A 227,056-nucleotide genomic window follows, 5' to 3' on the forward strand; every position below is an offset into this window, starting at 1 on the left:
ATTATTGCCTTATACACTAAGCCGCCCTGAGTCTTCGGAGAAGGGCGGGATATAAATGTAAATAATAAAAAAAAAGGGAATCCCATGTCCTTGGGCCACTGCAACCGTCACAAATGTGAACCAGTTGCTGAGCATCCAAATTTTGATCATGTGGCCATGGGGATGCTAGAACGATCGTAACTGTGAAAAACGGTCATAAGTCACTTTTTTCAGTGCCGTTGTAACTTTGAACAGTCACTAAGTGAACTGTTGTAAGACAAAGACTACCTGTATGCTAGATCAGGGATTCCTCAGGTATTATATACTGTGTTTCCCCCAAAATAAGACCCTGTCTTATATTTTTTTGAACCCTGGCCTTATTTTCGGGGAGGTCTTATTATTCTGGGGCGCATGAAGCAAGACGGGGATCCTCTTGCCATCATATCTGATTTCCAGCTTTGTCTCCCTAACCAGAGGAAATGGTGGGGACTGGCTGTGCATGCAGTTAAATATTTTCAGGGAGGGCTTATTTTCGGGGAAACACGGTATATATTCACTGCCTTGAGCTACTTATAAAAATAATAAAAGAAGAATAAAAATCTAATACAGGTAGTCATTAATTTACAACCATTCATTTTGTAACCATTCAAAGTTACAATGGCACTGAAAAACGTGACTTATGACTGTTTTTCACATTTACGACCATTGCAGCATCCCCATGGTTACGTGAACAAAATTCAGACGCTTAGGAACTGGCTCATATTTATGTCAGTTGCAGAGCCCCAGGGACATGTGATCATCGTTTGCAACTTCCTGACCCGCAAGTCAATGGGGAAGCCAGGGTCACTCGATAATCATATTACTATAATTTAACATCTGCACTGATTCACTGAACAACTATGGCAAGAGGGGGTCATAAAATGGGGCAAAATTCACCTATCTTGCTTAGCAGTGGAAATTTGGGGCTCAATTGTGGTCGTAAATCAAGGATTACCTGTATTATTTAGTTAAGCTAGTCCTTGACTGAGAGTGACACAGTGGCTCAGTTGGCTAAGACTCTGAGCTTGTCGAATGAAAGGTCGGCAGTTCAGCGGCTTGAATCCCTAGTGCTGCATAATGGGGTGAGCTCTCGTAACCTGTCCCAGCTTCTGCCAACCTAGCAGTTTGAAAGCACAAAAAATGCAAGTAGAAAAATAGGGACCACCTTTGGTGGGAAGGTAACGGCATTCTGTGCGCCTTTGGCGTTTAGTCGTGCTGGCCACATGACCACAGAGATATCTTCGGACAGCGCTGGCTCTTCGGCTTTGAAACGGAGATGAACACCGCCCCCTAGAGTCGGGAACGACTAGCACACGTGCGAGGGGAACCCTTACCTTTACCTTTTAGTCCTTGACTTACCACCACAATTGAGACCCAAATTTCTGTAGTTAAAAGCGAGATGTTTGTTTACTGAGTTTTACCCCATTTTACCCTGTTTCCCCCAAAATAAGACATCCCCTGATAATAAGCCCAATCGGGCTTTTTGAGTGCATGGCAATAAGGCCAAGTGCTTATTTCAGGGTTCAAAAAAAATATAAGACAAGGTCTTATTTTTGGGGAAACACGGTACAACCTTTCCTGCCACAGTTGTAAAGTGAATCACTGCAGCTGATAAGTTAGTAATCCGGTTATTAAATGAATCTGGCTTCCCCATTGACTTTGCTTGTCAGAACGTCACATAATCGTAGGGATGCTGCAAAGGTCGTAACTGAAAAACGGTCATAAATCACATTTTTCAGTGCCGTTGTAACATCGAACGGTCACTAAATGAACTGTTATAAGTCAAGGACCACCTGTACTTGCATTGAGTTAGGTTGTAATTGTACTGAGGTTATTAATCCTTCCGTGTGATATCAATGCCTTTTCTGTCTCCTTGACTGGTGTTTCCTCAAACTTGGCAACTTGAAGATGTGTGGACTTCAACTCCCAGAATCCCCCAGGCCAGTCATGGCTGGCTGAAGAATTCTGGGGGTTGAAGTCCACACAACACTCCCTTAGACTGCCTGAACTGATTTGAGCATTTGCAAAAACCAAGTATTGTTCATTGCCAGGATAATGTTTAAACCAGGGATCTCCAATCTTGGCAACTTTAAGACTTGTGGACTTCAACTCCCAGAGTTCCTCAGCCAACTGGCTGAAGAACTCTGGGAGTTGAAGTCCAAGTCTTAAAGTTGCCAAGGTTGGAGATCTCTGGTTTAAATTAAGAAGGAGACCACAAAATATCTTGCTTTTTTCCCCCTTCAAAACCAGCGAGTTGGTCAGCATCCCACATTTTGTCTTATTCACTATTAGGATCCATGCAAACTTAGCTGAAAGGGAATGCTTTAATAATACAAAAGGCACAAATGATGGACGGGCAAGCCACGGCTCCTCCATCTTCAATCATCCCATATGAAGAAGATTGACGTGTACATTAAGGCAATACATCAGATTCCCTCATCCCAGGCTGCTCCTTGTCAGCGGGCGCACAAAAATGCACAAGGGGAGAGAAATCCCAAAGGGAAGTTATACAGATTTTAAAAAAGTAATGAAGTATGCTTAATACTCTTTTCACATTTTTTCATTAAAAAGGCAGAATTAAATCACCCTCTGACTACCACATTGCAAATTATAAAAAAGGGAGTTATAAAATTCTAGGGAACCAGAACAATAGTGCCCCTAGTAAGGTGTATGCCGACTTTTGACTATAGTGACCAGACGTCCCGCTTTTGGCGGGACAGTCCCACTTTTGAATAATTTGTCCCGCATCCCGCAGCAATTCCAAAAAGTCCCGATTTTTTTTTGTTTCACTCCCATTCTGAAAATGGGAGGCGGCAACGCAAGAGGAGGAGGCGGAGAAGGGGAGTGGCGGAGAGGGAGGAGAGACGCTGCTTGACTTCACCTGAGAGGAAGAAAAGAGCGGAGAGGAGAGCCGAGCCTGCCTGGAAGAGCGGAGAGGAGAGAGCCAAGCCTGCCTGGAAGAGCGGAGAAGCAGCAGCCGCTCCTCCTCCTTCAGGCAGGTGGCAAGACTCAGTGCGCATGCGCAGCCCCCCCCCCCCCGCTTTGCCATTGTTGAAATCTGGTCACTTTACTTTTGACCTTAATGGGCCGGCTCCATTACGGTCATAACTCGAGGACTATCTGTACCATAAATGTGTAGCCTCCCAATTGAACTTTAAAAAAAAAAAGCTGAATCATGAACGATTTCAGGCGAGATTGAATGAGATTTTGGAGTTGTATAGTAGTCAAAATTGGCAATCTCGTGAAATGTCGGCCTTAATTTTCGGTCTTGTGAGATTACACAGCGACACTCTAGGCCTGAAGTGAAAGGGTGTGGAAGGGGCTCTTGACTGGCGTGTAGGGAATTATATTATTGTAGCTGGTGATATACGCAGGGAGAAAGATTTAAAAAGATAAAACACGGAGTGTGGTTTGTAAGCAAAAATAGTCCTCTTTGGTAAGGAAAGACAATACGTGAGGTGTAGATTTAAAATTCTTAAGACAGTTCTCAACTTTGTGAATGGACGTAGGTTAGTTTCTTAAAAGCATTGTGTATCAAGTTAAAACATGAGATGGAAGTTCTTCGCCTCACTTGAAGTATAGAAGTGGCCTTAATGATGCTGTGTACAGTATTCCTCCATCTTGGCAACTGGAAGATGTCTGGACTTCAACACCCAGAATTCTGAGAATTGAAGTCCAGACATCTTCAAGCTGTTAGGGTTGAGAAACATTGATGTATAGACTACTTGAAGCTCCTTATTATGGATCCAGAATGACATTAAAATGGTTGTAAAGTCCTTCCAAAGCCATATTATGAGCTTGTTGAGATGGCCGGTGGAAACCCTTGATCTTCTAGATCAGCGGTTCTCAACCTGTGGGTCGAGACCCTGTTGGGGGTCGAATGACGATTTGCCAGGGGTCGCCTAAGACCATCGGAAATATGGGAAGTATATTTGCGAGTCGAAGAATCACTCTCCAAAGGTTGACTCCGCAATCCAGCTGCAGGCTCTTCAAATTGCTAGCTGAATTCGGCTTCAGGCGCAATGAATTAAAAAAGAGAGAAATCTTTGCTCTGATGTCTCCCTCTCAAGCTAGCCGCAATCACTCCCAATCGCTAGCCTAATCTGGCTTCAGGTGTGATAAACTTAATAGGGGAGGAGTCTCTGCTTTAATGCCTCCGTCCTCAAGGCAATCGCAAGCAGTTCAGATCGCTAGCCAATACGGCTTCAGGCACGATAAATTCAAATAAAGGTGGCTTGCTCCTCCTGCCTGCTCTGGGATGTTCACAACTTAAGGCAAGACGGTGAAAGACAAAAGCAACATTTCTGGAACAAGCACAAAGCTGGTCATGAGAACTTGCAGTGGCTGAAAATTTTGCCACATCTCCTAGGTTTTTAGAGCTCTATAAGGAGATCAAAGGCCTTGGAAGGGTTCCACCAAAAATTGGAATGACGACGACAGCTTTGCACGGCCATCCAAGAAAGTTGCAGGAGGCCACGTGGCTGTTGGTGTGGTCACAGGTCTGTGGCAGGTCCCCAGTCGTAACCATAGTCCTGGTCTGACTCAGAGTCGTAAGTCTGCGCATGGGTGAACTTCTTCCGCAATGCTTCATGTTCGTATTCCCTGACAAAGAGATGGCAAAGTTGTAAATTAATGTACTCATAGATTTGCATATGCACATTAAATAGGCTGCATCAATAGAGGGATAGAATCAAGATCTCGTGAAGTATTACTACTACCACTGTACAAAGCCTTTGTATGATCACACTTGGAATACTGCATTCATTTTTGGTCACCACAACATAAAAAAGAATTTGAGACTCTGGAAGGAGTGCAGAGAAGAGCAACTAAGATTATTAGGGGGCTGGAGGCTAAAACATATGAAGAATGGTTGCAGGAATTGGATATGACTGGTCTAGTGAAAAGAAGAACCAGGGGAGACATGATAGCAGTCTTCCAATATTTGTGGGGCTGCCACAAAGAAGGGGGCAGTCAAATTATTTTCCAAAGCACCAGAACGCAAGACGAGAAACGATGGATGGAAACTAATTTGGAACTAAGGAGAAATTTCTTGACAGAGCAATTAATCAATGGAATGACTTGCCTCCAGAATGCCTATGGAGATTCTCAGTGATCCAGGTCATGGTTGAAAGGTGCTTTTTCAAAAGGCAGCTGGACTTTTGACAACTGGTCCTTGAGGAAAAAGAAAGTCCAGTTGCCGTATGAAATTGCTCCAAAATTTTTGAGTACTCCATCACTGGAGGTTTTTTAGAAGAAATTGGACAACCATTTGTCTGAAATGGTATAGGGTTTCCTGCTTGAGCAGGGGATTGGACTAGAACAGGGGTCTCCAACCTTGGCAACTTTAAGACGTGTGGACTTCAACTCCCAGAATACCTCAGCCAGCAAAGCTAGAAGACCTCTAAAGTCCCTTCTAACTCTGTTATTCGGTTTTCTCTCCTCCTAACAGGCCTTGAGATATTTGACCAGAATTTGTCTCCTAGACAACGCATACTACTTTTTCGAACCCCAGATGCAAACTTAGAATGCACTGGATGGGTTCACACAACATGTCTAACCCACTTCAGCATCAATCCAGATCAGCAATCTTAGTAACTCATTCTCACTTGCTGGGTCAAAAATCACTAAACGTGCCTCATGAAGTGATAGGGACATCTAGATTTTTCCAGGCAATATGTCTCCTGCAGGAGTTGACTTGGTTATGTTCTTTCTGGATATAATTTAAATTCTACCACATAGATGGACAGGCTGACTGCATTTTTTTTTTATTCAAGAAGTTTTACAAAAAAATTTTTTCCCCCTTTCCCCCCAACCCCCCTCCCTCCACTAATACCCTCCCCCCTCCCCCCTGGCTTCCCGGAACAAGCACAAGGCATAGTTAAAAATAAAACAAACATATGCTAAGAAAATTTCCCCCCAAAACTATTATACCAATTTTCCCTCTCTAGCTCTGACTTCCTCCTAACATAACCAAAATCCTTCAAAAAAAATAAAAAATAAAAATAAAAATTAACAATTAACAGTAGTAAAATATATAAATCAATAGAACAAATTAATCCTAAAGTATTTAAAACCAGCTAAAGCATAAAATCCAATCCAATTCAAAAATATGTCCCTTATAACTTCTATAACCATATAATTTCCCCCCCCATGTCTTTCTTACATAAGATCTTTTGAGAATATTCTATTTAAAATTCAGTGCAACACCTTATAAAATTTCAATACAGAAAATTACAATATCTATTCAACTTTAGTCCTTCCTCATCAAAATCCAATATAGATCCAAATATCTCGTCTTTTATGATAGATATAAAACATATAATCAACCCATTTCTTCCAGATCTTCCTCACAAATTGTCTTTCCGGAACACTAATATTTTTGTCTGTTAATATTTCAAAAAAACCTTGTTTCAAGGATAATACTTTTGTCTCTTGCCATTTTTTTTGATGCATTAATCTCTGTCTTTCCTTTACTCCTTTTGAAAAGTCAGTCACAATATTTCCTAGTAGTTCCTTATGTCCAAGAATCCAGAAGTTACTGCCGTATATTCCAAGCTTAATGTTTTCCAAGAGTTCTCTTTTTGGACTGATGGAATATACGGCAGGCTGACTGCATTTTGATTTCAATTGCAGGCTTAAGAAAATTCTTCCCCACCCATCATGAAGCTTCAAATGAGAAGTTTATACCTGATGTCATAATTGCTGTGCCACTGTCCTTGGGGTTGGTGATCACTATCATGCTATAAGAAAGAGAGAAATATAGATATAAGTGATATCCAGAATGTTGGCTCAAGTATTACAAATCACTTTATGGCAGGGATTTTCAAAATGTGGCTTGTGATGCAGTCCTAGAAAGGAGAAGGAGGAGGGGGGGAGGAGGAGGAGGAAGGGGGGAGGAGGAGGAGGAGGAGGAGGAGGAGAAGAAGGAGAAGGAGAAGAAGAAGAAGAAGAAGAAGAAGAAGAAGAAGAAGAAGAAGAAGAAGAAGAAGAAGAAGAAGAAGAAGAAGAAGAAGAAGAAGAAGAAGAAGAAGAAGAAGAAGAAGAAGAAGAAGAAGAAGAAGAAGGGATCCTAAAGGTGATGTCCTAGTCTGGCATGCTAGTTCGCCCTCTTTATTTATTTTTCTGCCTTCAAGGCCCTGATCTGGCAACCACCCAGGGAAATCCCTGCTGTTTCATTGGCAATATTTTCAGAAATGGTTGGTCACTTTAATCGTTTTGAATTCATTCTAATTTCTTTGCTTGATTGTTGTGAGTCACTCAAAATTGGATGGCACACAAGTGTAATTCTTCTTCTCTTTACCACTCCTTACCACGTCAATGGGGTAAGCCAAAGCAGCTGCCACACGTTCATTCAGCTCCCGATCGAGGTTTTGTTCTGCTGGCTCCGAAGAACGGCTCAGAGCTGCCTCTTGATAGGGCTCGTCTAGTTCCTGGTCCGTGTAAGGTTCTCCTTCTGCATCCGTTTCCTCATAATCACTGTTGGCCCGACTGTCACAAGTCAGGTCACCCATACTGATAGCCGAGGTCTGGTTTAATATGTCCAGACTCTCCTCAGCCGAAGCATCCACCTGAAGAAAAAAGGAGTGGAAAATTACAGAGTAGAAAGCAGATGGATATTTGGGGAAGGAAGGAGTTTGTACTAAACCAGATCTTGTAGAACAGGGATCCCCAACCCCTGGGCCACGGACTGGCACCGGTGCACGGCCGGCTAGGAACCAGGCTGCGGAAGCGAGCAAAGCCCCATCTGTGCATGTACGGAATCCAGAGAGTGCGCAAAACCACCGCCACCTGGTCCGCAGAAAAAGCACCCTCCATGGTACCGATCTCTGGGACCCAAAAGTTGGGGGTTGCTGTTGGAGAACTGTCAACTCTGAAGCGAACCTAGCTGAAGCCATTTTGTGCGGCCTCATAGTTGCCATGAAGCCTGAGAGGGGGAAAGGAGGGCGGAAATAGATAGCCAGGCTCCAGTCAAAACAAAATGTTTTCTTGGGGGAACCAAGGTCATTGAAACAGGTGGCCGTTGAAAGAGGAGAGGAGCCTGCCTTTCATCTTCATTGGACAATGTGGTCAGTGACACCTGGGAGGGGGGAGTTTTGAGTCGTTTAATTAGGTGAAAACCGTGGAAACTGTCAGAGTTGGTTTTCACCAGCTGTGCCGATATGATGTATCCAATAAACATACCCTTTGAGGAATCTGTCTGTCTCGAAGTTATGCTTTTAATGGGTGCGTTACTCGGAAGGCTAACATTAAACCAACTCTGACAGTTCCTGCTGTTTTCACCGAATTAAATGAACCTTGGAAGGTTCATTCTTATGAATCCAGAGAGCACCAGGATGGGGAAATTGCCTTACTGCATACAAGCTAGGTTAAAATTTCACTCCACTATGATGTGCCCACCCACCTGTTCTTCCGTCATCCAGACAGGGCGGGCCTGCTGAATTTGGATGATCTCCTTCAGGGTCTGATACCAGTTGTTGGACCCTCCGGCGAGACTGATGGTGGCCGTGAAGAGGTGGCTGCAATACTTCTGCATCTTGGCGGCCTGCGCATAGAGGCGCCGTGAACTCTTCTTGGAATCAGGTGCCAGCCATTGCCTCATGGCCTTGATTCCTTGCCTGCTATCAGGCTCACAGAAGACCACAATGGGGAAATACTGCACATAATTGAGACGTTCGACAGCAGCTGGTGTGATATCTAACAATGCATGTTTATCCTGTTAAAAGGAGAAGTGAAGCGTTAGTATCGTTTTATAAGGCCTTGGTAAGAGCACGCTTGGAATACCAAATCTAGTTTTGGTCACCACAATGTGAAAAAGATGATGTGAGATTCTAGAAAGAGTGCAGAGAAGAGCAACAGAGACGATTAGGGGACTGGAGGCTAAAGCATATAAAGAACAGTTGCAGGAATTGGGTCTGTCTAGTTTAATGAAGACTAAGGGTGACATGATAGTGGTGTTCCAATATCTCAGGGGCTGCCATAAAGAAGAGGGAGTCAAACTATTCTCCAAAGCACCTGAAGGCAGGACAAGAAACAACGGATGAAAACTAACCAAGGAGAGAAGCAACCAAGAAATAAGAAGTAGTTTTGTGTCAGTGAGAATAATTAATTCTGGACTTGCCTCCAGAAGTTCTAGGTTCTCCAACACTAGAAGCTTTTAAGAAGAGGACCGTAATTTTAAACACCAACATTCCAAGTTTCATTGTATTATTTCCATCACCCCTTCATTTCCTCACCTGCTTTGCAACTTGCCACACGGTGTCCAGTTTGATCACTTTGGACGTTCCTCCTTCTCTGATAACACTCTCTAGAAAAACGGAGAGAGAGGGAGAAAGAGAAAGGATTTGAGAATACAGCTAGTCCTTGACTTACCACTATTGGTTTAGCAACTGATCAAAGTTACAACAGTGCTCAAATAGCGAGTTACAACCAGTCCTTGCACTTATAACCTGTTGTGCCTCGCTCGCCCCCCTCTCCACAGCCGGGCCCCTCTCATCTCCTGTTATCTCAGCCAGAGACAGATAATGAAGACGAACGGCCTGGCATGCCTCCAGCCCCCAGTCCTGGCACCATGCCCGGACAGATCGAGCAAGACGAATGGCCTGGCATGCCTTCAGCCCCCAGTCCTGGCACCATGCCTGGACAAACTGAGCAAATAAACCCCTCCCCCACAGCATGTGAACATGAGGAGTATGAAGCCAGTCACGAGCTGGAATTGCCGGCAGCTGGAGGGTGGAGGGATCCCCGCTTCCGGAGAATGGAGAGGCGACGTCAGCAAAAGGAAGGGAGGGGCAGGCCTGGATAAGTGCTGAGTCATGGAGCCACCCCATGGCCTATATAAAGGATCTGCTTTCTGGCATTCTTTGAGTCAGGCAAAGTCTAATTTGGATTGCTGAAGTCACACCTTGGATTCCTGCCTGCCCTGAGAACTATGACAGAACTTTGGCAAAGTTGTAGAGGCTTTGTGGCCACGCTTGATACAGACTTCCCCGACCCGGCCGTCAGAGGAGGAGTGGGACACAACATAACCATTATCAGTGGTGGGATTCAAATAATTTAACAACCAGTTCTTTACCCTAATGACCGGCTAGGTGGGCGTGGCCATGGTGGTGACAGGCAGCATTCGGCCTCCTGCAGTTACCTGGGAGCCAAAATAGGGCAGGTGCGGACTCCTGGAAGGGGAGGGGAGGGGTGGGGTCAGCCAGCAATTTAATTACCGGTTTGCCTGAACCAGCTGAATCCCACCACTGTTCGGGCTGAGGAATTCTGGGAGTTGAAATCTTAAAGTGGGAGAAGTCTTAAAGCCATCTTAAAGCATCCGGAGTTGAAAAAACACTGAACTCCAGGGGATTTCAAGGCACCACTGGAGCAGCAGAGAGTCCCAACGGGGCTGAGATCCATTAGGTAGTAAATGCTGCTCCTCGTCCCCGAAACCCAAGCACACTCACCTGCAATCTGAAATTGATCTGGCATCTCCGTGCTCAGTTTCTGCATGGCGATGTCAGCAATTGGGCCCAGGATCACCACAGGACGCTTAAAAGTGGCTGATAAGAAAAGACATGTTGTAAATCAAGTTTCTAGTCCGTAAGAGATTAGGAGAAAGACATCAGAGAAAGTATTGCCTTTTTTTTTTTAGGGTCAAAAAATGATTTAGCAGCGCTTAAAGCAACCCAATATTTTCAGGGTTATGTGTGAAGCTGAAAAAGATAGCCAGGTGGTCCTTGACTTGCTAGGATTTGTTTAGTGACCGTTTGAAGTTACAACAGCACTGGAAAAAAATTGCTTATGACCATTTTTCACATTTATGAATCTTTACAGCATCCCCATGGTTACGTGATAAAAATATGGCTGCTTGGCAACCCAGATATTTTCATGATGGGATGATTTTCATCATCCCAGGGTCATGTGATCACCTTCCAAGCTGGCTTCCAACAAGCAAAGTCAATGGGAGAAGCTGGATTCGCTTAACGAACAAGTAACTCACTTAACAACTGTAGAGATTTCCTTAACTCTGGGAAAAAAAAATTCACAAAGCAGGGTGTAACTCACTTCACAATTGCCTTGCTTAGTCTTGTCTGGTCCCAATTGGCTAGACACGACAAGGACAAGACAAGACCAGTGACAAGCTTGATTGTCACTTTTTCTGTGAACACACTGGAAACATTAAACAATACAATTCTGATGCCTGCTCTCAAAGTATATATATATATATAGATCTATCTATTTGTTTTCTGAGGTTTTCGCGGGTGTTTGTATGTAGGTCTTTGGTTATTCGGGTTTTCTCCCGCGTAAAATTGGAAGTGTCTTGGCGACGTTTCGATGAAGTCTCATTCGTCATCTTCAGGCTTCAGCTTCGTGCTTCTGGGAGCAATGTGTGATTGCAGCTGTTTCTTCCTTTTTAACTGCTAGTGGGGGTTTGAACTGATTGGGTGGGAGCTTGGCTGTGCTCTGATTGGATGGGGTTTTTTTGGTGTGCTCTGATTGGATGGGGGTGTGTCCTGTTTGGGTGGGGGCTTGGTTGTGCTCAGATTAGTCTGAGTTACAGAGGGATTTGAGCTGGTGAGCTGCATTGCTGTTGTTTGGCTTCGTGTTTGTGGTCGTGTTACATCTTCATAGTGGGTGTCTGTCTGCTGTATGTATGGATTGGAGGGGTTTGAAATGGCTAATGTTGCAGCTGCGGTCTGGCTTCTGGTCCTTGGTCGTGCTTCCTGATCAGTGTGGGTTTGGGTCTGCTTTCTGGGTGGATGTGTGGTGGTGACATCCTGTGTGGACCTCGTGAGTGTGGGTCTGGTGTCATTCCTCGTGTTAGGGACTCGTTTGTCAATAAGGGCGGGTTTCCAAATGGCTGGTAGGCGGGAGGTATCATCTCATTTGTTCATGCTGTGTGTGCATTTTTCTATCTCGATGGCTTCTAGATCTATCTATCTATCTATCTATCTATCTATCTATCTATCTATCTATCTGTCTATCTTCTATCTATCTATCTATCTATCTATCTATCTATCTATCTATCTATCTATCTTACTTTCTATTTATAGTCAGTCTATCTATCTATCTATCTATCTATCTACCTACCTATCTATCTATCTATCAATGTTTCTATCTATATGTCTCTCTGTCTGTCTATCTATCTATCTTACTTTCTATTTATAGTCTGTCTCTATCTATCTATCTATCTATCCATCCATCCATCCATCCATCCATCCATCCATCCATCCATCCATCCATCCATCCATCCATCCATCCATCCATCCATCTATCTATCTATCTATCTATCTATCTATCTATCTATTTATCTTTCTATCTATCTATCTATCTATCTATCTATCTATCTATCTATCTATCTATCTATCTATCTATCTATCTATCTATCTATCTATCTAATCTATCTGTCTATCTATCTATCTTACTTTCTATCTATAGTCAGTCTATCTATCTATCTATCTATCTATCTATCTATCTATCTATCTATCTATCTATCTATCTATCTGTTTCTATCTATATGTCTGTCTGTCTATCTATCTATCTTACTTTCTATTTATAGTCAGTCTATCTATTTATCTATCTATCTATCTATCTATCTATCTATCTATCTATCTATCTATCTATCTATCTATCTATCTATCTATCTATCAATGTTTCTATCTATATGTTTGTCTGTCTGTCTGTCTATCTATCTACCTATCTATGTAATCTATCTGTCTATCTATCTATCTTACTTTCTATCTACAGTCAGTCTATCTATCTATCTATCTATCTATCTATCTATCTATTTATGTTTCTATCTATAGTCTGTCTGTCTATCATCTATGTAATATATCTATGTATCCATATATACAGATATATAGATATACAGATATTTTGTGTTAAATTTATATTTACTGACAAAGAAATAAAGGGAGACTCCTTTTATTTCTTTGTCAGTAAATATAAATTTAACACAAAATAGTTTGTCATGAAAGCGACTGCCTGTGAGGGCTCCTGGATTGGGGCTGAAAGGCGAAAGGGAAGCAGTATGCTCCCTCCCATATTTGGGTAGACCAGGTTGCTTCAATTGGAAAAAAACCCACTTAATATACAGATATATAGATATATACACACACAGATACACACACACACACATTAATCACAGACCATTTACAATTTTTACAACAAAAGTCGAGGACTACTTATCTGTAATGAAAAGCCTTCCTCCTTCGCTACTACAAATACCCACCTTCCTTGAGTACAACCTTCTCGTAAGGCGGGTAGTGGCCCTGCTTGGTGAGGGTTGAAAGATCTTCCCGGCTTTTGCGCAGCATCCGTTTGGCTCCCCGCAAACCTCGGAGTTTCCAGAACTCTGCTCGAGCGCCTAAAGAACTGGAAGTCTTCGATGTCGCTTTGAGAACCGTTTCCAGACTGGCGAACTGTTCTGCCCTGGAGTCAAAAAAGGCCGCGATCAGGAGGACGAGAGAGGTAGAAGAAGCCACCTTGTTCTTCCAGTGAAAGCAGCTGGTTAAGCCAACCATGGTGGTACAGGGTAAAGCCATGGCTGGAGAAGTGATTTCAACAGACTTGGGATAAGTTACAACAGCACTGAAAAAGTGACTTAAGACTTACAGATGTTGGGCTTCATTGTGGTCATAAATTAGAGTGGTGCGGTGGCCTAGAGGTGGAGCTCTTGCCTCCCAATCAGGCAGCTATGAGTTCGATCCTAGGTAGAGGCAGATCTTTTCCTCTCTGGGCACACTGAGCCCAAGAATCAAGGGACAGTATCCAGCTGTTTCTTGGCTGTTTTGTTTTTTTTAAACTAACAATTACCGTATTTTTCCAGTATAAGACGCACTTTCCCCCCCCTAAAAGAGGCTGAAAATTCGGGTGCGTCTTATACATTGAATATAGCCCTGCCTACTCGCCGGCCCCCACCCTTTGGCCTCTACCTCCTAGCAATTTACTTCCTTGCAGCAAACAGCCTGTTTCAGCTTCAGCACAGTCTGATTAGTAGAAGCAGCTGATTGTTGGTTGGATCGACCTCCTGACCATCAGCTGTTTCAGGCTGCCATAGCTTATTGCCGCCTCCACATGCCCCATTTTCCACCCCACCGCCCAGAATGGGCAGAAAATGGGGCACACGGAGGCTGAAAACTGGGCATGCGGAGGCTGAAAATGGGATATGGAGGCTGAAAATGGAGCGGGTGGTGGCAGCAATAGGCTATGGCAATCCCTGCAGCCTGAAACAGCTGATGGTCGGGAGGCCAATCCAATCAGCTGCTTGTGCTAATCAGGGTGTGCTGAAGCTGAAATGGGCTGTTTGCTGCAAGGAGGCAAATTGCTGGGAGGCAGAAGCAGAGGCAGGGTTTTTTTTTCTTGTTTTCCTCCCCAAAAACAGTAGGTGCATCTTATAGTCCGGAGCGTCTTATACTCCGAAAAATATGGTAATAATGAAAGTGATATTTTTATTTTTACTTATGTCACCCCTGCTTGGAATTAATTTTTTTCACTGATTATGGAGCAGATACTCCAATAGGGACAATTAAAATATTAATTGTTAGGGTTCCAAGGAACACCCCCAACAAAATAAAACCCTGAGGCTTAACGTTCCTCGAAGTTTCTTTTTGCTTCTTAACTGCCATTAATAACAGAATAAGAGAGTTGGAACGGACATCGGAGGTCATCCAGTCCAACCCCTTGCTCAAGCAGGAGACCCTATGCCATTTCAGACAAATGACTGTCCGGTCTCTTTTTTAAAAATCTTTTTAAAAAATCAGCAATCTTCCCCCACAGAAAAGATGTGCTTCTACCTGCTCCGGTTTGGGATAATGCCCTTGTCCAGCTCTTGAAGTTCCTTTCCCATCCGCAGAGCCAGCCAGCTTCCTAATTTGCCCCGATACATCGTGTCCACCACATGGAAAACTTCTCCCCGCGTAAAGCTCAGGGCGGAAGGCGTATCCTTCTCAAAATCAAAGTGGGTGCGGATGTAGAACGAATCTCCTAGGTTGGATTTGACCATCTTCTTGTAAACTAGGGAGAAGAGACCAAATGGGAAGCCATCATTCCCCCTCAGCCCAGCCTACCTTACAGGGATAGTGTTACACAGATTTTTTTTTTTTTAAAAAAGGGAAGAATTCTCCACACGTGACTGTTTGGAGTTGATGGAATTTTGGAATACCGATAAAGCACAGGTGGGCAATATTTTTTTTTAAAGGCATGTACCCATATATCCATCTTTCCATCCATCCTTCTTTCTATCCATTCATCTGGTTTTCAGGAATCTTAGGTGGCTTGTCTGGCTAGGGAAGATTCGTGGGGCTGTTTCTCTTTGATAGAATGTTTAATAGAATAACAGAATACAGAGTTGGAAGGGACCTTAGAGGTCTTCTAGTCCAGCCCCCTGCTTAGGCAGGAAACCCTATACCAGAGGTGGCAAACATTTTCCTCACCAAGTGCCGAACAGGGCCTCCCCCATGCGTTGCGCACACAACTGCACCATCTGCACTTTCGTGTGCACCCCCCTGTGTGTGCATGCTCAACCACACCATCTGCACATGTGCGTGGCTTTTGCACAGCTCCCTCCATGCACTGCGCACTCAATTGCACCATCTGCGCATGCGTGGGGTTTTTGCGCACGCAATGCATGCGCCCAAATGCCATCTATGCATGTGCATGCTGCACGCAAGTACACTGCAAGCTCCGAAGACCAGCTGCATCCCCTGAATTGCGTGCATGCACACTGGAGACCCGAACACCAGCCAGGGTGCGTGGCTGCAGGTGAGTTAGGCGACAGCTCGTGTGCCCAGAAAGATGGCTTTGTGTGCCACCTCCGGCATGCGTGCCATAGATTTGCCATCACAGCCCTATACCATTTCAGACAAATGGTTGTTCAATCTCTTCTTTAAAACTTCCAGTGTTGGAGCATTCACAACTTCTGGAGGCAAGGAGTTCCACTGATTCATTGTCCTCACTGTGAGGAAATTTCTCCTTAGTTCTAAGTTGCTTCTCTCCTTGATTAGTTTCCACCTATTGCTTCTTGTCCTGCCTTCAGGTGCTTTGGAGAATAGTTTGACTCCCTCTTCTTTGTGGCAGACCCTGAGATATTGGAACACTGCTATCATGTCTCCCCTAGTCCTTCTTTTCATTAAACTAGGCATACCGAGTTCCTGCAACCATTCTTCATATGTTTTAGCCTCCAGTCCCCTAATCATCTTTGTTGCTCTTCTCTGCACTCTTTCTAGAGTCTCCACATTTTTTTTACATCCTGGCGACCAAACCTGGATGCAGTCTTCTAAAAGTTTGAGGGTGTTAACTTGCCCATAACCACATCCCCTGGTAGGAAATAATACACACATATGATAGGAGGGACATAAAATCTATCAGTGAGGAATAAATCACTTACTGTCCTGTTTGTTCTGAACGTGGAACGTCACTTCTTCCCCTGGGAGCAACTCCATCAAGTACTGCACAGCATCCTCGCGAGTCAAGTTCTGGAAGGGCTTCTCATTCACCTGGCAAGAGAAAGAGGCAAAAGTGGGGGGTTTTACCTAGCACTGCTCATTTCGTTTGCCCATCTTTATTGTTTTTAAAATTATTATTATTTGAGGTACGTTGCCTTGCTTCAGGAACTCAAAGTGACGTCCAGAGTTGAGGTCCACAAATCTTAAATGGGTAGCCAAGGTTGAGAAACACTTTGTAATGACATTTTATTGATCGATTTATTTGTATCCCACCTTTATTATGGCAACGTTGTGGCTCAGCAGTTAAGACGCTGGGTTTGTCAGCTGGAAAGGCCAGCAGCCCAGGTTCGAGACCCGAGCGCCACACAACAGGGTGAGCTCCCGTCCTCACCTCAGCTCCTGCCAACCTAGCAGTTTGAAAGCATGCAAGTGCGAGTAGATAAATAGGTACCACTTTGGTGGGAAGGTAACAGCACTCCTTAATGTCATGCTGGCCCCATGGCACAGAAATGTCTTTGGACAGCACTGGCTCAATGGCCTTGCAACTGGGATGAACACTGCCCCCTACAGTTGGCAACGCTATTGGAGTAAAATGTGCAGGGACTCCTTTATCTTTTGTTATTCTTACAACTAACTAACATATCCAACACACCTTCCTCCTTCTATTTTCCCCACCATGACAATCCTATGAAGTGGCTTAGGCTGAGAAAGACTGACTAGCCCAAAGTCACCCAGCTGACTTTCATGCCTAAGGTGGGACTAGAACTCTCAGGCTCCTGGTGATTGGCCCAAAGTCACCCAGCTGGCTTTTATCGTTGGCGGGACTAGAACTCTCAGTCTCTTGGTGATTGACTCAAAGTCACCCAGCTGTCTTTCATGCCTAAGGCAGGACTAGAACTCACCATCACCTGGTGATTGACTCAAAGTCACCCAGCTAGCTTTTATGGCTAAGGTGGGACTAGAACTCACCGTCTCCTGGTGATTGACTCAAAGTCACCCAGCTGTCTTTCATGCCTAAGGCAGGTCTAGAACTCACAATTTCCCGCTTTCTAGCCTGATATGTCAACCGTAAGACCAAACTGGTTCTCTAAATTTTCCTCCCATTACCTCTTGTTTTCTCCTTTGGAGCCAGTAATCATCCTACTACACCTAGGCAAGATTCCAGATCCACCAAGATCAGAGATGGTTCATTAGTCGTTCCCACCCATAAGATACCTGAAGGATCTGGTCGCCTTCTTGGATGCCTTGCATTTCAGCCGGGCTGCCCTCCTGCACGCCAGACACAAATATACCAACATCGTTCCCACCGGTAAGACGGAGCCCGATGCTCTTGGCTTTGATAAAACGAACCACTTTCAAATCGGGGCTGTACCTGCAAAAATAGAATGCGGTTCAAATCCAGTCTCTGTGTCCAGATGTTGCCATGCCAAAAACAGTCTGTCAGTCTGCTTACCCTGAAATCGCATCATTTTGCGTAATGGAATTATTCCTTCGGAAATTGTATTCATTGATGGGGGATGCCTCGGGATCTAGAAGGCGAAAGAAAAAACCCATTGAATTATTTATTTTATCATATGGCACATTCACCTCACATTTCCATAAAAACACAAGAGATAAAAATATGAAATAAGAATTTTAAAATGCAGGTAGTCCTCGACTTCTAGCACTTCATTCAGTGACCCTTCGAAGTTACCACGGCACTGAAAAAAGTGACTTATGACCATTTTTCACACTTACGACCGTTGCAGCATCCCCACGGTCACATGAAATTCAGACAGTTTGCAACTGACTCGTATTTACGACAGCTGCAGTGTCCCGGGGTCATGCGATCCCTTTTTACGACCTTCTGACAAGCGAAGTCAACGGGGAAGCTGGATTCACGTAACAACCGTGTTACTACGTTAACGACGGCAGTGAGTCACTTAATAACTGTGACAAGAAAGGTCGTAAAATGGGGCAAAGCTCCCCTTTTTTTCAGTGCTACTGAACGGTTACTAAATGAACTGTTGTTAGTCAAGGACTGCCTGTATAATACAGCATCATAAGACAGCAGAATAGAAGAGGAAGAACGGGAGAAAGTCACAAGATACAAAGACCTGCAATTAGAAGTAGAACAGCAGTGGCAAAAGAAAGCAAAGATAGGTACGAATAGCAAATGGGGTCTTGGGTGCAATCCCAAAACATCCGGAAAACTATCGGCATTGACCAAATCCCCATTGGTCAATTGCAAAAGGCAGCTTGACTTGCAACAGCTTACATCCTGCGACGATACCTTCAACACCATCAAACTTCTACATCTGCCTATCTCAGGTCCTTGGGAAGGACTCGATGGGTGGCCAAAAAAGCCAAATCTATTCTAAACATCTGGCTGACTGTGCAATCAACCATAATAGTAATAATAATAATGACGATGATGATGTCAGTATTTGCAAGTGATCCCAGAAGCGATTTTTCTCTTTCAAGAGACACTGCTCATAATCACTGACCCTACAAGAAAAGCTAAGTTCAAGGCACTTACTAAGAACTGGTGGTGAAGTCAACTCTTCCATTGTTTCTTGTCTGCTGTAATCCCTGTTTGATTTGGCCAAGTGGGTGGGATGAGAGAAGAAGACAAAACTCATAATGAAAATTTGAGGGAAACAAAAATAACCCAAAGTTCTCCAGGGTATCTTTTGCAATCATTATTCAAATCGGAGGTCTCCAAACTTGGCAACTTTTAAGACTTGTGAACTTCAAATCCCAGAATTCCCCGGGCACCCATGCTGACTGGGCAATTCTGGGAATTGAAATCCACAAATCTTAAAGTTGTTAAGGTTGGAGACCCCTGATTTCTAAGATCAATTATGACTGGCTTATTTGTTTCCTGTTTTTCAGCCTCAGCATTATGTAACAACACAAAGAACGGTAGAATTAGAGCAGCATTAAATCCAAAATCAAACCCATTAAATTAAATCCAAAATCGGCCCAAACAATCTAGGACAGCAAAATCACTACATAAGAGGGGAACAGATAAAAGAATACATTTGACATATCTAGAGTCACTCACAATGAGATCCAGAAACTTGAAGAGACAACAAGCAAAAAAAAAAAGGGAAAAAGTTAAGTAGCATCCAATTATGATAATTAAATAGTAATCTTACTATATCTGACTTACTGGGTGAAAAAGCCACACAGATAGTTTAAAAGACTACTGTTCACACAATAAATTATTTTACAAAATATAGCATGCTGCATGTCCAATCTGTGCTATATAAATTGAATGAATGAATGAATGAATGAATGAATGAATACATTCAGGAAATTATCTCAGCAGAAACAAGGCCACTATTTCCCCCTTTTAAACTGACCCACTAAATGTCCTGATTTGTGGTAACTCAAACATATTATTCTTTTTGTACATGAGGCTTGTCCAAAATATAATGGATTTAACAGATCTAGAGGTATTCCTCAATTTACAACCGTAATTGAGCCTGGAATTACAGTTGTAACTCATTGCAGCTGTAACTCAAAGCATCGTGTGACTGGATCTAATTTGTCAATATTTTTTGTGGCACTTCATTAAGAAAGTGCCACAGTCATTAAACAAATACATTTTAGCCAGTGGGTGCTTTTTGGAAAACTGGAAATTGGAAGTAAATGCTGGAAATGGGCAAAAAACATCAAAAATTGTGTTTTTGCAAAGAAGCCATAATGGTAAGCTGGTTGCCTAGCACCGAAAATGTGTTACTTCACTGTAGTGTCTACGTGTATGTATGTATGTTTGTGTGTTTGTCTGCTCTCTCTCTCTCTCTCTCTCTCTCTCTCTCTCTCTCTCTCGTCATCATAACTTTCAAATTGGGCTGTAAGTAGCTGTTGGGTGGTCCATTGTAACTTCAAACATTCATTAAGTGATCAGTCATACACTGAGGATTATCTGTAAAACATGCTTAGGTCTTGCCCTTCACTTTTCTATCACCCTGGTTATCAATTTGCTTCTAATTCTGTGGTGGGAGAACACGAGCAACGTGGTGGCCTAGTGGTGAAGATTCTTGCCTCCCATTCCAAAGGTTAAGAGTTCAATCATAGGTAGCGGCAGATGTTTCTCCGTCAGGGCGCAAAGAAAAAATATCTACTGTGAACCCAGCGTGGCGTCTGGAAGGGCATCTGGCTAGTAAATACTCAGATCCATCCAGCTGCCCCAACTCAACCTCAAATTAAGGGATTACGGGGTCATAACTGTAGTGGGAGAACTGTGAAGTTGCAGCTTAAAAAAAAAAAAAGAGAGTTTGATTCCACCCAACCTGAAGGTGGCTCTATTCCACTTTTTACTGCATTTGAGAAGCAAAATGACTCTTTCCAGTACTATGATTTTATGCTAATCTATAATTAAGCAATGCTTCCGTCAAGTTTAAAGCTCTTACTGAGATCACTGTCATAATTTTTTTTTTTGGAAAAAAGCATGATTTTTCAACATCCCAGCCGTGGAATTTTCTAGTAGACTTCATCCAACAAAACCCAATCCAGGTTAGCTATTTTTAGTTCAAACAGTTTACTGCCATCTAGTTGGAAACGCTAGGTTTAAAATCGGACAATGGAAAAATGCCCTTACCTGGGCTGTTAGAATTCAGCAGACCACTAGATGGCAGCAAAGAAACCCTGAAATCTCTAATTCTGTTACCATTTAACCTGGATTATCTGGATTATTTTTGCAACCCAACTATAGCGTCTAATGAGAACAGCAACCAACTAAGGTTTATGGAGAGATTCTTACCGGAGGGAATCCCTTGTCGGAGACTGAGGAGAACGTGGAGGGCTTCCCACAGGAGGGGGAGGCGAGATGTCTGAACCAAGATCAGATATATCTAAAAAACCAGAAAAGTAACTAGAATTATACAATAGAATAGAATAGAATAGAATAGAATAGAATAGAATAGAATAGAATAGAATAGAATAGAATAGAATTTTTATTGGCCAAGTGTGATTGGACACACAAGGAATTTGTCTTGGTGCATATGCTCTCAGTGTACATAAAAGATACATACATAAAATGATTCTGTGTTTAACACACAGAATCATCTATTGCAATGTCCTTCCTGTTAAAGACTTCTTCAGTTTCAATCGCAATAATACAAGAGCAAACAATAGATTCAAACTTAATGTCAACTGTTTCAATCTTGATTGCAGAAAATATGACTTCAGAAACAGAGTTGTTAATGCTTGGAATACACTACCTGACTCTGTGGTCTCCTCTCCAACTCCTAAAAGCTTCAACCAAAAACTGTCTACTATTGACCTCACCCCATTCCTAAAAGGATTATACGGGGGGTGCATAAGTGCACAAAAATGCCTACCGTTCCTGTCCTATTGTTTCCTTTCAATATATGTTCCTGTATATAATGTTGTGACAAAAAAAAAAAAAAGATACCTTCATCAAGACACAAGACAGACACTTTGTTCTGAGTAATATTCCTCTGCTTATAAGCAAATGAACCTGATCAATTTGTAAAAAGGACAAAGTCATCATGTGATTTGTCTGGTTGTTTTTACAAACCATGATTTATGCTTAATATTGTTTGTAAACCACCCTGGCCATTCCACAATGGCCACCACAAGCTATGTGGTACAAGTCTGACATTTGAATTTAGCAAAAATCTGTTTTGTTTCATTTCCAAATTAAACTGCAAAGTGTGGGAAAGCCCCCTTTTAAAAAGTCAATTTAAATCCAGGTCAAGACAGGGAGGGAGGGAGGGAAAGAGAGAGAGAGAGAGAGAGAGAGAGAGAGATACAGAGACAGAGACAGACATAGAGAGAAGTTTAAAATGCATAGAATGCCACAATTAAGGAAAACGGGCAATAAAAATAGAGCATAAAAACTCAAGGCAATTAAAAGTTGTCTCTTAATAAAGATAACCAGCATCTTAGAGAAAATATTCCACTCACATAGCAAGAGTCCCCCAAAAATTGGGGGAAAACATTATCTTAATAAAAAGTTTAGCCTGTTGCTTGGAAATTCTGTGTTTGCAAAACACTGTTTTGCTTAACTATTAATTATTGCAGAATAAATCATAATTAGAGGATTCTGTTAACATGTTTAAATAAAGCCTGGGGTAAAGATCACATTAGCTCGGTTCAGAATACAGTAATTTACATCACAAACAAACTCGGCTCAGTGTGTTGTGTGAACTTTGCCAATGAACTCTGGATGGCTTGCTAATTGCCACTTTGGCCTGAAATGTGTCCAATGAGACACATCATATCTTTAAGATTTCTGGTTTATTTTTAGTTTCTTTGGAGGCTCTGTGTACAGGTGGTCCTTGATTTATGACCACAACCGAGCCCAAAATTTCTGATGCTAAATGAGACAATTGTTAAAAACATTAAGTACAATTGCAGCTTCACTTAGCAATAGCAATAATTCTTAGACTTATATACTGCTTCATAGTGCTTTACGGCCCTCTCTAAGCGGTTTACAGAGTCAGCATATTGGCACCCCCAAAATCTGGGTCCTCATGTTACCAACTTTGGCAGGATGGAAGGATGGAGCCAGTGAGAATCGAACTTGTGGCAGTCGGCAGAATTGGACTGCAATACTGCATTCTAACCACTGCACCATGCAGTATTGCAGGCTAATTCTGCCAACTGCCAGCAGTTCGATTCTGACCAGCTCAAGGTTGACTCAGCCTTCCATCTTTTCAATCTCAGTGAAATTCTGGCGAGTTTAAGGGCACCTCCAAAATAGGTCATTTGGGAAGCTGATGGGTTGATGTAAGGCGCCAACTCAGAAAAGTGAATTAATTTAGTCACCAGTTTAAATGAATTCAGACGTTCAATTCCACAAATATACCCACAAGTGTGGTGTGGAAGCATCTGAGCCATGGTGGCACAGTGGTTAGAATGCAGTATTGCAGACTAATTCTGCCGACTGCCAGCAGTTCAATCCCAATTGGCTTCAGGTTGAGTCAGCCTGAGGTCAGTAAAATAAGGTCCCAGATTGTTGGGGGCAATAGGCTGACTGTCAACTCTGAAGCGCACCTGGCTGAAGTCATTTGGTGCTGCCTCACTAGTTATCACAAACTCTGAGAAGGGGAAGGGAGGGGGAAATATATAGGCTGGCTAATAGTCAAAACAAAAAGTTTTCTTGTGGGAACCAAGGTCGTCCCAATAGATGGCAGTTGAAGGAGGAGAGGAGTGACCAAGCAGTCTGCCAGCTACTTTTCATTAGACAATGTGACTGGTGACATCTGGGGAGTTGGTTTTCACTAGCTGTGCCGATCTGATGTATCCAATGTTCTTTGAGGAATCTGCTTGCCTCGGAGTTCTGCTTTTGGCAGATGCGTTACTCAGAACGCTGATATTGACTTTGTTAACCGCTTAGAGAGCGCTGTAAAACATTATGGAGCAGTATATAAGTCTAAGTGCTAATGCTATTGCTATCTCGGCAACCTCAGCAATCCTGTTGTGTCTGCGCCCCCCGAGCCGGGCCCCCTGCCAGAAAGTGACTCGGAAAGTGAAGGGGAAGGGCCATCAGGACTTACCTCTGGAGCACCGGCTTCCCTGGCTCAGCTCCAGGAGCCAGAAGCAGGCCAGGTGGAGGAGATAACGAGGCCTCCGTCCCCTGACTCTTTCCCTCCCCAGGCCACGCCTTCAGACCCAGCTGATGGCAATCAGGCCTGGCTGGACCCTAGGTTTCGTAGGCAGGAGAGGCGGGAACAACAGAAGCAGGGGTGGGGCAGGCCTAGGAAGTGCTGAGTCATGGAGCCACACCCACAGGATATAAAAGCAGCAAGGGCTGCTATACCTCTTCGTAGCAAACAAATCAACTGCTTAACTAGAGCTGAAGTACTGTTTGTTCCTGGTTGACTCATCAAGAGAGATAACAGAGTCACTTGGCATATGCTCGCTAGTTTGCTGCCAGAGCTGATAGTGCTGGCTAATTAAGTCATCGCTCGGACTGAGGCGAGGGGGACAGAACAAATCCACTTCCTTTTCCCCCACATCTTCTTTCCCACCCCAGTTTTTCTCCAGAGTCCCCCCTCACCATCCAGGTGGGAACTTTCCGTATCGCTGTCTCTCACTTGAGGGATGTTGACCAAGAACTGGCTGTTATCACGCAAAACAAGCAAAGTAAGTTTTCCCTCGGACTGTTCGATCAGCTGCCGCGTCTCTTCCAAGGACATGTTCTCGCTGACAACGCCGTTGATCTAGAAGAGATGAAGTAATGAGTCGGGTCAAGTAATGTTTTCTTTGCTCAAAAGCTTATCCCCTACCTTATGTCAGGAGCCAGATGCGGATGAGCCATAGTGGCACAGTGGTTAGAATGCAGTATTGCAGGCTAACTGCTGCCCGTTGCCAGCAGTTCGATCCTGACCGGCTCAAAGTTGACTCAGCCTTCCCTCGTTCCGAGGTCGGTAACATGAGGACCCAGATTGCTGGGAGCAAGAGGCTGACTCTATAAAAGTGCTTGGATAGTGCTGTGAAACACTGTGAAGCGGTATATAAAAATATATATATATTGGGGAGGCTTCACGCCACTACATGTTTACTGGACCCGTGTCCTTCCTGGCTGGTACTGGCCACTCAGGAGGTGACACGAGGCTGGCTCCAGGGGATTATCAACGCTTCTTTGTTGGAAGGGGTTTTCCCTGCCGCCTTGAAAGAGGCGGTGGTGAGACCCCTCCTCAAGAAGCCCTCCCTGGACCCAGCTATTTTGGGTAATTATCGTCCAGTCTCCAACCTTCGCTTTGTTGCGAAGGTTGTAGAGAGTGCTGTGGCGCGACAGCTACCCCAATACCTGGATGAAGCCGTCTATCTAGACCCGTTCCAGTCCGGCTTCCAACCCGGATACAGCACGGAGACAGCTTTGGTCGCATTGGTGGATGATCTCTGGAGGGCCAGGGACAGGGGTTATTCCTCTGCCCTGGTCCTATTAGACCTCTCAGCGGCTTTTGATACCATCGACCATGGTATCTTGCTGCGCCGGTTGGGGGGATTGGGAGTGGGAGGCACCGTGTATCGGTGGTTCTCCTCCTATCTCTCTGACCGGTCGCAGACGGTGTTGACAGGGGGGCAGAGGTCGACCGCGAGGTGCCTCACTTGTGGGGTGCCGCAGGGGTCGATCCTCTCGCCCCTTCTGTTCAACATCTATATGAAGCCGTTGGGTGAGATCATCAGTGGCTTTGGGGTGAGATACCAGCTGTACGCTGATGACACCCAGCTGTACTTTTCCACCCCGGGCCACCCCAATGAAGCTGTTGAAGTGCTGTCCCGGTGTTTGGAAGCCGTACGGGTCTGGATGGGGAGAAACAGGCTCAAGCTTAATCCCTCCAAGACGGAGTGGCTGTGGATGCCGGCACCCCGATTCAGTCAGCTGCAGCCGCGGCTGACTGTTGGAGGCGAGTTATTGGCCCCAAAGGATAGGGTGCGCAACTTAGGTGTCCTCCTGGATGAACGGCTGTCGTTTGAAGATCATTTGACGGCTGTCTCCAGGAGGGCCTTCCACCAGGTTCGCCTGGTTCGGCAGTTGCGCCCCTTCCTTGATCGGGATGCCTTGTGCACAGTCACTCATGCGCCTGCTACCTCTCGCTTGGATTATTGTAATGCTCTCTACATGGGGCTCCTTGAGGTGCACTCGGAGGCTTCAGTTAGTCCAGAATGCAGCTGCGCTGGTGATAGAGGGAGCTCGCGTAGCTCCCATATAACACCGCTCCCTGCGCAGACTGCACTGGCTACCTGTGGCCTTCGGGTGCACTTTAAGGTTTTGGTCACTACCTTTAAAGCGCTCCATGGCTTAGGGCCTGGGTACTTACGGGACCGCCTGCTGTTACCGCATGCCTCCCACCGACCCGTACGCTCTCACAGAGAGGGACTTCTCAGGGTGCCGTCCGCCAAGCAATGTCGGCTGGCGGCCCCCAGGGGAAGGTCCTTCTCTGTGGGGGCTCCCACACTCTGGAACGAGCTTCCCCCGGGTTTACGCCAAATACCTGACCTTCGGACCTTCCGCCGCGAACTGAAGACACATCTTTTCATTCGCGCGGGGCTGGCTTAAATTTTATTGATTTTAAATTATCTATTATTAATTTTAATGGGGTTTTAGTTTTATATATTTTAAAGTTTTTTAGGCCAATTATAAAATAAGTTTTTTAATTTGTATTTTAAATTGTATATTGTATTGTTTGTTTTTATTTTTGGCTGTACACCACCCTGAGTCCTTCGGGAGAAGGGCGGTATAAAAATAGAATAAATAAATAAATAAATAAATATAAATGTAAGTGCTATTGCTAAGCAATGATTCGGCTGGGAGGCTCATTTTATTTTATTTTTTGTGTAGCAGCGTGGAAGAGGATCTATGAAAATAAGGAGTCGGTGGGGGGGGGAATCCAGTGAAGGCTACAGGTGGCCAGTCTTTACTCAACATCTTCTGCAACTCATTGTTTTCTAAAACGTATTTGATTTTTACCATATGCTCACTTGCAAAGAAAGAGGAAGAGGATAGCACTACTCTTCTATCAGGTGCTTTGGAGAATAGTTTCTCTTCTTCGTGGCAGCCCCTGAGATATTGGAAGACTGCTATCATGTCTCCCCTAGTCCTTCTCTTCATTAAACTAGACATACCCAGTTCCTGCAAGCGTTCTTTAGATGTCTTAGCCTCCAGTCCCCTAATCGTCTTTGTTGCTTTTCTCTGCACTGTCTCAGTTTTTTTTTTTATCATGACAACCATATAACATGTAAGGCAGGAGTCTCCAACATGGGCAACTTTAAGACTCGTGGACTTCAACTCCCAGAATTCAACTCTGGGAGTTGAAGTCCACAAGTCTTAAAGTTGCCAAGGTTGGAGACCCCTGGTCTAAGGAACATATTTGCTTTTTCAGTGACGTGACGAGAATCTTTCATCAAAAACAGGGATATCCACCCCACGAACTATTGTGATAATAGCCACCTTTCCCAACTCACCTTGAGGATAAGGTCCCCTTCCTGCAGGGAGTTATCCTTGGCTGCCAATCCTGTCTCAGTGATGTGTTTGATGAAAATCTGGCTCCCCAGCTTCAGTCCGTATTCTTGTGTTTTCAGGAAGGAAAATTTTTTAGAAGGGTCAGTTAGCAAAATGAACATTGTCCTCATTCATAAAGTCCTTTTCTAGCAGGGGAGGAGGGTATGGTTATTACAGGTTGTCCTCGACCTATGACCACAATTGGGAGCAGAATTTATGTCCTTAAGCAAGGGGGTTGTTAAGTAAGTTATACCCAGTTTTATGACCTCTTTTGACACGGCTGTTAAGTGAATCACGCAGCTGTTAAGCGAATTCAAACTTCCTCTATTGATTTTGCTTGTCGGAAGCCAGCCGGGAAGTTTGCAAATGGTAATTACAAGATCTTGGGATGCAGCAACCATTGCAAATATATGCCACTTGCCAAGCGCCCAAAGTTTGATCACGTGACCATGGGAATGCTGCAACAGTTGTTAAGTGTGAGGACCAATCATGAAACACCGTTGTGACCAGTGGTGAAATTCCATTTTTTTTAACTACTGGTTCTGTGGGCGTGGCTTGGTGGACATGGTGTGGCTTGGTGGGTGTGGCAGGGGAAGGATTCTGCAAAATCCCCATTCCCTCCCCACTCCTGGGGGAAGGATACTGCAAAATCCCCATTCCCACCCTACTCTGGAACCAACTAGAGGTGGTATTTGCCGGTTCTCCAAACTACTCAAAATTTCCACTACCAGTTCTCCAGAACCTGTCAGAACCTGCTGGATTTCACCCCTGGTTGTAACTTTGAATGGTTGCTGAATGAATGGTTGTAAGTCAAGAACTGCATGTACAAAGGACAGGCTTTTATTCCAGACAGTTTCCCCTTACAATTATTTATTTTTTAAATACTCACTTTTGGCCTTTACCTTGATCATTTGACTTTTACTGTACAAAGGGTTCCACTGAATGCACATGTCTGTCACATTCCGGTGAAAAATTAGAATTTTGGCAGATCAGACAGATTGGTGTTTTTTAAAACGAGGCAAATTTAAAATGGGTGTCTAGGGAGAGTCTCAGTCATCCAGGTCAGGGGTCTCCAACCTTAGTAACTTTAAGATTTGTGGACTTCAACTCCCAGAATTCCTCAGCCAGCTTTGCTGGCTGAGGGATTCTGGGAGTTGAAGTCCACAAGTCTTAAAATTTCCAAGGTTGGAGACCCCTGATCCAGGTCATGGTTGTCCCAAAGCTGCCTTTTTCAAGAGGCAACTGGACTTTCTGGTTTTTCTTTGTAGACGTTTCACGTCTCATCCAAGAAGCTTCTTCAGCTCTGACTATATTATTGCCCCAATCTCTTTCCACTTATGACTGTATGACTATAACTTGTTGCTGGCAATCCTTATGATTTATATTGATATATTGATCATCAATTGTGTTGTAAATGTTGTACCTTGATGAAGGTATCTTTTCTTTTATGTACACTGAGAGCATATGCACCAAGACAAATTCCTTGTGTGTCCAATCACACTTGGCCAATAAAATTCTATTCTATTCTATTCTATTCTATTATGACCTTTCCTGCCACAGCTGTAAAGTGAATCACTGCAGTTGTTAAGTTAGTAACATGGTTGTTAATTGGTTTCCCCACTGAGTGTATGTCAAAAGGTCACCCAAAAATTGATCGCATGACCCTGCAACAGTCATAAGTACATGCCAGTTGCCAAGCATTTCACTTTTGATCACCTGATCACAGGGATGCTGCCACGGTCTTAAGGGTGAAAAGTGGTCATCGGTCACTTTTTTCAGCGCCGTTGCAAACTTTGAACGGTCACTAAACGAATTGTTGTTAGTGGAGGGCTACCTGTACCTTAATTAGGCAGCGCAGAACAGGATAAATGGATGAAAAAAAAAGAAAGTTAACTGTTCACCTTCACTCTCCTTCCGTTTCACCAAAACTGAGCGGACGGGTTTCATCGGCACGTCCTGCCTTGGCAGTCTCTTAAACCCAGACATCAGGACAAGCCCGCTGGTGCTTCCTTTGTGATGGTGCCCATTGGCCAGAGGGGGCCTATCAGACCCGCTGTCTTGGCTCCGCCTCTGGTAGGCCCCCTCTTGGCTCCGCCTCCGGCTCCTGAGGGGTTGCCTGCGGGTGCCGTCATTGTCATCCTCACGATAATGTCCCGAACTTCTCTCGCTGGACGAATCCCCATCGTAACCGCGGTTATGTTCTGCTTCTGTCCGCTGCCGGCTCTGCCCGGGATGTCTGTCCGAAGGGGCTGACTCACCACCCTGGTACCCATCATCCTCATCCGAGTCATCGTTTCTCCCATCCGTTACATGTTTAGAAGGAGTCAAGGAAGGCTGGCTTCTCGGCTGGCTGGATTTGGCAACTGGCAGATGGATTTTTCTGGGTCTTTTTACCGTCTGCGATAAGCAAAAGAGAATTTGCACCTGAGATTTGCATCTGGGCTAATGTTTCTCAACCTTGGTAGCTTAAAGATACGTGGACTTCAACTCCCAGAATTCCCCAGCCAGGAGAATTCTGGGAATTGAAGTCCAAACATGTTAACACTTACTAAAGTTGACAAACACAGCTCAGGGCTGTCCGCTTTATTAAATAAACACAAAAAACAACAACCCCAAAATCTGTGCAACAAAAGATTCAAACCATCAGGTGAATTAAAACGGAAGTATGAAAAGTTGCAATTTTTTTAGGCAACTTGTCCACTTTTCCTGTCATGGGGAGGAGAATATTCAACTCCCACTCAGCAAAAACTTTGACACAATTTTTTTCCTCAACCATTTTTTTCCCCAAGCTTGACAGAGATTTTGCCTCAACATTAAAAAATAAGGAGGGCTATAAAGTTACTGCAACTGGATTTTGATGCAGTTTCCTAGCACTCCAGCCACAGTCAACTTTAATAACAGAGCCGGTTTAATCGAATGGCTAAGACACCAGGCTTGAAATTGGGAGACCGTGAGTTCAAATCCTGCCTTAGGCACGATAGCTGTCTGGGTGACTTTGAGCCAGTCATTCTCTCTCAGTCCAAACTACCTCACAGGGTTGTTGTTCTAAGGAAAATAGGAAGAGAAAGGACTAATAGGTATGTTCACTCCCTTAAGTTATTTGTAAAAGTAATAAAGGTGGGATACCAATAAATAAATATAAATATACAGTATGATCAGTGGTGGGTTTCTACCACTTCGCCCCGGATCAGGCGAACCGGTAGTGATGGCGGCGGGAGGCTGTGCCCACCCACCTGGACGTCAACACAGATGCTCTGCGCATGCGCAGAAGCACTGCGGGTGCCCTCTTGGTTCCGAACCAGTAGCGAACCTAAGTGGAAACCACCGCTGAGTATTATACGTGTAGATCTGTCACTCCTATTTTTACAGGATGAGTAAGGAAACCAGAATAACAGAATAAGAAAGGACTTCTAATCCAGCTCAAGCAGGAACTCCTACCTATACCATTCCAGACAAATGGTTGTTCAATCTCTTCCATTGGTTAATTGTTTTAACTGTCACAAAATTCCACCTTAATTCTAGATTGGTTCTCTCCTTCATTAGTTTCCACCCATTATTTTTTGTTCTGCCTTCAGGCGCAGAAACCAAGACATCTTAACGTAACCTCAACTTCCATTTTTCTGAACTGAAAAGCTATCATTATCTGAACAAGGCAGGATACTAAACCATTATCAAGCTTGACTTCAGCTAATCTTGGCTCATTCTGAGAGTAGGTTAACCTTAACTAATCTTGCAAAAAGAGAAAGAAAAAGAAAGAAAGAAAGAAAGAAAGAAAGGAGGAAGGAAGGAAGGAAGGAAGGAAGGAAGGAAGGAAGGAAGGAAGAAGGAAGGAAGAAAAGAAGGAAGGAAGGAAAGGAAGCAAGGAAGGAAGCAAGGAAGGAAAGAAAGAAAGAAAGGAAGGAAGGAAGGAAGGAGAAAGAAAAAAAAGGAAGAAGGAAGGAAGGAGAAAGAAAAAAGGAAAGGAAGGAAGGAAGGAAAGAAAGAAAGAGGAAAAATGAAGGAAGGAAGGAAGGAAAGAAGGAAGAAAGAAAGGAAGATTAAATGTAAGAGGAAGAAGGAAGGAAGGAAAGAAAGAAAGAAAGAAAGAAAGAAAGAAAGGAAAAATGAAGGAAGGAAGGAAGGAAGGAAGGAAGGAAGGAAGGAAGGAAGGAAGGAAGGAAGGAAGGAAGGAAGGAAGGAGAAATAAATAAATAAAGAAAAGAAAGAAAGAAAGAAAGAAAGAAAGAAAGAAAGAAAGGAGGAGGGAGGGAGGGAGGGAGGGAGGAAGGAGGAAAGAAGGAAGGAGAAAAAGAAAGGAAGGAAAGAAAGAAAGAAGGAAGAAAGAAAGAAAGAAAGAAAGAAAGAAAGAAAGAAAGAAAGAAAGAAAGAAAAAGAAAAGGCCGAAAAGATTTGGAAATCCTGCCCCTTCTCCAACCGAGCTGCTTCAGCTGCACTCACAATATTAGCCAACTTGCCACAGGTTTTCAAAGTGGAGATGGCGAAAGATGAAGACACGTTCTCCATGGAGAGGCCGTTGACCATGGCAATCTTGTCCCGGGTCCTGCCAAATGTAAACAGGAAGTTAAGGCAAGGCCTAACAAGCGAGAAAGAGGCCACGACGTTTCCCCTCTCCTCTTTCTTTTCCAAAAACATTTAAAGAGTATTAGAAATCTCTTCAACCTGCTTTTACCACATCCTACGCACCCTGCCACAGTCTGCGAATGGAAGTACTTTTACCTGTGCGCTCTCACAGGGAGGGACTCCTTAGGGTGCCGTCCGCCAGGCAGTGCCGACTGGCGACACCCAGGGGAAGGGCCTTCTCTGTGGGGCTCCCACCCTCTGGAATGAACTTCCCCCAGGACTCCGCCAACTTCCTGACCTTCGAACCTTCCGCCGCGAGCTTAAAACACATCTATTTATCTGTGCAGGACTGGACTAGAATTTTAGTTTTAAATTTAATTTTAATGGGGTTTTTATCATTTTAATTGTAATTTTAAATTTTGGCCTATTTAAATAAGTTTTTTAATTTAGTGTTTTATCTTGTATTATATTTGTATTTTTATCGGGCTGTAAACCGCCCTGAGTCCTTCGGGAGAGAGGGCGGTATAAAAATTTGATTAAATAAAATAAATAAATAAAATAAATACTGCACTCCTTTAGGAAACCATAAGGTTCTAGTCCTCACTGTTCTAAATGAACAGACCGGAATACAGTAGTAACATATGAAGCTGGCCTAGACAGCTCATTTTTTTAATCTATTTTTTTTTTACGATCATTCCTGTTCCTGGCTTCTCCAGAAATCACAAACAGGGTTTAATGCACCCATATTTAGAGATGTCAGAATTGGATCTATCTATGGCATAAAAAACAAGGACACAGCCTATTTCCCATCTTGACACCTCCTCCATGCAAAAGACCAATAAAATATTTTTTTTAAAGCAGCATGCACACAAATACAGTTGTTTGAGATAGCAAAGAAATGTTGTGGCCTAATGTGGCACGATGGATTTAAATTGCCAAGAAGCGGATGCCAAGATCACCCACCCGAAGCAGAGAGTTTGACCATTTGACCATTTAACAATGACAAGTGTTCCTCAATTTGTAACCACAATGGAGCCTGGAATGTCCATCATAAAGGAAAATATAGAAATAATCAGTAGTGAGGTACAACCACCGGTTCGGTGAGCGTGTGCTTCACCTAACGCGCTTGCGCGCAGCGTTCAAAATATAGCAATTTGAAACTCAGCTGCTTACCTTCTAAGGCAGCCCCAATAAGTAGAACAGCGGAGGCGCAGAAATCAGCTGGGCTGCATGAATTAGCTGAGCCAGAAAGAAGGAAATATAGCACAGGATAGGGCGGGGGGCAGGTGGGTGGGGCCAGCTGATCGTCGGAACTACCGATTTGCCTGAACCAGTCCGAACCGACAGCAGCCCACCACTGGAAATAATGCTGAGGCATTCATATGACTGACCCAATTTTACGACCTTTTTTTTTTTGCAGGGGTCATTAAATGAACACTGCAGTCATTAAGCAAATTATTCATTCTTACGGGTGGAAACTGACCCGAAGGGTAGTTTGGGTCAGTTTTCCAGCCCCCAAAATCAGAAATTGCATCACGTGACTGCAGAATGCTACAACCGGTCATAAAGATGAACCAGTTGCCATGTGAACAAAATGCAGTCACGTGTCTGCTCTGGGCGTGTTTGTGTGTGTGTGTGTGTTTATGTGCACCACCTTTAGCACTCCGGAATTGGATGGTAGGTCCATTTTGGGGCGAGTGGTTGTTGTAACTGAATGCTTGCTAAGTGACCAGTCGTAAGTTGAGGGCTACCTCTAAGTGCTATAATTAAGAAATATTATCCTGTTTTTTCACCAGACACATCTCAGCTAAGGTGGGCACAGCGTAGGCACTGAGCGAACAAGCAAGTTGGTGCCCAAAGAGAGAATTTACACAATTGCCATCCCCACACAGCATGGCCCATTGGCTCAGCCATTGGTTAAACTCAGTGGTGAAATCCAATTTTTTTTTACTACCAGTTCTGCGGGTGTGGCTTGGTGGGCGTGGCAGGGGAAGGATACTGCAAAATCCCCATTCCATCCCCACTCTGGGGCCAGCCAGAGGTGGTATTTGCCAGTTCTCCAAACTACTCAAAATTTCTGCTACCGGTTCTCCAGAACCTGTCAGAACTTGCTAGATTTCACCCCTGGTTAAACTGCTATGACATCACAGAAGGCAAAGAGCAAATCTTGGCAGTCCCAGAGAAAAACTTTCATTTTTCCCTGATTGGTGAGTTTGCTTATTTAAAGTACTCACTGGAGTCGTCCAACAGCTGGGCCTCCAGGCACCACATCTGATATGACAATAGAGGTGTCGCCATCTGAACTGTTTGGACGATCGCGGCCACCCGAAATGGCAATGCCAAAACCCTTCCGGGGATCCTGCACAAAAGGAGAAAAGGTTAATATCAGAGGTGAAATCCAATTTTTTTTACTACCAGTTCTGTGGGCGTGGCTTGGTGGGCGTTGTGTGGCTTGGTGGGAGTGGCTTGGTGGGCGTGGCAGGGGAAGGATAGTGCAAAATTCTCCATTCCCATCCCATTCGTGGGGGAAGGATATTGCAAAATCTCCATTCCCTCCCCATTCTGGGGCCAGCCAGAGGTGGTATTTGCCGGTTCTCCAAACTGCTCAAAATTTCCGCTACTGGTTCTCCAGAACCTGTCAGAACCTGCTGGATTTCACTTCTGGTTAAGATCTTTTTCTGAACTTCTTATTGCAAGAAAATAGTAAACAATCCAACAGGCCAAAGGAAGAAGGTGTAAGGATATAGCAACTGATATAAGAAGTAAATGCAAAATTTCTTTCGGGTGGGTTCTTGGTGCTCTCTGAGCTTGGTGGTTTTCTTGCAGATGTTTCATTACCAAACTAGGTAACATGATCAGCGTTAACATGAAATTGGGGTTTTGCTCTGAGCACTTTCTATTAGCACGGATGATGCTACCTAATTTGGTAATGAAACGTCTACAAGAAAACCACCAAGCTCAGAGAGCACCAAGGACTCCACATTATCACCCTGAGCTACAAATATTCTCTTCTATTTCTTTTGTTCTATTATTTCTTATTTATTTATAATATTATTATTTAATAATAAATAATATTAATATTAATTATTAATTAATTAATATTAATAATAAAAAGGTACCTTGATGAAGGTATCTTTTCTTTTTTTTGGGGGGGGCAAAATTTTTTATTTTCCATAATAATTCCCACAATTTGACCAGTGTACAATACAATCACTTATCCAACAATCAATCCTATACTCAAATTATACTCAATCAGGGCTGCTCGACCGCCACTCCCTCCCTTAATTCTTCCCTTCTCATCCTTCTTCAACTTTCCCCACCATCCTTCTCCTTGCTTTCCTACTTCCCCACCTCTTTCCCACTTCTCACTGCCATCCTTTCTAACCCTCTAACTTCTCCTTCTTCTTCTCCTCCTATCCTTTTTTCTCCCTCCCTTCTTTCCTACCTACCCACCTGCCTACCTACTTTCTTCCTTCTTTACTCCTCTTTCCTTACCCTTTCCCTTCGGGAGTGGTTACCGAGCAGTCCCGACTTTACACCATTCCAACTTGTTTAATTCTACGATTATTACTGTACAATGGCAACCAATCAATTTATAGTCTTCCCCATTTCCTCCTCCCCGAGACTTCCCAGAACAGAATACAGAGTATTGTAACTAACAAACATAATCTAAAATATAACATAAAACATATTCCATTTCACACCATCACACTATCAATTCCCTTCTTTCTTAAACTAATACATATAATAATAATAATAATAATAATAATATTTTAATTTGTATACCGCCCTTCTCCCGAAGGACTCAGGGCGGTGAACAGGCAGGTAAAATACAAATATACACAATAGTTAAAACAACCCTTAAAAAACTGATTAAATTAGCCCAAGTATTAAAATAACTTACACCCCTATAAAATTACAAAAATTTAAAATACCCATCGAATTCAATTAAAATCTAAAGATAAAAATCAAGCTAGTCCAGCCATGCGAAATAAATAGGTTTTAAGTTCGCGGCGAAAGGTCCTAAGGTCAGGTAGCAATTCCTAACTTCACTCAAAAACTAATTGATATTTTTTAATCTGATACTTATTTTGAATATAATCAATCCACTTCCTCCATTCCAAAATATATTTTTCTTGTGTACAGTCTTTCAAGTAGGCAGAAATTTTTGCCATTTCTGCTAAATTTGATACTTTACTAATCCATTCTCCAATTGTAGGTAAGTCTTCTTTCTTCCAATATTGTGCAATCAATAGTCTTGCAGCAGTTATTAAGAAGGTATCGTTTCTTTTATGTACACTGAGAGCTTATGCACCAAGACAAATTCTTTGTGTGTCCAATCACAATTGGCCAATAAAAAATTCTATTCTATTCTATCTACTGAGATTCAAGGACTGAGTAAAACCACAGCCACGTCCACAAATTCTAACAATCACTTTGTCCTAAAGGCGCTTTTCCAAAAGGCAACTGATTTTGTGTTTCCTTGAAGAAGTTTCGCTTCTCATCCAAGAAGCTTCAACAGTTCTGACAGTCAGAACTGAAGAAGCTTCTTGGATGAGAAGCAAAATTGAAGACATTTTGCTTTTCATCCAAGAAGCTTCTTCAGACAAAGAAAGTCCAGTTGCCTCTTGAAAAAGCACCTTTGGGACAACCATGACCTGGATGACTGAGAATCTCCATTGACAATGAGTGCTTTCTAAATGAAATCAATGTATAACAAAATAATATTAATTTAATAACAAGTCCATTTATTCCACATTAAAAAAAAATCTATGAATATCGCAGATAGAAAAACAAAAGAAAAAATATCAATATGAACACTAACATTTCAAACAAGGAAAGATGGAAGTATAAAACACCTGTGGCGTGAAATTATTAATATTTATTCAATTCTTATGGTGGCTGCTATAATGCCTCTACTTACCCGATTCAACGTAATGGTATATTGCTCCCAGATGGTCATTTCCTCCATCTCTGCAACCTGAAAGAACAAGGGGGGAAATTATTGAAAAATCCCTGAATTCTGGAAGTGAAAGGCATGCCAGGGTCTTCTATCTACCGGTTTTCCAAACATTTTGGGTTTTTTGCCCCTTTTACATGCTTAAGAATGATTGAAAATTGTTTTATGTGAGTGATATCTCTATTGATATTGACTGAAAAAATTAAAACTGAGAAATGTAAGAATATTAAAAGTAAGGTTCTACATTTAGGCAAGAAAAACCAAATGCACAGGTACAGTATATGTCAGGGGTCTCCAACCTTGGCAACTTTAAGCCTGGCGGACTTCAAAGCTGGCTGGGGAATTCTGGGAGTTGAAGTCCTCCAGGCTTAAAGTTGCCAAGGTTGGAGACCCCTGGTATATGTGGTATCTGGCTCCAACTGTGAGAGTGAACTTGGAGCCCCACTGGACAATCACTTAGGGGCGTGCATAAGAGCTCCAGCATGCCTACTGTCCCTGTCCTAATGTTCCCTTTAATTGTATTCATTTTATGTATTCAATTCATGCTTGTACTTATATATATTATCTAATATGTACTCAACTAAATAAATAAATAAATAAATAAATAAATAAATAAATAATGAGCCAGCTGTGCACTCCAGCTGACAAAAAAAAAACCCAATGCAGTCCTAGGCTGCATTAACAGAGGGACAGGATCAAGATCACATAAAGTGTTAATACCGCTTTATAATGCCTTGGTAAGGCCACACTTGGAATACTGCATCCAATTTTGGTCGCCACGATGTAAAAAAGATGTGGAGACTCTAGAAAGAGTCCAGGGAAGAGCAACAAACATAATTAGGGGACTGGAGGCTAAAACATATGAAGAACGGTTGCTGGAATTGGGTATGTCTGCTTTAATGAAAAGAAGGACTAGGGGAGACATGAAAGCAGTGTTCCAATATCTCAGGGGTTGCGCCAAAGAAGAGGGAGTCAAGCTGTTCCCCAAAGCACCTGAAAGCAGGACAAGAAGTAATGGGTGGAAACTAATCAAGGAGAGAAGCAACCGAGAACTAAGGAGAAATTTCCTTGAGTTGGAACAATTAATCAGTGGAACAATTTGCCTCTAGAAGTTGTGGGTACTCCATCGTTGGAAGTTTTTAAGAAGAGATTGGACAACTATTTGTCTGAAATGATGAAGGGTTTCCTACCTGAGCAGGGGGTTGGACTAGATAACCTCCAAGGTCCTTTCCAACTCTATTATTCTGCTATTAAATTTCATAAGCACCACCACTTAAAGAACCACTGGTTTAATCCAGCCATCTGCCATGCACAGTAACTGCTTAATGCTGTGTTTCCCAACCTTGGTAGGTTCTTAAGACTTGTGGACTTCAATTCCCAGAATTCCCCACCCAGCATGTTATCAAGGTTGGGAAACCCTGACTTAATCCATCCTTGAGAGATGGCCATCCAGGATCTTCTTCTCCAGCGACGGAGAACCACGAGCAGCCCGTTTCCACTGTTTTTATGCATTTAATTTCTATAGTTGCCTATCCCAAATGACCCTGGGCTGCGACGAATTTACAAAATGTAGAGATTCTACTTAAGGATGGAAGGTTGGCTGGGGAATTCTGGGAGTTGGAGTCCACACATCTTAAAGTGGCCAAAATTAAAAAGCATTGCCCTAGACCAGGGGTGTCAAACTCTATTTCATTGAGGGCCACATCAGGGTTGTGTTTGACCTCGGGGGAGGGGGAGCTGGGGTCAGGGCCAGGGGGCGTGGCCAACTCGATGTCACTCATATTGGGGCAGTGGTGAAAGGTACAATTTGTTACTACCTGTTCTGTGGCTGTGGCTTGGGGGTGGGGGTGGGGGTAATGTGACTGGGTGGGTGTGGCCAATTTTTTTATATATACTTTTAAAAGCATTTTTTCTACAATCTCTTCGGCCGAAGAGGTTGTAGAAAAAATGCTTTTAAAAGGCTCTGACGATCCCAGCTGAGTTGCCTGATCGTCAGAGGCTTTTCTTTTCTTTTAAAAGCATTTTTTTTATGCCTTTAAAAGAAAAAAAAAACCTTGGACGATAGGGCAACTTAGCTGGGATCGTCAGAGCCTTTTAAAAGCATTTTTTTACAACCTCTTCATCCAAAGAGGTTGTAGAAAAAATGCTTTTAAAAGGCTCTGACGATCCCAGCTGAGCCGCACGATCATCAGAGGCTTTTTTTTTTGCTTTTAAAGGCATTTTTTTGGCTGAAGAAAAAATGCTTTTAAAAGTAAAAAAAAACCCCAAACCTCTGATGATCGTGTGGCTCAGTTGGTGGGGGGGGGCAGGGATTTTTGCTACCGGTTCTCCAAACCACCCACCACCATCGCTACTGGATCGGACACACCGGTCCAAACCGGGAGCATTTCAAGCCTGTATTGGGGGCACCTGTGGTGGCCTGAGTGCTCTGCCAGAGAAATGGGGCTCCCGAGCTCCATTTCCAGCTGTGATGGCCTCCTGCAATCCTCTGCCAGCGAAGACGGAGCTCAGGAGGGCTGCACGCGACCCTCGCAAACTCCGTTTCTGGCTGCGACAGCCTCCGGCAACCTTCTGCCAGCGAAAACAGAGCTCACGACGGCTGCACGCTTCCCTCCCGAGTTTTGTTTTTGCTGGCAGAGGCACCACGGGCCGGTCCCGCACTGTTTACAGGGCGGCCCCGTTGGGCCAGATCTAAGCCTTGAGTTTGACACCCCTGTCCTAGACACATGAAGTTGACCCCCCAGGATTGACAGTTTCGACTGACGTTTCATTCTCCAAACCTTTCCAACCATCACAGATGTGTTTTATAACTACACAACACTTTGTACAACTACCGTGTAGTTGTATAACTACACAACTGTTGCAGCTTTGGGGGGAAAAAAAAAGCTAAAAGGCAATTTAGAGCTGACTTTGAATACGATTTTCCTGTCCTCCTTTTAAATGGAAGGAGTGGATGGTATTTTGCAGCGGAGACGTAACACCGAAATGTTTTAAGGAAAGGAAAAAGTAGGTCACCTTTCCCTCTGAAGCAAAATCTTACCACCAGCTTCTTGCCAAGAAGGCAGAAGATACTTCCCTGCAAACCCCTTGAGGGATTCTGCACAGCCTTTTGTGGTATATTTATGGAAACAATTCTCAAGGCATTTGCAAGTAAAATGCCCCAGACAAATCTGCCAATGTAATTAAATGCAAAGGGAGACGTGCCCGTCGGTTGTGCTTTTAAAATTCAAAAGCGGGATCTCAAAATCAGGAGCTCAGTCTCCCTGATAGTGTTTTATTTTCACCAAAATGAGCTGCAAAAATGCCAAGAAAACACTAATTTCAGATATTCCCCTGGTCCTGCCGTGCAAACCAATTAGCACCAGGAGATTCTAAGTATAGACAATTTCCTCGAGTCGTGTGCAACTTCTGGTCATTTTTTTCTTGGCGCTGATTTTTATTCATTTGCACATTTATTTTTAACCCCACCTTTATTGTTGTTTATAAATCATTCAGTAAAATGACATGAACATGATTTGGCTGCTGCTTTCTTCTAGGTAGGATATTAACATAACATAATAACAGAGTTGGAAGGGACCTTGGAGGTCTTCTAGTCCAACCCCCTGCCCAGGCAGGAAACACTACACCATTTCAGACAATGGTTGTCTAGTCACTTCTTAAAAAAGTCCAGTGTTGGAGCATTCACAACTTCTGCAGGCAAGTTGTTCCACTTATTGATTGTTCTAACTGTCAGGAAATTTCTCCTTAGTTCTAAGTTGCTTCTCTCCTTGATTAGTTTCCACCCATTGCTTCTTGTCCTGCTTTCAGGTGCTTTGTAGAATTGCTTGACTCCTTCTTCTTTGTGGCAGCCCCTGAGATATTGGAACACTGCTATCATGTCTCCTCTAGTTCTTCTTTTCATTAAACTAGACCTACCCAGTTCCTGCAACCGTTCTTCATATGTTTTAGTCTCCAGTCCCCTAATCATCTTCGTTGCTCTTCTCTGCACTCTTTCTATTAGTGTCAGGTGCGAAAGGCCAAGCCCATATGTGAAGGTCAGTGGTGGGTTTCAATTTTTTTTACTACCAGTGGGTGTGGTTTGGTGGGCGTGGCAGGGGAAGAATACTGTAAAATCTCCATTCCCTCCCCAATCCACAGGAAGGTTACTGCAAGATCCACATTTCCTCCCCATCAGTTGGGACTCAGGAGGCAGAGAATAGATGGGGTGGGGCCAGTCAGAACTTTTACTACCGGTTCTCCGAACTACTCAAAATTTCTGCTACCGGTTCTCCAGAACTGATCGGAACCCACCTCCGCTGAAGGTTCAATTAAATTTATTGCTAAAAGCTATGCACAGGAATCTTCTCAACCAGAGGTCAGCACCGGGTTATAGTTAGGTAAGATTCAATGGCACTCAAGGGGGATTTTGGACTCATTTATGGCTACATAGGGGATTCTAGGCTGATCCCTCTTATGACTCCACCCCCAGGTTCTGCTGCTCTTTCTACAATTTTGTTCATTACCAATCTAGATTTACTGGTGGTCTCCCATCCCTATTCTAATTATAGGTTTCTTCTCTCTGATTAGTTTCCACCCATTGCTTGGCAGGAAATCCTATAACATTTCAGACAAATGGTTGTCCAATCTCTTTATAAAAACATCCAGTGCTGGAGCATTCACAATTTCTGGAGACAGGTTGTTCCACTGACTGATTGTTTTCGAAGGAAATTTCTCCTTAGTTCTAGGTTGGTTCTCTCCTTGATTGGTTTCCATCCATTGCTTCTTGTCCTGCCTTCAGGTGCTTTAGAGAATAGCTTGACTCCCTCTTCTTTGTGGCAGCCCCTGAGACATTGGAACACGGCTATTTTGTCTCCCCTAGTCCTTCTTTTCATTAAACCAGACATACCTAGTTCCTGCAGCCATTCTTCATATGTTTTAGCCTCCAGTCCCCTAATCATCTTTGTTGCTCTTTGCCCTCTTTCTAGAGTCTCCACATCTTTTTTACATCGTGGCGACCAAAACTGGATGCAAGATACTCCAAGTGTGGCTTTACCAAGGCATTATAAAGTGGTATTAACACTTCACGTGACCTTGATTCTATCCCTCTGTTTATGCAGCCCAGAACTGTGTTGGCTTTTTTGGCAGCTGCAGCTCATATTTGTGTAATTGTCCAACTCACTGTCTCTTAATGATTGGCACAATCACCCAACAGCTTTCATACCTAAGGCGGAACTAGAATTCACAGTCTCCTGGTTTCTAGCTGCTGCCTTCATCACTAGACCAAACTGGCTTTCTGGGATAATACTTTAATTGCATTCTTGGTGATTGGTGAAGCATCTTTTTTGATTGCTTCCCTCCCACAAGTACCTTGCCTGAGCCTATTTCAGCTAGGGAGGGAAACGTAATAATACTCTTTGAGATCTAGCAGCTTGTAAGATTTATCATGTCGTTATTAATGGAAAGTCCTCTCCCAAAACAAAAGAGGTAAAGTACAAAGTAAACTGCAAAGCATTTTGTGCTGAAATGCTCCACTGTAACATTTCATAAGTGTATCATTTAATAGAGTACAAAACTGCATTTCATAAGGATTTCAGAATACCGTGTTTTGAGTACTGAACCCTGAAAATATGCCAAGCTCAGAATGTACAGTTTTGGGGTCAAAATGATCCTCAACTATTCAAAATGTTTGTACTCCAAATAGGGCATCTACCGACATTTTATGCACAGCCTTGGAGGGTGGGGGAATCAACCTGTTTTGGTGCACATGATGTTATGAACTTCATATAAGAAAGTCTCCGTGTTTGCAAACTGTAGAAATATGCAATTAAAGGACAAAGACTTGAATTCATCTAGTAAAATCATTTAATATGTTTGAATATAGTCTTATATAACTGTATTGACCTTTTGTACACTGTACAGAACATAACATAGCCTGGTTATTTTTTCCTTCTTGGCCTGTAACACTAGACTAGACTAGGGGAGTGGAGTGGAGTGGAATAGAATAGAATAGAATAGAATAGAATAGAAACAAATAATTCCCTCAACACTGTCAAACTATTTACTAAATCTGCACTACTATTAATCTTCTCATCGTTCCCATCACCAATCTCTTTCCACTTATGACTGTATGACTGTAACTTTGTTGCTGGTAATCCTTAAGATTTATATTGATATATTGGCCATCATTTGTGTTGTAAATGTTGTACCTTGATGAAGGTATCTTTTCTTTTATGTACACTGAGAGCATATGCACCAAGACAAATTCCTTGTGTGTCCAATCACACTTGGCCAATAAAAAATTCTATTCTATTCTATTCTATATAGAATAGAATAGAATAGAATAGAATAGAATAGAATAGAATAGAATAGAATAGAATAGAATAGAATTCTTTACTGGCCAAGTGTAATTGGACACACAAGGAATTTGTCTTGGTGCATACACTCTCAGTGTACATAAAAAGGAAAGATACATTTGTCAAGAATCATAAGGTACAACACTTAATGATAGTTATAGGGAATAAATAAGCAATCAAATCATATTAGGAAACAGTCAATATAAATCGTAATGATACCAGCAACAAGGTTACAGTGCTACAGTCATAAGTGGGAGGAGATTGGTGATAGGAATGATGAGAAGATTAATAGTAGTGCAGATTTAGTAACTAATTTGACAGTGCTGAAGGAATTATTTGTTTAGCAGAGTGATGGCGTTTGGGAAAAAACTGTCCTTGTGTCTAGTTGTTCTAGTGTGCAGTGCTCTATAGCGTCGTTTTGAGGGTAGGAGTTGAAATAGTTTATGTCCAGGATGCAAGGGGTTTTAGAATTCTAGTAACCCAGTGATTTTTCAAAGGTATGGAGCTTAGGCAGACTTGCAAAATTGCAGCCACAATACAGATTACTCCCACAATTGGGAGCAACATTTCCACTGCTAAGTAAGCTGGTTGTTAAGTGAATCGCACTCAATGCAAATTGCTGCAGTTGTTAAGTGAATCACCTGGCCATTAAGCTAATCAGGCTTTTCTTGTTGACTTTGCTAGTGGGAAGCCAGCTGGGGAAGTTGCAAATAGCAATATTTGGTAAATATGTGCCAGTTGCCAAAAATCAAATTTCTGATTATGTGACCATGGGGGAATGCTCCAATGGTCCTAAATGCGAGGAGTTGTCATAAGTCACACTTTTGGTGCTGTTGTTAACTTCAAGTGATTGCTAAAAATGGTTGTAAGGCGAGGACTATCGGTATTGTGAATACCAAAAAGAATTTCTAGGTTCAGAGGCAGTCTATCTCAAGAGAAAACCAACAAGAAGGCACTGGTCCTCATAAACCCAAAAGAGATGAGGATAAATATGGGGAAATAGAACCTCCAGCTGCAAAAGCAGTCCACTTGAGATTTAAAATTTAGAATAGAATAGAGCTGGAAGGAACCTTTGAGGTCTTCTAGTCCAGCCCCCTGCTCAAGGAGGAGACCTATATCATTTCAGACAAGTGGCTGTCCAGTCTCTTCTTAAAAATTAGATTGTTTCTTAATTTTAAAAATTAGGTTATCTTCTTAAAAAGGATTATTTAGAACTGAAGGAAGATATAAAATGAATGCTCCTTCAGGCTCAACTCACAGGAAACAAGATGCTAGGTTAGCATGGCCTTCAATTTTACCCTAGAATGCACATACTTTAATATTCCTAAACAATGAATGCCTAAAAACCGAACTGGTGCTAAAAATGCCACTCGCTTAGCTAGATAAAATAAATACAGTATGTTGAAACAAACAAACAAACAAACAATTCACTACGGATAACATCAGCAATGACTCCAAAGCAATTTATTAGGTGAGTATTTCAAAATTATACCAAAGGCTGAGTAACTTAGAATTTGGCAACAGGCTAAATGAGTATCGAAGTAATGAGAATGTCGTGAGCTTGTCTCTTTATGTACCAAGTCAATATTGCCTCATGATGACCACACAGATAGGTTTTCTCCAGGTTGATCGGTCCCTAGTCTGTCTTTTAGGGGATCACGTGACACATACATACACCACCGGGACACTGCAACCATCATAAGGTACATGCCAGTTGCCAAGCATCCAAATTTTGATCACGTGACCAGGGGGGTGCTGCAATTATTGTAAACGTGAATATACAATTTTTCAGGGCTGTTGTAACTTTGAACGGTCATTAAACAGTCATTAAGCTCTGCAACCCAACAAGACAAACACATTAACACAGACTTCAACGGATAAATAGAACTGCGGAAAAAACAGTGGCTACCAACCTGCCTTCCATTGAGGACCTGTATACTGCATGAGTCAAAAATAGGGCTGTGAAAATATTTAGAGACTCCTCGCATCCTGGACATAAACTGTTTCAACTCCTACCCTCAAAACGACACTGCACACCAGAACAACTAGACGCAAGAACAGTTTCTTCCCTGAATGCCATCGCTCTGCTTAACAACTAATTCCCACAACACTATCAAATACTTTCCTAAGACTGTATTACTATTCTTCTTCTCTTCCTTCCTAGTATCTATCTCTTCCCACTTATTACTAGAACCATGTTGCTTGTATCTTCCAATTTATATTGTTTTTATTTGTTTCCTAGTACGATTTGTTAGCTTATTAGTAACCTTGACTATCACTAAATGTTGTATCTTTTTATTCTCGATGAATGTATTTTATTATCCTCATGTACACTGACAACACTGGCCGGGATAGCTCAGGCAATAGAGAAGCCTGTTATTAGAACACAGAGCCTGCAATTACTGCAGGTTCAAGTCCCACCAGGCCCAAGGTTGACTCAGCCTTCCACCCTTTATAAGGTAGGTAAAATGAGGACCCAGATTGTTGGGGGGGCAATAAGTTGACTTTGTAAAAAATATACAAATAGAATGAGACTATTGCCTTACACACTGTAAGCCGCCCTGAGTCTTCGGAGAAGGGCGGGGTATAAATGTAAAAACAACAACAACAACAACAACAACAACATATACACCAAAGACAAATTCCTTATGTGTCCAATCACACTTGGCCAATAAAGAATTCTATTCTATTCTATTCTATTCTATTCTATTCTATTCTATTCTATTCTATTCTATTCTATCCCCTCTCCTCTCCTCTCCTCTCCTCTCCTCTATTCTAATCTATTCTATTCTATTCTATTCTTTTCTATTCTATTCTTTCCCCTATCCTCTCCTCTCCTCTCCTCTCCTCTCCTCTCCTCTATTCTATTTTATTCTATCTTATCCTATCCTATCCTATCCTATCCTATCCTATCCTATCCTATCCTATCCTATCCTATCCTCTATCCTATCCTATCCTATCCTATCCTATCCTATCCTATCCTATCCTATCCTATCCTATCCTATCCTATCCTATCCTATTCGAACTGTTGTAAGTCAAGGACTTCTTGCACTAGAGTTTCCAGATCCTGGGCAATTTCAATGGTTAGAGTAGTACAGTATCATCAAAGTAGCACAGGTTTCTTCCTCCAATTTTTCAAACTGTGCTCATCTTCTAACCCTACCCAGCCTCTCTCACACAGAGCCAGCATGTATCTTTAATTGTTAATGATGCTTAATGGATCCAAGGTTAAAACAAGAAGCAAAATGGCAATAAAGGAGAAAGGTTCCCTTCCCGCATAGTGTTATCCAAGACCAAGGATGCGTCTTCCTTGAAAAAAAAATGGTAATACAGGTAATCCTTGACTTACGACCATAATTGAGCCCAAAATGTATGTTGCCAAGTAAGACATTTCTTAAGTGATTTTTGCCCCATTTTATGACTTTTTTTTGTTGTTGCCATAGTTGTTAAGCGAATCATTGCAGCTGTTAAGTTAGTAACCCGGTTGTTAAGAGCATCTGGCTTCCCCAGTGACTTAGCTTGTCAGAAAGTTGCAAAAGTTGATCACTATGACCCTGGGACACTGCAACCGTCATAAACAGGAACCAGTTGCTAAGCACCTGAATTTTGATCATGTGACCATGGAGATGCTGCAACGGGCGTGTGAAAACAGTCATAAGTCACTTTTTTCACTGCCGTTGTTAACTTTGAGTGGTCAGTAAACAGACCGTTATAAGTTGAGGACTACCTGTATTTTAAAATAATTCATTCAAGGAATAGAATACAGAAATTAATTAGGGCTTGGATGGCCAATATTTAGGTCTTACGTTTCCAATGGGAAAGCTGGAAATATAGGCAATCAAGGAAGGAAATTCAGGCTGAATCTTGGCACAAATTTCTGGATTATTTATTGATCCATGTCCTATTTTTATAAATAAGGTGTCAAACATAATACTCCTTCTTCCTGCTATTCCCCCCCCCCACACAATAACAACCCTGTGAAGTGGGTTGGGGTAAGAGAAGGATTTGCACAGTGGTGGGTTACAAACTTTTTTTACTATCGGTTCTGTGGGCGTGGCTTGGAGGATACTGTAAAATCTCCATTCCCTCCCCACTCCAGGGGATGGATACTGCAAAATCCCCATTTCCTCCCGATCAGCTGGGACTTGGGAGGCAGAGAATAGATGGGAACGGAGCCAGTCAGAAATTTTACTACCGGTTCTCTGAACTACTTAAAATTTCCGCTACCGGTTCTCCAGAACTGGTCAGAACCTGCTGAAATCCACCTCTGGGTTTGGGCCCAAAGTCACCTAACTAGCTTTTATGCTTAAGGCAGGACTAGAACTCCCAGTCGCCTGGTGATTGGGCCAAAGTCACCCAGCCGGCTTTCATGCTGAATAGAATAGAATAGAATAGAATAGAATAGAATAGAATAGAATAGAATAGAATTCTTTATTGGCCAAATGTGATTGGACACACAAGGAATTTGTCGTGGTGCATACGTTCTCAGTGTACATAAAAGAAAAGATACCTTACTCAAGAATTCTAAGAGAGAATAGAATAGAATAGAATAGAATAGAATAGAATAGAATAGAATAGAATAGAATAGAATAGAATAGAATAGAATTCTTTATTGGCCAAATGTGATTGGACACACAAGGAATTTGTCGTGGTGCATACGCTCTCGGTGTACATAAAAGAAAAGATACCTTCAAGAATTATAAGGTACAACACTTAATGATAGTCATAGCGAAAGAGTCAAGGCAGGACTAGAACTCCCTATCTCCTGGTGATTGGCCCAAAGTCATCCATCCAGCTTTCAGACCGAAGGCAGGACTACACATTCAGCAGAGACAATTCTGCCTAAAACAGAGGACTCCTCCTCCATGGAGAATTTCAAATAGAAACTCCTCTGTCTGAAACATTAAGAAGATTCCTTACATAAAGCAGGGGGGTGGGACTAGATGACCTCTGAGAACTCATCCATTTTATAATGGCTTGCAAGATCCAGCAAAGGCACTCCAAAAAAATGTCCAGCAGATTAACGTTTCTTCTCCATTCCTGGTTCTGGTCTCCTTTTTCATCTGGGGGAGAGGGAGGGATTTGAACCCGCAACCTTGAGTGTCACGGACCCACAATCCAGGACCCCACAAAATCCCATGAGCTGAGTGAGGAGGCTCCTTGCTCATGGAAGGCCACATGGAAAACGGCAGGCTTTGGGCTTTGTGGCCCATAACTCATAAACTCTCCGGAAAGGCAAACAGTTCCTTCTGATATCATGGGAGCCGTCACTTCCCTGGGCTGGTGACTTTGGAAAGTCTTTAATTTATCTCAAATAACCCTAATCTGCATATGACTGCCACCATCCCCTTTCCAAAGCCTACAATTCAACAGTTTTAAAAGAAGAAAAGTCCTCCCCACCCCCCAGGGCATTCTCTCCATTCAACATGTGTTAAATGACTGCCTGATCTTGTCCATTCACTATCTGGGACACTGAGATCTGGAGAAGGAAGGAAGGAAGGAAGGAAGGAAGGAAGGAAGGAAGGAAGGAAGGAAGGAAGGAAGGAAGGAAAAAGAAAGAAAGAAAAAAAAGAAAGAAAGAAAGTAAGAAAGAAAGAAAGAAAGAAGAAAGAAGAAGGAAGAAAGAGAAGGAAAGAAGAAGGAGGGGAGGAAGAAAGAGAATGAAGGAAGGAAGAAAGAAAGGAAGAAAGAAAGGAAGGAAGGAAGGAAAAAAGAGAAGGAAGGAAGGAAAAGAAAAAGAAAGAAAGAAAAAGAAAGGAAGGAAAGAAGGAAAGAAAGAAAGAAAGAAAGAAAGAAAGAAAGAAAGAAAGAAAGAAAGAAAGAAAGAAAGAAAGCAGCAGGTTTCCCTTTCAAAAAAGGTTCAGCACGGATGGAAGAACAGAATTAGAGTCCTCGGTTAGTGCCTATTTCTTTCTTGGGAACGTGATACTTGGTCATGTTGGCCACAGTCCAAGTAGAAACCACATTCCACCCCCAAAACACAAAACAATCACACCCCCCACGCATGCCAAGACGTTGACTGAGAGCAATTCAATGATCTGCATTCTTCTGGCGTGCCAAACACAACTTGCCCCTTCGCACCCAGCCGGGGTGTTTACCAAGAAAAACTGCGGAAACATTTTTCAGCTTCATTCAACTAAGGTTGCAATCTTGGAAACGCCAAACGTGCTTCGGAAACTGCCCGGACTCGGAACAGCCTATATATAAAATCACCTTTGTGCCCAGACCAGCTCCAATTGCACACCCAGTTTTGTGAGAAAAGTGCTGGGCCCAAACCAGCCCACCTGGCTGGCGGGATCAAATCCACCAACCTTTTTCTCACCGGGAATTTATCCTCTAATTTTTATTTTTCCAGCACAGAAAGCTAGTTAGTGGACAAACATACACAAACAAACACACATTTATTTCCTTTTTTTTTTTTTTTGCCTTTGCACTTGCCTCAAACCGCACAGCCATGTTGCTCAGTTGTCCCCTGACCTGGTCACCATCTTTCTCAAAACAGACTGGTTCCAATCCAAGGAGTTTTAAGCGGGGCTGACGGAGTTCCGGAACCCATCCAAAACCTGGGAAAAGACTTTGTTCTCTACCTGCTTCGGAGGAGCCTTTCCCCAGAAAACAAAAAACAAAAAAACAGGCTGGCAGAGAAGCAGGGCTGCCCCCCTTGCATTCCCCTCCGCCCCTTTCCTTGAGTTCCCAAGCTCCGCCCAGGCACCTGGGTCAGGTGAAGCCTCACCGCTCACGCACACGGATTCCAGGTGGGGCCAAGCCAGAGCACGCCAGTTCTCTGCCAAGCTATGTAAAGTCCAGAGGGTTTCTGTGGACGGTTAAGGAAACCTTGGACAGTTGTTTTGAGCTACAGATTTGGTTGCAGCTGGCCCAGAAGCCAGAGTGATCTGCAAAAGAGGAAAATTTTTCTGATTCCCACTTCTTGTTTGTTTTCCTTCCTGATGGTTTTTTTTTTCCCTTCAAGAGAAGATTCTGGGGTTTTCTTTTCCCCCCCAGATCAATTGATCTATTGATTGCAACAGGAATTGACCGACGGGCTTGTTGTCGGGAGTTTGACATTGTTATCTAGGGCCGAAAGAGAACGCCTGGCCCAAAGTCACCCAGCCGGCTTTCTTGTGCCTGAGGCGGAATTTAGAATTAGCCTGAATTACTAGACCATCTCTTTAACCACACCAAACTTTTAAAAGTTTCCAGCCTTGGTCTGCCTGCTTAATAATGGTGGTGGCTTCCTACGGGGTGAACTTGTGTAGTTGCAAGGAGCATGGATAGGGGCCTGGGTATGTTCTGGAGATTTAGCCTAAAATATCCCAATAATATTATATATCCCTAATGCCAGTTTTAGCAATGCTGTCACACTTCATTACTTATGCTGGTGTGTTTCCAGCAATGAATTAACTTAAAGCACCAATATTCCCACGGTTCATTTTTGGATGCTGTACTGATTTATTTACTTAGCAGAGTACAAGGTTTTTGTTGTTTTTTTTCTTCAGATCTACTCAGCGTTGATCCATTGGTTGTGACAGGAATTGACTCATCAGCCTGTCAGCTGAGCCTGAGGTCATAGGCTGAAGGGGAGAGCGACTGGCTCAAAGTCACCCAGCCGGCTTTCATGCCTGAGGTGGGAGTAGAATTCACACTCTAGATTGCAGCTCTTTCTCCTGTTCAACAGAATAACCGAGTTGGAAGGGACCTTAGAGGTCTTCTAGTCCAACCCCCTGCTCAAGCATGAGACCCTATACCATTTCAGACAAACGGCTGTCCAATATCTTCTTAAAAACCTCCAGTGATGGAGCGCCTACAACTTCTACGAGCCACAGTGGTTAGAGTGCAAGTACTGCAGGCTCCTTCTGCTGACTGCCACCTGCCTTCAATTCGGCAGTTCAAATCTCACTGGCTCAAGATTGACTCAGCCTTCCATCCTTCTGAGGTGGGTAAAATGAGGACCCAAAGTGTTGGGGGTAATAGGCTGACTTTGTAAACCACTTAGAGAGGTCCGTAAAGCACTGTAAAGCGCTTTACATAAGTATAAGTGCTACTGCTATTGCTATTCTGGAGGAAAGCCGTTCCACTGGTTAAATTTTCTGTCAAGAAATGTCTACTTTGTTCTTTTCTTGATTAATTTCCATTCATTACTTCTTGTCCTGTTCTCAGGGGCTTTGGAGAATAGGCTGACCCCTTTTTCTTTGTGGCAGCCCCTATATATAATAATAATTATAATAACAACAACAACAACAACAACAACAGAGTTGGAAGGGACCTTGGAGGCCTTCTAGTCCAACCCCCTGCCCAGGCAGGAAACCCTACACCATTTCAGTCAGATGGTTATCCAACATTTTCTTAAAAATTTCCAGTGTTGGAGCATTCACAACTTCTGGAGGCAATTTGTTCCACTGATTAATTGTTTTAACTGTCAGGAAATTTCTCCTTAGTTCTAAGTTGCTTCTCTCCTTGATCAGTTTCCACCCATTGCTTCTTGTTCTACCCTCAGGTGCTTTGGAGAATAGCTTGACTCCCTCTTCTTTGTGGCAACCCCTGAGATATTGGAAGACTGCTATCATGTCTCCCCTAGTCCTTCTTTTCATTAAACTAGACATACCCAGTTCCTGCAACCGTTCTTCATATGTTTTAGCCTTCAGTCCCCTAATCATCTTTGTTGCTCTTCTCTGCACTCTTTCTAGATTTTGGAACACTGCTATCATGTCACCCCCTAGATCAGGGGTGTCTAACTCAAGGTCCAAGGGCCGGATCCGCCCCACGGGGTGCTTCAATCTGGCCCATGGGACCACCTTAGAAACAGCAAAGGACCGGCCCGCGGTGCCTCTGCCAGTAAAAATGGAGCTCGGGAGGGCCACATGTGGCCCTCATGAGCTCCGCTTTCACTGGCAAAGGGTTGCAGGAGGCCGTTGCATCCACCACAGGCGCCCTGACACCACAGGTGCCCTCGGGCACCACAGGCACCACAGGAGCTGGCCACACCCACCCTGGCCACGCCCTCCACAGGTCAAACAGAACCCTGATGCAGCCCTCAATCAAATTGAGTTTGACACTCCTGCCCTAGATCAACCAAATCTCCTGCTTTCTAGCTGTTGCCTTCACCCCTAAACCAAGCTGGCTCTAAAACCTAGATGAAAAGTCAGTATAGAAAAGGACAGTATAGAGAAGAGAGAGAGAAAGTTTTGCTGCCTTCTTTGTGAGCCTTTGTTCACAATTCCTTTAGATCTTTTTATCAGACCTGTTGATCAGTGGCTGATGCCTTATGAACTCCTGGATTCAAAAGTTTCCTTCCTTTATTTGGCCAATTTCTACCTCTACATCAAGGGTGAAATCCAGCAGGTTCTGACAGGTTCTGGAGAACCGGTAGCGGAAATTTTGAGTAGTTCGGAGAATCGGCAAATACTACCCCTGCCAGGCCCCAGGGTGGAGGGGGGAAAATGGGGATTTTGCAGTATCCTTCCCCCTGGAGTGGGGAGGGAATGGGGATTTTGTAGTATCCTTCCCCCTGGAGTGGGGAGGGAATGGGGATTTTGCAGTATCCTTCCCCTGGAGTGGGGAGGGAATGGGGATTTTGCAGTATCCTTCCCCTGGAGTGGGGAGGGAATGGGGATTTTGCAGTATCCTTCCCCTGGAGTAGGGAGGGAATGGGGATTTTGCAGTATCCTTCCCCCAGGAGTGGGGAGGGAATGGGGATTTTGCAGTATCGTTCCCCTGGAGTGGGGAGGGAATGGGGATTTTGCAATATCCTTCCCCTGGAGTGGGGAGGGAATGGGGATTTTGCAGTATCCTTCCCCTGCCACACCCACCAAGCCACACCACGCCCACTAAGCCACGCCCACAGAAGCGGTAGTAAAAAAAATTGGATTTCATCACTGCTCTACGTTAGGCTCTCGGGCAGTGAATTCAAAACACTTGGGAGGTGGATTTCAAAAACCAACATTCTGCCTGAATAATTGCTGACCTTGCCTCTGAATCTCTCTCCGAATGTAGTAAACGGCTGATAATTCTAGTTTCCCCTCCTGCTCCCAGCGTCAATATTTGTTGTGGAAGGTTTGGGCTGGGCTAAGCAGACAAAACGGGGGGGGTGTGTGTGATTGCTCAGCGGAGGTCAAAGGTAAATCCCAGATTTTAACAAAATCTCAAACACTGCAAAAATGCTAAAATAGCTAAGCAGAGCCAGCCTTAGCCAGCCTGAAGCCCTTCGGCTCTATGGGTATTTGTAGTTGCAGGATTGAGCATGGCCGATCTGTTTCATGCAGAGGTCAAACCTAGAGAATTTCTTAAAATCCGATTTTTCTTTGGAAATGGGGTTGTGATCGGCATCTCAAAAGTTTGGGGGAAAAAATCATTTTCTGCCTCAAATGTAACCAGGCATCCCCAGTCAGTACAGGAAGCTTTTACATAAAAGCACTCCCTTTCCTTAAAAAAAACAAAAACTTCTACTTTTCAAACTTCTGTGCACATGAGAAAGCAACAGAGAAAATAACTTTTAATTGAGCTCTAGAGAAGGAATGAAATCTTTAATCCGATGCCCTGTTTCTTGACCTCAGGAACTTGAAGAGGGATGGACTTCAATTCCTAGCATTCCCCAGCCAGCCTTGGTTGAGAAACACTGAGCTAATCAGTCAACTAAAACAGTCCATGCTAGATTGTCGCCTTCCTTAGATGCACAAATAGAACAGACAATTGACAAAGACAACTGAGGAAGCTCTGCTCAGAAACAAAGCCCTTGAGTCATGGGGATGCTCCCAAGGTGGCAACCAACAGGAGGAAAAAAGTGTCCTGGATATGTTCGCCTTGAGTTATTTGTAAAAATAACAAAGGTAGGATACAAATAAATAAATGACAAAAAGTAAGTAAGTAAATAAATAAGTAATTAAATAATATTGGTGTTTTACTCTTTTATTTGATTGTTTTATTATTAAATTTATATACTGTCCATCTCAATGCTGGGCGGAATATAAATTTATATATACAGGTAGGCCTCCATTTACGACCACAAATGCAGCCCAAAATTTCTGCTGCTCAGCGAGACATTTGCTAAGTGAGTTTTGCCCCATTTTATTTATTTATTTATTATTTATTTTTCATATTTATATACCGCCCTATCTCCCTAGGGACTCAGGGCGGTTCACAGGCAATTAAAAATACATATAAATACAAACTAAAATGACAATTAAAAAACTTATTCTATAGCCGAATTATTAAAAAACAGTATAAATAATAAAAACCCATTTAAAACCAGTAAATTTAAAATCTAATCCAGTCCCGCGCAGATGAATAAGTGTGTTTTAAGCTCGCGACGAAAGGTTCGGAGGTCCGGAAGTTGACGAAGTCCTGGAGGGAGTTCGTTCCAGAGGGTGGGAGCCCCCACAGAGAAGGCCCTTCCCCTGGGTGTCGCCAGACGGCACTGCCTAGCTGACGGCACCCTGAAGAGTCCCTCTCTGTGAGAGCGCACGGGTCGGTGAGAGGTATTCGGTAGCAGTAGGCGGTCCCGTAAATAGCCCGGCCCTATGCCATGGAGCGCTTTAAAGATTGTCACCAACACCTTGAAGCGCACCCGGAAGGCCACAGGTAGCCAGTGCAGTCTGCGCAGGATAGGTGTCACGCGGGAGCCACGAGGGGCTCCCTCTATCACCCGCGCAGCCGCATTCTGGACTAACTGAAGCCTCCGGATGCCCCTCAAGGGGAGCCCCATGTAGAGAGCATTGCAGTAATCCAGACGGGACGTCACGAGGGTGTGAGTGACCGTGCATAAGGCATCCCGGTCTAGAAAGGGGCGCAGCTGGCGCACCAGGCGAACCTGGTGGAAAGCTCTCCTGGAGACGCTTTTTTTTATGACTTTTCTTGCCACAGTTGTTAAGGGAATCGCTGCGGTTGATTGTGGAATGAAGCTGGCTTCCCCCTTGACTTTGCTTGTAAGAAGGTCACAAAAGGGGATGGTCATATGACCTTGGGATACAGCAACGGGTCATAAATATGAACCAGTTGCCAAGCATCTGAATTTTGAAGACATGATTATGGGGATGATGCAAAGGTCATAACTGTGAGAAACTGTCGTAAGTCACTTTTTTCAGTGCCATTCTAATTTTGAACAGTCCCTAAATGAACTGTTGTAAGTTGAAGACTACCTGTATACAGTTTTAGCCTTATCAAACAAGAGTTATACAACTTTTCTGGTTTTTCCAGTTCTGAGATGCCATATATGGGAGTTAACAGCAGAGGGCGTCTTCCTCATCAGCATCCAACATCTTATAGGCCAGTGATGGGTAACCTTTTCCCGTCCGAGTGCTCAAAGAACATGCCTGAACCCCCAAAATGAAATGCCTGTCCCTCCCGAGCATGTGTGCCCTACCCCTGCCCCCCGCGATGCGTGCGTGGCCCCTGCCCATGCTCCCTGTGCATGCGCGCGCACCCCACCCGTGACAGTGTTATGTGATCGCCTTTTGCAATCCTCTGACAAGCAAAGTTGGAGTCTTCATGTCAAATGATCTAAGTGCCAAAGCCCACTGCAACTACATAGCAAAAAAAGCTCTAAGAGTTGTAAACCTAATTTTGCGTAGCTTCTTTTCCAAAAACACCACACTACTAACCAGAGCATATAAAACATTTGCTAGACCAATTCTAGAATACAGCTCACCTGTTTGGAACCCTCACCACATCTCTGACATCAATACAATTGAACGTGTCCAGAAATATTTTACAAGAAGAGTTCTCCATTCCTCTGAAAACAACAAAATACCTTATCCCACTAGACTTGAAATCCTAGGCTTAGAAAACTTGGAACTCACGCTCGACAAGACCTAAGTTTAACTCACAGAATCATCTATTGTAATGTCCTTCCTGTCAAAGACTACTTCAACTTTAATTGCAATAATACAAGGGCAACCAATAGATTTAAACTTAATGTAAACCGCTTTAATCTAGATTGCAGAAAATATGACTTCTGCAACAGAATCATCAGTGCTTGGAATACTTTACCTGACTCTGTGGTCTCTTCCCATAATCCTAAAAGCTTTAACCAAAAACTTTCTACTATTGACCTCACCCCATTCCTAAGAGGACCATAAGGGGCGTGCATAAGCGCACAAACGTGCCTACCGTTCCTGTCCTATTGTTTTTCTTTTCTTCTTCCTATATATGTTTATATGTGTATATACTATATAATCTTTTTGTATGATGTTGTGACAAATAAATAAAATAAAATAAAAAATAAAAAGTGATTCACTTAACAACTGTGACAAGAAAGCTTGTAAAAATGGGGCAAAATTCACTTAACAACTATCTCACTTAGCAACTGAAATGTTAGGCTTAATTGTGGCTGTAAATCAAGGACTCCCTCTAATGCAGGGGTCACCAACCTTTTAGTCCTCAGGAACCATTAAATTCATAATTTTAAATCCCATGGACCACTAATATGAATTTTTTTAAAAATTAGTGGACCAGAATAATGCTGTCGATATAATTTACTTGGACTTCAGTAAAGCATTTGATAAAGTAGACCATAACCTACTACTAGATAAAGTAGAAAAATGTGGGTTAGACAGCATCACCACCAGATGGATTCGTAACTGGCTGACCAACCGCACTCAATGTGTAGTCCTCAATGGAACTACATCCACATGGAGGGGAGTATGCAGTGGAGTACCCCAAGGCTCTGTTTTAGGCCCAGTACTCTTCAACATCTTCGTCAATGACTTCGACAAGGGGATAGATGGGGAACTCATCAAATTTGCAGATGACACCAAGCTGGCAGGAATAGCCAACACTCCAGAAGATAGGCTCAGGATACAGAAGGATCTTGACAGACTTGAACACTGGGCGCTATCTAACAAAATGAAATTCAACAGTGAAAAAAGTAAAGTTCTACATTTAGGCAAAAAAAACCAAAATGCACCGGTACCGTATATGTGGTACCTTGCTCAATAGTAGTAACTGGGAGAGGGATCTTGGAGTCCTAGTGAACAACCATTTAGATATGAGCCAGCAGTGTGCAGCTGCTGCTAAAAAAGCCAACACAGTTCTGGGCTGCATAAACAGAGGGATAGAATCAAGATCAGATGAAGTGTTAATACCACTTTATAATGCCTTGGTAAGGCCACACTTGGAATATTGCATTCAGTTTTGGTCGCCACGATGTAAAAAAGATGTTGAGACTCTAGAAAGAGTGCAGAGAAGAGCAACAAAGATGATTAGGGAACTGGAGACTAAAACATATGAAGAACAGTTGCAAGAACTCGGTATGCCTAGTTTAATAAAAAGAAGGACTAGGGGAGACATGATAGCTGTGTTCCAATATCTCAGGGGCTGCCACAAAGAAGAGGGAGTCGGGCTGTTCTCCAAAGTACCTGAGGGTAGGACAAGAAGCAATGGGTGGAAATTGATCAAAGAAAGAAGCAACTTAGAACTAAGGAGAAATTTCCTGGCAGTTAGAACAATCAATAAGTGGAACAACTTGCCTGCTGTAGTTGTGAATGCTCCAACACTGGACATTTTTAAGAAAATGTTGGATAGCCATTTGTCTGAAATGGTGTAGGATTTCCTGCCTGGGCAGGGGGTTGGACTAGAATACCTCCAAGGTCCCTTCCAACTCTGTTATTATGTTAAAAAGATAAATAGTATTTAATGCAATATAAAAAATGCAAAGGGATCCGCGGCGGCTCAGGGCTAGGACATTGAGCTTGTCGATCGAAAGGACGGCAGCTCAGTGGTTCAAATCCCTAGTGCTGCCGTGTAACGGGGTGAGCTCCCGTGACTTGTCCCAGCTTCTGCCAACCTAGTAGTTTCAAAAGCATGTAAAAATGCAAGTAGAAAAAATAGGGACCAACTTTGGTGGGAAGCTAACAGCGTTCCGTGCGCCTTTGGCATTGAGTCATGCCGGCCACATGACCACGGAGACGTCTTCGGATAGCGCTGGCTCTTTGGCTTTGAAACGGAGATTAGCACCGCCCCCTAGAGTCGGGAATGACTAGCACATATGTGCGAGGGAACCTTTACCTTTATAAAAAATGCAAATAATAATAATAATAATTATTATTATTTATTAAATTTTTATACCGCCCTTCTCTCGAAGGATTCAGGGCGGTGTACAGTACAATTTTTCTGTGGACCACCAGAATTTTCTCGTGGACCACCAGTGGTGACCACTGCTCTAATGATCAGGATTTTCCTTTTATTTTCAACCTACCTATTTTGCATTCAGCTGGATTGGTTTCAGTGTCACACACCGCTTAAAGGTCCCAAAGGTGCTTTCTTCAGGAGGCAACTGGACTTTCTTGGTTTTCCTTTTGAAGACCTTTCGCTTCTCCTCCAAGAAGCTTCTTCAGATCTGCCTGGATGATGGGGAATGGAAGGATTTATATTCCTTGCAGACAGCTGGTCCATCTGCATGCTTTTAGAAGGTCATGGAAGCACTTGGAGGTTTATCTGTGACTTCAGGGTCACCTGAATCCAGTTGCCTCCTGAAAAGGGACAACCATGACCTGGATGGCTGAGAATCTCTACAAACTTTAGCTATACAATTTGGGATGAACACCCTTTGAATGGTGTGGGAGTAGGAATGGATTTCCAGAGGGAAAAAATGCAGAGTGCAGGAACCAGTTGCTGAGGACACAGATAAACTGTCTCACTTAGCAACAGAATAGAATAGAATAGAATTTTTTTTATTGGCCAAGTGTGATTGGACACACAAGGAATTTGTCTTAGTGCATATGCTCTCAGTGTACATAAAAGAAAAGATACGTTCATCAAGGTACAACATTTACAACACAATTGATGATCAATATATCTGTCGTGTCCCACTCCTCCGCTGAAGGCTGGGTCAGGGAAATCCGAATCAGGCTTGCCTCTGCAGCTCTGCCCAAAGTCCTAGCAAAGTCCTCAGAGCAGGCAGGAGACCAGTAAGTGACTTCAGCAAGATAAGTTCGACTTTTGCCTGACTCAGAGACTGCCAGAAAGCAGATCCTTTATATAGGCCATGGGGTGTGGCTCCATGACTCAGCACTCATTAAGGCCTGCCCCTCCCTTCCTTCTGTTGCCTCCGCCTATCCAATCTTCTGATGCGAGGGTCACTCCAATCAGCTGTTGGTAATAAACACTCCTCAGGCTCACATGCTGTGGAGGAGGGGGAGGGGTCTAGCTGCTCCGTTTGCCTGGGCATGGAGTCAGGGCTGGGGCAGGGAGGTGCTCCTTCTTCTGCAGTTTGTCTGGGCATGGAGCCAGGACTGGGGCCGGGAGGCATACATTCCTCCGTGTTCGGGAGCAGATAAGAAGGCCCCGGCTGCTCTGAGGGCGGGCAAGACACAACATATCAATGTAAATCATAAGGATTGCCAGCAACAAGTTATAGTCATACAGTCATAAGTGGAAAGAGATTGGTGATGGGAACTATGAAACGATTAATAGTAGTGCAGATTCGGTAAATAGTCTGACAGTGTTGAGTGAATTATTTGTTTAGCAGAGTGATGGCCTTCGGGAAAAAACTGTTCTTGTGTCTAGTTGTTCTGGTGTGCAGTGCTCTATAGCGTCGTTTTGAGGGTAGGAGTTGAAACAGTTTATGTCCAGGATGCGAGGGATCTGCAAATATTTTCACGGCCCTCTTCTTGATTCGTGCAGTATACAGGTCCTCAATGGAAGGCAGGTTGGTAGCAATTATTTTTTCTGCAGTTCTAATTATCCTCTGAAGTCTGTGTTTTTCTTGTTGGGTTGCAGAACCGAACCAGACAGTTATAGAGGTGCAAATGACAGACTCAATAATTCCTCTGTAGAAATGTGTGTGTGTGTGTGTGTGTGTGTGTGTACCTGCCATTGTCCCCCACCCCAAATCTGCAGACAGAACAATTTTGAATATGTTACCATTGAATCCCAATCTGCATATTCCTGCTCAGTGTTTCTCCATCTGAGGAACCCAGTCTGGGGAATTCTGAGGCTTGAAGTCCACACAATTTAAAGTCCCTCCGGTTGAGAAATATTGCTCCTATTCCACTTCCTCCTAGCCAGTCAGTATCCTATGGAGGTTGACAACAGCATAATTCAGGCTGGGTTTTCTTCAAAGGTTGGGATTATTATTCAGCAACCGTCAATAAGAAAGACAAAGATATCTGGACAGCGGCTGTTGAAATACGGAGCGACAGCAGAATTAGAAGAGGGTAGAACTGGAGAAAATCCCCCAAATACAACAAAAATCTGTAAATAGAAGTGCAACAACTGTGGCAAAAGGAAAAGTATTCCAAATAGCGATAGGCCCCTGAGGTGTAATTCCAAAACATCTGGAGCACCACTTGAACACCATTGTTTTGATATGACGCCTGACTTGGTAGATCAAAAGTCAATCAGGTTTCCAATATTCTTAACGCCGGTTCATTGCGCACGCCTTCCACACATGATCCCGGCCTTCTGCGCATGTACTTTGCTTTCTTGCGCGCCTTCCACGCATGTGCCTGGCCTCAAAAATGTACCTAAACAGGACGGCATAAAGCCGGGGCAGGTGGCCGGGCCCACCCACGATTTACACTACCGGTTTGCTCGAACCGGTACGAAGCGCCTGAATACCACCTCTGCATAGAATAGAATAGAATAGAATAGAATAGAATAGAATAGAATAGAATAGAATAGAATTTATTGGCCAAGTGTGATTGGACACACAAGGAATTTGTCTTGGTGCAGATGCTCTCAGTGTACATAAAAGAAAAGATACCTTCATCAAGGTACGACATTTACAACACAATTGATGGTCAATATATCAATATAAATCATAAGGATTGCCAGCAACAAGTTATAGTCATAGTCATAAATGGAAAGAGATTGGTGATGGGAACTATGAAACGATTAATAGTAGTGCAGATTCAGTAAATAGTCTGACAGTGTTGAGGGAATTATTTGTTTAGCAGAGTGATGGCCTTCGGGGAAAAACCGTTCTTGTGTCTAGTTGTTCTGGTGTGCAGTGCTCTATAGCGTCATTTTGAGGGTAGGGGTTGAAACAGTTTATGTCCAGGATGTGAGGGATCTGTAAATATTTTCATCAGAGTATTGCAGCCGCCATCTTGACTTGATTGGCCCCCTCTTGTGGACATCACTGGTGTTGCCTTTTATGTCACAAACCCTGTGCAGAATGAAGCAACCATCATCAGCTGCACAAAGATTGCAGCTGATAAGTCCAGTCAAAGATGGACATTGAGAAATTGTCCAAAATTAGCCAATTCTTTTCTCCAAAAGTCACATCCTGCAAATAAGCTATTTTTTTAAGACAAAAATTTGATATGGCCGGCTGGCTGGCTGTCCTAGATAAATTCAACAGAGGTCAAACATAGCAAACAATATGAGTTCCCCTTCTCTAATCAGCTTAAGACCTTGAGTCCTTCCTCTCTCCCGTAGCTCCTCCCTGAGGAACAACATCCAACGGGTCACCTGGGTAAATATTTTGCAGCAAAAAACAAAGAGAGCCATTGTGGAGCCTTGGTGAAGGCGTCGGAGTAGCGAAGAACACACAGTATGGACTTCGTAGTCACGAAAACATGGACTTTGTGGAGAGTTGGGTTCTGTTCAAAGCTTTTTCACTGGACGTTTTCAAGAAGAGACAGGACTGCCATCTGTCAGAAATGGTGTAGGTAGGGTCTCTGTTTGGGCAGGGGTGGTAGCATTGGACTAGATCAGGGGTCTCCAACCCTGGCAACTTTAAGACTTGTGGACTTCAACTCACAGAGTTCCTCAGCCAGCCCAGTGGGAGTTGAAGTCCACAAGTCTTAAAGTTGCCAAGGTTGGAGATCCCTGGTTTAAACAATATCCTGTGAATGAACAATACTTGGTTTTTGCAAATCCTCAAATCAATTCAGGCAGTCTAGGGGAGTGTTTTTCAATATTGGCAGCTTGAAGTTGTGTGGACTTCAACCCCCAGAATTCCTCAGCCAGAGCCGTGGCTGGCCTGGGGGATTCTGGGAATTAAAGTCCACACATCTTCAAGTTGTCAAGTCTGAGGAAACACCGCTCTGTTCATCTGTTTCCCCCATAGTCACGGACGCCCACTGGAGGGCTTTGAGACAAAACACTCCCCACCCCCCCGTCTCAGCTTCAGAACCAAGGTGGCTTAGAATCAGAGGTGAGCTGCTATGGGTTCGCCCGGGTTCGGGAGAACCTGTAGCTAAAGTTATGGCTAGTTTGGAGAACCTCCAAATCCCACCCCTGGCTGGCCTCTCCCACCCCTCCCCTCCCAGTAGTCTCCACGTGGCCTGTTTTGGATACGAAGTAAGTGCAGGGCTCGCGTGGAGGCTCAGGGATGGGGGAAAACAGGCCTTCTGGAAGTTCAGGAAGGTCAGAAATGGGCCTGTTTCCAGCCTCCGGAGCCTGAGCAAGACAGTTTTCACCCTCCCAGAGGCTCGAGGAAAGCCTCCGGAGCAGGGATGAAATGCTCCCGGTTCTGACCGGATCTCATGATCCGGTAGCGATCGTGGCCGGTGGTTCGGCGATCCAGTAACGATGGCAGAGCAACGCTCCACCCATCCGCCTGGGTGTCATTACTTCCTAGTTTTTTAACCAGGAAATAATGTGTTTTTTACCTTCTGCTCATGCGCAGAAGGTCTTGTACAGGTGCAGAAGGTCTGCACGCGCATGTGCACTTCCGAACCAGTAAGGAAGGTAAGTAGATTTCACCTCTGCTCCGGAGCCTGGGGAAGGAGAAAAGGCCCCCCACCCCCCACCCGCCGTGGTGCAGTAGGCTGACTAGACCACGCCCACCATGGCCAGGCCCACCCAGCAACCTGGCAGAGAACCCATTGCTGAATTTTTTTATTTTTTTTTTAATAAAAAGTTTTATTTTTACAATCATATCAAATAATTCATCCAATGTACAGTTATATACAATTAGTCGGGCTTGCCCAGTCACCACCCCCCTTTTTAACACTCTTCCCTCTTCTACCTTCTTCTACTTTCCAGACCTTCCTCTCCTTCTCTTATCTACATCCTCTCCTCCCTCCACCCTACACCTTCCTTCTCCCTCTTCTACCCCTCTTCCTTCCTCTTCTCCTCTTTCCTACCTCCTACTCTCTCTTTTCTCCCTCCCCACGTTCTAAAATGGTAACTGGGCAGACCCGACCCTGCATTAATTATATTTATACATCTTGCTGAAATTTTTGAAGCCCACCCCTGCTTAGAATAGAATAACAGAATTGGAAGGGACCTCGTAGGTCATCTAGTCCAGGGGTCTCCAACCTTGGTCCCTTTAAGACTTGTGGACTTCAACTCCCAGAGTCCCTCAGCCACCAAAGCTGGCTGAGGAACTCTGGAAGTTGAAGTCCACAAGTCTTAAAGGGACCAAGGTTGGAGACCCCTGATCTAGTCCAACCCCCTCCTCAAGCAGGAGACCCTATCAGACAGATGGATTAATGGTGTAGGTGTTAGGTGTTGGGAGAGCTGGGTTCAGGTCCCCCCTACTCAGCCCCAGAAGCTCATTGGCTGACTTGAGGACAGTCTCTCCCTTTCAGCTTTAAGAACCAATCAGGTGTAGTAGATAAGGGGATGGAAGCCCATTTTAGACATATAAGCTCATTAGCTGATTTCCCCTCTCAGCCCAAAGCATCAATAAAAGTCCTGGACTAGGAGTGGGAACCTCAGGTTCTAGCCTCACCAACCATGGATGCTCATTGGCTGACTTTGAGCCAGTCCCTCCCTCTCAAACCAAGAACCAATCAGATGTAGTGGAGAAGGGACTGGACTGAAAACAGGAAAAGCCAGGTTCTAGTTACGTCAACCCCAGAAGCTCATTGGCTAACTTTGGGCAACTCCCTCCCTCTCAGCCCAAACAGCCAATCAACTGTAGTGAGGAAAGGGCTGGGTTAGGTATGGGGAGAAAGATACAGGTAGTCCTCGACTTACAACTACAATTGGGCACTAAATTTCTGTTGTTAAGTGAGACATTTGTTTTACCTTGTTTTACAATCATTCTGGCCACAGTTGTTAAGTGAATCACTGCAGTTGATTAAGCTAGGAACCTTGTTGTTAAGTGAATCCGGCTTCCCCCACTGCCTTTGCGTCTCAAAACGGTCACAAAAGGGGATCACAAGACCCTGGGACACTGCAACCGTCATAAATATGAGTCAGTTGCCAAACGTCTGAATTTTGATCACGTGACCACGGGGCTGCTGCAACGATCATAAGGGTAAAAAATGGCCGTAAGTCACTTTTTTCAGTGCTGTTGCAACTTTGAATGGTCACTAAGTGAACTGTTGTAAGTCGAGGACTACCTGTATTATGGTTCCGCCCTCAGCCATGGAAGCTGTTTGGGGGACCTTGGGTCCCTCTTTCTTGACCCAATTTACCTCAGAGGGAACAAGGTAAAGGTTCCCCTCGCACATACGTGCTAGTTGTTGCCGACTCTAGGGGGGCGATGCTCATCTCCGTTTCAAAGCCGAAGAGCCAGCGCTGTCCGAAGACGTCTCCGTGGTCATGTGGCCGGCATGACTCAATGCCAAAGGCGCATGGAACGCTGTTACCTTCCCACCAAAGGTGGTCCCTATTTTTTCTACTTGCATTTTTACGTGCTTTCGAAACTGCTAGGTTGGCAGAAGCTGGGACAAGTAACGGGAGCTCACCCCGTTACACGGCAGCACTAGGGATTCGAACCGCTGAGCTGCCGACCTTTCAATCGACAAGCTCAGCATCCTAGCCCCTGAGCCACTGCATCCTACCAGAGGGAACAAAGTCCCCTGTAAATTTCCTTTTGTTCCTGAAAAAAGTAAGGTATAAGTCTGACAGATACATGAATAATAAATAGCGGTTCTGTAGAGGAGATGAAATTCGCTATTGCATATATGATTACGACGTACACAATAAAAGACCAGACAAAAATTGTTTTTTCCTGTAGCTCCCGGCCCCAAATCTGTCTGGTTTTTTCCAACTACAGATGGAGAGATATTTCCTTATCTTAATTCTACAGGGGACGTTATTTTTTTTTGTCCAAAGGACACCAGAATTTGACCCGGACAAAAAATAAATAAATCTTGAAGTCTGGTTTTATTTTTACAATCATTCTGGCCACAGTTGTTAAGTGAATCACTGCAGTTGATTAAGCTAGGAACCTTGTTGTTAAGTGAATCACTGCAGTTGATTAAGCTAGGAACCTTGTTGTTAAGTGAATCACTGCAGTTGATTAAGCTAGGAACCTTGTTGTTAAGTGAATCACTGCAGTTGATTAAGCTAGGAACCTTGTTGTTAAGTGAGACATTTGTTTTACCTTGTTTTACAATCATTCTGGCCACAGTTGTTAAGTGAATCACTGCAGTTGATTAAGCTAGGAACCTTGTTGTTAAGTGAATCACTGCAGTTGATTAAGCTAGGAACCTTGTTGTTAAGTGAGACATTTGTTTTACCTTGTTTTACAATCATTCTGGCCACAGTTGTTAAGTGAATCACTGCAGTTGATTAAGCTAGGAACCTTGTTGTTAAGTGAATCACTGCAGTTGATTAAGCTAGGAACCTTGTTGTTAAGTGAGACATTTGTTTTACCTTGTTTTACAATCATTCTGGCCACAGTTGTTAAGTGAATCCGGCTTCCCCCACTGCCTTTGCGTCTCAAAACGGTCACAAAAGGGGATCACAAGATCCTGGGACACTGCAACCGTCATAAATATGAGTCAGTTGCCAAACGTCTGAATTTTGATCACGTGACCACGGGGCTGCTGCAACGATCATAAGGGTAAAAAATGGTCGTAAGTCACTTTTTTCAGTGCTGTTGCAACTTTGAACGGTCACTAAGTGAACTGTTGTAAGTCGAGGACTACCTGTATTATGGTTCCGCCCTCAGCCATGGAAGCTGTTTGGGGGACCTTGGGTCCCTCTTTCTTGACCCAATTTACCTCAGAGGAACAAAGTCCCTGTAAATTTCCTTTGTTCCTGAAAAAGTAAGGTATAAGTCTGACAGATACATGAATAATAAATAAATAAATTCCCAGAATTCCCTAGCTGGCTCTGCAAGCTAGGGAATTCTGGGAGTTGAAGTCCACGTGCCTTAAAATGGCCAAGGTTGAAAAAAATAGGATATATTATGGCTTATTCAACTACAGCTGAGGGTTAACACAAAGCTTAGAAGGAATGGGAAGAATCAGACTGCAGTGTATCCCGAAATACTTCAAATGTTGACTTTGATCAGCTAACTCCTTTTGAAGTCAGCCTACCTCACAGGATTATCGTTGCCTGCATGAGGTGAAATGAGTTTCTAAACTAAACCCAGAAGCTACCAATACTATTAGACCCAGTGGTGACATCCAATTTTTTTTACTACAGGTTCTGTGGGCGTGGCTTGGTGGGTAAGGCAGGGGAAGGATACTGCATAATCCCCATTCCCTCCCCACTCCTGGGGGAAGGATATTGCAAAATGCCCATTCCCTCCCCACTCCTGGGGGAAGGATATTACAAAATCTCCATTCCCACCCCACTCCAGGAGAAGGTTACTGCAAAATCCCCATTCCCTGCCCACTCCTGGGGGAAGGATATTGCAAAATCCCCATTCCCTTCCCTGTCCTGGGGGAAGGATATTGCAAAATCTCCATTCCCTCCCAATCAGCTGTAGTGAGGAAAGGGCTGGGTTAGGTATGGGAGAAAGATACAGGTAGTCCTCGACTTACAACTACAATTGGGCACTAAATTTCTGTTGTTAAGTGAATCACTGCAGTTGATTAAGCTAGGAACCTTGTTGTTAAGTGAATCACTGCAGTTGATTAAGCTAGGAACCTTGTTGTTAAGTGAATCACTGCAGTTGATTAAGCTAGGAACCTTGTTGTTAAGTGAGACATTTGTTTTACCTTGTTTTACAATCATTCTGGCCACAGTTGTTAAGTGAGACATTTGTTTTACCTTGTTTTACAATCATTCTGGCCACAGTTGTTAAGTGAGACATTTGTTTTACCTTGTTTTACAATCATTCTGGCCACAGTTGTTAAGTGAGACATTTGTTTTACCTTGTTTTACAATCATTCTGGCCACAGTTGTTAAGTGAATCACTGCAGTTGATTAAGCTAGGAACCTTGTTGTTAAGTGAGACATTTGTTTTACCTTGTTTTACAATCATTCTGGCCACAGTTGTTAAGTGAGACATTTGTTTTACCTTGTTTTACAATCATTCTGGCCACAGTTGTTAAGTGAATCACTGCAGTTGATTAAGCTAGGAACCTTGTTGTTAAGTGAATCACTGCAGTTGATTAAGCTAGGAACCTTGTTGTTAAGTGAGACATTTGTTTTACCTTGTTTTACAATCATTCTGGCCACAGTTGTTAAGTGAATCACTGCAGTTGATTAAGCTAGGAACCTTGTTGTTAAGTGAATCACTGCAGTTGATTAAGCTAGGAACCTTGTTGTTAAGTGAATCACTGCAGTTGATTAAGCTAGGAACCTTGTTGTTAAGTGAGACATTTGTTTTACCTTGTTTTACAATCATTCTGGCCACAGTTGTTAAGTGAATCACTGCAGTTGATTAAGCTAGGAACCTTGTTGTTAAGTGAATCACTGCAGTTGATTAAGCTAGGAACCTTGTTGTTAAGTGAGACATTTGTTTTACCTTGTTTTACAATCATTCTGGCCACAGTTGTTAAGTGAATCACTGCAGTTGATTAAGCTAGGAACCTTGTTGTTAAGTGAATCACTGCAGTTGATTAAGCTAGGAACCTTGTTGTTAAGTGAGACATTTGTTTTACCTTGTTTTACAATCATTCTGGCCACAGTTGTTAAGTGAATCACTGCAGTTGATTAAGCTAGGAACCTTGTTGTTAAGTGAATCACTGCAGTTGATTAAGCTAGGAACCTTGTTGTTAAGTGAATCACAGGCGTGCCATTGAAGCGCCATCCCTTTATACGGTGGGTTTTATTAATTTTATTTGGGGTTTTATTGTGTTAAGGTTTTTAAATTTTTTAATTTTTAATGTCGGCCTTTTTCTAATATGCTCTGTTTTAATTTTTTTGTTTTAATTGTATATATTCTGAGTTTTTATCTTTTTGGCCTGAGTCCTTCGGGAGAAGGGCGGAATAAAAATCTAATTAATAAATAATAAATAAATAAATTCCCAGAATTCCCTAGCTGGCTCTGCAAGCTAGGGAATTCTGGGAGTTGAAGTCCACATGCCTTAAAATGGCCAAGGTTGAAAAAAATAGGATATATTATGGCTTATTCAACTACAGCTGAGGGTTAACACAAAGCTTTGAAGGAATGGGAAGAATCAGACTGCAGTGTACCCCGAAATACTTCAAATGTTGACTTTGATCAGCTAACTCCTTTTGAAGTCAGCCTACCTCACAGGATTATCGTTGCCTGCATGAGGTGAAATGAGTTTCTAAACTAAACCCAGAAGCTACCAATACTATTAGACCCAGTGGTGACATCCAATTTTTTTTACTACAGGTTCTGTGGGCGTGGCTTGGTGGGTAAGGCAGGGGAAGGATACTGCATAATCCCCATTCCCTCCCCACTCCTGGGGGAAGGATATTGCAAAATGCCCAATCCCTCCCCACTCTTGGGGGAAGGATATTACAAAATCTCCATTCCCACCCCACTCGAGGAGAAGGTTATTGCAAAATCCCCATTCCTTCCCCACTCCTGGGGGACGGATATTGCAAAATCCCCATTCCCTTCCCTCTCCTGGGGGAAGGATATTGCAAAATCTCCATTCCCTCCCCACTCCTGGGAGAAGGATATTGCAAAATCTCCATTCCCACCCCACTCCAGGAGAAGGATACTGCAAAATCCCCATTCCCTGCCCACTCCTGGGGGAAGGATATTGCAAAATCTCCATTCCCACCCCACTCCAGGAGAAGGATACTGCAAAATCCCCATTCCCTACCCACTCCTGGGGGAAGGATATTGCAAAATCTCCATTCCCTCCCCACTCCAGGAGAAGGATACTGCATAATCCCCATTCCCTGCCCACTCCTGGGGGAAGGATATTGCAAAATCTCCATTCCCTGCCCACTCCTGGCAGAAGGATATTGCAAAATCTCCATTCCCACCCCACTCCAGGAGAAGGATACTGCAAAATCCCCATTCCCTGCCCACTCCTGGGGGAAGGATATTGCAAAATCTCCATTCCCTCCCCACTCCTGGCAGAAGGATATTGCAAAATCTCCATTCCCACCCCACTCCAGGAGAAGGATACTGCAAAATCCCCATTCCCTGCCCACTCCTGGGGGAAGGATATTGCAAAATCCCCATTCCCATCCCACATTGGGGCCAGCCAGAGGTGGCATTTGTAGGTCTACTCAAAATTTCCGCTACCGGTTCTCCAGAACCTGTCAGAACCTGCTGGATTTCACCCCTGATTAGACCCTCTCTATTTTAGTCTCAGCGGTTTCCCAAAGATTTTGCGCTCTATTTGCTAGGCAATCCCAAACCTGCCTCCCCCCTCCACACACCCCAATCCAATCTCTGACTCCTTAAAGGCAAGTTTCACAACAAAAAGGAAAGCCGGGAGCTGGAAATTCAACCCACAAAGAAAAGAAAGAGGGAAATAAAAGCTGAGGTCGCCACAGCCTCTCTCTCCCCAAAAATCAAACAAGATATTCAATGGGGCCACACCTGGAACGCCCATCCAAGCCGTTTCTCTTTGTACAATGGTTCCCAACCTGGGGGTTGCGAAGTGTAACACGATCCTAAGCCACCTGCAAAGCGGGCTGGCCGCTTTTCCCGATCCAGATCCACAACCTGCGCCCATCGGGATCCCAGATCCCCGCTCCAGATCCCTGGATCTCCTCTGCCCTAGACGTGCTTAAGGGCACCCCCTCAAAAGCCTTAAAGCAGCCCATCCTTAACAGAGGCGCGGCAAGAACCGCGCAAATGGGGAAGGGAGCTCCGCGGAGCCCTGCGCGCCCATCGCAGCGCCTCCGGGGCAGAATCGGGGCTCTCCAAAAGCTATTGGGGGGGGTGGCCTTGCAGGATCGGGCCCCCGGGGGATCCGACTGCCGCCCGATCCTCCTTTTCCTCGCTCCCGACGGTCGCTGCTGCGAGCGAACGGCAGGACGGGGAAGCTGCCGCGCCCTTATTCAGCCCTCGCCGGAGTTGGTGGGGGGGAAACTTCGGGCGAAAGAGCCGGGAAGGGAGGGGAAGTCCGGGATCCCCCCTGTCCCCGAAGCACTCACCGTCAGGCTGGGAGTTGCGGGGGCGGCAGAAGACGGGCCGGAGACAACCCCCGTCCCCACGAGACCCTCCGCACCACGGAGCGAACTTTCTCCTCCCCGGCGGCGCGCAGGTGAACCTTTCGCCCAGGTATGCGGTAGAGCCTGACGGCCGCCTTCCGATTTAACCCTTCCTGGTCCAACAGAGAAGGAGGGAGCTAGGCGGGTGGCACCGTGTGGCACCTTTGCCCTCGGCTCCTGGGCAGGGCGGCAGGAGGTGAACGGGCTCTTGGCACTGTCGCTGCTGCCATTATCATTAATGTGTGTGCCTTATCATTGTATGTGCCATTATCATTGTATGTGCCATTATCAATATTGTATGTGCCATTATCATTGTATGTGCCATTATCATTGTATGGACCATTATCATTGTATGGACCATTATCAATATTGTATGTGCCATTATCATGTGCCATTATCATTGTATGTGCCATTATCATTGTATGTGCCATTATCAATATTGTATGTGCCATTATCATGTGCCATTATCATTGTATGTGCCATTATCATTGTATGTGCCATTATCAATATTGTATGTGCCATTATCATGTGCCATTATCATTGTATGTGCCATTATCATTGTATGTGCCATTATCATTGTATGGACCATTATCAATATTGTATGTGCCATTATCATGTGCCATTATCATTGTATGTGCCATTATTATTGTATGTGCCATTATCAATATTGTATGTGCCATTATCATGTGCCATTATCATTGTATGTGCCATTATCACTACTGTATGTGCTATTTTCATGTGCCATTATCATTGTATGTGCCATTATCATTGTATGTGCCATTATCATTACTGTATGTGGCAGTGGTGGGTTTCAATTTTTTTTACTACCGGTTCTGTGGGCGTGGCTTGGTGGGTGTGGCATGGCCTGGTGTGCGTGGTTTGGTGGGCATGGCAGGGGAAGGATACTGTAAAATCTCCATTCCCACCCCACTCCAGGGGAAGTAATACTGTAAAATCTCCATTCCCACCCCACTTCAGGGGAAGGTTACTGCAAAATCCCCATTTCCTCCCAATCAGCTGGGACTTGGAGGCAGAGAATAGATGGGGGCGGGGCCAGTCAGAATTTTTACTACCGGTTCTCCGAACTACTCAAAATTTCCGCTACTGGTTCTCCAGAACTGGTCAGAACCTGCTGAAACCCACCTCTGGTATGTGGGTGATTTACAGTTACATTTGCAGTATAAGATGGGTGGAAGCCCAATACAAGCAGTCCTCGACTTACAACAGTTCCCTTAATGATCGTTCGGGGGAAAAAATGACTTATGACCATTTTTCACACTTATCTGACCGTTGCCGCATCTCCATGGTCACGTATGATCAGAATTCGGATATTGGACAACTGGCATGTATTTATGACGACTGCACTGACCTGGGATCACGTGATCCCCTTTTTGCGACCTTCGGATGAGCAAAGTCTAGGGGGAAGCCAGATTCACTCAACAACGGTGATACTAATTGAACAACGGCAGTGATTCGTTTAACAAATGTAGCGAGGAAAGTTGTAAAAGGGGGCAAAACTCACTGAACAAGTTTCTATTAGCGACATACATTTTGGTCGTAAATTGAGCACTACCTACCTTTAATTCTTTTTTTTTTATTTGCATTTATATCCCGCCCTTCTCCGAAGACTCAGGGCGGCTTACACTGTGTTAAGCAATAGTCTTCATCCATTTGTATATTATATACAAAGTCAACTTATTGCCCCCAACAATCTGGGTCCTCATTTTACCTACCTCATAAAGGATGGAAGGCTGAGTCAACCTTGGGCCTGGTGGGACTTGAACCTGCAGTAATTGCAAGCAGCTGTGTTAATAACAGACTGTCTTAGCAGTCTGAGCCACCAGAGGCTGCTCAAATCCTAATCTAGGATCTAAGAATTATTAAAGTGCTGTCTAAGAATATATGTAGTTTCAAGCAGGGTGGGGTCCCTTTGTATAAAATTAGGGCATTCAGATCCAATAAATTTCCAGATATCAAGTGAGTACTACTACAGGTAGTCCTTGACTTACGACGACAATTGAGCTCAAAATTTCCATTGCCAAGTGAGACATTTGTTAAGTGAATTTTGCCCCATTTTACGACCTTCCTTGTCACAGTTGTTAAGTGAATCACAGGGGTTAGTCCCACAGTGGTTAAGTGAATCGAGCTTCCCCATTGAGTTTGCTGCTCAGAAGGTTGTCAAAAAAAGAAACATTTAAGAAAATGTTGGATAGCTATTTGTCTGAAATGGTGTAGGGTTTCCTGCCTGGGCAGGGGGTTGGACTAGAAGACCTCTAAGGTCCCTTCCAACTCTACTACTACTACTACTACTATTATTATTATTATTATTATTATTATTATTATTATTATTATTATTATTATTATTATTATTGAATCACGTGACCCCAGGACACTGCGACCGTCATAAATATGAGCCAGTTGCCACACGTCTCAATTTTGACCCCGTGACCATGGGGATGCTGCAAAGGTCGTGTGAAAAACAGTCGTAAGTCACTTTTTTCAGTGCTGTTGTGATGGCGAATGGTCACTACGTGAACTGTGGTAAGTCGAGGAGTACCTGTATATGCTAGTTTAGCGATTCTCAGGTATTACATATGTTTACTGCCTTGAGGCACTTACAAAAGTAATAAAAGCAAGTTACGTAAAGTTATGATGGAACTCCCTTGGGGCTACTTAATGACCCAGATCTGAAGTCACAACATTTGAGCCTCCTCCATTGTCACATGACTGCACTTCTGGTGCTTGGCAATGCGTCTGTCCACCTTTGTGGCTGCTTATAATGAGTGTCCTGAGTGTCACATGACTGGGTTTTGTTGAAAACCGGCACTTTGGCAAAACCATGGCCACAGCAAACCATGGGTTCACTTAATGACCGTGTTGTTTAACAACTTCTAAGGCTGCTTTATGACTGCTGTGTTTGCTTAATGACCGCCTCAAAAAAAGGGCCATCGTGACTTATGACCATTATGGGCAAGTTCCATTATGGTCATATGTGTTGTGACCCAGGCCCAAGTAGGTAGTAGGAAACTCAGTCCGTGAAAAAACAAACTTTATTCAAACAGCTGAGAATTACTTCATTCCCAGCGTAGTTCAACTAAATTAAAACAAATTCCTCCCAACACAAATTCCTCAATCCTATTGCAAACCTTGGTCCAATTAGGCAAACTGCCAAAGGCCTTTGTTGGCAAACGTTCAGAAGTCACAAAAATAAATGCAAGACGTGTCGTAGACGAAGCAGAAGACGAAGCTACCAACGTTGTTTTCCAGCAAAGCCCAAATGCCGTTGCTGGTCTGTTTTAAGCCTTATGGGAGGGGCCAATCATCTCTTGGCCCTACTCCCGAGTTGTCCTCTTTGCTTGAGCTGCTCTTGCCTTCTGGCAGCTCTTCTCATGCGTGCATTAGGAACAGGCTCCTCCTGTTCCTCTGCCTCACTACTGTCAGTCTCTGGAGGCTCTGGAGTCCGTACCTCACTCCCCGATGGCCCTGGCCTCACCTCAGCCTCATTGCTTTCTGACTCAGTTGCCAGCTCTGCAGGCTGCTGACGGACCACAACAATATGTTGAGGATTAATTGTAGAGAGTAAGATGGATGGCAGCAGAGCCATTGTGGATTAGGGGAGAAGATTTACACATTAACAGAGTTGGAAGGGATCTTGTAGGTCATCTAGTCCAACCCCCTGCCGAAGCAGGAAACCCTTCACCATTTTTGACAAATGGCAGTCCAATCTCTTCTTGAAAGCCTCCAATGATGAAGCTCCCACAACTTCCTAGATGGTGGACTTGAAGTGGGAAGACCCCATTTTTAGTCCCGCCTCATTTTTAGTCCCGCCTGATCGCGTGGCTCAGCTGTGATCGTCACAGCCTTTTTTTTGCCTTTTAAAAGCATTTTTTAAAAGAACCGGCAAGCCGGTGACTGGGCGATTTGGTAGGCATGGGCGGAGGGGTGGGGGGGCAAGGATTTTTGCTACCGGTTCTCCGAACCACCCTACTGGATCAGCTACCGGATTAGCTGATCTGGTCCGAAGTGGGATCATTTCACCTTTGATTTTATGGTTTTATTGATTCAGAAGGAAAATTAATGGGACATTTCCCTTTGAATTGTCTAATGTTTTGGCTCGCCTTTTTCCCCCAGCTTAGTGAAACTGGGAGATACAAGTGATTCTCGACTTGCAACAGTTCATTTAATGACCGAAGTTACAGCAGCACTGAAAAAAGTGATTTACGACTGTTTTTCACAGTTACGACCTTTGCAGCATCCCAATGGTCGTGTGAACCAAATTCAGATGCTTGGCAACTGGTTCATACTTATGACCGCTGCTGTGTCCCAAGATCGTGGGATCTCTTTTTGCGACCTTCCGATGAGCAAAGTCAATGGGAAGCCAGATTCACTTAACGACTCTGTTCCTCACTTAATATCCATGCTTCCCCAAAAATAGGACCCGGTCTTATATCTTTTTTGGGCACCAAAATAAGCACTAGGGCTTATTTTTGGGGAAACACAATTTCAGGGTGATCAGCCCGGCTGGGTGCCCCACCCCCCAGCACGCACACAATAAGCGGAGAGCGCACTGGGACTGGTAGTGCCTGGCAGCAGCTGGAGCCCGCCAGTTTTTTGGTCAGTGCACTCTGGGGCTGCGCAGCTCAGGTGAGTTGATTCCCTGTCCAAGCAGTAGCAGACGGAAGCAGCAGCAGGCGATCTGGACACACCGTGCAGGCCGCAGGAAAGCCGAGAGTCAGTTGGTCAGAGTGGGCAGGTGGCTGGGGGAGGTCGTCTTCACGTGGTGCCACCGGCAGCGGACAGGGGCAGAGCTGTGGGGTGTTGTGGTCCACCAGCGGCCTGCGGAGCCGGCAGCAGAGTCGGACAGTGAGGAGGCTGGGGAGGTACATGGGCCAGTCTTGGAGTCTGGGGAAAGCTCGATGAGGGCTCTGTGTCAGAGGCAGAGATGGGGCCAGGGCCATCTGGGAGTTATATGCAGACTCCGGAGCCTCCAGAGTTGGACATCAGCGAGGCAGAGGAACAGGGGGAGCCTGTTATCAGTGCGCACATGTGCAGAGCTGCCAGAAGGCAAGAAAAGTTAAAACAAAAGGGACAACTTGAGATTATCTACAAAACAGATATCAGATTAAGAAATATCAGATTGCCTTTGAATAATTAGAAAGTTATTTTATGTAATGGGGAGGGGGTTGGGAGACGAAAAGCTTTGGATGTGGTTATTTGGATTGGACTTTACCTTGTGATTGACCCGGGAAGCCGGGGGGTGGGGGAGGGAGGGGGGTGTTTTGGTTTTTTTTGGGAGGGAGGGGGAAAAAGGGGGAAAAATGTTTTTGTTTTTTTAAAACTCTTTCAATAAAAAAAAAAAAAAAAGGGACAACTTGGGAGTAGGGCTTGGATATGATTGGCCCCTCCCATAAGACATAAAGGAGGAGCAAAGGCACCTGAGCCTTTGCAGGAAGCAACGTTTGTGCTGGCCGGTTTCACTTCTGCAGCTCCGTTTTGACTCTGTGTTCCGTGTGGCCTTGCAAAGTTAATTGCCAATTAGGTCTTCGTGTCAAGGGAGATAAAGGTGAGTGTTTATCAGCCTTATCCCAAAGGACTGCGGCAAACTTCGGTCGGACTCTTTACAACTATTTGGGACTATCTGTGAATGAGCAGAATTCACAGCCGTTGAAATAAAAAGACGGGTTTTGGGACTCATTGTGTACTGTATCAGGAAGCCTAGGTCAGAACACGGGGCGGAAGGCAGGCGATTCTTGATGCGTCATGCTGGCCACAGGCAAGCCAAGAGACGCAAAGATGAGCCTCCCGTGGCCGCCTGCCCACTCCGGCCCAGCAATTCTCAGCTTTCCTGCAGCCCACGCAGCATGTCTGAATCGCCTGCCTTCCTCCCTTAAACCTCTGCCTCCATCTGCTGCCGGTACCACATGAAGACAAGCCTGCGACCGGCTGCCTACTCCAGGCCACCAACTCTCTACTTTCTGATACTATTGGCCTACGCATGCTCACTGCCTCCTGTGCTGGCCACGCCCACTTCCTTTCACTAGGGCTTATTTTTGGGCTAGGGCTTACATTAGGCACACACGTAAAATCAGACGAGGCCTTATTTTTGGGGGCCCTATTTTCAGGGAAACACCATAGCTGCAGCGATTCACTTAACAACTGTGGCAAGAAAGGTTATAAGATGTGGCAAAATTCACTTAACAAATGTTTCACTTAGCTACAGAAATGTTGGGCTAAATTGTGGTCGTCACTCGAGGACTAACCTGTACAGATTTTTTTTTTTACTCTCTGCTTCTTTAAAAGAATTAGTGAATATATAACAGTGGCAGCCCAATCGTGCAGTAGAAGTCACGTCTCTTTGTAGGCACATGGAACATACATAAAAAAGAGGTGGGTTTTTAATGTACACGTGTGGCTCCCATCTTGATTTATTTATTTATTTTTAACTTTCTCTACTGATAGGGATTTCAACTCTGCCAATCTTTATGCAGCTAAACCAGCACCATCACAGGCTTGGGTAGGAATTCTGGGAGTTGAAGTCCAGACATCTTAAAGCTGCGATGGTGGAGAAGCTCAGGTCTGCAGGGCTGCAGGTTTAGGAACAAACCAACTTGAACAAAGAGGGAATTTCTCACCAAGTAAGACCCTAAGGTTATAAATTCAGCCCCAGAAGAATATTACAACCTGAAAGTTCTTTAATAGTCCTCTTGTTTATCCCGAGCAATACAGGATATCTCTGATTATACCGTTCTTAAGGTTTACCTGAAGGAGATGATCCCATACTAGAATAAGCTCAATGATATAAACCCAGTGATCGGGATCCAGTGCTCAAGAGCAAATTGCGAAGAGACTGAAACAGATGTCCTTTGGAGCAAGGGTCTCCAACCTTGGTCCCTTTAAGACTTGTGGACTTCAACTCCCAGAGTTCCTCAGCCAGCTTTGCTGGCAATTCTGGGAGTTGAAGTCCACAAGTCTTAAAGGGACCAAGGTTGGAGACCCCTGTTTCGGAGAGCTTCCAAAGAGGATGAGGTTATTCCACAATGGCTATTAATCACTAAATTATCATAAATTATTTGAATTATCAGGCACCAGAAGCCATAATCAAGCTACTTGTTCTTCATTCTTTGCTTATGAACCTCCCAGTTGGATCTGAATGCTGGATGAGATGGCTTGGGGGCCCTGGTCTCATGGTCTCAGGCCTGCTTCAATTTCCTCTTGATGTCATCCGAGGCATGGTTCAGATTTATGTAATCCTGGCTATTCTGCCTCAGCACAAGGACCTCACAGAAATACAGTTCTGGACTAATTTGCCAGCGTTTTAACAAGATTCCTGAAATTATCTTGAGAAATTGCGCTAAATTGAAGTTCAGTCATTTTAAGATGAGTGAACTTCAATTCCCAGAATTCTGGGACTTGAAGTCCACAGGTCTTAAAGTAGCCAAGATTGAAAAAACATCAAGGTGAAAACAGAAACATGTCTGACATCAAGTTACAGATTTTTTACTTCTGCTTCTTATAACCTCTCCCAAACATTTCCACCATCTTAAACCTCCTTGAAAACCCTCCCAAACTCCCCGCACAACCAATCTGAATTTGCCTATAACAGGGGTCGGCAACCTTAAACACTCAAAGAGCCATTTGGATCCGTTTCCCGCAGAAAAGAAAACACCGGGAGCCACAAAGCCTACCAAAAAGCTCGATAAATTGCGTCCCAGCGGGTGTTGCACATTGGCGGTTGTGACACATATTTTGAGTGACAGGGAGCCGCAGCAGAGGGATGAAAGAGCCACATGTGGCTCCAGAGCCACGGGTTGGCGACTCCTGGCCTTATAGAATGCAAAGATGCTAAGATGCCGTTATGTGTTTTTCCCTTCCGTATAAAAACCACCCAGCACCCACAGAAAGACAGATTAGTCATTAGCAGATTAAGGAACGGCTGTAATTAGAGGCACAGCAAAGTATTACAGATCATGTTATTCACAGCCCCAAGGTTGCCAATTCTCCTTCTAGGTCTGTCTGTCGTTCTTCTCGGTGTTTTTTTTTTTCTTCTTTTTTCACTGATGTATAAATTTCTCCCGCCAAATATTCCCTCTCAGATGCATAAACGCCTCTCCTTCCTTCCTTCCTTCCCTCCCTCCTCCCGCTTCCCACCCCCAATAAATAGCTGAGGATATCTTGATTTTAATCGGTGGGGGGGAGGGGGTGGCACTGATGCCCACATATTAAAACTAATAGTGCAATCCTCGACATGTCTGCTCAGAAATTGGCCTCTCTGCGTTCCCGAGAGGTCTTTCTTCCAACAGCTGCACATCCAAATTGCTATCTAAAGCATGCAGCCGAGTTTTAAAGTTTTTGGTCTCTATTTCTCTCTCTCTCTTTCTCTCCCCCCTCCCCCACCGTCTCCCTCCAGGAAGCGTTGTGGTTTATTACTTTATTTAACGGTTTGCGGGTCAAGTTTTCCTCTAATGCAAAGAGGATTGTCTTCACAGGCTTGGGGAAGAGTAGAGTTCCATGTGGAGAGAAACTGGCAGTTAACAGAGGGGAATCCTGAGCGCGCTTTGATGTGTGAAGTTGGGCAGCCCGTCGGATAATCCAGGGTGGATCCTTGGCGATGCCATTCTCAAATTGGGTGGCTGGATCCAAAGACGGAGCAAAGTGGAGAGGAGACAGATTTGGCAGAAGATGATCTAGAAATATTCTCAACGTGAGATTGTGAATCCTTTCAGAATGCCGTTTCGTGGTCTTCATTACAGGTAGTTCTTGACTTACAAAAGTTCATTCAGGGACCGTTCAAAATTACAAACAAGGGACCGATGGCCGTTTTTTTTTTCACACTTGACAGCCGTTGTAGCCACCCCAAGGTCACACGATCAAAATTCAACCGACTCCGATTTATGACGGTTGCAGTGTCCAGTAGAGGTCCTATGAACCTTCCGTTTGAGGCCTTCTGAACAAGCAAAGTCAATGGGGAAGCCAGATTCATTTAACAACTGAGCCACTGACTTAACGCCGCAGCAGCGATCCACTTAACAACCGTGGCAAGGAAGGTCGTAAAATGGGGCAAAAGACACCGGATCACTGTCTCGCTTAGCAACAGAAATGCTGGGCTCGGTGGCGGCCGTTAAGTCGAGGGCTACCTGGATAGTCCTGTACAACGTAAAAGGTGGGTGATTCTGAATATTGGACTAAACCAGGGGTGTTCCAACCTTGGCAACTTTAAGACTTGTGGACTTCAACTCCCAGAATCCCTCAGCCAGCTTTGCTGGCTGCGGAATTCTGGGAGTTGAAGTCCACAAGTCTTAAAGTTGCCAAGGTTGGAACACCCCTGGACTAAACTAAACTGTCCTTAGATGAAGCAGGTGAATTTTGCCTACCTGCTGTATTCACACCTGCTCTTTTGGTCAGCTTCAGGTAGATCTTTTGTAAATGATGGAGGAAGCCCCCCCCCCCGATTTCCAAAGCAGAGCGCCAGTTCAAGGTTGAGTTGATTTTTCAAGTCAGATAATAGACTTTTATTGGGGGGGGGAGGGGCGCTGTGGGACTGCAATCATGAAGCCTCTCTTTCCGACACATGAGATATTCAGAAGTGCCCCTGCACATTTTTACAAGAAGTTCAACTCTGGAATCAACCTTCCAAGAATTCGGCTTCAAATTCCCACTTCTTTGCACAAGAACGAAGGAAAAATGCTCCTGTATAGCAGTTGACCCCCCATTCAAATAATTCTGACGGTCGGTTTGTAACCCACTCCTACCAAGAGCGAGAGCTGCTGGGTTTGAGGTGGTCTCATTTTTTTTTTTTTTTTGCAACCCTACACTCATTCCAAAAATGTCATTTGCAAAGAAAGAAAGAGAAAATAGAGGCAAGTCCTCGACTTACAACCGTTTCTTTAGTGACCGTTCAAAGTTAACGACGGCACTGGGGGGGAAAAAAAAGAGACACACAACTGTTCCTTGTACTTGGCATGGCAGCATCCCCGTGGTCATGTGGTCAGAATTTGTGCTTGGCAGCCAGCGCGTGATCATCATTTGCAACCTTCCCAGCTAGCTTCCGACAAGCTAAGTCAACGAGGGAAGCCAGATTCGCTTAACAACCAGGTGATTCACTTTAAGAACTTTAGTCAATTCTTTAACCGGGACAAAAAAAAAAAGGGCATAAAATCAGGTGCGATTCACTTAACAACCGCTTTGCTTAGCAGTGGCCCCACTTGTGGTTGTAAGTCGAGGATTTACCTGTACGTTTTGTTCCTGTGTGTCTTTTGCATCTCTCACAAGATGCGATTCCTCTAGTCTTGTGTGTAGAAGAAACGCTCATCCAATCCTCCTTGTTTTGTTAAGAATGGTGATAGTTGAGGTAAAACGACAAATGTAACTTCTTTAAAAAATGAATACATCCAAGCTTGGTTTTATATATCTTGGTGGCTAGCTACGAACATTCCAGTCGTTTATCAGACCAAACCTGGAAGGCTGTCAAACTTGTGTTTTCTCCACCTGCTTCTCTTTGACTGCGGGCTCCACCATTGGGCTGGGGGTATAATTAAACGGGGTCACCCGAGCAGCCCGGCTTGGGGAGCTGTGCCTACTGGAAGGGAAATTCCCAAGAGAGCCGACTGACCCTTCGTGAGTAAAGGAGATGGACGCAGTGGTGGCCTTCGCGAGAGCAAAGCCATCTCCTTCGTAGCTGTCGGGTGGGATCTTGACGACCTTCTGGGTCTCCAGAGTAGGGGAGGTGCTGGAATTAGTCTTTGTGGTGGAAAAGTCTTCCGTCTGCACAACTGCGTCACTCGTCTTCGGCTGGAGAGCTCCAGGCGTCTGATCGCTCTCTTCTTCCTGCCAAGCGCTAACCAGGGGCAACGCTGTTGAAGGAAGGGTGCTCTTCAGAATGTGGGGTATGTCCTCGTCACGGATCCTCTTCCAGGTCCCTTTCACCATCGCCGGCTGCTGCTGTGGTTGCGGTTGTGATTGCGGCGGCTGTGGCTGCGGCTGTGGTGGCGGTGGCAGTGGCTGTGGTTGTTGTTGTTGCCGCTGCCGCTGATTTTCAGTGCCTTTCTCTGCAGGAGGAATCACTGGTAGTTTTGAAACCTCCTCATTCTTCTTCCTCCCACTTGAGGGCTCAGGGATGTCTGATGGAGTAGAAATAGGGCTGGCGGCCCTCTTGGTGATGTTGATTTGAGGAGAGGATGAGTAACGCTTAAAAGGCTCTGGAGGAATATTGTTGGATTTGACGGGAAGTCGGGAGGGGCTTTCTGAGCTTGTCCTGCGGGGCGGCCTTGGGGCCCCCCCTGCAGAGAGACTCTGGCTGGGAAGAGACGTCCGGGAGATGACAGGACGTTGGCTTGACCCAGTTGGCTTGTCCACTTTGAGATCATCGCATCTGGAAGAGCAGAGGAAAACGGTTGGCAGGCCAAGGCGGCCTCTCCGCGGAGAAGCACCCTGAGAGAGTGAGGACAAAGACCCGGAAGGTGAGATTTCAGAGCGTTGCCTCATGCGAAGACTGGGTGACTCCTTGATGAATGTCAGCTGCCGTAGGAAGCCCGACTGGTGGGAGTCACTGCTGAGGGATCTTGCGGAGGACATGCGCATCAAATTAAGGCGGTTGGCCTGTAGAATACCTTTCCCGTTGACCTTAGGCCTTAGCTCACTGCTGCTGTTTCCTCCTTGTTCTTCCAGTGTAGGCATGGTGTTCCTCATTGGAAGTGTCTTTTTAACGGGCTTCTGCATAAAAGGGATGCGGACAGGTGATTTCTGGGTCTTGTGTTGCTTAGATACAGGGGATTTCTGGACCGGTTTGGGGGCTGGGCCAACAGGTGTGGTGCTTCCACTGGTCTTTCCCACTTCACGTGATGGCGTCTGTCTGTTGGGTTGCTGCGATGGGGATGTGAGCTTCTTTTGGTTGGGTTGGGATGGCGTGGACGTTCTGGAGGATCCGGACGACGGTGCTCTGTTCATCCTGGCAGGTGGGGTTGCACTTCTTTTGGGCAACATCAATTCCACTATTTCTGAGATCTTCCCAGGCCGGTGGAGACTCCTCGATCTCGGTTGGTTGAGATTCAGATTTTTCTCAGGAATTTCCTGCTTAGTGGCCCCTCCTGTTTTCTTTGGAGTGGACCTGGAGCTCTGCGTTGGGGATTCCTTGGCCGCATCAGGCATGTAGATCACCGTCCTGCCTCGGAAGACGACAGGTAGGTTGCTCAGTGGTTTCTGCTGCCCTACGTTTTTCTCCATCTTATTCCTGTTGCTGGCACCTCTTGTTTCATTCAGATTCTTGCCATCTTGGAAAGATTTGGGGAGGTTTTTCTTCTCTACGCCACCAGTGGGACCTGTCCTGCCCCGGGTCTTGTCTCTTCTGTCCAAACTCAGCTGTAAAGCAGAGCTTGCCGAAAGTCCAGACATAAAAGACAAAATGGAGTCAGATTCCGAGGACGTCTCCTTGCCAAAGGAAGAAGTAGCTTGGTGCAGCCAAGTAACAATGGAGTTTGCTCCTTCCTGGATGGCTTTCCAGTCAACGCTATCCAGATCTGAACCTTTTTCAGAAGTGATTTCATCAGGAAACCCATCGGGCTTCCGTTCCTTGGTCTTGAGACCCTTCTGCTCCTTCTCAGCGTTCCTCCTTTTAGCTGAATGGCGTCTCCTCTTGGGCCCATTTAAGCCAATGCCCTTCTGCAGGACATCATTGTCTGAATTGTAACTGAGGGAACTGGCAGAGCTGTCCCTTCCTTTGGATACGGCTGCTCTCATCCCCTGCCGACGGTTCATGGTCAGTTGGTGGTTAGCTCTGATCTTGGGCATCTGCGTCCTTTCTCCAGTCCCATAGAGTTCGAGATCGCTCAGGGAACTTAAGGAGGAGCTGAGAGAGTAACATGGTGGAGTCTCATCTGCAATCAGGTTGCTCCGGAGATGGGGCGCCATCTTGTTTTTACCATGAAGCTGCTGACTGGAACTTAGCTCAGGTTCTTTCTTAGCCCAGCATTCTTTCTTTTGACCTTTGCTGGCCAGGTTGGGCTTTCTCTTGGGTGAGTTCTTCATGTCTAACTCCTCTAGGTCATCGGAGTCATTCTCATAGAAGCAGTAGACAGCCTCTTCGGTTGGTGTGGTGTGGCAGAAGGATGGGAAGGCTCCGTCGCTGTCATGGCTGCTGTTCTCTCGAGGCTCCTCCTTCTTCTTGGAACGGTTGCCCTCAGAACTTGCCCTTGAACTCCCTTGCCTCAAAAACGTCAATTCTAGGTTTCTGAGGGGAATGTTTCCTCTCCTGGACTCGGCTGATTGGGCCCGGGTTGCACGGAGCGGACTGGTGTGATTTGATCCAGTTTTGTGCTTAGAGGAGGAGGCCATTTTGGTTGGTGTTGAATGGCTGGAGGTGATTCTTCCAATCCGGCAGCTGCTTTGTTCAAGCTGACGGATCTCCCTCTTGAGCCCCCCCATTGGAGCCCCCGTGACTTCCTTTCTTTTTCCAGAGCAATGCCGGGAATCTCCCTCATCTTTCATAGGGTACTGGAGGGTCTCATCACTCAACGAAGCAGCACTGGAGAAGTTGACGGGGGTTCCTTCTGCTGAGTCAGTGAAGGAATCTTCATTGCCCAGGTAGTCTTTGTTGGGTCTGGTGATCGTGGCCCATCTGTGCTTGGGGATGCCCAAGTGGGAATTGGCAGGAACCAACATGTAGACTGGAACCTGCATTGACTTCTTTGACTGAGGGTTTAGGACTTGGGCTGGAAGGCCCGAGACAAGGGATGTCCTGATCTTCCGGAAACGGGATGGCATGGCTGAATTGATGCACTCCCTCAGAATTTCAATATCCTCATCAGAGGTCAACTCGAGGCACTCCAGTTTCCTTTGGCCCTCGATGGCCCTTTCGTCATCTCTCTTCTCATGTGTCATGAAGTTCAACCCACTCCTTTCTGGGAACGGCGGGATAAGTTTCAACTCAACGTCCTTCTGGACATAATGCTCGTGGAGGGGCAACGCGCTCAAGCTGGAGGCGCATGAAAAGTTCTCATTGGGTTTCTCCACCGTGAAGTAGACCATGGAGTCGAGGTCTTGGGGCATCTGGAAACGCTCCTTAAAATCCGTGATGTCCATAAATTTCTTGACATTGTTCTCCCACTGGATGTTGAACTGGCTGGCCTCCTTCTCTGGCTGGCTGTTGAGTTCAAACAGAGGGGTTTTGCTACGGCTTGGAGGCATGGTTTGCCCAGGGCTATCCGGGAGCTCACTTGGACTGACCGTACCGCTAATCATCTCACTGCAGGGTTCACTCTGGATAGAGCTGGCAATGGACGGGCTCTCAAAACTGCCCAGAGAACTGACCGAACTGCAGCGACTCATCACCAAAGGCGTCTCCTGGATGTAGTTTTCTGATGAGCTGGAAGGGGTCAAGTCCTCATGGCAAGAAGGTGATGCTCCTCTAAGGAACATTTTCTCTTTCTTAGGGAAGGGGATGGCAATGGGTTGTGAAGAGGAGGTGAGGGGTTCCATCTCCTGCTTCACCTTCTTTTCTTGATTGTTCTTTTGGGCTTCCTCCACTTCTTCTACCTCGATGATCTCCAGAGAGGAATCGGTGTCCATCTCATTCTCACTGTGGCTCTGCCCGTCTAGGACGTTGTCGGCAGAGGATATAGAAGAGAGGGAGCTACATCGGGAGAAGCAAATCGACGTATCTTCCATCGAGTATTTCTGCAGCCGTTCTTGTTTCGTTGGTTTTGCTGCGGTCAGTTTCTCCGGAACCTTGTTAAGATTATCGGTGGTTTTCATGGATAAACTGGGATAGTAAGAGCTGGTTCCCAAGGCTCCGATAGTCCCAGATGCTATGGTATTGTTGTCTATGAGGGGCACATGCTGATAGGATGGGGAGAGTTTGATTGTGTGGACTTTGGGATCAGGATCCAGCTGTCCGCCTCCTTCTTTCTTCTTACATTCAGATTCCTTCTCAGCAACATCAGGGTCAGGCGGAAGCCTCGTGACCTTGGCTTTTTCCAGAAGTTTCTCTTTCTCTGGTTTCTCCACCATCACATTGGATTCTTGCTGTTTCTTCTCAGGCAGTTCCATCTTTTCTGGCCTATTCATCAAGATGTTCTTCAAATCAAGACGGCTGGGCCGTTTCTGATACCGGTGTAGTTCATCTTTAAAGTCCAAGAAGGTTGTTCGAGTACACGGTCTCATGTGTTCCTTTGGGCAGTAGCCATCACTGGTGCTTCCGCTGTTGAGGCTATCATTGGACAAGCTCGTATAAGCGTTTTTCAGCCGCAAGAGGGTGTGAGCCCGGCTTAGACTTTCGCGCTTCATAATCCCACTGGTGTCCGAGAGGCGGCACGGAGAGCAAGACTGGGCACGGGCCTCGTGGACTTCATCCAGACCATATTGCCAGTCAAGGCAGTGGTCTTCAGAGCTGAGGCTGAAGCTGTCATCAGAGGAGGTATGGAGTGTGGTTATGTCTTCCACCAACTTATCTATCTTGGCCACGGTCGTCGTGATCTTGTTGGCCAATTTCTCAGCCACTACGGAGACGTCGTTGTCCTGGGACACAAGCAGCGGGGAGACCTTCTTGGCTTCTGCGGACTTCCCACTTTGATCTTTCTCTGGTTCTGGGCCTCTTCTTTGGGAAACCGTTCTTGGCAAAGTTTGACTTTGGAGGAAGGATGAATTTAGGAACATGGAGAGCACCGACGCATTGCCTGCCTCCGTACTGCTAGAGACGTTGGGCACTTCGTCATCGTCAAAACAACCTGAATCAGATGCGTAGTCCTTGGCCAAGCTATCCATGTGCCGCACTGGTTTCTTGGCGACGCTCTGCTTCTTCATCGTTTGCTTCTCCATGGTGTCAAAAGTTTCAGCCAAGTGCTGGGCATCCAATTCAGCCTCCAGGGCCTTCTGTTTTCGCATATACAGGGAGGGCATACAAGAACCTGGTGAGATGACCATGGCATCTTTATACTTGAGCGGCCGGTTGGCAAGGAGGTTGCGGAGGGCTGCGGTGCTGCCCATGGCGATCATCTTGTGCTTAGAGTGGACGAGATTCCGGAGCATGCTGACTGCTCCCAGGTCCCACAGTAGTTCTTGGTCTTTGGGGCTACGTGCCGAGAGGTTCCACAGGGTGCCACAGGCATTGCTGACGATAGTCAGGCTGTGTGACTTGAGGTGCTGGAGGAGAGTTTGAAGGCAGTTGTGATCCCTCAGAATTTGCCTAGGAAAGAACAGATGGAGGGTAAGATAAAAACAGTGCAGATCCCAGAGGAAAACAAGGAAGGTCTAATATTCCAATCTGGGTCGGTCGCCGGGACCAAAGGTTTTGTTTTCTGAGCTTTCGGATTCCTATTATTTACAGATTAACTGAGTTGGAAGGGGCCTTGTAGGTCATCTAGTCCAACCCCCTGCCCAAGCAGATCTTACACCAGTGATGGCTAATCTTTTTGCCATCGCGTGCCAAAAATGGGGGGAGTGCGGGGGGATCGGGTGCCTGCATGCCCATACCCATAATTCAATGTGCCCTGTCCCCCCCCGCATACACAGGTGTCCCCCCGCGCTCCCCCCACTTTTGGCATGTGAGAGCATGATGGGCCCGGTAGGCCCGTTTCTTTTTGTTTTTTGTTTTGTTTACATTTATATCCCGCCCTTCTCCGAAGACTCAGGGCGGCTTACAGTGTGTAAGGCAATAGTCTCATTCTATTTGTATATTTACAAAGTCAACTTATTGCCCCCCCAACAATCTGGGTCCTCATTTTACCTACCTTAATAAAGGATGGAAGGCTGAGTCAACCTTGGACCTGGTGGGACTAGAACCTGCAGTAATTGCAGGCAGCTGTGTTTTAATAACAGGCTTCTTACAGCCTGAGCCACACCGCGGCCCTTTTCACTCTCCCGAGGCTCCCGAGACTTTCTTGGAGCCTGGGGAGGGCGAAAACAGTCTTCTCCATTCCAGGTAGGAAACAGCCTATTTCCTGACTTCCAGTGGGGCTCGAAAGGCCTGAAAATCAGCTAACTGGTGTGTGCGTACGTGCTGCAGCTGAGGTAGGGCAATGTTTGTGTGCCCACCGATATGGCTCCGTGTGCCACCTGTGGCACGCGTGCCATAGGTTCATCATCACAGCCCTACACCATTTCTGACAGATGGCAGTCCAGTCTCTTCTTGAAAGCCTCCTGTGATGAGGCTCCCACAACTTCTGAAGGCGACTTTTGTTCCACTGGTTGATTGTTCTCACTGTCAGAAAATTCCTCCTTATTTCCAAGTTGAATCTCTCCTTTTCCATCCATTATTCTTTGTCTGGCCTTCAGGTGCTTTGGAAAATAGCTTGACCCCTTCCTCTCTGTGGCAACCCCTCAACTATTGGAAGACTGCTATCATGTCTCCCCTGGTCCTTCTCTTCGCTAGACTAGCCATGCCCAGTTCCTGCAACCGTTCATTGTATATTTTAGCCTCCAGTCCCCTAATCATCTTGGTTGCTCTTCTCTCAACATCTTTTTTAATAGTTTGTTGACCAAAACTGGATGCAGTACTCAAGGTATGGTCTTACTAAGGCTTCTAGTTCTCTGAAGATGGGCTCCAAGAGGAGTCCAAAAACTCGGAAGACAAGACCTCTGGTCCCGGTGACCGACTCAGATTGGATCCTGCAACATTATCCTAGGACAAATATATTCACCTTCACTTGTAAGGTATCACATCATTATAAATTAAAGAAGGGAGGAATTAGAGAGGTATTTTAGGAGTTCTGAATTCATAGTTTGTTTTTTTTAATTTACATTTATATCCCGCCCTTCTCCGAAGACTCAGGGCGGCTTACAGTGTATAAGGCAATAGTCTCATTCTATTTGTATATTTACAAAGTCAACTTATTGCCCCCCCAACAATCTGGGTCCTCATTTTACCTACCTTATAAAGGATGGAAGGCTGAGTCAACCTTGGGCCGGGCTTGAACCTGCAGTAATTGCAGGCTGCTGTGTTCTAATAACAGGCTTCTTTACAGCCTGAGCTACCACGGCCCCTAGTCTGCTTCTGAATACCAATTCCTGGGAACAACAGCACAAGTGGGGTTTTAGCTTTCATATCCAAGTGTGGCTATCCAAAAGGAAAAACGGACCACGACGGGAAAAAGGATACAGGTAATCCTTGACTCAGAACCATTCGTTTGGCAACCAAAGTTACAACGGCAGTGTCCCCACAGTCAAGGGATCCAAATTTCGGGTCTGGCAATGTATTTGTAACGGATGCAGCATCTTGGGGTCATATAGCTGCGATTTGTGACCTTCCCAAGAAACTCCAGCAAGCCAATAAGGGAAGTGGATTCACATAACAACCACAGCAAAAGAAAAAAAAAAAGGAAATAAAATTGAAAGTGATTCGCTTAATGATTGCATTGCTTAGTGATGGAATTGTGGTCATAAATCGAGGACTACCTATATAAGGATTTTCAGGAGATGAAATGAAAATAACACCACTTGTTTTCTGACAGTCTAAATGCAGGGGTCTCCAACCTTGGCAACTTTAAGAATTGTGGACTTCCACTCCAAGAGTTCCACAGCCAGCTTTGCTGAGGTTGGAGACCCCTGGACTAGAGGAATTTGGGAAGGGGTCAGAGATGAGATTGGGGACCACAACAGCTGATTTTGACTCTAATGATGTACAGCGGTATCTTGTTACTCATCACGTGAAGATCAAGATCCCATGAAGTGTTAATACCACTTTATAATGCCTTGGTAAGGCCACACTTGGAATATTGCATTCAGTTTTGGTCGCCACGATGTAAAAAAGATGTGGAGACTCTAGAAAGAGTGCAGAGAAGAGCAACAAAGATGATTAGGGGACTGGAGGCTAAAACATATGAAGAACAGCTGCAGTAACTGGGTATATCTAGTTTAATGACAAGAAGGACTAGGGGAGACATGATAGTAGTGTTCCAATATCTCAGGGGCTACCACAAAGAAGAGGGAGTCAAGCTATTTTCCAAAGCATCTGAAGGAAGAACAAGAAGCAATGGGTGAAAACTAATCAAGGAGAGAAGCAACCTAGAACTAAGGAGAAATTTCCTGACAGTTAGAACAATTAATCAGTGGAACAACTTGCCTCCAGAAGTTGTGAATGCTTCAAAACTGGAAATTTTTAAGAAGATGTTGGATAACCATTTGTCTGAAGTGGTGTAGGGTTTCCTGCCTAAACGGGGTTGGACTAGAAGACCTCCAAGGTCCCTTCCAACTCTGTTATTATTATTATTATCTTTAATTGGTTCTGGGAGGCATGGTGAGTACAAAAAAACGATAAACACCCAAAAATCCCCCCCCCCATAAGAAATACAGATAGTCCTCGACTTATGACCAAAACTGAGCCGGAAATTTTTGTTATTGAGACATTTGTTAAGTCAGTTTTGCCCCATTTTACAAGGTTTTTTGCCACAGTAAAGTGAATCACTGCCGTTGTTAAGTGAATTTGGCTTCCCCGTTGACTTCGCTTGACTGAAGGTCGCAAAAGGGGATCCCATGACCCTGGGATGCTGCAACGGTCGTAACTATGAACCAGTTGCTAAGCATCGGAATTTCGATCACATGAGCTGCAAAGGTCGTAACCGTGAAAAACGGTCATAAGTCACTTTTTTCCAGTGTCCTTGTAACTTTGAAGGGTCAGTAAAGGAATTTTTGTAAGTCGAAGACTGCCTGTAATGTAGTGAGTCACAAAGTAGCCATCACCGACAAGTTCTAGCTTGTTCTTTGAGTACCAAACAAACGGTGAGTGCTGGGACATAATTTTCACATCAAAGTGCATTGAGTGCCAAATTTGATGAGTTTCAAAGCAGTTGAGGCAGTTGCGGTGGTGGGATTCAGCCAGTTCGCACCACTTCGGGAGAACCAGTTGTTAACTCTCTGAGCAGTTTGGTAAACTGATTGTTGGAAGAAATCATTAGGGCAGAGAACCGGTTGTTAAATCACTTGAATCCCACCACTGGGCAGTTGTACTGATGGGGGAAGGAAGATGTTTCTGGCTGCAAAGGTTAGCTACCAGAACAAGGAGGAAAGCAGAGATTAAGGTAAAGGTAAAGGTTCCCCTGCACATACGTGCTAGTCGTTCCCGACTCTAGGGGGCGGTGCTCATCTTCATTTCAAAGCTGAAGAGCCAGTGCTGTCCGAAGACGTCTCCATGGTCATGTGGCCGGCATGATTAAAAACCAAAGACGCACGGAGCGCTGTTTCCTTCCCACCAAAGGTGGTCCCTATTTTTCTACTTGCATTTTTTATGTGCTTTCGAACTGCTAGGTTGGCAAAAGCTGGGACAAGTAACGGGAACTCATTCCATCACGCGCAATGGTGGGATTCAAATAATTTAGCAATCGGTTCTCTGCCCTAATGACTAGCTGGGTAGGCATGGCTCAGTGGTCAAGTGACCGTGTGGACGTGGCCAACTCAACGTCACTCACGTCGATGGGCGCTTCGCCTTAGCTGTTATGATGTACTAAGGGTTAACCAGAGTGGCAGTTTCTGGAATCAGGGCAATAAAGATTAGGCTAGAAAAACACCAGAATATTTCCTTCCTGCCTTCCTTACAGGATTAGCCCTGTAAAGTGGAAAAAAACCAAAACAAGATCATCTACATCAACCGGTTCTCCGAACTGCTAAGAAAGTTAACAACCGGTTCTGCTGAATAGGTGCGAACTGGCTGAATCCCACCACTGGTCACATGGCACTAGGGATTCGAACTGCTGAATTGCCGACCTCCTGATCGACGAGCTCAGCGTCTTAGCCACTGACCCATTGCGTCCCTGGAAAAGAAGAGTTTACTAACCGGTAATCTTCTCTGGTGGCGATCAGGCTGGAGACATTCCTTAGGATCCCACCTCCACTTTCAATGATGGCAAGCGAGTTACTCTGGCACTTGTAGGTGAGCGTGCTCACGAGGAAGCCCAGCGCTCCTTCCACCATACAGATGGCAGTTTTATTCTCAGTGCTGTGAGCGGAGAGGTTCCACAAGGCACTGAGGACGCTCTTCAGGGTGGACTCCTAGTGTAGGGAAAAAGACGAAAAAAAGGTTCCCTTTCAAGAAAATGTGAAGGCTATTGATCATTCCCATCTGCCAACACGGAGCAACATAGCCTGCTTGCAGCGAAACTGAGTGTGGTGGCTCCCGCCCCCGAACCTGGCCCCATGCCCGAAAGTGCCTTGGAGCCGGGCCTGCTGCCAGAAAGTGACTCGGTGCCGGGCCTGCTGCCAGAAAGTGACTTGGACAGTGAGGGGGAAGGGCCATCAGGGCTTACCTCAGAAGCACCGGCCTCCCTGGCTCAGCTCCAGGAGCCAGAGGCAGGCCAAGCGAAAGAGATAACGAGGCCTCCTTCCCCTGACTCTTTCCCCCCCAGGCCACGCCTGCAGACCCAGCTGACAGCAATCAGGCTTGGCTCAATCCCAGGTTTCGTAGGCAGGAGAGGAGGGAACAACAGAAGCAGGGGAGGGGCAGGCCTAGGAAGTGCTGAGTCATGGAGCCACACCCCACAGGATATAAAAGGCAGCAAGAGCTGGTGTGTCTCTTTGTATCAGGCAAATCCACGGACTGACTAGAGCTGAAGGTTGTGACTCACCAGCGTCTTGGAGCTAACGAGGGCTCTTGGCAGACGCTGGCTCTTTTGCTGCCAGAGCTGATAAGAGCCGGCTAATTAAGCCATCGTTCGGACGGAGGCGAGGAGGACATAACACTGATTGAGATCCAGACACTCAGCCATCTCTACTGCTAAAGCAGTTGTAAAATATGATTTTGACACTCACAACATGGAGAAACAACACTGCCCCCCAGAAATGTCAAAAAGTTGGCCTTGCCTCTTGGAAAAAAACCACCCAGATTTGACTAGCCCCATGTGATATGGACGACATCAAACTAAATTCGTACTGGCCATGGTAGAATTTTTTTTGGTCAATTTATTTATTTTTGTCAATCATATATAAGATAACAGGTAAAAGTATAAACATATGAAAAGAGTAAGTAAAAAAGGAATATTAGGACAGGGACAGTAGGCATGCGGGTGCACTTATGCATGCCCCTTATAGATCTCTTAGGAATGGGATAAGGTCAACAGTAGACAGTTTAAGCTTAAAGTTTTGGGGGTTTGGGGAAGAAATACACAGTCAGGTAATGCATTCTAGGCATTGACCACTCCGTTGCTGAAATTGTATTTTATGCAGTTGAGTTTAGAGCGGTTCACTTTAAGTTTGTATTTATTGTGTGCTCGTGTATTGTGATTGAATCTGAAGTAGTCATTGACAGGTAGGAAATTGTAGCAGATAATTTTATGTACTATGCATAGGTCAGATTGAAGCCTGCATAGTTCTAAATTGTCTAAAATTTGGAGTCTGGTAGCATAAGGTATTTTATTACAAGCAGAGGAGTGGAGGACTCTTCTTGTGAAATATCTCTGGACTTTCTTGATTGTATTTATGTCTGATATGCAGTGTGGGTTCCAGACAGATGAGTTGTATTCTAGGATTGGTTTAGCAAATATTTTGTATGCTCTAGTTAGTAGTACAATATTACCAGAGAAGATATCTAAGATACTCAAGATTAGGTTAACTATTGTTAGTGCCTTTTTGGCAATGTTGTTACAGTGGGCTCTGGCACTTAGATCTTTAGAAATGAGTACTCCACGCTCCTTGACAGAGTGAGGGTCATCTATAAGGTCATGTCCATCTAATTTGTATTTTATGTTTTGATACCTAGATGCCCTCTATAAGTGGGGCACAATACCATCACTGAATTGTGACCGTGGAGCTGAAAAACAAACTATCCAACACATAGTGACTGTGTGTCAAACCAAAACCCATAATGGGAGATTTTGGCTGAATTCTCAGCTGCGACCAATGAGGTAAAAAAAAATTATATTTGCAACTTAGATATACGTTTGTAACCTTCCCGTGAAGGTTTCAGATTGTATATTCTATGTGTTGTATTTTACTGTTCCTTTTTTATTGAAATGTAATGTGAACGTGCGGTATGATAAATTGATATCAATCAGTCCTAATGTAGGCAACAAAACAGAGTTAAGGTTATTTCGGAAGCCTGCTTATTCCAAGACAGACCCAGATTTGACTCTTGATGAGTTGGGGTCCGCCTAGGCTTGTAGCTCCTGCTGGTAGGAGCTATGGCCAGGAAGGCTATTGCCAGAGGTGCTATTCAGCCGGTTCTGACCAGTTCTGGTGAACCGGTAGCAGAAATTATGAGTAGTTCGGAGACAAATACCACCTCTGACTGGCCCTGCCCCCAATCTATTGGCTGCCTCCCGAGTCTCAGCTGACTGAGTCCCAGCTCATCAGCTGGGTTTTCTTTTGTTGCCCTGCATAGGAGAATGGAGCTGGAAAGCAAGTTAGTGGGGTGGGGAGGGAATGGAGATTTCACAGTATCTGTTGTGTCTCGTCCTCCCTCCTCTCCTCAGCCAGGCCCCTCCCGTCTCCTCCCGGGCCTACTATCAGATTCGGAATCTGATAATGAAGATGAACGGCCTGTCATGCCTCCAGCCCCCAGCCCTGGCCCCATGCTCGGACAGGATGTCAGGAATGAACAAACAAACCTCACTCCTACAGCGTATGAGCAGGGAGCCAGCCACGTGCTGGAATTACCGACAGCAGATCCAGCTGAAGAGAATTCACAGTGGGAGGATCCCCGCTTCCGGAGATCTGAGAGCCGACGTCAGCAGAAGGAAGGAAGGGGCAGGCCTGGATAAGTGCTGAGTCATGGAGCCACACCCCACAGCCTATATAAAGGACCAGCTTGAGTCAAGCAACTTTGAGTCAAGCAAAGTCTCATTTAGTTTGCTGAAGTCACAACTTGGATTCCTGCCTGCCCTGAGAAATCTGAAAGGAATTTGGCAAAGCTGCAGAGGCTTTGTGGCCACGCTTGATACGGACTTCCTAGACCCGGTCGTCGGAGGGGGAGGGGGACACGACAGTATCCTTCCCCTGGAGTGAGGTGGAAATGCAGATTTTGCAGTATCCTTCCCCTGCCACATCCACCAAACCACGCCATGCCCACCAAGCCACACCCACAGAACCTGTAGTAAAAAATTTTGAATCCCATTACTGGTATTGCCCATTTTGTGCGACCATCAGTGAAGACCATACTTTAGCAGAATTGGCTGTCGATTCTACCTCTTCCGTCTTACCTTGCTGGCCCGTAAGGCGCACTGCATCAGCGCTGAGACGCTGCCCACTTCTCGTAAGACTTTCTTGCTGTTCATATCGGCTCGCCAGGAGAGGTTGCGTAGGATGCTGGATACCACCTAAGAAAAAAGGGGTGGGGCAATTAATTTTCCTAAGGGGGCCACAAGAAAAACTAGGACTGTTGTGGAGGACCAATAGGGCTGTGAAGGTGTGTAGATATGCAGGCATGCAAATATGTCCCAAAGATGATTTTTCAAGAGGCAACTGAGCTTTCTTTGTTTTTCCTTGAAGATAGGGGAGACATGATAGCAGTGTTCCAATATCTCAGGGGCTGCCACAAAGAAGAGGGAGTCAAGCTATTCTCCAAAGCACCTGAAGGCAGGACGAGAAGCAATGGGTGGAAATCAAGGAGAGAAGCAACTTAGAACTAAGGAGAAATTTCCTGACAGTTAGAACAATCAATAAGTGGAAAAACTTGCCTGTAGAAATTGTGCATGCTCCAACATTGAAAATTTTTAAGAAAATGTTGGATAGCCATTTGTCTGAAATGGTGTAGGGTTTCCTGCCTGGGCAGGGGGTTGGACTAGAAGACCTCCAAGGTCCCTTCCAACTCTGTTATTATGTTATGTTTCGCTTCTCATCCAAGAAAAACAAAAGAAAGTCCAGTTATCTCTTGAAAAGGCATCTTTGGGACAACCATGACTTGGATTACTGAGAATCGTCACAGACATACACGCAAATAGGTAAATATAAAAATAAAAATAGCAGTCGCCTTCCACGCAGGCCAGACAGGGACGGCCAGATGTGGCCTGGGAGGGACATGAAATGGCTGCATGGCTGGCTGGGGAATTCTGGGAGTTGAAGTATACACATCCTAAAGTTGCCAAGGATGAAAAATATTGAATTAGAAGCAGATTCTGCACCAATTCCACACTTACCGCTCAACTAACTTCATGGTTGTGTGAAAAGAGAGGAGTTAGCACTGTCTTGGGCTCCTAAATAAAAGGTGAGCTTTAAATCTAGTAAATAATATTCATTTTTCCGGGCAAGGAGTGTTTCAGAAAGAAAGCTACCTTCAGCAGCTGTTTTTCCCAATGGGCCAGATAGAGAATCTGAGGTCATGTAAAGAAGCTTTGAAGTGCCGCCTTTACATGTTCAGAGAAGGAAACTGTTATGGTCCATCAGCAGCCTACGGAGCTGGCAACAGAGTCGGCCAGCGATAAGGCTGAGGTGAGGCCAGGGCCATCGGGAAGTGAGGTGTGGTCTCCAGAGCCTCCAGAGACTGATTGTAGTGAGGCAGAGGAACAGGAGGAGCCTGTTCCTAATACACGCATGAGAAGAGCTGCCAGAAGGCAAGAGCAGCTCAAGCAGAGAGGACAACTCGGGAGAAGGGCCAAGAGATGATTGGCCCCTCCCATAAGGCTTAAAACAGACCAGCACCAGTTTTTCAGCTTTGCCGGAATACAACGTTGTAGCTGCCTCTTCTGCTTCGCCCTCTGCTTCATGTACATCTTTATTTTTGTGGCTTCTGGACATTTGCCAGGAAGGGCCTTTGGCAGTTTGCCTAATTGGACTAAGGTTTGGGAGATAACTGAGGAATTTGTGTTGGGAGGCATTTGTTTTACTTTGAGTTGAACGACGCTGGGAATGAAGTAATTCTCAGCTGTTCGAATAAAGTTTGTTTTTCCACGGACTAAGTTTATTACTACCTTCTTGGCCCTGGGTCACAACAGAAACATCTGGGCCTGGACCTGCTAGAGAAGGGCAGGTAAGGTGCAGATTCAGTGACCATCTGGCCCACCTTACCTGGTGCAATTCCTCACTGTCAGATGCTAATTGGTTCACGATAGCTTGCATACACCTTTGCCGCGAGCATAACGTCGCCTAAACAGCAAGAAAAGAGTAAGGAATAGGAATTAGGGGTGGATTTTATATTCCTCTAAAGAAGTTACAGAGTCACAAGTCCAGTGCTGTTGTAACTTTGAACGGGCACGCAACGTTGAATGGTTTTAAGTTGAGGCCTACCTGTAACTAAATACCTCGGCTTACAACAGTTCGTTTCGTGACCGTTCAAAGTTACAACGGCCCTGAAAAATGTGACTTACGACCATTTTTCAAAGTTACGACCTTCGCAGCCTCCCCAGGAACATGTGACCAGAATTCAGAGGGTTGGTTCATACTTCATGGCCGTTGCTGTGTCCCAAGGTCATGCAATCCCCTTTTTGCGACCTTCTCACAAGCAAAATCAGTGGGAAATCCAACCATATTACTAAACAAATGCAATGATTCATTTAACAACGGTGGCAAGAAAAGTCGTAAAATGGGGCAGACTCACTTAACAAATGTTTCACTGAGCAACATCAACTTTGGGCTCGATTGTGGTCGTAACTCGAGGATTATCTGTAACAGGAGCTCTGTTGTGACCCAGGTTCTTGGACCCAGACTCCTGGACTCGGATGATTCAGAAAGTGAGGGAGAAGACCTGGCAAGGCCTGCTTCTCTTGGGCCCTCTCCCTCCCTGGCACCCACCCAAAGGGAGGAGGAGGGGCCGGCAAGGCCTGATTCTCCCGAGCCTTCTGATTTGGCAACGCCCCAAGAACAGTTTTGGAGTGATGCAAGACTGTGCAGACGTGATCGGCACGCGCAGCAGAGGAAGCGTTGGGACAAAGTCAAAGAATGATGGTCATGCAGTGACATCTGCAGAGACTATAAATAGGAGGCGGGACTTTCTGGTTTTTTGTCTTGGACAAAGCAATGAATTTGCGTGGGCAAACTGTATCAATGGAGGGAAGAATATATTTGTGAGTAATTCTGGCCTTATCTATAATTTCCTCGTTATCTCCAGAGACTTGGCAGGCCCATGGGTAGACGTGGCCAGGACATTTATCTATGTAAATAAATTAGAAAAGAAGGCCTTTGACTGACTCTTTGTTGGGAGTATTGGGGAAGGGAAACAGAACAAGTTCTCCCTGAAGCTGGCTACTGCATTTTTAAAAAACAGGGTAATAGCAATAGCACTTAGACTTATACACCGTTTTACAGTGTTTTACAGCCCCTCTCTAAGCGGTTTACAGAGTAAGTCTATTGCCCACAACAATCTGGGTCCTCATTTTACCCACCTCGGAAGGACGGAAGGCTGAGTCAACCTTGAGCCTGGTGGGATTTGAACTGTCAAATTGCAGGCAGCCGGCAGGCAGCAGAAGTAGCCTGCAGTACTGCACTCTAACCACTGGGCCACCGAGGCTCAAAAATCTATTTAGGTAAATACTTGAAGAATTAACATTTTACAACTCGGGCAAAAACACACACACATATCCGCCTGATGCACTTTTTTCTGTCTTGGATCCCATCGCACCTTGTTGACCACATCCCCAAAGGTGAGGTTGGTCAAGGCCATGCCTGTGTAGCGCCTGAGTGCCAGGTTGAGGGGGTCATTGGTCATTTTGTGCATCTCATAGTCCACCTGCAGCAGCTCAGCAATGGCCTGGAGTCCACCTAGGAAGGGAAACAGAGAAGAGAAACACCGTGAGTGTTGGGCCCCCAACAGCAGTGCATTACCAAAAGTGTGCAAGATTCTCCCAAATACATTTATCAGGGTCAATGCAAAGAAAAGTAGTCAGATGATAGAACCATGGAAAATAAAGAACTACGCAGATAGTCCTTGACATACGACCACAATTGGGACCAGAATTTCCATTATTAAGCAAGAAAGTTGCTAAGTGGGCCATGTCCGATTTTACAAATGTTTCCTTCCAGTCGTTAAGTGAATCATTGTACTTGTTAGGTGAATCACATGGTCATTAAGCGAATCCTGCTCCCCCCCCATTGACTTTGCATTAAAAAAGCTGGCTAGGAAGGTCGCAAATGGCAGCAACGTGACCTGGGGACATTGCAGCTATTGTAAATACATACCAGTTGCCAAACTCTCAAATTTTGACCCTGAAGAAGCTCCAAATATGAGACCTGGTCACAAGTCCTTTTTTTCCCCCAGTGCTATTATAACTTTGAATGGTCGCATAATGAATGGCTATAAGTCAAGGACTACCTGTATGGGATTTTCCCAAATCAATCTTGATTCCTGGGGACTCAATGGGCAATTCCCTGTTTCCTTGGCATCATTTTTTGCTATCTATATATCATTTTTTCTCGTCCTTGCCTACTTTCTAGGGCAAGGAGACTCCAAAGTGACTCGGCTGACCTTAGGCCTGCAGCCGGTTCAAAACTTTAGCCACTGTCCCACACCTGCTCTCGGTTGGGGAAGACTTCTGAAAATACATGTGGCAGCCATTTTGAAAACCCCAATGCCTTCTCCAACAGCAACCATTTTGTGACTTCAACCTCCCAAAAAGTTGTCGGTCGCTACCGTTGAGAGTTGTCACAGTCTTTAAATAGGTGATCTCTAGGCACCTTTGACAGATTCCCTGGACTGCCATATGTCAGAAATGGTGTAGGATCCCCTGTTTGGGTGGGATGGGGGGAGGGGTTGGATTAGATGACCTATAAGATCCCTTCCAACTCTCTTAATTGGTTATTTTGGAAACCTAAAGAACGTCAGACCTATTTAAGTCAGACAGTGGGTTTGTTTAACATCCGCTGCAAAAAAATAAATAAATCATAAAATCAGGTCGGTCAAATGATGGCCTGCTTAATGCCTGGCATGACTTAGTACCATAATTCCGGGCTTATTTATGATCATAAGTCAAGTACTCCCAGTATGTGGTTGCCAAAAAAACTACAGAAACGTGTCTGTGAAGCCACCTGCATAGAATAGAATAGAATAACATTTTTTATTTATTTATTTATTTATTTATTTATTAAATTTTTATACCGCCCTTCTCCCGAAGGACTCAGGGCGGTGTACAGCCAAAGATAAAAAGTTGATATACATAGAATTTAAAACCAAGATTTAAAACTAAGCAAATTACAAAAAGGCCAATATTAATGTTATGTATTCATGTTTGTGCCTTTAAATATTTGAGCGGGAAATCAGCACGTTGCTGATTGGACGAAGCCTCCAGTAGAACTGTATAAAAGGAGAGGTTTTTCTCCCAGCCAGTTGCTGGGTTCACCCTATATTAAAGAGCTGTTGTCACTACCCTGGTCTCCAGCCTCGTTACTTCCAGAACCTAACATTGGCGACGAGGATGGGATCTCGAGGCTAAGGAGAACCAGAACCGAGCTGAAGCATGATAGACCCGAACCCAGCAAACTCAGGGCAGAAAAGCGGAGATGGCCAGTTACACTCCGCCCGCACCGTTTGACCCGGCTAAGGAGAAATGGGGAACGTATATGACCCGTTTCAAAGCTTAGAAGCCAACGAACTGCAAGGAGTTCCAGATAACCGAAAAGGGCTTATTTCTTAAGCCACTGTGGTCCGGAGGTCATTGATATCGCGAAGCCCTGGCAGAGCCAACGCCGTTGCAGTCGGTGTCGTGGCCAACTCTACAGACTTTACTAAAAACCATTTCGCACCAACGCCGTCCAAATACGTGCGGCGGTTTGAATTGGAGAGCGAAGGCAGATGGAGGCGAATCCATCGGTGACTACATGGCCGCCTAAGAAAGCGCCCAAGGACTGCGGATACCGCGACCTAGACGAGGTGCTCCTCGAGCAACTCATCCGAGGGGTCAAAGACATCCGCTTACGCGACGGCTGCTAGCAAAGAGCAACCTGGCCAACGCCTGGACGAAGCCAGAGCACATGAAATGTCCACCCAAGCGGCGGAGACACTGCAGAAGCCTGTCCCACCAAAGGCGAGCGAAGGCAACCCGGTGCACCAGGAGGAGGTTCAGACCGAATCCGGCGGTGAAGATGAGGAAGGGTCTGCCGAACCGAGAAAGCGACAAAGGGGACAGAGATGAATGCGGAGCTGCGGTCAACACCAGCGCAACGCTGCAAGTTTAAGGGCGACCTGCGGTGTGGGAAGAAAGGGCACCTAGCTCAAGTTTGTCGAGCGGCCCAACCTTCCCGCCGAAATTCAAATCGGCCAATCAGAGCGCGGAATCGGCAAGGCGACCCGCGATTGGCTCAAACAAAAAGGCGGATTCCAACCAAACAACTGTGGTCATAGGCTCGACCCAGTGGAAGAAGATCTTCACCAAGCCAAAATAGAGAGTACGGTGCGGCTTGAAGTAGACACGGGATCAGCGATCACCATCATGTCCTGGGACACTTTGGCGAAGTCACTGCCGTCTGTCGCGGCGCCACCTGCAAGCACAACGGCTACGAGTCCACGACTACCAGGGAATCGCATCCCTGTTCGAGGACCACCTCCGTCCGAGTCGAGTACGGTCCACACAAGAAGACCCTGCCCATCACGATCGTCGAAGGGACCCTGCCCAGTCTGTTGGGACTAGACTGGTTTCGTGCCCTGGGCATGGGGTGACTGGCATCTACAGGAGTGACTGTAACCTGAAAGACATTCTCTTTAACGAGTTCGAAGATGTCTTCAAGGACTGCCTGGGCAAGTACAAGGGACCCCTATTTCCTTCAATTTAGACCCCAGGTAGCCCCCATTAGGCTTAAGGCGAGGAGGTCCTTTTGCCCTAAAACCAAAAATCGATAAGGAGCTGGACAAGCTCATAAATCAGGGATTTTGGTGCCAGTCGATCACGCAAAGTGGGAGGCGTAATCGTCACCCCAATAAAACCGGACGGGTCAATTAGAATTTGCGCTGACTACAAGGCGGCTTAACAAAGCCTTACAGAAAAGCGCTTACCGGTTCCGTGGTGCAACACTTATTGCACTCTTTGGGGCAAGGCAAGTCTTTGCAAAGTTAGACTTGGCCCAAGCCTACCAACAACTGCCGTGAGCGCCCGCACAGCGAAGCCCAAGCGATTGTAACGCACAGGGGGCATTCAAGTGCACCGATTGCAATTTGGGGTCAGTGTGGCACCAGGGCTGTTCCAAAACCTAATGGAACGACTACTGCAGGGGCTCCCAGGGTAGTTCCTACTTGATGATGTCCTAATTTCAGGGAAAACATGGAGGAATTGGGGAGGCGGTTAAGAAAGGTTTTGGGCATTTTCCGGACAGCGGATTAAAAGTCAAGGCAAACAAATGCCAGATAGGGGTCGAATCCGTCGATTTCTTGGGCTACGGATAGACAAGAAAGGAATTCACCCTACTGAGAGCAAGGTTAAGGCAATTAGGAAGGCTCCAGCGCCCAAAAACAAAGCAGAGCTGCAGGCATTCCTGGGATTGGTGAATTTTACGCGGTCTTTTAAAGAACAAAGCAACCGTTGGAACCGCTGCATAGGCTCTTAGGAAAAATACTGTTTGGTCTTGGGGAAAGTCGGAAAATAGGGCTTTTGAAGCAGTAAAGAACCTGCTCTCAAGTGATAGCCTGCTCATCCAATATCACAACTCATTACCCCTAGTGCTGGTTTGCGATGCCTCCCTTATGGGGTGGGGCTGTACTCAGCCATAGACTTCAAACGGCACAGAAGCCCCTATAGCTTTTACTCTAGAGCGATGTCCTCCCAGAGAGAAACTACAGCCAATTAGATAAAGAAGCACTAGCCATTGTGTCAGGGGTTAAAAATTCCACGAATATGTCTTTGGGCGAATTTTGAAATCGTGACTGACCACAGACCGCTACTAGGATACTGGCTGGCGACCGCCCAACGCCTGTGGCACTTTCGCCACGACTGACCCGATGGACTATATTCTTAGCCGCTTATTCGTACAAGCTGCAGCATCGACCAGGAAAGAAGTGGGGCATGCAGGCGCGTTAAGCCGATGCCCACTACCAGGGGCAACCGGCGACCCCACTCCGGGGCGCCCATTCTACTTATTGACTCTTTGGACTCTGGCCCAGTCACATCTAAGGAAGTGGCTCGGGCATCATATCGGACATTGTGTTAAGGACTGTACTCGGTTGGGTACAGAGAGGGTGGCCGCTGCGCGGCGAGCAGTTCAAGAATTTGTTAAAAAGCGTGATGAGCTCTCGGCTCAAGGGGTGCCTGTTATGGGGTGATCGTGTAATAATTCCTGATAAATTAAGGAAAGGTATTGGACCTCCTCCACGAAGGTCACCCAGGGATCGTAAGGATGAAGGGGTTAGCTAGAAGCTATGTGTGGTGGCCACTCATGGACGCAGAGATTGCTGAGAGGGTAGGGAAATGCCAGGCTTGCCAAGAGTCCAGACCTCTACCCCCAACGGCCCCAGTCAGGGAATGGGAAAAGCCCCAAGGGCCCTGGTCAAGAATCCACATTGATTTTGCTGGCCCCTTCCACGGCCAAACGTTCCTAGTGGTTGTTGATGCATTCTCTAAATGGTTGGAGATCATACTCATGAAATCCACTACGGCCGAAGCAGTGATCGCAGCCCTGCGCCACCTATTTGCAACTCACGGGTTGCCGGACACTCTGGTGTCCGACAATGGGCCTCAATTCACGGCAGCCCAGTTTGAAGAGTACCTGGCAGAGGAGGGCATCCGACATGCCCTCTCTGCGCCTTTCCACCCTGCGTCGAATGGCCTTGCAGAGCGTTCCGTCCGGAGCGCTAAGGAGGCATTGTCCAGGCTCAAGCCAGGTGACTGGCAAACAAAGATAGACTTTTTCTTAGCCGTTCAGCACAGAACCCCAAGCACGGCCACCGGGAAAAGCCCAGCCGAATTACTAATGGGACGGAAACTCCGATGCCCACTTGACCGTTTGAATCCCCATTACACACCAGAGGGTTACAAGGGGGAACTAGAAAAGACAAGGGAAATGAGCATAGGCGACCGGGTGTGGGCCCGAAACTATGGGGACGGCCCTAGTTGGTTCGCAGGACAAATAATAAAGATAACCGGCCCAAAATCGTACGTGGTAGAGCTACCAGACAACCGAGTGTGGAGGCGCCACATAGATCAGATAAGGAAATGAATAACTGATCAAACAGAGCCAAATGAAACAGATCATGACCAATACCAATTTGAATTCACAGCTGACAATGACCCGGGGGAGGCGCAAGACTTAGCTGAGGTCCCAGAGTTCCAGCGACGCCATCAGGTTCCCGAGGGAAACAGCAGGGACAGTTTCAAAAATAATCCAAGGCCGGATGGCCAAGAAAAAGAGTCGGCCAATAATCCGGAGCCCGTTGGCTCAGAGAAAGAGCTGGGAGGAGAAAACAGCCCCTCCGACCAGCTCAAAACACCACCCAGAACTGAACCGCGCAGGTCAGAAAGAACTAGGAGACGCCCAGGTTATTTGCGTGACTACGTCGAAAAATAACATGTAAATAAATATGTAAATAGAGGCAAAGTGTTTTCTGGGAGGGGAGGAGTGTTATGTATTCATGTTTGTGCCTTTAAATATTTGAGCGGGAAATCAGCACGTTGCTGATTGGACGAAGCCTCCAGTAGAACTGTATAAAAGGAGAGGTTTTTCTCCCAGCCAGTTGCTGGGTTCACCCTATATTAAAGAGCTGTTGTCACTACCCTGGTCTCCAGCCTCGTTACTTCCAGAACCTAACAATTAACATTTTAAAATTTTAAAACCCTAAGACAATAAAAACCCAATTTAAAATTAATAAAACTATTATGCCAGTCCCGCTTGAATAAATAGATGTGTTTTCAGCTCACGGCGAAAGGTCCGAAGATCAGGCACTTGGCGTAGGCCAGGGGGAAGTTCATTCCAGAGCGTCGGGGCTCCAACAGAGAAGGCCCTGCTCCTGGGGGCCGCCAGCCGACATTGTTTGGCGGACGGCACCCTGAGAAGACCCTCTCTGTGGGAGCGTACGGGTCGGTGGGAGGCATAGGTAACAGCAGGCGGTCTCGTAAGTAAACTGTTTTTGATTTTTGTGCATGCACAGAAAGTCAAAGCACGCACTTCTGAACCAGTAGAGAAGGTAAATAGATTTCACCCCTGCTCCAAGGTCCATTCCAACTCTGTTATTCTATTCTATTCTATTGCCAGGAGTTCGATCCTGACTGGTTCGAGGTTGACTCAGCCTTCCATCCTTCCGAGGTGGGTAAAACGAGGACCTAGCTTGTTGGGGGCAATAGGCTGACTCTGTAAACCTCTTAGAGAGGATTGTAAAGAATTATGAAGCGGTATATTAATCTAAGTGCTGTTGCTATTTCTCTGCAGTGCTCCCAAGTGTAACCTACCCAGCTCATTCATGGCACGGCGATATTCTTCATCGAACGACAGCTTCATGATGGCACATGTAGCTTGGCAGATCTGGGGCTCGATCGGAACAGGAGCTGCAGAGAAGGAAGTGGAATGCGGTGAACGGAACAGAAACCCCAAACGTTAATCGCATCGACTTTGGATGCAATGCAGTGGATCCGCATCCCTTGGTGGTTATATACCCCAAATGAACCCAGTGAAAGTAGGATTTGGAGAACTGGGCACAAGCTCAAAAAGTTGCTGGTCTAAGAGGTCTGTAAAGGGCGTGCATAAGAGCACAAATGTGCCTACCGTTCCTGTCCTATTGTTTCCTTTCATTATATCCAATTAATATAGTTATTACATACTTATGCTTATATATGTGCTTATATATTATATAGTTACTTTCATGCTTATGCTTATATATACTATTGTGACAAATAAATAAATAAATAAATAAATAAATAAATAAATAAATATATCAGCGGGCTAGAAAGGCTTACAAAGAGGGAAGGAATAAAATGTTTAGAGAATGGAAAGAGAATACTGAGCGAAGAGACGATAGCTAAAAAGGAAAAGTAGCGAGCCTCTTCTGAAATATTAATAAACTCTCCTGCATGAAGAAGAACATTAACGGTTGCTTTGAAACCAGTAATTTTGAAGTGAGCTCATGAAAGCTGCAATGCAAACTACAGACATCTGGGAAAACAAGATGACTTTAAAAACATGTTGGTAAGGCTCAAATGTTTGGTTTCTCATTTGGGTGAGGCTTGAATAAACGCTGTTCAAATATCTTTTAGCAAGCCTCTAAGCGAAGCTAACAACTGAACGCTGGCACAGAAATATTTCAGGGAGAAGAAATACTTTTTAAAGTCAACAGAACTTGAGTATCTGCCATTGTGTAACCTCAAGTCAGTTTCTGTCTCTCGGGTCTAATGTAATCATTGCATTGTTATGCTAATAAAGGGAGAGAGTGGCAGTTATTTATTCAGTTCATTTCCTTTTCTCTACCATCCTTCCAATAAAGCTCAGGGCAATTTCCAGTAAAGTTAGGTCCTTAAAAAACACTGAAGCAAAAAAAAAAAAAAAATCAAAGTAACACTCAGGCAGAACTTATTTTGAACAGCCAAGCATTTACATTTTTCAGGTTAGTTGAGAGGCCTGCAAAGGAAATAGATCTCTGAGCTCTATAAAAACTGGGAGCCCATCACTAAGAAGATTGTGGACAAATCATAGCCAGTGAGTTATGGACTTGTCTGGATAGTCTTCCTGAGCAATAGAGAGCAGGTAAAATAGTCCCAAAGGTGCTTTTTTCAGGAGGCAACTGGACTTTCTGTTTTTTCTTTTGAAGACGTTTCGCTTCTCATTCAAGAAGCTTCTTCAGCTCTGCCAGGATGGTGGGGAATGGAAGGATTTATATTCCTTGCAGACAGCTGGTCATTTGCATCCTTTTAGAGCAGGGGTCTCCAACCTTGGCAATTTTAAGCCTGGCGGACTTCAACTCCCAGAATTCCCCAGCCAGCTTTGCTTTGCTGGCTGGGGAATTCTGGGAGTTGACGTCCGCCAAGCTTAAAGTTACTAAGGTTGGAGACCCCTGTTTTAGAGGGTCATTGACGCACTTGGAGGTTTATCTGGTACTTCTGGTTCCTGTTGTCCATAATTTTTTAGACTTTTAGTTATACAATTTGGGATGAACACCCTTGGAATGGGGGGAAGGGAGAGTAGGAATGGATTTCCAGAAAAAAATTGCAGACTATTTCCCCATTGTAGCCCAGTGGTTCTCATTGAGTTCTGTTTTTGCTGGAAGGGGAACCACTGGACAGTCCTTCGCTGTTTCCAGGGTGGCCCCGTGGGCCAGATATAAGTACCTCATGGGTCATATCCGAGCCTTGTGCCTTGAGTTTGACACCCCCTGCTTTTAGATTACCTGGAAGGGCCGATAGGTAACCCCAATCCTCCCCGTACCTGCTCCCCCCTCGGGGATCTTAGCTCCTTCCTTCTGCATCCTGAGCCAGTCCCAGCAGGTCTCGGAGTAGGAGCGGATCTGTTCCAGCACATGTAGCACCCGCATCTCCTTTTTGGCCTGTCCTTCGTCGGGCTGAGAGAAGATGATGTTGTGGAGGGCAGCGTTGGCCCGCATGCGACAGTCCTTCCCTGTGGCTCCGGGGCTGTCGGGGGCGCTCGGTTCCCGGTCTGAGTCATGGAGAATCTGGATGAGGAGAGGGAGGCACCCCGACTTGCGCATGGCCAGGCAGCTTTCCTGGGAACTGGACATGGCCAGCAGGGTACGTGACATGTCCTCCTTGTCGCGGGTAGCCAACATGGAAAGCAACCAGAAGACCACCTCCACCTGAGGACCAGAAGAAAGAAAGGCCTTTTTATCAGGGGTGAAATGTAAAATTTGTTACTACCGGTAATCTGACTGGGAGAGCATGGCCAGCTTTTTAAAAAAAAAAGACTTTTAAAAACATTTTCTACAAGCTCTTTGGCCAAAGAGGTTGTAAAAAAATGCTTTTAAAAGCTTGTGATGATCAGGCAACTCAGCTGGGGGTCGCCAGAGGAAAAAAAGCTTTGAAAGGGTTCTGTCGATCCCAGCTGAGCCGCCCAATCATCAGAGGCTTTTTTTTTTAACTTTTAAAAGCATTTTTTGGCTGAAGAAAAAATGCTTTGAAAAGTAAAAACAAACACCCTCTGATGATCGCACGGCTCAGCTGGGGCAGGGGGAGGGGCAGGGATTTTTGCTACTGGTTCTCCGAACCACCCGCTGCCATCGTTACCGGATCTGGTGATCCGGTCTGAACCGGGAGCATTTCACATTTAGCATTGCAGTGATTTCTTTTAGCTTGCCGGTCCCTTGTTTTGCTTCTGTATGGGAAGTCCTCGACTTACGACCGCAATCAAGCCAAACATTTCCACTGCTAAGCGAGAGGGTTGCTAAGTGAGCGTTGCCCCCATTTTTCGATCTTCCTTGCCGCAGTTGTTAAGTGAGTAACGCCGTTAAGTGAATCTGGCTTTCCCCGTTGACTTTCCTTGTCAAAAGGTGGCAAAGGGTGATCACGTGACCCTGGGACACTGCCACCGTCATAAACATGAGTCGGTTGCCAAGTGTCTGAATTTTGATCACGTGACCATGGGAGATGCTGCAATGTTCTTCAGTGTGAAAATCCATCATAAGTTGTTGTTTTTTTAAATTTGCATTTACATCCCGCCCTTCTCCGAAGACTCAGGGCGGCTTACACTATGTTAGCAATAGTCTTCATCCTATTTGTATAGAATAGAATAGAATTTTATTGGCCAAGTGTGATTGGACACACAAGGAATTTGTCTTGGTGCATAGGCTCTCAGTGTACATAAAAGTCAACTTATTGCCCCCACAACAATCTGGGTCCTCATTTTACCTACCTTATAAAGGATGAAAGGCTGAGTCAACCTTGGGCCTGGTGGGACTAGAACCTGCAGTAATTGCAGGCAGCTGCTGTTAATAACAGACTGCATTAGCAGTCTGAGCCACAGAGGTACTTTTTTAAATGCTTTGAAAGCTTTAAAGCTTTTTTTAAACTTTGAGCAGCCCATTAAACGAACTGTTGTCTTTCATTTCATTCTGTATTGATGCATTTCATTCCACAATACAAATAGTCTTCTACTTACAATAGTTCATTTAATGACTGTTCGAAGTTACGACGACATTGAAAAAAGTGACTTATGACCGATTTCCACACTTTCGATGTGGCAACATCCCCATCGTCAAGTGATCAAAATTTAGATGCATGGCAGCCTACTCATATTTATGACAGTTGCAGCATCCCAGGGTTGTGTGTTCGCCTCTTGCTACCTTATGACAAGCAAAGTCAATGGGGAAGCCAGATTCAGTTAATAATCCTGTTACCAACTTAACAACGGCAGTGATTCACTTAACAACTGTGGGGGGGGGGAGAAGTCACAAAAAGGGGCAAAATTCACTTAGCTGTCTTACTTAGCGACATAAAATTTGGGCTCAATGGTGATCGTAAGTCGAGGACTACCTGGTACAAATGTTTTTGTTTTGTTTTAACAAACCAAGCGTGAGAAGATTGGGAGCTGCACATTTTGATGCTGCCACTAGATGGCACTCGCATAAAAGCCCAGCACCTGGGATTTGAAACTATGATTTGCATCATGTAGAATAGAATAGAATAGAATAGAATTTTTTATTGGCCAAGTGTGATTGGACACACAAGGAATTTGTCTTGGTGCATATGCTCCCAATGTACATAAAAGAAAAGATACCTTCATCAAGGTACAACATTTACAACACAATTGATGGTCAATATATCAATATAAATCATAAGGATTACCAGCAACAAGTTATAGTCATACAGTCATAAATGGAAAGAGATTGGTGATGGGAACTATGAGAAGATTAATAGTAGTGCAGATTCAGTAAATAGTTTGACAGTGTTGATGGAATTATTTGTTTAGCAGAGTGATGGCCTTCGGAGAAAAACTGTCCTTGTGTCTAGTTGTTCTGGTGTGTAAAAAAGGGGCGAAACTTTCATTGTTCCTGGCCATTGTGGCCATTATTTTAATTTTTGTTTTGACTCCCTCTTCGCAGACAACTCTGTTTAAGGTTTGTTTTCTTGCTTGGGTGGAGGGTGCCTTCGAGTCATTGTTGATCCCTGGTGAGCGACTGCCTGGACAAATCCCTGAAGTTTTTTCTTGGCAAATTTTTAGAAGCAATTTGCCATTGTCTTCTTTCTAAGGGATGAGAGAAAGCGGCTGGCAGAAGGTCACCCCAGCCGCCTTTGTGCCTAAGGCAAAACTAGAACTCAGAGTCACCCAGTTTCTAGCCTGATGCCTTAACTATCTCAGATAGTCCTCAATGTATGACTGTAATTGAGCACCGAAGTACGGTTGTAAGTTGTGGTGGTCATTAAGCAAATCACAATGCGGCTATGCCTGATTTTACAACCTTTTTTTTTTGCTGTGGCCATTAAGTGAATGTGGCAGTTGTAGAGTGAATGCATGGTTGTTAAGTGAATCCATTATTAGTTTAATGAAAAGAAGGACTAGAGGAAACATAATAGCAGTTTTCCAATATCTCAGGGGCTGCCACAAAGAAGAGGGAGTCAAGCTATTCTCTAAAGCAGGGGTCTCCAACCTTGGCAACTTTAAGCCTGGAGGACTTCAACTCCCAGAATTCCCCAGCCAGCAAAGCTGAAGGCTTAAAGTTGCCAAGGTTGGAGACCCCTGCTCTAAAGCACCTGAAGGCAGGACAAGAAGCAATGGGTGGAAACTAATCAAGGAGAGAAGCAACTTAGAACTAAGGAGAAATTTCCTGACAGTGAGAAAAATTAATGAGTGGAACAACTTGCCACCAGAAGTTGTGAATGCTCCAACACTGGAAGTTTTTAAGAAGAGGTTGGATAACCATTGGTCTGAAGTGGTGTAGAATTTCCTGCCTAAGCAGGGGGTCGGACTAGAAGACCTCCAAGGTCCCTTCCAACCCTGTTATTCTATTCTATTCTTATATTAAAGAAATTAGAAACATAATAATTATTATTATTATTATTATTTAATTTTTATACCGCCCTTCTCCCGAAGGACTCAGGGTGGTGAACAGGCAAATAAAATAATACAATATATTACAATAAAACACATTTTAAAAAACTTATTCAAAATAGCCTAAATTTAAAATACCATACAAAATATAAAAAATAAACCCCAATAAAATCCATATTTAAAAACCCTATTTAAGCCAGTCCTGCTCGAAAGAATAGATATGTCTTCAGCTCGCAGCGAAAGGTCCGGAGGTCAGGAAGTTGTCAAAGTCCTGGGGGAAGCTCATTCCAGAGGGTAGGTGCGCCCACAGAGAAGGCTCTCCCCCTGGGGGTCGCCAGCCTACACTGTTTGGCTGATGGCACCCTGAGAAGACCCTCTCTATGGGAGCGTACCGGCCGGTGGGAGGCATGTGGTAACAGAAGGCGGTCCCGAAGATATCCCGGTCCTATGCCATGGAGCGCTTTAAAGGTGGTAACCAACACCTTGAAGTGCACTCGGAAAACCAGAGGTAGCCAGTGCAGCCTGCGCAGGATCGGTGTTATCGGTGTAACAAACAAACAAAATCAATGAATCAATCAGTAATAGTTAGCATGGAGGCTGCACTGCATTTGGAATTAAGGAGAAACTTCCTATCAGTGAGAACAATTAACCAGTGCAACAACTTCCTTTCAGAAGTTGTAGGTGCTCCATCACTGGAGGTTTTTAAGAAGCGACTGGACAGCCACTTGTCTGGAATGGTACCAAAGAGTGGACTAGAAGACCTTCAAGGTCCCTTCCAGATTCTATTCTATTCTATTCTATTCTATTCTATTCTATTCTATTCTATTCTATTCTATTCTATTCTATTCTATTCTATTCTATTCTATTCTATTCCCAACAGTGCAAATATGTCTAGGTATGTCTACTTTAGTGGAAAGAAGGACTAGGGGTGATATGATAGCAGTGTTCCAATATTTGTACCTTGTTCCAATGTTTTACCTTGATGAACGTATCTTTTCTTTTATGTACACTGAGAGCATATGCACCAAGACAAATTCCTTGTGTGTCCAATCACACTTGGCCAATAAAAAATTCTATTCTATTCTATTCTATTTAAGGGGTTGGTACAAGGAAGAGGGAGTCAACCTATCCTCCAAAGAACCAGAAGGCAAGACAAGAAACAAAGGATGGAAACTAATCAAGGAGAGAAAGCAACCTGGAACTAAAACTTCCTGACAGCGAGAACAATTAACGAATGGAAAGATTTGCCTCCAGAAGCTGTGGGTGCGCCATAACTGGAGGCTTTTAAGAAGGAATTGGGCAAACATTTGTCTGAAATTGTATAAGGCTTCCTGCCTGAGCAGAGGATTGAACTAAAAGACCTCCAAGGTCCCTTCCAACTCTTGTTATTCTGTTATTCAAATCACGCGCATGCCTTAAAACAACAGAGGGCTGTCTGCAGGTCATGGTTATGCATAGGCCCATTAAAAACCATCGTGACTTTTTTGACCGCAGAAACATACTACTGTACCTTACTGCTGCCCAGCTGATCCTTCGCCTCCTCTGAATTGTTTGCGATGTCGAGCCTTCCATCCACTTCGGTGCTTCGCAGTTTTCCAGAGGGCTGGAAGATAAGAGTTGGGAAACATAGAGAAACGATTAATAAAAGTCGCATCCTTGCACCCCGCTAGAGTCTGCCGGCCAGGATCTGTGGAGCCTATTTTGGTGGATGTGCAGACACGTCTTAATCTTGATTTGCCAAATCAAGAGAGTTTTAGAATATTTCCTGGGAGGGTAATATACATAATACATAATATTTCTTCCTCTTCCTATTTTTCCCACAACAGCAACCCTGTGAGGTGAGTTGGTTTGAGAGAGAGAGATTGGCCTAACCAGCTTTTGTGCCTCAGGCAGGACTAGAACTCGCCATCTCCTGGTGATTGTCCCAAAGTCACTCAGCTGGCTTCCATGCCTAAGGCAAGGCTAGAATTCCCAGGCTCCTGGCGATTGGCCTACTCACCCAGTGGATTAGGCTGAGAAAGAGTGACTGGTCCAAAGCTATCCAGCCAGTTTTCATGCCTAAGGCGGGACTAGAACTCATTTTTTCCTGGTGATTGGCGCAAAGTCACCCAGTCTGCTTTTGTGCCTCAGGCGGGACTAGAACTCACAGTCTCCTGGCGATTGGCCCAAAGTCACCCAGTTGGCTTTCATACTTAAGGCAGCACTAGAACTCCCAGCCTCCTGGTGATTGGCCCAAAGTCATCCAACCAGTTTTTGTGCCTCAGACGGGACTAGAACTCACAGTCTCCTGGTGATTGACCCAAAGTTACCCAGCTGGCTTTTGTGCCTCAAGCGAGGCTAGAAGTCACAGTCACCCAGTTTCTAACGTGATGTCTTCACTACTACACTAAACTGACTCTCTTAATATAATTAATTAATGATTTGGATGAATCAATGGAGGGAATGCTTGCAGGGTGTGTGTGTGTCAAAAAAGTTAAGATGGCACACTCCACTGAAGCCCTGTTTTTATTTTATGCCCATTGTACATGCAACATGTTTTTAAAAAAGCAGTGGGGTTTTTAAACAGATGGTGGAGGCCGCTCCTGTCATGACACTTCAGCCCACACACCACAGCAGATGCCCAAAATACTTATGACAATGGCCGGGAGCCCAAAACTAGATGCACAGCTATTCTTAAATGCTAATGAGAAAAGAAACACCTCCATCTTAATAAGAGCCATTCAGTCAGGGAGCTAATTAATGAGGGAGTTTGTGAGATGGGTGGCTTAATCAAGCTTGATGCTTGCATATGGATTCCTGAACTTAGCAGGTGTTGGACTAGATGGCCTCAGGAGACTCCTCTCTCTCTCTCTCTCTCTTTCTCCAGACTTCTGAAAGCGGGTCAAGTCGTGCGTCACACAGCCTTCAGTGGCTGATTCTGCCCTGCTGCATCTGTCCTATTTTTGAAATAAGACTCTGAAGGACAGGACGGATTAAGAAATATGAACGGAGTTGTCATATCAGTAGCCTCCTACAACAAGAGGGTCTTGTTTATATTCCTGCAGGGGAGGGGGGAGCAGAGCAGTGGTAAAATCCAAATTTTTTGATTGGTGGGCATGGCATGCTGGGCATGGCAGGGGAAGGATATTGCAAAATCCCCATTCCCACCCCGCTCCTGGAGGAAGGATACTGCAAAATCCGCATTCCCACCCCACTCCTAGGGCCAACCAGAGGTGATATTTGCCGGTTCTCCAAACTGCTCAAAATTTCCGCTACCGGTTCTCCAGAACCTGTCAGAACCTGCTGGATTTCACCCCTGGAACAGAGGCATTTTGTCAAAGGACCACTCCTCAAATCCAGAGCTGGGCCTGCGAAGAGAGTACAGGTAATCCTCAACTTACGACCACTCGTTTGGAGATCGTTTGAAGTTACAACGGGACTGAAAAAAATTTGTAAAATTTTTCGCATTTACAACTGTTAACAGCTGCAGTGATTCACTTAACAACTGTGGCAAGAAAGATGGTAAAACGGGGGCAAATCTCCCTTATAACAACTGTCTTCCTTAGCAATGGGAAAGGGCCTAGTTACTTTATAATATAATATAATATAACAACAGAGTTGGAAGGGACCTTGGAGGCCTTCTAGTCCAACCCCCTGTCCAGGCAGGAAAACCCTACACCATCTCAGACAGATGGTTATCCAACATTTTCTTAAAAATTTCCAGTGTTGAAGCATTCACAACTTCTGCAGGCAAGTCGTTCCACTGATTAATTGTTCTAACTGTCAGGAAATTTCTCCTTAGTTCTAAGTTGCTTCTTTCTTTGATCAGTTTCCACCCATTGCTTCTTGTCCTGCCCTCAGGTGCTTTGGAGAATAGCTTGACTCCCTCTTCTTTGTGGCAGCCCCTGAGATATTGGAACACAGCTATCATGTCTCCCCTAGTCCTTCTTTTTATTAAACTAGACATACCCAGTTCCTGCAACCGTTCTTCATATGTTTTAGCCTCCAGTCCCCTAATCCTCTTTGTTGCTCTTCTCTGCACTCTTTCTAGAGTCTCAGCATCTTTTTTACATCGCGGTGACCAAAACTGGATGCAATATTCCAAGTGTGGCCTTACCAAGGCATTATAAAGTGGCACTAACACTTCATGTGATCTTGATTCTATCCCTCTGTTTATGCAGCTGTCTCCCCCTCCAGCTAGTCCTCGACCTACAACTGTAATAGAACCTGCTCATTATGGTCATAAGTCATGATGATCGTAAATTGGCTCATCCACATGACCGACATGATTTTACGATCTTTTTATTTTTTGCGTTAAGCAAATTATGACTGTCATTAAGTGAATCCACAGTCATTAAGTGAAAACCGTTGTCATTAACTGAACCCATTGTTTGCTATGGGTCAGTGTTTGCCGGAAAAAAAAGGAAATGCTGGTTTGGGGCAAAAATGTTGTAATGGGGGCACTGCAATCGGCTGCATATGTGGGATGGTTGCTAAGCAACCTGAGATGCAGTCACATGACCACAGGGTGGTTACTCGGCTGTTGGACGTTTGGAACTGGGTTGTAAATGCCCCTAGTGAGATTCATCTGAACTTTGGATAGTCACTAAGGAACCAGTCAAAAGTCAAGGACTACCTGTAACATTTTCCCATCCAATTCCATCCTACAGGGTTGGTGCCCTTGAGTTCCTTTGATTAAACAATGTTATCTATTGGGATCCTCCTCTCAGACATAGAATCACTATATTGTCACTTTGAATTATTGAGCCTGTCATCTGCACCTCTATAACTGCCTGGTTTGGTTCTGCAACCCAACAAGACGGACACAGACTTCAGAGGATCATTAGAAGTGCAGAAAAAATGATGGCTACCAACCTGCCTTCCGTTGAGGACCTGTATACTGCACGAGTCAAAAAGAGGGCTGTGAAAATATTTACAGACCCCTCGCATCCTGGACATAAACTGTTTCAACTCCTACCCTCAAAACGACGTTATAGAGCTCTGCATACCACAACAACTAGACACAAGAAGTTTTTTTCTGAATACCATCTCTCTGCTAAACAAATAATTCCCTCAATACTGTCAAACTATTCACTAAGTCTGCATTACTATTACTATTAATCTTCTCATTGTTCCTATCATCCATCTCCTCCCACTTATGATTGTATGATTGTAACTTCATTTGTGTTATGATTGTGACCATCATTTGTGTTGTAAATGTTGTACCTTGATGAAGGTATCTTTTCTTTTATGTACACTGAGAGCATATGCACCAAGACAAATTCCTTGTGTGTCCAATCACACTTGGCCAATAAATTCTATTCTATTCTATTCTATTCTATTCTATTCTATTCTATTCTATTCTATTCTATTCTATTCTATTCTATTCTATTCTATCTTGTTGCTGTATCCTTACGATTTATATTGATTGTTTCCTCGTATGATTCAATTGCTTATTTGTACCTCTATGACTATCATTAAGTGTTGCACCTTATAATTCTTGAAGAATGTATCTTCTCTTTTTATGTACACTGAGAGCATATGCACCAAAGACAAATTCCTTGTGTGTCCAATCACACTTGGCCAATAAAGAACTATCGTCTGTCTGTCTGTCTGTCTGTCTGTCTGTCTGTCTGTCTGTCTGTCTGTCTATCTATCTATCTATCTATCTATCTATCTATCTATCTATCTATCTATCTATCTATCTATCTATCTATTAAAATGAAATTTCGTTGCCTACAGCTCTCAAAGGGTCACCACATAACCATGACAGAATAAATAAGTACAATATACTTACTACATACGCACATATATTATATGACATGGAGAAACAACATAGTCTAGTTTGTATTTGTACATGTACATGAGGAGAAAAACAAATCTTGTGAGTTTACCAGACGGCTGGCCTAGGGAACAAAGCTGTTACAGACTCTGGTAGTCCTGCTATAGATACTTCGAAACCTCCTCTCAGAGGGGAGCAACAGAACAGACTTTGAAATGGGTGTGTGGGGTCTCTCTAACAATGCTTCTAGCTCTAAGCACATAGCCTTTACAAGCGGTATCCTGAATAATGGGAAGCAAGCTTGGTATGATCTTCTCCGCTGTCCTTACCACTCTCTGCATGGACTTTCTATCTGAGGTGCTGCTGCTACCAAACCAAACAGGGATGTAGTTTGTTAAAACACTCTCCATTGTGCCTCTGTAATAAGTGGCCAGGACAGAAGGAGAAAGAAGTGCTCTCCGCATCCAATGCAGGAAATGTAGATGCTTCACTAGGGACGAGTGTGAAGAGACCAGATTGTCAGTTATCTGCATCCCCCAGATACTTAATACTGTCGATCATCTCTACAGCTGCATTCTTGATACTGAATGTAATATGACTATGCTGGCTCTTGTGATTGGCCCTCTGGAATGATCTCCACTCTGCTGTTGTTCAGAAGAGCCATGAAGTTCAGAAGAGCCATGAAGACCTGGCCCTTCACTCAGGCCATAGATGAGGGAGACGGAGATCCCTCACTTCATCGTGCTGGCCATCCTTTATCTTTAATTTTTATTAACATTATTGTAAATTTTTGTGAATTGTTCTGAGCCACCCTGAGTCACTGAAAGTTGGGTGACGTACATTGAATAAATGATGTGTGCGTAATCTATCGCAGACGGTGTTGACGGGGGGGCAGAGGTCGGCTCCGAGGCACCTCACTTGTGGGGTGCCGCAGGGGTCGATTCTCTCACCCCTCTTGTTCAACATCTATATGAAGCCGCTGGGTGAGATCATCAGTGGCTTCGGTGTGAGGTACCAGCTGTACGCTGATGACACCCAGCTGTACGTTTCCACACCGGGCCACCCCAATGAAGCTATCGAAGTGCTGTCCCGGTGTCTGGAAGCCGTACGGGTCTGGATGGGGAGAAACAGGCTCAGGCTCAATCCCTCCAAGACAGAGTGGCTGTGGATGCCGGCATCTCGGTACAGTCAGCTGAGTCCTCGGCTGACTGTCGGGGGCGAGTCATTGGCCCCGATGGAACGGGTGCGCAACCTGGGCGTCCTCCTGGACGAACGGCTGTCTTTTGAAGATCACTTGACGGCCGTCTCCAGGAGAGCTTTCTACCAGGTTCGCCTGGTGCGCCAGTTGCGCCCCTTTCTAGACCGGGATGCCCTATGCACGGTCACTCACGCCCTCGTGACATCTCGCCTAGATTATTGCAATGCTCTCTACATGGGGCTCCCCTTGAAGGGCATCTGGAGACTGCAGTTAGTCCAGAACGCGGCTGCGCGGGTGATAGAAGGAGCCCCTCGTGGCTCCCGGGTGACACCTATCCTGCGCAGACTGCACTGGCTACCTGTGGCCTTCCGGGTGCGCTTCAAGGTGTTGGTGATCACCTTTAAAGCGCTCCATGGCATAGGGCCGGGCTATTTACGGGACCGCCTTCTGCTACCGAATACCTCTCACCGACCCGTGCGCTCCCACAGAGAGGGACTCCTCAGGGTGCCGTCAGCTAGGCAGTGTCGTCTGGCGACACCCAGGGAAGGGCCTTCTCTGCGGGGCTCCGCCCTCTGGAACGAGCTCCCCAGGACTTCGCCAACTCTCGGACCTTAGAACCTTCCGCGTGAACTTAAAACACACTTATTCAGGTGCAGGACTGGATTAGATTTTTTAGCTTTTAAATTTTAAATTTTAAATTTTATACTGATTTTAATTGGTTTTATTATTTTTAGTTCAATTGGCCGGCTAAATATTTCATTTTAAAATTTATTTTAAATTCATTGTCTATCTATGTATTTTAATATGGCTGTACACCGCCCTGAGTCCTTCGGGAGAAGGGCGGTCTAGAAATTTGATTAATAAATAAATAAATAAAACCATCTAAAACTGATAGAAACTTAAATCGTTCAAGACCCAGCTAAGAACTATTAAGGAGCACCTAAGATTTAGATGCTTAGGTCAGCCAGAATGTTTGGACTTTATTCCCTAGGTCAGGGGTCTGCAAAGCTGGCTGAGGAACTCTGGGAGTTGAAGTCCACAAGTGTTAAAAGAGCCAAGTTTGCAGACCCCTGGCCTAGGCCATGCTTCTGGTAAACTGTTCTGCACTGACTGTTCTCCACTGAGTCCTTCCGAAGGATCACAAATAGGCAGATGTTGATATTTTATGGTGTTAAAGGTATTATCGCAGAATGTCATCTGTTCCAAGCAAAGCTAACTTTTGCAATTGACTGACGGGGAATTTGTCAATGCCGACGGTGTTCGAGTGGTGCTCCAGATGTTATGGGATTGCACTCCAAGGGGCCTGTTACTAACGGTACTAACTTTGCTTTCCTCTGCCAGAATTGTCGTGCTTCTATTTGCAGGCCTTTGTATTTTTTATTATTATTTGCAGGGGGTTCCACGAACCCATTCCAATTCAATTATTTCCCTTCTCCATACAAATCTCACAGCAGACGCAGGCCAATTTTGGACGTGAGCCAGATCATTCTCTAGCCGTTTGTCTCTCCCACCCCAGCCGCCTCAGATCCCAGCTGCCCAACCCTGGCATGGCCACCAACTGCTCTCCATCCTTCGGCTGGCCTATTTTTCATCTCCATGGCAACTGCCTCTTTGTCACTGTATAGGAAATGCACACAAAGCCCACACTCTCCATTGCCTCCGGGCCAAAGAAAGGAGGGAGGGAACAAATCTGGAATCGCCCTCTCATTATTTGACCCCATTCTCATGCAAGGCGACACCCCAGCCCTTCCAGCCTGGGCTCCCTCCTTAATTCATCATTTTGTTTCAGATTTCTTCTCCACCCTCTCCACCTGATCCAACATATCGTAGACACCCTTTGTAAAGTACAGTAGTCCTCGACTTACGACCTCAACGAAACCCAAAATTCCCATTGCCAAGCGAGGCAATTGTTAAATTGTTAAGTGAGTTGCTTTTTTGCCACAGTTAAGCAAATTACTGCAGTTGTTAAGTGAATCATGCGGTCATTAAGCAAATCTGGCTTCCCCCATCGATTTTGCTTGTCGGAAGCCAGCTGGGAAGGTCACAAATGGTGATCACATGACCCCAGGATAATGCAACGGTCATAAATATGAGACAGTTGGCAGTTTTGACCACAAGACCTAAGTTGGCAGTTTTGCCCACACTTTTCGTAAGTGTGAAAAACAGTCATAAGTCATTTTCTTTCACTGTTGTTGTGGGGTGGAAATGGAGATTTTGCAATATCTTTCACCTGGAGTTATTTTCTTTCGCTGTTGTTGTGGGGTGGAAATGGAGATTTTGCAATATCTTTCACCTAGAGTGGGGAGGGAATGGAGATTTTGCAATATCTTTCCCCTGGAGTGGGGAGGGAATGGAGATTTTGCAATATCTTTCCCCTAAAGTGGGGTGGGAATGGAGATTTTACAATATCTTTTCCCTGGAGTAGAGAGGGAATGGAGATTTTAAAAGTATCCTTCCCTTTCCACCCCCACCAAGCCACGCCCACCAAGTCACACCATGCCCACCAAGCCACGCCCACAGAACCGGTAGTAAAAAAAATGGGTTTCACCACTGCTTTATATCTTACATAGCACCACATAGGATTTGGACTGCATATTTTTAAAACTAACTGAATCTGTATAGAATTGTTTCTCTTCCATTGGTGGTGAAGAATGTGATATGCAGCTAGCAGAAGCAAGTTAGTTTTTTTGCACACTTCCAATACACTGAGCCCAAATGGTTTTCCATCACATGATCTGATTCATACAGTGAATACAGTGTACTCAGCTTTGACCTTGCCAGATCGTGGTTTTTTTTTCAATAAATCCAAACAACTTGCTGTAAACATCCTAAGTCATAAAGCATGGTTTAACCATCGCAGCATCCGAGTTTGTAGGACGTGCCAGGCCAAAATGCGTCTTATGAAAGTAAAATCGTAATAATTTTATCTGGAGATAAAATGAGAGATCTCTCATCTATTTGAGAAAGAGAGAGAGAGAGAGAGGGAGACAGAGAGAGATGGATGATGAATAGATGACAGATTAGATAGTGAGAGAGAGATAGAGATGACAGCTAGATGATAGACTAGATAGATGGATAGATGGACGGATGGACGGATGGATAGATAGATAGATAGATAGATAGATAGATAGATAGATAGATAGATAGATAGATAGATAGATAGATATAGAGATGGATGATGGATAGATGACAGATTAGATACCAAGAGAGAGATAGAGATGACAGCTAGATGATAGATTAGATAGATGGATAGATGGACGGATGGATAGATAGATAGATAGATAGATAGATAGATAGATAGATAGATAGATAGATAGATATAGAGATAGATATAGAGATGGATGATGGATAGATGACAGATTAGATACCGAGAGAGAGAGAGAGAGAGAGAGAGATATGGGTGATGGATAGATGACAGATATAGATAGAGAGATGATAGTAGATAGATGAAAGAGAGAGAGGGAGAGGGAAGGAGGGAGGGAGAGAAAGAGGAGGAAGGAGAAAGAGAGAGACGGGGAGGGGGGAGACAGAGAGAGATGGATGATGAATAGATGATAGATTAGATAGCGAGAGAGAGAGATGACAGCTAGATGATAGACTAGATAGATAGATAGATAGATAGATAGATAGATAGATAGATAGATAGATAGATAGATAGATAGATAGATAGATAGATGACGGATAGATGACAGATATAGATAGATAGAGGACAGATGAGAGTAGATAGATGAGAGAGAGAGAGAGAGAGAGAGAGAATAGATAGATTGATAGTTAGATACATAGAGAAAGAGAAATAAAACTCAAGGCAGCAAACACCAAATATAGTCCTACCGCATTCTTTCCCCACAACAACCTCCCTGTGTGACAGAGTGATTGACCCAAAGTCGCCCACCTGGGATTCAGTAAGTACTTTAAAGGAAGAAAAAGAATGCTAGCAAGTGTTCTAAAAATAAGCAATTACATTTTCCTCCTCCTGCCCATTTTATTTCAAGCAGTTGAGGCAGACCAGCATAACGATGCAATAATTACATAATTCTTTCTTTCCTGGAATTGCCTTCTCTAAAGAATAGCCCTCAGCAGAGGTGCAGGAGAAATTGGGCAAACGTTTAATCCTTCCTCCACTTTGGGGAGGGGGGGGGAATATGTGTTAAAAAAACCCAAACCAAGATGGCAGCCACACAGTCAACTTTCTGATCCTTTTTCACCCATACAAAAAGGACAAAGGCTTCCATCACGCAAGGGCAGCTGCCATCTTGACTTTTTTTGACCCTTCCATGCAGACATCACTGTCTCTAGAATAGTATTTCTCAGCTTTCAGATGGGTGGACTCCAACTCCCAGAATTCCCCAGCCAGCTGGCTGGGGAATTCTGGGTGTTGGAGTCCACCCATCTGAAAGCTGCCTGCGTTGGAGACTAAGCATCTTGCTGGCTTCTTACCGGTTGTTCCGAAGGTTGCACTTTATCCTGAGCTTCCATCAGCTCCTTGTCGATCTCTTCCAGACGAGATGCCCGGATCTGCAAATTTTAAAATAAAACGTGGCATTAGAAGTCATTCCTCTTTGAGTGGTACTCAAAGATCCGAAGATTCTGCGCAGTTCGGAGAACCCCCAAATCCTACTCCTGTCTGGCCCTGCCCACCCCACCCTGCTCCTCCCAGGAGTCCCCAGCGGCCCGTTTTAGACACAGGTAAGTGTAGGGCATGCACAGAGGCTAGGGAAGGGCAAAAAATGGGCCTACCGGAAGTTCAGGAAGGGGCCTCTGGAGCCTGGGGAGGCTGTTTTTGCCCTCCCGGAAGTTCAAGGAAAGCCTCCAGAGCCCGAGGAGGGCAAAAACGCCCCCCCCCGCTGTGGTGCAGGAGGCTGACTAGGCCACACCCACCATGGCCACGCCCACCCAGCAACCTGGCAGAGAACCCCTTGCTAAAATTTTTGAAGCCCACCCCTGGTTATAAGTCAGGGGTTTTTTTCAGTTTATTTGTTTATTTATTTATTTTTTAGATTTTTATACCGCCCTTCTCCCGAAGGACTCAGGGTGGTTCACAGCCAAAATAAAACAGTACAATATACATAATAAAACAATTATTAAAAATCTTATTAAATATCCGGCCAGATTAAAACTATATAAAACCATAAAAACCCCAAATAATTTACATCAAAGTATTAAAAACTGCTAAAAATTTCTATGCCAGTCCTGTGCGAATAAATAGGTAGGTCTTCAACTCGCGGCAAAAGGTCCGAAGGTCAGGTAGTTGACGGAGTCCTGGGGGAAGTTCATTCCAGAGGGTGGGAGCCCCCACAGAGAAGGCCCTTCCCCTGGGGGCTGCCAGCCGACATTGTTTGGCGGATGGCACTCTGAGGAGTCCCTCTCTGTGAGAGCGCATGGGTGCTCTGTGAGAGTGCACGGGAGCGCACAGTGCCGTTGTAACTTCAAATGGTCACTAAACAAATAATTGTACGTCAAGGACTACCTGTAGGGTCTCCTCCTTGAGAAGGGGGCTGGACTTAAGGTCTTTAAGGTCCCATCCAGCTCTATTATTATGTATTATTCCTCCTCCTCCTCCCACTCCTCCTCTTCTTCCTCCTCCTTCTTACCTGGGCTCTTTGTACCATTTCATCGGTCGTCCCAAAGCGCTCTTCCATGAGTGTCCGGATGTGCTGGGCTTCGAATTCCAGTTGCTGACGGATCAGGTCCATCTGCATTGAAAACTGGGGGGAGGCAGAAAAGAAGTAAGTAAGAGACGAGACGCCCCCCTCTGCTTATCACTCCCTTCCTGGTCTTTCCTCCTTCCCAAAATTTAAGGGCCCGAATTTGAGATAAGGGGATGTTGAAGACGTAGCTGAGATATACTTAGGAAAAATGACTACCCAGGCCAGGAAGTTGGAACAGACAACTCTAGTAAAAGTGATTGGAGTTGGCAGGGATTGTGACAGTGAAAGAAAAGCATTTATCTAGTTTGGTTTCAACTTGGAAACTGTTTCTGGACCTTTTGCTCAAAACTGGAAAAAAGACAAAATTTTGGTTTTAGGTTTTGATGAGTAGAACAGGGGTCTCCAACCTTGGCAACTTTAAGACTTGTGGACTTCAACTCCCAGAGTTCCTTAGCCAGCTTTGAACTCAGATCTGGGCCTCCACACCAGAGACTAGAAACATGAGAAACCTTGCCTTAACCTTGAGTCTGACCTGCCACCAACTAGCCTGGAAACTCACCGTCTCCACATGGGGCAGTTCATCCAGCCGCTTGGAGAGACTTTGCAGTTGAGTATAATACCAGAGTTTCTCCTTTTCCTCCTTTTCAATCTCACTCAACAGAAAATATCTAAAAGGAAGGAAAAATGGCAATTAGAGAAGGAAGGAAGGAAGATTTTTATTATGCGGTATTCCTCAATTGAACTCTTGCGCCTGCGAGGTGCCCCCGCCTCGCAGGAATGGCCCCCTACATTATCGAGGGCCGGCCTCAATGACGGGTCTTGGGACCCACAGAGGTGGCATGCGCGTAGAAAGAACCTGTGAGGATTTTTAGATAGGGAATTTTTAAGGGGAGGGAGGGTAAGGGGGTAGCCCGCCGAGGGAGGGGCCAGTCACTGCGCGTGCTCGTGGCGGGATTTTAATAGATCCGAAGGTTCTGGGGGAGGGTGATGTTCCTGATGATGAGGGTGGTTCCATCTGTTTGGTTAGTGGGAGAGGCAGATATGGCGGAAGTGAGGGGCCATATCAATCTTTGGGGGCATGTGCTCGCTGTTTAAAAGCGATCAAACGCCCCGGCCCCTCAGACTTTTCCCGTTCCCCGGGCAGCCAGGATCCTCAGAGCTTGGGTCTCCGGTTGATGCTGTGCAATGCACGGTCCGTGGTCAATAAAGCCCCCCTGCTTTGCGATCTTATGCAGGAGGGATCCGCGGACCTTATGGGCATTACGGAGACCTGGTTGGGCACAGAAGGGGGAACTCCCCTTGTTGAAATGTGCCCACCGGGTTTCCGAGCATTCCATCAACCGAGGGCCCAAGGTAGGGGTGGGGGGGTGGCGGTTGTTATAAAAGAGAGTCTAGAACCGAGGGAGACCACTGTACCTCAGATAGCCGGTTGTGAATCCCTCTTTGTGAAATGGGGTCATAGGGTGCAGGTGGGCTTGTTGATCACGTACCTGGCTCCTTGCTACGTGACTACAGCCCTGCCCGAGCTGCTGGAGGTGCTTGCCGGGGTGGTGGTTGAGACCCCCAGACTTATAGTCATGGAGGACTTTAACTTACCATCAACCGGCTTGTAATCAACAGCGGCTCGGGAGTTCATGGCATCCATGACGGCCCTGGACCTGACACAAATAGTTGATGGCCCTACTCACATGGGGGGAGGCACACTGGATCTGATTTTTATCTTTGGACAGTGGTTAAATGATCTGGATTTAGGAGATTTAATTACCGAGCCATTGTCATGGTCAGATCATTTTCTCCTTCGTCTAGACTTTTGGACCGCCGCTCAACACCGCAGGGAGACGGGACCAACACGCTGGTTCCATCCCAGGCGCCTGATGGACCTGGAGAGGTTCCTGATGGAGCTTGGGCCACTTCCTGAGGATCTGGCCCACGGCACGGCTGAGGAGTTAGTTGCGGCCTGGGAATGGGCCGCGACTGGCGCTTTAGACCGTGTCGCGCCTTTGCGGCCTCTGACCCGGCGCAGATCTCAACCAGCCCCTTGGTTCTCCGAGGGGCTGAGGGAGATGAAATGCCGGAGAAGACGCCTAGAGAGTGCCTGGAGATCCAGCCGTTCCGAGGCTGACCGGACACTAGTTAGGTCCTATAGTAGGACTTACCTAGTGGCACTGAGGGAAGCGAAGCGTTCTTACGTTTCCTCCCTCATTGCGTCGGCAGATAACCACCTGGCAGCCCTGTTTCGGGTGACCCGCTCCCTCCTTCATCAGGAGGTGCGGGATGACTCCTTACAGGGCCGTGCCGAGGATTTTAGTGGTTATCTATATGATAAAATCGTTCAGCTTCGGGACGGATTGGATCAACAGTGGGTAGATCCAGGTGAGGGGCTGGAGACACGTCTTGTTGAGACTATTTGAGATGGATTTGACCCTGTGACTCCCGAGGACATGGACAGGTTGTTGGGGCGGTTGAATGCCACCACATGTTTATTGGACCCATGCCCCTCCTGGTTGGTGCTGGCCACACAGGAGGTGACACGAGGCTGGCTCCAGGGGATTATAAATGCTTCTTTGATGGAGGGTGTTTTCCCCGCCGCCTTGAAAGAGGCGGTGATGAGGCCCCTCCTCAAGAAGCCCTCCCTGGACCTGGCTGTTTTAGGAAATTATCGTCCTGTCTCCAACCTTCGCTTTGTGGTGAAGGTTGTTGAGAGTGTGGTGGCACGTCAATTTCCCCAATACCTGGATGAATCTGTCTATCTAGACCTGTTCCAGTCTGGCTTCCGACCCGGGTACAGTACGGAGACGGCTTTGGTTGCGTTGGTGGATGATCTCTGGAGGGACAGGGACAGGGGTTGTTCCTCTGCCCTGGTCCTATTAGATCTCTCAGCGGCTTTTGATACCATCGACCATGGTATCCTGCTGCACCGGTTAGGGAGTTTGGGAGTGGGAGGCACCGTTTACCGGTGGTTCTCCTCCTATCTCTCTGATCGGTCGCAGACGGTGTTGGCAGGAGGGCAGAGATCGACCGCGAGGCCCCTCACATGTGGGGTGCCGCAGGGGACGATTCTCTCGCCTCTCCTGTTCAACATCTATATGAAGCCACTGGGTGAGATCATCAATGGCTTTGGGGTGAGGTACCAACTGTACGCTGATGATACGCAGCTGTACTTTTCCACCCCAGGCCATCCCAACGAAGCCGTCGAAGTACTGTCCCGGTGTTTGGAAGCTGTACGGGTCTGGATGGGGAGAAACAGGCTCAAACTCAATCCCTCCAAGACGGAGTGGCTGTGGATGCCGGCACCCCGGTACAGTCAGCTGCAGCCGCGGCTGACTGTTGGGCGCGAATCATTGGCCCCAGTGGAAAGGGTGCACAACTTGGGCGTCCTCCTGGATGGACGGTTGTCTTTCGAAGATCATTTGACGACCGTTGCCAGGAGGGCTTTTTACCAGGTCCGCCTGGTCCGCCAGTTGCGCCCCTTCCTTGACCGGGATGCCTTATGCACGGTCATTCATGCTCTGGTTACCTCTCGCTTGGACTACTGTAATGCTCTCTACATGGGGCTCCCCTTGAAGAGTACCCGGAGGCTCCAGTTGGTTCAGAATGCAGCTGCGCGGGTGATAGTGGGAGCCACATGTTGCTCCCATGTAACACCTCTCCTGCGCAGTCTGCACTGGCTACCTGTGGTCTTTCGGGTGCACTTCAAGGTGTTGGTGACTACCTTTAAAGCGCTCCATGGCTTAGGGACAGGGTACTTACGGGACCGCCTGCTGTTACCGAATACCTCCCACCGACCTGTACGCTCACACAGAGAGGGATTTCTTAGGGTGCTGTCCGCCAAGCAATGTCGGCTGGCAGCCCCCAGGGGGAGGGCCTTCTCTGTGGGGGCTCCCACCCTTTGGAACGAACTTCCCCCTGGACTCCGGCAACTGCCAGACCTTCGGACTTTCCGCTGAGAGCTGAAGACCTATTTGTTTGTTCGCGCAGGACTGGCATAGGATTTTAATAGGATTTTAATTAGTTTTAATGTTTTAACATTTTATAATTCGGGGTTTTATTTTAAATGTTTTAATTCGGCCATTTGTATAATAAGTTTTTTAATTATGGTTTTATGTGTATATTGCTGTTGTTTTTTATTATGGCTGTAAACAGCCCTGAGTCCTTCGGGAGAAGGGCGGTATAAAAATTTAATAAATAATAATAATAATAATAAAAGAGCAATGTAAAGGAATGGAGGGAGTGGGGAGGAAGGAAGGAAGGAAGGATTGAAATAAAAAAAGGGAGAAGGAAGAAAAGGAAAAAAGGGTAAACAGAAGAGGAAGGAAGGAAAGATAGCGGAAGGAAGGAAGGAAGGAAAGAAGGAAGGAAGGGCAATGTAAAGGAATGGAGGTAGGAGGGAGGGAGGAAGGATAGAAATAAAAGGGAAAAGGAAGAAAAGGAAAGGGGTAAACAGAAGAGGAAGGAAGGAAAGATAGAAGAAGGAAGGAAGGAAGGACGGAAGGGAGGGAGGGAGAGAGGAAGGAAGGAAAGACAATGTAAAGGAACGGGGGAGGGGGAGGAAGGAAGGATAGAAATAAAAAAGGGGGGAAGGAAGAAAAGGAAAGAAGGGTAAACAGAAGAGGAAGGAAAGATAGAGGAAGGGAGGGAGGAGGGAAGGAGGGAGGGAGGGACAGAGTGAAGGAGGGTGAGAGGAGACAAGTTACCATGGTTGATGGGGGAAAGAGGAAGAATGAAAGCAGATTAATATAGATTTGGGGGAAGGGAAGGGAAGGGAAGGGAGGAAGGAAAGGAAAGGAAAGGAAAGGAAAGGAAAGGAAAGGAAAGGAAAGGAAAGGAAAGGAAAGGAAAGGAAAGGAAAGGAAAGTCATATAGATCCTGGGAGGAAGAGAAAAGATGGCTTACAATTGTACATTGGAAAGCAAGAAGAGGAGGGAGGGGAGGAAGGAAGAGAGGAGAAGGGACAGAAACAAATATGAATGTGGTCGAAGGAAATAAAAACAAGGAAAAAACTGAAAGTTCTTTTCCGCCACACATGAGCATCCAGCTGGATCCTAGCAACACATTAAAAGGAAGACCGGCTCCCCTTGAATTCATGAAGAACTCATCTTCATGAGGAGGAGAAGAAAAAGAGGAAGATGAGCAGGGCATTTATTTTTGTCCGCCCAAGACTTCCAACAACTTCACCTCTCCCTGTCCAGCTCCTCCAAGAGACGGATGGTGGCCCGACCCAGATCTCCCATGCTGTCCTTCCTTTGGAGAAGAGCCGAATGGGACAAGCTCTGCTCCGGGCTGTGATCCTGGTAGACCGGCTCAGGAAGCAGGGCCGGAGGGTGGAATTTCAGGTTGTACAAACTGGTGATGTCCATCTGCAGAGCTGAGGGAAGAGGGAAAAACGATGAAAGGACACCATAAGGATAGTTTAAGCCAGGGATCTCCAACCTTGGAAACTTTAAGACTTGTGGACTTCAACTCCCAGAATCCCTCAGCCAGCAAAGCTGGCTGAGGAATTCTGGGAGTTGAAGTCCACAAGCCTTAAAGTTACTAAGGCTGGAGACCCCTGGTTTAAGCCACCAGACACCTTCCCCCCATCTCCCAGGCAGTCCTTGACTTACTGTGTTTCCCCCCAAAATAAGGTAAAGGTAAAGGTTCCCCTCGCACATACGTGCTAGTCGTTGCCGACTCTAGGGGGCGTTGCTCATCTCCATTTCAAAGCCGAAGAGCCAGCGCTGTCCAAAGACGTCTCCGTGGTCATGTGGCCGGCATGACTCAACGCCAAAGGCGCACAGAACGTTGTTACCTTCCCACTGAAGGTGGTCCCTATTTTTTCTACTTGCATTTTTACGTGCTTTCGAAACTGCTAGGTTGGCAGAAGCTGGGACAAGTAATGGGAGCTCACCCCGTTACACGGCAGCACTAGGGATTCGAACCGCCGAGCTGCCAACCTTTCGATCGACAAGCTCAACATCCTAGCCCCTGAGCCACCATGTCCCTAAGCCCCCAAAATAAGACCAGGTGTTATATTAATTTTTGCTCCAAAAGATGCATTATGCCTTATTTTCCGGTTAGGTCGTATTTTGGAGGGAAATACAGTACTAAACACCTCCGCTTGCTGATGATCTTAACTGGGGCTTATTTTGGGGGTAGGGCTTATATCCTAAAAAATCATGCTAGGGCTTATTTTCCGGTTGGGGCTTATTTTCGGGGGGACAGGGTACAACCCTTCATTTAGGAACATTTGAAGTTACGACGAGACTGGAAAAAAGTGACTTATGACCGGTTTTTCACACATATGGCCCTTTGCAGCATCCCTGAGGTTACAGGATCCAAATTCAGGCGCTGGGCAACTGGCTGGTTTTTATGACAGTTGCAATGCCTTGGGCTCATGTAAATCACCATCAGTAACCTTCAGACAAACTCAATGACCCCAAGACTCACTTAATAACTCATTTACAATCTCCTTCCTTCCTTTTCTTCTTTTTCCTTCCCTCTTCATTCTCCTTTCTTCTTCCTTCCCCTATTTCCTTTTTCTCCCTTCCTTGCTCTCTTCCCATCTTCCGTTCTTTTTCTTTCTCTTTCCCTTTCTCCTTTCCTGTCCCTTCTTGCATGCTCAAATGCAAAAGGGGAAACATTTCTCCTTTTGCTTTGTTTTTAGTTTGTTTTGATAGCCCTCTGCCAGCAAAAATGGAGCTTGTGGGGGGGGGGGGGAAGGCTGCGCACTGTTTCCAGGCCGGCCATGCAGGTCAGATCTAAGCACCCCGTGGGCTGGATGCGGCCCACAGGACTTGAGTTTGACACCCCCACTCTGGTTTCTCAACCTTGGCAACTTTAAGATGTGTGGACCAGTGGTGGGTTTCAAATTTTTGTACTACTGGTTCTATGGATGTGGCTTGGTGGGTGTGGCATGGCTTGGTGGGCGTGGCTTGGTGGGCGTGGCATGGCTTGGTGGGAGTGGCTTGGTGGGCGTGGCAGGGGAAGGATACTGTAAAATCTCCATTCCCACCCCACTCCAGGGGAAGGATACTGTAAAATCTCCACTCCACCCCACTCCAGGATACTACAAACTCCCCATTTCCTCTGAATCAGCTGTGACTCGGGAGGCAGAGAATAGATGGGGGCGGGGGTGGGACTGGTCAGAATTTTTACTACCAGTTCTCCGAACTACTCAACATTTCTGCTACCGGTTCTCCAGAACTGGTCAGAACCTGCTGAAACCTACCTCTGGTGTGGACTTCAACTCCCAGAAATCCCCAGCCAGCATGGGAGGTGAAGATCCACACATCTTATATCTGCCAAGGCTGAGAAACACTACTCTACTCTATTGTTTTGGGACTTAGCTTGGTCTAGGATCAGCAGTGAGTTTCACATATTCTTACCACCAATTCGCCATGCATGCACACGCTCGCTTCGCACACATGTGCCTATTGCGCATGCGCCAAGCCCAGTGGTGGGTTTCAAATTTTTTTACTACCGGTTCTGTAGGTGCGGCTTGGTGGGCGTGGCAGGGGAAGGATACTATAAAATCTCCATTCCCACCCCACTCCAGGGGAAGGATACTGCAAAATCTCCATTTCCACCCCACTCCAGGGGAAGGTTACTGCAAAATCCCCATTCCCTCCCGATCAGCTGGGACTCGGGAGGCTGAGAACAGATGTATGTGGGGCCAGTCAGAATTTTTACTACTGGTTCTCCGAACTACTCAAAATTTCCGCTACCAGTTTTCTCCAGAACTGATCAGAACCCGCTGAAACCCACCTCTGGCCGAGCCTCAAAAACGTGACTAAATAGAACGGCATTATGCCAGGGTGGGGGGTGGATTGCCCACAGTTGCCGCTACCAGTTCACCCAAATTGGTCTGAACCAGCTGAATACCACCTCTGCCTAGGATGCCCCCAGGGTCCCAGTTGGAACCATGGTGGAGTCTGTCCAGGTGATGTGCAATTAATGAATGTTCATCGTAACTTCTGACTTGAAGTTAGTCCTTAGGATATAAACCTCTCACTCACCTTTTAGCTGGTCTAAAACCTCCAGTTGTCCTGAAGACACCATCACTTTGGCTTCCTGCTCCAGTTTGCCTTGCAGATGCTTCAAAACCACCTGGGGAAGAAGGGAAGAATTAAAAACAAAATACAAAAAAAGTGAGAACAAGAAAGCGATCTGAATAAACCTCAGACAGTCTTTTTGTCCTCATTCTTTGTACAGCTTTCGCTCTCGTGACGAGACAATCCCTAAATGTGGGCGAAATCTCTATTCTCCTCTGCTGGGCGTGATTGCGTATGGAAACTGTTTGGGGCTGTTTTTATTCATTGTTTAAGCTTCTAAATCAGGGGTCTCCAACCATAGTAACTTTAAGACTTGTGGACTTTAACTCAGGGGTGAAATCCAAAATTTTTCCCTACCGGTTCTGTGGGTGTGGCTTGGTGGGCATGGCAGGGGAAGGATACTGCATTCCCTCCCCTCCTGGGAGAAGGATATTGCAAAATCTCCATTCCCTCCCCTCCTGGAGGAAGGATATTGCATAATCTCCATTCCCACCCCACTCTGAGGCCAGCAGAGGTGGTATTTGCCAGTTCTCTGAACCACTCAAAATTTCCGCTACCGGTTCTCCAGAACCTGTCAGAACCTGCTGGATTTCACCCCTGCTTTAACTCCCAGAATCCCTCAGCCAGCTTTGCTGGCTGAGGGATTCTGGGAGTTGAAGTCCACAAGTCTTAAAGTTTCCAGGTTGCAGACCCCTGTTCTAAATGGATTTTTTTTAAATCAAAACATGGTGGGGGAGCCCCTGCAGCATGGTCTTTTTTTTTTAAAATAAATTTTATTAAATATACAATTTATAAACATTAGACATGGTGCAACTTGTCTGGTACAAACTTTTCTAACACTTTTTCTTTCGTGTAGATTACAATATAACATCATGCATATTCCATATATACCTTTAGTACATTCAATCACTATCCAGTTACATACATATTCCCTTATCTATTCAAATCCTATTTACTCCTATCTAATATTTCTAATATTATTTTATTTATTTTTCTCCCCTTCACTTCGTTTCTAATTCTCTATCCCTACATTCCTCCTTTTCTCTAGCTGTTTATAAAATGTATTCCAGGTTACATAGAATTCCGATTCATCTTTGTCTTTGCGCTCCATTGTTAACCTGTCCATTTCTGCACAGGTCAATATTTTGTTGATTATTTCTTCCTCCTGTGGGTTCTCTCTGCATTTCCAATTTCAATTCAACCTCGCTGCCGTTAATATGTGTACCATAAGATATATATTTCTTCTGCAGCATGGTCTTATTATCCGTTTGTTACTCATCCCTAACAAATTGCATTTTTGTTCTGACATATAGAAGTATATTTGGAAATATTTCTTATCTTATTTCTTATTATTATAGAAGTAATAACCCAGCTTTCCTTGGGGAGCAAGACTTGTTAATAATAAAGAATAAAAGCTTCCTTGTTGCAAAATCCAGTGTCCAGGGTTAAAGTTCTGATTTGCTGGGCTACAATGTTAATTAATGTATTGATTAGTCAATTGATCGTATCAAGGCAGGCCAACAATCACATCTGGAAGGTATAATGCAGTACTACCTCTCCCTCAATAACTTTAAGATGGGTGGACTTTCATTCCCAGAATCCCCTAGCCAGGGTGGCTGGCTAGGGAATTTTGGGGGCTGAAGTCCACCCATCTTACAATTGCTGAGGTGGAGAAACACTGTTTTTTCATATATAGCAATAGCACTTAGACTTATATACCGCTTCACAGTGCTTCACAGCCATCTCTAAGCAGTCTGGATCCTCATTTTACCCACCTCGGAAGGATAGAAGGCCGAGTCAACCTTGAGCCTGGTGGGATTCAAACTACCAAAGTGCAGGCCGCCGGCAGTCAGCAGAAGTAGTCTGCAGTATTGCGCGCTAACAACTGCACCACCGCGGCTCATATAGATTGAATTTTGGGTATACTACAAGTTCATCTGATCTTCCATTCTCTTTCTGACAATAACTGATCAGCAAGAGTCTGTGGAGATGGGGGGGGGGCAATCCATTTTAATAACGATAACAATAAATTCCCCAAACAATCCAATTTTTGTGTCCTCGAACATTTCACTGAGGAAAAGCAAAACATTATTCTTAACACGTCTATTTTTATTGCCAGAATTCCTGTGGGCAGAGAGTTGAAGATCCTTTCCTCACGCTTAGATATTATGCAGAACATCATCCTGCTATTATTATTGTTATCATCACCATCTCTGAACAGTTTAAAAAAATCTAGTGAAATGACTTCAGCTGGTTTTTGTGTCTTTTTTTCTAGGGGTGTCTGGAAGGAAAGATCAAAAGAGTCAAGATGGATGTGGATATAGAGGATATTAAAGATCAGTAAAGGGACACGGTGACTCAGTGGCTAAGATGCTGAGCTTGTCGATCGAAAGGTTGGCAGTTCAGCGGTTCGAATCCCTAATGCCGCGTAACGGGGTGAGCTCCCATTACTTGTCCCAGCTTCTGCCAACCTAGCAGTTCGAAAGCATGTAAAAAATGCAAGTAGAAAAATAGGGAGCATCTTTGGTGGGAAGGTAACAGTGTTCCCTGCGCCTTTGGCGTTGAGTCATGCCGGCCACATGACCACGGAGACGTCTTTAGACAGCGCTGGCTCTTTGGCTTTGAAACAGAGATGAGCATCGCCCCCTAGAGTCAGGAACGACTAGCATATATGTACGAGGAGAACCTTTACCTTTACCTAAAGATCAGTACAGATAGTTTTTGACTTACAACCATACATTTAGTGACTAAAATAAGTGACTTCTGACTGTTTTTCATACTTACGGCTATTGCAGAATCTTGTGGACAAGTGATCAAAATTGGAATGCTTGGTAACAGTATTTGTGAAGGTTGCAGTGTCCTGGGATCAAGCGATCCTGCGACCTTCTGACAAGCAAAGCCAGTGGGGAAGCCAGATTCCCTTAACAAGCAATATTACTAACTTAATACAGGCAGTTCTCAACTTACCATCACAACTGAACCTAAAATTTATGTTGTTAAGTGAGAAATTTTTGCCCCATTTTATGGTTTTTCTTTACGTGAACCAGTTAAGTGAATTTGGTTTCCTCATTGACTTTGCGTGTCAGAAGGCCACAAAAGGGGATCACATGACCCCGGGACATTGCAACCGTCATAAATGTGAGTCAGTTGTCAAGCATCCGAATGTAAATCACATGACCATGAAGATGCTACAATGGTCGTAAGTGTGAAAAACGATCATAATCACTCTTTTCAGTGATGCTGTAACTTCCAACAGTCACTAAATGAACTGTCAAGGACTGCCTGTAACTGCAGTGATTCACTTAACAACTATGGCAAGAAAGGTCATAAAATGGGGAAAAAATAATTTAACAATTGTCTTACTTAGCAACAGAAATTGTGGGCTCAATTGTGGTCAGAAGTCAAGGACTCCCTGTATTCAATTGAAGATAGAACTTTTAAAAATCCTTTTAGGATGTAATGACTCTAAACACTTAGAAAAAAACTATGGAAGATTATTTCAATATATGATAATTACAGTGAGCTTACTATATGCAGAGAGATAGGAAGATTCGACACTAACCCGCATTGGAGGAAAGATTGGTGAAGTGGACAGATTTTGCTGAAAAAGGATAAATTGACTTTTTGGATTCAAGAACAGTTTTTTCCCGAACGCCATCACTCTGCTAAACAAATAATTCCCTCAACACTGTCAAACTATTGACTAAGTCTGCATTACTATTAATCTTCTCATCGTTCGTATCACCCATCATTTTCCACTTATGACTGCATGACTATAACTTTGTTGCTTGTATTCTTATGATTTATACTGATTGTTTCCCAGTGTGATTTGATTGCTTATTTGTATCCTATAACTATCATTAAGTGCTGTACCTTCCAATTCTTGACGAATGTATCTTCTCTTTTTATGTACACTGAGAGCATATGCACAAAGACAAATTCCTTGTGTGTACAATCATACTTGGCTGATAAAGAATTCTAATCTAATCTAATCTAATCTAATCTAATCTAATCTAATCTAGATAGATAGATAGATAGATGATGGATAGATGACAGAAGGGGAGGAGAGAGAGATGTAAGTGAATGGGTCATTGGAGCAACAAAGTCTTTGTAGCTAGAGCGGCCTCATTTAGCAGCTCAAAGCAAGAAGGGCAACTAGCCCTCCTATCCAATTGCAGAAAACACAAAGAATCAAGATAACTAAACCAGAAGCAAAATATAGCCATAAATTCTAATTCGAAATCTCTCAACCAGAAGGTCCGCCCCGAAAGGAAGAACGGGAATATTGCTTTCTCTCTCATATGGAAAGAAGCCAAGCATCAAAACACAGATGAAATTCACTGAAAGCTGGTCCATTAAACATATCTAAATATATAGCAAATCTATCTCAGAGTGGGTTGCGATATTAAATTGATTAACAGCAATACAAATAACAACAATAATATTTGGAACAGTTTACATCCAGTGATGATACTTATAACACCAACAAATAACATCTGTTTATCCTAAACCTGGAGAAGGACTCCATGGGTTGATAAAAATGTTAAATCCAGTCTGACCATCTGGATGACTGTGTAACCAAGCACAACAATAACAAATATTTCCAAATAGCAGCGATAAAGGTTCACGCAGGTTCCTGCTCACAATGTGTCCAAGTTAGCGGTGGGATTCAGCCAGTTCCCACCTATTCGGGAGAACCAGTTATTAACTTTCTAAGCAGTTCAGAGAACCGGTTGTTGGAAGAAATATTATTTTGTTTTTTTTCCGCTTTACAGGGGTAATCCTGTAGGGAAGGCAGGAAGGAAACCTTCTGGTACTGTTTCTAGCCTAATCTTTATTGCCCTGCTTACAGAAACTGCCTGTCTGCTTAACCCTTATTATATTGTAACAGCTAAGGCGAAGCGCCCATCAACGTGAGGGATGTCAAGTTGGCCACGCCCACACGGTCACATGACCACTGAGCCACACCTACCAGCTGGTCATTAGGGTAGAGAACCGGTTGTTAAATTATTTGAATCCCACCACTGGTCCAAGTACATGTGTGCAACAGAGGTGGGTTTCAGCAGGTTCTGACCGGTTCTGGAGAACCGGTAGCAGAAATTTTGAGTAGTTCGAAGGATCAGTAATAAAAATTCTGACTGGCCCCGCCCCCATTTATTCTCTGCCTCCCAAGTCCCAGCTGGTAAGGGAGGGAATGGAGATTTTACAGTATCCTTCCCCTGGAGTGGGGTGGGAATGGAGATTTAACAGTATCCTTCGCCTGCCACGCCCACCAAGCCACGCCCACCAAGCAATGCCACACCCACCAAGCCACACCAACAGAACCGGTAGTAAAAAAAAATTGAAACCCACCATTGGTATGCAGCAGAGACAAGATCCATCCACTCTACAATTCCACTGTTACATCAAATATCCTTGACTCAGGGATTAGTACAAATCCCAGCCTCAAGAACTCCACTGGCTAACAAAATCAAAGTTGTCCCAAAGATGTTGGGGAATGGAATGATTTATATTCCTTGCAAGGTCACTTGCATCTTTTTTAGAGAGTCGTTGAGGGCACTTGGAGGTTTATCTGTCTCCGCAGGGTGACGTGAGAGGTGCAAATGGGTGTGAAGCCTTCTTGCCAACAAAAGACAACAAAGAATGTTCTTTCTGCGCCAACTCAGTAAGCTCAAACTGCCCAAGGAGCTGCTGATCCAATTCTACAGAGGAATTATTGAGTCTGTCATTTGCACCTCTATAACTGTCTGGTTCGGTTCTGCAACCCAACAAGAAAAACACAGACTTCAGAGGATAATTAGAACTGCAGAAAAAATAAATGCTACCAACCTGCCTTCCATTGAGGACCTGTATATTGCACGAATCAAGAAGAGGGCCGTGAAAATATTTACAGATCCCTCACATCCTGGACATAAACTGTTTCAACTCCTACCCTCAAAACGATGCTATAGAGCACTGCATACCAGAACAACTAGACACAAGAACAGTTTTTTCCCGAAGGCCATCACTCTGCTAAACAAATAATTCCCTCAACACTGTCAGACTATTTACTGAATCTGCACTACTATTCATCTTCTCATCATTCCCATCACTCATCTCCTTCCACTTATGACTGTATGACTATAACTTGTTGCTGGCAATCCTTATGATTTATATTGATATATTGATCATCAATTGTGTTGTAAATGTTGTACCTTGATGAAGGTATCTTTTCTTTTATGCACACTGAGAGCATATGCACCAAGACAAATTCCTTGTGTGTCCAATCACACTTGGCCAATAAAAATTCTATTCTATTCTATTGGGATTGCTGAAAGGACTGTGAAGTTCCAAGATGGTTCCACACCCAGGTGACCCTGAGGACACAGATAAAACCTCCATGTGGCGTCAGTGACTCTCAGAAAGGATGCAAATGACCAGCTGTCTGCAAGGAATATAATCCTTCTATTCCCCACCATCCAATCAGAGCTGAAGAAGCTTCTTGGATGAGAAGCGAAATGTCTTCAAAAGAAAAAACAAGAAAGTCCAGTTGCCTCTTGAAAAAGCACCTTTGGGACAACTATGACCCAGATGACTGAGAATCTCCATAGACAGATACTCAAAATTGTAAAGTGTTACTTTTGGAAAGGATGCTTAACAGAATTTGGAGAGATATTTAGATAATCAGAAACAAATACAGGTAGTCCTCAACTTACAACAGTTTGCTTAGAGTTTTTAAACCATTCAAAGTTACAATGGCACTGAAAAAAAAGGTGACTTATGAAAAAAATTCACACTTACGACCACTGCAGCTTCCCCTTGGTCACATGATCAAAATTCAGATCTTTGGCAAGTGGTTCATTTTTTTTTTTTAATTTACATTTATATCCCGCCCTTCTCCGAAGACTCAGGGCGGCTTACAGTGTATAAGGCAATAGTCTCATTCTATTTGTATATTTAGGCTCTGCGCATGCGCAAGGATGGCGGTTTTCTAGAGGAGCTCGGATCGGCGTGGGGGACTGTTTCCCGAATGGAGGACTCCGGATGACCTACCAGGACTGCTCTTGTCCCTCGGCACGCTGTGCCATCTGCTTGGCGGCCGCAGGAGAGGTCTTTTGGCCTTCTCGGATGTGCGGCAGCCGAGAGCGGGCCGAGGGAAGAGCGGCGGACCGGTTGGTGGCGGCCATCTTGGGGACGCGAGGGAGGCGAGGGAGGCCTGCTGCTGCCTGTGTGGATTGCAGGCCTCGATTTTCGGCCTTGATTTCGGCCCGGCTCCAGCCGACTCCAGCGGCGATGGGACTTCGGCCCGTTTCTATCTGGGGCATGGATTCCGGCCCGTTCGCCTGTCCGTGGGCCCGCCTGCTCCATCGGCGCTTTGTTGCGCCTGGCGGGGCCTTGTGGGCCGTGAGGCGCCTGTCCAGCGGCGTCCAGTGTTCTGCGGCCCCTTCGGCGGCGGGCGTGGTGAGGCCGCGGTCGGAGATGAGGCCGGAGGCAAGGCTATGGTTTGTCTCCCTCTTCTGGCACTTTTGGCACTTTACATCGTGCTTTGTTCATCTGCCTCTTGTTGTATGGCTTGCCTTTCCCCCCCCCTCCCGGACTTTTGACCATCGAAGTTGGGTCGCCAGGTATTTTTACCCACGGGTTTTTGGACTGGACTGGACTGGACTGGATTGGACTTTGGACTATGAACAGATTGACGGACTGACAGTCATTTCTACCTTTGTTAAGACCTTTCGTAGAAACGTTCTCCATAGGTTTACCATGGAGGCTGCCGGTCTGTTTGCTTAGGCTTATCATCTTCATCTGGTTCCAGCTTTATTTGTCCTCTTTGACATCTAGACATCCGTTGGAGGATCCATCTTTTAATGTCTTACCATCTGGGATGTTACCATCTTAGCACCCTCACCGATTCGTACTTTTCTATGCGTTACGCTGTACAGGAACTCCTGCGCCTGCGAGGTGCCCCCGCCTCGCAGGAATGGCCCTCATTACCAAGGGCCGGCCTCAATGACGGGTCTTGGGACCCACAGAGGTGGCATGCGAAAGAAAGAGCCTTTGGGGTTTTAGATAGGGCATTTTAAGGGGTGGGAGGGTAGGGCGGGTGATGGGGTAGCCCGTCGGGAGGAAACCAGTTCCAGCGCATGCTCGTGGCGATTATCAAATGGGTTCGGAGGTTATGGGGGAGGTGTTCCTTTGTGTGAGGTGAGTCTATTGGCACGGTAAGTGGGAGGGGCAGATATGGCGGAAGGGGGGGATCGTATCGACATAGGGGGTCACGCGTTCGATGTATGCAGGCGATCGCGTGCCCCGATCCCCCTAACTTTACCCGTTCCCCGGATGGTCAGGACCCTCAGAGCCTGGGCCTTCGTCTGATGTTATGCAACGCACGGTCCGTGGCCAATAAGGCCCCCCTAATACATGATCTAATTCAGGGGGGTGCCGTGGATATTATAGGCGTTACGGAGACCTGGTTGGGCAATGAAGGGGGTGTGCCCCTGGTTGAGATGTGCCCACCGGGTTTCCGTGCATTCCATCAGCCGAGGGCCCAGGGTAGGGGTGGAGGGGTGGCGGTTGTGATTAAAGAGAGTCTAGAGCCGAGGGAGACCACTGTACCTCAGATAGCCGGGTGTGAATCCCTCTTTGTGAGGTGGGGTCATAGATGTCAGATGGGCTTGCTGGTCGCGTACCTGGCTCCTTGCTGCGTGACAGCTGCCCTGCCCGAGCTCCTAGAGGTGCTTGCTGGGGTGGCGGTGGAGACCCCCAGACTTTTAGTCATGGGGGACTTTAACCTGCCATCTGCCGGCTCGTCATCGACGGTAGCTCGGGAGTTCTTGGCTTCCATGACGGCCTTGGACCTGACTCAAGTAGCGGATGGCCCCACTCACATCGGGGGTGGCACACTGGACCTGATTTTTGTCTCTGGTCAATGGTCGAGAGATCTGGACTTAAAGGAAATAGTCATTGAACCTTTGTCATGGTCAGATCACTCTCCTTCGCCTGGACTTTCTGACCGCTACCCAACACCGCAGGGAGACGGAACCATTACGTTGGTACCGTCCCAGGCGCCTGATGGACCCAGAGAGGTTCCGGACGGAGCTTGGGCCATTTCCTGAGGGTCTGGCTCACGGCACGGCAGAGGAACTGGCTGCAGCCTGGGAACGGGCTGCGGCCGGGGCCTTAGACCGTGTCGTGCCTTTGCGGCCTCTGACCCGGCGTAGATCCCAACCGGCTCCTTGGTTCTCCGAGGAGCTGAGGGGGATGAAACGCCGGAGAAGACGCCTAGAGAGTTCCTGGAGGTCCAGCCGTTCAGAGGCTGATCGGACACTAGTTAGATCCTATACTAGGACCTACCTAGTGGCACTGAGGGAAGCGAGGCGTTGCTACGCCTCCTCCCTCATTGCGTCGGCAGATAACCGCCCAGCCGCCTTGTTTCGGGTGACCCGCTCCCTCCTCCACCAGGGGGAGCGGGATGACCCGTTGCAGGGACGTGCTGAGGAGTTTAACGGTTATCTATACGATAAAATCGTTCAGCTGAAGGACGGTCTGGACCAAGATTGCAGCGATTCGGACGGGACGTCTGAGGGCGGTCTTGGTGATGTTGTGTGGGATGAGTTTGACCCGGTGACTCCCGAGGACATGGACAGGTTGCTGGGTAGACTGAATGCCACCACATGTTTACTGGACCCGTGCCCCTCCTGGCTGGTGCTGGCCACTCAGGAGGTGACACGAGGCTGGCTCCAGGGGATTACGAGTGCTTCTTTGTTGGAGGGAGTCTTTCCGGCCGCCTTGAAAGAGGCGGTGGTGAGGCCCTTCCTTAAGAAGCCTTCCTTGACCCGGCTGTTTTAGGTAATTATCGTCCAGTCTCCAACCTTGCCGGCGAAGGTTGTAGAGAGTATGGTGGCATATCAGTTTCCCCTTCACCTGGAGGAAACTGTCTATCTGGACCCGTTCAGTCCGGCTTCCGGCCCGGTTACAGCACTGAGACGGCTTTGGTCGCGTTGGTGGATGATCTCTGGAGGGCCAGGGATAGGGGTTATTCCTCTGCCCTGGTCCTATTAGACCTCTCAGCGGCTTTCGATACCATCGACCATGGTATCCTGCTGCGCCGGTTGGGGGGATTGGGAGTGGGAGGCACCGTTTATCGGTGGGTCTCCTCCTATCTCTCCCGCCGGTCGCAGACGGTGTTGTCGGGGGGGCAGAGGTCGACCCCGCGGCGCCTCACTTGTGGGGTGCCGCAGGGCCGATTCTCTCGCCCTTTGTTCAACATCTATATGAAACCGCTGGGTGAGATCATCAGTGGCTTGGTGTGAGGTACCAGCTGTCGCTGATGCCCCCCCGCTGTCCTTTCCCACACCGGGCCACCCCAATGAAGCCATTGAAGTGCTGTCCCGGTGTCTGGAGGCCGTACGGGTCTGGATGGGGAGGAACAGGCTCAAGCTCAATCCCTCCAAGACGGAGTGGCTGTGGATGCCGGCATCCCGGTACAGTCAGCTGAGTCCGCGGCTGACTGTCGGGAGCAGTCATTGGCCCCGATGGAGAGGGTGCGCAATTTGGGCGTTCTCCTGGATGAGCGGCTGTCTTTTGAAGACCATTTGTGGCCGTCTCCAGGAGAGCTTTCCACCAGGTTCGCCTGGTGCGCCAATTGCGCCTTTCTGAACCGGGATGCCTTGTGCACAGTCACTCACGCCCTTGTGACGTCTCGTCTGGACTACTGCAATGCTCTCTACATGGGGCTCCCCTTGAGGGGCATCCGGAGGCTACAGTTAGTCAGAATGCAGCTGCGGGTGATTGAGGAGCCTCGTGGCTCCCAGTGACACCTATCCTCGTCGGCTGCACTGGCTACCTGTGGCCTTCGGGTGCGCTTCAAGGTGTTGGTGAATGTCTTTAAAGCGCTCCATGGCATAGGGCCGGGATATTTACGGGACCGCCTGCTGCTACCGAATACCTCTCACCGACCCGTGCGCTCTCACAGAGGGGCTCCTCAGGGTGCCGTCGGTAGCGACAGTGTCGTCTGGCGGCGCCCAGGAAGGGCCTTCTCTGTGGGGCTCCGCCTCTGGAGCGAACTCCCCAGGACTTCGTCAACTTCCGGACCTCAGACCTTTGCATGAGCTTAAAACCTACTTATTCATCTGCGCTGGACTGGGTTAGTGTTTTAATGGGTTTTAATGGGTTTTTAGCTCCAAATTTTAATCCTGGCCAATTTTAATAAGTTTTTTAATTGTATTTTAATTTGTATTTATTGTATTGTATTTTTACCTGGCTGTGAACCGCCCTGAGTCCTTCGGGAGAAGGGCGGTATACAAATTTAAATAATAAATAAATAAATAAATAAATAAATTTACAAAGTCAACTTATTGCCCCCCCCAACAATCTGGGTCCTCATTTTACCTACCTTATAAAGGATGGAAGGCTGAGTCAACCTCGGGCCGGGCTTGAACCTGCAGTAATTGCAGGCTGCTGTGTTCTAATAACAGGCTTCTAACAGCCTGAGCTATTACGGCCCTTTGTGACGGTTGCAGGGTCCCTGGGTCATGTGATCACTTTTTGCAACCTTCTGACAAGCAGCGTCAATGGGGCAGTCAGATTCACTTAATAGCCATGTTACTAACTTAAAAATTACAACAATTCACTTAACAACAGTGGCAAGGAAGTCCATAAAACGGGGCAAAACTCACTTAACAGATGTTTGGCTTAGCAACGTAGATTTTGGGCTCAGTTGGGGCCATAAGTCGAGGACTCCCTGTAGCCTAGAAAAGCAACATTTTCACAACTAGAAAAGAAAACCCGGATCAGTGTTGGAAAAATGATGGTCTCCCCCACCTTCATATCAGAAGTCTCATTTTCTAGCTTGGAGAGATGGTTGGAGTTGTCTTCCAACTCTTGACGGAGGTGTGTGTTCTCTTTTTTCAGCGCCTCCACCTGCTTCACCAGTTGGTCGTAGGATGCAATGGTGCCAGACATCTTCAGCTCTTCCATTGCCTGGAGAAGAAGAGGAGAAATAATATGATGATTGCTGCTGATTCGGTACCGAGCCGGCAGCGGTGGCTGCAGGCTTCTTGCGCCGAAAACTATAGGCTGAAAAAGAGGCCTGAAGTCCCATCGCAGCTGCCATTCTTTGCACCGGCCGCGCACGCGCACCCCATTGCCTGTGCGTGGCGGCACTCCATTGCCAGACCTGGCCAGGAGAACAGCCTTGTTGTGACTCATCCTCCCTCCTCTCCTCAGCAGGGTCCCTCCTGTCTCCAACCGGGCCTTTTATCAGACTCCGAGTCTGATAATGAAGATGAACGGCCTGTCATGCCTCCAGCCCCCGGCCCTGGCCCCATTCCTGAAGAGGATTCAAGGAGTGAAAGGAGAACTCCGATAAACCTCACTCATACAGCGTGTGTTCCTCTGGCTCAGCCTTCAGAGCAGGAAGCCAGCCAGGTGGTAGAATTACCCGGGCCTACTCCCTCTGACCCCTCCCTTTTCCAGATGCTGACAGCAGATCCAGCTGAAGACAATTCAGAGTGGGTGGACCCTTGCTTCCAGAGATCTGAGAGGCGACGCCAGCAGAAGGATGGGTGGGGCAGGCCTGGATAAATGCTGAGTCATGGACCCACACCCCACAGCCTATATAAAGGACCTGCTTTTGGCATTCCAACCTTGAGTCAAGCAAAGTCTTATCTAGTTTACTGATATCGGACCCTATCGCTGAAATCACAACTTGGACTCCTGCCTGCCCTGATAAACCTCGAAGGAACTTGGCAAGCTGCAGAGGCTTCGCTGCCAAGTTTGTTACGGACTTCCTTGACTCGTTCGTCGGAGTAGGGGTGGGACATGACAAGCCTGCTACACCAGAGGGATGGCATCGCAGCAGAGCTGCCTGGAAGGCAGCCAGACTGCGGTGTCCCTTTAAGGTACTTTGACGCAGGGGGGAGACCATAAAGGGACAGGCTGCAGGAGCTGCCTTTTATGCCCGTTCTGTGGGCATGGCTTGGTGGTGGGGGTCATGTGACTTAAGTGGGCATGGCCAACTCGATGTCACTCACTGCAAGGTGCCACCTCCACATGAACCCACCATCACCGAGCCACGCCCAGAGAACTGGTAGTAGAAAAATTTGAATCCCACCACTGCAGGGGAGACATGGTGGCCATTCTCCAATACTTGAAGGGCTTCCACAAAGAAGAGGGGATTGACTTTTCCTCCAGGACCGGAAGCAATGGGTGGAAGCTCTCCAAAGACACATCCAACATAGAAATAAAGAGGAATTTCCTGCCATTAATGACAATTAATTAGTGAGACAAAGAGGTGGGATTCAGCCGGTTTTGTCCGGTTCAGGAGAACCGGAAGTGGCGACTGCGGGCAGCTTCACCCACCGCTTAGACGTAATGTGAAATGGCGGGAGGCCATGCTCATATGCAGAGGAAAGTGCGAGTGAAGTGAGCGTGCTCACATTTCCGAACTATTAAGGAAGGTGAGTGAATCCCACCTCTGGTGAGACAGCTGTCAGGGTTCCAAGTAACACCCCCAATGAAAGAAGACTCTGAGGCTTGAATTTCCTCAAAGTTCCTTTTTTATTAAAGATATCATATTGGCACATCTGGGAAAACCCAAATTTGAAAGTTTCCAGGTTTTCCCCACCCAAGTGAAAGTTCAAGCCCCTTCCCAGCACCCACATGTTCATCACATGGTCTAATCATCCACCGTCCAAACTGGAGAGACCTCCCAGCCATCCAACTCCAGGTGCCAGGGCAAGGTGTCCTTGACTCTCTGAGAAAGGAATGTTATTTTGACTACCTCCCATACTATCTCCCATACTCTATGCAATCCCCCCTCCCATTTTCCCACAGTAGAAAATGTGGCAGGCCTGAAGGCCCAAATGTAACAGATGGCTTCGAGATCTGACAACAGCTTGCTTCCCAGAGTTGTAGATTCTCCATCGCTGGAGCTTTTAAAGAAGGTTGGACAATCATTTATCTGGGATGGTATAAGGATTCCTAGCTAAGCAGGTGGTTGGATTAGAAGACCTCCAAGGTCCCTTTCAGCCCTGTGACTCTATGATTATTTGGCTTCCCTTCACCAGAATCTATGAGGGCTTTCTTCTTTTAGCTCAGGCTGGTTATATCGATTAAAAATTAAGTAGGAAGGGAGAGGAAACAACCCATCACAGGGTTCCAGCTATAAAGGGCTCACAGAGGAGCAAATTAAGTTAGTTAAAAATGTAATGAGGATCACATTTATTACTCAATTTACAACCACCGAACATTTGAAATCACAGGTAGTTCTTGAATGACGACCACCATTGAACCTCAAATTTCTGTTGCTAAGCATTTTGTTAAATGAGTTTGCCCCATATTACGACCTTTCCTGCCAATTCAATCCCTAAGAATTTCGTGAACTTGTTCCTGGAAGACTCATGGAAGTGGTTTGTCTCTGCCTTCCTCTGGGGTGTCTCTTCAAATTCCCAGAAGTTGATCCTGGCATTTCCTGATAGTCTCCCATCCAACTCTTAGCCAAAGTCTGTTTAGCTTCCAAGCTCAAACAGGCACAGATAGTATTAACTGTGAGAGGGATCTTGGCAGTGGTGAAATTCATTTTTTTTTTACAACCAGTTCTGTGGGCGTGGCTTGGTGGGGGTGGGATAGCTTGGTGAGCATGGCAGGGGAAGGATACTGCAAAATCCCAATTCCTACCCCATTCTGGGCCCAGCCAGAGGTGGTATTTGCTGGTTCTCCTAAGTACTCAAAATTTCTGCTACCGGTTCTCCAGAACCTGTCAGAACCTGATGAATTTCACCCCTCGATCTTGGAGTCCTAATGGACAACCATTTAAATATGAGCCAGCAGCTGAGGTATTATTGAGCAGGTTCTGACCAGTTCTGGAGAACTGGTAGCGGAAATTTTGAGTAGTTCGGAGAAGCGGTAAATACCACCTCTGATTGGCCCCGTCCCCATCTATTCTCTGCCTCCAAAATCCCAGCTGATTGGGAGGAAATGGGGATTTTGCAATAACCTTCACCTGGAGTGGGGAGGGAATGGAGATTTTACAATATCCTTCCCAGTGGTGGCATTCAAATAATTTAACAACCAGTTAATGACCCTAATGACCAGCTGGGTAAGCGTGGCTTGTGGTCATGTGACCATGTGGCCGTGGCCAACTTAATGTCACCCACATCGATGGGTGCTTTGCTTTAGCTGTCACAATGTAATAAGCAGGGCAATAAAGATTAGGCTAGAAACAACACCAGAATGTTTCCTTCCTGCCTTCCTTACAGGATTAGCCCTGTAAAGTGCGGGGGGGGGAAAGATTTCTTCCAACAACCGGTTTTCTGAACTGCTTAGAAAGTTAACAACCGGTTTTCCCAAATAGGTGCGAATTGGCTGAATCCCATCACTGATCCTTCCCCTGCCACACCCACCACTACTGCTACCGAATACCTCTCACCGACCCGTGCGCTCGCACAGAGAGGGACTCCTCAGGGTGCCGTCAGCGAGGCAATGTCGTCTGGCGACGCCCAGGGGAAGGGCCTTCTCTGTGGGGGCTCCCACCCTCTGGAACGAACTACCCCCAGGACTTCGTCAACTTCCGGACCTCCGGACCTTCCATGAGCTTAAAACACACTTATTTATTTGCGCAGGACTGAATTAGATTTTAAATTTATGGGTTTTAAATGGGTTTTATTTTTATATTGTTTTAAATATTCGGCTTTTAGAATAAGTTTTTTAATTGTTTTTACTCTGTATTTATGTGTTTTTATGTGCCTGTTAACCGCCCTGAGTCCTTCGGGAGATAGGGCGGTATACAAATACGATTAATAAATAAATAAATAAATAAATAAACCAAGCCATGCACACCAAGTCATGCCACGCCCATCAAGACACACCCACAGAACTGGTAGTAAAAAAAATTTGAATCCCACCACTGGCCAACAGTGTGCAGCAGCTGCCAGAAAAGCCAACACAGTTCTGGGCTGCATAAACAGAGGGATAGAATCAAGATCACATGAAGTGTTAATACCACTTTATAATGCCTTGGTAAAGGCCACACTTGGAATCCTGCATCCAGTTTTGGTCGCCACGATGTAAAAAAGATGTGGAGATGTCTAGAAAGAGTGCAGAGAAGAGCAACAAAGATGATTAGGGGACTGGAGGCTAAAACTTATGAAGAACGGTTGCTGGAATTGGATATGTCTACTTTAATGAAAAGAAGGACTAGGGGAGACATGATAGCAGTCTTCCAATATCTCAGGGGTTGCCACAAAGAAGAGGGAGTCAAGCTATTCTCCAAAGCACCTGAAGGCAGGACAAGAAGCAATGGGTGGAAACTAATCAAGGAGAGAAGCAACTTAGAACTAAGGAGAAATTTCCTGACAGTTAGAACAATTATCAATGGAACAACTTGCCTCCAGAAGTTGTAAATGCTCCAGCACTGGAAGTTTTTAAGAAGAGATTGGACAACCATTTGTCTGAAGTGGTGTAGGGTTTCCTGTCTAAGCAGGGGGTTGGACTAGAAGACCTCCAAGGTCCCTTCCAACTCTGTTATTCTATTCTATTCTATTTGTTGATTAAATGGAAACCAGATGATCACAAAAGAATGAGATGTTTTCTTCTTTGTCTTCTTATGAAAACAGGTAGTCCTCAATTTACAACAGTTCATTTAGTGACCATCTGAAGTTACAATGGCACTGAAAAAAGTCCATACGACCATTTTCCACATGATCATTCCAACATCCCCTCTTAATTACGTGATCAGAATTCAGGTGCTTGGCAACTGGCATGTATGACGGGTCGCAGTGTCCTGAGGTCATGTGACCCCCTTTGGCGACCTTCTGACAAGCAAGGTCAATGGGGAAGTCAGGCACAGTTACGGTGTCACTAACTTATTTATTTATTTTATTTTATTTATTTATTTTGTCACACAGTATATATAAGCATAAGCATGGATTGCACAATATTGGAAGAAAGAAGACTTACCTACAATTGGAGAATGGATTAGTAAAGTATCAAATTTAGCAGAAATGGCAAAAATTTCTGCCTACTTGAAAGACTGTACACAAGAAAAATATATTTTGGAATGGAGGAAGTGGATCGATTATATTCAAAATACCGTATATACTCGAGTATAAGCCGAGTTTTTCAGCACGTTTTTTGTGCTGAAAAACGTCCCCTCGGCTTATACTCGAGTATATACGGCTTATACTCGAGTTTTTTTTTTCTTCTTTTTTTCACATTATACGGGATGGTGCAAACTTGGCGGGCTTTTGCATTAGCGCGGGGAAGCCCTGCCGGTGCAGTGAGAGGGCGGGGCGGGGGAGCCGCCAGCCTTCTCGGCTGAGGGAGGGAGGCTTTCCCTGACCGGTAGCTGCCTCATTTCCCTCCCTCGGCTTATACTCGAGTCCCCAGTTTACCCCAGGTTTTTGGGGTAAAATTGGGGACCTCGGCTTATACTCGGATCGGCTTATATTCGAGTATATACGGTAAGTATCAGATTAAAAAATATCAATTAGTTTTTGAGTGAAGTTAGGAATTGCTATGTATTAGAGTTTAAGAAAGAAGGGAATTGATAGTGTGATGGTGTGATGGTGTGAAATGGAATATGTTTTATGTTATATTTTAGATTATGTTTGTTAGTTACAATACCCTGTATTCTGTTCTGGGAAGTCTCGGGGGGGGGGGGAAATGGGGGGGGGAGGGGAAGGTTATAAATTGATTGATTGCCATTGTACAGGAATAATGGTAGAATTAAACAAGTTGGAATGGTGTAAAGTCGGGACTGCTCGGTAACCACTCCCGAAGGGAAAGGGTAAGGAAAGAGGAGTAAAGACGGAAGAAAGTAGGTAGGCAGGTAGATAGGTAGGAAAGAAGGGAGGGAGAAGAAATGATAGGAGGAGAAGAAGGAGAAGATAGAGGGTTAGAAAGGATGGTAGTGAGAAGTGGGAAAGAGGAGGGGAAGTAGGAAAGCGAGGAGAAGGATGGTGGGGAAAGTCGAAGAAGGATGAGAAGGGTAGAAAGGATTAAGGGAGGGAGTGGCGGTCGAGCAGCCCCGATTGAGTATAATTTGAGTATAGGATCGATTTTTGGATAAGTGATTGTATTGTACACTGGTCAAATTGTGGGAATTATTATGGAAAATAAAAAAAATTTGCCCTGGAATTTTTTTTTTTTTAAAAAAAGCATAAGTATGTAATAACTATACAATATATAAGCATATATATGAGTATGTAATAACTATATTAATTGGCTATAACGAAAGGAAACAATAGGACAGGAACGGTAGGCACGCTTGTGCTCTTATGCACGCCCCTTACAGACCTCTTAGGAATGGGGTGAGGTCAGTAGTAGACAGTTTTTGGTTGACTTAACAACCAACTTAACAACTGCAGTGATTCACTTAAGAACCATAGCAAGAAAGGCTGTCAAATGGTACAAAATTCACTTAACAACTGTCGCTCTTAGCAACATAAACGTTGACCTCCATCGCTGGGGGTTTTTGAGAAAAGATTGGACAGACGTTTGTCCAGAATCATGTGCGATCGCCTGCTTACGCAGGGGGTCAGACTAGAAGATCTCCAAGATCCCTTCCAACTCTTGTTATTCTGTTACCAGGCAGCTGTGTGAAGTGGACCTTTGCTCTGATCTAGTCCAGGTCTTCCAGAGACAAGTAGAACGTTTATTGTTTTTAAAGTGATTTTTATTGTTTTTATACTCTGAGAGCTATTGTAAGCCACCCAGAATCAATTATTGAAATGAGTGGCTATAGAAACGGAATACATTAATAAATAAAAAATAAACACTTCCAGGCACCAGGGAAGTTGGCTTTCTAATTTTAATTACAGAACAAGAAAAAAGCTCTACCCGTCTACTGATTATAGGTAGCAGAGTTAACTCTGCTATGATTAGTTTCTCTTAGGTTTTAAGGCAAGAGTGGTCAAACTTGGCAACTTTAAGACCGGTGGACTTCAACTCCCAGAATTCCTCAGCCAGCCATGCTGTTTTCAGTGGTGCCCATTATCAGGGGTGAAATCCAGAAGGTTCTGACAGGTTCTGGAGAAATTTTGAGTAGTTTGGAGAACCAGCAAATACCACCTCTGGCTGGCCCCAGAGTGGGGTGGGAATGGAGATTTTGCAATATCCTTCCCCCAGGAGTGGGGAGGGAATGGGGATTTTGCAGTATCCTTCCCCTGCCACGCCCACCAAGCCACGCCCACCAAGCCATGCCATGCCCACCAAACCACACCCACAGAACCGTTAGTAAAAAAAATTGGATTTCACCACTGCCCATTACCCTTCTGTAGTGGAATTTATATTTATTACATTATTTCAATTTCAGGACCCTCTAAGCTTAGAGCGATTCCCAGCAGCTTACAGACTAAAAAAATGAAAATAAAATTAAATAAGAGAAGAAAAAGGCAGAGTCTAACAAAAGGAACTAAAAGCCAAATCGCCAATAACCCATCAAGAACGCAGCTGCGCGGGTGATAGTGGGAGCCACACGTTGCTCCCATGTAACACCTCTCCTGCGCAGTCTGCACTGGCTACCTGTGGTCTTTCGGGTACACTTCAAGGTGTTGGTGACTACCTTTAAAGCGCTCCATGGCTTAGGGCCAGGGTACTTATGGGACTGCCTGCTCCGTCGGTGCCTCCCACCGACCTGTACGCTCGCACAGAGAGGGACTCCTTAGGGTGCCGTCCGCCAAGCAATGTCGGCTGGCGGCCCCCAGGGGGAGGGCCTTCTCTATGGGGGCTCCCACCCTTTGGAACGAACTTCCCCCTGGACTTCGGCAATTGCCGGACCTTTGGACTTTCCGCCGAGAGCTGAAGACCTATTTGTTTGTTCGTGCAGGACTGGCATAGGATTTTAATAGGATTTTAATTAGTTTTAATGTTTTAACATTTTAAAATTTGGGGTTTTATTCTAAATGTTTTAATTAGGCCATTTGTATAATAAGTTTTTTAAATTATGGTTTTATGTGTATATTGCTGTTGTTTTTTATTATGGCTGTAAACCGCCCTGAGTCCTTCGGGAGAAGGGCGGTATAAAAATTTAATAAATAAAATAAATAAATAGGTTGGACATCCATTCTTGCCCAAGGACTGCGAGACAAACCAGATCTTAAACCATTCACAAAAACCAGAAGGATGGGAGAAGAATGAATCTACAGGGGATTGGATTTCATTCCAGAAGACAGGCACAACAGAAAAAGCCCACCTGGAAAATGACACAGGTGGTCCTTGACTTACAACAGTTCATTTAGTGACCGTTTCAAAGTTACAACGGCGCTGAAAGATGTGACTTAGGACCACTTTTCATCGTTACAACTTTTGCAGCATCCCCGCGATCAAAACTCAGGGGCTGGGCAATTGGTTCCTATTTATGACCATTGCTGTGTCCCAGGGTCACGGGATCCCCTTTTGCGACCTTCTGACAAGCAAAGTTAATGGGGAAGCCAGATTCACTTAACAACCAGATTACGAGTAGTAACGGGAGCCGCTCGTGGCTCCCACGTAACATCACTGCTCCGTAGTCTGCACTGGCTTCCTGTGGTTTTTCGGGTGCGCTTCAAGATTTTGGTTACCACCTTTAAAGCGCTCCATGGCTTAGGACCCGGGTACTTACGAGACCGCCTGCTGTTACCTTATGCCTCCCACCGACCCGTACGTTCACACAGAGAGGGTCTCCTCAGGGTGCCGTCTACCAAACAGTGTCGGCTGGCGGCCCCCAGGAGTAGGGCCTTCTCTGTGGGGGCAGCGACGCTCTGGAACGAACTTCCCCCTGGCCTACGTCAAGTGCCTGATCTTCGGACCTTCCGTCGTGAGCTCAAAACACACTTATTCATTCAAGCGGGACTGGCATAATAGTGTTGAATTTTAATTTGGGGTTTTGTTAATATTTTAAAATTTTAAATCTAAATTTTTAATTATCAGCCTTTTATAATCTGCTATGTTTTAAATGTTGATTTTAATTGTATATATCTTGTGTTTTATTTTTGGCTGTACACCGCCCAGAGTCCTTAGGGAGAAGGGCGGTATAAAAATTTAATAAATAATAATAAATAATAATAATAATAATTACTAACTGATCAACTGCAGTGATTCCCTTAATAACAGGCGCAAGAAAGGTTGTAAAACGAGACAAAACTCACCTAACAAATGTTTCACTTATCAACATAAATTTTGGGTTCAATTGTGGTTATAAGTCGAGGACTATCTGTTCTGCTTAATAGTATCCAGAGCAGTGTTGGGTTGCTACCGGTTCATCCTGAATCGGGTAAACTGATAGCAGCGGCGGGAGGCTCCGCCCATGCGCAGAAGTCCACGAGCGAACTGGTAGCGGCCGAAATGGAAACCCACTACTGATCCAGAGCTCATTCTAGCTGACCTAATGGCAGAGATGGAAACATCTGTAGAGAGGTGGTCCATCAAGTAACTAGGCCCTGTGCCACACAGCGCTTTATAGGTGATAACCAACACTGATGATGTTTCCTAGTTGGGTAATGAAAAGTCTGCAAGAAAACAACCAAGCTCAGAGAGCATCAAGGACCCCACCGTCCAACCCTGAGCTGCAGAGATTGGTATCAGCACTTTGAATGGCACCCTGAAGCCAAGTGGCAGCCAGTGCACTCGCAAAAGCAAAAGGGACACGCGCACACACACACTATTGTGGTCCACCAGCAGCCTGCAGAGCTGGCAGCGGAGTCGGACAGTGAGGAGGCTGGGGAGAACAATGGGTCAGTTCTGGAGTCAGGGGAAGGCCCGGACGAGGGTTCTGCATCAGAGGCAGAGATGGGGGAAGGGCCATCTGGGAGCGATGCGCTGACTCCGGAGCCTCCAGAGGCAGACAGCAGAGAGGCAGAGGAACAGGAGGAGCCTGTTCCTAGTGCACACATGCGAAGAGCTGCAAGAAGGCAAGAGCAGCTAAAGCAAAAAAGGCGACTCGGGAGTAAGGCCAGGAGATGATTGTCCCCTCCCATAAGGCTTAAAAGAGCAGCAAGGGCTCTTGGGCTCTTTGTAGGAAAGCAACGTTGCTACAATTGTTTCTAGTCGGGGTCTCTTGTTTCTGAACTTCGTGGGGTTCTTGCCAAGAAAAGCCTTTGGCAGGGTGCCAAAGAAAACAAAGGTTTGTGATAAGGCCGAAGGACTTTTTCTGAAGGACTTTGTTTTGGACTTAATTTGGACTAAGCTGAGAATGAAGTAATTCTCAGCTGTTCTAATAAAATACGTTTGTTTAGGACTGATTGCATCTGGCAATAACTACATGGGCCTGGCTCACAAGACGCGCACCATGACACACCCATCACTAACTATTCCTTGCATTCCGATCGGCTGTAGCTTCCCGATGGTCTTTGAGTGTCGCCCCATGGAAGGCTTATGATGGTAATCCAATCAAAAGGTCGCAAAAGTGTGACCGGCTTGCATTCCCCCACCCCACCCCGCTTATCTTCAAAACATGCAGCTGTGGCACCTCTGTCCTAAAATCAGGACAAAGTGTCACCTTGGACCAAAACCACCACTTGTCAGGTTTCCCCAATGAAATGGGCATCGGCTCCATTCGTACACACGTCAAATCCTTGCAATGCCTCTTGTTCCATTTTGACCCAGAGTCACGGACTCGGTTTCCCCCCCCCCGCCCTCCCCGCCTTCCAATCGGCTCAGAAACCCTCTGAATACCAGAAATCCAGCTTCCCCTGCCAAACCCTGGGCAGATTCCAAGAGCAAAAAGAATACTATTCTTTCATTACGGAAACCTTCCTATGGGACCATTGACTCGGAATGAATAAAACTCCTGTAACAAATGGGTTCTTTTCTTAAAAGGACCAAGGAATCTGAGCTGGGAGGAGGGGAGGGGGAGGGAAGGAACCACTTATTTAGAAAACGGGCCATTGTTCCTTCTCCTGGAACCCTTTCTGATCTTCGGGGTGGGTGGGGTGGGAGACCTGATCGTCTTTTCTCCACTTCATTTCGGGCTCCACAATCCCACTCTTTTGTCTCTCCTTCCTCTTTCATCTCTTTGTCTAGCAGCAAATTCCTTCTCCAGTTCCCCCCCCCCCACTCCCGCACCTTACCCTACCTTGAGAAATTGCACAAGGGAAGGGTGGGGGAGTTTCTACTTCATGCTTTTGCAAATGCCAAGAAAAATGGATTTTTTCTCCTCCCTCCCGCTTTTGTCCTCCAATCTAGTAGATCCCTTTGGATTCTCTCCGCTGGCCCCGTTTTTTTGTTTTGTTTTTTTGCACATCACTGCCTGATTACAAAGGGAAGACGCCAAATGAACGGACTTACCCGTTTCTTAGAAAGCCAGCCAGCCAGCCGGATTCCACCTAGGATAGGAGATCTTCGATTATGTTCAGTTCACAAGAGGGTCCCCAAATCCTGCATCTGATCCCACTTACCTTTGATCTTCCTGACACTGCCGTTCTCATGCTGCCTTATCCAGAAGATCGCTCCGGTTCAGTGGCTTTTCAAACCGGAGGCCTATACCTCTGCCCATCATTCAAGATATAAATATATACAGTATATATATATATGACCTATTGTTCTATTCGGTAGCTTGAATGGTGATGGTTCAAAGGCGGAGAGGAAAAAAACATTCCAATGCATCTGGGTTTCTCCTTTTGGGGGGTCCCCTCGATTGCAAATGACAGGTCATGTGACTGGATAGATCGACGGCATAGCTTTGCACGCAAGCACACGCACACACACACATACACGTGCGTGTGCTGCTCCCCCCCCTCCCTTTTGCTTGCCAGGGATCTGACAGGACAGCATCCTGGCTGGCTTTCTCTACTTAGGCAGCTGATTGGGTCCTGGGAGAAGCCAGGGCTTCCAACTGACAAAATAGAGGAAATGTAACCTGAATCAGGTTATTTCCCCTTACAGGTGAATATAGAATAGAATAGAATAGAATAGAATAGAATAGAATAGAATAGAATAGAATAGAATAGAACAGAATAGAATAGAATTGCATTTTTATTGGCCAAGTGTGATTGGACACACAAGGAATTTGTCTTGGTGCATATGCTCTCAGTGTACATAAAAGAAAAGATACGTTCATCAAGGTACAACATTTACAACACAATTGATGGTCAATTTCAACACAGAGCCTGCAATTACTGCAGGTTCGAGCCCGGCCCAAGGTTGACTCAGCCTTCCACCCTTTATAAGGTAGGTAAAATGAGGACCCAGATTGTTGGGGGGGGCAATAAGTTGACTTTGTAAAAAATATACAAATAGAATGAGACTATTGCCTTATACATTGTAAGCCGCCCTGAGTCTTCGGAGAAGGGCGGGGTATAAATGTAAAAAATTATATATATATATATATATATATATATATATATATATATATATATATATATATATATATATATATATATATATATATATATATATATATATATATATATATATATATATATATATATATATATATCAGTTCGCACCACTTCGGGAGAACCGGTTGTTAACTTTCTGAGCAGTTTGCTGAACTGGTTGTTGGAAGAAATCATTAAGGCAGAGAACCAGTTGTTAAATTATTTGAATCCCACCACTGAATATAGCCACCCCCCCCAGAACATAGAATTGTAGGGCTGGGAGGGATTTTGGTGGTCTTCTAGTCCAGGGGTCTCCAACCTCTGGTCCTCTGGTGGCTCAACAGACTAATGCAGTCTGTTATTAATAGCAGCTGCTTGCAATTACTGCAGGTTCTAGACCCACCAGGCCCAAGGTTGACTCAGTCTTCCATCCTTTATAAGGTAGGTAAAATGAGGACCCAGATTGTTGGGGGCAATAAGTTGACTTTGTATATAAATATACAAATAGGATGAAGACTATTGCTTGACATAGTGTAAGCCGCCCTGAGTCTTCGGAGAAGGGCGGGATATAAATGCAAATTTAAAAAAAAAACCTTGGTAACTTTAAACCTGGCAAAGCAAAGCAAAGCTGGCTGGGAAATTCTGGGAGTTGAACTCCACCAGGCTTAAAGTTGCCAAGGTTGGAGACCCCGTTCTAGTCCCAAACCCTTGCTCAAGGCATGAGAACTGATACCCATCCTGGTCAGTGGTGAAATCTGAACTGGTTTACTACCGGTTCGCTGGCTGCGGATGTGAAGTGCACACCGCACACCAAATGCGAGGTGCGAGCGTGCAGTGCAGACCAAAAGGAGGCAGGGGGTAAGTAGAACAGCGCGCTGGGATTTGTGTGATCAGCTGTGGCGCGCGATCTGTTTTTTTTACTTTTGAAAGCATTTTTTTACAACCCATTCGGCTGAATAGGTTGTAAAAAAATGCTTTTAAAAGTAAAAAAAAAAAGGCTCTGACAATCACGCAGCTCAGCTGTGATCGCCAGAGCCTATTTTTAACCTTTTAAAAGCATTTTTTAAAAGATGTGGCAATCAGGCAAGCGGACAAGCAGGTGATTGGGCAATTAGGTGGGCATGGGCAAGGCGGGGTGGCAGGGATTTTTGCTACCGGTTCTCTGAATCACCCGTCGCCATCGCTACAGGATCGGCCGATCCGGTCCAAACCAGGAGCATTTCACCCCTGATCCTGGTCAAATTTTTGTCCTATTTTTTGAAAACCTCCAGTGATGGAGCACCCACAACTTTTGGAGGCAAGCTGTTTGACCAATTAATTGCTCTCACTGTCAGAAAATGTATTCAAATACTGTTACAGGTAGTCCTCAATTTATAACAGTTTGTTTAGTGACCGTTCAAAGTTACAAAGGCACTGAAAAAGAAAGTGATGACCATTTTCACATCTGTGATTGTTGTAGTGTTCTCATGGTCATTTGATCAAAATCCAGATGCTTGGCAACTGACTCACATTTATGACGGTTGCAGTGTCCTGTGATCCCCTTTTGTGACCTTCTTGGACAAGCAAAATTAATGGGGAAACCAGATTCACCTAACAACTGTTTTACTAATTTAACAATTGTAAGGATTCATTTAACCACTATGGCAGGGGTCTGCAAACTTGGCTCTTTTAAGACTTGTGGACTTCAACTCCCAGAATTCCTCAGCCAGCAAAGCACTGCACTATGGCAAGAAAAGGCAAAATTCCCTTAACAACTGTCTTGCTTAGCAACATAAATTTTGGACTCAATGGAGTCCAAATGGAGGACTACCTGTATATTGAAGGGAGGCAGATAATTACCAAAATAATTAATACGGAATTGCCAGAAAACAAATCTAGATAGCATTCTTGTTCATCACAGCCTGGAGGCCCTTCTCATAACAGATGGATAATGGAACAAAACCGTAGGGAATTAAAAAGCATCTTCGTTAGGAATAGTAGAAAAAGGAATTAGGTCAAACCATGGAGACTGCCAAGTGCCAAGGAAATCAGGAAACCCAGGCAGTTCAAATGAATATAAAGATTTATTGGAAGCTTAAACTTTTTAGGACAACCTGAACGACTGACTAATGGTCAAAGCAAATTGGCAATAGATAAGAGTCAATGGAATTCAACGTGAGCTAGACTCAGCTCTCTTGTGGGTGGAAAGGCAGGCAGGCAGGCAGGCAGGCAGGCAGGCAAGAAGGAAGGAAGGAAGGAAGGAAGGAAGGAAGGAAGGAAGGAAGGAAGGAAGGAAGGAAGGAAGGAAGGAACAAAGAGAGGGAGAGAAGAAGGAAGGAATGAAGGAACAAAGGAAGGAAGAAGGAGAGGGAGAGAAGAAGGGAGGGAGGGAGGGAGGAATATCGAGAGGGAGAGAAGAATGGAACGAAGGAAAGAAGGAGAAGGAGAGAGAGAGAGGAAGGAAGGAATACGGAGAGGGAGATAAGGAAGGAGGGAAGGAAGGTGAGGGAGGGAAGGAAAGAAGGAAGGAAGGAATACAGAGGAGAGAAGAAGGAAGAAAGGAAGGAAAGAAGGAGAGAGAGAGGAAGGAAGGAATATGGAGAGGGAGAGAAGAATGGAAGGAAGGAAGGACTACGGAGCGGGAGATAAGAAGGAAGGAAGAAAGGAAGGAGAGGGAGAGGGGAAGGAAGGAAGGATGGAAGGAAGGAAGGAAGGAATAGGCAGATGGAGAAAAGAAGGAAGGAAAGAAAGAAAGAAGGAAAGGAAAGAAGGATAGGGAGAGAGGAAGGAAGGAAGGAAGGACTACGGAGAGGGAGATAAGAAGGAAGGAAGGAAGGAGAGGGAGAGGGAAAGAAAGGAAGGAAGGAATACTGAGAGGGAGATAGGAAGGAAGGAAGGAAGGAAGGAATAGGGAGATGGAGAGAAGAAGGAAGGGTGTTTCTGAGTCCACCCTTAATCAAGCTCATAGCTTTTTGACACTGTATTATCAAAGGGAACGATCCATTGCTGACAGTATCCTTGGGCAGTGTCAGCTCAAGGGTAGATGGCTTCCTAAACCACGTTGACTGATGGTGTCATCAGATTTGGAAGGACGGGGCAGCGTGGGCACCCTTGAAGCTTTGATGCCCTGGGCTACTGTCTACTCAGCCTTAGGGCAAAGCCCTCCTGTCCTTGGGAATCCCATTAAAGGAGCATGAATGTACCAACCCTCCCGGTTGCTTCGCCTCGAGCAAGAAGCATTCAGCGGGTTCTCCTCGACCTACGAACACAATCGAGCCCAACATTTTTGCTGCTAAGAGAGATAGTTGTTAAGTGAGTTTTGCCCCATTTTATGACCTTTCTTGCCACCGTTGTTAAGCGAATCACTGGAGTCCTTAAGTTAGCAACACGGTTGTTAAGTGAATCTGACTTCCCCATTGACTTTGGGGATCACATGACCCCAGTTGCCAAGCATCACATGACCATGAGGATGCTGCAATGGCCGTACGAGTGAAAAACAGTCGTTAAGTCACTTTTTTCAGGGCTGTTGTAACTTCGGATCATCACGAAACAAATTGTTGTAAGTGAAGGACTACCTGTATCCTCTGTCATAATCCCATAAAACCAGCCCACAACAATCTGACACAGATAGTCCTTCACTTACAACAATCCACTTAGCGACGGTCCCAAGTTAACTACAGCCCTGGAAAAAGTGACATGTAGCGGTGGTGGGCTGCTACCGGTTCGGACTGGTTCTAGCGAACCGGTTGTTCCGACGATCGGCTGGCCCCGCCCATCCCACCCCATCCCCCACTGAAAACTGTAACTTATTTATGACCATTTTTCACAGTTATGACCAGGGTCACACGGTCAAAAATTCAGACGCTTGGCAACTGACTCATATTTACGACGGTTGCGGATGTCCAAAGGACATGCGATCCCCTTTTGCAGCCTTCTGACACGCAAAGTCAATGAGGAGGCCAGGTTCACTTAACAAGCGGTTACGGGTAGTCCTCGACTTACGACCACAATGGAGCCTAGAATTTATGTGGCTAAGTGAGATAGAATAGAATAGAATAGAATAGAATAGAATAGAATAGAATAGAATAGAATAGAATAGAATAGAATTTTATTGGCCAAGTGTGATTGGACACACAAGGAATTTGTCTTGGTGCATATGCTCTCAGTGTACATAAAAGAAAAGATACGTTCATCAAGGTACAACATTTGCAACACAATTGATGGTCAATATATCAATATAAATCATAAGGATTGCCAGCAACAAGTTATAGTCATACAGTCATAAGTGGAAAGAGATTGGTGATGGGAACTATGAGAAGATTAATAGTAGTGCAGATTCAGTAAATAGTCTGACAGTGTTGAGGGAATTATTTGTTTAGCAGAGTGATGGCCTTCGGGAAAAAACTGTTCTTGTGTCTAGTTGTTCTGGTGTGCAGTGCTCTATAGCGTCGTTTTGAGGGTAGGAGTTGAAACAGTTTATGTCCAGGATGCGAGGGATGTTTGTTAAGTGAGTTTTGTCCCATTTTATTGATTTTTCTCGCCACCTTTTCTAAGTGAATCACTGCTGTTGTTAAATTAGTAATATGGTTATTAAGTGAATCTGGTTCCCCCTGACTTTGCTTCTGAGAAGGTCGCAAAAAATTAATCAGACGACCCCCGGGACACTGCAACCGTCATAAAGATGAATCAGTTGTCAAGCATCCAAATGTAATTCATGGGACCATGGGGATGCTGTAATGGTTGTAAGTGTGAAAACGGTCATAAGTCACTTTCTTTAGTGCCGTCATAACTCCAAACGGTCACTAAATGAACTGTTGTAAGTCGAGGACCACCTGTACTAATTTATTAACAGTGGTGATCCCCTTGAACAACTGTGGCCAGAAAGGTTGCAAAATGGGGCAAAACTCTTTTGACAAATGTCTCACGTAACGACAGAAATTTCGGGCTCTGTTGTGGTCGTAAGTCGAAGAGTACTTCTACAAGTTCAGTGGGTGAAGACATGCGAAGAGGAGAGAAAAGATTTCGGGTGCAGAAAATGACTTGGAGTCCTTGAATGATTGTCTCTTAGTTATAAGAGGACCTTTCGCCGTGAACTTAAAACTTATTTATTTCGTATGGCTGGACTAGCTTGATTTTTACTTTTAAATTTTAATTAATTTGATGGGTTTTTAAAGTTTTGTAAATTTTATGGGGGTGTATGTTATTTTAATATTTGGGCAAATTTAAATCAGTTTTTTAAGGGATGTTTTAACTATTGTGTATATCTGTATTTTATCTGCCTGTTCACCGCCCTGAGTCCTTCGGGAGAAGGGCGGTATACAAATTAAAATATTCATTCATATTCATATTCATAAGTAGTCCTCAACTTACAGCCATTTGTTTCATGATCATCTAAAGTTAATACATAAAAAGTGTCTTATGACCAGTTTTCACACTTACAACCCTTGCACTATCCTCAGGGTCACGTGATCAAAATTTGGCTGCCTGGCAACATGCATGCATTTATGACAATAGCACTGTCCTGGGGTCATATGAATCATATTCTGAAGAATGTAGAAGAATTTTGTATTTATTTATTTATGTATTTTGTCATGTTTATGTAGTGTATATAGGAGGTGGTGACCCTTTGAGAGCTGTATGCGATGAAAATTCATTTTAATGTATGCCGATTAGTGTACCTTCAAAGTGACAATTCAGTCTTTCGGCAGCATAAACAAAGCCGTGCCTGCAGAATTCTACCTCCGATTAGACGGAAGTGGTGCAATGACCGAGCTTCAGTTTATTTGTTATTTGGGATTTGAATCTGTAGCCTTCCCCTTCCTAAATGTTTAAGACACAAAAGTTTGTCTGGCTTTTGGGGTTTCAAGAGCAAAAGGTGCTCAGAAAAAACAAGGATAGTCATGAAATCCTGGCGTGCAACTCTAAATAAACTGCTTCTTTTTCTGGGACGGTGCAAACCCCTTTCACCACTGCCCTGGGATTCTAGAAAAGGTGTCTTTAGTTTAATGAGATTTCAAGGGATGCTAAGGATACGCTTAGCGTGTACTTTTTGAATCCAAAGTACTGCGGTGAATGCTGAAAAAGTGCCTTCAAATGGAATATGGTTCATATGGATTAATGATTCCAGCAGTACGTTTTCTTGGGAACTCTTTGGAAAGGGTGTGTCCACCCTCTTCCTTCTTGCAGGAAAGGTGATTTGGACATCCTGGTCTAACTTACAGCCCTGATATTCCACGGGCATCTCCCATACAAATGGTAGCCAGGCACAACCCTGCTTAGCTTCCCGGACCTGGCAAGGTTGTGTAGATTATATTTCTGCTGAGATTCATTTTAGGGAGGGAGGGAGGAAGAAGGAACGAAGGGAAGGAGGAAGGAAAGAAAGCAGGGAGGGACAGAGAGATGGAGAGAGGGAGGAAGGAAGAAGAAAGGAGGGAGGGAGGGAGGAAGGAAGGAGGGGGGAAGGGAAAGAGGAAGGAATGAAGGGAGGGACAGAGGGAGGGAGGGAGGAAGAAAGGGAGGGAGGAAGCAAGGGAGGAAGAAGGGAGGAAGGGAGGAAGCGAGGGAGGAAGGGAGGGAGGGAGGAAGCAAGGGAGGAAGGAAGGAATGAAGGGAGGGACGGAGGGAGGGACGGAGGGATGGAGGAATGGAAGAAAGAAGGAAGAAGAGAGGGAGGGAGAGAGGGAGGGAGAGAGGGAAAGAGGGAGGGAGGGAAGGAAGGAGGGAGGGAGGAAATGAGAAAGGAAGGAGGAATGAGGGGGGAGGGAGGGAGGGAGGGGGAGGGAGGGGAGGAAGAGAGGAGGAGAGAGGAGGAGAGGGAAAGAGGGAGGGAGGAAGGAAGGAGGAGGAGGAATGAGAAAGGAAGGAGGAATGAGGGGGGAGGGAGGGAGGGAGGGGGAGGGAGGGAGGGAGGGAGGGGGAGGAAGAGAGGGAGGGAGAGAGAAAAAGGAAGGACACATAAAATCACTCCCACCAAGATTTTTTATTTAATCAAATTTAATCATAAGATTCCATGTGGAAAGTGTTTTGATCCTTAAGCCGAACTTGCATCCTACAATTAATCTAACTTGGTTTTTGTGAGTTCTATCTAACTTCTTGGCTAGAGAGAAGAACCCTATGGAGAAACTCTGGTGACTGAAATCCACCGACCTGGAAAGGAAGGCGGATTGTAAAGGCTCAGCTGTCATCAAGAGTGGGCAGTTGAGGTGAGAATTTTGGAAATCTCACCCGCTTTGGTTAAGATTTGTAGCGTGGATGGACCTTTGATCCTTTGAGCCCATCAAAAAAAGTTTTGGGGGGGGCGTTTCAATCAGGAATAAGATTTCAAAGGCCTCGGCTGTCATTTCAGCACCTTGGACAGAGGCGGCCTCAAGTCCAGATATTGTGATTCTCAGCAGCATTTCTCGTAATGCTTTTCAGATCTATTCAGAGGTGCCTGGTGGGGGTTCGCAGGGGTTCGGGAGAACCTCTAGCTAAGATTCTCTGCAGTTCGGAGAACCCCCAAATCCCACTCCTGGCTGGCCCTTCCCTGCCCCGCCCACCCCTCCCCTCCCAGGAGTCGCCACGCAGCCCGTTTTGGATGCAGGCCCATTTTGGATGCAGGGGACGCGGTGGCTTAGTGGGTAAGACACTGAGCTTGTCGATCGAAAGGTCGGCAGTTCAGCGGTTCGAATCCCTAGTGCCGCCTAACGGGGTGAGCTCCCGTTACTTGTCCCAGCTTCTGCCAACCTAGCAATTCGAAAGCACATAAAAAATGCAAGTAGAAAAATAGGAACCACCTTTGGTGGGAAGGGAACAGCATTCCGTGCACCTTTTGACGGTGAGTCATACTGGCCACATGACTACAGAGACGTCCTCGGACAGCGTTATTCCTAACACTGGCTCTTCAGCTTTGAAACAGAGATGAGCACCCCCCTCCCCAAGGGTCGGGAACGACTAGCACGTATGTGTGAGGGTAACCTTTATCTTTACCTTTTTAAGTGCAGGGCGTGCATGGTGGCTTGGGGAGGGTGAAAAATGGGCCTACCGGAAGTTCGGGAAGGCCAGAAATGGGCCCGTTTCCAGCCTCCAGAGGGCCTCCAGAGTCTGGGGAGGTCATTTTGCCCTCCCGGAGGCTCGAGAAAAGCCTCTGGAACCTGGGGAGGGCAAAAATGCTCCCCCCCACCATGGTGCAGGAGGCTGACTAGGCTACGCCCACCATGGCCACGCCCACCCAGCAACCAGGCAGAGAACCCCTTGCTAAAATTTTTGAAGCCCACCCCTGGATCTATTAGACTACAAGTACAGAGATTGAATCTAAATATCCCCACTGTGGGATTCTGTAGATAGTTCCACGTGCTATGAGTCACAGTTTTACACATGGTTTCCCTTGGCAGGCTTAAAGCCCTAGTAAATACATACACACAGAGAGAAAATTCTGAGCTAGGTGGCCTTTAGAAGGTCCTCCTAGGAGTCAGATGGTTGCTTATTTGCAGACGATTAAAATCACATCTGAACAAGCTCAGAGAATCATCCACATTCCAACTAAACCTCACATTTTCCCTCTCTCTTTGCTGCCAGCAATGGGCCATCTGTGTTTCCAAGTCCCTCTGTTGAAATTAGAAAGGAGAATGAAATTTTTAGTTGGAAAGCCAGTCCACTGAGCAAATTCAATAGGTTGCTCACCGTGTTTCATTGTCCTAGAAAGGCAGAGAAAAGGCTAATTGGGGAAAAACGACAAAAAAGGTCTTAGGGCACCTTAAAGGCAAAAGCACTTATTTGTTTGTGAATTTGTTTATCTCCTACCTTTACTATTTTTACAAGTAATTCAAGGCAGCATATCCAACACATCTTCTTCCTCCTACCTTCCCCACAACAACCTTGTGAGGTGGGTTGGACTGATAGAGGGATGGGACCATCTGGTTTTCATGCCTAAGGCAGGACTAGAACTCACCATCTCCTGCTTTCTAGCTCGGTGCCTTAACCACTATGTAGACCAGTCCCTGGTGCTCAAAGGGTTGGGGGGTCACTGCCCTACAGGGTGTGATAGTTGTGGGGAAAAGTGAAAAGAAGCATTTGATATATGCCAGGGGTCTGCAAACTTGGCAAAGCTGCAAAGCTGGCTGAGGAACTCTGGGAGTTGAAATCCACAAGTCTTAAAAGAGCCAAGTTTGCAGACCCCTGATATATGCCATTGTACTATTGGAGGAAAGACAAGATAACTTAGGTATCTAAGAGGATATTTAACAAAAAACAAATGCTTGTCTTAAAAGAGAGAAAATGTGTGGACATTTTAAAAAGTAACAACAAAAAAAGAACAATTAGAGAAGGCATTTACTAAATTTGGATCTCCAGAAGTGATATTTTTATTTTTGGTTAGCCAGCTTTTACTTGATTTTTTTTTTTTAAAAATAGTCCTAATTCTAGGTGGTATACAGATTATAAAATAAGGATATAATGCAATGACATTAACTGTTAATTGTTGGATGCTGACTTTATAAAAAGTAACAAAGGATATAATTGTTTTCACTGAAAGTGAATTAATGAGGCATAGCTCACAATGATGAAATTAAAGAAAAGCTACTCCTTTTCACATTAAATAGAAAGGATGCAGGAAATGTAAATCAAATGAAGGAAAAAGACAAATCTAAAGCAAAAGAGGTATAAACCAAAATATCGATAATATTAAAACAAAAAAGGAGAGGTTTAATTTTTGAAAAAATAGAAATGTAAAAGGAAGGAGAAAGAGAGAGAGAAGGGAGGGAGGAAGAGAGGGGAGAGGGAAGGAAGAAGGGAGGAAGGGAAGAAGGGAGGGAGAAGAGAAGAAAAAGAGAGAAAGAAAAGGAAGGAAGGAAGAAGAAAAAGAAAACGGGAAGAGAAAGAGAAAGAGGAAGGAAGGAAGGAAAGAAAGAGGAAGAAAGGAAGGAAAAGAAGAGGGAGAGAAGGAAATGAGGGTGGAGAAAGGTGGAAAGGAAGGAAGAAAGAAAGAAAAGAAAGAAAGAGGATGGAAGGAAGGAAGGAAGGAAAAGAAGAGGGAGAGAAGGAAGGGAGGGTGGAGAAAGGTGGAAAGAAAAGAAGGAAGGAAGAAAGAAAAGAAAGAAAGAGGATGGAAGGAAGGAAAGAAGGAAGAAAAAGAAGAGGGAGAGAAGGAAGGGAGGGTGGAGAAAGGTGGAAAGAAAAGAAGGAAGGAAAGAAGGAAGAAAAGGAAAGAAAGAAAGAGGAAGGAAGGAAGGAAGGAAGAAAAGAAGAGGGAGGGAAGGAAGGAGGGTGGAGAAAGGTGGAAAGTAAAGAAGGAAGGAAGAAAGAAAAGGAAAGAAAGAAAGAGGAAGGAAGGAAGGAAGGAAGGAAGGAAGGAAGGAAGGAAGGAAGGAAGGAAGGAAGAAAAGAAGAGGGAGAGAAGGAAGGAGGGTGGAGAAAGGTGGAAAGAAAAGAAGGAAGGAAGAAGGAAGAAAGGAAAGAAAGAAAGAGGAAGGAAGGAAGGAAGGAATGAAGGAAGAAAGAAGAGGGAGAGAAGGAAGGAGGGTGGAGAAAGGTGGAAAGTAAAGAAGGAAGGAAGGAAGAAAAGGAAAGAAAGAAAGAGGAAGGAAGGAAGGAAGGAAGGAAGGAAGGAAGGAAGGAAGGAAGGAAGGAAGGAAGGAAGAAGAAAAGAAGAGGGAGAGAAGGAAGGAGGGTGGAGAAAGGTGGAAAGAAAAGAAGGAAGGAAGAAGGAAGAAAAGGAAAGAAAGAGGAAGGAAGGAAGGAAGGAAGGAAGGAAGAAGGAAGAAGAGGGAGAGAAGGAAGGAGGGTGGAGAAAGGTGGAAAGAAAAGAAGGAAGAAAGAAAAGAAAGAAAGAGGATGGAAGGAAGGAAGAAGGAAGAAAAGAAGAGGAGAGAAGGAAGGGAGGTGGAGAAAGGTGGAAAGAAAAGAAGGAAGGAAGAAGGAAGAAAAGGAAAGAAAGAAAGAGGAAGGAAGGAAGGAAGGAAGAAAGAAGAGGGAGAGAAGGAAGGAGGGTGGAGAAAGGTGGAAAGTAAAGAAGGAAGGAAGAAAGAAAAGGAAAGAAAGAAAGAGGAAGGAAGGAAGGAAGGAAGGAAGGAAGGAAGGAAGGAAGGAAGGAAGGAAGAAAAAGAAGAGGGAGAGAAGGAAGGGAGGGTGGAGAAAGGTGGAAAGAAAAGAAGGAAGGAAAGAAGGAAGAAAAGGAAAGAAAGAAAGAGGAAGGAAGGAAGGAAGGAATGAAGGAAGAAAAAGAAGAGGGAGAGAAGGAAGGGAGGGTGGAGAAAGGTGGAAAGTAAAGAAGGAAGGAAGGAAGAAAAGGAAAGAAAGAAAGAGGAAGGAAGGAAGGAAGGAAGGAAGGAAGGAAGGAAGGAAGGAAGGAAGGAAGGAAGGAAAAGAAGAGGGAGAGAAGGAAGGAGGGTGGAGAAAGGTGGAAAGAAAAGAAGGAAGGAAGGAAGAAAAGGAAAGAAAGAGGAAGGAAGGAAGGAAGGAAGGAAGGAAGGAGGAAAAGAAGAGGGAGAGAAGGAAGGGAGGGTGGAGAAAGGTGGAAAGAAAGGAAGGAAGGAAGAAAGAAAGAAAAGAAAGAGGAAGGAAGGAAGGAAAAGAAGAGGAGAAGGAGAAAAGGAAGGAAGGGTGGAGAAAGGAAGGAAGGAAGAAAGAAAAAAGCAGGGAGGGAAAAAGAAAAAAGGAAGAAAGGAAGGAGAAAAGGAGGACAGAAAAAGAAAGAAAGAGGGAAAAAAAACTGAACTTGAAAGAGAATTTGGGGGGGGGGTGGAGAGAGAACAAAGAAATGGCTACAGTATTGGGTTCCCTGTCTCCCGCCTGCAGCCCCCAAGGGCCATTAAACAAACAAGCTGTTGTTATCCATTTCTGCTGACTGAAATTTCATGGCAGTCCCAGGGCAGGGGGGGGAGATGAAAGGAGAACGGGAAAGAGAAAACCCAACCAGCGCAAACAAAGGAGCCCCTAGAGCCCCCCCCCTTCCCCCTTTTCCATCTCAGCCCCCCCCCCGCTTCCCCCCCTCCCCCCGTCCTGCCTCCCTTCTGCTTTCCTGAGCGCAACATGTGTTCCCGCCAGACTGAGGATCAGAGGGGGACAAGGTGGGAGCCCCCCCTCCAAGGGGTGCGGGGCTGGGTGTTCTTAGCGAGAACCTTTCAAACCTTGCTTTGTTTTTCAAACTGTACTTTGATTTGGCTTACATGGCTTTAATTGTGTTGTTCCATTTTGATATTTGGCTCGGTTGTGCTTTTACTTCAGTTGCAGCTAGCCCTCAAGTTACGACCAGTTGCTTAGCAACCGTTTGAAGATCCAACAGACCCGACAGAAAGGCGCAATAGCAAAAGCGCTTAGATTTATATACCGCCCATTAGTCTCTAAGCAGTTTACAGAGACTTGCCGCCAACAATCTGGGTCCTCGTTTTACGGACCTCGGAAGGATGGAAGGCTGAGTCAACCTTGAGCTGGTCAGGATTGAACTCTTGGCAGTGGGCAGAGTTTGCCTGCAGTGCTGCATTCTAACCACTGCGCCACCATGATAGGAAAAGAAGGAAAAGAAGGAGAAATGGGAGGGAAATAGATAGATAGATAGATAGATAGATAGATAGATAGATAGATAGATAGATAGATAGATAAGGGAGGGAGGGAGGGAGGGAGGGAGGGAGGAGAAAAGGGAGGGAGAGAAAGAAGGAAGAAGGAAGGAAGGAGAAAAGGCAAAGAAAGAAAGAAAGAAAGAAAGAAAAAGGAAGGAAGGAAGGAAGGAAGGAAGGAAGAAGGAGGAGGAGGAGAGAAAGAAGGGAGGAAGAAAGGAAGGAAGGAGAAAAGGGAGGTAGAAAAAGAAGGGAGGAAGGAAGGAGAAAAGGGAAAGAAAGAAAGAAAGAAAGAAAGAAAGAAAGAAAGAAGGAAGGAAGGAAGAAAGAAAGAAGGGAGGAGGAGGAGAGAAAGAAGGAGGAAGAAAGGAAGGAAGGAGAAAGGAGGTAGAAAAGAAGGGAGGAAGGAAGGAGAAAGGAGGGAGAGAAAGAAGGAAGAAGGAAGGAAGGAGAAAAGGCAAAGAAAGAAAGAAAGAAAGAAAGAAAAAGGAAGGAAGGAAGGAAGGAAGGAAGAAGGGAGGAGGAGGAGAGAAAGAAGGGAGGAAGAAAGGAAGGAAGGAGAAAAGGGAGGTAGAAAAAGAAGGGAGGAAGGAAGGAGAAAAGGGAAAGAAAGAAAGAAAGAAAGAAAGAAAGAAAGAAAGAAGGAAGGAAGGAAGAAAGAAAGAAGGGAGGAGGGAGGGAGAGAAAGAAGGGAGGAAGAAAGGAAGGAAGGAGAAAAGGGAGGTAGAAAAAGAAGGGAGGAAGGAAGGAGAAAAGGGAGGGAGAGAAAGAACGAAAGATAGGAAGCAATAGTAATAGCACATATACTTATATACTGCTTTACAGGCCTCTCTAAGTGGTTTACAGAGTCAGTCTATTGCCCCCATCAGTCTGGGTCCTCATTTTACGGACCTTGGAAGGATGGAAGGCTGAGTCAACCTTGAGCCGGTCACGATCAAACTCTTCGCAGTGGACAGAATCAGCCTGCAATACTGCCTTCTAACTACTGCATCACCAGGACTTGGTATTTACCTGGTGCTGAATTTCTGATGGCTGCTGCCCACATTTAAGGCTGTTTGCAGCATGTGACTACAATTTAAAACATTTTTGTTGGAAAGCGATGTTCACTGCCACAAGACAAGGGGAGTAAAATTGGGTAGGTTACATGATGACTTGCTTTACAACTGTCACAACTTACAATCATAATTGCCAAGCTCAATTAAAGTTGAGCTTTATTATTATTATGATTATTATTAATATCATCACTACAGATAGCCCTCACCTTAAAACTGCAACCAAGACCATAATTTCTGTTGTTAAGTGAGATGGTCTTTAAGTGAGTTGTGCCCAATTTAATGACCTTTTTAGCCATGATTGTTAAGGAATCTCTGGTTGTTAAGCCAATCATGCAGTCATGAAACAAATCCAGCTTCCTCTCTTGACTTTTCTTGCTGGGAGCCAGCTGAGAAGGTTGCAAACAGGGATCACATGACCACGGGGACGCCGCATTGGTTGTAAGTGCGAGGACTGGCTGTAAGGCACTTTTTTCACTGCCATTATAGCTTTGATAGAGGGACGTGGTGGCTCAGTGGCTAAGACGCTGAGCTTGTTGATTGAAAGGTTGGCAGTTCAGCAGTTCGAATCCCTAGTGCCACGTAACGGGGTGAGCTCCGGTCCCAGCTTCTGCCAACCTAGCAGTTCGAAAGCAGGTAAAAAATGCAAGTAGAAAAATAGGGACCACCTTTGGTGGGAAGGTAACAGCGTTCTGTGCGCCTTTGGCATTGAGTCATGCTGGCCACATGACCACGGAGACGTCTTCGGACGGCGCTGGCTCTTTGGCTTTGAAAGGGAGATGAGCACCGCCCCCTAGAGTCGGGAATGAGGGAGCGAGGGGAACCTTTACCTTTACCTATAACTTTGAATGGTCACTAAACAAATGGCTGTAAATCGAGTTGTACTGCAATGCTTATTGCATTGCGATTTATATTGATTGTTTCCTAGTATGATTCGATTGCTTATTTGTACCCTATGACTATCATTAAATGTTGTACCTTATGATTCTTGATGAATGTATCTTTTCTTATATGTACACTCACATGCACCAAAGACAAATTCCTTTGTGTGTCCAATCACACTTGGCCAATAAAGAATTCTATTCTATTCTATTCTATTCTATTCTATTCTATTCTATTCTATTCTATTCTATTCTATTCTACTTATTTATTTAAAATATTTGTACGGCTGCTCACTTATCTTAAAACGTAACTCTGTGACTATTGCATTTGTGCATTTTGAGAAGTAATTGGGTTTTTTTTAAAAAATTGTGATTTGTCTTTTTGTGGACATTTTATCTCTTCAGAGATGTTTCTGTTGGCCTTTTTTTAAAATCCCGCCGCGAATCCGTATTGATTTGGCCGAAAAGACACGTACAGCCAAGGCTAACAAATGCATAAATGCATAAATAAAATATCTCTGTTTCACTTTTTCCAAGTAAGGTCAATAAAATCCCGGACACCAGAGAAATCTATAGCCCTTCCCTCCTGGCGAAGCTCTTCACACGGATCTACATCAAAGCAAGATGCTAAACGGGTGAGGATGCCCCGTTGTCGCCCAATCAAAAGAGAAAAGGATTGCCATGGCAACCGGACTGACTGTTACCCAGGTTTATCCCTATCTAGCTTAGCTTTCTCTGCACTGGCAGATGGGATTCAGCAAACCTGGAGGGAATGAACAGAGCAGAGAGGGGCCAGGTATGCTAGGATGAACATAAATCTGTCTGCAATATCTAGGGAAGGGGAAGACAATCAGGAGGGAGAGAAGGAGGGGGCAAGGATTCGAATAAATAAATAAATAAATAAATAAACAAGCGGAGCTAATTGGCAAGCCTTTTTTTAAATCTCAACCAGCAAATGCTCAGTCTTACATATTGGAAAAAAGAACCAAAACACTAAGTACAAGCTTGATGGACTTTACCTTACAGATGACCCCCACCTTGTTAAAGATCTTGGAGTTTTAATATCCAATGATCTAAGTGCCAAAGCCCACTGCAACTTCATCGCAAAAAAGGCTCTAAGAGTTGTAAACCTAATCTTACATAGCTTCTTCTCCAAAAATACTACACTATCAACCAGAGCATATAAAACATTTGCTAGACCAATTCTTGAATACAGCTTGCCTGTCTGGAACCCATACCACATTTCTGATATCAACACAATTGAATGTGTCCAGAAATATTTTACAAGAAGAATTCTCCACTCCTCCGAATACAACAAAATACCTTATGCCACCAGACTTGAAATCCTGGGTTTAGAGAATTTAGAACTCCGCTGCCTTCGACAGGACCTGTGTTTAACTCATAGAATCATCTATTGCAATGTTCTTCCTGTTGAAAACTTCTTCAGCTTCAATCACAACAATCCAAGAGCAAACAATAGATTTAAACTTAATGTTAACCGCTTCAATCTTGATTGCAGAAAATATGACTTCTGTAACAGAGTTGTTAACGTTTGGAACACATTACCTGACTCTGTGGTCTCTTCTCAAAATCCCAAAATCTTTAACCAAAAACTGTCTACTATTGACCTCACCCCATTCCTAAGAGGTCTATAAGGGGCGTGCATAAGAGCACAAACGTGCCTACCCTTCCCTGTCCTATTGTTCCTCTTCATTATATCCAATTAATATAGTTATTACATACTTATGCTCATATATATGCTTATATATTATATAATTATTTCATGTTAATGCTTATATATACTGTTATGACAAAATAAATAAATAAATAAATAAATAAAAACAAGTACAGGTAGTCCTCGACTTACGACCACAATGAGGCCCGGAATTTCTGTTGCTCAGCGAAACATTTGTGAAGTGAGTTTCGCCCCACTTTACAACTGTTCATGCCACGGTTGTTAAGTGAATCGCTGCTGTTGTTACATTTATAACACGGTCGTTAAGGCGAATCTGGCTTCTCCCCATTGACTTTGCTTGTCAGAAGGTCCCAAAAGGGGATTTACGGGACATTTCAACCGTTATAAATAATGAGTCAGTTGGCCAAGTCTCTGAACGCTGATCACGTGATCCTGGGGAGGCTGCAATGGTCATAAGTGTGAAAAAGGGTCGTAGGTCAGGGGTTTTTTTGAATGCCGTTGTAACTTTGAATGGTCACTAAAAGGACTGTTGTAAGTCGAGAGCTACCTCTACATTGGTCGATTTCTCCATGGTGCCAGCTACGAAAATCGTTGAAGTGACACAAAATGCTGCTTTAACACAACAGAATAACAGAGCTGGAAGAGACCTTAGAGGTCTTCTAGTCTGACCCCCTATGTTGTGACCTAGGCCCAAGTAGGTAGTAGGAAACTCAGTCCGTGAAAAAAAAAAACTTTATTCGAACAGCTGAGAATTACTTCATTCCCAGCGTCATTCAACTCAAATTAAAACAAATGCCTCCCAACACAAATTCCTCAGTCCTATTGCAAACCTTGGTCCAATTAGGCAAACTGCCAAAGGCCTTTCTTGGCAAATGTTCAGAAGTCACAAAAAATAAATGCAAGATGTAGACGAAGCAGAAGATGAAGCGGAAGATGCAGCAACCAACGTTGTTTTCCAGCAAAGCTCAAACGCCAGTGGGAGGGGCCAATCATCTCTTGGCCCTACTCCTGAGTTGTCCTCTCTGTTCTTGCCTTCTGGCAGCTCTTCTCATGCGTGCATTAGGAATAGGCTCCTCCTGTTCCTCTGCCTCACTACTATCAGTCTCTGAAGGCTCTGGAGTCTGCACCTCCCTTCCCGATGGACCTGGACTCACCTCAGCCTCATCGCTGTCCAATTCCGTTGCCGGCTCCGTAGGCTGCTGACGGACCACAACACCATACTCAGACAGAAAAACCATCATTTCAAGAGAATGGCTGTCCAATTTCTTCTTAAAAACCTCCCATGATGGAGCACCCAAAACCTCTGGAGGCAAACAGTTCCCCTGGTTAAATGTTCTCACTGTCAGGATATCTCTGCTTAGTCATAGAACCTGGATCCCTCTTTGATACATTCAGTCTTGCAAGATTTGTTTAACGTAATCTTACAGTAAAGACAGAGCTAATATTCCTGGTGGGGCTTCTTTTCTGGACTACCACACAAGGCCAACACTCAGGGAGGTTCATGAGAGGATGTGCATATTTAGAGTTGGCTGGGGAATTCTGGGAGTTGAAGTCCACACGTTGTAAGGTCCGGCCTCTCCTCCTCATTCAAGAAAGTAAAGACTCTTGAAACTTTAGCATTTCAAAAGGAATCTTTTACTGAACTGGAGCAATAGCAAGAGGAAAGAAAAGCAGGCTCTGAATTCCCTCAGGGAATACAATTAGGATAACGGAATTAGAAAAGTCTCCCTTCAGTCCAAAGTGGATTCAGCCAATCTGCAGGTGTGGGGATGTTATTGTAACGGCTGTCCTGAGAACTTGATAAGGGAATTTTCTCAGGGTCATCCTCTGCCGGCTTTCGAAGTAATTCAACCCACATGGCCCTCCCTCCCCTTACATTCCCCAAAAGGTGAGAAAATCTCAGGGCACCTAAATGCCAGGATAAAGATTATAAATCAATAGGGTACAAGCTGTGAGGTATTGTTGTGGTCCACCAGCAGCCTGGGGAGCTGGCAACGCAGTCGGACAGCGATGAGGGTGAGGAAGAACATGGGCCAGTCCTGGAGGCTGGCGAAGGCCCGGATGAGGGCTCTGCGTCGGAGACAGAGGTGGGACCAGGGCCATCTGGGAGTGATGTGTGGACTCCGGAGCCTCCAGAGACTGACAGTAGTGAGGCAGAGGAACAGGAGGAGCCTATTCCTAATGCACGCATGAGAAGAGATGCCAGAAGGCAAGAGCAGCTAAAGCAAAGAGGACGACTCGGGAGTAGGGCCAAGAGATGATTGGCTCCTCCCATAAGGCTTAAAAGACCAGCAATGGCGTTTGCTCTGCCGGAAAACAACATTGATAGCCTTCTCTTGCTGCATTTATTTCTTGTCGGTGTCTTCTGCTTTTGAACTTTCACCAAGAAAAGCCTTTGGCAGTTTGCCTAATTAGACCAAGGTTGGTGATAAGACTGAAGAATTGTGTTATGAAGAATTTGCTTTGATTTAGTTTGGACGACGTTGAGAATGAGTTAATTCTCGGCTGTTTATTGAGTTTACTTCTACCTACTTGGGCCTGGATCACAACAGGTATGTAAGGAAGAGAGTAATAAACTAAATAATGTATCCAGGGGCTCCCCTTCCCTCAAAGAATGACACCATCATGTTAGGGATCTGACACACATCTTCAAGTGGCCAAGCTTGAGAAACACTGCTTTAAAGGGTTAAAGCTCTGCTAAGGGATGTAACGCTTGGCTTCAAAATCCAAAGCACTGCATAATTGCACCCACACACCCCTGGCAACATAAGGGAGAGAGATGTATGTATGTACAGAAGTATGTATGTATGTATGTATGTATGTATGTATGTATGTATGTATGTATGTGTTCTGTCCTCTCCTCTGTCCGAACAATGGCTTAATTAGACGGCTCTTATCAGCTCTGGCAGCAAAAGAATCAGCGTCTGCCAAGAGCCCTCGTTAGCTGCCAAGACGCTGGTGAGTCACAACCTTCAGCTCTAGTCAATCAGTGGATTTGCCTGATACAAAGAGACACACCAGCTCTTGCTGCCATTTATATCCTGTGGGGTGTGGCTCCATGACTCAGCACTTCCTAGACCTGCCCCTCCCCTGCTTCTGTTGTTCCCTTCTCTCCTGCCTACGAAACCTAGGATTCAGCCAAGCCTGATTGCTGTCAGCTGGGTCTGCAGGCGTGGCCTGGGAGGGGGGAAGAGTCAGGGGACGGAGGCCTCATTATCTCTTTCACCTGGCCTGCTTCTGGCTCCTGGAGCTGAGCCAGGGAGGCCGGTGCTTCTGAGGTAAGTCCTGACGGCCCTTCCTCCTCACTGTCCAAGTCACTTTCTGGCAGCAGGCCCGGCTCTGAGTCACTTTCTGGCAGCAGGCCCGGATCCAAGGCACTTTCGGGCATGGGGCCAGGTTCGGGGGCGGGAGCCACAACAGTATGTATGCGTCTGTGTGAATGTATGTATACGCGCACACACACAGGGGTAGTTTTTGACTTACAACAGCTCACTTAGTGACCGTTCAAAGTTACAAGGGCACTGAAAAGAGCACCATATGACAATTTTTCACACTTACGACCATTGAAGCATCTCTGCAATTGCGTCATCAAAATTCAGACACTTGGCAACTGACTCGTATTTATGACAGCTGCAATGTCCCGAGGTCATGGTGATCGTGTTTTGTGACCGTCTGATCAGCAAAATCAATGGGGAAGCCAGAATCACTTAACAACTGGGTTACTAACTTAACAAATGCAATGAATGATTCACTGAACAACTGTGCCAAGAAAAGGAAGGGGGGAAAAAAGGGGGGGGGACTCAACTAATGTTTCACTTAGCAACAGAAATTTTAGGCTCAATTGTGGTTATTAGTCAAGGACTACCTGTATGTATGTATATGTATATGTATACATCTATGTATATATGTAGGTCTTTGGTATATATGTATACATATATGTATATATAGGTCTTTGGTTGTTCGGGTTTTCTCCCGTGTAAAATTGGAAATGTCTTGGCGACGTTTCGACGAAGTCTCATTCGTCATCTTCAGGCTTCAGCTTCGTGCTTCAGAAAACAAATATGTATATATGTATACACACACTCATATACTGCACATACGCACACACACGCACATGAAGTTTCATAACTCAAGGACTATCTGTATGTATGTGTAGACTAGACTAGACTAGACTAGACTAGACTAGAATAACACAGTTGGAAGGGACCTTGGAGGTCTTCTAGTCCAACCCCCTGCTCAGGCAGGAAACCCTATACCTATACCATTTCAGACAAACGGTTGTCCAATCTCTTCTTAAAAACTTCCAGTGTTGGAGAATTCACGACCTCTGGAAGCAAGTTGTTCCACTGGTTAATTGTTCTAGCTGTCAGGAAATTTCTCCTTAGTTCTAAGTTGCTTCTCTCCTTGATTAGTTTCCATCTGTTGCTTCTTGTCCTGCTTTCAGATCATGTCTCCCCTAGTCCTTCTTTTCACTAAACTAGACATACCCAGTTCCAGCAAATGTTCTTTATATATTTTAGCCTCCAGTGCCGTCCCTTAATCATCTTTGTTGCTCTTGAAATGTATATGTATATGTATATGTATACACACACATACAAACACACATATACACATATATACATACACACACACACACATCTATCTATCTATCTATCTATCTATCTATCTATCTATCTATCTATCTATCTATCTATCTATCTATCTATCTGTCAGCCTCCACTCCAATCTTCATATCTTTTTGTACTTCTTATATTCAGTTGTTAGATAGCATGGGATTTTATTTCTAATGTAAATAGCTCTTGGATTCAAGTTAAGTAGAGAGGGCCCTTTAAGAGTGTCGGTCTGACATAATTAAGGGGGGAGGGGAGATTAATGTTTTGAATTCAACAGGAATGTTTGAGCGCGAACTCTAACAGACATTGCATTCCTGATATGATTGACAGCCAGAGACCTGCGGAAGAAGATTACCACGGGACCCCGGGAAGGAGCTGGCATTGGACCAGACCTGATGACCTCTTGGGAAAGAGGAGGGAGTAATAGGGGGGATATAGATTGTTAGCCATATTTTGTCTCAGATTCAACTTAATACTACTGCTATCCAGATGTACCTAGTAAAAGTACTTTTCTTTATATGCAAATGAAGTCAAGGTGTATTCTTTCCTAGATATAATCAGAGGCAGCCTGACCTATCTATCTATCTATCTATCTATCTATCTATCTATCTATCTATCTATCTATCTATCTATCTATCCCGGTATTTATTAAGTTTCATAAAAGTATAGGCTATAAGGATGGGAAAGGGTCTCAGAGATCATCTAATCCAACCCTCTTTCTGCCCAGTGCCGAAATCAGCATCCCTTATCAATCGTCCCTTCAGCTTCCACTTAAACTCCTCCAGCAAAGGAATACACAATACCTCTTGATGCATTTTGTGCCATTTGTCAGTTGCTGTACCTTCCTCCTTCCTTCCTCATAAAGCTTTTATTTGTTTCTTCATTGTCACTTTGTCTTTGCCATTATTATTTTGCATTGGTTTTTAGGCGCCTGGAATAGGCCCTGACTACAGCACTATGACTGATGTTTTTCTAGGAACAAAATGAATCAAAAGCGCCTGACTGACAGGAAGAGGGGTCTTTTAGGGGTCTTTTAGTATCCCAGTACAAGAAAAAAAATCAAAGTGGCAGTTACAATGGTATGATTGAAGACCTGCCTGTTTTTATGAATCTTTTTATCACATTTATATATTTTATATAATTATCTTTTATAATTATATAATAATATATAATAATTTATATAATTTATATTTTATATAATGATTGCTTATTTGTACCCTATGACTATCATTAAGTGCTGTACCTTATGATTCTTGATGAATGTATCTTTTCTTTTATGCACACTGAGAGCATATGCACCAAGACAAATTCCTTGTGTGTCCAATCAACTTGGCCAATAAAGAATTCCTATTCTATTCTATTCTATTCTATTCTATTCTATTCTATTCTATTCTATTCTATTCTATTCTATTCTTATTTGTACCCTATGACTATCATTAAATGCTGTACCTTATGATTCTTGATGAATGTATCTTTTCTTTTATGCACACTGAGAGCATATGCACCAAGACAAATTCCTTGTGTGTCCAATCACACTTGGCCAATAAAGAATTCCTATTCTATTCTATTCTATTCTATTCTATTCTATTCTATTCTATTCTATTCTTATTTGTACCCTATAACTATCATTAAGTGCTGTACCTTATGATTCTTGATGAATGTATCTTTTCTTTTATTACACTGAGAGCATATGCACCAAGACAAATTCCTTGTGTGTCCAATCACACTTGGCCAATAAAGAATTCTATTCTATTCTATTCTATTCTATTCTATTCTATTCTATTCTAAATCCCAGCGTTACCCTTACCCTGGTGACCCCTTTCTCTTTAATAAGAGATGGGTGAATTTCATGTCGAAAGTGTGTAAACATTGTGTGCAAAGGCTAGTTGAAAATTACTGAACAGAATGTGAATAAATGGGGCGGGGATACCCAAGTTCATTATTTATTTATTTTACTTGTATCCCATCTTTATTATTTTTATAAATAACCTGAGGTAGTGAACATACTCCTTTCTTCTCCTCCTCCTATATTCTCCACAACAACAACCCTGTGAGGTGGATTAGGCTGTGAGAGAGTGACTGGTCCAAAGTCACCCAGCCAGCTTTCATGCCTAAAGCAGGACTAGAACTCACCTTCTCTAGCCTGGTGCCTTCACCACTAGAGTAGACCAAACTGGCTCTAAATAGCACTTTCCAAAATGATCTGATATAGCACATAGCTAAAGGACTGAGCTGTTTATCAGAAAGTCACAAATCACAATCACAAATCATATTCATTCAGCGAAGATTAAGGCAGAGACCTAAACTGTTGGGTAAATATTAAGATTTATTCCGATATCTACTGTGACAGCATCCGAGTTTGGAAGTTAAGCAGAGTCACAACTCATCAATAATTGGACGGATGCCTAGCCAAAAAAATCCTCCAAAACCAAGTCATGGGAAAGTTACATTAATTAAAGACCCCCAAAAGTTAAGCAAGCACTAAACTAAAGCATAAATGAAAAGTCGCACAAAAAATAGATGCCCAGTTCACAGTTACCAAGAAGAGATTGCAAATTTACAAAACTTGTTAAGCCTCCAAAGATTGGGGGCCAATGCAATTTCCACAAGAGGAAAATTAAAGTCACCCCACCCGCCCGCGCACACACACAAAAGTACAAATAATATCCTCCCAATAATTGCCTGTAGTTGGAGCATCTTCACAACAGCTTCACAACATGCAGAAGAACATCCAGACATAGTCACGAGAGGCAGAATTTTCTATTTTTTTTTTCTACGCGCAGCAGTTGGCAGAATTTACGAAGAAATTTCATTCAGGCCTGACCTGTGTGTTTTCAACCTTAGCAACTTTAAGACAGGTGAGAGTTCAACTCCTAGCTGCCCCGGGAAATTCTGGGAGTTGGAGTCCACCCAGCTGAAAGATGCCAAGTTTGAAAAAACACTGATTTAAGCCAGGAGTCTCCAACCATGGCAACTTTAAGCCTGGCGGACTTCAACTCCCAGAATTCCCCAGCCAGCAAAGCTGGGAATTCTGGGAGTTGAATTCCGCCAGGCTTAAAATTGCTAAGGTTGGAGACCCCTGATTTAGGCAATACTGCAAACATAGTAGGGGAGGAAGCATCTTCAATTTGGCACTCAGGAATAGCACAAGCCAAGAAAGTCATCCCCTTTTTCAAATCTCGCTTCGAATCACACAATTCTCTTCATCTAAGTCCCTCCCCCACCCGCCACCAGAAATAAAGCCTGTAGGTGTGTAATGTGTCCAGCCTACTACACCGTGTATTAATTATCATTACATAATGGGTGAAAACCATATTGAACATTTGGTAGTACTAAATTTATCATCTATCCTCGTAATATTAAATTCTCTCAGCAATTACAAATAGAATTATATATATAAAATATCAATTCCCGGCAAGTTAAAATATAATCACTTGATAATGAAAAAGCAGATAACATAATCCTTTAGTTCAGGGGTTTCCAACCTTGATAACTTTAAAACTTGTGGACTTCAACTCCCAGAATTCCCCAGCCAGCAAAACTTTGCTGGCTGAGGTATTCTGGGAGTTGAAGTCCACAAGTCTTAAAGTTACCAAGGTTGGAGACCCCTGCTTCACTTCATTCTCAAGCCCTCTGCAATACAGGCAGTTCTCAACTTGTGAACCACATCTGAGCCCAAAATTTCTGTCGCTAAGCAAGATCATTCTACAGAGGAATTAGTGAGTCTGTCATTTGCACCTCTATAACTGTCTGGTTCGGTTCTGCAACCCAACAAGAAAAACACAGACTTCAGAGGATAATTAGAACTGCAGAAAAAATAATTGCTACCAACCTGCCTTCCATTGAGGACCTGTATACTGCATGAATCAAGAAGAGGGCCGTGAAAATATTTGCAGATCCCTCGCATCCTGGACATAAACTGTTTCAACTCCTACCCTCAAAACGACGCTATAGAGCACTGCACACCAGAACAACTAGACACAAGAACAGTTTTTTCCCGAAGGCCATCACTCTTCTAAACAAATAATTCCCTCAACACTGTCAGACTATTTACTGAATCTGCACTACTATTAATCGTTTCATAGTTCCCATCACCAATCTCTTTCCACTTATGACTGTATGACTATAACTTGTTGCTGGCAATCCTTATGATTTATTTTATATTTTTATTTTATAGAATTTTATTGGCCAAGTGTGATTGGACACACAAGGAATTTGTCTTGGTGCATATGCTCTCAGTGTACATAAAAGAAAAGATACGTTCATCAAGGTACAACATTTACAACACAATTGATGATCAATATATCAATATAAATCATAAGGATTGCCAGCAACAAGTTATAGTCATACAGTCATAAGTGGAAGGAGATTGGTGATGGGAGCTATGAAACGATTAATAGTAGTGCAGATTCGGTAAATAGTCTGACAGTGTTGAGGGAATTATTTGTTTAGCAGAGTGATGGCCTTCGGGAAAAAACTGTTCTTGTATCTAGTTGTTCTGGTGTGCAGTGCTCTATAGCGTCGTTTTGAGGGTAGGAGTTGAGTTATATTGATATACTGACCATCAATTGTGTTGTAAATGTTGCACCTTGATGAAGGTATCTTTTCTTTTATGTACACTGAGAGCATATGCACCAAGACAAATTCCTTGTGTGTCCAATCACACTTGGCCAATAAAAAATTCTGTTCTATTCTATTCTATTCTATTCTATTCTATTCTATTCTATTCTATTCTATTCTATTCTATTCTATCATGTTTAAGTGAGCTTTGTTCCATTTTACGACACATCTCGCCGCAGTCGTTAAGTGAATCGCTGCAGTTGCAAAGTTAGTAACATGGCCATTAAGTGAATCCATTGACTTTGCTTGACAGATGGCCGCAAAAGGGGATGCTGCAACCGTCATAAATATGAGTCAGTTGCCGAACATCCGAATTTTGATCCCGTGACCATGAAATGCTGCAAAAGTCATTGAGTACGAACAAATCGTTATAAGTCACTTTTTTTTTTCAGTGCAATTGTAATTTAGAACAGTCACTAAACGAACTGTTGTTGTACGTTGAGGGCTACCTGTGGCTCGTTGTTTTTTTTAAACTAGTTTCTGGAAGGCAGTTAATGATGGAGACAATTCCTAGAGAGGCCATTCCAGAAGGCAGGAATGTCACAGGGGCTTCAGAACTCCTCCTCAAAATTGGGGCACTACCAACCTTGTTTTCTCCTAGGAAACTGGTGCCTTGCATATCTTGCGCCCAAAAACCTGGCACGGCTTTTTGAAAGCAACCGAAGCACTCTGAAGATGCAACATAAATTTTTTAGCATGCATTGCAGACCGTAAAAGAGTACGTAGTGCAGCAGACGGGCCTTCTCAGAAAGCCCTGGTAGCTGGTTGGCACCCTGAGCAAAGCAGAGCCACAGCCTACCTTTCGGCCTCCTATCTTAACAAAGGCAGGCAAAAGGAACAGGCAGATCCAATGGAAGCGATCCCACCACGTCGGAATGTTTTTGATAAAATATCTGAGTGACCTTCTTATCCCTCCTTTCAGCATCAGCAGAAATGTGCCGCTGAGGACAAAAGGCCCCCCCGTGTGTGACTTCCTTTTCAAGCAGCTGCCAAGGTCCAAAGTGGGAAATCCATCCGGGACATTCGATGGACCCTCCAAAGAGAGAGGCAGTCTACCTCGGGGAATGCCGGAGAGCGGAGCAAATGACAAGGGAAGGTCACCGCCTTCTTTCTGCTCCGCTTGGCAGAGTCCTTCCTTCCCAACCGGCTGGCTGCCAGCCACTGGGAGATATGTGACCTGTTTTTCTTGCAATCCAAGAAGGCAGCATCATTTTCCCTGCTCGGGCAGTGTTCGGACAACCTGCCTCCTGAAGGGCGGCATTTGCTCGTCCCCAAGTGGCATCTATCTCCCATGAACCTTGGCCAACCGGTTTAAGCTTCGGGGTGGGTAGGTGGGGAGAATGGCACCCTCCGGATCGCTGGATCCATACGGAGCGTCTCCTGTCTCCTTCCCTGCCAGACAGCCTGTGCCAATTGCAACACCGACTCTTCAACTAGACACCCTTGGCCATCCTTCCCATCGCTGAGCTAGGAGAGCAGAAATGGTGCGCGACCCTCGCTCACAACGGGAAGGGGAGAATGGACAACCTTTAGACAGCGCACACGCACACACACACACACACACAGAGGCATATGTGCACAGATTCTATAGCACAACCAAGCCCAACCAGAGGAAGAGACAACGCTACTCGTTCAGCTGTGGGTCTTCAAAACCGCAAGGTGGATCGTTAAAAATAGAAAAGGACAGTCCACCCCACCCCACCCCACCCCGCTCTTCCTAATTTATTCTTCGGCCCCCTCTGGATCCTTGTCATGTCATATCCAGCCCCGGAGAGAGGGTTGTCGGTCTCTTTTTAATATGCTGCTCAGGTTGGCACAGGCTGGCATCGGGATGTGGGGTGGGGGGGCAAGGCTGGAAAAGCATCCCAGTCCATTCTGCACCCGTTTTTCTCTCCCTCCTTCCCCATCCTGCTGCATTGGCTCCAACCTGCAAAAGGCCCCCCTTTCCTCCCCCCCCCAAAAAATATATATATATAAAAACACAGCGAGGGTCTTACCTCATCCCCGAAGAAGGTGGAATGGAGAAAGGAGAGGACCCACAGCAAACCCATGTAGTCCCCCGCATCCTTCTTCTGCCTCTCTGCCTGTCTTGCTGAGATGGGCTTGGCTTTCTCCGGAGAGGGAGAAAGGCGTTGCAGTGCAGGTCTGGGGGCGCCAGGGGGCAGTGGGGAGCACCTGGCGGGTTGCTGGGGTGGAGTGCCGAGGGGGGAGTGGAGAGATGTAAAATTGGCCGGGCCTTAGGGCTCAGCTGGGCCAATCTGATCGAATAGAAAGGAGCTGACATAATCTTTTACGCTTTGTAGGTGTGCCTGATCTTCTTTGTGGGGGGCGGGGGGCGGTTTGCGTCGGGAACCCCAGAAATGTGGAGCTTGAAGCTGGAGATCTTTATTGACAATAAAAGAGCCAGGAGCTGAATATTTTAAAGACAGTATCCTCCACGCAGACACACACACCTAAAGCTACCCATCATTTGGGCTCCTAACATGAGGGAGGAAGGCTGTGCTTGGGGGCTTATTATAGGACAGTGGGGTACCCTTAAGGCAGCCTGAAGGCCATTTCATGGAGCACCCCAGTTCTGAAGCTCCTGGTTTTTTTTCAACAGCAATTACTGCCAGCCTTCTTCAGCCAGGTGACTTTCTGCTGTTGTGAAAGAAAAGAATGGGTAGCTGTAACACTTGGTTGGTTGGTTGGTTCGTATCCTACCTTTATTCTTTTTTACAAAGAATTCAAGGTGGGCGAACATATCCAACACAACTTCTTCCTCCTGTTTGCCCCACAACGACAACCCTGTGAGGTGGGTTGGGCAGAGGGGGAGGGGGGAGACTGGCAAAAAAAGTCACCTGGTTGGCTTTCATGGTTAAGGTGGCACTTGGGAGTCCACAGGTGATGAATTCATCGTCTCCTGCTTGCCAGTCTTTCAAATTAAATAAAGAAAGAAAGAAACAACCTCTTCATGGGTCTGAGTTTCTTTTAGACAGCTTGTGATACAATTTTTTAAAAAAAAATGATTTAATGTTGACATATTTAAGGTGTTATTTGTTCTATTTCAATGGCATCCTCTCCCTCCTTCCCTCTCCCTCTCTTCCTCTCCTTCTTTCCTTCCTCTTCCCCTCCCCTCTCTTTTCTTTCTCCCTCTCCCTCTCCCCTTACCTCCTTCTCCTCCTCCTCCTCCTCCTCCTTCCTTCCTTTCTCTCTCCTTCCCTTTTCTCCTTCCTCCCTCCCTTCCTCTTTCTCCCTCTCTTTTCTTCCTTCCTCTCTTCCTCCCTCCCCCTCGCTTCCTTTCTCTCCTTCCTTCCTTCCTTCCCTTCTTCCTTCCATCCTTCCTCTCCCTCTCCCCACTCTTTTCTTCCTTCTTCTCCCCCCCTCTTTCTCTCTCTTCTTCTCCTTTCTTCCTCCCTTTCCTTCTTTCTCTCTCCCCCTCCCTTTTCTCCTTCCTTCCTTCCTTCCTTCCTTCCTCTTTCTCTGCAAGCTAATGAGAGAAAAAGAAGATGGGCTGGGACTTTTACTTTTTATAACCTGCCTTGAGGGTTCGTATAAACTGAACCGTGGACTATAAACTCATCAATAAGTAAATAATCTTCAAATTCTAGGCCAGAATGGCTACAGATGATGGATATTAGGAATCAAATGGAGCTATCCAGATAACCAGATCTACAGACCTTTGCATCAGAGGCTCTGCTTTAAATCCCCCTTTCCTCCCCCCAACTCCTTTCCCTCCCTTTCCTGGTCTCACCTGCTCCTAACTGCTCCTAACTGGAATCTCCACCCTGAGCTTTATTTATATCAAAATATACCCCAGAAGGAAAGCACTTCCTGTTCTTCCTTCTTGCTGCCCTTGACAAGGAGGAATGATCTTGACAGGCACCCATTTCTTCAGCAGATCTAGATCATCATCCCCCCAAAATCTGACATCCATAGAGCAGATCTGGAGATTATACCTGTGCTAGGTGAGTGTGCTGGAACTGCAGTCTCGTGTTGCATGGTTTGGGATTTGGCTGAAGTTTGCAGACTTTTTTTTTTTTGGCAGGGATCTGAAATCCACATCAGTCCTGTTTTGGGGGTCCAGGGAGTGGAATAAAACCAATAATCCTAGTGGCAAAATTTGCCTAGGCCCGGGGTCTCCAACCTTGGTCCCTTTAAGACTTGTGGACTTCAACTCCCAGAGGAACTCTGGGAGTTGAAGTCCACCAGTCTTAAAGGGACCAAGGTTGGAGATCCCTGGCCTAGGAGACTCCTCACTACAAAGTTCAGATGGAAAGTTTTCCTCCTCTTTGTTTTTTTCCTTACAGCAGGGAAGTCCAACCTGTGGACTTCAACTCCCAGAATTCCCCAGCCAGCACCTCTGAGGTTACCATGGCTGGCTTGGGAATTCTGGGAATTGAAGTCCACAAGTGTTAAAAGTTGCTGCCTTAGAGCAACGGCTGGTTTCGGCTTCTTGAAATTTAAGGAATTTGGGAATTCTGGGAATTGAAGTCCACAAGTGTTAAAAGTTGCTGCCTTAGAGCAACGGCTGGTTTCGGCTTCTTGAAATTTAAGGAAAGAGTGAACTCAGTGATGAAATCCAAAATTTTTTTACTGCCGGTTCTGTGGTGGGCGTGGTGTGGCTTGGTGGGCGTGGCAGGGGAAGGATACTGCAAAATCTCCATTCCCTCCCCACTCCTGGGAGAAGGATATTGCAAAATCTCCATTCCAACCCCAATCTGGCACCAGCCAGAGGTGTCATTTGCCGGTTCTCTGAACTACTCAAAATTTCTGCTACCGGTTCTCCAGAACCTGCTGGATTTCACCCCTGAGTTAACTCTTTTGTTAAAATAGGGCAATGAAGCAAATTCCTTCTCTCAGTTAATACAATCAGCTCCAGCTTGCTTCTTGGAAGTTGTGATTAGTATTCTAGCTTCAAGCTTCTAGTCCTGCTGAAGGATTGTGCTCAAAATTGAGATTTTGATGTAAATTAAAAGCAGGCATTGCCAACCCATTTTGCAGGATAACAAAGAAAAGTATTTCCCTCAGTGTTATTTTGATTGGCCTTCTTCAGCCTGGAACCAGACTAATAGTCCAGAATTCCATCTCATTTAGCATTTAAGTTTAACTCATAGAATCATCTATTGTAATGTCCTTCCTGTCAAAGACTACTTCAGCTTTAATTGCAATAATACAACAGCAACCAATAGATTTAAACTTAATGTCAACTGCTTTAATTTAGATTGCAGAAAATATGACTTCTGTAACAGAATCATCAGTGCTTGGAATACTTTACCTGACTCTGTGGTCTCTTCTCATAATCCTAAAAGCTTTAACCAAAAACTTTCTACTATTGACCTCACCCCATTCCTAAGAGGACCATAAGGGGCGTGCATAAGCGCACAAATGTGCCTACCGTTCCTGTCCTATTGTTTTTCTTTTCTTCTATACCTTTATATACTATATAACCTTTCTGTATGATAGTTACATATATTGTTGTGACAAAATAAATAAATAAATAAATAAATTTGCTTACCTTAATTTGCTTAATTTAGGATTTGCATACCTCCGAGGTTACCAGATTGAAAAAGGAGGATTTAAATTATGGGATGGGATGGAAAATGACGTTGAACACTCTTTTAATATCGTAATTGCAGCCCACTGTATATTTAAATATATGATCTCCCTTGGAATAATATTTTTAGCAACTGTCATTATAATTTGTCCTTTAAATGTGAATGTGACTACCTTAATTCCAACTGTTAATCATAATTAATTAGCTGGAATTCTATTTCCCTCTTCAAGGGTTGTTAGGGTTGTTTGCCACCCACTCCTAAAGAGCTTCCAGAAGCGTTCACAAAATTCAGGCAATCCATGAAAGATATAAGAGTTGTTTTCACTCAAATCCATGTGTCTATGGAGAGTCTCAGTCATCCGGATCATGGTTGGCCCAAAGATACTTTCTTCAAGTCGCAACTGGACTTTTTGGTTACCAGAAAGTCCTGTTGCCTCTTGAAAAAAACTTCTTTGGACTGGAAGAAGAATGTTTTTTTTTGTTTTTGGAAGGGGAGTTAAGGTCTTGACTTATGTTGTATTTTAATTTATGATTGTTAATTTTATACCCTGTACTTTGTTCTGGGAAGTCTCGGGGGGTGGGAGGGGGGGAGGGGGGAGATGAAGGATCAATGTAAAGGAATGATTGAAGATATGTAATTAAGAAATAGAAATAATTTGAAATGAAAGCGGGGCTGCTCAGCTGCCATTTCAGAAGGGAATGGAGAGGGAGAGGAGGGAGTGAAGGAAGAAAGCAGGTAGGAAAGAGAGAGGTAGAAAAAGGGGAAAGGAGAGGAAGAAGAAAGGGGAAAGAGAGAGGGTTAGAAAGGGTGGAAGAGAAGAGTAGGGAAAGAGGAGAGGACGTAGAAAAGCGAAGGAGAGGAAGGATGAAGAAAGTAGAAGAAAGTAGAGAAGGGAGGAGGAAGGTTTGTTAAGGAAGGAAGTGGTAGCTGGGCAGGTCCGAATAAGTAACAAATGAAAGTTAATGATTAATGTTGAATAAGAGACTGTATATTGAATAGGTTGTTGGAAAATGAAAATAAAACTTTTTACATAAAAAAAAAAAAAAGAAAACATCTTTGGGACAATCTAAGCCATGATTTATAAGGTAGGTAAAATGAGGACCCAGATTGTTGGGGGCAATAAAAGTTGACTTTGTATATAATATACAAATGGATGAAGACTATTGCTTAACTTAGTGTAAGCCGCCCTGAGTCTTCGGAGAAAGGCGGGATATAAATTCCAAAAAAAAATTGTTAAGTTAGTAACACTATTGTTAAGTGAACATGGTTTCCCCATTAACTTTATTTGTCAGCAGGTCTCAAAAGCTGATCACATGACCTTGGGACACTGCAACCGTCATAAATGAGCCAATTGCCAAGCATTTGAATTTTGATCACGTGACCCTGGAGATGCTGCAACAATGGTTGAAAGTGTGAAAAACGGTCGTAAGTCACTTTTGGTCAATGCTATTGTAACTTTGAACGGTCACTAAATGAACTGTTGTAAATTGAGGATTACCTATATGCGTACTATGCATAGACACATAGATACATATAAGTAGCCCTCGACTTACAATCATTTATTTAAGGACTATTCCAAGTTATGACAGTACTAGAAAAAGTGACTTGCCATTGGTCCTCACACTTACAACTGTTGCAGAATTCCCACAGTCATGCGATCGAATTTCTGATGCCTGGCAACCGCATGAAAGATATAAGAGTTGTTTTCACTCAAATCCATGTGTCTATGGAGAGTCTCAGTCATCCGGATCATGGTTGGCCCAAAGATACTTTCTTCAAGTCGCAACTGGACTTTTTGGTTACCAGAAAGTCCTGTTGCCTCTTGAAAAACTTCTTTGGACTGGAAGAAGAATGTTTTTTTGTTTTTGGAAGGAGTTAAGGTCTTGACTTATGTTGTATTTTAATTTATGATTGTTAATTTTATACCTGTACTTTGTTCTGGGAAGTCTCGGGGTGGGAGGGGAGGGGAGGGGAGGGGAGATGAAGGATCAATGTAAAGGAATGATTGAAGATATGTAATTAAGAAATAGAAATAATTTGAAATGAAAGCGGGCTGCTCAGCTGCCATTTCAGAAGGGAATGGAGAGGAGAGGAGGGAGTGAAGGAAGAAAGCAGGTAGGAAAGAGAGAGGTAGAAAAAGGGGAAAGGAGAGGAAGAAGAAAGGGGAAAGAGAGAGGGTTAGAATGGGTGGAAGAGAAGAGTAGGGAAAGAGGAGAGGACGTAGAAAAGCGAAGGAGAGGAAGGATGAAGAAAGAAGAAGAAAGTAGAAGAAAGTAGAGAAGGGAGGAGGAAGGTTTGTTAAGGAAGGAAGTGGTAGCTGGGCAGGTCCGAATAAGTAACAAATGAAAGTTAATGATTAATGTTGAATAAGAGACTGTATATTGAATAGGTTGTTGGAAAATGAAAATAAAACTTTTTACATAAAAAAAAAAAAAGAAAAAGAAAAAAACTTCTTTGGGACAATCTAAGCCATGATTTATAAGGTAGGTAAAATGAGGACCCAGATTGTTGGGGGCAATAAAAGTTGACTTTGTATATAATATACAAATGGATGAAGACTATTGCTTGACATAGTGTAAGCCGCCCTGAGTCTTCGGAGAAGGGCGGGATATAAATTCAAAAAAAAAATTGTTAAGTTAGTAACACTATTGTTAAGTGAACATGGCTTCCCCATTGACTTTGCTTGTCAGCAGGTCTCAAAAGCTGATCACATGACCTTGGGACACTGCAACCGTCATAAATGAGCCAATTGCCAAGCATTTGAATTTTGATCACGTGACCCTGGAGATGCTGCAACAATGGTTGAAAGTATGAAAAACGGTCGTAAGTCACTTTTGGTCAATGCTATTGTAACTTTGAACGGTCACTAAATGAATTGTTGTAAATTGAGGATTACCTATATGCGTACTATGCATAGACACATAGATACATATAAGTAGCCCTCGACTTACAATCATTTATTTAAGGACTATTCCAAGTTATGACAGTACTAGAAAAAGTGACTTGCCATTGGTCCTCACACTTACAACTGTTGCAGAATTCCCACAGTCATGCGATCGAATTTCTGATGCCTGGCAACCGGCATGCAAGATTTAGGTTGTCCAAGCCCACATTGTAAGATTTATTTATGGTTACTGTTTTCACTCTAAGCCAAGATTTAGATCGTCCAAGCCAACGTTGTAAGATTAATGTATGGTTACCGTTTCATAAAAACTCAGCTGGCTAATTTGATAAGCCATGGATAAGCATGTCAAGGAAGACCAAGACAGACAGGCATCTAAACCAGGGCTCTCCAACCTTGGCAACTTTAAGACTTGTGGACTTCAACTCCCAGAGTTCCTCAGCCAGCAGAATTCTGGCTGTTCCTCAGCCAGCAGAATTCTGGGAGTTGAAATCCACAAGTCTTAAAGTTGCCAAGTTTGGAAATCCTTGATCTAAACAACTAAAGGTACATCTATGTGTATATACAGGTAGTTCTCAATTTATGACCGCAATTAGAGCCAGGACTTTTGTTGCTGAGACAACTATTCAGCGAGTCACATCCAATTTTATGACCCTTTTTTTTGCCACGGTTGGGTGAATCATTATGGTTGTTAAGCGAATCATGTGGTTGTTCAGTGAATCCAGCTTCCCCCGTTGACTTCCCTTGTGAGAAGCTGGCTGGGAAGGTTACAAACGGCAGTCACATGACTCCGGGATGCTGCAATTGTGGTAAATGCATCAGAAATTCGATCACATGACTGTGGGAATTCTGCAACAGTTGTAAGTGTGAGGACCAATGGCAAGTCACTTTTTTCAGCACTGTCGTAAACTTGGAATAGTCCTTAAATGAATGATTGTAAGTCGAGGGCTACTTATATGTATTTTTATTTATTTTATTTATTTTATTAGATTTTTATACCGCCCTTCTCCCGAAGGACTCAGGGCGGTGTACAGCCAGATAATAAAAAACCCACAATATAAACATTAAAACAGAAACTTAAAACCAAGCATATTACAAAGATGGCTGAAATTTAAAAATTTAAAAGCCTAAAATAATAACCCCAATTAAAATTTAATAAAACTTTTAATCCAGTATCCATGTGTCTATACATAATGCGCATATAAGTAATCAATTTACAACAGTTCATTTAGTGACCGTTCAAAGTTACAATAGCATTGACCAAAAGTGATTTACGACCGTTTTTCACATTTTCAACCATTGTTGCAGCATCCCCAGGGTCACGTGATCAAAATTCAAATTCTTGGCCATTGGCTCATTTATGACGGTTGCAGTGTCCCAAGGTCATGTGATCAGCTTTTGAGACCCGCTGACAAGCAAAGTCAATGGGGAAGCCAGGTTCACTTAACAATAGTGTTACTAACTTAACAATTGCAGTGATCCACTTAACAACTGTGGCAAGAAAGGTCGTAAAATGGGGCAAAATTCACTTAACAGACATCTCACTTAGCAACAGAAATATTTCACTCAATTGTGGTCGTAAGTTGAGAACTACCTGTATACACACAGAGAGAGAGAGAGAGAGAGAGAGAGAGAGTGAGTGAGTGAGTAGTGGCCAAAATTGTGGAAACCTTTTGGGAAAAGTGTATTTTTGAGGTTTGATGGCTAATAACACCACCCTTTTGGGAGTCTCAGGATAATCCTATTCCACTGCTGGAATGGCCTGCAATAGTCCAGACCTTAACCCAACTGAAAATCGATGGAGCCAACTAAAGAAACTTGTTAGTCAGAAGCGACCCAGCAATAAAACCCAGTTAATAGAAGCCATCCTTCTATCTTGGTTTCACATGATAACAGCTGCCGAACTAAAAGACTTGGTTCACTCCGTGGGAAGACGTTGTAAGGCCGTAATTCATGCTAAAGGTTACCCAACTATTAACCGGGATAGCTCAGGCAGTAGAGAAGCCTGTTATTAGAACACAGAGCCTGCAATTACTGCAGGTTCGAGCCCGGCCCAAGGTTGACTCAGCCTTCCACCCTTTATAAGGTAGGTAAAATGAGGACCCAGATTGTTGGGGGGGCAATAAGTTGACTTTGTAAAAAAATATACAAATAGAATGAGACTATTGTCTTATACATTGTAAGCCGCCCTGAGTCTTCGGAGAAGGGCGGGGTATAAATGTAAACAAAAAAAAAACCCGACATGGTGATCATTTTTGTGTATCTCATTTTTTCTATGTCTTCCACTTTTCTTCTTTATACTCTATCTGCTATTCTAATAGCAAATCCTTCATAAAAGTTATTGCATTACATTCTTGACTAAATTACAATATCTTTCCATTGATATATAATTTTATGGTATTACTCCAAAAAAAGGTGGTGTTATTAGCTAGTTTTAGAAAATACACTTTTCCCAAAAGGTTTCCACAATTTTGGCCACTACTCTCTCTCTCTCTCTCTCTCTCTCTCTCTCTGTGTGTGTGTGTGTGTGTGTGTAAGAGTCTTCAACTCTTCTTACTTTTAGTAGACCAGTAGACTCTTCTTACTGGCGTATTACAACTTTCAGAATCAATTCCCACATTGTGCTAAAGCAACAAAAAAATATTATCATTTTTGCTGTGTTAACCAAATGCAGGATTGGGTTCATGGCTCAGTACTGGGTTGCCGAATGTTTTGGAAGAGGTTTGTTTAAAACACAAAGTTAAGATGTTGCAACGTTAAAGCCTTACAGGAGATTTATAATGCAGTTGCCTCCAAGAAGTCTGAGTAAACACGTCTGATCTTTCATAGCCTTCCAGAAGCTCTGGAAATAAAGCTGTAGGAGGTTCACAGACCACCCATCCTCAACTTTGCATTGTGCGAATCCGGTCAATTGTGGCTTATTCGGTGAACAATAGCTTAGTGTGATGTTTGAATATAACTTTCTCCCTTGAGCCAAGCTTAACTCCTGCTCCTTACAAAAGGGCTGTCTGCTGTTCCCATGCCAACAGTGCAGAAGTGGCTTGCCATGGCCTTCTTCAAGAATGTTTTTCAAGTCTCTTGGCTAGTCTACTGTTTCTGGGGTTCCCCATCCACAGATTAACCAGGGCCAACTTGGATTACCGGGGGGGGGGGGGGATTATCAGAGGTGGGCTTCAAAAATTTTAGCAAGAGGTTCTCTACCGGTTGCTGGGTGGGCGTGGCCATGGTGGGCGGGGCCTAGTCAGCCTCCTGCACCATGGCATGGGGGGGCTTTTTTGCCTTCCCCGGGCTCTGGAGGCTTTTCTTGAGCCTCCGGGAGGGCGAAAACAGCCTCCTCAGGCTGTGTAGGCCCTCCCCAGGCTCTCGGGTCGCTCTGGGAATGGGCCCGTTTCCGGCCTTCCTGATCTTTCAGTAGGCCCGTTTTTCTACTATTAATCTTCTCATAGTTCCCATCACCAATCTCTTTCCATTTATGACTTTATGACTATAACTTGTTGCTGGCAATCCTTATGATTTATATTGATATATTGACCATCAATTGTGTTGTAAATGTTGTACCTTGATGAACGTATCTTTTTTTTTATGTACACTGGGAGCATATGCACCAAGACAAATTCCTTGTGTGTCCAATCACACTTGGCCAATAAAAATTCTATTCTATTCTATTCTATTTCGCCCTCCCTGAGCCTCCGTGCGTGCCCTGCACTTACCTGCATCCAAAATGGGCCTCATGGGGACTCCTGGGAGGGGAGGGGAGGGGTGGGCCAGCCAGGAGTGGGATTTGGGGGTTCTTAGCTAGAGGTTCTCCCTGTGAACCCCCAGCAGCTAGCTATACACAGCCAGCTATTGTGGCATGTTTATGTGCTTATGGTCTGAAACTCGCATGCTTTTTTCAAGAGGCAACTGGACTTCCTTGTTGTTTTTTTCTTTGAAAATATTTCTCATCCAAGAAGCTTCTTCGGTCCATTCAACTGAAGATGGTTTTTGGATGAGAAGCGAAATGTTTTCAAAGAAAAAAAAAAAAACCAAGGAAATGCAGTTGCCTTTTGGAAAAGCATCTTAGAGATAACCATGACTTGGTTGATTGAGAATCTCCATAGACATCAAGTGGTCTGAAAGTGAATTGGGTCAACTTCATCGTAAGCTCCTGGCTAACTAACTTTGGGCCTGGAGTCTACCTTATTCGAAAAGGCACCTGGGAGCAACTTATGTCTATTTATTCTGAAAATGTACCGTATTTTTCGGAGTATAAGACGCACTCCCCCCCCCAAAAAAACTGGGTGAAAATCTGGATGTGTCTTATACTCCGAATGTAGCCCCGCCCAGCTTCTCAAACGGAGGTTTCAGAGGCTGAAAAAAGCATCAGAAATGAAGCTTCAGAAAAGAAGCCCCCAAACAGAGCTTCAGAGGCTTTTTTTCTGAAGCTGTTTTGGAGGCTTTCCAAGGCAGAAAAAAAGTTTTTTCTGAAACAGAGTTTCAGAAGTTTCAGAGGCAGAAAAAAAAAGCCAAAAAAAGCAAGGCACAGAGCTCACAGCCAAGGAACCTGTTGCTAAAATTCACTTCTGGAAACAGCTGATTGGGGGTATTCCGGGAGGCCAATCCACCTGCCAATCAGCTTTTTTCTTATTTTCCTCCCAAAAAACTAAGATGCACCTTATACTCTGAAAAATACGGTATATTTATTTTATTTATTTTATTTATTTATTTTGTCACAACAATATATGTAACTATCATACAGAAAGGTTATATAGTATATAAAGGTATAGAAGAAAAGAAAAACAATAGGACAGGAACGGTAGGCACGTTTGTGCGCTTATGCACGCCCCTTATGGTCCTCTTAGGAATGGGGTGAGGTCAATAGTAGAAAGTTTTTGGTTAAAGCTTTTAGGATTATGAGAAGAGACCACAGAGTCAGGTAAAGTATTCCAAGCACTGATGATTCTGTTACAGAAGTCATATTTTCTGCAATCTAGATTAAAGCGATTGACATTAAATTTAAATCTATTGGTTGCTCTTGTATTATTGCAATTAAAGCTGAAGTAGTCTTTAACAGGAAGGACATTACAATAGATGATTCTATGAGTTAAACTTAGGTCTTGTCGAAGGTGACGGAGTTCCAAGTTTTCCAAGCCCAGGATTTCAAGTCTAGTGGGATAAGGTATTTTGTTGTTTACAGAGGAATGGAGAACGCTTCTTGTAAAATATGACACGTTCAATTGTATTGATGTCAGAGATATGGTGAGAGTTCCAAACAGGTGAGCTGTATTCTAGAATTGGTCTAGCAAATGTTTTATATGCTCTGGTTAGTAGTGTAGTGTTTTTGTATATAGCTGCCCAACTCATGGTGACTCTGAGAGGGTTACTGTTCTGACCTAGGCTTCCCAAGATCATGAAGCAGACTTCTCGCCCTGATAAAATCTCTTTTATTTAGGTTAAATTCCTCTCCAGCGGAGTTCTGGCAAACAGTCTTTCATCAGATTTCACAACTACAGACCTTTATCAAACCTGATGAGCTGCCAGGTTGATATCTTCCAAACGCCACGCTGGAGCAACAATTATTTGGCAAGAAGTCAGGAACAGATCTTCACTCTAATGAATTGAACCAATTGCCTCCTGCAAATTCCCTTTCACTCCTCTTTATTCCCTATGGGGGCCATTCATCTCTGCCTTTACTCCCGAGTCGGCCCTTGTTCTTTACCCACCCCCCTTCTCCTGGCAGCTCTGCACATGTGCACATCGGGAACAGGCTCCAGCTATTCTTCTGTCCCACTGATATCTGACTCCAAAGGCAGCTGATAACTGTCGGACGGCCCTGGCCCCCATCTCTGCAGACCACTCATCAGAGCCTTCCCCAGGAGTGGCCCATGTTCCTTCCAAACCTCCTCACTGTCTGAGTCTGTCACCAGCTCCGCTGGCCACTGGCGGACACAACAGTTACAGAAATAAACCCCCCAAAACAAGACCCAATAAACCCCCCATTGCTCTGGTGACCACCATCTAAGCAACCACTTGATGGGCTCCATATCAACCTGACATTGTTTTACCAAGAGTATAACTTTAATGATTCCATATAGGCACAGAAGTAGCAAAGCCAGTTCTACATTTTTCTTGGGAAAAACAACAGAGTTAAAATTCCCTTTTTCCCTTGGACCTCCCCACGGTTCGTTGTCCAGCGATCAATTGTATTCATTTTGTTTTGGGAACATTCTGAGCAGCTCAGAGTTTTCCTAGCGTTTGACTTTAGAGTGTGTTGGCTCACTTGAATTCCCTCCCAAGCCTCCCTTGCATTCCAATACTTTCCTTCCCTGCTCCCCGTATCCGTTGTCTGGTTGAGAGCAGGGGTGTGTGCCGATTCAGCCATGACAAGGCCCTTCTTGGTCCTACTAGATGAGGGATGTCAAACTCAAGACCTGGGGGCTGGATCCGGCCCATGGGGCGCTTAGGTCTGGCCCGCGGGGCCGCCCTGGAAACAGCGAAGGACTGGCCTGTGGCACATCTGCCAGCAAAAACAGAGCTCAGGAGGGCTGCGAGTGGAGGGTTGCAGGAAACCATCACAACCTAAAACAGAGCTTAGGAGGGCCCTCCCGAGCTCTGTTTTCACTGGCAGAGGGTTGCAGGAGGCCATTGCAACCAAAAATGGGTGTTGTGTCTGCACCCCACGAGCCGGGGCCCCTGCCAGAAAGTGACTCGGAAGGTGAGGGGGAAGGGCCATCAGGACTTACCTCTGGAGCACTAGCTTCCCTGGCTCAGCTCCAGGAGCCAGAAGCAGGCCAGGTGGAGGAGATAATGAGACCTCCGTCCCCTGACTCTTTCCCGCCCCCCAGGCCCCACCTCCAGACCCGGCTGATGGCAATCAGGCCTGGCTGGACCCTAGGTTTCATAGGCAGGAGAGGCGGGAACAACAGAAGCAGGGATGGGGCAGGCCTAGGAAGTGCTGAGTCATGGAGCCACATGCCACAAGGTATAAAAGCAGCAAGGGCTGCTATACTACTTTGTGGCGAGCAAATCAACTGCTTAGACGGAGAGAGCTAGAGATGAAGTACTGTTTGTTCCTGGTTTCCTGGTTGACTCATCGGCATCAGGAGAGATAACAGAGACACTTGGCAGATGCTCGCTAGTTTGCTTCCAGAGCTGATAGTTGCTAGCTAATTAAGTCATTGCTCGTGTCTCCCGGACTGAGACAAGGAGGACAGAACAACGGAACTCAGGAGTTCATTTTCTCTGGCAGTGCACTTGGGCCACTATAGGTGCCCCGGACATGAGTGATGAGCTCGCCACACCCACCCTGGCCATGCCCACTCCCTGCTTGAGGTCAAGCATAAGGGAGGGCAGGGGAGGGCTGCTGGAGGTTCGCAGGGGTTCGGGAGAACCTCTAGCTAAGTTTCTGTGCAATTCAGAGAACCCCCAAATCCCACTCCTGGCTGGCCCTGCCCACCCCTGCCCACCCCTCACAGGAGTCCCCACGTGGTCCGTTTTGGATGCAGGTTTTGGAGGCTCTGGAAAGGCAAAAACGGGCCTATCAAAAGTTCAGGAAGGAAAAAAAAAAGGGAAAAAAGAAGGCCTCCAGAGCCTGGGGAGGCTATTTTCACCCTCTTGGAGGCTCAAAGAAAGCCTCTGGAGTCTGGGGAGGGCAAAAATGTCCCCCCCCACCACCATAGTGCAGGGGGCTGATTAAGCCAAGCCCACCATGGCCACACCCACTCAGCAACCGGGCAGAGAACCCCTTGCTAAAAATTTTGAAGCCTACCCCTGGGGGAAGGGACCCCTTAACATATCTTCTTCCCTGGTGGGCCAGAAACGATGGCCCTTCAAATAACCTTGCCCCAGGCCATGTAAGGTTTTAAAGGCAGTTCCCTGAAGAGAAGTGACACATGTGCAAATCTAGAATTGCGTGAAACCATGCAGGCCACTGGATTTCGAATCAATACCGGATATATTTTTTCAAGGGCAGCCCCATATAGAGCACAGCATAGCAGTCAAGATGGGAAGTGCCTAGGGTGTAGGCGATTGTGAGCAGGGTGTAACTGATCCACAACCCACAGTTGTGTATAGACCCTCCTGGCCACGACTGCCACCTGCTCCTCACGCAGCAGTTGCGAGTCCAGGAGAACACCCCTCCCCGCCCAGATTATGCACCAGCTCCATCTGTGGACCAATCTCTGAGTCCTAAAAGAAAAGAAGAATTAGGGGTGACATGATAGCAATATTTCAGTATATGAGGGGTTGCCACAAAGAAGAGGGGGTCAAATTATTCTCCAAAGCCACCAGTGCAAGACAAGAGGCAATGGATGGAAACTAATCAAGGAGAGAAGCAACCTGGAATTAAGGCAAAACTTCCTAACAGTGAGGACAATTAACTAGTGCAGGGGTCTGCAAATTTGGCTCTTTTAAAACTTGTGGACTTCAACTCCCAGAGTTCCTCAGCCAGCTTTGTTCTGGCTGAACTCTGGGAGTTGAAGTCCACAAGTCTTAAAAGAGTCTGTCGTGTGCCACTCCTCCGCTGATGACTGGGTCAGGGAAATCCAAATCAGGCGTGCCTCTGCAGCTCTGCCAAAGTCCTAGCAAAGTTCTCAAGGCAGGCAGGAGACCAGAAAGTGACTTCAGCAAGATATATTAGACTTTGCCTGACTCAGAGAATGCCAGAAAGCAGATCCTTTATATAGGCCATGGGGTGTGGCTCCATGACTCAGCACTTATCCAGGCCTGCCCCTCCCTTCCTTCTGTCGCCGCCGCCTATCAATTCTCCTGAAGCGAGGGTCACTCCAGTCTGCAGCTGTTGGTAATTGACCTTCCTCAGGCTCACATGCTGTGGGGGAGGGGGAGGGGTCTAGTTGCTCCGTTTGCCTGGGCATGGAGCCAGAGCTGGGGGCTGGAGGTACTTCTTCCTCCTCAGCCTGTTTGGGCATGGAGCCAGGGCTGGGGCCAGGAGGGATACTAGGACATTCCTCAGCGTTCGGAAGCAGATAAGAAGGCCCCGGCTGCGGTGAAAGCGGGCGAGACACAACAGAGTCAAGTTTGCAGACCCCTGAACTAGTGGAACAGCTTGCCTTCAGAAATTGTGGGCGCTCCATCACTGGAGGTTTTTAAGAAGAGACTAGACAGTCACTTGTCTGAGATTGTATAGGTTCTCCTGATTGAGCAGAGGGCTGGACTAGATGATCTCCAAGGTCCCTTCCAACTCCGTTTTATATTATATTATAAGGGCATGATTTAATACAGGGCAGCCTCCAACAAACATGAGCAGCTAGCGTAACAATCACCATCTGCAATATTTTTCATTGCAGCCAAAAGCCACAGTCAACTCCATGGAGAAAGAAACAGTCACAACTCTGCTCAGTGGCACTGGCGGTCCAGCCCCACGGCTGTGTCGAGCCAGCCTGGCTGGTCTCATGGTTTTGCGTCTGGGATTCCTGATCTTAGGAGCCGCAACGGTTTGGCGGGACGAGTCGGCGGACCTGCGGTGCAATTCCACCCAGCAGAGCTGCCTCATTGCTTGTTGGGATGAAGCCTTTCCTATCTCCCCTTTGAATCTCTTCCTGTTGCAGGCGGCCAGCCTCCTCACCCACAGCTTGGCCTGCGTGTTCCTGTATCCCTCCCTGGACGTCCAGGGCAAGTGCCTTGGGGGGCAGAGCCAGCCCTGGGGCGGTGGTCTAGAGCTCAGGTTGCATTTGGTCAACCTCTTGGCCAAGACTCTTCTGGAAGGTCTCTTCGTGGTGACCTTCCACAGCCTCTACAGCCACTATCCAGAGACCCTCTATTTCCCCCCTTCTGTATCTTGTCCTGAAGCCACACAGTGTACGATCCAGGCAGCCAACTGGAAGGCGGCATTCAGCCTCTTCATAGCGGCGACCTCCTGGGCTTCTATCGCAGTGGTCGTCATTGCTTTGTGTCTTGCGATCAGGGAAATGCTCCAAACCACCTTCTCGGCCTGCAAAATGTCATCAATTGGAACGCCTCTCCTTCGTTCAGTGTGTTCTCTGCCTTCCAAGTGGGACTTTATGTGGAAAGGATCTTCTAGTGGGGTTCCAGTTTAAGGAGTCTGATATTATTTGGAAGTCTTCATCGTCACCTCGGCAGCCTTGTCTGGAGCAGGGGTCACCAACCTTTCGGACCTCAGGGACCACTAAATTCATAATTTTAAATCCTGAGGACCACTTATATGATCTGTCTAATGACTGGCTTGGTGGGCGTGGCTGGGTGATCATGTGTGGATGGGCGTGGCCAACTCACTCACATCAAGGGGCACCTCAATGTCACTCACATCAAGGGGCACCTCGCCAGCCTCTACTCACCCCTCTCCTCCCAGCCACTCCTCATCTCCCCACCCGGGTTTCTTAGAGCGCCAACAGGAAGCAGTTCTTGGAGCTAAGTAGCCACCATGAGAAAGAGTTGGCAAAACAGCTCAGTTCAAATTGGATCTGACCAAGAAGGAGGCTCATCAGAAGCACCTCACTGAGGACTAGGAGCATAGGCTTTCCAAGCAGAGGGAAGACCTGTGGGAGTGCAAGGCCAGGTACAGGCACCTGGAGGCTCAGTGGGCTGAGATGGTCAGTCAGTTCCAGGCCATGATGCAGTCCCATTGAAACAAGGCCCTCCGCCTCTTTGCCACCAGTAGCATTTCCCTCTAGCCTTTGTCCAAAGCCCTGCACCAGAAGGCTGAAGCAGACCCCAAGTCAGAATTTCTGTCCCCCTCCACCCCACACAAAAAGACCCTGAAGGGGGAGACTCTCTGCAGCAACACAAGCGTTCATTGCACGTATCCAGTCTAGGGGGTGCAGTTTGAGGATCCCTGATTTAGTGCAATATAAAAAATGCAAATAATTTTTCTGCGGACCACCAAAATTTTCTCACGGACCACCAGTTGGTGACCACTGGTCTGGAGATCAACTACAGGTCGTCCTTGACTTACAACCAGGAATGGGACCAGAATTCATTCTTTAGTTAAGTGAGTCAGGCTGCATTTTATATCTTTTTTTTTTTGCTATGGTCGCTAAGTGAATCAGAGCCATTAAGTGCATCCGGCTTCCCCTATTAACTTTGCTTGCCAGAAGGGATGAGTTCGGACGATGATCATGGGACCCCAGGATGCTGCAATTGTGATAAATACACGCAGGTTACGAGCCCAAAATCTGGTTGTGTGACTATGAGGGATGCTGAAGTGGTCACAAGGGCAGGTCTTAGGTAATGTTTGTCAGAGCCACCATAACGTGAAATGTTAAATGTAACAGAATGGTTGTTAAATCAAGAATTACCTGCACAGGTGCCTTGAAATGAGAGGTGGATAATGTGTTGAAAGACTGGGACTTTGTGATGCTCCATCCCCATCAAAGCGCCTGTGGGTTTATCCAGGGGTGGGCTTCAAAAATTTTAGCAAGGGGTTCTCTGCCCAGTTGCTGGGTGCAGGGTGGGCGTGGCCATGGTGGGTGTGGCCTAGTCAGCCTCCTGCACCATGGCGGGGTGGCAGGGTTTGCCCTCCCCAGGCTCCCCAGGCCTTTCCTCAAGCCTCGGGGGGGACGAAAACAGCCTCCCCAGGCTCCGGAGCCTTTCCTCAAGCCTCGGGGGGGGGGGACGAAAACAGCCTCCCCAGGCTCCGGCGGCCCTCTGGAGCAGAGGTCTCCAACCTTGACAACTTTAAGACTTATGGTATTCAACTCCCAGAATTCCTCAGCCAGCTTTGCTTTTTATGGTAACCTGCTGGGCAGATGACCATTTCTCTGGCTTTTGCTCACTTACGTCTTTTGCTTTGCTCTCTTGAAGCAATACCACGTAGGCCACCTAGATTTACCCAGTGATTGTGCTGGGACACAATAACAACCAGGAAACAAGCTCTGACACACACACACAAACACAGAGAGAGAGAGAGAGAGAGCTTAGAAGAAACCAGGGCTGCACCAGTTCAGGTCACCTGCATCCCCGCAAAGCTTTATATTTTCAAGGCAAACACCTGAAAGAGGCATCTTTTCCCAGCCCCTGAGAGATCCTGGCCCCGCTTGGGGCGCAGAGAAGGGGACCCGTGCAGCCCCTCCCCCCTCAAAAGTCCAGCTGGTGCAAAAGTCCAGAGGTAGGGCGCACTTGCCCACCTGCTAGGCTCCCTCCTCTCAGCGGGGGATGACCGAGAGCTCGTACAGAGGTGGGATGGTGGCAAAGCCGAACTCCTGGGGTGTCAAGTCGATGTCTTTGGGGTCCACCACGGGCTTTAGCCGGAACCGCTGCAGGATGGTGGTGAAGAAGAGGAAGAGCTCCATCCGGGCCAGGCCTTCCCCCAGGCAGATGCGCTTCCCTGTGAGGAGAGGCCAGAAGAAGCGGCTTAGAGCCTCCGGGCAGGTCCAAGCCATTTCCTGGCCAGAAGCTGGATGGCCAGGAGTCGCTCAGCACTCTCTGGGAAAGCCTAGAGTAGGGGTCTCCACCCTTGGCAACTTTAAGCCTGGAAGACTTCAACTCCCAGAAGTCCCCAGCCTGGGAATTGAAGTCCTCCAGGCTTAAAAGTTGCCAAGGTTAGAGACCCCTGGCCTAGAGGGCCACCTTCTCGCCTGGGTTCCTGAGTTGCCAGTGGGGGCAAAGGAGCGTCCAACATGCACAAGAACTGCTGAGGCAACCCCCAATCCCAGCTTGGCATGGCAACTGGAAAAGCAGGCCGTAAAAGGAAAAATCCCAAGGGCAGCCAAGGACCCTGGCCCGGGAGGGTGCATGTGTGGGGGGTGGAGAAAGGGGGGGATCGGTGTGGCTGTACCTGCAGAGAAAGGGACGAAGGCGTCATTCCTCTTCAGGCGCCCCTTCTCGTCCAGGAAATTCTCCGGGTGGAACTCTTCAGGGCTTTTAAACTTGGTGCCATCATTCAAGACGGTGCTGAGCAGGGGAAAGACTTCTGTGCCCTGAGGAAGAGAAGAGGCAGAGGGGCAGAGGTTCTTTCGCCCAGGTGGCACAAGGTGCCCAAGCAATCTTGGGAAGACGGCCAAGAGATGATCTTGTTTTTGCAGTGAGAGCGTGGGGGGGGGGGGCTGTTTGGACAGGTGCCGAATATCTGGCTTTTCCTACCTTTCTGTCTTGCCAATCCTTTGGGATCCCATCGACACCCTCCCCCACATCACACCTGGCCAGCTGGATGGGCAGAGAGGGGGCACTGCCTTTGGGCCATTAGCACTCTCCAGCTGAGGCTCCTGCCTCCTGGCCAGCCCTCCTTGGCCCCTTGATTTCTCTGCCCGATCCTGCTGGGCAGCCCAGCCAGCACCCAGGGTGGCAGCATGCCAGCCCCATGCCCTTTGGCAAGTCTCCCCCTCCCCAAGGCTCTGACCTTCGGAATGAGGTAGCCTCTGAATTCTGTGTCGCAGGTGACCGCATGGGCCAAGTTCATGGGGATGAGGTCGCTGAACCGCTGCACTTCATGGATGACTGCGTCCACGTAGGGCATCTGGCTCCGGTCTTCAATGTTGGGGATCCGGTTCTGGCCAATCACGCGGTCGATTTCTTCCTGCATCTTTGCTGGCAAGAAGTGGCCTTAACCTTAGTGGCTTCAACTCAAGGGTGAAATCTACTTACCTTCCTTACCGGTTCGGAAGTGTGCGCGCACATCACATGTACATGCAAAAAATACATTACTTCCTGGTTAAAACCAGGAAGTAATGATGTCCCGGGCAGGTGGGCGGAGTTTCGCTCTATCATCGCTACTGGATTGCTGAACTACTGGCCACGACTGCTACCGAATCGTGCGATCCGGTCCAATCCGGGAGCATTTCACCCCTGCTTCAACTGCACTCTCTCTGACGCATCTGGAACAGCAGCTGGGGGAGGGGAGAGGCCAAAGAACTGGACAGGAGAGGTCTCCACCTGTTGAGGGGGCTATTCTCAAGGGCCGTGGGGCTGGCATCCCATCCTTCGCCCCACAGTAGGGGAAGCTTCTGTCCTGACCTCCTCCATGGGTAGCTCTCAGGTTCTACCCAAGCCTTTATGCAGCTCATAGCAACTTCTCACTAGCCTAGCGATCCCGGTGGTACTTGCGGGGGGCGGGGGCTGCTTCCTGGCCTAGAGATGTACTGTGGTGGGGCTGAATAACCCTCCCCCCCAAAAATACCTTGCACTTCAGGGTACTTTATCAGCAACAGAAATCCGTATCGCAGGGTGGAGCTGATTGTCTCCGTCCCAGCAAAAAACAGGTTCAGGGTGGTCATTTCCAGGTTCTTCTGGTTGAATTCACTGTCTGGGTTGTCCTTCTCCTGAAGGCAAAGTGGAACCCAAGTGTGTGAGAAGCTCTGGTGTGGGGGGGGTTTCCAGCTGGGGTTGGGGGGGGTGCACACCAGGTGAGACAAGACTGATTGGAGGCTGACTAAGCCCCTGGTTTCACCAAAACAGAAATGGCCCCTTGGTCATAGCAAGTGGCCAAACTGGCCAAATGTTGTGTCTGCGCCCCCCGAGCCGGCCCTCCTGCCAGAAAGTGACTTGGAGCCGGGACTCCTGCCAGAAAGTGACTTGGAGCCGGGACTCCTGCCAGAAAGTGACTTGGAAAATGAGGGGGAAGGGCCGTCAAGACTTACCTCGGGAGCACCGGCTTCCCTGGCTCAGCTCCAGGAGCCAGAGGCAGGCCAGGTGGAAGAGATAACGAGGCCTCCATCCCCTGACACTTCCCACCCCAGGCCACGCCTTCAGACCCAGCTGATGGCAATCAGGCTTGGTGTCAGCCTCCACTCCAATCTTCATATCTTTTTGTACTTTTTATATTCAGTTGTTAGATAGCATGGGATTTTATTTCTAATGTAAATAGCTCTTGGATTCAAGTTAAGTAGAGAGGGCCCTTTAAGACTGTCGGTCTGACATAATTAAGGGGGGAGGGGAGATTAATGTTTTGAATTCAACAGGAATGTTTGAGCGCGAACTCTAACAGACATTGCATTCCTGATATGATTGACAGCCAGAGACCTGCGGAAGAAGATTACCACGGAACCCCGGGAAGGAGCTGGCATTGGACCAGACCTGATGACCTCTTGGGAAAGAGGAGGGAGTAATAAGGGGGATATAGATTGTTAGCCATATTTTGTCTCAGATTCAACTTAACACTGCTGCTATCCAGATGTACCTAGTAAAAGTACTTTTCTTTATTTGCAAATGAAGTCAAGGTGTATTCTTTCCTAGATATAATCAGAGGCAGCCTGACACTTGGTTGGATCCTAGATTTTGTAGGCAGGAGAGGAGGGAACAACAGAAGCAGGGGTGGGCAGGCCTAGGAAGTGCTGAGTCATGGAGTCACACCCCACAGGATATAAAGGAAGCAAGAGCTGCTGTGCCTCTTTGTAACAGGCAAATCAACTGATTAACTAAGAGCTGAAGTTTGTTACTGGGTGACTCATCGGTGCCGAGGGAGATAACAGAGACACTTGGCAGGCACTCGCTTATTTTCTGCCAGAGCTGATAGTGCCGGCTAATTAAGCCATCACTCGGACGGAGACGAAGGAGGACAGAACACCAAGGGATTCCCAGGGGATGGGCTTGTCTCCACAGCCAGGCCCCTTTCCTGCTTCACCTGTCTCCGTCCCCATCTCTGCCAGTGTCCCTCTGCAGGAAAGGAGCTGCATCTTTTGCCCTGTGGCAAAGCCCCCTGTGCCAGGGGTGCTAGTCAGCAGGTTCTGACAGGTTCTGGAGAACCGGTAGTGGAAATTTTGAGTAGTTCGGAGAATTCAAGGTGTTGGTCATCACCTTTAAAGCGCTCCATGGCATAGGACCGGGTTATTTACGGGATCGCTTACTGCCACCGATAGCCTCCCATCGACCAGTGCGTTCCCATAGGGAGGGTCTCCTCAGGGTGCCGTCGACCAGACAATGTCGGCTGGCGACCCCCAGGGGGAGGGCCTTCTCTGTGGGGGCTCCAACCCTCTGGAACGGAGCTACCACCAGCGATCCGCCAACTTCCTGATCTCCGGACCTTTTGACCTGAGCTGAAAATGTTTTTATTCCAGCGTGCAGGACTGGCCTAATGGGTTTTTAAATGGGGCTTTTATTGGGTTTTCTAGTTTCTAGCCAAATTCGAATATTTGTTTTTAAATCTGTTCTTAATTTTTGTATTTCGCTGTTTTATCCTGGCTGTAAACCGCCCCAAGTCCTTTGGGAGAAGGGTGGTATAGAAATTAAATAAACTTAACTTAACTTAACTGGCAAATACCACCTCTGGCTGGCCCCAGAGTGGGGTGGGAATGGAGAGTTTGCAATATTCTTTCCCCCAGGAGTGGGGAGGGAATGGGGATTTTGCAGTATCTCTCCCCTGGAGTGGGGTGGGAATGGAGATTTTACAGTATCCTTCCTCTGCCCACCAAGCCACAGCCCACAGAACTGGAAATAAAAACATTGAATTCCACCACTGCCCTGTGCCTACCCACAGCCTTGTAGCTGGGGGGAATCATCCTGGGCTGCCTCCACGTCTCTTACCTTCTCCATCTGGATGAGAAAGCAGTCGATATAGTCCCGGGGAGAGTTGGGGTCCAGGGTCTCTTTGTTCTTCTTCACCCTCCTGGCAATGAAGAGCCTCATGTCCTCCAGAATGTCATAGATCTTGGTGTGGGGCCCTGGGAAGTATCTCAGGAGGTTGGCATAGATATCATAGAACTGCGGGAAACGAGAGGGGAAAGGATATGGCTCAGTGCCTAAGACACCAAGCTTGTCAATCAGAAAGGTCGGCAGTTCAGCGGTTCGAATCCCTAGTACAGGTCTCCTGCCTGAGCAGGGGGTTGGACTATATGACCTCCAAGGTCCCTTCCAACTCTGTTACCGTAACGTATGACACGTTACAAAAGAGCTCATTCCAGCCGGTGGATGCCCAGCCAAAGGGACTCAATGAGATCAATTAATCAGTTAATGAATGCGGCATTTCAAGAATAAGTCAGCAGATGCTGTTTGCAGAATAAAGCTGATAGGAGAGGAAATTAAATAATCAAATAAACATATGAAGAACGGTTGCAGGAACTGGGTATGTCTAGTTTAATGAAAAGAAGAACTAGGGGTGACATGATAGCAGTGTTCCAATATCTCAGGGGCTGCCACAAAGAAGAGGGAGTCAAACTATTCTCCAAAGCACTTGAGGGCAGGACAAGAAGCAATGGGTGGAAACTAATCAAGGAGAGGAGCAACTTAGAACTAAGGAGAATTTTCCTGACAGTTAGAACAATTAATCAGTGGAACAACTTGCCTCCAGAAATTGTGAATGCTCCCACACTGGAAATTTTTAAGATACTATTTGTCCGAAGTGGTATAGGGTCCAAGGTCCCTTCCAACTCTGTTATTCTATTCTAATCTTGGAGATTTTTTCTTTCAAGGGCCCTTTCCTTCCCTCCTGGCTGCCCCCTGGGTCTTGGACCAAAGTTCTTATCCTTCCAAGCCACAGCAGCTGCCCAGCATCTTCGGACAGTGCCAGATTGAGAGAGGCGAGGAGCTACCTGAGACCAGCTGTTGCTCATTTGCCGAAAGCTGTCGTTCATCATCTTCATGAGAGCCAGAAATTCCTTGTCTTGGTAATCGAAGCGATTGCCGAAGACGATCGAACAGATGACGTTGGAGACGGAGCAGTTGAGGAAGAAGATGGGGTTGAAGGGCTTCCCTGGTGCGGAGGGAGAAAGAGAGAAGAAAGGAAGGGTCAACATGTCGTAGGAACCACTTAGGCCAGTGATAGCGAACCTTTTTCGGCACCAAGTGCCGAAAGGGGAGTATACGTGGGCTTTGGGCACGTGAGTCTGGGCCGCAAACCAGAAGAGGAGCTGCCCAGGGCACATGCATGTGCCGAAAAATGAACTTGGGCGTTCTCCTGGATGGACTTGGGCGTTCTCCTGGATGGACGGCTGTCATTTGAATTTCACCTGGCGGCCGTCTCCAGGAGAGCCTTTTACCAGGTTCGCCTGGTTCGCCAGTTGCGCCCCTTTCTGGACCGGGATGCCTTATGCACGGTCACTCATGCTCTCGTCACTTCTCGTCTGGATTATTGCAATGCTCTCTACATGGGGCTACCCCTGAAGTGCACTCGGAGACTCCAGTTAGTCCAGAATGCAGCTGCGCGGGTGATTGAGGGAGCCACACATTGCTCCTGGGTAACACCACTCCTGCGCAATCTGGACTGGCTACCTGTGGTCTTTCGGGTGCGCTTCAAGGTTCTGGTTACCACCTTTAAAGCGCTCCATGGCTTAGGGCCCGGGTACTTACGGGACCGCCTGCTGTTACCTTATGCCTCCCACCGACCCGTACGCTCTCACAGAGAGGGTCTTCTCAGGGTGCCGTCCGCCAAGCAATGTCGGCTGGCGGCCCCCAGGGGAAGGGCCTTCTCTGTTGGAGCACCTACCCTCTGGAACGAACTTCCCCCCCCGGTTTGCGCCAACTATCTGACCTTCGGACCTTTCGCAGTGAATTAAAAACTTATTTATTTATCCAAGCGGGACTGGCTTGATTTTTAAATTTTCAAATTTTTAATTTTTAGTAATTTTATATGGGGTATTTTAGTCTGGGTCAATTTGACGGTTTTAATTTGGCCATTATTGAATATGTATTTTAATTGATATTTTAATTTTGTATATTTAATTGTTTTAACCTTGGCTGTACACCGCCCTGAGTCCTTCGGGAGAAGGGCGGTATAAAAATTTAAATAAATAAATAAATAAATAAACTTATGGTTTCTACCAGTTACTCTTCCGTGTTTCTGGCACGCGTGTACACACGAGATGATCAGCTGGCTGGCATGCATGCTTATGCAGGAAAACAGAAGACCAGCTATTTCAGTTTCTGGTACTGCCGCCTGCATGCGCACCTAAAACCCGGCAGAGGAACGGGTGACGCTGTGCTTGCCAGGCGACATGGCTCCGCGTGCCACTTCAGGCAGGTGTGTCATAGGTTCGCCAATATGGGTTTAGGCCAAAGAGGGAAACAATTTTCTCCGGATTTTTGGGGGGAGAGGTGTGGGTTAGGGTTCCTCTCTTCCCCTGTACGTAATTATTTGGAGAGGAAGGGATGCCTGATGCCTCTTTGAATCAGCAAAGAAAGAAACCGCGTTCCATCATTCTCTTTTTCAGCCCAAGCATCTCCTGGACCAGAAGCCTTCTAGTCCGAGCCCCTGCTCAAGGTCTCCTGCCTCTCAGGTCATGTCTCTGCCCCTGTGATTCTATATTTATGTTCTGGACATCTTGACATCTGATCTCAGCATTGCTGTAATGGGTTGGATCAGTGGTGGGATTCAGCCGGTTCAGGCCGGTTCGGACAAACCAGTTAAATTGTTGGCTGGCCCCGCCCCTTCCTGCCCCTTCTAGGAGTCCCCACATGCCCCATTTTCGCTCCCAGGAGGCTTCAGGGAGGCCTCCTAGGCCCAAAACAGGGAATGGAGGCTGCAGCAAGCCCCTCGCAGCCTGTTTTCACTCCCAGGGGGGCGCAGGAGGCTGTGCTGCCTGTCACACCCCCTGGCCACGCCCACCACGCCCACGCCCACCTAGCCAGTCATTAGGGCAGAGAAACCGGTTGTTAAATTATTTGAATCCCACCACTGGGTTGGATGGTCGGTCGGTCCAGAGGCCTTTCACTGCCCTCTCTCCGTCTCCCCCTCCCCAGCCTCACCTTGGGTCTTCTGAAATTCCTCCAGCAGGAACTGGGCCTCCTCTTGAATCCGCTCCTGGATGGATTTCTTCCCCATTCCAAAATTCCTCAGGATGGTCAGGGAGAACCGGCGCAGCTGCTTCCAGCGCTCCCCCTCGGCAAAGGCCACCCCTGGGAACGGAGGAGAGCAATGGGCCCTGTGACCAGGAAAGGGGGACAGTCAGGCCTGCTTCTGCCCCGCCAGCCTGGAGCCCTCACCGTAACCCTGGAAGGTCCTCTGCAGGGTAGGGACGGTTTTCCTCCCGGAGAATTCTTCCGCCTTGTCAATCAGGGCCTCCTTCACTGCTTCATAGCCACACAAGACCACAATCGGGCGGTTTCCAAAGTAGACTGTGAAGACGGGGCCGTATTTTTCCCGCAGCTGCACAGGAACCAAAAGAAGAGATGGAAATACAGGCAATCCTCGACTTCCAACCACAATTGAGCCCAACATTTCTGTTGTTAAGTGAGACATTTGTTTCCTCCCTCCCTCGCTGTTCTGCTTACTTTCTTAAGCCTTCTTTATCCACACTGCGCGGTAGCATCTGCATTGGACATGCGTGCGAAGCGTGTGTTTGGCGTACACTGTGGATGCGTGCGCATGCATCACGTGTTTGGCACGTGTTTGGCACGCACTGCGCATGCGGTCGCAGTGAACCGGTGGCAAACCTTGGTGAATTTCACCACTGGGGTGACTTCACTTTTGCCTTAGACCAGTGGTTCTCAACCTTTATAGCTGCGACCCCTTTAATACAATTCCCCACAATGTGGTGACCCCTTTAATACAATTCCCCATGATGTGGCGACCCCAACCGTAAAATTATTTTCGTTTTGAATTTATCGCGCCTGAAGCCATATTGGATAGCGATCTGAACTGCTTGTGATTGCCTTGAGGACAGAAGCATTAAAGCGGAGACTCCTCCCCTAATAAGTTTATCGCGCCTGAAGCCAGATTAGGCTAGCGATTGGGAGTGATTGCAGCTGGCTTGAGAGGGAGACATCAGAGCAAAGATTTCTCTCTTTGTTAATTCATCGCGCCTGAAGCCGAATTCAGTTAGCGATTTGAAGAGACTGCAACTGGCTTGTGGAGTCAACCATTGGAGCGCGATTCTTCGACTCGCAAGTATACTTCCCATATTTCCGATGGTTTTAGGCGACCCCTGGCAAATCGTCATTCGACCCCCAACGGGATCCCGACCCACAGGTTGAGAAGCGCTGCCTTAGACTGAGCCGAGAGTCATTTAGCTCGCGGGACGGTTTTATGTACAGATGCAGGCAGAGCCGTTAGTGTGGCTCAGGCTGTAAGAAGCCTGTTATTAAAACACAGCTGCCTGCAATTACTGCAGGTTCTAATCCCACCAGGTCCAAGGTTGACTCAGCCTTCCATCCTTTATAAGGTAGGTAAAATGAGGACCCAGATTGTTGGGGGGGCAATAAGTTGACTTTGTAAATATACAAATAGAATGAGACTATTGCCTTACACACTGTAAGCCGCCCTGAGTCTTCGGAGAAGGGCGGGATATAAATGTAAATAAAAAAAAAAAAATTACACAGAATGTTTGCAGTGCAGCCACTGAAGTTGCCGTGAGGTACAATCTTAATGCCAAAAATCCTGCCTCATGAACCACCAGTTGCTTTGACAGTCCAGTTCTTGGGAACAGGAACATAAATATTGGTTGTTTACTAAATAAACGTTCCTTTACTCATCCTGTAGCACAATACGCTGGATACCTCTTAGTCCAAAGAAAAATTGCACAATTCCCTAAAGTCACACCAAGGCAGAAGAGAGCCAAACCCCACCACCCCCACACACACATACCTAAAGTATTGGAAACAAAGCTTCCAAAATTCCAGAAATCGGCTCTGGGGAATCTTTTGACAAAGGTGGCGGCATTTGCATCCTTCAGGTGTGTAGCTTAGGAAAGGAGAGATTTGCATTTCCTGATGTTTCATCATTAATATTCCAGACACTAAACTAATTAAAAATGGGTGGTAGGCAATGTATGAAAGAAAATGAATAGTTAGAAGCATAGATAGGATAGAAGGTATATAGAAACAAGGGAGAACGGGACAAAAAAGAAAAGTATAATTAAATGAAACGGGAGGGGGAATAAGGATGTAAATATGAGAAGAATAAGGAAACGAAGCTGATGTAAAGAAGGAATATATGTTTTATGTCAACGTATGTCATGTATTGTTGTTTTTCTTTTGTTTGGTCTTTTTTGTTAAAAAATAAATAAAAATAAAAATGGGTGCTAGGAGTGGTGGCTACGCTAGGTCAGGGGTCTGCAAACTGGCTCTTTTAAGACTTGTGGACTTCAACTCCCAGAGTTCCTCAGCCAGCAAAGCTTCTGGGAGTTGAAGTCCACAAGTCTTAAAAGAGCCAAGTTTGCAGATCCCTACTCTAGGTTATAGAATTGCTGCTCCCCAAAACAACCTTGTGTGTCATGCTTTTGGGCGGCGCTCGACAAGCTTCCCTCTGCCAGCCGAATAGTCTTGACAATGTTCCATGAGGAAAGCAAAATATTTTCCCTTGCCCCATCAGGCTCCTTTTAGCCTAGAAGTGTCCTCTACTCTTGGTTTGTGTGGCTGCTCGGGAAACGCTCGATCTGCTTGATCAGAAGGCGATTGCGCCAAATCCGAGATATGACGGCCAAGGGGGGAAAACTCCTTTCCCAGGCTTCACTTAGGTGTGAATGCCTAGATGGAAGCCGAAGAAGAAGAAAGGAAAGAAGACCAACCCATGACAAACTTCTCTTAAAGCTAAAATCCTATGGCATTTCAGGACCTCTCCACAATTGGATAAATGCCTTCCTATCAAACAGACAACAAGTGGTCAAAATTGGCAATGCTCTATCAAATCCTGTTCCTGTCAAAAGTGGTGTTCCGCAAGGTAGTGTTCTTGGACCAACGCTCTTCATACTATACATAAATGATCTCTGTGATCTTATTTCAAGTTATTGTGTTCTCTTCGCTGACGACATCAAACTATTCAATACCACTAACAATACTTCTACCCTTCAAAATGACCTTGACTTTGTTTCCGATTGGTCTAAAACTTGGCAACTTCAAATATCAACCAGCAAATGCTCAATCTTACATATTGGTAAAAAGAACCCTAATATCAAGTACAAGCTTGATGGACATTACCTTACTGACGACCCCCTCCTTGTCAAAGACCTTGGAGTTTTCATATCAAATGACCTAAGTGCCAAAGCCCACTGCAACTACATAGCAAAAAAAAAGCTCTAAGAGTTGTAAACTTAATTTTACGTAGCTTCTTTTCCAAAAACTTTACACTACTAACCAGAGCATACAAAACATTTGCCAGACCTATTCTTGAATACAGCTCATCTGTCTGGAACCCATACCACATCTCTGACATTAATATTATCGAACGCGTCCAGAAATATTTTACTAGAAGAGTTCTTCGCTCCTCCGAAAACAACAAAATACCTTATACCACCAGGCTTGAAATCCTGGGTTTAGAAAACTTAGAACTCCGCCGACTCCGACATGATTTGTGTTTAACACAGAGAATCATCTATTGTAATATCCTTCCTGTAAAAGACTACTTCAGCTTCAATCGCAACAATACAAGAGCAAACAATAGATTCAAACTTAATGTCAACCGCTTCAAACTTGATTGCAGAAAATATGACTTTTGTAACAGAGTTGTTAACGCTTGGAACTCACTACCTGACTCTATAGTCTCTACTCAAAACCCCAAAATCTTCAACCAAAAACTGTCTACTATTGACCTCACCCCATTCCTAAGAGGACTATAAGGGGCGTGCATAAGAGCACAAAAGTGCCTACCGTTCCTGTCCTATTGTTCTCTTCATTATAGTATTATATGCATACTTTTACTTATACTTTTACTTATATATACTTTTTCTCTCATGATGGGTTATTGTTTATGTTGATGATTGTATATACTGTTGTGACAAAATAAAATAAAATATATAAAAAAAAAGATTGGATCCCCCCAAAAAAGATTCAGCCCGAAGATTCTCACGGAAGCTACAAGGTAGGTGGTGCTGGAAAGAGACGGCTGAGAACGTTTGGGATCGCGGAGAAGGAAGATCCAGGGTCCTGGTTGAGGAGACCCAAGAGGGAGATGAGGGGAGAACATCTCTGCGACTTCACCTGGGCAAGAGAGGTGGACTTACCTTGAGGAGGGACGGCAAGGTTTCGAATGCCTTAATCTGCAGGCAATTCCCGATCAGAGGCAGAGGAAAGGGTCCAGGAGGCAGCCGGCCCCTGGCAGAGGACTTCCTCCAGATGAACAACAGGACGAGGCAGGAGAGGTAGGTGACCAAGAAAAAGGAGAGTGTGCTTGTCAGCTCCATGGTGTTAGCCTCTGTCCAGGCTCAGTGGGGTTGTGGGCATTTAACTGGGGCTGGGTTAACTTTGGCACCACTTCTGGGTTATGTAAGCACACTAGGTAAATATAGCAAATACATAATCACCGGTACTGGTGCCAAATCAGAAAGGGTTGGTTGGTTTGTTTGTTTGTTTTTGGTAACATGACCTAAGATTCATCTGTCATATCTCTGCAAAGTGCTTATGCCATGCCTTATCTCCTCGCTTCTCTTGGTTTTTCACCTGGTGCCCACAGGCATAGCTGCATTCCTGCCCGGGGATGGGCCTGGCATTGGGGGCCTCCCTCTGCCTCTCCACTCCAGGTCCTCCAAGGGCCACCAGAAGCCTCGGGACCATCGCCTCCCAGGCCAGCTCAAGCATGGGCGCCACGGGAGCTCCAGCAGCTGCACCGAGACCCGGAGGAGTGGGAGGCAGTGGCAGGCCTGGGGATGGGGGCCAAGCATTTCCTTCGGGCAGTGCAAGATCTGCTGGGGATTGATTGATATTGATTTAAAAGATTGGTAAGGCCTCCCATCTTAAAACATGACTTTGGGTAACTCATGTTTAAGAAGGGTGTTGTGCCCAGCTTGGTGGGAAAAATCTGCATCTGGCCAAAGCTAGCTGGCACAGCTGCAGGGAGGGGCAGCTGCTTCCAGCTGTTTTCAGGCCTTGACTTGGGGATCAGGAGCCCAGAGGCTCCCATTTAGGCCCAGATGAGTCTGGACTGCTGCTCTCCGGACTGGCATCTAGTGTGGCCTCCGATTGGGATTTCGGCTTTGCTGTTGGGCGCGCTGCAGGCCAGGAAACTCCTCTGCAGCCAAGAGCTGGAAATGTCCCCTGCGCAAGAACACCATAAAGTCCAGGGTCTCACGGTCCCTCAGGGCTGTGGGCCAGAAGCGAGGTGAGGCTGAAGCAGGACTTTTCCTTGTCTCTCCTAGGACAGCAAATCCCCCCACCCCCAAATGTTCTCAGCTCTGGGGATTGAAGGAGCCCTTCAGGACTCTTCATTGGGGATCGTCACTGAGAAGACCCCCCTCTGACCGAAGCCCTTCCAGAGGACAGGTCCCCACAAAATGCTTTGGGCTTGGCGGGTTGCAACCCACCAGGTTTGCCATGGAAGATTGTTGACCCCCAGGGAAGAATTCAGTGGGGAGAAAGTGCCGCCCCACCGGAGGACATCTGGACAAGACCAGGCTTGGCAGAAGGCGGATGTAGGAAATGCTCTGTGGGGCGTCTTCCCCATGACTCTATTTGCATCTTTTAAGTATTTTCTGGAAAGATGATTTTATCTAATGGGAAAGCCAGTTTACATTACCACACCTGGCACAGTGTAAACAAGTGTTTACACCACACCTGGGGCAATTAACCTGGGAACCATTGGGACCCTCCCTGGGAACCATTGGGACCCTCCCTTTGAATTGGCAGCACTCAAAGTTGTGCCATCTTCCCTCAGCTTGGGTGGCCTAAAGCCTTCCCCATTTGTTTGGCAGCAGGTGTGAGGCAACATTCATCTTGCCAGTTGTGTATATTGCTCCCAAGTGTGTCCCAACGCACAATTTCCAATCAGTCCCAGACAACTGTCATGACTTATGATGGAAATGCCAGGCTCTCCGAGTCATACGTCAAGGGCCATCTTTAGGCCTGAGCTTTGCAAACACAAGCCCACAACCCCAGCTGTAAGTATGACCAGTCCCAAAGGTGCTTTTTCAGGAGGCAACTGGACTTTTTTTTTTTTTGGCCTTTGAAGATGGTTTTTAAAAAATAAGAAAACCAAGAAAGTCCAGTTGCCTCCTGAAAAAGCATCTTCGGGACAACCATGACTTGGATGACAGAATTTCTACAGATGCAGAGCACTCCTTCTTATGAAGCTGCTCCCGAGTAGACAAATATATTTTTCAGACTATAAGACATTCTTTTTGTCTCCCCGAAGGGGGCAAAAATGTCTGTGTGTTTTATAGACCAAATATTGCTGGTTTGCCAGCATTTTTAGGGCCTCTACATGCCTGTTTTCAGCCTTTTTCTGGCCTATTTTCAGCTTGTTTTTGAGGCTTTTTTGGCCCCGTTTTTGAAACTTTTTTCAGCCCGATTTTTGGGCCACAAAAAGCCCCAGAAACAGGTTTAAAAAAGACTGGAAAAGGCCCAAAAAAAGGTGGACCAAAGACTTTTTGTTGTTGTTTTCCTCTTCTAAACTTAGGTGCGTCTTATAGAAAAATATGGTAGGCAGATTCCTGTTTGTAGAAGCAAAATTAAGTCTTATTTGACTATACTCCTCCCCCCCCCCATGGAGAAAAAAAATCACGTTATATTATGGTTCTTTAGCTACTACAAGAAGAACTGAAAATCCTACAAACTCAAAAGCATGACTGAAGTGAATTGGGGCCTTTCCTAGCCAAAGATGAGACCAGCCAGCTGTTTGGGAAATGTTTTTATTTACACATAAAAATACCCTTCCCCAAAACTCTTCTTATTTCAGAGGAATGAACCGAGATGAGTGAGTGGCCCCGATTCCAGGTCGACCATGTTTCACCGGCTTGTATGTGATGGAAAATTCTCCCAAATAGTGGCCAATCATTTCAGGCTGAAAGAGGAAAATATTTTTTTTTAAAAAAAAAATTAAATTAAAAAAAACATTTGTTTTCACAAAAAATATAATAAAAAGGAATCAGTGGTGAAATCTGAACCAGTTTGCTACCGGTTCGCTGGCCATGCATGCTAATCCGCGCGGCACAGCTGATTGTCGGAAACGCTGGTTCAGAGGAACTGGTAGGTTTTTTTAAATTAACTACCAGTTCGACCAAACTGGTAGCTTTTTAAACTACCGGTTAAATCAAACTGGTAGCTTTTTTTTTCTACCGGTTTGTCCAAACCTGTAGTTTTTATCACTACCGGTTCACTCAAACCAGAGTAAACCGGTAACATTTCACCCCTGAAAGGAATGTAAAGGTGAATCTTTCAGGAAGAAAGTAGGAAGAAAATAGTTTTATAAATTAGGCAGCAAATAGGTATTACGGATACAAAAGAAACGTCACAGCACATTTTCTGTTAATTCAAAAAACTCATTAGCTTCAAAACTAAAGTACAGGTAATCCTCAAGTTACAATCATTCTTTTAGTGACTGTTCAACATTACAACTGTATTGAAAAAAGTGACTTATGATCATTGCAGCATTCCCATGGTCACATGATCAAAATTTAGATGCTTGGCAACTGGCATGTATTTATGACGGTTGCAGTGTCCTGGGGTCATGTGATCCCCTTTTGCGACCTTCTGACAAGCCAAGTCAATGGGGAAGCCAGGTTCACTTAAGTGTTAAAAGCAAGTGCAGTCATTCGCTTAACTATGGCAAGAAAGGTCATAAAATGGGGCAAAACTCACTTAACAACCATCTCACTTAGCAAGAGAAATTTTGAGTTCAAGTGTGCCAGTAAGTTGAGAACTACCTTATATGAAGAGAGACACTCCCTCACAATATTGCATAAGATTTATTGTCTAAAGAGGTTTTGCAACACAGGATGGAGGGGAATTAAGTCATTCAAATAGAACAAACTCAGAATTTTTTTTATTTGCTGTTATGATCCATTTCAAAAGTTGTAATAATGGCAACTTGTTAAATCTTGCTGATGTACTTGCTATTCTTGTTTATAGATAGTGGGATTGTAAGACAGTCAGCTGATGACTGAAGCAACCTATGTTGAATAAAATAAATTGACTAAATCAGTCTTTTCAGGATTTGGTGCAGCTGCCAGATCATTTCGAACAGAATTTTGCTTCAATGTAGCTTCTCCCTTTCTTTGCTCCTATAAAGTTTCAAGGTCTAAACTGGGGAGTCCAAGTCTGGCAACTTTTAAGACCTGTGGACTTCAACTCCCAGAATTCTCCAGCCAGCCATGACACCTGTGGTCTAATCCCAGCCACAACAGATGTCCCACTTCCAACAAGGGTAAAGGAATGGTTATTTTATTCATTTTATTTTATTTTTAACGGATGTGGTGGCTCAGTGGCTAAGACGCTGAGCTTGTCGATCAAAAGGTCGGCAGTTCAGCAGTTTGAATCCCTAGTGCCGTGTCATGGGGTGAGCTCCCATGACTTGTCCTAGCTTCTGCCGATCTAGCAGGTCAAAAGCACATAAAAAATGCAAGTAGAAAAATAGGGACCATCTTTGGTGGGAAGATAACAGCGTTCCGTGTGCCTTTGGCATTTAGTCATGCTGGCCACATGACCAAGGAGACGACTTCAGACCGCGCAAATGGATCCCTTCCTCCCCTCCCAGCCTGTAATTCCTCACCTTTATCTCTACTTGGTTGAAGGTCTTTCCGTTGTACACGCCCACCATGCTACCCACCATCTCAGGAAGAATGATCATGTCACGCAAGTGGGTCTTCACCACTTCTGGCTTTTCCATGGGAGGAGCCTCCTTCTTGGCCTTGCGGAGACGTTTGAGCAATGAGTGTTGTTTGCGGCGCAGACCACGATTCAGCCTCCGGCGCTGGCGGGCGCTGTACAACTGCATCAGCTGCTCACTGGAAAGGAGGAGAGAGGCCCTGTCAGGTCAAAAGTGATGCCTGTCATCCAACATGAATTAAGTTCAAGGGACCTTGCGAGATAGCAAAAAGCATTTCCAATTGGGTGGATCTTGGAATGAATGCCAAATCCAAGAAGGGGGAGTTGGATCTGTAGGAGTAGAGCAGGCACAGCTGGGAAAGGAGTTAAACATGTCATCAGCCTAGAGTCCCTTACATTGCCACAAGCAATCCAAGTCCAGAACCCGCCTTGAATTCCCTGGACCTTTATCTAGTGCCAAATCAGATTTGAACTTTACGTGACCAGATTCTGGCTTGAGCAATAAATCTTTCGCATTGCAACACCTGACCGAAGCCATCTTGGCGTTTCATTGTTGCCACACTGGAGCTGAGGGATAGGGAGGGAGGAATTGAGATAGCTGGAACTCTGTAGCCAAAGCAAAATAATTTCTCTTGGGTATCAAGGACATTCTCACACCTGGTCAGAGGAAGGAGGGATGATGTCACCAGGCAACCAGATGGAGCTGTGATTGGACAGTTTTAGGAAAGTAAAATACTTTTACTTTTAATTAGGTGAAAACCACGGGCACCCTCAGAGTCGGTTTTCACCAGATATGTGCCAATATATTTCCAATAAAGCTATCCTCTGAGGAATCCACCTGCCTTGGAATTTTGCTTGCTATGGATCTATTACTTGGAACTTTGACATTGTGCCTGACAGGATCAGTGTCAACGCCTCCAACTCTTACAAGAAGAGTAGAACAACTCGTCCCCAATTGTCTTGTTAAAAAAATAATGCTGTCAATAATGCAATGAGCATCATTCTTTCCAATCAAGCATTTTCAACAAATGCTTTTTATCCAGATTGTGCTCCAGAGTTCTACTTCTGGAACAGGCTATCTTTTAAAGCCCCAACCCCCCCACTAAACAGGTTCAGACTGAATCTTTATCATTATGCTGGCTGCCAAATCTGAAGTAAAGGAGCAGAGGTGGTTAAATGAGAGAAGAGAGATCTTACTAAGACATGTCGAGGAGCTGGTCCAGGTCAACACCTCGGTAGGTGAATTTCCTGAAGGTTCGCTTCTTTTTCTGTTCTACTTCCGCCTGTTGAGAAATACACACAAAAATTGCATCCTGAAGTACGGAGAAGCAGTAAGGTAAGTAAACTGGACCTCTATGCACTCCTTTGTTTTTAACTCCAACCTATTATGTATCTGGTCAAAGATGCCTTATGATTTAATATATTCAGTCAAGTGCAATTTATTCAAACTAGAACTTTATTCAAAGTAAGAAATTGTGGCTAATCACACTATGTGGGATTGGAGGTTAAAACAATATGAAGAACGGTTGCAGGAACTGGGGATGTCTAGTTCAATGAAGAGAAGGACTAGGGGAGACATGATAGCTGTGTTCCAATATCTCAGGGGCTGCCACAAAGAAGAGGGAGTCAAGCTATTCTCCAAAGCACCTGAGAGTAGAACAAGAAACAATGGGTGGAAACTGACCAAAGAAAGAAGCAACTTAGAACTAAGGAGAAATTTCCTGACAGAATAATTAATCAGTGGAACAACTTGCCTCCAGAAGCTGTGAATGCTCCAACACCGGAGGTTTTTAAGAAAAGATTGGACAATCTTGTCTGAACTGGTATAGTTTCCTGCTTGAGCAGAAGTTGGACTAGAAGACCACCAAGGTCCATTCAAACTGTTATTTTCTTATTCTGTGAACCTATTATCTGGCCATCAGCCTTCCCTGCCTACACCTCATTACCAATATATCTACAGATAGCCCTGATTTACTATCATTTGCTTAACTATTTGTTATGACAGTGCTGAAAAAGGTGATTTATGAATGGTCCTCACACTTAAAACTGCTATAGCATCCTTCTGGTCACATGAACAAAATGTGGACCCTTGGCAACTAGCATGTATTTACAATGATTGCAGCTTTCTAGGTTAACGTGATTATCCAGTTCCCTGGGGGCTTCCACCAAAGTAAATGGGGGAAACTGGATTTGCTTATAGGCTGCATGATCTACTTAACGACTGTGGCAATAAAAATCAGGCTCATGACTCACTTGATATCCTAGTGCTTAGCAAAGCAAGTTCTGATCCTCACCTCTGTTATTCCTCAACTAAAGACCCACTTTCTTGCCTTTCCATATAATCAACTTCCAGATTACTTTCTTATTAGTTCTTATGCCTGGTCCAACTCCTGTGCTCAGATTAGCAATGGCAGAACCATCATGTACTTTTCCCATTCAATTTCATTTCAGTTAAAATTTTATTGCTATGACTGCAGATTGTAACACCACAAAACATAAAAAGAACACTTTTTTCTTAAACCATTCACACCTAACAGGTATAATCTTATTTATTTACAGATTATTAATCTCTCCAATCAAAGTTGAAAAGATCTCAGTGGCACATGATTCTCAATTAATTGTAAATTCAGATCAAAAACAAATTAAACAATGCCACATAAATAATAATAGACACAGAATAAACCAGTAAGGGGGGAAAGGGGGAGAAAAAGAGATCTACATTAAGTGGACCCAAAATTAAAATACTATTCCTCACCAGAGGGAGCAGTCACAACAACATTGTGGTCTCTGGGGGGGAAGAGTTCTTTTAACAGGCTTCCTACAAGCCAGGAAGGGAAGGCCATCCTGGTATCTAAGGGCCAGCTAATTAGTGTAAAACCTACTTGTAAGCCACCTAACAATAACAATAACAACAGAGTTGGAAGGGACCTTGGAGGCCTTCTAGTCCAACCCCCTGCCCAGGCAAGAAACCCTACACCATCTCAGACAAATGGTTATCTGATATATTCTTTAAAAATGTTGTTTTTTAAGTCACTCTGTAGTTAAGACAGCATACAATTTGAGAAATAAAGCATACTGTAATGTCCTAGAAAGTGCAAAGAACAACAACAAAGTGACTGGGGTCTGGAGGCTAAAACATGATGGAATAGTTGCAGGAACTGGGTATGTTTAGTCTAATGAAGGGAAGGACTAGGGGTGACATGATAACAGTCTTCCAATATTTGAAGGGCTGTCGTAAAGAAGAGAGGTTCAAAGGACTTGAGGGCAGGACAAGAAGTAATGGGTGGAAGATTATCCAAGAGAGATCCAACCACTAGGGAGAAATTTCCTGTCAGTGAGAACAATTAATTAGTGGAACGGCCTGCCACCAGAAATCGTAGGTGCTCCATCTCTGGAGGTTTTTAAAGAGGAGTCTGCCTGGAAGGATATAGAGCCCCCCTGCTTGAGCAGGGGGTTGGACTAGATGACCTCCAAGGTCCCTTCCAACGCTGGTATTCTGTAGGGGATGTAGAAGGTGCAATTGAGAAGTTTCCCCAAAGTTGGTGATCCTTGAGAGGGAGCATGAAATGGGCCCTCCTAATGTGTGTGTGCCCACACATGTGCAAATGTTATTGGGGTGAGAAGATCCTACAAGCATTCAGGTCCTAAGCCATTAATGGAATAGAATATGGAATAGAATAGAATAGAATGAGAGTTGGAAGGGACCTTGGAGGTCTTCTAGACCAACCCCCTGCTTAGGCAGGAGACCCTATACCATTTCAGATAAACGGTTGTCCAATCTCTTCTTAAAAACTTCTAGTGTTCGGAGCATTCACAACTTCTGGAGGTTACAACAGTGGATGTTTTTAAGGAGGGATTAGACCACCACTTGTCTGAGATGAAATTCACAACCATTATCCTTCTGCCCTCCAAAGCAGGCAGGCCCTGCTCTCTCATCACTTCCAATGGATCCACATTCTGGCTACACTTCCACCTCCCTCCCACCCAAAAAACCACCCACGAATGCCTCTTATCTCCCCTTTCCACAAAACGCTTCCGCATTTTAGAACCCATTATTTCCAATCCACAGAATAGGGGGAAGCCGCTCAACGCACAGTGGGCCACCACGTGTGATGGCTACACAAAAAGGAAGCCATTCAGAAGGCGAGGCAGGAAACCCCCTTGCTATAACTGTCAACCCCTCCCCCACACCCCATAACTTCTCCATGGGTCGTCAGCAAGCTGCGCATTCAAGCACTGAAATGCTATTAAAGGGCTCCAGGAATCCAATCCAAACCACGTGCATTGTGAGCCTTTATTTATTCATTGTAACCTTTTCACCTTTTCTGGCTCTGGGGAACTCTGATAACGCTCAGAGGCACTGCTTTTTTAAAACGTCTTTTCCTGATCTCTCTAGAGATACTTGCTCTGAGGCTTTTATGAGAGCCCTTCTCCCAAACGGTGGTTCTGGCAGGATATGCTAGTCCTGGGCCTACACATAATGCTCGTCTTTGGCTCATCTCTCTTCCATTTTCTCCCGATTTTCCCTTCCTTCCCGTCCCGGCCCTTCTCATCTCCTTCTCCCATCCCTTTTTCACGACTAAAGCGACCCAAAGAGGCCGCCCTTCCTCTCTCTACAGTCGGATGGATGCAGATTTCAAAGCCCGAGCGAAACTCTCTTCAAATTATACGCACCATCTTTGCCGCAGTCTTCTTCGCGAAAAGGCCGAACTCTCGCGCGACCCAGCTCTTGGTATCGCGAGAACCGCCACTTCCGGTCGCAGGGGAATGACGACTTTCCCAACTTCTTTTTCTCTCCCTCCAGCTTCGAAGCGATCACTTCCGCCCACAGTTGGGAAAGGACGTGATGCGCATGCGGAACTTCGGAAAAGAAAGTTTAGGTAGAGTTACTACTGTGCTCCCCCCCTTTTTTTTTTTAACCATTTCGATTCCTCCATAAGACAATATTATCTTAATGGAAAATAAATCATAGTAAACGGGATAAGAGAATGTTTGTTATTGACCATTTGTATAATTTCAAGACACCGGAATGCTAATTATAGAAAAGATTCAGGACGATTTTACAAAATCTCTTGGAAGGAGATTTTTAAGACGGTACTACCGGGATTTATTTTTTTTTTTGAATTCAGCTGTGGTCTTTTTGAGCCCCAGATGATAGAAACCAACTAGGATTTTTCTATTCATGCAAGGGTGGCAAATTTATATATAAATTTATATATTTTTATTTTTTATTTATTTTATTTTGTCACAACAACATATGTAGGTATCATACAAAAAGATTATATAGTAAATAAACACATATATGGGTAAATATAAGGAGGTATAAGCATATATATAGGAAGAAGAAAAGAAAAACAATAGGACAGGAACGGTAGGCACGTTGTGCGCTTATGCATGTCCCTTATAGAATGGGGTGAGGTCAATAGTAGAAAGTTTTTGGATAAAACTTTTAGGATTATGGGAAGAGACCAGAGTCAGGTAAAGTATTCCAAGCACTGATGATTCTGTTACAGAAGTCATATTTTCTGCAATCTAGATTAAAGCGGTTGACATTAAGTTTAAATCTATTAGTTGCTCTAGTATTATTGCAATTAAAGCTGAAGTAGTCTTTAACAGGAAGGACATTACAATAGATGATTCTGTGAGTTAAGCTTAGGTCTTGTCGAAGGCGACGGAGTTCCAAGTTTTCTAAGCCTAGGATTTCAAGTCTGGTGGGATAAGGTATTTTGTTGTTTTCAGAGGAATGGAGAACTCTTCTTGTAAAATATTTCTGGACACGTTCAATTGTATTGATGTCAGAGATGTGGTGAGGGTTCCAAACAGGCGAGCTGTATTCTAGAATTGGTCTAGCAAATGTTTTATATGCTCTGGTTAGTGTGGTGTTTTTGGAAAAGAAGCTACGCAAAATTAGGTTTACAACTCTTATGTATGTATTTATATATATATGTATATATATGTATGCTTTTATACAGCTGTCTAGCTCAGGGGGTCTCCAACCTTGGCAACTTTAAGCCTGGCGGACTTCAACTCCCAGCAAAGCTGGCTGGGGAATTCTGGGAGTTAAAGTCCGCCAGGTTTAAAGTTGCCAAGGTTGGAGACCCCTGATGCTAGTTGACACAACATTAAAAGAGACAACCACCCACTGTAATGTTCCTCTACCCAGTGACTGAAATCCCTGGGAAAATAGCCAGATCTTCAAAGCCTTGGTAAAGGTTCACAAATTGGGAGTTTATAGGAAGACTTTTCGCACGGTTTTTTCTCAAACTTGGCAACTTTTAAGATGTGTGGGTTTCAGCTCCCAGAATTCTCCAGCCAGCATGTTGAGAACACTAGTTTAAATTGCACCATTGCCTCATACGTGTTATTCTTTCTCTGCCTAATTCAAAAGTATGGTTTTTTAAAAAGTGATATATGATCTCCCCTTTAATACATATAATCTTATTGTGTAACGAATCAGTGAGGTGGGTTGGCGAGAGAAGAGTGACTGGTCCAGTTACGCAGCCTTTTTTCATGTCTTTGTCTTTTACGGGTGCAAATCACTTGTTATCTTCAATAGATAAGGCAGGGGTCAGCAACCTGCAGCTCCGGAGCCACATGTGGGCTCTTTGATCCCTCTGCTGCGGCTCCCTGTTGCTGATTGGCTCCACAATTGATAGGGTCTTCGGTTAGGACAGGTAGAGGAAGAAGGATTCTGCGTTAGGAGGAGACTCTATGGTGGGAGAACCTACTTCCAGTCGGCAGAGGAAAAAGGACGCCATGCTAGATTACGATGGGGGAACTGGACTTCCAGTTGACTCTAGAATTGAACAGGGGATTCCGGTTAGAACTTTTGTGGCTCTCCGAGTGTTTAAGGTTGCCGACCCCTAACATAAGGTTTATGTACTAGATGTATATAGCTGATTATAAGCTTAAAGCATACAAGCGGGGTGGGGGGCAGACTTCCCCTATACAAGCAGCATGAGGATAGCTAGTCATAGAGCTACTTATTTTCAATAGCTTCCTTGATGCACCTCTTATGGCCCTTGGTACATAAATTATCACAATAGATCCATGAGAATTAAGGAATCCTTAGACACCAGTTGCTTCCGGACTGTAAAATTCCACTTGGATCAGATCAAAATAACTTTGCCCTATAATCATTTCCAATAATCCCCAGGGGCATTTCATCCACTGATCTCTGCATCTGTATGCCATGAACAAGGAGTACCCACACAAAAAAAATAATGGCAGAAAAATACAGATCATCTGTTTTTTCACACAGGTTTGATTAGACAGATCATAGCAATCTTGCAAAATGTTTATGGTACCTCCAGATTCAGAGGTGTAAGCCGCCCTGAGTCTTCGGAGAAGGGCGGGATATAAATGTAAATAAATAAATAAATAAAAAGAGGTAGAAAATGATTTTTAGGCAGATAGTAGACGGTTGGAACTAATCAGGTTTCTTTTTGTTTTCCTAAGACACAAATATAGAATGAACATAGAATAACAAGGTTGGAAGGGACTTCGGAAGTCTCCTAATCCAACCTCTTACTCAAGGCAGGAGACCTTGTATTATCCCGGTCAAATGGTTGTCCAATCTATGTTTGAAAACCTTGAGGATCTGGGATTAGACAGACCTTTGGTGTGAAAAAGAAACATCTGTTTACAATTCAGCAGGATGTCCACTTGTTTTAAGTGGCAACAACTAGATGAGTAGACCAAGGCCCACTTTTAATCTGAGTGCGTGATATTTGATCTGATGATGGAGAATGCTGTGGTTCATCCATTGCCACACTTAGATCACTTTCTAGTCCAGGGGTCTCCAACCTTGGCGACTTTAAGACTTGTGGACTTCAACTCCCAGAATTCCTCAGCCAGCTTTGCTGAGTTGGAAGTCCACAAGTCTTAAAAGTCGCCAAGGTTGGAGACCCCTGTTCTAGTCCACATAAAACTTGGGCTGTGGTTGATCTCCACAGGGCGTGGCCAGGGGATTTGTCATGTGTATCCAACTGGATTTCAATGGGCACTTTTGGGATTTTCTCAGCAATCTAGTAGACAATTCTGCCAAGTACCTGCACAGATTCTGGAAGAAAGGCAACCAAAGCTCTTGGCAAGATTGTCCATCAGTGACTTCTCTGAGGGGGTTATACTAAACTAGCACTGATGATGTTACCTAGTTTGGGTAATGAAACATCTGCAAGAAAACCACCAAGCTCAGAGAACACCAAGGACTCCTCATGTCAACCCTGAGCTACAAATATTCTATACAAATATTAGTAACTTCTCTCTTCACCAAACCTTGGTTAACCAAGGAGCTCCAGAAAATACAGCAATTGATGGGGAACTAGCTGAGAAGTTAGAAAGGAACTTGACCAAATGTGGATAGCTCATGACTGAAGCCATACCATGGCAACAAGTGTGGAAGAGTAGCAAGAATCAAGATTTCTCCACCTTGATTGCTTCAAATTGTGTCCCAGAAACCTAGTTTAGAGCTGCCCAGTCCGTTTTGGAAAAGGATCAGCAGGAACATCGTTCTGTTGACTTCGAGCTGATGGTGTCCTTCAAATTTGCCTAAGGCAGGATCGATCTGAAGATGTTAGACCCACCCAACATCTCACAATAGAGTCCATTTTGGAAGTACAGAAGAGCCTGAGAACTACCACTTTTGGGCCCTTAGCATTTAATCCCATCATTCATGGTGTTCTTCTGGGCTGCTTTCAGAATGGAGACCTTGTGCTATAGCAGTTTCACTTCACTTCCTGAAACAGAAGTTCCCCTTGATGGGTGGAAGTGGAAAAAAGAACCAGATAGTTGCTTCTTTCCAGAGCAGGGGTCTCCAACCTTGGCAACTTTAAGACTTATGGACTTCAACTCCCAGAGTTGAAGTCCACAAGTCTCAAAGTTGCCAAGGTTGGAGATTCCTGTTCCAGAGTATTGCATAGTTTCCTCTCCCTAGTTTTTCAGCATCTGCATAAAGCCAGTGTGACTGTTGATTTAGGATGTGATCTTGGTGTATTGCTGTCATATATGGGTGTCATATATCTTCATATATTTTGAGGCACAGTTGTTAAACGAGACAGTTGTTAAGTGAGTTTTGACCCATTTTCTGATCTTTCTTGGCTATAGTTGCTAAGTTAGTAACATGGCCCTTAAGCGAATCTGGCTTCCCCATTGACTTTGTCAGAAGGTGGCAAAGGGGGATCATGCGCCCCTGGGACACTCCAACGGTCATAAATATGAGTCAGTTGCCAACCATCTGAATTTTAATCATGTGACCAGGGGGATGCTGTAATGATCGTATGAAAATGATCATAAGTCGCTTTTTTCAGTGCCATTGTGACTTTGAACAGTCACTAAGTGAACTATTTTAAGTTGAGGGCTATTGGGTGCATTTGTGACTTGGAAGTTCTATTTTCACAGGTATTGGTAGGTGGGCAGGTGGAGCTCTTCCTGGAATGGGACACCTGGGCAAAAGTAACCCACACCTTCAGCGCACTCTTCTGGGGTAGAGTTATTATTCAGAAACTGCCAACAGAGCAAAAATGCAGCTGTTCACTTGCTGGAGGGTAAAAACAAAAATAACACTAGTTGTGTGAGCTGCACTGACTGCCAATAGGTTTTAACAATACAATTCAATATGATTTTTAACATGGGGGGGGGGCCTTTATAGCTTAACTCCCTAGGGGCAGGAGACAAGATTTTTATCATCCTCCCATCTTTTTGGAATAGCTGAGGTTCAGATGATGCTCTCCTTCCTAGTGGTTAGTAGATGGTTAAGATAAGGCTGTTTCACAGATTTTAAAATCTGTAATAACTGTTACTTTGGATTAGGGACACTAGATAAGTTTGGTGGCTTTGTCCCTTTGGAGTAATTGAAATTTTGACAATGCAAATTT

General features: G+C 45.3%; 5 protein-coding genes across 7 annotated transcripts; 1 reads left to right on the forward strand and 4 right to left on the reverse strand.

Moving 5' to 3' along the window:
* Nucleotides 1-2,323: 2,323 nt before the first annotated feature.
* TJP3 (tight junction protein 3) lies at nucleotides 2,324-139,496 on the reverse strand. 3 transcript variants are annotated; one of them, XM_058163493.1, is made up of 20 exons: nucleotides 139,476-139,496; nucleotides 36,896-36,952; nucleotides 34,206-34,330; nucleotides 31,849-31,951; nucleotides 29,313-29,808; nucleotides 27,375-27,478; nucleotides 24,463-24,625; nucleotides 21,196-21,286; nucleotides 18,964-19,016; nucleotides 17,899-17,974; nucleotides 17,661-17,817; nucleotides 16,388-16,496; nucleotides 14,796-15,015; nucleotides 13,232-13,431; nucleotides 10,464-10,559; nucleotides 9,252-9,322; nucleotides 8,420-8,731; nucleotides 7,329-7,586; nucleotides 6,706-6,758; nucleotides 2,324-4,620 (listed from the first exon to the last, which is right to left on the reverse strand). In XM_058163493.1, the coding sequence occupies exons 2-20, from the start codon at nucleotides 36,941-36,943 to the stop codon at nucleotides 4,512-4,514; spliced, it is 2,844 nt and encodes a 947-aa protein (XP_058019476.1). In that variant the 5' UTR covers nucleotides 36,944-36,952; nucleotides 139,476-139,496; the 3' UTR covers nucleotides 2,324-4,511. The 3 variants fall into 3 exon arrangements, with proteins under 3 accessions (XP_058019476.1, XP_058019478.1, XP_058019475.1); XM_058163495.1 differs by lacking the exon at nucleotides 139,476-139,496 and adding an exon at nucleotides 70,372-70,505; XM_058163492.1 differs by lacking the exon at nucleotides 139,476-139,496 and adding an exon at nucleotides 49,702-49,926.
* Nucleotides 79,791-182,508, reverse strand: APC2 (APC regulator of WNT signaling pathway 2). Its single transcript, XM_058163491.1, has 15 exons — nucleotides 182,450-182,508; nucleotides 142,609-142,767; nucleotides 130,774-130,864; nucleotides 127,955-128,144; nucleotides 123,339-123,447; nucleotides 122,723-122,836; nucleotides 121,569-121,646; nucleotides 111,683-111,775; nucleotides 106,600-106,984; nucleotides 104,634-104,729; nucleotides 97,892-98,031; nucleotides 96,343-96,420; nucleotides 94,539-94,655; nucleotides 91,184-91,398; nucleotides 79,791-86,602 (listed from the first exon to the last, which is right to left on the reverse strand). Exons 1-15 carry the CDS (start codon nucleotides 182,501-182,503, stop codon nucleotides 80,893-80,895), a joined length of 7,629 nt encoding a protein of 2,542 aa, XP_058019474.1. The 5' UTR covers nucleotides 182,504-182,508; the 3' UTR covers nucleotides 79,791-80,892.
* A 15,688-nt stretch (nucleotides 182,509-198,196) lies between these two features.
* Nucleotides 198,197-198,925, forward strand: LOC131188144 (gap junction beta-7 protein-like). The gene has a single exon (XM_058163189.1). It carries the CDS (start codon nucleotides 198,197-198,199, stop codon nucleotides 198,923-198,925), a length of 729 nt encoding a protein of 242 aa, XP_058019172.1.
* Nucleotides 198,926-200,772: 1,847 nt separating this feature from the next.
* On the reverse strand, nucleotides 200,773-212,870 carry LOC131188307 (cytochrome P450 2G1-like). The gene is made up of 9 exons (XM_058163502.1): nucleotides 212,648-212,870; nucleotides 208,695-208,857; nucleotides 208,458-208,607; nucleotides 206,306-206,466; nucleotides 205,302-205,478; nucleotides 202,960-203,101; nucleotides 202,183-202,370; nucleotides 201,622-201,763; nucleotides 200,773-201,171 (listed from the first exon to the last, which is right to left on the reverse strand). The coding sequence occupies exons 1-9, from the start codon at nucleotides 212,825-212,827 to the stop codon at nucleotides 200,990-200,992; spliced, it is 1,485 nt and encodes a 494-aa protein (XP_058019485.1). The 5' UTR covers nucleotides 212,828-212,870; the 3' UTR covers nucleotides 200,773-200,989.
* A 2,380-nt stretch (nucleotides 212,871-215,250) lies between these two features.
* RPS15 (ribosomal protein S15) lies at nucleotides 215,251-221,996 on the reverse strand (the record flags this gene model as incomplete). Its single annotated transcript, XM_058163200.1, has 4 exons — nucleotides 215,251-215,418; nucleotides 217,126-217,360; nucleotides 218,379-218,464; nucleotides 221,856-221,996. Coding segments are annotated over 4 exons (576 nt in total), but the record flags the coding sequence as incomplete, so codon positions are not given.
* Between the last annotated feature and the right edge of the window lie 5,060 nt (nucleotides 221,997-227,056).

The sequence above is a fragment of the Ahaetulla prasina genome, chromosome 1, assembly GCF_028640845.1.
Source record: "Ahaetulla prasina isolate Xishuangbanna chromosome 1, ASM2864084v1, whole genome shotgun sequence".
Lineage (NCBI taxonomy): Eukaryota > Metazoa > Chordata > Lepidosauria > Squamata > Colubridae > Ahaetulla > Ahaetulla prasina.

Excerpts from the sequence above, each read along its gene's own strand:
- TJP3 (XM_058163492.1), bottom strand. Across the intron at positions 24,626-27,374 it reads AAGGGGACCTTATCCTCAAG|ATCAACGGCGTTGTCAGCGA; the intron begins GTGAGTTGGGAA and ends CATCTCTTCTAG. Across the intron at positions 16,497-17,660 it reads AAGGCGACCAGATCCTTCAG|GTGAATGAGAAGCCCTTCCA; the intron begins GTATCTTATGGG and ends TTCTCTTGCCAG.
- APC2 (XM_058163491.1), bottom strand. The coding sequence starts at position 182,503 with ATGGGTTTGCTGTGGGTCCTCTCCTTTCTCCATTCCACCTTCTTCGGG. Across the intron at positions 122,837-123,338 it reads AACTGCCCCATGTGGAGACG|TTTTCAATGCAGATGGACCT; the intron begins GTGAGTTTCCAG and ends GCCTCCCCCCAG. Across the intron at positions 86,603-91,183 it reads GCCACCAGAGAAGATTACCG|GCAAATTCTGAGGGATCACA; the intron begins GTTAGTAAACTC and ends GTTCTTTCCTAG.
- LOC131188144 (XM_058163189.1), top strand. The coding sequence starts at position 198,197 with ATGGAGAAAGAAACAGTCACAACTCTGCTCAGTGGCACTGGCGGTCCA.
- LOC131188307 (XM_058163502.1), bottom strand. The coding sequence starts at position 212,827 with ATGGAGCTGACAAGCACACTCTCCTTTTTCTTGGTCACCTACCTCTCC. Across the intron at positions 208,858-212,647 it reads CCTTGCCGTCCCTCCTCAAG|CTGCGGGAAAAATACGGCCC; the intron begins GTAAGTCCACCT and ends GTTCCTGTGCAG. Across the intron at positions 206,467-208,457 it reads GGAATTTCAGAAGACCCAAG|GGAAGCCCTTCAACCCCATC; the intron begins GTGAGGCTGGGG and ends CCTCCGCACCAG.